The following is a 288,358-nucleotide window of genomic DNA, read 5'->3' on the forward strand; positions in this document are numbered from 1 at the left end:
GAACACTGATACCTGAGTCTCAGAAAAAAGAGAAGGAAAGCTACGAGAAGGGGGACGTCACTCATGAGCTCGTCTGTCTCTAGTTTGTCTAGTGGGCTGATGCCAGTGTGCAGCACATCACAGACACCCAACAGAGGCTCCCAGTGCAGGCACAAGTGCAGCTCCACTTGTCACACCTCACAAGGTCAGATGAGAGGAACAGAGGCTCCGGCCAGGCGCCGTCCTGCCCAGTGACCTGGAGGCTGGGGAACCTGATCAGGCCACTTTACAACGCTGTCCACTCCAGCAACTGCCCATCAGTGTCTGTTCCAACAGCCAAGAGAGAACAAAAGAGGAGAGAGGCCAGCAGCTTCCAGCTTGCCCTCATCCAGTTCCATCTTTGCATCTTAACCTCCACATCTATTCCAGGACCCAAAAGCTACAAGACACTCCATGCTACCTTAAACACTAAGTGGAAGGTGAAGAATAATTCTGGGCATGCTGAATTTTTTTATTCCTGTTTTCAGTGTGTGTGTGTGTGTGTGTGTGTGTGTGTGTGTGTGTGTGTGTGTGTGTGTACCTGCATATGCATATGGGTGGGCTCCTGCACTTGGAGGTCTGAGGCTGATACTGTTCGGAATCACTCCCTATAGCTGTTCTACCTGACTCATTGAGGTGGGTTTCTCAGTCAGAACCAGAGCTCTCTTGCGAGCCAGCTTGCTTTGGGGACCTCCTGCTCCTTCTTCTAAGGCTGAAACCTGCTATAAATTTGGGTTTCTGAGGACAAGAACTTTGATCCTCGCTGTTGCACCACAAGCATTTTTAACCACTGAGTCAGCCCCTGGATTCGATGTTGCCTGGCAGTCACTAATATCTACTCCCCGTTCCCGGCATCCAGTGCCACACAGCTCAAAACGCCTCCTTCCACCTATGAATTTCAAGGAAAGATAAAGAGCACACCATTGGAGGCCGGAAGCACCGCACAGAAACCTGTTGATGATCAGCATTTTAAAGAAAATAAATTGTCAAAGATTATCGAAGTGTTAGTCTTTGGCATTTAGGACAAACACTCAAGAGAAATACATCTTAAGGGGGAAATGCTTATTTGGGTTCAAGGTTTCAGGGGAGTTAAGTCAGCCTGTTTCATTGCTTTGAGCCTGTAAAAACAATAAAGAATACCATGGTCTTAGGAGTATGTATGTATTGGCCAAAGTTGGTCTCCTCTTGGCAACTAGGAAGAATGGTGTGTGTGTGTAAGTGCAAGGTTTAGCCTTTGAGGACATGTTCCCAAATAGGCTTGTGATAGTGCTGTCAAACTGACAGAATCCTGAATCCACTGACGGACCAGGTTTCGGGCATTTCTGTAGGGCATTATCTTGATTACCTGCCCACCATGGGCGTCACTATTCCCTAGCTAGAAGAGGTGTTCTTATAACTTCACACTCTTGTCTTTTGCTTGCAATATATTCAAATACAATCATTTCATCGAGTCATTCAGATAAAAAAAATTCAATATGCTATTTTACCCTCTACAAAATTGGATGTGTACTTCACACATTGATTCAGAGAGGAAATCTGAACCAGGACTAGCCCTATTTCAAAGAGTAGCCACATAAGGCTGGTGGGGACTGTTAGTGTAGGGCAGCCGTAGGCATACAGAGAGAGGAGAGTAATGTTGTAGCATACATCCACACAGAGGGATCTCCAGGGGAAAAAAATAGACAGATGTGTCTCACTGCAGCAGATGCACATGCAGACCCTTGCGTTGAACCCCTGAAGTCAGATCTTGAGGTTCCGACAGAGTGGAGCCTAGTGGGCCAGGAACCAGCATCCAGCTGTCAGTTAACAGCAGCAAAGCTGCCAGAGGGTCCAAATGGAGGTACGTGGAGACGTCTGAATGGCTTAGAACGCCTCTGTCAATAAGAATTCTATCATTCCCAACCACAGAGAGCCCACAGGAAGCTATCCCAGTAAACCAGGCTCATTAAGCTGCAGCCAGGACAGCAGGCTCCCACTTCATTCCCCAGTGAAACCTGAAACTTGAGCTGTTTGGTAGCTGCTTCTGGAGAAAGCTTCCTTCCTTCCTTCCTTCCTTCCTTCCTTCCTTCCTTCCTTCCTTCCTTCCTTCCTTCCTTTCTTTCTTTCTTTCTTCCTTCCTTTCTTTCTTTCTTCTTTTCTTTCTTCCTTCCTTCCTTTTTTCTTTTTCTTTCTTCCTTCCTTTCTTTCTTTCTTTCTTCCTTCCTTTCTTTCTTTCTTTCTTTCTTTCTTTCTTTCTTTCTTTCTTCCTTCCTTCCTTCCTTCCTTCCTTTCTTCCTTCCTTCCTTTCTTCCTTCCTTCCTTCCTTTCTTTCTTTCTTTCTTTCTTTCTTTCTTTCTTTCTTTCTTTCTTTCTTTCTTTCTTTCTTCTTTTCTTTCTTCCTTCCTTTTTTCTTTTTCTTTCTTCCTTTCTTCCTTTTTTCTTTTTCTTTCTTTCTTCCTTCCTTCCTTCCTTCCTTCCGTTCTTTCTTCTTTTCTTTCTTTCTTTCTTTCTTTCTTTCTTTCTTCCTTCCTTCCTTTCTTTCTTTCTCCCTCCCTTTCTTCCTTCCTTCCTTTTTTCTTTTTCTTTCTTCCTTCCTTTCTTTCTTTCTTTCTCCCTCCCTTCCTTCCTTTCTTTCTTTCTTCCTTTTTTCTTTTTCTTTCTTTCTCCCTCCCTTCCTTCCTTTCTCCCTCCCTTCCTTTCTTTCTCCCTCTCTTTCTTTCTTTCTTTCTTTCTTTCTTTCTTTCTTTCTTTCTTTCTCTCTTTCTTTCTTTCTCCCTCCCTTCCTTCCTTTCTTCCTTTCTTCCTTTTTTCTCTTTCTTCCTTCCTTTCTTCCTTCCTTTCTTTCTTTCTTCCTTCCTTTCTTTCTTTCTTTCTTTCTTCCTTTCTTTTTTTCCTTTTATTCTTTCTGTCTTTCTTTCTCCCTTCCTTTCTTCCTTTCTACCTCTTCTTTTTCTTTCTTTCTTCCTTTCTTTCTTTCTCCCTCCCTTTCTTCCTTCCTTCCTTTTTTCTTTTTCTTTCTTCCTTTTTTCCTTTTTTCTTTTTCTTTCTTCCTTCCTTTCTTTCTTTCTTTCTTTCTTCCTTCCTTCCTTCCTTCCTTCCTTCCTTTCTTTCTTTATTCTATTCTTTCTTTCTCTCTTTCTTCCTTCCTTTCTTTCTTTCTTCTTTTCTTTCTGTCTTTCTTTCTTTCTCCCTTCCTTTCTTTCTTCCTTTCTTCCGTTTTTCTTTTTCTTTCTTCCTTTCTTCCCTTTTTCTCTTTCTTTCTCCCTTTCTTTCTTTCTTTCTGTCTGTCTTTCTTTCTTTCTCCCTTTCTTTCTTTCTCCCTTCCTTTCTTTCTTCCTTTCTTCCTTTTTTCTCTTTCTTTCTTTCTTTCTTTCTTTCTTTCTTTCTTTCTTTCTTTCTTTCTTCCTTTCTTAATAGGAGGCTCATAAAGAGGCCATGCGTGGGTGTTCCAGACCACCCAAACCACAACATCAGAGTTCTAGGTTACTGTCACATCCCTTCTGGGGCAAGTACCTGGAGGCAAGCCCTACAGGCAATCAACTTGATCTTGCTAAGTGTCTGATACCTTTGCTTTTCCTCTCTAGTGACTGTAGATTTGTATCAGAGAATGGTCATAATGGAATTATTGGCTCTTCAGGAGCCAATTCTTAAAAAATGAGTTCAAACATTTGATTCCTGGCAAGAAGGCCAGAGAGACGTGGCCCAAAGTCAGGCTATAAAAGACTAGGCACCAGGGAAGGAATCCTGTGTGGAAATGGAAGCTGTAGAGGGAAACCTAAGTAGGAAAGAAACAGCCTCCATGGCTGAAGTTGTCCACACCTCTATGACCTTTGTAGACTGAAAGCCCGGGTCCCTCTGGCTGGTCAAAAACAGCCAACTGGAAATAAGAACAAGGGTAGGAAAAAAAAGCAGACCATCAAAATAGAGTGCCTGGGCTATTCAAATATCCCTGGACCCGTTCACCCAGCGTGTTATACGTCTGCCATGTGCTTACAAAAGAGGTATAGATGCTTTCTGCTGCCCTGGGAGCTATTTCTGACCCCTCTACATGTTCTGTGTCTGCCACAGGCTCTTAAACCTCGCTAAGTGACAAACCAGTGAATTCCCACACAGGGCAGCAAAATGCCTCTGGCACATTTTTCCCTTGGCTCCTGCCAAAACTGCCAAGGTTCTAAAGACCCACTGGCGAGAAGGAGGCAGAAAGGCTGAGTCAAAGGCCGAGGAGCCCAAGAATCTGGGGAGCTACACGTCTCCTGCTTCCATCTGCCCCTGGGTCCCAGGCACCACCAACAGGCTCCTTAGAGGTCTCTGTGTCCCTAGTCTGTGAGGTTTCTTAATGGGTCCGGTTTTTTTGGACTGGTTTAACAGCCTTTAGAAGGAATTTAAAAATCTCAAATTTGAACTGCCCTAGCTGTTTATGGTCTCCCTGAGCCACCTTGATTAGAAAGGTGCCAGGTGTCTTTCGACAATGGATATGACTAGGCACCACAGTCATTAGGTGTTTTTGTAAATTCCCTTTGCTCTGTGAGGCTAAGATATCGTGATATAGTCAGAGAAGGCAGCTAAACGAGCAAGAAAACTGAGGCAAAGCCATTTTGTGACATCACCTCTTGCCTAACTCTCATCAATATGGAAGACGGAAAGAGAGATTCCCACTGAGCATTGCACTAATATTATAACCTATGAGGACCATGCTGGAGAGGCTGACTTCCGCCTTGCTTTCACGGCTCCACTCTGATTCCTTTCAGAAAACTGGACACTGTTCTTCACTAACGGAGCATCAGTTTCCCCTCCTGTGAAAATGGGAGCAGCCAGTTTTCTTCCTAATAGCCTATCAGTTGCAACCAATGGGTAGATCAATAATGTGAGGTCAGGGTGAACAGTGTCAGGCTGTCTTCTACCAGAAAATAAGCACCATGCACACAAAGACTGGCTCTAGCCAGCAAATGCCTCCTCACCCCATAATAAAACAGTGTCTAGTGCACTCAAGAATGTGAGCACTCATCTTTGCTGTGGGTAAAACCTCCATTCTAGTCAAGCTCAGTGTTCACTCTGTCCCAATACCTGCCATACTTTGTGCAAAAGAACTGCCACATGTACCCTTCATTTTCTGTGTCTTCTCCCTCAGCGAACCCTACACCCACAGGTCTGAGCGCCTAGACTAACTCAGTCGCTTCATCAACTGTTCTCCCTATCCCTGCCTGCCCCTCAAGCTACTTTTCTCATTGGAACAAAATGCTTGACGTAGCAGCTTGAAAACGGTTTTGGCTCATGGTTTGAGGGTATAGTGGGTCATTGCAGGGATGGCATGGCAACAGGAGCTTGGGGCAAATGGTCTTAGGCATGCACTGATAGGAAGCAACAAATGATGAATGCTGGTACTCAGCTGGCTTTTTTTGTTCAGTCTAGGATCCCAGCTCATGGAATGGTGCTGCATGTAGGTTTTATTCATACTCGAAGCCCTATGTGTGACACTCACCCTGTGCATAGCACTCATCCCATGGACCGTACTTAGTGGGTACTTAAGGAAAAGTGCTGTTGCTGTTGTTTTAACATGTTTAGTTCTGTATAACTCATCCAAGTTTACAAAAGTGGGATGTTACTTTAATCCCGTCAGTTCCATGCTCATCATCCTTTATGAATTCCTCCACAAAAATAATGCCAGGCAGTGGTTGGGCACACCTTAAATGCCAGCACCCAAAAGGCAGAGCCAGGTGTATCTCTGAGTTCGAGGTCAACCTGATCTACAGAGAAAGTTCCAGGACAGCCAGGGTTACACAGAGAAATTCTCTCTTGAAATAAATAAACAAAAATTTCTCCTACTAACTTCTAAGTAGACACAAAGGTTAGAGTTCAGGTATTGACAGTCCAGCATGAAGTATTGATGCCTGCCCTTTCATCCCTACTGTTTTTCTTCTCCTGCCTTGGGGATGCCTCTTAGGGATACAGCTCAATGGTAGGGCATGGGTCAAGAACATTCAAAGCCCTGGGTTCAGTTGCTCAGCCCTGCAAAAAGAAGAATAAGTCTGTCTCCTACTTAGTCAAATTGATGGCCACTCTTCACACCCTTGGGTAGATACCTCCAATTCATGGATTCAACTTATACCAGCATGCCAGGCCCACTTTTCGTTTGAGGACTCTGTAAGTCATAGCAGGCAAAGGGGCTCATGCTCTGCTCTGCCTTCCTGCAGACCTGACTCAGACAAACACACCACCTGACATTGCTCCATTTAACACATAACATACCAGGTATCTATAATACATCACCATTGATGTCTTATAATTATGCCTTCTCTGCTGAATTATACTATAAACTCACTGGAAGAGGAAACCAGGATTTTGAATATATTCAAATGATCCATATACCTGGCACATGCATGTCAAGTGACTGATCAAAGAGACTATGAGCTGCTTCATGCCTCTATGTTGTTGTTGTACACATTGTTCCATTTGCCTCGAATGCTCTCACTCCACTCCTGTTGCTTCTATCTGCCAGCCAACAGTAGTCTTTCCTTAGAATCTTCTCTATCCTCAGCTTGTGTGTGTCCAGCTCTTAGTCTCATGGGCTTCTTACATGTATTATTTGCTGAACAATTGACACCCCCCACCCACTCAAGACTGTTGACAGCCATGCTCTGTGGTATATTTAAATACTTTCTGTTCTGCACTAGGAAAGCATTGAGTAGCTCCACACAGGTGTTGTGGTCATTGCTACAGCAAATATAAGCCTGAACTTTCATGGCATATTTTCATTTCTAGACCTTAAGTATCTAGCATGTGTGCCCTTTCTTTCTACTGTTACAGCATCAATGTGAGGTTTCTATGAAATGTTCCTCATTGTAGATGAAATAACAGGCTGTTGTTTCACACTTAAGTTGCTACAGTCTCATGGTATTTAGTCCGCATCCACCATGCTTTGGATACTTTGTAGCCAGACTTTGGCTACTTTGTGGGTTTGTTTGTTTGTTTTTTCTTCTACCCTTCTCTACCCCTTTTTCTACACTTTCAACCCCTAACACTAGATAGGAGAGGAACAAAGGACAAAGGGGAAGAGGAGTCACATTATAGTTAAGCTACTTCCTGTTGGTTAGGGGCATTAAGTCCCTTGGGACAAGTTTGATCTTCCCATCAGGATATCTAACTTTTCTTGTTTCTTCTTTCCACCCATGACTACTTAACAAACAGCAACCAAGAGTGACCAACAGCCAGCAGCCCACTCTCTCTGGGTTCTAGCATTTATATACCCTCTAAAGACTCCTCAGAATTCCAAATGTCACACACTCATGGAAACTATCGCCAGCTGGCAAAATCACACCCTTCCTAGAGCATGAGACAAGTCAAAACCAGCGATTGTATATCCCACACCTAGGATTAAGACAGAAACATATCCCCATAATATTTCTGTGTTTTTCCAAAGAAACAAAAATTCTTACTACCATACTTCAACTGGTGTTTGGAATATTTTTTAAAGAGCTATGGTGACTGAGGAAGGAGAGACTGTGGAAAGTCAAATGGTCAAACAGAAATCTCTAATCAACTCGACTTGATTCAAATGTCAGCTCCTTGTCTTTCTGGCTGAGTGGCCTTGGGCACATTATTCTCTGTCTATAATTCTTATTTTCTGCAGCTACCTTGTGATAACAAAGGATCCTAAGTCACAGTATCCTAAAGGCTCAAGAAAGATGGCCTATAAATATAACTGTCATACTTCATGTACTATTAGTGTGTGACCTATGCATGTAAGTCAGTAAATGCTGTTAGTGAGAACTGTATCAGAAGACCAGAAACAGACCACTGTATTCATATAGTTTTTTTTAAAAAACATCAAATTTTGAAAAATACTTAATGGCAAACATTATCTGTGCAGAGGCAGAATCCTGAATAATGCCCCTAAATGGCTGATTCATGGAGGATAATAGAGCATCCTGTTAGCTAGCATAGCTTCATTATCACCAAGTCAGAGACACCAATCTTGTTGCTTGTTTAAAAGGGATTATTAGACAGGCAGATGAATGTAGTAAAGTCACATATAAAATACATTGAGGTCACACATCTTCAATTTTTATTAGAGTTTTTTTTCTTTTACTCTTGGTGGTTCCTCTATAAAAATGTAGACAAATTAAGAATTTTGCATGTTAAAGTTGGTAAATAATATGTGTAATATTTATATATTTTATTATATATCTGCTTGTGCTTGTGTATACATGCCTTATTATGGAACAACACACCAATAGCCCTGATAGCAGATTTAACTTCCTATAATTAATAATAAATAAACTACTGTCAAAAATTTAGAGAAAGGAAACAAAAATATTGCCATCCGTACAGAACAAACGGGACTGAGCTGTGTTGACAGAGAAAGAACATGCACGTTAGGTGGTTCCTGCAGCATAGTGGGTGTTCTGTCTGGAAGCCCATGGTGAGCAGGCTCAAAGAATGCACTGTAGTCCTAACACAGTGGGGCAGAGGTCACTGTGTGAGCAGGCCCAGGCAGCCAGATGCGTAGAGTGGAGCAAGACTCCCTAAACTCTTTCCACCTGCAACCTTGTTTCACCTAGGAAATTTTTATACAACCCCAAAGATATATTATACATCATAGCTATTATAAAATGCAGATTAAATATTTGCTGGTAACAAATCATAAAGAATTGTATTTCAAAAAATTCCTTGATATACATATAATTTTACTTATTAAATATGAAAGTAAATTTGCATACTAATGAAATGATTGTGCTGCTTTTTTAAAATTTTACACAGCAAATTAAATCTCAAATGGCGTACTTGATGATGCAGGATGGAGCATCCTTGGTGTTTTTCAGAGTTGATAGATACTTTGATTTTATACTTAAATTATCATTTTGAAAATGTCCAGTCATATAATACTAATATTATATGACTGCTTTTAGAAATTCTGAGTCCTATCAAAACTTAGAGGGAGAAATAATATCATTCTCACGAAAGTGTTTTAAAGAAACCTGAGCATTTGGGAATCTGTTTTCTAGGACAACAATACTATACTAGCAACACCAAATGGCAAAACTTCAAATCAACGCCCTTTGTAAATATGGATACAAGAGCTTTGAATGCATATTAGCAAGTTAAGTTCATAAAAAAAGGTAACAGAGCATGCTCAAACACAGTTTACAGCAAGAAGGGAACAATTAGTTTAACATTGAAATGACTGTTGGCACTCACCAGACACAGGAGAAAAAAAGATGACAGCCTTCGTGTACTGTACGTAAGAGAAATGAATTTGGCTTAGCACGGCATGCTAGGGTGATGTGCATATGCAGAAGCAATGAAGATGTGAGAACGTTAAACACAATGTGACTGCAATTGCATCTGCATCTGCATTATCAAGTAATTGAGGATAAATATAGAAATAGTTTTGAGACCTGTATACTAACAACTACTGTGCAAAAGCATTGTTGAGAGAAACTAGAGAAAGCTCAAATGCCAACACGTGCCTTGATCATGGATGAAACTGGAATGTTAATATAAAAGTCTCTCTCAAATGAATCTCTATTATCAAAATAATTTAATTGAAAATATTAATTGACAGGTTTGATAAATTAATTAATTTTGTTCTTTTATTCTATACGTGAGTAGTAGCATGTATGTATGTGCACCAGGTGCTTGCATGGTGTACGAAGAGGCCAGAAGAAGATGTCAGATCACCTGGAACTGGAAGTACAGCAGGTTGTTAGCAGCCTGATGTGAGTGTTGGGAACTGAACCTGAGTTCTCTGAGAAAAACAGCAAGAGATGTTAAACGCAAAGCCATCTCTCCAGACCCTTGACCATCAAATTTAACTATTTATGTGGAAATACAAAGGATTGGTGATGTAGATACATCATTCTGGATAAAGCACAAGTTAGAGGACTAGGCTGTCTGATCTTAGGATCACTAGAAAGCTTACTAAACATCAGGGTGTAGTGTTGGCGTGCAGACAGCGATCCAGATTGGGGGTGGGAGTGGTGTTGGGATTCATCCACATGTAGTCAGTTGAGTTTTCAGCATTTTAGAAAGTTAACACACAGTTGAACTGCCAAGGATAAAAGCGGGAAAAATAATTTTAAACAATGATGCTAAAAAACAAAAAACACAAAAAAAATGACTGGTTCCCCAATAAAAAGAACTATAAATCTCCACTTTCACTCCACATCGAACATAGAAGGCAACTCAAGATGGGTCGTTATTTTCAACCCAAAGTTTACAGCTATAAAACCCCTGGAAGGAAATGGAAGAAGAAAACATATCCGAAGAATAAAAATTCCATACAAATTAAAATCGTCTGTTCTGTTCCTTGAAAGATACCATTAAGAAAATAAAAAAAGGAAAGCTATAAATCAGGATAGAGGAGGGCAAAGTGTTGTTTTATTGAGATTTGTATCCAAAGTGAAAAGCTTTTACATCTTAGCAATGAAGGATGAAGAGGAGCAGGAAGAGAAACAGGAAGAGGAACAAAGTAGCAGCCCCGGTGTACACAGGAAAAGATCACCTCATTACTAAATGTGGAAATGAAAGTTAACTGCACAATGAATCATCACTACATACGGGCTGAGTCTTGGCGAGTAGGCAATGCTTATTCGACTCCATAGGAGAATAAAATGGGACTTCGGGAAAATGTGTTAGAGACACACTGATGTACACGAAGACCTAACGATGCCACACTTCCACCCTTACTCCACCCTTACACAAGAGTCTCATACAGAAATGTTTGATATTGACTTAACAGCCCCAAACTGGAGATAAACCAAATGCCTCTCTACGGGTAGATGACAGCATGGCATGGGCAATCTGGACAAATGAGTACTTCTCGATGCTGAAAAGAAAAGTCTCAATATTTACCTCATAAGTAAATCTCAAAAATCTTATGCCAAGTAGAAATATTCCCCAAACAAATGGTATTGACCTCATGATTCTGTTTATGTGAAATTCTACAGCAGCCAGCACCATAGCAATGATTGTACTCATGAAGGGACAGAGGACAGACCAAGGGGTGCTGGGGAATTGCAAAGGGACACAGCAGATGACAGGAATGGTCATGTCTTTCTTTATTTTGGTAGTGCTTTGTAAGAGTACACACATTAATCAAAGTTCATCAAAATATACATCTAAATGAACTGTGTGTGTGCATGTGTGTGTATGTATATGTGTGTGTGTATGTACATGTAGAAGTCACAGATCAAACTCCCATGTCTTCTTCAAGTGTTTTGCCTATTTCTTTTCCTGAGACATGAAGCCCTGGCTGTCCTGGAACTCACTATGTAGAGCAGGCTGGCCTCGAACTCACAGAGATCCATTGCCCTCTGACTCCTGAGTGCTGGGATTAGAGGTGTGCACCACCATACCTAGCTTCTGCCTTATTTTCTTGAGATGAGGTCTCTCCCTCAGCCTGGAACTCACCCATTTAATGAGACTGAAAGAGCAGCAAGCTCCAGGATTCTCCTGTCTCCCCACCCCTGATTCCCACCCTAAGAGCTGTGATTTCGGACATGCACCGCTGTCCCCAGCTCTTGTCCTTGTTGGTTTTAAGGAATCAAACTCAGGAGCTCACACTTCTGTGGCAAACGCTTTACCAAATGAGCCGTCCTCCCAGACTTACGTGAGTTCCTTTAGTGCACATCATGTATATGTGAATCATATCTCAGTAACACTGACTTTAGATAATCAAAGGAGATGGTGTAAATTGGACTTAAACACTGACTTTGCCTTATTCCACATTTTTCTGTAGCAATAAATCTTGGCCATCAAAACATTTGGTAGCACATGGCTGGAAGACATTTTGATTCTGAGGAATGTTTCAGTATCTACTATGCCCTAGGCGTTTGTGACCTTGACAAAGAAAGCACCAAGTCCTGTTCTTAGGGCAGCGCAGTGCTTTCAGGGAGATGGTGTTTGTTATCGAGCAGTACAGTCTGCACTCTTACGGGGAAAGGGTCTGAGCAGCCCCAAGATCCTCTGAAAGGGAGCCTGGCTGAGTCCAAATGAGAAAGGAGGGAACTTTGGGATGGATGTACCCAGCGGAAGGGTGTGTATCACATTACAAAGCCGCTATAGAAGAGGGAAGCATTATTTTCAAGGAAATGAAGGAAATTTAGTGTGCTGAAGCCCTAAGAAAAATGAATTGAGACAAAGTATGAAAGGCCCTAAGCAGGAGCTGCACGTACTGATCTGAGGCTGCTTGAGAAAACTGGCATCTTGTCCTCGGCTGCTGGCAGTGGGGAAGGGAGAGAGGGACCTCTGAAACATACGTGGCAACAGCCAAAGTTCTTTCTGAATGATCGGGGGTGAAGGATAGGGCATCCACCATGTGTCCAAAATGGCAGTCAAACTTCTGGCCTGGACGACTCTTCTGACAAAATTGTTCTTCATTCAAAGAGTAGTAATACCGGCAAAGAACTTAAACAGAAGGATGGAGAAGATGAGGGATCTATGAATCCACCTTACTGGGGGCTGTAGGCAATAATAGTGGGGCTCATCAAAACCTTCAAGAGGATGAGACGTCAAAAGCAAAGACACGAGGAGGAAGCGGAGCCCAGAACAGAGCCCAGGGGGAAACCAACTTTTAAAATCTCAATTTCTCTGTCTCTGTCTGATTCTGCCTCTCTCTGTCTCTCCGTGTGTGCGTGTGCATAATGTCAGTTTGGTATGTGTGTTCATGTGTTAGAGTGGAGGTACACTTGTGGAGTTAAAGGACAATCTTGAGTTAGTTTGTGCCTTCGTTTGGGACAGGGTCATTTGCTCGCTGCTCTGTGTGAAGGGGCTCATGAGCTTCCCCGGGAATTCTCAGATCCTCATCTCGCAGTGGGGGCACTGAGATCAGACACATACCCACCGAGCCATCACTCCCGCTCAGAAAACCAATTCTTAAAGCCTAGCCAGAAGAATCCAGTCCCAGGAAAGACAATAAGGACAAGAATCCAGGCCGGGGGGGGGGGGGGGGGATCCAGAAACAAGTTATACTACAGGGGGACCCGGGCCTCGACATAAATCTTCGAGATGGGAATACCACCCCAACTCAGGGTTGCTGCCCAGTGCCAAGGAGGGTACCATGCTGGCACTGGCATGACTGAGTTCTGTGGAAGCCATACCCCCCCCCCCCCCCCGCATACCTGCAACACCTCCCTCTGTCACTAACAATGACATTGGGGAGGAGACAGGATCCCACTGCTTTAGACCTCCCTGCCCAAGACAGATGCAACAGAAGAACCCCCGCTGTGGGGCTCCTTCCCCTGGTGTCTTTTTCACTGAGCTGAACGACCACCTGTTTCTCCCAAACATCAGAGCATCATCCAAATTCTCTGCATGGTGCTATGGGATGCTTTCTAGCCTGGGTCTCTTTCTTGGATCCCGGGAAAACAGGCTGAAACTCTGGTAGGTAGATAAAAAGACACGGATTGCCTAGTGCCCCTAAGGCCACTCGGTGATTCCTCCCGCACCCGCCATTGCAGCAGTTGAGCAAGAACATTACAGTAACCTGTGTGGGGAGTGACTAAGGGCTTATCGGCTTATCGACTCTACCTTCTTCCGAAGAGCAGGCTCCCGCACACCCTTTTCCCTCCTCCACCTAGTCCCTTCTCTGGCATGGTTCTCTTTCCTACGCAGAATTTATACAGTTACTCGCTTTCACAAGCACCCAGGCAGACTGTCTGTAGGCACCACCTGCTGCCAAGGCTATGGCTGAGGAAATCAGCAAACACTATCAGGGAGCCAGGCACCCAGTGGACCTATTTTCTGCTCCTTCAGCCAAGCACCCCCTGTAGCCGACTCCTGGGGCCCTTGCCAGATCCTGCCACGCATAGATCCACTAGCCTGCAGGGGAGAGCAAGAGACTGAGCACAGGGTCTTCCCTGGCTGCGCCCCTGCACGTGCACGCGGGCAGGTGTCCCTCCCCTCCCCCTTCAATTCCTGCGCAGGGCTGTGGTCCTTTGTGTCTGAGTCTCCTCGCGCGCGTCTGCTCTAGACTGGGTGGGGTGGGGGAAGCCGGAAGCAGCGTCTGGGACTTGAAAAAGGCCTAGAAGGGTGGACCTTTCCATTCACAGCCCCGACCCCCTCCAGGGCCTCCATCCCCATCCCCCATCATCCTCCTGCAAGCCCACACCACATCACCTCACCTCTCTTTCTCAGTTTCCTCTTCCCCACCCCCCGCCCCCGCCCAGGTCATCTGGATGTCATTGTCCCTGTGGTGGTTCCCCAGCTACGAGTTTGCATTCGCTGCCCCCACGTGTACGGAACTAAACGTACTAAAGCACCCCCACTCTGCATACCCTATACAATTTCACTTCCGGGGAAGACTCTCCAGGTACCTCATTCCCTGGCTCCATGATCCCCATAAAGAATGGCTTCTTTATCCCCAAAGAGTAATGAAAGGGGCCTTGGGGATATTTAACTAGAGCAGGGGGCACCGCCAGGAAGGGGACTACGTTTTTGTGTGTGTGTTGAAGAGTGGGTGGATGTGCTGCCTTGTGAGGCTTGGGCCAAATTCGTCCTTTCCTTAAGAATATAGGAGAGCAGTCTAATTCCCCTCCGCTCCTCTAAACGCAGACTTGGGAGGGGTGTGTGTGGACGGCTATACAGTGAACCCCATTAAAATGTTTTCCTTTTATTTAGCTTCAAAAGCTGTTACTGCATTCGATAACTGCATATATATATATATATATATATATATATATATATATATATATATATATATATATATATGTGTGTGTGTGTGTGTGTGTGTGTGTGTGTGTGTGTGTGTGTGTGTGCTGAAAAAGATCAGCAAAAACCTAAGACATTGTTGCTTTAAGAATCTAGACGAAAACACCTTAAATGAACTCTGCAGCAGACAGTTGAAGGGGGAAAAAAAGCCCTTCTCTGGCCCTTGCTGCTTTTTGCCATTATTCATGATGTAATTTTTCAGGTGTTAGTTTGGCAGAGAAAGATTGGAACTGGGCTTGTTGCTAGGACATGAATGAAGAAGAGGAATCTCATTGGTTCCCCAGTACTTGTCTGGAGCCAATGAGATGGAAGGGGATGGAGTTGGGAGGGAGACCATCAGGAAAAAAAAAGAGAGAGAGAGAGAGAGAACACTCCAGCCAGACTATTAATGCTTTGCTATGTTAAAATGAAGTGGAATACTGTGAAGGTGGAGTATTTTAGGGTGTGGATGGGCATTGGTGCCCAATGGACCAAGGCTGAAAAAATAAACATTTAAGAGGCAGCTTTGTGTCGACTACCCTGGGTTTCTCTAATAATTCACTGTCATTGCCAGTCTGGAGCAAGATGCAAGCAAGGCATCCTATGTTTAACACCCTTAACCCGCTGCCACACACCGTTTGGGGTCTGCAATTATGCTAAAGCTGGAGGCAGGAATGCTGGTGCACAGGCGCTGGGATTCTTCCTCTAGTCTTGATCGGGACGAAGTGAACCCCACATAACCTTCTGCTGTGTAAGTGAACCGGCTCTCGGTGTGAACTGGGACTCAACATGTTATCTGCCCAAGGCATTGGAACAGGCTCCCATCACACATTGCCATGGGCATCTCAGTGGGTAACAAGATCTGGCCCAGCCAAACCTCCAGTTCCAATGCCTTCCACATGGCAGAACACTGCAGCAAAGAATGTCACTGGGTTTCCTGACCAGCGTTATAAAATGGTCACCCACTTAAGCATTTTGAGCCCCAGGCTCCTGGCTAGCACAGTAAGTGATTCTGGGTGCCAATCATGCCTGGTTGCTTGATTTTGAGCAGTTCTTTGCAAGTAGGGAGGAAGAGGTGAACTGAGCCTGCAAGGCCCTGTCTTTCCCTCCGGGAGTTCTACAGGGTCTAACAAACACTGCTGCTTACCATCACCTATTGTCTGAGCTGCAGCTGTATCCCACACCTTTTTTTTTAATAACTGGGCAGGGCTTTGAGCTGAGTGATTTGAAACACACACAATAAATTGACTTCTATTGGGTTATAGACCAGGCTGGTTTATTTACACCCTGGAGGAGGCTCAACCTCTGCCAGATTCCTGACTTCAGAGATTTTGTGGCTGACTTCCAGCAACATAAAAGGATTTTTCCTTGTAACCCGAGCACTTCCTAAAACCACAGGCAGTTTCAATCAATTACCATCTCTGGATGCAATACAAAAATTTTAAGGGACTCAAAAGGACCAGGACTGTTTTTGACCACAAGTCTTTCTGGATCCATAGCAGGAATTGATTTGATATTGGTTTTTTTCCCTCCTTGTCTGTTCCTGGGTCCTCCCCAGTTGCTGCAGATTTAGGAGGATAGAGGGTGGTGCACTGATAGAAAACAGGAAGAGGTGAGACGAGAAAGATTTCTTAACAGGCCTTCTTTTTCTGTCAACCAAACAAAGCAGAGGCTCTGCTCAAGTCCAGCCCACAGCACTGACAGAGAGAACAGCTCCATGTGTGGACCCTAATTGTCACCCTTCAGGTGACAGGTACCGTGTGAGCCTCAGTTCAAAGCCAAAGTCAAAGCTGAATAAACCTGATTTCAGACAGTCGGCATTTCAAAATAAAAGTATGCAGCCTGAGCCTCAAATGGAAGTCTTCCTGCAGTCTCCAGGAGTCTGATAGAGTGCAGCACCGGGGCAGGCTGCACACACCATTGTTCTCAGTTCTCATAAAACCCAACTGCCTGGCAGAGTTAGCGGTCCTGTCCTAACTGACCAGAGCCCCCAGGACAGGGGCCAGGGGTGTAACATGCACAGAAAAGATGCCACAGCCTGCACTGGGAAGTTCAAAGCCATGCAGCTGCCAAGGAGAGGAAGGGGACTCTTAAAGGAAAGAAGGGAGTATGGTGTCCCTCTATGTTTCAATGTGTAGATGAATTGGGTATTATTTTATATTTAATGGAGAAACTGGCTGACAATCCTAAGACCTGAACTCTCTTTAGTGAATTAAAACATGAAGAGAAGGATGTGGCTTGGTAGAGTGCTTGCCAAGCAGGGTTGAGGCCTGGGTTCCATCTCAAACACCTCACAAACTAGGTGTAGTGCACAAGCCCGGAAGTCTAGCAATGGGGAGGTGGGGGCAGAAGATTCAGAAGTTCAAGGCCATCCTCAGCTACCCAGAAAGTCTGAGGTCAGACTGAATGATGTGAAGCAGTCAGTCTCTAAAGAGTCAGTCAGTAAGGAGAAGAGCCCTGAAGCCCATCGAACAAGCAGTTAAGCCACACAGATTCATTTCAAGCCAGCGCCAATGCCCAACCTCTAAACATCCAATGTGTGTGTCATTAACGCTGCTGTATAAAAACATTGTCCTTCCTTCATGCAAAAAAACCTTACAGAATCCCACACAGATGAAGATGTCTGCTTAGTGATGCCTAGAGAGCCTGCGCCAGGACCAAACAGGGACACTGCATTCAAGCGAGGAAGGGAGCCTTCACCAACAGTCTTCAGAAATGGCCACATTTGCATTGCCACTGTGTGAACTACAAGCTAATTATGCTTTGTTGTAAGGGAAGCAAATTATACTGATTGTACAATAAAAGCTATTGTCGGTCCCAGTATATCCATCATGACTCTGAAAGATGCAAAAATATTGACTGGCTCTAAATAGCATTTTACTTTTCTCCCTATAGACAGCAATTTTTAAGGCATGGAATGACCAGAGATGGCTCTGTTAAGCAGTCATTGGGCAAAAGTGTGACAAGAGAAGCAGGAGGTATGAACAGGACAGATAGTGTCTGTGAGTGACCAAGGAAGAGTGTGTGTGTGTGTGTGTGTGTGTGTGTTCTTAAAATTCCCCACAGTACCTACAACAACAATAATATAATGAAGCCCACTGACATCTCTCAAAAGAATGTGATTAATTAAAGTAATTAGGCTCCACTGAATTATTAAAATATGAAGTCTTCTGCAGGATGACCCAAAAAAAAAAAAGCCAGACCATTTTTGCTGTTCAAAAATTAAAACCATATTCTGGTTCATTAGCTAAGACGGGAACTCACACGTTTTAGCCTACAATCTTATTCACAGATGCGTAAGTGTCTAATATTTCACACCTTTGTAATGGCTCTTATAAAAAAAAAGACAAGAAAAGAAAAGAAAAGAGAGGAAAAGAAAGAGAAACAACATCCTGACTTCAATTATTTCATCACTCACAGAGAAAAGGAGAGCTTTTGAAAGAAAGGCAAGGAGTCTGTGGGGTTTGTTTTGAAAATGTTCTCAGGCTTTGAAAGGACAGGTGTGTCCGGCTCAGGACTAGACTCAGGCTGGGGACAGGGAAGGACAAAGAGGCATTGCTCAAAACATTCCTCAGTTGTCTTTGCTAAATGAAGCTGACTGATGCCTGATTTAGAAACCCTAGCCATATCGCAGGGCCCCATCTAACCCTCTCTCTGAAACCTATGCCTCTCAGACATAGCTATCTGCTTCCAAGTCAAGTTCTCACTTGGCTTAGCCCTGCCTGGAGCACACTTGATTACTTAATGGCCCGTGGCCTCTACTTCTGCTGCACAGAGAACTGAGTTCCAACTCCTCTGCTTCGCTCTCCCAGAGTTCACCCTTGGCCCGGCACCAGCTATGGCTCTCCTGCTCTAAAACCTTCCACCTCCTCTTCTGCCTTCAGAGCAAATGGTCTTCGTGACCTTCTGGCGACGGCCCTCGCTGAATCCTCCAATGGGTGTTTAATGCACCCACTAGAGAAAACACCAATTCTGTCACACATTATCTGGCTTTGGGCCACTAAACTTGTCTTAGAAAAGGTCTGGACAAAAGACTATGGGCTAGTACACATGAAGGGTACCTGGGCCTGGTATCTGCGTGCTCCTTCAGATATCACTACCTTAGGATGGTTGTTTTTCTGTTTCGTTTCATTTTCTGTTTTTTAATCATGTGCTCTGTGCCTCAAGCAAACTTCCCACTGTTTTGTTGATGCCTCTTCACCAATATGCCATTGTTCAAGAGCCTAGCAAAGCCTACCAATCCTCTTGCCTTCACTGAAACAACATGGTCTACAAAACTCTTTCCCAGACTCAGCCCTGCCCATTGACTCCTAGAGCCCTGTGTTTTGCATTGGTGTTTTGAAAAGAGATGGAGATAGCGGCCACATCTGTCTTTGTATCCACCTCACGTCATAGCAGAAACAGTTAGTGTCCGCTATTATCCAACTTCCACTGCATGACCTTGGAGTCACGTGACTAGTTGAGATAGATGGACTGTGAACAGTGGTGACAGCTGAGAGACAATGTCCTTCATCTGGCCTTCTCTTCCCGTCTTTGGCAACTAGGGAACTCACATTGAAAAGTTCAGATCTAAGATGGCATCCATGCCTTCCTTTGTAAGGTTTCCAAAGAGATATATGGAACAAAGAAAACCCAACAACCCTTGCTATGTGTGTTACCTGAGCAAGAAAGAAGCATTTTGTTGTACTAATACTTTACATGGAGAGCTGTTACTTTAGTATAACCTTGTTTATTTTGATGTAATAGCCAACTTTACAATAAAAACAAACAAACAAAAAGCAGAACGAACAAACAAAAAGAGGATCACAGGACGTATCCAATATTCAAACCCTGAATAGGTGATATAAAAAAAAAACCTCAAGCGATGTATACTTTAAAAAAATAAAAAAGCAGAGTCTCTCACTGACCTCACCAAAATAGACAAATAGGCTAGGCTTGCTAGCCAGTAAGACCTATAGGTCTACCCACCTCTGCCTTTGAATAACAGACTCTTTTATTAACGTGTATGATTATTTTGCCCAATCTAATTCCAAGTATTTGATTTTGACTATTTAACTATAGTGCAAACCCTTCAAGGGTTTTCTCAGTTGTTCACAGAGCCATTTCCAGCATCTCTGAGCATGGATTTAGTCAGACCTGTTGGTTAATAAAGAGGCATGCTTGCTTCGATGGTTCACTCTGTATTCAGTTTGTATCAGAGCTTTTGTTGTACAGTAACACCTCTCTTATAAAGAAGAAAGCATAATGAACATATTTCTAAACTTGAGTTTTAACGTTCCCCTCTGACTACCAACTCTAAAGATCCCAACAGACACCAAATAGGTAGCGATGGAGTTGAAGGCCTGTTCTCAGAGAAGTTTTCTGCCATCTTCATCCCAAATGGATGAACCAGGTGATGTGTGCTACAAACACCTTCTACCCTCAGAGAAACTCTTTTCAATAGTCAGAACCTTAAAACCTTAAAATTCAAGTCCAGCCCTTCCAGGTGAGGAACTAGACCCTTCTGTGTGGTTTGCCATCTGCAGAGATGGGAGCTGTTTCTCTCCTTTCTTCCTTCTTGGTTTGTTGTAGCAAACACTAATTAGGATCCAATGGCGGGGGGGGGGGGCGGGGGAGACACACTTTGAAACAAAATTCACAAACATTATCCTTCTGCTCTCTTAATAATAGCTGGGTCCCAAGAACGCTTATGAAAATCTGCCTTTTGGACTTTCACAAACACCTAGACTATGTTATCTTAACTGCTGGTGAGGAAAGGATTCTCAGAAATGTAGGCATTGTGCTCCATCCCTGTCATGATTAGGAAACCTGACTGGAGATGGAAAGACTAACGCATCCACAGAGTAAATACAACTCAGTGCAGAAGGGCTAGCCCGAGCTTGGGAAGATTCTCTATGAATTGGGATTTAAGAAGGAGCCGAAGAGGGTTAAAAGGAGGCCGTTTGTGTGAAAGCTGGAAAAATTCTCCACCTGTGATATATATGCTCTGAACTAGAACGCCTTACTCCAGGACTCTATTCTCAAAAACTGAATTAAAAAATGGCTAAACATTTATAGAAGAAGGATGGCGCAAACTTACACCTCATCTGGAGTAAGGTAAACCCAAATTGGGTTCTCTCCCAAGATGCCAGAGTCTTTAACAGAGCATGAGAAATTCAGATAATTACCATCACTGCCACTTGGACAGTCTACCAATGGTGACTGTGCCATAGGTCCAGGCACCTCTCAACTGCCCTCTTAATTGGTTTTCTCTGTGCCAGCTACTGTCAGGGGCTCTAAATGCCAGTTTGCCCTGTGGGGCATTGCCTCTGAGTAGCAGAATCAGCTCAGAGCTGCCAGGGCCACCAGGATATCAGGCTGCTCAGAAGCACTAAATGAGCAAGGTCAGGATATCCAAGGGAGAAAGGGCTGGCTCCAGTTGACCAAAGGCAAACTCAGCCGAGAGACACAGTCTTTGTCGGGTCACTGTTTAAAATGCAGAAGGGAAGCAGAGCTGCTCTCTGGAGCCAGGTGGGAGCCAAGGCCGGTAATTAAGAGGTAAGCAACACTGTAGCCAGTGGGCTGGGAATTCACTGAGCAGATGGCGAAGGTGGAAGTGCAGTTGTTCCCCAGCCAAGTGCCCTTGTACACAGATGTCATTGTTGGGTGTGTGTCCTACCAAGGACTCCAGATCTTTGACACAGCAGTGCAGCTCTCCTGCTCCCTGCCCTGTGGGCACATAAAATGCCACACCCACTCCTATCCTCCTATCCTTCACCCAAAGGTTGCTAGAGACAGTGCTGATCTCAGCCTCAGAAACCTCCTTATTGGACTTTAATTCTCCTGCTCAGCCTTTGAGACTCTCTCTCTCTCTCTCTCTCTCTCTCCCTCTCTCTCCTCTCTCTCTTTCTCTCTCTCTCCCCCCTCTCTCCTCCCTCCCTCCCTCCCTCCCTCCCTCCTTCCTTCCTTCCTTCCTTCCTTCCTTCCTTCCTTCCTTCCTTCCTTCCTTCCTTTTCATTTATAAGAGTGAATGTCACTCATTGTGTCCACAATAATGCACCCTAGAAATTCTAAGACCAAAAAAGGCAGTTTCCACATTCCAGTTCAGTTTAGCCAGCGAAACATTAAACCAGCACACAAAAATGATACAGTTCCTAGGACTAAACTTTGCGCAGTTGATCAGTGCATTCTTCTTACCATGGTCAACTCTGCATGTGAGGATGCCATGCTGACCAGCCACTGGCTTTAAGTATCAAAATGCACATCAGTTTCCCAATTTTACATTCCCAGCCTACTTCTCTCCTTAGGTCTCATTCATTCACCAGCTCCTCCTGAAATATATGCCTGGTATACATCTCAAGTTTACTTAGGACCCACCTTCTGACTCTTCTCTCCTTCCCGTCTTCTGCCACCTTACCACCAAGCTACCTCCCTCCCCCTACATGGCAGAGGATTCCCCCAATGGCGCATGTAGTAATTCCAAGCACTACCCATGAATCTACCCTTTCTCTTATAGCCTTTATCTGACCAAATCCTACTTTGCATGCAACAGATTCCATATGAATTCTGAGGTTTCATAGAGTCAACCATTGGGGGAGGGGCATGTCAATAAGAGTCTAGATTAACAGCCCAGGTCATTGGCTGCTATAAATGAGTGTTTATATCTGTTTAATAGTTTTAGATGTTAAGCTACTTAGGGACAGGGCTCCTCCATGTAATTATCTCTGTAGGGCACCTGGCGCGGTGCCTCATATAGTTAATCCCTTAATTAAGTCTTTTTGAATATCATATGGAGAAGAAAATGAACCATTCATCCAATAAATATTTATTGAACACATACCATGTGCAGTATCCTGTGCTGGTTTTCATGGGAGATACAAAGACTTGGGTAGAACAGAAAGGGAAAGTTAGCTGATCATACAGAGTGACAGAGGTAGGAAGGGATGCGGGAGCCCTGGCTTCAGAGTCTAGCAGGGATGGGGAGATGGGTGAGGTAAAGATGAGTTTGTTGAGATGTAAGGTCTTTCTGAGAGGAAGAGGTCCTGAGAGGTCGTAGAAAGGCCTGGTGTCACCAGGGCTTGAAGGTCAATAGTAACGGAATTATCATTCAAGCCATATGCACCTCAGAGGCTAGCAGGGAAGATAATTCAACACCAATTCAGAATCCATGGACCACTGAAAGGTTCTAGGAACTCTCTTTTACTGTTGTTTTCATGTCACAAGTAGGAAATGGGTTGTATCAAGCCCCTTTGCAGGCACTGAGACATCAGGAGGCTAACAGAAGATGGGGAGCATCCGGGTGGGTGCTTAGTCACGCTCTGTGTATGAACAAGTGCTTCCCCGGCCCATGCCGTGTTTCCTAACATGATACAACTCCCTTCAGAGTGACTCATAGCTATGGCTATCATTGTTGCTGCACAGCATTTCCACAGGGCCAGGCCACAAACACAGAGCATACTTGCTTTTTCTCAAGAGTCTACCACTGACTAAGCTACACTCCCCGGTCTGCAGTAAAGCATCTTGCTATGCATTATTTTACTGATTTCTCTAACCCTCCCCCAGTGAAACTGGGAGCAGAGAAGGTGTAGGGGAAAACAGCCTGGAGCACACACAGTTTTCATAATGGCCTATAGCTCCCAGGAAAGCTCCACGTAAGACTCTGCTCCACAAACAATCACTGGATTTTACAAGTTGAGCTGAACCAAAATGGCCACGTGGGTAGTAATTCAAAGAGGGTATGCTATGTGAGTTCCTGATCACTGGCTTGGTCACCTGTAGGGGTAGGATCTTGGTGCTTCTGGTTTGAGGATCTGGATTAAAGAGATGACTAGTTTCCCACCCCACCCACCCCCCCCACACACACAATGGATAAAGTCCCTATACTCAGTAAGCTTAACTCCGTCAGCTTAACAGATTTCCATTCTTGGATAGAAGAAGCAGTCACCAAGTGCCTTCAAGTTACTCTGAGTGAGATTTAAAGTATGAGTCGAGTCTCTTTGGAACTTTTACAAGCATCTTACAGAGATGGCTGGTTTGACCCTGAACCATCAGAGCACCCACAGTCTCCTTATTCTTCATATATGAATAAGGGGATCAGGGACAGAGACCATGTTTGAAACTAGTAGTCAAGAAAGCAATGCCAGAACAGAGCACACAGCCAACCTATGACCTATGTCTGTTGTGTGGGTGAGAGGTGGCTGTTTAGTGATCAGAACAGACCCTGTGGTTCCTGGCTTGCACCAACTTCCAGCTCTGGAGTTAGCTCTTTTGCCTCTTATCGTGACTCAGAGATGCAGTGGCCATGGCCCTGTGACCATGTGGCATTTTCTCTTCAGCTCACCCAGGAGTAGGACTCTGATTATCTTTTGACTTAATGAGTGTTTATATTTGGTGAGATCTCTAGTCAAAAGGGCCATATCTAGATGTGTCTTTTTTAATGGTTGTTATTGCTGTGATAGAACCCCATGACCCAAAACGGCTTGGGAAGGGAAGGGTTTATCTCACTTACATAAAGTTAGCCATCCCAACTGACCCCTTGTCAGCCCGACGGCCAAACACATCACTTTTCAGTTAGAACCTTTCCTGTCTCATTTATCCCCAAGATTAATATTAACATCACAACATAAAAGTATACATAGCTTGAAGAGGCCCTATAGTCTTTACAAATTCAAACACATTTTTTAAAGAGGAATGCAGTATCTTTACAATATCCAGTCTCTTTAAACCTCCAAAACCTCTTTAAAAGTTTAAAATCTCTCAGTGTGGGTTCCTGTAAAGATCAAAATTAAGTAGAATATCCTGTTACTTCAGAAGGGAAGAACCAGAGCACACTCACAATCTGAACAAAGCAAAACCAAACTGCAGCTCTGTAAATAACTCAGTGTCTAAGAGCTGGGATTCAGTCACGATCTTCTGGGCTCCTTTAAGGGGCTTCCATCACTTCTCAGCTCTGCCCTCTTTGGCACACAGATTGTCTTCCAGGCTCTGGCATGCTCCAGTTCACTACTGCTGCTGTTCTTGGTGATCATCCCATGGTACTGACATCTCCAAAATGCTGGGCTGTTCTGCTGCCACTGGATTCTACTTTCACCCATAGCTTCTCTTGGGCCCTCTTCATCACACCAAGTCTCAACTTCTCCCAAGGATCCCTGGGGTGTAGATCCTGGAGATTCCACTGGTACTAATTCATTGGCCTATCCTGGTCTCTCACAGTACCAATGTCAACAGAAAACCCTGGCTTCTGTATGGATGTACATACACTTGGACACAGGTATGAACACACACACATGAAAGAGAGATAGATAGATAGATAGATAGATAGATAGATAGATAGATAGACAGATAGATAGAGACAGACAGACAGACAGACAGACAGACAGACAAAGACAGAGAGAAGAAGAAAAATGCAGAGATGAAGCCTCCATCACAAAAACTCTGTGACCCACTTATAGCAAATTCTCATTTATGCACACAGGTAGGGAACTAATAGTGTAGACACCTATATAGATATCAGCCCCTATTGCTGTTCCTTCATTGGTCCTCTCAGTCTTCCTAGAAGAATTAAGCACACACTGAGGACCAGGTAAGTTGCTAAACACTGGAGATTTAGAGCCGACTAGGGTACGGGACTTTTCCTGTAGTGACATAAGCAAGTAGATAAAATAGACAGGCAAACAATCACGACAGAAGATGCTAAGTGATGCGGCAAAAATATGGGCACATAGTTCTCAGGAACAGAGGGGAAGTCTATCTCTATACTAGTGAAGTCCTACTATGAGCCAAAAGAACAGCAAAGCAAACCACCATGACTACAAAAATTCCTGTGACCACCAGTTGGTCCAAAAGCTAAGCCTGTGACAAGTGTGGGGAGCTGAGTTGTCGAGTGTGTGTGTGTGTGTGTGTGTGTGTGTGTGTCTGTGTGTGTGTGTCAGGAATGGAAGTGTGAAAAGGATCAGAAGCACGGATGTGTTGGCTGGTTCTAAGAACAATGCTCAGAGCCGACCGTCATCGTGATGGGACTCGTGTACGGCCTGTGTGACATCAGCAGTGAGCGTGAATGAGATCAGGGACATCTGAGTCCATCACCAGACTCGGTTGAATGATCCTGTTCACACCGGGGAACCTCTGGAGAGAAATCACATGTGTTGGTTTTCAAGCTTGGATGGGAGTTTCTATAGAGAAAGTTCCGTGCAGCTGCTGTTGCTAGTTCCACATGCCTCTTCCCAACACTGCGGGTATGGTGTTCAAAGCCACCTGTCCCGACATGCTGGTTTTCATACCAGCACATCCTCCACTGCATTTACATGGAGTGATCTTTGTTCCCTGAAACAGTCTTCAATTCTTTAACTTTTTTTTTCTTTTATTGTCCCTTCTCTCCAAATGTCTTCTGATTAAAATTGTGCATTTAAAAAAAAATCTCCAGCCCAGATACTAGCCCATCTTGGAAGATTTTCTCTCCTAATGCCCTAGGATAAAGGAATCATTCCCTAAGATTTCTTCAAGGTCTCGCTGTCTATGCTTGCCTTGGCTTAAACACAGTGCTTCACATACTTGTTTGATACGTGAGGGATATGGTAAGCTGTTTACGGAGGGGCCATATTCTGTTTGCATAGCATTTTTTTTTTTTTTTAGCTAGAAATGTCACCTGCAGAAGATGTGAATTAGTCCCTGGTGAACTTTGATACATACATTCATGAGTCACCACCAGTCACAGGTTCTAACCTTCTAGAATATTTACTACGTTGTTTTTTTAAAAAATGAATCTTTTGAAACTGAGTTGCAAGCAAATGTCCTGATACTCAGCCCCAAATACTTCAGGACTCGCCATATAGACTTCTTCCTATAAAACCACAGTGATCTATTCAAACCTAATTATCACTAATCTCCCGGGATCCACCAAGTGCCCAGTTAGGTCAGAGATGTCTGTCATAACTTTCCCTCTTTAGATTGAAGATCCAATCAAACTCATACATTCTGTTGGTTGAACCATTTTGTTGAGACAGTATGTTGGTCAAAGATTTCCTCAGATAGATAGATAGTTAGATAGATAGATAGATAGATAGATAGATAGATAGATAGATAGATAGATAATCTGACTGTATATTCCAACTACCTAGTAGCGATACAACTGTGGGTTTGTAACCCATTCCCTTCTCACTGTGATGCAAGCAGCTCTGAGTGAGAATCCTGTTCCTTCCCACATTGCTAGGGTCCATTGGAGCCCAAGCTGACCTCCAGCTGAACTTCTGATGCTCAGAAATGGAGGGCTCAATGGTTCAAACTGATCTTAAGCAGTCAGAACTGAAAAACCTCTGCACAGTAAGGTGTTCAAAAGCTGATTCTCAGAAGAAAATCAAGTCATCGAGTCCCAAGAACACTGGGATTCTTCCACCATCCCAAGGAGTCCTGTTGTCAATATGCCTGCTTCTCCTGCTTAGTTCACTCCCCTGCCCCCAGCTCAGCCCAGGCAGAGCACCATACAGTCTTACCATGCAGAGGCATGTATTTTTCAGAGAGAAAGGAATATCCAGGACACCAAGACCTCAAAACAGTCTGGAGGTGTTCACCCACCATTTTTATTTCCATGCTTGATTCACAGAGCTCGACCACCACTGGGCAAAGAAAAGGGAAGGACAAGATGGCTGCGCAGCCGGCCTGCCTGGCAGACTCCGACCCCAGTCAGCCACCACCAGCTAGCTCTCCAAGGGCAAGACCTGAGGCATCTGCCAGATGGGTGCTGGCTTTTGATCAGCACCGGGTCGAGCCAGAGACCTGCTCGAAAGCCGGCAAGCTCCCTGAAATTAGCTAGCAGAAATCTCCCTAGCTTCCTTGACCACTTACTTGAAGAGTCTGAGGACAGATTGGAAAAAAAAATGCGTGGATGGGGGCCGCACAGTAAAGACCAGACCTTCTTTTCCGAGGCCAAGTCATTCCAGCTCAGCCAAGGGAGGCAGGGCACCCTTTCTGCTCTCGTGGGTGGAAGTGTGTGTCTTGTGACCAGATTTAACTATTAGTGCCCCTGCACTCAGAGCGCAGTCTTTTAATCTCATAGGATAACACCTGTAAAACCCGAGACTACTAGAATGGGTCCCCAAGCATCCCTGCCTGATGTGTGACACGCAAAAAGGCTGTTTACAAGACATATGATCATTCCAGCGGGTCCACTCAGCAAGGTCTGCTGGAGGCCTCATCTTTTCAAGAGGTCCTCTGGGGTGTGGGCTGCTATCCTCAGGAAACACAGCTTGCATCCTTAAGGGAGATTCAGAAATCCCCCACAGCTGTTAGGAGGCTGTGCCTGGCCCTGGAAGGAGCAGCCAGGCCAAGGGTTAAACAGAGGCTCAGCGAGTTCTGTGCCTGGCAATAACAGTCTACATGACTCCAGGCCTCTTGTCTCACAAACCAGTTCAGCTTATTCGCCCCAACCTTCATAAAACCCAGAGGTCTGTCCTAGATCGACAAAGAACTCCATTTCTACCCAAGCAGGCTTCGACAAAGTTCCACTGTTGACTCCCGCCTGAATCTCCACGTTCACTCCCTCTGGTCACCCTAGCTGCACGTCTGTTCAGCCCCCCTTTCCTTTGGGGATAAATCAGCGTTTGCGTTTTTTGTTTTAATTCTTTCAAAGGATGAGGAATGTTGACACCCCTGAAACAAGCCTCTGATGTCTGGTTAGACTTCAGACGGCTGAATGTGAGCGTACGCTGACGCAATCGGGCCGATTGGGTTAAACCAAATATTACAATCGCAAGAACTCATCTGGAACTAATAATTTTGAGGCCACCGAAAGTAAAAGGGCCCTCTTTGGGCTTGGCCAGTGGCAGAGGCCAGCTCGGGCCAATGCTGCCACCTGCCGTGGGCGCAGGGAACAGGGTGCGCCGCCTCGGCCTTCCTGTTTTGTTCGCGACCCCTATGCACCCACGCAAGGCAGGTTCCTCGCCAGCCAGACCAGGGCTATTTTTAAAACGCTAGCGCCTGTCCCCAGCCCTTAAGGTAAAGATAGCCAGTCTGGCCGCTCACTGTCTTCTCTGAAAAAGGACCACTTCCCAATTATAGACCCAAGACTGGCTAGCAGGGCACTCGCAGTTGGAGCTCCATTAAGCAAACAACCCCTTGTGCTAAAGAGATCTTGTGTCGCAGGCTCACTTAGAGGAACGCTCATTTAAGGAAGATTGTTTTATTTTACGGGAGATGAAGGAAACACACAACTCTGGGTTCTGTCGGCACATTGCTGAACTGCAAGTCACGTGCCAAATCCAGAAATGATGAAAACATCTGTTTTTGCTTTAGCCCAGTGAGGCCCCGACGGTGGGGAGGGGCAGGGAAGGGACCGTGGTGGCTTTGCTCATGAGCGCCATCTGCCGAGCCTGCCGGGGAAACGCGTGAGATCCCGGCACAATGAAAGTTGCCGCTCACCCCCAGGGAAAGGAGAGATCAACAGGTGGGGGGTCTGTGCCCGGGAGACCACTCTCCTCGGAGGGCAACCCTAGCTGTGCCCTGGGAACTCTGCAACTCTGAGTTGTCTCGGGGTGTTCTCAACAAAGAGATCTTTCCCTGGTTGGTGACTGCTCTGGGGCAGAGGAAGAGACCGAGGGTGGCAGCGAATGAATTCTCAGGTTGGAAAGGAAGGCGGTAAGGGGGAGGGGAGGGGCTCTTGGTGTGCAGACAGTAAAATTTGCGGTTCGTGCCGGCTGAAATCTCCCAGAACAAAGAAACCACTTCCCAGCTCCCGCCCTGCACTTCCACCAACCAGCTCTCTTTCCTGCTATGGTTGTGCAGTAGGTCTGAGAATGCTCCAGAGTTCAGAGATACTACTGTCGTCAGGCAGAGCTTGTCCATCCCTTTCTGTGTAACTCGCCCAACCTCAAAAAGCCAGTGGTGGATCCCAGCTCTGAACAGGGCCCACACTGACAGCCATGACATACAACCTTAGCGTTTTGTTCAGTGTTCCCCACGTTATTCATTGCTTGCCTGCCAAGTGCCTAACACTCGGCACAAGTGTTTGCAAGAAGTTTATATGTGTACAAATACGTCAGAGGAAAACGTGTGCGTGTCAGCGTTACACACAATGACAGCTAGGACCTCAGAGGCAGGGAGAAGAGTACAGACGAGGGAGGGATGTAGAATCCACCTTTGCTCTCAGTGAGGAATTCCTTCCCCCAGCCTGCTTCTGCCCTAGCCTCCAGCCCTTACAGATAAGCCCTTCTCAGCCTTTCTGGGCACACGTGTCAGGGGACCATCATTTGCCTCCTGTCACTCCAGGTCAGCCGTGGTCCAGGACCCAGGCTCCAGTCTCAGTTGTCCTTTCCTTACCAGATGAAGGTTCTTAGGTGTCACTGGGTAACTATGTGCTCCTACGTACCTGCTTCCCACAGGTGACAAGGGGTTAATAGAAAGAGCAAAACACTGGTCAAAAGATGCAGGCTTGCCAGGGGCTCCTGTGTCCCTTGACCGGGCTGGTGGGCACATCCTCAGCTCTGGGGCAACATTCCCCAAAGTCTGTCTGTCTGTACAGTCTGGCTGTGTCCTCTAACCTACAAACCGACAGGGTTAAAAAGGAAACTGAGACTCTGTCTATCGGAGATGCATCCTTTCCTATCCGTCTTCAAATAAATATAGAAAGCTTGTCCTTTATATGGGTCAGGTACCTGTCTACGATCTAAGGGATTTCAGAAAAAGACTCTTCATTTTTTTTACAGCTAAACACATTTTCTAAGAAGCAAGCCTGTCCTCCACAGAGCCTGACAGGAGCTATGTCCCCACTGACCATATCTGTTTCCATGGTACCGAGTGAGTTCTTAGATTACTAGGGCCCAAGCTAACCTTCTGAGTCCCTGCAGACTCACCTGTCCCCAGCAGCGCTTGGCTCCGGTTCTCTACGACCACCCCATATCCCCCCCCACTCCATCCCCATTGTCAGGGGCCTCTTTCCAATTCATTTCTTGTTCCAGGCCATAAAAATGTCAGAACATGAAACTTCCTTTTAGCCTGGCTTAATATCAGTCTAGTATGGAGAGTTTTGATGGATTGTCTTTGTGCTCCACAGAGGAAACCGCATGCTCACTGTCTCAAATTTCCTTTCTGCTCTCTAGGCCCTCCCAACCCCTTTTCTTTTTCCCTACCTGGTTCTTCAACAGGTCTGTGTTTGGGAGCAGAGAGGGAAGGATGTGAAACTTATTGTACTATGTTATCATCTCAGAACTCAGATTTACAATGTTCTTATCAACATCAGAAAACCAAAAATCTCTAAAGTAGACTTCAAAAATGAAACAGTAAAAAAAAAAAAAAAGCCTGGGAGCAGTGTCCCCTTCCCTGTGAAGGGTCATAGCCCCAAACAGTTGCTTTAGTCCTGGCCAAGACTCTTTTCCTAGCATAAAAATAATTTGGTCCCCGCTTGTCTCCATCCATCTTGGTGTGATCCTTCCCACACAGGGAAAAAAAAAATAACCTTTGTTCAAAGCTCTGTTCTCCTAAGCTGGGCTGAGTTCTGCAAGATCACTCTCCACACACCACAAGCTCAGCCCCTCCCCTCCAGCTCCAAACAGACCCTAATCCAAAAGCCGCTCTTTTAAATAGAGGCTTCTCTCGTATGCTTAAATTCCTAAATAAAAGGAATGTCGACCGCTACTGCTAGTTTCTCCAGTTAAATCCGATTTTCACTGAAATGCTCGCTGCTTGCTCAAAAATCTGGGCGTGAGCTGCAGGCGAGAACTAGAATTCTCCAGCTATCTAGAGGGCCCTCCAGTGGCCAAAATAATACCTGTCATAAACAAAGGGCTCCAGAGCCAGTACTGCAACAAAGACAGAAGGGTGGTTGGTCACTAGCCTGTGTGGAAAATCCCACAGAGTACCATCCCCACACTTCGCTCCGTGGAGGTGTGTCTCACTTAAGGGAAGCCAAGACAGACTCTCAACTGGAAGAATGATGACATTATTTGCATGACAAAAGGACCCTTCATTAGATAAAAGAGGGGCAGGTTTGAACTCCTTTAAATGATAACTCCCCCTATTTTTTAAGGGTTCTGCTGAACTGGGGGAGGGGTCTGATGTGCAAATCTCTAGAACACATCTATGGGATGTAGCAGGGTGCACTTGAGCTTGCTCTACTTGACCCACAGATGACATTTCTTTCTACCTGTGAAAATCTCCTAAGTACTGTGACCTTGAGACATGAAGCCAATGGAGGTCGGGGCCCTTAGAGATGAGAAAAGGAGGAGCAGGGTCGAGATCTTCTGAGCCCAGGAAGCCTTTCTAGGGTACTGTGAAAAGGCAGCCTGCTCTGTTGGACCTGACAGACTTACACTTTTCCAGAAAGGGTTCTAGCTCTGTTACAAGTTGGCACACCATGTCACCCAGGCATGCCTGGGTTTCTTCTGACGTCACACACAGAGACAACACAAACCAGCCACCGTTTCTAAGGAGTTCGGATCCCTGGTCATTGTAACAACCTTTGCTATCTGGAAGCATGGTAGAAGGAGGAGCGAGGGAGCATTCTTCCCACCAAGTCCCTTAATCCTTCTGACTCATCCTGAATCCCTCACTCACCTTTCCTCATTCACATGTGTGAGTGAGTAGCCGCCAAATCCAACCTCCACACCTGCTACCAATCAACATACACACACATATGCACACACGAATGCACTCACACATTCACACTCCTGTGCATGTGCACACGCTCAAACACAGGCACACGCTCGAACACACACACACACACACCGTGGTTTGCTGGATGCTGGGAGAAGCCAAGGCGAGGCAGGGGTGGAGCGCTTACCTTTCCCCCTCCCTGCTCCATCAGATACTGCTGTCAAATCTCCTTTGTGCCATCATGGTCTATGCTCAAGACCTGATGTCTGTGTTCTCCACACATGTGTAGACTGAGATCATGCCCCCACAAAAGGATAACATTGGGAGATAGAGCCTTTTGGGTCATGAGATTGGAGCTAATGAATAGGATTAGTTCTCTCATTAAAAAAAAGATGGACCAGGGAGCTGCTGGGGGTGTTTGTTTGTTTGTTTTTCTCCATTAAAGGAAAAAGCAAGAAGTCTATGAAAGAAGGAGAAGCCCTTGCAGATGCAATCTCCAGAGCCTGGATTTTGAACTTCCCACCTTTAAGCCGGTGAGAAACAATGTGGTTTATAAGTCACCTATCTGGTAGCATTATGTTACAACCACACCAATGGACTTCCCCAGATGGGTTTTAATTGTTTTGTATTCTTAGCTCAAGCAAGGATCCAGTACCTGTCTGAATCATCTGAGTCCATCAAGCCCCAGAGAAAGGACATATGGGAAGATGAAATGTTCTTTGTCACATGAGTATGTAGCATCAGGACCACAAACGTCCAAACAGTAAAGGACCAGAGATGGCAGCAAGGCCACCAACCTGCTCTCTAAGCACACCCACTCTCCTTTGTCCACTGCTACCAAGTACACTGGAGCTACTTCCCAAAGCAGGGAGTAGGGCGGGGTGGAGGAACCTGATGTCACTTCTCCTTTCCCATTTTCTGTTCATCTTGTGTCAATCCAGGCTCCATGCATATTGCATCCTGAAAATCAGGGACACCTATAACTTTCTCCTCCATAAATAAAGCATGCCTCACCCAGGGCTACAGAGAGCTGCAGGAAGACACTTATGGGTGACACCTATAATGCTAGCAATGAGATGCACTGTCTAGTGCGTTTCTTGATCTGCTAGTGTCCTCACAATGGCCAGTGAGTTCGATGGTTAACTGTATTGACAGGTTAACTGGATTGACAGGGAAGAAACAAGCGTGGGTCAGAGATTAAGATGCATAGCATCAAAGTTTCTCAGCCAGGATTCTGTCCCAGACTCCAAACCACATTGACTCCCCAAGGTGACTACGGAGCATGCCTCCATGAGACAAAACTGAGCTCACAGCTTTCGTAATTGAATTTGCTCTGGTCACTAACCAATTGGAATACTCTTTTCTCCGTTCTCTGGGCACCTGCACACTCCAGATTCCCACTCGCCACTCTGACTTCTCTTGTGCTGACGGCCTTTTAACTTTAGAAGATTCACCAAGCAGATATGACTTTGAGATGTCTATCATTCTGAAATGTCTTTTTCGAGAGAGAGATGGGTAGTGCCTGGTTCTCCTTGTAACTCTGGACAGACAGTACACATCTCCATACCTGCAACGTTTCCATTCCACATACATTTAGCTCATTAGTTATGTTTATTAACTTGTCCTGTCAGTTTGAGGCTATGCTTGCTGATGTCAGGGTCTGGTTTACTATAGCAATTCAAAACCTGGACAGTACTCAGTCAAAGTTTGTTAAGTGAAAGAAGCCAACTCTCACCATATCCCACCTGCTCCACCACATCGTACCGCCAGCCCTTTAACATTGCCTAAAGAGAATTCACTACCCTTTCCACACCTGTCTTTCTCCCTCCCTTCATACCTAGGGAAATAATATCAGCCACCCACTTTGTCTTACAGGCTGGGGTGGGGATATTGGAATTATTCTAGCCCTGTATCACTTCATTTATTCATTCATGTGTGTGTGTGTGTGTGTGTGTGTGCATTTTTGTGTATCTGTATGTGATGTATGTACATAAGTATGTGTCCTAGATGTACGTGTTGAAGTGTGTGCAAATGTGTATGGTGTGCACGTGTATGTACTACATGTGAGGGTAGTTCCATGCCAAAAGTCTTCCTTGGTATCTTCCCAACCTTATTCTTTTGCGACAGTTTCTTTCATTGAACCTGGAACATTCTGATTGTTTGGACTGGTTGGCCGGTGAGTTCTAGAATTCCCCCCTCTCTACCCCCAGTCCCCAGAGCAGAGATAACAGGCTTTTAAAAATGGGTTCTGTGTATCAAACTCAGGTCCCCATGCTTACCCGGAAAGAAGTTTATTAAGTCATTTCTCTAGCCCTCTGTTTCACAATTTTGGGATGACCACCCCCCCCCTGCCCCCCCGATGACTACTTGAGCTTTTTGGATGTCATTGTTCTTAGGATTCTCCAAAGGCAATCTCTGCCCATCTCTCACCCTATGGGGAGACTCTTCATAGATGAGACAATTGAAGATTGCTGAATTAAAGCAGTGCTTGGATCAGGAGGTAGAGCCGTGCAGTGAAGTCTATCCAGAGACAGGGGTGTAGACTATCACGATGGCTGTTGGGCACTCTTGAAAGCCATGGAACATCTTCACATGTTACAACTCCTGCAGATCTGTCTCTATTGAACCTTTCCATCACCCTCTAGGGTAATTATCCCACTTCAGAGACAAGAGGATTAACACACAGGAGACTTGGCAAATTGTCACCTACCATAAACATCAGCCTTTGCCTATCATCTTTCCCGTTCCTCTTTCAGAGTGGGGTCTGTCCAGTTAGCATGCCGTGTGATGCTATATAAGTTGGCTTGCTTTGTTCCCTAACTTTTCTTTTCTTTTTGTCTACCAAGGACTCTTGGAAACATATCACTAGCTGCTTGACTGATATGTGATGCATATCCTGTCTAACAGGGATGAGGGGAAAAAGGCCAAATGAACTACATTCACCAGGTTCTTTTACAAAGAGGTAGCCAGTACATGGGAGGAAGTTATTGGATGGATGGTTTGGGAAAACTATTTAAAATGGAGCTGCACAGTGGTACAGTTCACTGGGGCGCCCAGTAAACCCTGTGTGAGTATGGTAAGAGCAGAGGAAGTTCTAAGAGCAATAGGTAAAGTCTTGAGAAGGTGTGAGTGTGTGGTGTTTGACACTGGCACAGCAGTGTCATGGACACAATGCCTCAGACCCATGGGAAGGGCAAAGCCTTCCCCAAGTGAGGCTCAGAGGGATGGCAAAGCCTCCTTCAGCTCCCTCAGGTCCAAATGTGAATGTTGACAGTGTGTGCACATCTTTTTTCTTTTTTTTTTTCTTTTTTTTTTTATGAGCCATTGAACAGTGTGTGCAAAAACTAGCAACCACAGCGTCCTTCTCCCAGATGACTGTAACCTGAGGATGTTGGCCTCCTAAGACCTCCAACTGAGACAGAATAACCTCTCCTGCTCTGCTGGACATACTACAAGTTGTGGTTCTGGCGCTAGGTGTGTCCCTGCAGAAAGAGCACAGCTTACCTGATGCTAGCTTTTTTGTATACCTGTCTGTGTGTCTGTGTAACTGCCCTTTCTTCATCCCATCATCACCCAGCCAGGTTTTCAGGACCAAGCTATGCTAGATGTGGCACTCAACCTTCTCCTTTTTGATGCTGGCCCCTCAGACTTGACGGTTGGAATGTGAGCTCCACGCAGACTGTGGACTAGAAAGAGAACAATGCTAGGGGTAGTGGAGCAGAAGGATGGGGAGTCCTGAATCTTCAGTGCCTGGGTTTATTCCTTAAAAGCAGATCATGCATCCTTAAAAGCAGTACCAGTAATGAAAACTGAAGTGATGAATGTGAAGGAGAGTGGGGAGGGGCATACGGGAGAATTCAGAAGTAGGAAAGGGAAGTAAGAGATGTGATCGTAATCTCAAATATTTTTTACAAGTATAGAAAAATCAGGTTATGCCTTCCCTTCATTCAGTCAACCACTTTATGAACTGTCAAAGGCTGCCACCACCTTGTCCCTCTCTCTCCCAATAAACCTCTGACACGTGGAACTGTTTTGACCTGGTATGCTATGTTTAGACGAGAGCCACTATTCTAACACATCAGCTGCTACATGGCTAAAGTATCAGGGCCAAGTGACCATGGACTGAACCATCTGAAACTAGAACTCAAACCTTTATTTTAAGTTGGTTTATCTCGGGTATTTTGTCATAGTAACATAAAACTAATGAACACTATCAGAGCCACTTCTAGCTCATGTACAAAGAACTATCCCACATGAGCCTGGGATACCTCTGAAGGAAGAGGAAGCTCCCAGAGTCTACCAGCTCTGAGTCAAGCCATATGAGCATAGGATACAGCTGCTTGTACCAATATTCCCATGACTATGTCAAAGATAATGCAAGGGGGGGGGATCCTATGATAGGGTTCAGCGCAAGAAGAAAATAGCAATTTGTTAATTTGTGTTTTAGAACTTGTATTGCTTGGGAATTACAGACTTCCAAGTTGAATTGAAGACTAAGGGAAACATACCACGGATGCTTTGAAAGATAGCCAGAGGTCTGAGGGTATAATCTAGTAGTAGAGTACTTCCTTAGCCTGTCCATGGTCCTGGGTTCAATCCCTAGGACCTTAAGGTGGGGAAGGGATGAGCAATCCTATGGGGCAATAAAAGGCCCACTCCTATTTGTGTGTTTTATAAAGCAAGAAGAGTGGCTAGCTCTATACATTTTACTGAGGTTGTCCAATCTGCTTTTAATTCCTGAGCACAAAACAGAATAGTACTAGGCAAAGGGATTGTATTTTTTTTACCTCCCCTCTACTAGTGAGAAAGACTTTGTACACTAAAATAGCTGGTGATACAATGAAGTGGGCATCAAGATCTGCGTAAGCCGCTGAGAGCACACTCTTCTACTTCAAGGTAGAGTTCATCACACTGGTGTCAGTGCCCTCACACCACAGAATCAAGAACCACAAGCAGAGAGCCTTAGCATCAGGATGTTAGGATACAGAAAACGAGTTTGCTGACTAGCTAAGCTCTTAGACAAGTCACAGAAAACCTTCAATCTCTGTTTCCTCTTTTACAAAGTCACATAGAATTTACAATGGCCTTTCAGCCCCGATGATTTGTTTTAACCTGTCCCATGGGCAGGAACCATGTCTGTCCTGTTCGCTTTATAGTCTTGGAGTTGTAGAGGGTACTGGATAGAGAATGCTCATGAGAGATGCTGCCATGGGATCCAGGGCCATTGACTCTACCACCCAAGGAGCTTCATATCTTACCAATTAGAGCTTGAGATGTGACCTTCTTCATCTTTTCTTTCCCTAATGGCTACCTTAACCTTTGGATTTTCTCTCCCCTTTAACACCTCACTCTTGTAGAATCTGTAGACCTAGAAGAGATTCCAACAGGAGATTCAGTATCTATTCAAGTGGGTTCCACACTCCATTCCTTCCAGCTCTGGCAGGAGAGGCTCAGAACCACACTGTAATGTTCAGGAAAACCATTTGACATAGTCTCTGTGCAGTTGAAATGGAGAGTGTATTCACCAGCCAGCACTAAGTACTGAGCAACGCCCAACTCCTCCTCTTATCCCGTTACATAGACCCATGGAGAAGGGCCCTCACCCAGCTGCTAGCATCTTTTAGGTAGTTCCTATCTTTTCTGTAGAACTGTGATACAACCATGGCTGGAGAGTCAAGTTCCCTTTGTACTAAATAGTGACCATGAGCACCATGCTTGTGACCCATCCTATGTGTGTGTTCACATCTTCCTTACTGTGGCATGCCTGCCAGGGTTCCCTATTTCCCTTTGATGGGAGGCATTCATCACTGACCCTCCTATCTTCTGAGAAATAAAATGAAAGTTTGTGGAGTTAGAAAGGAAAAAGAGTCAAAAAGTTCCTCCTGTGAGCTCCTGTGGACGATTATGCTAAGCCCTTGACTATTCTAACAGAAGAAGGGCAATGTGACCATAGGCTGGCTGCCTGGTGACCGACAGTCCCCTGCCTCCTCCTGTCTTCAAAGTAAGTCTGTATCAAATCTGCTTATAGAAACTACGGGGAGAAGCTGTGGCCCTGCCTTGGACCTCTGAGCTCAGACTTGCCTTTAAGTTGAACCAAGAATAAGAGACATAGCTGCAATGTGGCCTTCTCCCCCGTGTGGAAATAAGCTGAACAGAACTGTAAGTGCACGCAGTCACTGTGACTGAATAAATTGACAAAAAGACACACACCAGATGTTGCCAGCGGTTATCTCTGGGATTACTAGGAAATCTCATTTTCTTCTTGGTGCTTTTATTCTCCCCCAAATTTCTATAATGGATACAAATTCCTTGTCTAATCCCCTTCTTACAAAGGAGCATTACTTAAAATGGTAAACCAGCTGGTTAAATATTTTCCTGATGTATACACTCAAATTTGCTATCAAAAGGGGTCACGTAGAACCGCTCTGGAGTAAGGAATGACATGGGTCAGGAACCAAGTTTCCCAGACTCCCATCTCAATTCTGCCTGTTACTTGATGCGACTACAGGCAAATGTCCTTTTGATTCCTTGCTGCATGACAGTATCAATACCCTGGTTACAAAGTTTTGAGGATTAAATGACTTTAAGTGAGCGAGCCTCAGAAGAATGCCTGGCCCTTGGCAATTATTTAATGCTGTTCATCAGTGTAGCAGCATCGCCATCGATCAAAAGATTCCTGGCCCACGTTGGAGTATTCTCTTCGGTCTTAAACACATTCCTCGCCACTATCCATGAACAGTTTCCTCTATTGTGCTAGTTCTTGGGAGCAGTCAAGCAGTTTAGGGCCTTCGGTATGTCTCTGAAGCCAAGAGCATGCCGTTTTTGTGTTTCCTTACACTCCATGAAAACCACACATGTTCACACACATCCAAGACGGCTCAGCCGCAACCAGGACCAATCCTTCCTCGGGTAATTAATTGGCTTGGCCTCTACCAGAAAGAGATCGAAAACTAAGTCTTAATTACAAATCCTCTCCCTTTGATCAGCCCTGAAGGCTTAAGGAACTGACTACAACCAAAGGGCAAATTACAGAAAAGTCTGATTTACATTTAAATCTGAGTCTTCACCTCCCCCACTCAAAGTTTGCTGATGCCAAGTTTTAAATATGAAATGGCATTGTTTTCATACAGATGTTGCCAAGCATTGCCAGTTGTCATTTTGGCATTCAATAGGGTTATGATATTACAATGACAACATTAGCATTTTCAAAAGTCTATCACTATTGTTCTTTTGTAAATTTTTGCAGGCAGCTCATATTACCTTACACATAATCTTTAAAAAAAAAAAATCAATGGGTGCTAGTATCAAAGCCAATGGGCTAAATTATGAGAAGGGTAGTCACCTCCTTCGTCAGGGATGGTGATCGTCTCAGGCTCACACTGTCACTGCCTTAATGGGAGATGCAGCAGCTCTGGGTAGCAATGAGCCCACCATAGTGAACAAAACAGACACTGAAAACCTCCCACAGTGCACAAAGGGTTTTGATAAAATTGTCCTGACTTGCTGCAAACCAAAAGAATCTTCTATTTTTCTATTCATGAAAATATCTACATAACTACGTATTGTTTTTAAGGTTTCATTGCTCTACCATCAATAAGGAAGATTATGTGTTATATAAATAGCTTGCAAAGAAGCCCGGGGGTTCTTGTTTATTTATCCCTCTGAATTTTAAAATTTTCTAGTTGAAATGTTTCTAAAAATGCATGACCTGTGATTTTTAAGAGTGCCTAAATAAAGTCAGGCGTGGCAGCGCATGCCTTTAATCCCAGCACTCAGAGGCAGAGGCAGGCGGATCTCTGAGTTCGAGGCCAGCCTGGTCTACAAAGTGAGTTCCAGGACAGCCAGGGCTACACAGAGAGACTCTATCTTGAAAGAAAAAAACTCAACCAAAACAAAGCAACAACAAAAAAGAGAATCTATATAGATGACATCACCCTTAAGGATGGGACAAAACAGCATGGCCATTAACAGCACAGCTTAAGAATGGATGGAGTTTAATTAGCTCATCCGAACTGTCATGTTATGATATGTGACAGCTAAGACTGTCTTCTTTAAAGGAAAGATTCATACCTAAACCAAATAATCATTTTCAGAATTAAAGACCTTTTCATAAATGGTTTAGTATAGTAACTAACAAATGTAGATTCAAAAGAAGAGAATCAGGCTGGAGAGATGGCTCAGTTTTTACAGTACTGGCTGCTCTTCTAGAGGACTTGGGTTCAATCCCCAGCACCTATACCACAGCTCACAATGATCTGTAACTCCAGTTCCAGGGGATCTGATCTGCTCTTCTGGTATGCATGTGATGCACAGACATACATATAGACAAAACACTGTACATATAAAATTACATCTTAACTAAACTTTAATTATTATTTAAGTAGATGGGCTGTACTGTGTGAGACTGTCTAATGCTAAATGGCTCTGATAAGCTGTGTTGACTGGAATTGCCTTCTAAGAAAGGTGCTGTAATTCCAAGGCTTTTGCCGTTCTGTTCATGTCAGGGTTCTTGCATTTCCTTAGCATTTCTTCCTGGTTTCAATTTGCTGTAGGCTCAGCAGGGATGAGGGCTGGCATCACATGACCACAGCTGACAGATGAAGTCAGAATGGGGCACGAGTAGAGATGTGTCCCTAAGAGTCAGAAAATGTCCCTCAGAGTTAAAATTTGAAATCAGTGCATAGTAGGCAAGGTAACCTAGACATAAAATGACTCTCACACCTTTCTATTTTAATGCAGTCTGGATGTGTTAATGCCATCTACAGTGTTATATGGGAGGAACTGGTTCCAGAACAAAGCAGACGGGTTAAAGTGGCAGCCATTGATAGCATCCCAGTCCTATCAGCTTTAGAGCCCGCTGGCAAGACCTTTCCAATAGAAAGGGCTGCACGGAGTGACAACTTTAAGGGTCCAAGTGGAGCGAGGGTTTCCTGGTATAGTATCCATAACTTGTTCACTATTTATTGAGCAACCACAAATTTAGCTCAGCTTCTTTCTCCTTCCTTTGTCCTTCATGCCTGCCCACTAAGTTATGACTTGTCTATGAGTGGCTTCCTAGGCAGCTCTTCCCACAGTGGGAAGATAACATTGGCCTGTGACCTCCTCGGGTGACAGGAGTTTTCCATGGGTACTCTTTAGCTAGATGGTGTGATGTTACATGCCAGTTTCATGAGGTTGCTTAGGGTGTGTTTGGCCCTGAGAAAAGAATATACAAGCACATTGCACAGTCTTGAAAACTCAAGTTTAGGTCATAATCAGGTATATTCACCCAGATAGCATGTGTGGTTTGAATAGGGATGGCTCCCAGACTCATGTGTTTGAAAGCTTGGGCTATAGGGAGTGATCCTATTAGGATATGTGTGGCCTTATCAGAACAGGTGTGGCCTTGTTTGAAGGAGTGTGTTACTGTGGAGGTGGGCTTTGAGGTCTCATATATGCTCATGCTAGTGTGGTACACAGTTTCTCTCTGCTTTCTTCGGATTAAGATGTAGACCTCTTGGCTCCTCTAGCACCATGGCTGCCCCCATGCTGCCACGCTTCCCACCATGATAATGGAGTGAACCTATGAAACTGTAAACCAACCCCAATGAAATGTTTTTTTTCTTTATCAGAGTTGCTCTGGTCATGGTGTCTCTCACAGCAATGAAACCCAAACTAAGACAGCAGGGAAACAACTTGCTCTGACCATCTCCTGATCCACAGTTATGAGATGGCTGCTGCTGCTCCGTGGTCCTTAGGAGATAAATGCAATGTTTCTCTCTCGGGCTCACTGTGTGTAAGACGTGTTCTTAGGCACCCAGCTCACCTTCACTGCTGTACTTTCTTCTCACAGATACAAAACTCACCTCCTTAACAGATTGTCCCATACACAGGTACATTTCTCAGCAAGGCACTTGAGCCAACACCCCCTACGGAATAATTCTATTTACTTCCAAGCAGCCACTACCACCCCTTCCCACTCATCTGCCAGCGTAAGACTTTGTGTTCTTCCAGGATCCGCCATCTGAGACTAGCTCCTTAATAACAAAATTATCCCAGGCCTTAATGTTCTCTCCTCTATGACATAAATACCCCCTTCAAAGAGACAAATCAGCTGCTGCTTTGGAGACTGTGTTAAGCTATCTTTATTGCACTCAAAAGAACAACTTTACGACACACACAGTGGATATTTAAATAGGTGATGGTGGTGCCTTTATTTTTTTTCATTTTTTTTTAACCCAGTTAAATTTTTATTCAGTGAAAAAGGTTGACACCGAGACAAAAAAAAAAAAATCTTAAAGTTGTGCAACAACGTAGTAAAATCTTCAGCAGAAATCAGTGACTTGGAGACCTAGCCGAGGCGATCGAAGTTATAAATAATCTAATTTTACTTTGGAGAGAAACAAGTACACAGTGCTTCATGTTAAATAAGAGCAGAACAGGCCTTTATTTTGCTGCAGATCCTCCCGACTGCGCCTAAAGTGTTTAGTAAGTCTCAACAAGAGTCTTCATCGAGGAGTGACATGGAATCTCTGAGGGAATTGATGCTCTGCTCTGGCATCCATGTTCAGTCGATGAAGTCCTCACACACATGAAACCAGTACCATTCTCGGGTTGTCACTCAGCTCTGATGATCCAATTTATAATATGGCTGCTCAAAATGAGTGGGCAGAAACACATGCAACTGGTCCTCCCTCTGCTCCGTTCAGTGATGCTATTCTGACAATGCGCTTCTTGTCTGTGGAGCCAACAGTGCACATTTCCTGCAACCTAGTCCATAGCTCTGTCTTGCATAGAAAGTAGTCTATATAAGCTTAATGCTCTGGCTTTTATTACATAAAAGTTGTACCTGAAAGGCAGCACACACTCCAGCTAAGAAAAACGCGACAGGGATGTCGAGATACAATCCCGACAGAGGGTAGCTTCTGCAGCTCAATTCTTACAGCTGCGATGGGGATGCTATTCAACTTAGATATATGTCCGAGTCCCTCACCTCTCTGCTGAAGGAAAGAGAATTCTCGAGAACTCACCATGGCCCTCTTCATGGGACAGAGAACTAACATATGAGATGGGTGTGGAACCAGGGGACTAGGGTCTTGCTAGTTGTGCTGATGACCAGGGGCATCTGAAGGCAAGGTGCACCAAAGAGACACTGGTGCTTATTTGTAAAGGGCTCAACATACCATTGGCCTTCCTAGCTCACCTCCAGACACCTAGTGCCTTCTAAAGGGCCTGTTCTGTGTTGGAGAGTATAATTCAATCTAGCAGGCCATCTGGATAGGACAGAACACACAAGGGAGTATCCCCAGCCAGCTTGTAGTTAGTCCTAGTGATGCAATCAGAGGTAGAGTCTTAAGAGCCACTCCTCCCAAAGACAGCCAGTTGCCTGGCAGCAGGCTGACCTCTCTAGCTTGCCAGGCACCAAGCAGTGATGGAGACTTTTCACCTGTCTCCTCACATGTGGCCCCTCTCCAAGTGTCCTTGGAGGAACTCTTCTCTGTCACTAAACCCACATAGACCCATGTCCCACACAAATCTCAAAGGGTATTCAATATAGAAAAAAGAAAAATCAGTTTCCACACAGTCCACAGGGCGCCGAGTACCTGGTGTTCCCTAGGTTTCATTTCCTGTGAGGTGGGAACTTTCCAAGACTACACATAGCTTATTTCTACTTCCTACTGTCAGTCCAGCCTCTGGACTCTTGCAGACGGCAGGGATACATCAACACCTCCGCAAAGCAGAGGGAAACGGGAGTGCGTGCTTGAGAAGTTCACAAAAATATACAATGTACACATAGCTGCATCTATCTGCCTTGGTCTTCAGGACCTAAGCTCTTCTATTTATATAAAATACTCTAGCCTTAAATGGCTACATGTTTTCAAACAGCACAGTGCATCTTCCGAGGAGAGGGGTGGCAGTGGGTCTGTACAGTACTATGGATCAGCGTCGGGAGGCCCTGGAGACTGGTTCTGATGCTTGGCAAGAACCCACACTGCCTTCCGGAGACATATGCTCTGGGAAAAGGCTTCACTGAGGAATAATAGAAAACAATGCCTCCTAGCCTTTCACACCAGCTTCTACAAATGCCACCGAAAACTTGGCAGGAAAAGAAAAGAAGAAAATATACTTTCCTAGTGGTTCAGTTCAATGGCTTGCCTCCCACCAGACTGTTAATCCTTCAGCTACTTAAAGACTTTATTTAAGTGGAAGTGGTAGGAAGGGAGGAACATTGAGCAAAACTTCAAAGCAAGACAAGATAAAGCTGAGGAAATTCCAGTCTGGGGGGAAAATAGTGAAAGAGAGGGCGAGAGGAAAGAGGAGAAAAATAATTTGTAAGAAGACTCCTTGTTCCCAGCATTTGACACCAGGAGCTCTGGCCAAACGGCACACTATGTATCTACAGGTCAAATGCTCATTTGAAATACATATATATTCTAAGAAAAATTGGCTCTTATTTTCCAAACAACCCTCAGCTCAGGTAAACTGAGACCTATTTCCACCCAAGAATGATACTTCTAGTTCACAGAAACTAAGCACTTGTGAGGAGGGACACATTGCACGGGAAGGAGGCAGGTTTCACAAAACTTGCATATAGAAGACATGTGTTCAGAGGCATAACTTTGGGATATTCGCAGAGCTTGCTGCTTTTCCGCTGGGAGGAAATCCTCAGTGAGGTTGTTCATACAGCACAGGTCACTGCAGGTTGGACGTCGGTGCCTGAAGGACGACAGGCTGAAGGGCGAACGGGTTGAGGCCACAAGGGAGTCCACAGAACTTTCAAGTGGCCATTGACTTGATACAAAGGGATCGGGGCAGAGGGGAGACTTGTTTAGACAATCATGGCGTTTCACAGAGAAAGCAAATGAACAAATCTACGGATGGGGAAGTCAAATGCTTAGATCTTCTCCATCCCTGGCAATACCTACAGACTCTCTATGGATGGCTTGGGGCACAGGCTAGGGAGGTGGAACGAAAGGGAAGGGATCCAGAGAAGGCACAGACCAAATTCAAAATGACTGCATATATCAGAATGGACACGTCAGTTTTTAAAACCCAATATAAAATTTTACATTTGAGATTCTTTGGTGGTGAGTAAAAACGAAAGGAAAACTCAAATTTAAAATGGAGACATGGCATACAATTGCAATGCATACCTATTATGGCACAGATCTAGAACTTTCTCCCACAACCACAATAATGTTTTTTTTTTTTTCAAGTGACAATGATCCCAGTGTATAAGAAAGCAGTGTTATCACTTGGCAGCTTCCAGAGGTACACTTTGTACAGAGACATGCACAGTAAAAGCCCACGGATTCCTAGAAGACAGGAGGCTATGGCTTGCAGGGCTTCCCAGGCTACAGGGCAGTTGAATTGGAATCTAGCAGTAACCTAGAATTCTCTTCTGCCAAACACCTGACCCTGACACATGAGCAAATAAAAACAGATTGCTCTTGCTCCCCACCTCAACCCTGTTGGGCAAGGGGCCCTTCACACACGGGGTTTCAGACAGCCACTAAAATATGGCCTTATACAGAGTTCCAATAAATTAACAAAAACAAGAGCACAGAACCCTTCCCCCACAAGACACCCACATACTTATGTAAACTAAACCCAAACGAGACGTAAACTCTGAGCAGTTTTCAAGGAGAATGCACTCCGTCCATTACTCTCTCTTGAAGGTTTTATTAAATACATTTCTGTGTCTTAGAAAAACAAAAAGAATGGTCAACTTAATGAAGCAAAATGATCTCACAGACTTAAAAGCATGCCCAGCAAGCGCAGCCCTGTAAGATGACATCGATGTCAAATCAAAGAATGTGGTTACTAAAATCAACCTGGTTTCAAGTTCACAGTTGATACTACAAAGTTTATTCATTCCTTCCTTTCCTCTTTTTTTTTTTTTTTTGTAGTTTTGGCCCATATAAAAATAACATATTGCAACTCAAAGTGCATCTTTTAAAATAAACCATCAACTATCTTTATCAAATAAAATATTTACACCATTTGGTTTCTAATGAGAAAAGCTCTTCACGCTATCACCATGGGGACATCGTCTGAGAATCCAGTAATCATGGGAGCATCTTCATCGTCCTCTCCTGAAGATAAAACAGTCAGGCCTTGGTGAGTTCCGGTAGAGTTCTAAACGGCCCGCATGCCTCCACCCTGCCCGTGCCTGCCGAACCCCGGCTAAACCAACACTAACTAGCCATGTTCCAGGTTACCAGTTACCCTCTCCCCATCCCTAGATGACCGCACTAATTTAATAAATAGTCATTTCGAGTAAAACCTGTAGAAGGGTGACTCTCATCTCCTACAGCTAAATGGGTGTGTTGGTTTCTCTTACTTGGCTTATCTCTGTCTACATTTCTGAATCTGGACTGTTCTGAGGAAATGGAGACTGGGGGGCAGGGGGGTGGTTTAAGAATCCTGAGGGCAGCCTCCCAGGCTCCCTGGCTGTCCCTTTGAGACTCCTGGTCTTAGCCTTTAGTGACTATTAAATGTCATCCTAATAGACCAACCAAAAGGAGGCACCCTAGTCATTCAGGGTGCTCCTGGTGCTTGCTGCACCTAGAAAGGGAATACAGATGATCTCATAGCATCACTAGAGTGGAAAGCATACTGCTTGATAAACAGAAAAGCAGCAACAACTAGTCTATAGGAGAAGTAAACCCACAAACTCACATCCGGTGCCTTGATGTTGTGGGAAGTCTTTCCCACATCCTCTACATTACATGACCTGGCTCCTAGCTCTGTCAGTTTAGGGCTGGTAGCATGCAAGGCCATCTCATAGGGATCCAACGATTTCCCTTCCCCTTACTGTGCATAACCCCACAGAGTAAGAAGCCTGTATAGGTTGGGCCAAGGAGACAGGCGTGGCTGACTGAAGGGCTTCTCCCCTGTTTGGGGCCAGGACTATACAACTACAGAGAATATGGCGTTCTGATTAAGGAACAAGAAAAGGCAAAGATCTCAGGAGCAGGAGCACTGGAGAGACACCTGTCCTGAAAGGATGTACTGAGTCTTCCCCCACTTCGTGGTGCTCATTTGCCCCTGGTACCCCTGCTTACTTACCTAGGTCATCCCCTGAGGAGAAGATGGCCGAGCCCAGCCTGGAGCTGTAGTGGCTATTGGCGAAAGCGCTGAAGCTGCTCTGTAAGCGACGGTGCTTTGTGTAGAGGATGGCAAAGCCGACACCCAGGCTCAGCAGGATCAGGAACAGGATGGGAACCACCACAGCTGCAACATCAGTAGACCGGGCAGCCTGGATCACTGCTGCATCTGCACCTGTGGAGGCAACCAATCCCAGTCAGTGAGCCTCCTACCTGAGGGCCAGCCAGAGAAGGATGGACCAGGCAACTTCCCCATGCCCCGCCCACCCACCAAAATAGAAAAACAAAAAGCCCAGTGTTTACAAGGGTTCCAACAAACCAGCTTGCTTTTCTTATGTGGCATGTTCCAGCACATGCGTGAAGGCTGATGTTTCCCAAGTACTTACCATGAGCCCGTAGACCGTGGGCCTTGCACATGCAAATACAGTAATTACATTAGACTCCTAATCACTGCCTTGTTGGTTATTTAGATAATCTCTTGGAAGGGAGACCTTTGTTGGGGCATCAACGCTGATTTCATTAGCATTATTACTTAAGGCCGCTTGCTTGCCTTACATAAGAGGATGTGAAATCAGACCACTAATTAACGAGATTGCAATTATTTCCCCTACTTGGCACCAAAGTCACTCTACATTGCAATTACCTGAAGCTCCGTTAAGTGATATAAACGAGATTCCTTTACTGCAGCAGTGCCTCAACAGCTCATGAAGTTTTATGGTTTTCCCCCCTCTTTCTCTTAAGTACAAAAAGAGAAACAGTGTTTCTGTATACAGCTGACATCACTCCTAAGCGGCTCAGCTGTCTATAACCCGACAATGATGCTGCCTTCTCAAGGTCTTACACAAATGCTGGCTTTGGCTTTAGATGGCTCACTGACAGATCCGGTACCCACTGGGGCTCTGAAGAAAGGCCAGTCCCCGTTCTTCAGCTCCACACCTGTAAGGGCCATGGTCTTGAGAGTGAGTAAACACCGCTCATTACAGATCTTGGAGCTAGCCTGAACTTGGGGCAGGGATATGGAGGTCTCGAATCAGTTTTAGCAAAGGAGGCAGACTTTCCTTAGGCATAGTCTCTATAGACCTTGGGGTTGTTTCCTGGTTTGGGGGGAGATCTCAGAGAAGGCAGGGATTCTGGCAGATAGAATGCCCATTAAAATGGACCAGAGAACAGCCATTTCTTGTGAGCTTAATCTAGAAATTCAGTATGTATGCTCTCTAAATTTCTCTCCTTTTCTAACCAGGAAATTAATATTAATATTTTCCAGCCTATCCCAGATGGTAAGGTGATAAATTAAAGGAATCCTCCCTGGGTAGAGCTTGGAGGAGTGGCTGGACCAGCTGTCAGGGAATTCATGGTCATTTTTCCAATGTGTATTGCACAGACTAATAAAAAGTGGTTTTGTTTAGAACCAGGGCTTATTAAAGAGAAAGTCTATTATCAGGAGTTTTGCCGTTTGTTTTCTGTAGGACTTTCCCAGGGCCTTGACTCTGCCATGACTCTCCAGAGGGAGGCAGAGGAAGGAAGTATCCACTCTCAGGAAGTGCTAACAGTACAAGATGGGGTGAGCTGATGACATGGACAACTACAGGTCTGTTAGCATCCTGAAGGCTCGGAGACAAAAGCCACCAACAAAACTCCTGCTCATCTGGCCTGATGCCAGTCTTCCTTGTCATCTTGACTGCAGTTACTCCATCCTACGAAAGACTTGAGACATGTTTCTGGGTGTTTCTGCGAGGGTCTTTCAGAGGAAGTGAGGGGAAAGACCCACCTTTAATGTGGGTGGCACTGTCCCCATGGGCTTGGTGCTTGGATGTAATGGAGGAGGAAAAGGGAGGAGCCAAGCGCCAACTGTCCACTTCTGCCTCCTAAATGCTAATGAGCCCTGGGCCCCTGCCTCAGGCTCCGGCTGCCATGCTTTCTTCTCTGTGATGAACTCTATCTCCTCAAACCGCCAGCCAAATCCTTCCACTCTCAACTTACTTCTCGTATCATATCTAGTCACAGTAACAAGAAAAGAAAGTAACTAAAACACCGCTCAACGGGGTACCTTGCGATCACGGTACCATGGGTGCTCAAGACGTATTGATCAACTACATCAGTACCCAACTAAGTTGGCGCCTAAGTGACTTTCTCTGGCACACAGGCAGTACTTGAAACGTGTTTTAGAAAGATTATCAGGAAAACCAGCCCCTGCCTCTCCGTCCTCAGCCCAGGACCCAGAGAGGACGGCGGCCACAGGGAGACTCACCTGAGCTCAGCTCATCGTACAGCAGCACGGCGGGCTCCCCACAGAGCTGGCTACCAAAGAGACACCGCGCTTGGACCGTGAAAGTGTAGTTATGACCCATCTTCAGGTTGGACACTTTAAAGAAATTGTCCGTAGTATTCCCGAGGTAAGCGGTGAGATTCACAGCACTGTCAAACATGTGGATCTCATAGCCCTGTAAACAAGCACACACTGGACCATTCAGAGGTTTGAATAAGGGACCTGATGGTTTCTGTCACTAGCTCCAGCTAAAGGTGATACCTTACTGCGGGCTTTTATGTATGCTAATATACTTCAGTTTTCTTGATAGTTCTTTCGATGATATGATTGTGATATTAAATTCAGAAAACAGGACTTACCCTACTTACAACGTGCGTAAGAAAAAGGTGCAAGGTATGGCAGCTGGAGAGCCATCTCAACCATCACATACTCAAAGCTCGGGCGGCAGCTGCTGTGTCCTATGCCTCAAAGAGCCTGGGCATCTCAGTGATGCTGTGCAGTGAGGGGATCTGACTAGCGACACCCCCTGGTGGCAGTGGGTGCAGGCAAGCCCGGGGGGAACATGCAATCAGAAAGGGAGGTAGGCGCCTCCCTACGACAGAGTGTTGGAAGACTGCTCTCATTCATTTCCTGTCTCCTTGCTTTCTAGCTCTTTCTAGCCTGATCCCAGAGCCAGACAGCCTGATGCACTTAAGACACAGAAGCACTTAAGCAGGTTGTGGGCTTAGAAGCACTAAGCTTTTTTCTGATGATCTTTCTAAAACACATTTCAACCTGCTTACATGCTTCTAAGGAGGATAGGATGAAATAATCTCTCCCCTTGTCACCTCAGGAAATCCCTGACCGTTGCGCTAGGAAAGTGATAGGCCAGACCCCAGATGCCAGCTGGGATCAGGCTGGTGGCCAGGTTCCCTGCTGCCCTCCAAACCATCCAGTGCCAAACTCTGTCCCCAGTGGAGCCCCCCACATTGTCAGTGTCTGTTCCTACTCCATGGACCTGTGTCTAATGTTAAGCCAGGAGGAGGAGAGGCGATCTCACTATACCTGTGCCAGCACCCTCCATTAGAAATGGAACCCTGACCTGTACTGTCAACTCAAAGCTGGGCTTCTGCTGCCCAGATAGGCTCCCGTAATGGCAACCGGATGCCAAGATGGGCTTCCCAACACCTGCCTGGCATCCCACACCTGTACCTCCTCTTACAAGCTAGTCATCAGTATTTACTATCTGGTGTGAATCCAGTGTGGAACATTTGTAAAATATGTTACAAGGAAGCAATGAAAAATGATACAATGTATACAAGCCACCTCTACTTCCTGTTAGGCATTTATGTTTCTTCCTCCTAGCATGAAGTAGACTCTATCAAATTTTAATGCATTGCTTTTCTCAAGAGTAAAGTCTTAGAATAACTAGGTCAGGGAATGTGAATGTTTCAATGTTTCTGATAAGTAGTACCAAAGAGACTTCCAAAACTTTGAACTAACTTATACTCCCAGAGGGTCATCCCCAGCTGCCCCTCACACTAGGGCTCCATGTCTCTGTCACTGGCTTGCTAGGGGCTGTTTTGTTTTGTTTTTTTCCTGCTCATGGCTGCTGGAATACCTTACTGTTCACTACACTTTTCAATACTGGAGTATTTCTGGGTAGATTTGATACTCTTAAGGAAATTTACCACGTAGATATCCCAGATATGGGAGCTGTGAGGACTCTCACAGACGGGGAAGACTTCCGGGGTGAGAGCCTGGCTCTCACATTACACTGCTTTAAACCCTTGAAACCCTTGGGCTCTTCGCCCACACTGTTCCTCCAGGTGATGGTAGCTGATCCTCACAGCCTTACTGCGCTCACAGCCCTACTGTGCTCATACTTTTCTTTCAAGGGGACCAAGCCAGCTCCACTAATAATGAGTCCACCCTCCTGGGTAAATCACTTGGGTCTCACAACTCCTTCCTTCCCATGGTGGACAGAGTACTGGCCTGCCAATAGCAAAACAAAGGGTTTTATTTTCTTGGTTTTTTTTTTTGTTTTTTTTTCCCCCACAAGCCAACAAAGTATCTTCATGTACTTCTTGCTCCTTCTAATTACTCCGGGGAGACCGTGACAAGGTAGGTGCTAGGTTGAGAGTGTGGCTCAGTTTCCTGGTGCTGGAACCTTAGCCCAGCTGTCAAAGGGCCGGGAAAGGGAGGCACACTCGGTTCTAACGCTGAGCACAGTCCGGCTTCAGGAAGCACCGAGGGTCCCCCACTCACTGCTCTCTTCTGAGGACAAGTGTGTGGCTGGTGAGTGCTGAGTGCAGGCATTCTTGAGCTTAATATAAACATCTCACTCATCAGCACGTGGTCCTTACATTCTCACACCTGCTCCCCCTGGTTCCTCCCTCCCTCCCTCCCTCCCTCCCTCCCTCCCTCCCTCCCTCCCTCCCTCCCTTCCTTCCTTCTTTCCTTCTTCACGCTGCCTGCCATGAACCGATCTCTAAAGCAGAGTGACGGTAGCCAGGGCTCCACAGTGACCGAGGCCGCATGAGGAACTTACCCTGGTTTCATTGAACTGCTTTTCCTTCAACGCTAGGCTTTTCCAAAAGAGGAGAACGTGGTCGTTTTCCGTTATGATTTTTAAGGCATCAGGTGCTGATAACGAAACTGAGAGTGCAAGATTAAGCAAGTTGCCGTTAGTAGGCAGGTACCAGATCTTTTGTCTCCTCGTCTAGAAAAAAGGCTAAAATTGCTCCCAGCATCCAAGGGCTGGGAGAACAAAGATAAAACACGGATGCTGCTCTGTGTGGCCTCAGCTGTCACTGTTATTAGTCCTTTAACCATGAGATCTTGGACAGTATCTAAAATTATAGCCCCTGGGAATCGAGGCCAGACAGAAACAGATGACAGGCAGAGGCAGCAAGGAACAAGGAGAACAAGTTATGTCTGGACACAGGACCCTGAGGTGGACAAGGAGACTGGTCCCAGTCCACCACATCATCACCAGGCCTGGACCCACGAGACAACCGTTGATAGTGTTTGCCGCTATGGAGGCAACTGAGTTCATGACTCACTCATCAGACAGGACCCTAACTGACCGTCTAGCCCATAGCTTTGTTACCCTCCATCCTAGCTGCCTGATCAACAAGAGGACCACTGTCAGCTGGGAAATGCTGTCAGGTTCCTTAACTCTCTTGAGCATGCCTCTCGTAAGACACACTAAGGGAGGGTAGTGTGAAAAAGACTCAGAAGTTGGATGCAGCTCAGTGGTAGAGTGCTTGTCCAGTTAGTATTCTAGACACTCTTGAGTTTAAGTCCTCGAATTGCACGCACACACACACACACACACACACACCACGGACTTATGATGTATGTGTTCTCTTATTTTCTGTTTTCTCGAAGTCTTTTGTAAAGATATATTATAGATTTATCATATATGTTATATTGTATATAAATACACATATTTATATACAGAGTCTTATTTATATACAGAGTCTTTCTCTGCCCACTGAGCCATAGTTCCACAGCTCAGGAAAACCTACATTCCTGCCTGGGTCTGCTGTAGCATGGGCAGAGAAGGAGAGCGCTTGCGTGTCTTAAGATGCCATGACCCTCCTCTATGCCCAGGCTGCAGTGATGCGGTCGCTTACCGTGTAGCAACGCTTACCTGTGGTGATTTTTATGCTGGAATCCTTGCTCATGTTTCCCAGCTGGACAATGATGTGGTATTTCCCTCCAGGTTCCAGCTTGCTAAGGCTGAACTCCACAGTGCTGTTGTGGGATCTGACTTTGTAGCTCCTGTCCGTCTTCCTGATCAGATCTTTCACTGCAATGGCGTAGAACTAAGACAGGCAGAGGGAGGCTCTAAGTAGCAGCCAGAAGTAAGGCCCTTTCACTTTAAATCAGCTACTGATTGTCAACACTACTTAACACAAGGTAAATACCATTGTTTTAGTCACGGTTGTATCGCTGTACAGCAACATCATGGCCAAGGCCACTCTTATAAAAGAAAGCATTTACAGTTTCAGAGGTTAGGCCATGCTCACCATGGTGGGGAGCATGGCTGTACAACTGGTGCTGAAGCCATAGCTGACAGTTTTACTTCCTGATCCCCAAACCTCCTGAATCCTCAAAGCTCACTTGTAGGGACACACTTCTTCCAACGAGGCCACACCCCCTAAACCTTCTAATCCTTTCAAACAGTTCCACCCCCAGGTGACTGAATATTCAAATATGACCCTATGGGAGCCATTCTTATTCACACCACCACAGCCATGGGGCAGTTAACTTACCACCTTGTTCGGGAAATAATAAGAGACAATGTCTGTGCGCTCCATACAGACACTTTCTTTTTTCATATCCTCCCAACATGTAGTTGGATATGGAACTCAGGCATGGGGTTGACTATTCTGAACTTCAAAGTTTTAATGCCTTTTGGAAAAACTTAACGCCCTTTGGGACAGCCAGGGTCTGTCACAAGTATGCATAAGTATCAACTAGATGAGGGGTGAGAAGGGAAAGGGAAGAAAAAAAGAGAAAGAAAAAGAAAGGAGAAAGGGAGATAAGAAAAAAAGGAAAAAGAGAAAGGCAGAGAAACAGGATTATGCAAAAGGAAGAGGAGGGAGTGAAAAGCTGGGAGGAAAGCAAAATACTCTAGGGAAAGCCACATTTATCGTGGCGTCAGGAGCTAGCTTCGGTCTCTTCATCCTGTCAACAGTTTCTGGACACTGTCAGAGGGAAGGCCAAAGGCGCTGGATGAGATGTTCAACCCCAGCACTAAAGCACAAAGAGCCCCACCTGCTCTCTCCCAGGCCGCTCCTCATACAGGGAGTGCAGAGGGAAGGACATAGGATGGCCAGGGAACTCAATCACTGGGAAGTATATGAGACTCAGCAGCCAAGAGGGAACCCCACTGCTTGGGTACTGTATCGGGTGAGGCACAGAGGTCACGGCAGTCCGGAGTAAGGAACAGTGCAGGTGTTTCTAGGATTGGTGCCTTGAACTTTTATTTTTAGCAAGGGAGAGCAAGCTCTCTGGAAAAAAAATCCAGATGGTAGGTATTTTAGGAGCTGAAGGTCTTAGGACCTCAATTACTCCTTAGGACCACAAATAATCCTACTACAAGTGGCACAAAAAACAGACACAGGTCTTACATACGCAGATGGGTGTGGCCTAGTTCCAATTAAACATTAATTTAAAAAAATCATCCATAGGTTGGATTTGGCCTGCAGGTCTTCATGTGCTGAGCTCCAGCTAATGAAGGGGACATGGGTAGGTGAGAGAGGACCAAGAACTATGGTGGCAGGAAATGATGGAGGAGGGCCAACTCAGAAGGGGTCCCTGTGAAGGTCTGTCTTTGACCACACAGACATGGGGACAAGGCCTGTTGAGCTGAGCTACTATGCCTGTGTTACCTGTTATAGTAGCAGATCCTTTCCACCCCGTTCCCTGTCCCTGAGCAAGCCAAGAATGGGCACAGTAGCCCTCGCACATGCATGCACACGCGTGCGCGAGCGCGCGCGCGCACACACACACACACACACACACACACACACACACACACACACACATCCCTTGCTGACTCACCAAGTCCTGGTCAGGAGAGTCATAGGGCGATTCCCATTTGATGAGTGCTGAGGTTTTGCCTATGTGGACCGCGTGCAGGTGCCGAGGTGGAAGCCTGCTGTCTGGGATCATCTTTACTACAACGTAGTCAGAAGATGGCCCTTGGTAAGGGATCAATACCCGGACCTAGGGCCCAAGCACACACAGGAAAAACAATAACACACAGGCTCATACAACCTCTCTTCAACTGCTTTTCAATAAGCTAAAGACACATGATCACAATTAAAATTTGGTTAGCACAAAATAATATGAAATAGTTCTCTGACCAGAAATGCCCTAAACATATGTAAGCATACACACACACACACACACACACACACACACACACACATACACGCGCGTGTGTGTGTGTGCAGCCTATCTGTAAAAATCTTTTTCACACAACCATGCTTTCCCTCCTAAAAGTTAATAATATGGATTCTGATTTTTTTTCCCATATGGATACATTCATCACTGCCTTCTTTTGGACAGTTGATCTATATTCTACTCCATGGATTAAGCCATAATTTATTTTATCAATCTTTCCTTGAAAGATTCAGGGTTGTATCGGATCTTTTGTACTCAATAAGTAATACTGGCCAATGTGCTAGCTTCATTTGTTTAGTTAACCTTGCACATGTTAGAGTCATCTGGAAAGAGGGAACATCAGGTGAGAAATTATCTCCATCGCTTAGCCTGTGACAAAGTCTGTAGGGCGTTTTCTTGATTGAGAATTGATATGACCAGTCCACTATGGGCAGTGCCACTCTGGCAGGTGGGCCTGGGTTCTATATGAAAGCAGACTCAGCAAGTCTCAGGAGGCAAGCCATTGAAGCAGCCCTCCTCTGTGGCCTCTGCATCAGCTCTGGCTGCCTCTGGCTTCCTGCCTCAAGTGCCCTCCGTGATGGACTCTAACCTGTAAGATGCTTTTGGCCATGGCGTTCTTCGTCTCAGCAGTAGAAAGCAAAGCAGGACAGCCCACACCCCTTTCTCCACAGTTTGGCAAGCATACGTGTAACACTATAGACATTAGACGCTAGGGGTGGATTTGACACAGACATTTTATTTATCTGAACTTGTGATTCATTTACCTAGTGACCAATGCTCCACCACTAAGCTGCACTTAGGAAACTGGCTGTGGGAACTTACACAGAAGACAAATCCAGGTCCCCAGGTCCCTCTCATTCTAGGGTTGAGCTCAAGAGCCCTGAGGCTTAATAAATCCCCTTAAAATACTGGAACTCCTGTTCTCTGGTGGAGAAAGCTTACCAGAAACAGATACTGCTCATCCTTGCTGACGATGACTGTCTTATTGTGGAGCGAAGTAGTTACGCTCTTAGGGTTTCGGTAGAGGTCAAGGAAGGATGTGGCATAGAAAATACCATACACCTAGAAAAAGGCAGAGAAGGGGAAAGGCCGTCAGCTGATGGGTCTGTGTGTGTCCCCATGGTTTGAAATTGCTACCTTAAAACCTTGGAAGTGCTTGTAAAGTACCCAGAGAAATACTCCCTCCACCTTTAGTATGCTGAGCATACTTAGGAATGGGCACGCCTGGTGTGCACCTGCAAAAGTGACCCTGGGGCAGCTCCTGTTCACAAAGAGCCTCTGCTTGAGGAGGGATGGGCAGACAAGGAAAAAATCACCTGTTCCTCTACAAGAGCAAATGAGAAGCACTGGATGTTGTCCCGAGGCCTGAATGAGGTGTCAGGGCAGAGAGGGGCTCGTCAAGGGGCAGTGACATCATACAATCATACAGCAGAGACAGGGGAGCTGAGTGGCTACACTGTGGGGTGGGAAGCCGTGGAAGTTGTCAAGTCAGCATGGGAATCTCAGCAGCATGAGGACCGGACACAGGAGGACAGACACAGCCAGCCTTCCCAGCACCCCCCTTTCCCTTTAGTAGAGCCCTGCTTTCTCTACCACCCTGGAAGCTGGAAGAGCCAGTAACAAGGTGTCAGCCAATGAGATGTAAGTAGAAGTGCTCTGTAGGGTGGTCCAGAAGGCTCTTTTAGTAGCAGAACTGCCTATCTTCCCCCTCTCCGCTGCCCCCCTCCCACTCCTGCTGCCTGGAATGCAGAAAATGAACTGCAGCCCCAGAACTGCAGCCCCAACAGGCTGTCTGCCCTTGAAGATGCATAGCAGGCTGTCTGCCCTTGAGAAGACCTTGAAGATGCACACCATTGGCTGGAGATGGCAAGGCCTATGCCCCTTCCAGGGTGAAAGTGTCTTGCTTCAATAGAGGCTTTGAACTTCATTTGACCAAGGAAGGGCATGCTTAAAGCACATTCTACGGGTCCACGTAGAATGAGGGAATCTTAAACTGGGGAACTGGGAACCGGGCTAAGAATACAGGCAAGGAATGACAGCTGAGTGTGTTTACACGGGAAGGAGAGAAAGTAGGATCAGAATCCTTCCTCCCCTGAGTATATGCACAGGAGGCCAGGTTCCTGAAGAAAGAGAGTGTATGTCTGCAGGTGTCCTGGGCACAGAGAGGGGACTGACAGGGGGTGTCCACTTCCTGTAACTCTGCTCAGCAGCTGGAAGTTTGGAGAAGAGGGATCTTAGGTAATGAGAGAGGAAAGGTGGCCTCCCAGGGATCGGTTAACTGAAAGGAGCCGGGAAGAGAAGAACTGAGGGTATCCCGAGGACAGAAAGCAAATGCACACAGGATAGCGAAAAAGGAAAAAGTGAGGCTCAGGGCTTACGTGGGGGGCCCGGTGCTCAGAAGGAGGATGATCTCATTATAATCAGGCCTGTGGAGCAGGAGGTGGGGTGACTAGGATGAGTCCCCAGAGCGTGGGAGGAGTTGGGAGACAAGAAAAGTCCCTCACAGATGGTGAAGAAGACAACCGCGAGCGCTGCCAGAATGCTCAGTGACGAGACGGGAGCAGGATATGGCTGCCCACAGTAGGCCTCATTTCACTCATCCCCTATGAAAGGTGCTGTGTGTGACCAGTGAATGCCCAAGCCAGGCTATGGCGGCACATAGGGCACATAAAGAGAGGTCCTAGCCCTGTGGGCTGCTCCGCTGTTTTGAAGGCTATACCGTGTTCCTTCTGGAGGGCTGCTCAGTGGGAGACGTGGGCCAGCACCACGCTGAGCCTCTTAATAGAGAATAGTGACTGCCTGTGGTAGACTCTCCTCATGCTGCAAGCAGGGGTGGTGTGCAGAGCGGGGATGGGGATCTTTGTCACCGTCTTCTGCTCAGCATCACACGGTGAGCCATATAAAAGAGCAGAGGCTAGTAAACTAAAAGATGTGACCAAGCCCACCGCTCAGGATGGGCTCCTTAGGGCATAAATGCAGCACTCCATCACATGTGGCCTAGCCCGTGACAAATATCTGGGAGCATCTCTGAGGACAGCAAAGTGAGGCCAGGGATATGGGGGGAGATCTGGGATGTCAGGTCCCTCCAGGGGGCAATCCCGTGCTGGCCTGGCAAGTGACTTGTGTCTAGGCAAGGAAAAGAAGCAAGAGCAGCAGGGAAGAGAGCGCCATGGCTGTCTGGGGGCTTAGGCTAGGAGAGGATTCAGACTACCTGGGGATGGTCATTCTTGTCCACTTACCACATTCTTGGGGCCAGTCCAGATGCACTCCACTGCAGTCTGATTGATGGCCTTGGCTTTGAGACTAGGAGCTGGTGGACTGATGCCTCTGGTCAAGATGTGCTCAAAGGCCAGTGGGCTATCCCCCAAGTCTGTCTTGGCCCAGGCAGAAATCTCATAGGATGTATGAGCTGTCAGATTGCTAACTGTGAAAAGAAGGAAGGGGGATGCCATGGCTGGAGGGCTGACATGGGGTGACAGTCAAGGATTTGGTTGGGTTTACACGCACCCCATTTTTCAATAGTTTGCAAATTCATTTACTATTCATTAGTATTTAGCAACGTATGTCCGAAAGACTAGGTAACGTCTAAAGCTGACTGTGGGCATACAATTGTCACAACATTCCTGCAGTTATTTGGCCTTGTGGAGCAGGAGACTTGAGACTCACACCCATCGACCCAACTATCCCAGGAAACCAGAGAGGGTCTCAATATCTATGAACAAGGACATCCATGGTCTGCTACAGTAAAGCCCTGGCAGGGGAGTGGGGAGTCCTTTTCTTCAGTTTAGCCACTGAGCAACTGCCCTTGCCCCAGTAAATGATCAACCAAGCCATGTTCATGAGCGCAGTCCCAGTTAAAGTCAGAGCTGCAACCCAAGCACTCAACTGGTTAAGACAGGAGAACTGTCAATATGAGGTCAGTCTGAGCTACAAAGTGAGTGCCAGGCCAACCTGAGCTAATATGGTATATGAAAAACCAAGGGCTGTGAGCTAATTCGTTTGTCAAGGATTTGCCTAGCATGCACAAGGACCTGGGTTTAATCCCCAGCACAGACAAAATGTAATAATAATAAATAACGATGATGATGACAGTGCGATGTTGACAGTACTCGTGATCTCTTTCATAAGACTAAGGAGGAGGGGATAAACCTGTGAGTGACAGTCCTTGCAAACGGTCTGGAAGAAGAGGACTGGAGAAAGCTCCCAAGCCACTCACAGCACCCACAAGCAGCCTTTGGTATTGAAGGTTTTTCTCTTAGAAATACATTAGAATCTTCCCGTGAGATCATCTCCAGGCTAAGGAATCTCAATAGGGCTTGCACTTTGCACAGGGTAAGTTTGTTCTTCTGTGTAGTTGACAAGTCTTTACCGAAGGACAATCACTCAGTAGGGCTTGTGCTACCTCTTACTAGCTGAGGGGCTGTCAAACTAGACAGGAAGCAGGCAATGGACTCTGGATGGATTCTTACAGTGTATAAGCACCTAGCAAGGGTCAATCTGGCTCCTTAGAGCTTCTTCTTGGGCAAGGACTGTCTATATGAAATCATCTCTAGAGAAAACCCCCTCGCATACCCGGCCCCACTCTGCCAAGCTCCACTCCCAGGAAAGCACTGGTCTAGCTTGTGCCTTCCTGCTGGCACACACCGTAACTCGGGGTGTTTGTTACCTTTGTGTGACAGTGCACTCCCTCCACGGAAGCTCAGGGTTTTCTTTTCTTGTTTGTGGGCATCAAATGACCAGAAAAGGTTCACCACGTAGCCATTGACCTGCCAAGAACCAGAACGCGTGAGACATGATCTCCTGACGCAGACACAAAGACTACACCCGGCACAACTGGCCTCTTCAGATGCCTGGCCTCTTTCAGTGGACAGGTGTTTCTTCTGATTTTTAATAAGCTTCAGTTATTTATAGTAAGTGGACGTTAATGGGCTATCTCAGTTCAGGTTGTGCTCTTAGGCAAGGTCAAGAGGTCAACATAAAGACCCACAAAATCAGAAAAGACTACCTTCCCCAAGTTCTCCGTTAGAGAGGATTCTGAACTAAAAATCATTACATGTGGGAAAACAAGAAAAAAAAAAGTCTTGATGACCAAACACTAGTGACAAAGGTCCATTCAAAGGCATCTTTCTGTTCTATTAGTCCTCTTTGAAAACCAAGAACAGACAGGATTGTAAATGTACTTAAGTGAGTGGCACAGAGACTCTGAAGACCATCCTGTCACAACATCATAGGGAGGGATGGAGAGAGGAACCAGCAGATGGGAAACGATATTATTGAAGTGGGTTTCAGTTCGCAAGATCACAGGGACAGGAAACCATGGTAGAGCGGGTTATGCAGGCGGGTGCTGCAAGGGACCAGTGGAGGCAGAGGAGGGGAGACTGCATGGTTATGACAGACACAAAGCATATGGGTTTCCAAGGCATCTCATTGTCCCCACAAGCTTGCCCTACCACAATGGGAACTCCAGCATTAGAGCGAGGACCCGGAAATCCAATAAAGCTGAAAATTACAGGGTACACATATTCTCTTAGCACCAAGTCTTTCTATGCACTGGAGCCGTGAACCATTTAATTATATGGTTAAAGAAGAAAGGCACCAGGCTGAGGCAGAATAATTACATGTGGAGACTCAAGTTGTTTTTCGAGGGGGGAAAGAAAACAACCGTGGTCTGGTATTTCAGCACTGCCAGATTAGGTCCTTCATGTCCCTAATCTCCCCGCACTAAGACGTATGTGTTCCTGCACAAAGGAAAGACCCACCCGGAGCCTGGGAACTCTGAATTACCTTGATGTCACCATCCATGGTCAGGGTAAAGCTCAGAGAATTTTCATCGTAGCTGTCAATGTGGATATTGGGTGCTTGGATCACTGAAAAGAGAGAAGAATCAGAGAGAAACCACACCGTGGAAGGCGGGACTTCACAGCTTTCATCTCAACAGACAAAGTAGTCTTTCAGGAGGGGAATAAAGGGCACCCCAGCTGCCTTTAACCATCCATCTTTTACCATCACGTCCCTGACTGAGGCAGGCTCCACTGTTGCTTGGCGAATACACAACAAACTTGACTCAGTCAGCTGGCCTGGCAATTAGGGTGAGCAGATACATGTCACTGTACCAACGTCCCCACGTAGACAACTTCAGCCTGGCTCTTGAAGAGTCATGATCCCTGTGAGTGATATCTCTATGGGGAACAACAATGTTCCAGCCCCCTTGGGTCCTTTCTGAAGGACAGCGTGTGGTGCTATGGAAAAGTCAGCTTTGACTACAATCATGGTGACCATGGTCACAACTCTCCAGAAGCACACCACACATGGCAGCCTGCTCACTGGTGCCCATGCTAACCTGTGGCACCCATTGTGAATGAGCCTGGCTGACATCAACGCTCTTTGTCCTTCATCTTTCTTCCAAAGTCATAAGACCCCAGGTCAGAGGTATTTCACGGCAATGCTCTTTGGTGCAGTACAGAGCTACCCTCTCTACACACAGCCTAGCAGAGCACATGAGGAGCTGAGACTTGGCCAAACCACAGGGAGAGAATAAAGGAAACCCCAGCTCGGGATGATTTTCAGATGCAGATTTGATTGTGGTTACTGAATGCAGGAATAGGGTGGTCTTCCAAACCCCCTTCTTTTAGATGTGGATGGTCTGTAGACTTTGGTCCAGATTTACACAGAGACAATAGGCTCTCATTAAACAGTGGCTTCGGTGTGGCCTCTTTATAACCTGCCAGCATTCTGCCTACAGATTAGCCAGCAGCATTAACTCTGGCTGCTTCCTACCCTGATCATCACAGTCCCAAGGGATTTAGAGTTACCGAAGGGAGTCTCAGAACTTCTCAGACTCGGGAGAAAGCAGAATCACCCAAAAGCATCCCATGCCACAGAGATCAGGCGGTTTTAATATCCGCCAGGCCCTGGGGTAGAAGTCCTCGGCGCCACAGCTATGCTGAGAAAACCACTCAAGAGGATGGGCTTCCCTCCAGGGCTCAGGGGGGGCTGGGGCCCTTCACCCAGATGCTTCAACCCCCTCACCCTCCAACTGAGTGTCTGCTTCCCACGAGGTACCAAGGATGGAGTGACACGAAGGACAAAAGTCAGAGCCCCAGGAGGTCCACATACAGGATGGGGAGCAGCCCAGCAGGCCCGGGGAGCTCAGCCCTGGGGAGGTGTGTAGCAGGAAGGGTAAGAACACAGGCTTTGGAGTCAGGCATGTACAGCTCTAGCCCCAGCGTTGCCATTTAAGTGTGTCCCAGGGCAAGTGACACACCATAGTTAGATCATGGGTGATGAACAGTGAGGGTCAGCCTCAAGGCTATGTGTCACCCCTAGCCCTGACATAGTCAGTGTAACCTAAGGAGGGGAACAAACATCAGTGAGGTGCCTTAACAACTCACAAATGAGTGTGCAAACTGTGTCCAGCCTTAGTGAAAAGGGACTCCTGTGTTAGAAGTTGCACGAGCTCACACAAGGGACCTGGCGTAATGACTTCTGTCAATCAGTGCTTGGAAAAATACACCCAATGGCTGCCCAAGAAGACTTCACACTTTTATGGCCCCGAAGGATGTCTGTGCTGTGGAAGAGGAGGCTCTGAGGAGCTTTCTAACCTATGCGGCTCCTTTCCACCTCAATGCAGGTCCTTACCAAGGCTTCCTTCTCTCTTGTATAAACCTGCAGGCACTGGAATCACTTACCTTTTCCTTTTATTGTGGTGATGGACTTAGAATCGCTCCAGTTTCCTATCCCACGACTAGTCACCGCAGCCACCTTTTCAAATCAGAGTGAGTTAATAGGAAATAAAAGTAACACACCATACAGTAAGAATTCTGAACAAGCTAAATGGCTAAGACTTTAGCAGTGAGGGGCAGAAAATAAAAATATAGACAGAGTGACCTGGGATATACAGAGGCCCCAGCAAATGAAATAAGAGGGCCTCAAGACAAAAAGAATTATAGTAGTCTTAAGGATATAAAATTTCTATTTTATATGTAATATATCCTATTGATATTCAGATTCTTCTAAAGGGCAGGTGTGTGTGTGTGTATGTGTGAGTGTGAATATGTGAGTGTGAGTATGTGTGAGTGTGTTTGTGTGTATATGCATGTGTGTGTGAGTGAGATCTTTAAGACATATGTACACCCATATGAAAGGAGTCCTAGAGAAACTCAGTACAAGGAATCTCCGGAGGCGGGGTGGAGGGTGTCTTAATGGCTTGAGTAAATACCTTTTACATAAAATCTATCTCCTTCCTGCTAAATATACTTATACTGGCTGCATGTCATAAGAACCTCACAAAATTGGTTTATAACTTCCACTCAGCACCGTCTCGCCCATAGCTAATGATAAGGAGAAACGGGTGTATACAAAAGTACAGACCCAGAGACAACAGTGTCTGGTTAGAAGCAGGGAGGGCTACATTCCCACAAGCTCCTCGTTCTCTCAGAGGGAAGTGGGACGAACTAGGTATTGGGAAGAACTCTAAGACTCATCTCTTGAGTGTAAGCATAGAGCTGACAAAGGGAGCCACCTCCCTGTGCTTTGGGACTGGCCAGTGGCTGGAGAGGACGTGGACACTCACTCTGACGGTGTAGAGGGCATTGAGCAGTAAGTTCTTTATTTCTGTAGAGTTGCTAGCAGCTCTCTGGGAGGCCCACATCTTGGAGCCACTCCTGCTGTATTCCACCTACAGGGAGAAGTATCAGCATAAGGAAGAGGTAATCAGAGATCCAGCCTGCTAATGCCTTGTAAAGGCTCACACAGGGAAGGGAAGGTAGGGCGCTGCTAGTGTTAATTGGCAACTTGAGAGGATCTAGACTCCCCTGGGAGAGGACACTGTGCGCATCCCTGCAGGTGTTTATCTTGATTAGACTAAGTGGGATGTAGCTAGCACATCCTTTTCTTGGGCTGGATGCTGGACTGTACAGACGGAGAAAGTGAACTGAGCACCGGCACCCACTGCTGCTTCCCAACTACAGATGCAGAGGGCCCGGCTATTTCAGCTCTTAGGTCCCTGAACTTCCTGCCACTATGGACTGTATTCTTGAGCAGTGAGCAAACCTTTGCCACTTAAGTTGCTTTGTCAGGATATTTCATCACGGCCATGGGAAAAGAAGGCAAGAGAGATGGGCAGCAACCTGGCAGATGGGGTCATTCTCCACAGCGTCAAATCACACCCTAGTGACCTGAGGCTCTCTGACACCCACACCAATGTCCGGACAGTACTTACAATGTACTCACGGATGAGGCCATGGGTGTGAACCGGAGGGGCCCAGTGCCCGAGAATCACACCTTCCTCTTCACTGTTCAGGGAGAGCTGGAGATTCCGAGGGGCATCTGGTACTAGAAGACAGCCAAGCCAGAAGCCATGTTCAAATTACTTGCTCATATGGAGAGAGATATGGAGAGAGAGAGAGAGAGAGAGAGAGAGAGAGAGAGAGAGAGAGACTCTACCAGCAAGCAGTTAGGACTGATACATGAATTTAGGAAAAATTAAATGTCATAGGAATCAACAGGTAAGTTATGAAAAGAGTAGTGTAACAGCAATAATCATGAAGTGGTGCAAATCCAGATGATGAGATTTAACCCAATAATCATGGCTAGCATCGATCAGGAAGGACAAGAAGCCAACAGAACCTTACACAGTGGCAGAGATAGAGGAACCTCCTACTGGTGAGATTATCACTCACCACATCTTGGTTTCTCAAACTCTAGTCTAAGTATTTGCTATGACTCAGCATCCCCATTACTGGGTCCATACATCCAAAGAAAGCTGTATACCTATATCCCATATTTTTGCAGTAACTCACAGTAGCCAAGATGTAAAATCAACACAGACACCCCCCAGTAGACAAAGAGAAAATGTGGTACATATATACAGTGTAATAATATTTGACCATAAAGAATGACACCCTGCCATTTGGGTCATCATGGATAAACCTGGAGGACATTGTATCAAGTGAAATAAGCCAAGTCCCAAAAGGTGAACCCCTGCTGGTCTTTCTCACTTATGTCGAGAGACTGCAGAACGATCTCACAGCAGTACAGAGACTAGTGATTCCCAAGCCTGCAAGAGTGGAACGGCAGGAGAGGGCTGGAGAGAAAATGGGTGTAGGTGGACAGATGGAAGAAGGCCTGGTGTAAAACAGCACAGCTGGACAACTCTTATTCAATTAATACTCAAGTATTAGAATAGATAGCAGAGAGGAGTTTGCACATTCCTTATACAAAGAGCTGTCTACTCTGAAGGAAGGAGCAGGTGGGAAACCTTCTTAGAACCTGTTAAGTTTTTAAAAACTTAGCAACAAAATGCTGACATGCCTCGTATTTAAGGGACAAGGCCATCGTAACTATCGGGTACCAGGAAGTACCCAGAAAAGGAAAATGGAAGCAGAAAATAGGCAAAGGTGGTGGGGGGAGGAGGTAGGAAGCATCTGAAACTCACTTCTAAAGGGTAAGAACATTCTGGGCTCTGTAGCACTTCCACCCAAGCAAGGAGTGGGTGTGCATCCTCACATATGCGACGTGCAGATACGCACATGCTCGGTTGATAGCATCCTCAGGAAAAGGGCTGCTACATGCTCTAATGATTATATCCTGGGGGCTGGGGAAATGGGTCACTGGGTAAAGTGCTCCCTGCACAAGCCTGAGGAGCCCGAGTTCAGATCCCCAGGACCCATGGAAAGGTTGGACAGGGTGGCAAGTGTCCATAGCCAGCTGGCCCAGCCCAAACAGTGCATTCCACACTCGGTGTGCAATCCAATCTCAAAAACTACGAGGGAGAGAGCAGGACAGAGAGACCCAGAGTTGGCCTCCGGACTCCGCACAAGCATATTCGGTATATATGTACACGTGTGAGCATGCGCACCCATGCCTCCCCACACACCCAAAACACCATGAACTTGACGAATTATAAATGGGTGTGACTGTGCACGCTGTCCTCCTAGCTACCTGGAATGGAAAGACAGGAAGAGTGCAAATTCCAGGCCAGGTGCAAATTAGTGAGACCGTGTCTCAAAATAAAATTTATAAAAGGACTCAGGGTGTAGCTCGGTGGTAGAGTGCCTTCGGAAATGTGCAGGGCCCTGAGCTCAACTTCCAGGGTCACACGTCCATACCTAAGAACAGATCAGCTGTAGTACTTACACCCTTCTGGAGTCCTGAGGGTCACAAAGTCATTGGTGTTGTGCACCTTGTTGAGGCAGTGTACCTGGACCTTAACCTGGTACGTGGTGTCTGGCTTCAGGACCTTGAGCACAGTGCTTGTTTTATTGCTGTGGGTTTCCAGGGTCTTCCATATGCTCTCTCCAACCACCCTGACCAAAACAAGTAGGACGCTGTCACAGAGGGGCCGTGTGGGGTGACAGAGAGGCATGAGCCCACTGAAGAGTTCTCCAGGCACATCACAGGAGAACTCACGGGGCATCCGTGTCCGAGGCTAAAGGGACCCACCTGTAGTAGACGTTGTATACACAAGAAGCAGATGGCATTTTCTTTGGCCGCATCCAGGTCAAAGTCACATCCCCGGAGAAATCAGCTGTCCACTGGAGATTCTGCACTTTGTATACAGTTAACTCATCTACAGAGATGCAGAGAGAAAGAGAAGTCCAAGAAAGGCCTACCTTACAAATCCTTGAGATTCAAAGATCTCCTCTGAGGTAGAACCACTACAGACTAAATTGTTAAGAGGACACAATCATTACCTGAAAAGATACCCCAGAAAATGTGACAGTATCTATCTCCCCATAGTCCCTTTCTAGGGCTCTCCTAAATTTCCCATGGTATTTCCTTAGGCATTTTACCGCCCCTGTGCCTGATCAGTTTTAAGCTCTGTTCTCAATAGAAGACATTGCAGGGTGAGGGATGCCATGCATTCTACATAACAGGCCTGAGTTAACCCCACCTGCAGCACGGGGCTCTGAGGGAGCAATGGCGGCGTGTATGTCTGCAGGTGTACAGATCATGGGGAACACACACCAAGGCTTTGCTGCCAGGGAAGAGCTGGCTGTGAGTTCCATCAGAGTTGAACCACACCCCCCCCCATGCACACATACACCCTGGTTTAGCACAGTTTCAAGTGCAGCCAGAGTTCCAAGCTAGAAGCCCCCACGGGATGTGTAGAGCAGGGTCCATGACTTACCGCTGCAGGCCTTCTCATCGCTCTCATCGGAGCAATCCAGGAAGCCATCACAGCGCTCCGAGAGCACGATGCATGCCTCGCCGTCCTCACACTTGAACTCCCTGCTCGTACAGGTCAAGGTGCTGTGAGTGGCTGAAATACAGAGAGTCTCCTTAAACCAGGAGGTAAAGGATATGCTGCATGCTAGGGCTGGGCCCAGGGTCACCACATTTACGGAAAGTAGGCTGGCTCCAAGATTCTCTGAGAGGAGAAGCAAAAAGGTACTGGCCATGCGGTAGCGGTGTAATGAATTGACTAGCATTTCCCTTCAGGAAGATTGAGAGTTTCAGAGTCAAATAGACCAGATGAGGGTTTTGCTTATGCTTGGCTTTGAGACAGAGTCTCAAGTATTTCAGCCTTGCTTCCAATTCTATGTCCCGAAGAATGTCTTTGAACTTCTGATCCTCCTATCTCCATCTCCTGGGTGCTGGGATCAAGCCTGGGGCTTTTTGCATATGAGGCGTCCTGGCTAGTTCTGTGTCAACTGGAAGGATCGCAATGGAGAATGTCCAACCTATATCATCTGTTATGCAGCTGGGCCCCAGCTAATTCCACGGGCCCTGCAAAACCGAGACCTTGCCTGCTGCTGCTGCCAGAAAGAGATGACCAAGGGCAGAAGGACAGACAGATGCAAAGCTGCTGCTGGATCTGAAGGCAGAGGATCCCTGAGCTCCTAAGGGACAGCAGCCCAGACGCTGGAGAAAGTAAGGACCCAGCTACCCCAGGGCTCTCCAAAGAGATTAGCTAGGAGAACAATCTAAAAACAGAACATTTACAACTTTGTTTCCTCACAGTTATCTGAGGACAGTCTTAAAAATTAAATTCCCAGGACTTGTTCCAAATGTACTGCAATGGGGGCGTGCACAGTTTTCAATCTCCATGTGACATCGAAGGGCAAGCATCTCCACCTTAGAATGAGCCCTGTAATCCTGTTGTCTACCTAGAACAGCGGCTCTCAACCTTCCTATTGCTTCCGTCCTTTAATACGGTTCCTGAGGTTGTGGTGACCCCCAACTATAAAATTATCTCATTGCTACATCATAACTGCTGCTATTAATCATAAGGTAGATATCTGATATGCAGCCCTAAAGGGGTCACGACCCACAGGTTGAGAACCACCGACCTCTACTGCTTCCCTCTGATTCACACTGTACATAGTGTGAGACCTGGGAAGACAGTGGATGGTGTTCGTAGGAGCACTCAAGATGCTCAAATGGAAGATATAGAGAATTCCCGGAGATGTTTCCAGATTGTAAAGCTTACAGGAGGGGCCAGTGAGGAAGGGAGAGGCTAAGGACTCTGTTCAGTGACTGGCTTTTCACAGGGAAGGTTCTAGACATCTTTACAAGAGTGTCTAGGATAGAGGAGCAAATTTGTTTGGTACTTAGAAAACATGAACTGAACGGCTGGTTCTAGTATCTCTCTCTCTCTCTCTCTCTCTCTCTCTCTCTCTCTCTCTCTCTCTCTCTCTCTCTCTCTCGACAGGTTCCGGTTTCCCTGTGGGTACCAAGCTCTCTCGCACAAAACAGTCAACGTAAATCGTGAAGGCAAAGAAGCATAACCTCTGCGCCTCTTGGCGCATCCTTTAAGTTATTCCTAGGTGGCTTACAGTCTCCAGCAGGGGATAATGTATGTAAATAGGTGTGGCACTGTTCTGTGTTGGGAATAATACAAGTGAAGAGGCTCTGCATGAGCAGTTCAAGGTCAGTTTGGAAAGCTTCCGGCCCACTGGAATGCATAGGTACAGAATCCATAGCCACACAAGGGAACAGGAAGGGCCAAAACCCTTTATGATGAAATTGTGTGTGTGTATGTGTGTGTGTAGTGTATATATATATATGTGTGTGTGTAGTGTATATGTGTGGTGTGTATGTATGTTTGCATATGTGTGGGCCTACGTGTTTGTGTCTGTGTGTGTGCATGGGTGTGGGGATGCTAGGTTGGCCTTGGGTATCTTCCCCGATCATTCTTCACTTTATTCATTACAGTGAGATCTCTCGGTTGGACCCAGAGCTCACTGCTTGGTGGAGACTAGCTAGAGATCCAAATTATGATTCTCACACTTGCATGGTAAGTACTTTCCCCAGGAAGCCATGTCTCTTGCAACCCTTATGAAGATTTTTACAGCTAGAACCCCCCCTTCTACAGGAAGAGCACGATATTACAGGTGTTTATTATATTCTGGGCAGAAATCCTTTTGCCTTGGGTGGCAGAAGGGCAAGGAGGCTTGAGGCTTGAGAACCATGGCTGCCGTCACCTCACCAGCCCCAGATGGACCCCATGCACCCATTCAGTGAGCATGGCATGATACAGGGACAACTGTCTATGACAGTGACGTGCCACACGACTGCAGAGGACCTGCCCGCACAGTGTAAGCTCCAATGAGAGGAACTGCAAACGTGTGTCACTCTGGGGAGTGCAGGAGACAAGGCAGAGGACATCCTAAAAGTTCTTTTGGGGGGGTGGGATGCTGAATGGTAGGCTTGTGACACAGAAAGGTGCCAAGCTGTTCTTGAGGGAATTGTCTTGAAAAACATAAGATTCCTGCCACAGAGATCTCCCATTGGATGGCAACTCGAGGCAGCCACAGAAGTGACAGTGAACAGTGTGACAGGGGATCTCAGGCAGCTTTGTGAAATGTGTCTTAAAACCTTAGGAACAAGTAGGGTAGTTTTAAAACCCAAAAGTAAGGCTGCCATTAATTCTTAAACTGATTAACAGGCACGGGCCTGAAGAGCACTGAGCACAGAACGTCGGGGGCTGGAAACATGTCTTCTCTTTGATAAGACGATCACAAGAGTGAAACAAGGGAATTATGGGTAATAGTACATTTGGTTTTTTTAAGAGCCTTAACTAAGCAACACCCCTGTGAGTGAGACAGATTTGGAACAAGTTGAAAACAGTTATTTAAAAGCATGCCAATTAGCGAGTTCTGATCAGCCAGGAGGGAGGCCTTGCTTCTTTTCTTTCCTGTTAATTATTTTTTAACATTCACCTGACGCCACAGCTCGCTCTTGGCTAAGCTGTTCCCACTGTGGTTTTGGTGAGCGTGAGCACGAGGTAAACCGGCCCTGCTATCGGACTGCCCCAGGGGTTCGCTTTCTTCAGTCTTCCCATGCAAATGCAGGATTTTCCACTAACCGGCATTTAATTTCTCTTTGTTGGGCTTGGTGTATTCTCCCTTGATAAGGACATTCAACGTGGAATGAGAGCAAGGCCACAGAGGAAAGTCCCAGTGCCACTGAGCAGGGGTGGGATGAGGGGTGAGGGTTGAGGGGTAAGGGGTGGGGGATGAGGTTCTAACACTGCAGTGGGGGATCTGTCCAATAGAATATTCTAAATGCCTAAGATGCTCACTGACTACTTCCAAAAGGCCATGCATGGATTTACCAACAGGGGCTTTTAGGAATTAAATATGTTTAGCAATAAAACAAAACACACACACACACACACAAAAACTCATTCAAGATATTTTTCTTCCATTCAGAATCTTTCTCCTAGGGACGCATGCACCAGGTATTTAACATTTAGCCAGCCTATTAAATCTGGTATCACTATCATATACTATGACGTGTGCCCATGTGCTAAGGCCCTCATAGACAATTCAGTAAACAAAGTTACCCAAGGCAGACAGGAGCCAGCTGCCCAAAGATGAAGCCAAAGAAGGGGACTCAGGACTCAATGGCCACAAGAGGATACTCACGGCAGTTGGCTTCATCCTGGCCGTCTTGGCAATCCTGGTGGCCGTCACAGCGCTTCCAGTTGGGGATACATTTCTTTGGTTGGTGGCACTCGAACTCAAATCGGTCGCACTGCCCGAGCTGGGTGGGAGTGGAGGCAGCAGTGGAGTTTGCTAGGAAAATGCCATTTTTTAAATTACTTTTTGGTAAGGAAGAAGCTTGCCTGTAAGAGCAACTGTTCAACTTTTCAATGCACTGAGTGTGTGTGTGTGTGTGTGTGTGTGTGTGTGTGTGTGTGTGCACCTGCCCGCTATGGACAGAGAAAGCCAATGGGACGCTAATGCCTTATGATGCTCCTCGTGGGGCCCCACCTCAGACTCACTTGAGAGATTCTCTTTAAAGACCCAGGCATGGATAAGAAAGAAGAAAGGAAAGCATAGGGATTCGGGGAGGTAGGAGGGGCTGCATCCCACCGGCAGCTATTAGAAGAGAACGCTCTGAGCCAGCCAGCTCAATATCACAGGGTCCCCCAGAGGCTCAGCAATCATCAGGTGAGAGAGACGACCGGAAAAGGGTCAGAAGTTTCAGAGCGGCCTCCTTCTGGACCCAGCCCCAGGAGACGACTGCCCATATCTGAGTAGGCCAGAAGCCTGGCTGACTGTGGTTTGTAAAGAATCAAAGGGGCTGTCTGAGCAGCCATACCTGAGAAAGAAGGTGCTGCTGGTAACAGAGGTACTGACTTACAGTCAGCCAATGAGAAGCCAGGACACTTGCTGAGAGCTCTGACATGAGGCCTTACAGTATAGGCAGGAGGCCTAGAATGGCCTCTAAGTACACTGACAGCTTCATGGATAAACAAGGAACTTGCCAAGGCCTGGGGTTTCCTAGCTAAAGGCTAGCCACAAAGCACAGAGCCGACATGGTCAGTAGAGTGCTCAGAACCCATTAGTGCTCAGCATTTTAGTTCCTGTTCTAAAACACATGTAGCTATAAAGAGTTATCTAAGAAAAACCTTTAGCCTCAAAAACAAAATAAAGTACAAGGTGTGCATTATGCATGCATGTGCACATGCACACACACAAATGTGCACATACACGAGTGTGCACACAGTCACACCCATGCATACACACTCATGCACAGAGACACACAAGTGTGCACACACATGCTTACACACACACACACACTCATACACACATACAAGTGTGCACACGTGCGCTTACACACACACTCATACATGCACAAGTATGCATACACACCTACACATAGATGCACACTCATGCACAGACACATAGACACACATACAAGTATGCACACACACACACACACACACACACACACATACACACACACAGCTCCAAGAAAGATGGTTTGGAGGAAATCCAGCTTTATAGGAAGCAAATGTCAGGAGGCTGAGGAGATGGCTCAGTGACTAAGACCCACTGCACTGAGAACTTGATTCCGAATACCCAGCCCCCCTGTCACAAAGCAGAGCAGATTCAGTGAAGGGCTGTTTCAGAGCATGAAGCTGAGAAGCGATAGAGAAGACATCCAATGCCAATGTCCTGCTGTGGCCCCTGTATGCGCACCCACAGGCACACAGATTGTGCAGGCATCCTACACCTACACACCCCGCCACCAAACACACACAGACGCAAACTTCAACGCCAAATGTCTTTAGTACGCTCATGGGCATACACATATTCTCCATGCAAATGGGGACAGTGCTGAAAGGAACAATAATAAACATGAAAAACAAGTGAATGCAGAATAACAGAAACGAAGACACTCGGAGGAAGAGCTGGGGACGTGAAGCAAATGTCACAGAAAGCAGTAAGAAAAGATACAAATCTTTATAGCTAAAAAAGATTTAAAAAAAAAAACAAAAAACAAACAAACGAACAAAAAACCCAAAAAGGCAAGAGTAAGGATCACAGATGTGGTGACTCGTGCCTGAAATCCCAGACACTCAGGAGACAGAGGCAGGAGGATTACCACAAGTGTGAGCCTGGTCTGCTCTACACAGCCAATTGCAGGGCTACACAGAGAGATTTTGTTCAAAAACAAAAAACAAAAAGAGCATGAGGAGATCCAATCAACAGACAGTGACAGACAACAAGGTCACCAGGTAAAGAGAGAGGCTTGCTCCATTAACTAAACAGTTCCAGGAAAGATCCCTCAAACCCAGACACGTGGATCTCCACACTAGATGGGAAAAGGATGTACGTCGAAGCACAGCCTAGCAAAAAGTCAGAACACGGGAGTCAGAACACAGGAGCCAAGCAGGAGATATGATAAGCGAGCAGAAAATTTAAAATGAAATGGCTCACGTTGGCCATGGCTTTCCTAAAAACTACTCAAAGGACAACTGCAGATGCCTTCCAATTCTAAAGCAAAGTAATTGACAAGCTAGTGTCCTAAATCCAGCTCAGATCAATCAAACCTGAAGACAGGGCAAAAACAGTTTCAAACGTGTCAGTCCCTAGATCTCTCTTCACGTGTTCTCTCCCAGGAACTTTCTATATTAACCATGAGAGAGAAGAAGAGAAAGGAGAAACATCGAGACAGTGGTGGTCAGCCTCACAAAGACAAACGCACAGGAGCATTAGGGGCAACAGGTATGAAGCACAGGAGCACGGCCTGAACAAAGCACGCTGAGATGCTCCTACGGTGTTCTTAGCCACCACGGCATAGGAGCCACCCAACACGGTCTCTGCAGGCTGTGCTACAACACGCTCCGAGGCTAGCCTGGATGCGTAGTAAGAGCCTTGCTCTAAAAAGTAACTAGGGAAGAGAGGGGATAGAAGCAGGAATGGGAGAGGCAAAGAGCAAAGAGAAGGGAAGGGGTGGTGGGAAACAGAGGAGTGGGTTGGGGAGAGGTAAGGGGAGAAAAGAAGAATGAAGAGGAAGGAAGAAGAAGAGGGAAGAGGAAATGCTGGGTGTTGGGAATTGCTCTCCTGGCCTGGGAGGATAGCTCAGTGGGTAAAGTGCTTGCCCCACAGTAAACCCAGGGTTCCTAGGATGAGATGAAAACAGAGAGTCCCCAGTCCCAGTGCCAGCTAGAGTGGCATATGCATCAATACACAGCAATAGACCCTGGCTGTCCCAAACAAGATGGGATGCAAGGACCAAAGATGTGGTTGTCCTCTGACCTCCACATATGTGAACAGGTATGAGCACACATGTGTGTGTCTCACACACACACACACACACACACACACAAGGGGGATTTTTAAAAAAAATTGATCTTCTACAAGACCACAGGGAGAAGGGGCAAGGTGACAAGTTGAGAAATAATGTAGGTGGCTGTGACCAAGACACATGGTATACATATGTAGGAATATCATAATAAAACCCACTATCTTGTACAATGAATATACACTTACGATTTTTAAAAACCAAAATTTAAAAAACGAATTAGCAACCCACCGGTTAAAAATGACTGCCTAAGTTAAGATATTTGTTTAGCAGTCACAGCATCTTCCACCACTGAACTGTAATGCCTCCTCTGATTTTCCAAGCAAGAAGCCACTGGTGACTTTTAAAAAGGGAAGTGGTGGGGTGTGCACAGAGGAAGAGGATCTCTGCAGACCTAAGATTGGGCTCTGAAAAGGACTGTGCAAAGCAGTCCAACCAAGTGCCAATTCTCCTTTCAAAAGCAAGCTTGGAAATGCTTCCAGTTCAGGGAAAGACACAGCCCCCTCACCCCAGTTCTGCCTACAGGACAGGTGACTTCTCAAAGGTGGACCTCAAAGATCAGGTTGTACAGACCTTTCCGCTGTTTCTCGGATCAGCCACTAGATGGCAGTGGTCACCCTTCTTTTAGAGGGAATGCCAGCCAGACAGCAAGCATAAAAATGGTTCTTTCCCCTAAGTTTTGTACACACACAAAACACTGCCTTATTACCCCATCTGTAATTCCCCACTGCAAGGGAAGCAGGGGTGGCAGGCAGGGGAGTGGGACTTTTCTGGCCGGAAACACACAGAGCAGTTTAAAAGCTGGGATGCTTCTCTTGGGTTGCCACACGGTCTTGGTACACAATACTCCCAAAGTCTCCTCCAGGATAGAAAATGCCAACTAGGCACACCAAGACCAGGACTCACCTAGAGAGGGGCAGGCCTCCTCATCAGAGCCATCTGCACAGTCCCTGTAGCCATCGCACACCCAGGTGCCCATCACACAGGCCCCGCTGCTGCAGCGGAAGTAATTGGGCAGACATGTGGAGGGCCCGGGGGTCGGGGAGGGGAGAACATGTGAATCTGAGGAAGAACAAGCAAGGAGATCCTAAGTGTTAGTAGAAGATTGATAGCCAATAAAAAACACGTGTCCCAAGCCTATGTTGACATCCCTGTTGCAACCAGCCCAAGGAGACCAGCATCAGACACAGCCCTGAACATCAGCTCATGTAAATAGCATTTATATGGGGTATGGAAGGGGTTTCTGAAGAGATGGCAGCCTTTCCACACTGCTTAGTGGATTTAATAAGCTACAACACTTGCAATAATGTAACGGTCGCATGCGTTTGCTCTTACAAGGGCTCCTGACTGCTACTAGAGGAAGCGGGTGGACAGGCAATGAGGAAGGCCCAGGTGGGCCTTCCCAGGCCTAGCATGGCTCTAGCTAAAGCATCAATGACCCAAGGTGAGAAGGCAAAGGGCAACAGCAGCACATGTTCTAAGCCAGGGCCCCTGAATATATTGAAGTGCACTGGTATGGGGTCCTCTGACATTTCGAAGATATTCCAGAGAAATGTGGGGGCGGGGGCTGCACAGCAAACGTTAAAATCAAGGCTCTGGGCTCCCTCAGTCAGCCCTTCAGAATCAGGAATGGGTAGCCTTGGAGACGGGGAAAATTGATCACATAGATCGGAAAATGGAGAGTGGGGATCGCGGCCAAGGGCCGGAGTTCAATCCCCAGAACCTATACAAAATGCTAAGCATAGTGGAGCATGCTTTCGTGTCCACAGTGGGGGAAGACAGGCAGACAGGCATCTCTGGAGTCTGTTGGCCAGCCTAGCCTAATTGGTGAGCCCCGGGTCCCCAGTAAGAGACTGTCTCATAAACCAAGGTGAAAAGAGACTGAAAGCTGACAGCGGGGGTTGACCTGTGGCCTCCATGAGCACCTGTACAAACACGCAAAATGAGAAAGAAAGAGGGGTGACATCACAGAAGAACTCAGCATCACAGAAAGCAAAGAGTAAGGATTAAGCCAGGCACTCTAGAGAGGGTGGGGGTCTGCAGCCAGGCAGGGCTGTCCTGCTGCCAAGGCTGGGTGGGGCTTGGGCTGACCCCAGTACCCGGGGTTCTCACCTCCACAATCCTTCTCATCAGACCAGTCCCCACAGTCATTCTCTCTGTCACATTTCCACCTGTTGGGAATGCAGTGGCCATTCTCACAGTGGAACTGAAAGTAACGGGAACAGTTTGGGGCTTCCGTGGGGTTTTCTGCAGAGATCGAACACACCAGTCATTTCCACTGCATCAGTGTGAACTCAAGGATTCATCTATGCCTATCTACCCAAGGGCCAAGTCCTAGGGCACCTGTCCGGCTCCCCGGAAGAACATATGACATCTTCGTGGATCCAAGGAGGGATAAAGAACACATGGAAACTCAACAGTACCCCATCTTCTTAGGCCCCAAGTCCCATTTCTCTGACCTATTCTGGTACCCTGAGAATGGTCACTCTGAGTTCTAACCATGACACTTCACCAAAGAAATAGTTTAAGTGTGAAGACGGTCCAAGGATGATGATATGGTCTGTCTGTAACTGACAGAGGGAGGTACACTCCTCAGCACTGAACATCATGACGGCTGATCTCCACTGTCAATATACAGCGGGACTCAGAATCGTCATGGAAACACACCCCTGGGTGTGTCGATTATGGTTCTTCCAAAAATGTTTAGCAGGGCAGGAAAGGCCCATGCTGAGTCAGGGTGGCGTGTTCCACGGGCTGCAGTCATGGACTGGGTACAAAGGAGAAACTGAACGGAGGGTCCGCACGGAGGGTCCGCACTCACTTCTCTCGGCTTCCTGACTCTGTGTGTGGCTGTCTCGGGTCACTGTTGTCATGATTCCCTTGCCTGTGCCAGACTGCACCCTTATACTGTGTGCCAAAATAAACATTTCTTCCTAAAGGTGGCTCTCTTGTGCATCCTGCCACAAGAAAAGGAACCAAGGTACCATTCTCCCTTACCCACTATCTTCCGAACATAGGTTGTGACCCCCGCAACTGTACAAAGGAAGTGGAATGAGCTTTCCCCTAGCACCTACTGGATGCCAGCTTCCCTCTCTGTTCCTCCCGGGAGGACTTGAAAGCCCGCACCCTGTGCTGCCGAGGCACTTGACCATCCTCCATCGCCTGTAACAGGAAGGCTGGCCGCGGGAGGCGGGACTTCCGGCATCTTACCACAGTTGGCCTCGTCAGAGTAGTCCCCGCAGTCATCCATCCCATCGCATTTCCAAATCAAGCTGATGCACACTCCGTTCTGACACTGGAAGCCGAACTCATCGCACTCCTTGTGGAACTCAGGGTCTTGCGCTAGAGGGCGAGAACTGTCAGTCAAGCCCAGGTTCCTTCCATGCTGGAGAGTTCAGAGCAGTAGGGCTCCTTGGTAGCTAAGGTCCTACGCTGAGAGCTAAGGGAGCCCTGAGAAATCAAGGCGGGACTCGGTCTCAGCAGAGCACACAATAACTAATCCATTCCGCACACTCACATGGGGCATGGACAGGGCCAAACCCCTGAGCTCCAATACTGTGACTGCTTTAGAGATAACACTTTCAATGAGGAAATTAACATTCAAATAGAGTCATCAAGGTGGGCTCTAGTCTAGTATTGACTAGTGTCCTTAGGAAAAGATTGCCCCGGAAGCCCAGGTTTTTGGTGCCAACCTGGGCAACATGGCAGGACCCTGTTTCTTTAAATAAAAATATACGACAATGGAAATTGAGACACAGATGCATACAGGAGAACGATCACGTGATGACACAGGTAGAGACAGAACCCACCAGGTGGGGAGGGAGGCCCCGGACAGTGCTCCCAACACCTCAAGAGTGGACAACAGTTTCTGTTGGTTGAGGCACACAGTCAGTCTACTGGGCTTTGCTATGATAGCTTAAGGCTTGCACAGCCCTAGTGCTATGCTTTGAATATGAAACGTACCCAACAGGTTTATGTTTGAACACTTGGTCCCTACTCGGTGCCACTATTTTGGGAGGTTCTGGGAACTCTGGCTGGGACGTGGAACATCACTAGGGAAAGTAAGTCTCTGGGGCTGGGCCTTTGAGGGTCGCACTGGGTCCTCAGGGACCTTTTCACTCTGCCTCCCATGTGTCATGCAGTAAAATGCTCTCCCCTTTCCACACTGCCACCACCCCAATATTCTGTCCAAGTGTATGATGCCAAGCAACCAGGGACCAAACCCTATGGCACCATGAGCCAAAGTAAAGCCTTCCTCTTTAAGCTGTTTCTGCCGGCTATTCGGTCACAGTGACACAAAAGGGACACCTAGGGATATTCTGCAGCAGGAGAGGTTGGCTGTGAAAGAAAGTATACAAAGTGGGGATCTGTGCCAGGAAGACTGCTGGAGCAAAGCTGTGTTTCAGAGAGATTAGCCTGTCAATATCATTGGAAGGCCAGTCTCTCCCAAAAGGTAACACTTGACAAGGTCCTGGTCACTCCCCAGCTTCATCACATCCATTTATAACTAAAATATACAACGCATCAGTGCTTCTGTGGGAAAAGGAACAACAAATGCAGGCCCAGGCACTAAGACATGACCTGCATCCGAGTCTTAGGTGCCCCACAGAGTGGCCGACTTCTGCATGTATGCATGCATGCATCCACTCACAGCATCCGGCGAAGGCCGCATCCTCGTCGGAGCCATCTCGGCACTGGACAATCCCGTCACACACCATGGAGTGGAACAGACACTGCTGGCGGTTCTTACACACAAAGTCCATGAAGCGCGTGCAGAAGGGCTCTGAAAGAGAGGAAGGGCCGTGGGCAGCTAAGACTGGCAGAGTGCTCTGCAGACATGAACAAATGCTCAAGGACAGGATACTGTACATAGTGATGGGGACAGCCACTGGGGGTGGAGCACCTCTTATGCAAGACCCTGAGTGAAAGCACTTGCATATGTACACAGCTAAACCTCCGAGACAGCATTTAAGAGATTTTATTGTCTCTGCATAGACACGGAACAAGGAAATAAGGGTATCAACACCAAGTCCTCTTTCTGCCGAGGACACAAGGCTAATAAGAGAGAAGCCCAAACCACACCCCAGAGCTGCCTGGCACAAAGCCCACACCTTAACTATGATTAATAGGACACCGATTCTCTGATATGGAGGTCAGCGATCATTTTCTACAAGAAGCCAGCATTATAGGCTGAATCACATGCACCCCTGTCTCTAACTCCTCTGTGGAAACCCTGAGACCAATGTAACTAACTCTATCGGGAGACAGGCCAAAAGCCACTGATGTTAAAAAGGTCACCAGGATGAGAGAAATCACAATAGGATAGGTGTCCCTGTGAGAACAGACACTGGAAATGCATGTGAGGGGGCTGGAGAGATGGCTCAACGGTTAAGAGCACTGTTTGCTCTTCCAGAGGTCCTGAGTTCAAATCCCAGCAACCACATGGTGGCTCTTCTGGTGTGTCTGAAGACAGGATGCTCATATACATTAAATAAATAAGTCTTGAATAAAAGAAAAGATATGCATGTGAAGAAGAGATCATGAGAACCCATAGCAAGAAGGAGTCTGGATGTGAGAAATAACTGCCTTTTAAAAGCTTTCATATGCTTGGACACCAATTCTTTATTATATGCCTTCTTTCCAAAATTGTGTGTGTGTGTGTGTGTGTATGTGTATGTGTGTGTGCGCAAACATGTCTAACCTAAGAGGTTGTTCTCATGAGAACCCCACAGCATTAGAGAGAGATAGTGGCCTTTGTTTTATAGAAGCCTAGAATATAGTAACTTTTGTTAACTTAGTTAACTTTTGTTAACTTAGTTTTACCATGACAGCACAAGAGCAGCCACATGAATCACACAGTGTGTTCAATGTGACTTCATTCAGAAGGACTGGGATGAATCTGGCCACAGGCCAGTCAGCCGTGCCTACACTAACACACATGCTTTTGAGTGATGGGTCGGATCCTGCCTAGAGGCCAGATCACGACACCTGTACTAACACATTTGTTCTCAACCTGTACCGCACATTAGAATCACGTGGAGCACTGGAAAAACAAAACCAGAACACCTCTTTCAACCTTAACACCCGAGCCATACTCTCAGTAATTCAGAACGTCTGGAGTCGCTCCCAGACACGGTGGCTTTTAAAAGTCCCCAGCTATTTCCAGCATTCTCCACAGACGTGGACCACAGACAATCTTTTTAGGATGGAAATGAGGTCTAAGATACTCCTCAAGTAATATTGAGTGACAAACTTTAACGAAAGCAGGCAAGTGGAAGAGGAAAGTGCCCAGGCAAAAAGAACTGTGCAGCTGATGGTACACATGGCAACCAAATGGCAATGTTTACCTAAGCGTGCTCAACCGCCCCAATCACCCTGTTCATCATAATGCATCCTTTCTCCCGGGGCCCTGTCTCCTTGTCTGACCCATTCCCTAGGTCAAGAACTCTGAGGCCAGGTAGTAAAGAAGAGATTGGTGCAACCACCAGGGCAAGGATTGGACTTACCACAGTGCTGCTCATCGGAGCCGTCGGGGCAGTCCCTCAGCCCATCACAATGCTTGCTGGACGGGATGCACGTGCCGTTTGGGCAGTGGAATCCGTTGCACTTTTTCTCTGAAATTTAAGTCAATCACAGAGGAACAAGAGTGAAGAATCAGGCAGGTGCTCACACTTGTTGGCAGAGGGCAAGGCGCCACAGCACCTCCAGGGTAGTTTGTTACTAGCTAGCAAAGGTACAAACTGATGTATATATTTGATCCTGCAGCTCCAAAAGGAGATGTGCATTCTGTTTACACAACTCAAAAAATAATGCAGGAACAAAATCGCACCTGGAGCTTAGCGGAAGCACAAATGCTACATTGTGACATGTTGTAGCAGGAACAAGCCTCTTGTATGGAGGGACTGGTCAACAAAAGGTGACATGAGACTGAAGGAGACTATTATTTTAAAAAATTATCTAGGATATACAACTATGTAAAAAAAACCCAAGGTACAAAATACCATTCATGGCATATTATGTGTATATGAGAGGTATAAAGAACACATGTGCTTTCGAATTTATAATCATATTTCATTTAGTTTTGCTGCTGGGTGAACATCCCAAAACTGCAGCTGGACAGACCTAGATGCGGGTCAGTCACTTCACATGTTCTCAAGAAATGAGGTAAACAGGAGAGGTGTGGCAGTGGACCAGATAAAGTGGCTGGCCCTACTAGCTGGCCCACAAGAATGATAAGAAGGATCATGTAGTAAACACACAAACAGCAGCGCACATAAGCCTTATCACTGTGGCACCACACACAACATGCAGTTGTGTTTGTGCCACATGTGTATGTGGCTGGCAGCATTAAAGGCTTAATTATCCCAACACCACATCCCACCATGATGTTAGGAGGCTTGGAGTCGCTACCTGATAGAAACTTTACATCTCCAGTGCCATCTAGAAGACCACCGTAAACAGAGCCCATCATCAACTGAGACATCCTTTATACAGCACATAGCTATATATGCACAGAAATAAACATTTAAAAACACTGACCAATATATAAAACCATTAAAGTGTGGTTTTCTACAAGAGGGGCATAAAGTATGCAGACAGGAGAGTGGGAGCAGGTGTGGGTGGGGGCTGGGGGGGACAACTTTGACTCTAGACCCTCTTACATTCTTTCTATTTATTTTTATAAGAAAGGGAAAAGCTTCAGTAAGTAGGGACAGAAGAGGACATGAGATCCACGTTATTAAATTCAGGATTTTGTATGCTCTACAAAACACTTAGCACCTTAATTCTTATTCTTCAGGAATCGGAAGACAAAGCCCTTTTGGAGTATGTTTGCTTAGAGATGTTGAGAGCCTGGGGTTTCACAGACATCTCTGATGAGACTGAAACCAGAACTAAAGCATCCTGATGCCCGATCTGTTATCCTAAGTCTCTCTGCCTTAAGCTTCGGGCACTGCTAAAAGTGAAGGCAGTTAGCAGGGCAGGCACAGTCTTTGAGAGCCTAATACCCTGCGGTCGGTTCACTCTACAGAGACTAGATTCTAAGGCAAGGAAATGCATTGCAAATGGTATTCCTAGAAAATTAGTCAAAGAGCATCATTCAGATAGAAAAAAAAGGCCCACGAGTCTATGACTTGGGAAAATACTTAATGCTGCTTTGTAAAAAAAAAAAAAAAAAAAAAAAAAATTTGGAAAGAGGGTAGAACAGAAGAGAGGCACAGTCATAAATTCCTGAAAATTAGTGGGACGATGAAGTCTCACATCAGGGGAGGTGACGAGGAATGTGCAGCTCAGGATGGGCAGATAGCACTTAAGATAATCTAGCCAGAAGGGAACCATGGGAAGGCATGGGAACCTCTGCCACCATGAGTCCATGCTGTGCAAATCGTCCCCCAAAATAGCACAAAGGCAGAACGGGCCTTCTAAGGGCATGGAACATTGTGCTGTTTTAAAGTGAGAGGGGATGCTCTCAAAGGCCCAGCAAAGATCAACTGGATAAACCAGGGGATCTCAACTAATATAAAGAAAATATGCCTCTTTCATAAAAATGCTCGCTACAGGGAATACAGGAATATGGAAGAAGGACTCTGAAAGGAGAAGAGTGTGTAGGGCTTACATAAGGATATTGACCCCAGTGACTCTACTATGAAAATTCAGAATGTCGGGCAAAGGAATGTTAACTATCTAGTAGAAAAAGTACTGTATATGTGGTTCTATTACTCTGTGTGTGTGTGTGTGTGTGTGTGTGTGTGTGTGTGACTGCTAACACAGAAAAACAAAGTTTCACCTCCCTGCTCATTGGCTGCCCCTTCCCTGAATGATGGACCCTGGGGAAGAGGGCCGGGGATCTGCCTTTACCACAGCTGACGGGATCTTCGTCAGAGCCATCCTGGCAATCCGCATCACCGTCACATGCCCATCGCTGGGGGATGCAGTGGCCATTGTGGCACTGGAAGTTGGAGGCCTCACAGGTATGATAGATGGCTGCCAACAAAAAGAGGACGAGAGTCATTCTTCCAATTCTACCTTTCGCCATTAACCACCCGGAGAAAGTTTCAAGCGAGATATCAAGGTGGAGACTTTGGGAGCAGTGGAGGTACAAGTCTTTTTCCCTTGGTAATATCTTTGCTGCTAAAGAGACACGTGAGGGTGAGAGACAGGAGACCAGGGAGCCACCAAGAGTAGGGAGCACTCGGAGATTGGGGAGCACTAGCTCTCCATCACCATGCACCAGCCAGTGATTGAGCTTCCTGTCAACCACAATCACTCAGAAAGAGAAAAGAGAAGGCAGCACTAGAGAAAACATCACTGCGATATAAACGGCTCCTGTGCACAAGGGCCAAGGTCACCAAGAATTAATCCAGAAATGTCTCGCCAGGCATCACAGTGTGGCATGAGTCAGTGGACAGGCCTAGGCACCTACAGGAAAGATCCTCACAACAATGGAGCGTTATACACAGGAGCTGGCTGGCAAGACTAGGAAGCAGACAGTGGGGTAACAGCAGCAGGCAGTGTGGCTCTACAGTGGGCCCTTCCTCTTCAGTGTGCTGCTGCTGAACGCTCTCATGGAAGGCTCCTCCCTACAGATGCCACAAGATGAGAGATGCCCTGCGTTCTAACAAAAGCTTCCAGACCTTCTTCAGCAACCGGTCTGGAGGGAGGCCTAGCGTCTTGAGAGTTCTTCTAAGTTATGACGTGACATGATTCTATGCAATTCTAAATGACACCACCCCATTTGAAATGCAGACACTTCCAGGGCCACAGGACACAAGGGGTTTGTCCAGATTCTAAAAGAAAGCAAGCCGGGAACCAGGCATGACGTAAATCTTCTATAAAGGCAAGAGCAACAGCGGACACATCGAGCGTCCAGTACAATCACCTAAAACAGTGATTCTCAACCATCCTAACACTGTGACCCCTTAATACAGGTCATGTTGTGGCGGCCCCACAACCATAAACTTCTTTGATGGCTACTTCATAACTGTAATCTTGTTACTGTTATAAATTATAATGTAGATACTGAATATGCAGCATCTCTGCCATGGGACCCCTGCGAAAAGGGTCATTCAGACATCTAAGGGGTCACAGCCCACAGGTTGAGAACTGCGGAGTTAACAAGTCAGTTTAACAAAGAGATGCAGGTTTTCGCTTGATTTTGGTTTCCTCATTTATTTATTTGTTTGTTTATTTTGAGTCAGGATCTCTCTATGTATCCTTGGCTGCTTGAGGAACTCACGGTAGACCAGGCTGGCTTTGAACTTATAATAATCAACCTTTCTCTGCCTCTCAAATGCTGGGATTAAAGGCTATACCACCACATCCAGCCCTAGAGGTGCTGTTATAAACTAACGGCTTCATTTGCACACAAAATATCATTAAACATATCTCCAAATCTCAAATGTATAATGCTTTGCATCAACCCAAACCAACAGTATAATGGTCCTTTCATGAAAAAAAAAAGCAAAAAACAAACAAAAAAAACCCCCAAGAAGCTGTTTTTATCTATTCACTGCTGAAGAAAAGCCAGAATTTGTGTTGTTCACAAGTAACACAAGGAAGCACACAGTTGTCCCCTGATTTACAGGGAACACACTTCAAGACACTGTGTGGATATCTAGAACGTTAGATACTACTGAACACGGAATACATATGTTCTAACATATATCCCTATAATGTTTCAATCAAAGAAATAGAATCTATAAGTTAGCTAATAATCATTAAAATTAAATTAAATAAAAATATTTGAAATAAAAAATAAAAATTAAAAAAACCAAACAAGTTAATAATAAAGTTGGACAATTAAAACATGGCTAATAAAACTCATTTACAGTGTAAAGATTATTTATTTCTGGAATTTTCTACTTAACATGTTTGGATAGGGGTAGGCCATTGGTAGTGAGCCAAACAGTAGAGAGTGAGAACACGGGCAAGGAGATATTGTAACCTAGACAAGTTCCTTGTGGCCCCTGCTGTGTGAATATACGACCTCCCAAAAGAAGGAGAAAATCCAACCAGAGAGGTCTGTTGCTAGCAAGCTACAGTTTTATCCAGTTCAGATGACTGTTGAAGGGTTAGAAAAATGGGTCGTGTCTGCCAGAATTTCTATGGAATTGAAGGTTGTTCTTTGACAATGCTCAGAAATACCCAGAACCCATTTCTTCAAACTATTTTGAAACACATACAATCCATTATCTGTCCTTTCATCTCTTTGAAGACCAAAGAAGCACGTATTTAAGTCCACAGGGACCTCTCAATGTTTACAAGCCAGGGCACTTAGAATCCATTAAACATCTTTACAATACACTCATGCTGAAAAGCGGGATCTATGAGTGGTGCGTGCTACATGAGTATGTGTCTAGCAACAGCCATTACCTACACTCTGATTTATCGCTGCTGAGAGTCCGATGTCCTCTGACCAACCTCAGCCTTGGCTCATTTTCACAGAGCATAAACTCACTTAAGGCTGTTACCTGGAGGGTCTTCTTGTTATTTGGCCTGTGCACTTTGTTTCCAACTGATAACAATTTCAGAGTGTCAGTAGGGTTTCCAAATGACAGTCGAGGAGGTGTGTCCAAGATCTCCAGATTGTAGCCCAGAGGCAGAGATCAGAAGGATTAATCAGCTTTCAAAGTTTACTCAACTGACCCGGCATGCCTGGAATGTATAGCCTTTTCCTTTTCTGGGTTAAACACTAAAATCTTCTGAGTAATTGACTAGTCCTCTGATTTTAAGTGTCTGAGAAATAATATATGCTCAAAAATAACACTTCAGTTACCCAGATGGAGAGAATGACAGGTCCAGGCTGTAGCATTTGGAGACTCAGGATGATGAGATTCACTGTAACTGTGTGTGTGTGTGTGGGGGGGGTCCAGTGGGGGGAGTATCAGAGGCATCCTACCACTTCCTCTCTGACTTTGATTTTCCCCAACTTATCAACATCAGTTGGAACACCTGATTAAAATCATTACCACATAAGCAGGCCTAAACAGATGGATACTAAAATCTAAGGAGGAAAACCTCTGTCTCACTTCTTATAAAGCACTGGATTACTGCGGAGTGCACCCGGAGAAAGATGTATGAATAGAGCTAAACTTGAATAATTAATGATATAAAAAAAAGCATAAAGAGAACTAGGAAGAATTACAGGTTATCACTGAAAAATAACTAGATGTTTTAGACATAATATTTATTTATGTGAAAATGTATTCATTTTAAAAACATAGATGTTTTATATATTTTTTTTAAAAATATCTACAGCCATAGAAATAAGGATTAGATGTAGCTGAAAAGAGAACTGAAGAAGTGGAAGGCAGCTCTAAAGAAGTAACTCAGCACCCAGCTAAGAGTCCAAAGGAATAAATATAAAAACAGGAAGGAGGAGCAACAGGATGACGCTGCCCAGTGAAGGGCTGAGAGAAGCTGCTGAGGACCAGGGACCATCACGAACTACTTGACTGCAAGATCCAAGAACAGATAAAAAGCATAAATTCTCAGATCTTGAAAAGAAAACAAGTATCTAAAGAAAATAGGTCAACTTCTATAACAATAAAAACTATAGAAACAAGGATGTCATTATTACAGCTTCTCTGAGAAGAGAATTAAAATGAGCACAGGAGTCTATAAGAACTGGAGTAATCCCATCCATAAAATTACAGGAAAATACGATAAATGAGGAAATCCAGACTCATTTGAACCTGAGAGTAAGGGCTAGCGACACATCAATACTCACAAAGCCCTGAGATGGTCTAGCAACCTCAGTCTTCTGTTGCAAGAATCACTGAATGTTCATACACGGGCACAAGACAATAGCTGGTAAAGTGACACACTGACAAATAAGTCTGGCCACTAAAAGTAGTAAGATGGGAGCAGGGAGATTTAGCAGATGGGAGCAGGTTTAGCAGATGGAGGGAGGCACTTGCCGCAAGTCCTGACAACCTGAGTTCAATCCCTGGGATCTATGTGGTAGAAGGAAAGAACTGACTCCTGAAAGCTGTCCTGTAACTTCCATACATCTTCACAGGTGTGTGCACTCATGCCACACACACACTAGATAGACAGATAGACAGACAGACAGACAGGCAGATAGATGATTGATAGATTATAGATAAATAGATAATAGATAGATAGACAGATAGGTGATTGATAGATAGATGATATATAATAGACAAATAGATGATAGATAGATGGTAGGTAGATAGAAAGACAGACAGATGATAGGTAGGTGGATATATAGAAACAAGTAATAACTGACTAATTTTAGATATTTATCTTTTATTTATTAATTAATTTATTTAGAAGTGATGGGAATCAAACCTAGGGTCTGAATCATGCTGGGCAAATATTGTATCACTGACTACACTCCCAGTCCTAATGTTCAAGGTTTTAAAAGACAAAACCAAAATATTATCTGTCCAGTGCTTTTAAATAGTTTACTAAGCGTTTTAATTTTGGAATGGTGGGCAAGGATTTAAAGTGCTGATACACCTATGAGAGAAGAAGGATGTTACAAGAACAAAGAAATTCTTCCTGGAGTGAACATCGAAACGATTAGGATGTTTTTAAAGAAATAGAGACCTCAAATGGACCCTGGGTAGCAAAGTAGTGGGTTAGAACGAGAACACTGTCAACTCAGAGAGCACAGTGAGCTGCGTCCACCAGACAGCCCACCCTGAGCCATTCTCGTTGTCTTAAATCATAGATCAGGAAATGATGCGTCACACCCATCAGCAGAATGAGCTCAAATCCACCCTCCAACTATTCTGAAATGGCAAGGAGAATCTATCTTAAAAGGGTTTGAAGAACCATTGGCTCAAGGTTGTAGCTAAATGGCAAAACAAAGTCGCATCCCTGTCTACAGGAAAGCACAGATAAGACCTGTTGTTTATAACACGCCCACTGATATTTCTGAAGTGTTAATTCATTCCAGAAATCTGGAACAAGCTGCTGCAAGCTGGGTTTGTCTAACATGGCAGTACTGACAAGGTATTCAACCATGCTGCAATTTACATACCAAATGCCTGGATGCACCCTTCTAACAAGTTAACTAATTATCTTTCCAAATCAAGCCTGCAGACAGTATCTACGTGCTTCTGGGCTCATGGTAGCTTCCATAACAGTCTAGGTTTCCCTCCTCAATAGGCCACACACACTGCACACAAGAATGGTCCTTCACCCTTCTAGGGGAGACCACACCCAAAAAAACATGTGGCCTTCTCAGAGCTGGGATTGGGGGATATTATTTAGCATCCTAATAATACACAGGGCCATTGTTTTACAGTGCTTAGGACCAAACTGAATTCCAGCTTCTAGAAGAAATCCAGGAATTAGGGAATTTTTTTTAATTCTAATTTTAGTTCTTGAAAAGTTATAGTCATATAAAAACATAGGCTCACCAGGAAGGATAGTAAGATGGACTTGTGTTCATTTCTTACAAAATTCCCAACTCAATGAACTCCCCAGGGTTCACCATTCCCACAAACACTGCCATTCAGTCATTCACAAAAATAACGGAGGCATGTGTGAAACCAAGAGAGGAAGTGGAACACAGCCCCTATCTTATACCATCCAACACTCCTTCCCCACACATGACGTTCCCAAGGATAAAATCTTGCCTCAAAGAAATACAAGCCCCGTTTGCATTTTAACCCTTTTAGAAAACACTTAATAGTTTAGTGCAACTCAAACCATGGATTTGACAGCTCTCATCTATCTGTAAGCAGTTCTAGAGGGTGGGATGCCCTTCTCTGACATTCTCTGAGGGTGCTGCATACACATGGCACAAATACACACATGCAGGCAAAACACCAAATACACATAAGATTAAAAATAATATTAAAAGAGACATCGTTCTTAGACCAACCATCAGTCTATGTAAATGGTTTCTTACTTACCATCCTCACTAACTAGGGACTAAGAAAATGAATCGAGAATATAGATTCCCCCAGAACACTGGAGTTTTGATCATAGCTCCTACCTCATTACACACAAGCTCTGAGGAAGGCTAACATGTTTCTGACACGAATTCTCAGTATCTAATTTCTATGCTCACTTAAGGCCTAAATGCTAACTAGCATACAACTAAATAAGCTTTATTAACTGGATCTAGGAAGTACTAACCAGTACAGTTGGCTTCATCAGACCAGTCCCTACAGTCGTTGTCTCCATCACACACCCAGGAGGACCGGATGCACATCCCAGAGCTGCAGTTGAACTCGTCGCTACGACACTGGTGCATCTCTGTGAGAAGAAAGCACAGCAGGGATTGGAGATGGGAGGCGGGGCACGCTCGGAACTCTGCCTCCAAGGTTAGACTTCTAAGAAGTCAGAAATGGACATATGCCACCAATTGCTCAGACAGTATAGACACAGAGACCTTCACCAGGAGCCGTCCATCACGGATCATCCACAGACATGGTGGACAGAAAGGCTTCAAATTAAAGATGTAAGGTCCCACATCCATGTCCATGCATGTTGCAAATGGCTTCTAGATGTGCTACGATACCAACACCCGGAGAGTCTGAGAAAACAAACGACCTCTCCCATTTATCATGACATTCTCTATGTACTCCACAAACATTTCTGCACCTGCTATGGCAATGAGACTGAAGTTAGTATATCCTGATGAGTGAGGTCAGAGAGCCCGAGATGCTAGAGACACAGCTTGTTGTTGAGGGAGGGCTGTGGGCTGCTCACTGGAAGATGTTCGCCTCAAGGAAAGTGGCTCTAGTGCAGAGACTGCTGGGGGAGGGGATAGAACTCAGGTCTTCCCTCTGGGGTCCCCTCTGGGGCGCCAATGGCTTTGCTCTCCAGAGGAAATGGTTCCTGGGGCCAGTGATGCAGTGCACTTGGCCCAAAGAAGCAGGGTCTCCCCATCTCTCTTTTAGGTCCCAGGGAATCACAAAATCCCACTGAGGCCTGAACATACCCCTACCCCCAAACCCCTACAAGGAATTCATCATTGATGCAGCAGATCAAGAGACAGGGCCTTTAAAAGGTGAAGGCAGGCTCTCTTCACCACTTCTGCCTTCCAGGGACACAGAGAACACACCATATGATAGGCCAGCACTTCACAAGACAGCGAATCTACTGGTACCTTGATCTGGAAACTCCCAGACTCCAAGATGAGGAGAAATTAATCTCTACTGCTTTTAAGTCATATGGTCCAAATTTTATTTTGTCACAGAAGCCTAAAAGGATGGAGACACAGAACTTCCAAGTGGAATTTTCTTAAGCCTCAAAAAGCCAGAAGAAGTGGAGTAGGTGACTGGCTCAGTGCAGCAGATGAAGGTTCTTGCCATGTTAGCCTGATAGCCTTCATTCTATCCTCAGAACCCGTGTGATGGTTTGACTATGCTTGGCCCAGGGAGTGGCACTATTAGGAGGTATGGCCGTGTTAAAGGAAGTGTGTTACCATGAGGGTGTGGGCTTTGCGATCCATATCCTAGCTGCCTTTGGATAAAGATGTAGAACTTCTGGCTCCTCCAGCCCCATGTCTGCCTGCACAATGCCATGCTTCCCACCTAGATAATAATGGACTGAAGCTCTGAACCTGTAAACTAACCCCAATTAAACGTTGTCCTTTATAAGAGCTTTTATTGGTAACAGTAATAGAAACCCTAAGACACCATGTAAACGTGGAAGGAGAGAACTCATGAAGTTGTCCTCTGACCTCCACATGTGTGCCACAGTGCATATATGTGTACACACACACACACACACACACACACACACACACCTCTGATATATAATAACTATTAGAATAATTTGAAAGATGAAAGCAAATAAGAATAGCCAATCATGGGACTCAGGACAGCAGTCCAAGTTGCTTTTCTCAAAGACCGGGTTATAGCAAAGGTGGTGAATGAGGTTATGAAGTCATGAGGTCATGAAGAGTCAGGCTTACACAGCAGACCAGCATCAGAGAATTGCACCAAGTAGGATCTTGTGAAGGTTTCAGGGCCAATGAGCAGGAATGAGCAATGAACTCAGAATGGGAATGGAGCAGAGGGATGCTGAGCTATCGAGTGCCCGACTGGTACCCAGACAGGGAGCTAGACAAGCACAGAGACTTGGAACCACATGGGGTCACATTTCTTCTAAGGGAAGGTACACTTCTACTGTATCCACACACTTCACCCTCTGAGTTCTGGGGCAGGAAGGAAAGACTGATGGAAAGAGTTGTCATCCCAAGGCCATTTTTTATGGCATTTGATAAAAGGATATTATGAAACAAAAAAATTAAAACATAAATCCCCATTCCCTTTCTAGCCAGGACAAGGAACACTCTACGCAAAAGTGGCCCTAAGTGTGTTCAATAATTTGTGTTAAAATGATTTGTGAACAGCCCCTGTTCCACTAGGTCTAGCCCCTGTGAGTCAAACCACCTGCTTGTAGCAAACAAAGCCGGCCCTGTCCGTGTGCACACGCCCAGCTTGCCTGGCCCTGGCCTTGTGGACAGAAGGGAGGACCAAGAGCACCTCAGCAACTCATCACGACGTCTGCGTTGGCGTCTGCCCTCCATTCTCACACTCCTTCTAGACTGATAGGTGCTCCGGGTTCCTGCACTACACAAACTGCATCAAATCTCCTTCTACTGTAAGTAACAGCTTCAGAGAAGTACTTGCTCAAAACATTGGCAGGACAGTGGCCTGCCAGAAAAAGGCTATACAAAAGAGGAGACATGAGCTTCAGCTCCCAACTCTGACATATTGAAAAATCCCACTAAAGAGATCATTAAGGAGGATCCCAGTCGAAGAGTAGACAGGAGGCCCCGCTAGTCCTGGTGATGGCAACCTATTAGAACTCCAGATCTATGAAACCATCCTTTTAGAGAGCCGGTGCTACATCAGTGCTATCCGCCAGCTCCTAACAGAGGTTATGACATTAGCTTGGTTTAAAGAGAACAATGATAAATCTGTGCATCTGGGCACAGAGGCATGTGTCTGCAATGCCAGCATGCAGGAAACTGAGACAGGAAGCTCTGGAGTACCAAGCCACTCTAGGCGATATAGAAAACTTGTCTAAAAAAAGAAACATGGAAATTAAAGGCCACAGTTGAAGATCCTGGGGCCAGCATCCCACTGGCTCAGAGGTGAGGGATAGCTATTGTTATTAAGAATCCAATGGGTTTAGGGGGAAAGCATAAAGACGGCTCAGTGGATAAAGTGCTTCCCATGCAAGCCTGAAAGCATGAGTTTGATCCCCACAACCCTTGTAAAAGTGGGAAGGTGAGAACTGGTTCCAAATTTGTTCCCCCTACACACACATGCACACACACACACACACGACCACACACACCCCAGACAAACCATGGCACACACACTCACATATACATCATGGCCACACATAATAACAATAAGTAAAATGAAAAAACAAAAGGGCTAATTGAATTCACTCAGTAAAAATACATCCTTGCTTTCACATCTTGTATAGATTGTCTAAAAGAGAAAATAGGACCTATTTTTCAGATTGGAAAACAAAGGCTAATCAAGAATAAGTGATGGAGGTGGGGACTAGATGACCATTAGCCAGAGATCAGTGTTTTCAGAGTAATTGAATGTACATGAAAGACATCGAAGTGGCTCTACAAAAACTGGGCAGAGTAGAGAAGTGACAGGCCCCTAATATGAGGGTAGAGGTGGGCATCGAGGTGGGAGATGCTAAGTTCCAAATTGTCCATCAGAAATTCCCGACTCCAGTCCACCCCATCCACGAGCACAGCCCTGTGAGCAGTGTGAGGACGCTCCCACGAATACCCCCTTACCACAGTGACTCTCATCACTGTTATCTCCACAGTCATCTTCAAGGTCACACTTATAGGAGAGTGGAATGCAAGTCCCCGACTCCTGGCACCGGAACTGAGTGTCTGCATCACAGACCGTCGTGGCTACGGTGAGAAAGAAGTGACATATTGACATATTTGTTATGTCCAGTTCATCCCTTCCTGCTGCAAACCTCCCCACCAGACTAGCAGTTAAAGCTAAAGGCAGGCAGACTTCAATTATAACAAGAACTACACCCGAGCTCACAGCAGAAACAAAAACGCACAGGAACCTGAAGCTCCCACTCAAGCTAGGTAAGGGCATGTGTTTCTCAGGGCCGTATGGACACAGAAATGGGGCCCAGAGCGTGAGACACTGCTGTCTGGCTGGGAGAGGAAGTGCAGGACTGAAGTAGCCCCTAAAATCCTTCCAGCATGTCAAGCACTCTGCCCAAGCAAGCAACATAAACTCCGTTGTCTGTGAGAGATGTCCCATCCCCTACCAGCAGCTGGCACACATCGAACAGGTGGAAGGAACGCATACCCAGAATCTTACAGCAGAAACGAGTGTTATATCTGCACTCAGTAAGGGCTGGGGTCTAAGTCCTCGCACTAACTCTCCCTAAGCTACCATTTCCTCTGCTGTAAGGTGAAGGTGAAGCCACTGTGTCATGGTCAGCCAGGACTCGCTCTGCCATCTACAGTTTATGGGTCCTTATCCTTTGCACCCCACTTCTCTCTGAGATTGACAGAGATAACTGCCACCTGGTGCATTACTGTGGATACAGAAGAGTCCAAGGCTAGGGCCACAGGCTATCAAGCAGACTGTAGAGGTAATGGACTCCTAACAGTGTCTCTCTTCTCCCTCAGCATGCCTCAACATCATAAGGATCGGTCTGAAACCCGATTCACTCGTTCCCTATTCACTCGCTCCCTATTCACTCAATCCAGAAACCCAGAGGCCCAGGGAAAAGATCCTGAGGAGAAATGAGGAAAGAAAGACTGTTCTCCAAGCTACTGAGGAGCTGACACAGAGCACGGCAGCATCCGGGAACAGAGGGTGGAGGTTCCCAGTACAATAAAACACCAAATGGCAACATTGTTGCTAGATGTCCCCGCAGCTCTTACTTGAGGTTCCATTTCTTCTCTGTAATTGAGCTCGTGGTAAGAGGCAGGGAATGAATACAAAACGACAAGACTACAGGGGATTCATGTGAAATCCTGAGTGCCTGGTACCCATCCAGCTGGAGGAGTCTGTTTAAGGGAGGAAAATGACTGACAACATCCCTCCCAAGCCGCCTGCAAGTCCCCTCTGCTCTTCTCCAGCAGCTGACAGGGTGGCTGAGCACTCACCCCATGCCACGGCACCCTGCCACACCCACTCTTTTCTGCAACCTGGCCTGAGGACAGAGCTTTTCTCACCATCTGGATAGGCAAACAGGCATGTCACTCCTAGATAAGGAGAGGCCATGAGAGGTGGATCTGACCCCTCAGTTTGGTTTCCAGGGGAAAGGTTTCAAATGCCCACCATTCTTTATCACCTCCCCCCTGTCACATCCCACATGTGGAGACCTAAGCCAAGTAGGTTCAGATATGTGAGAGAGAGGGGGGAGAAAAGGTTGTCTAAGGGCAAGATGGGAGTGAGGGGTGCTCTCAACCTCAGCCGACAGACACCAAACCAGGAGGACAGAGCCAGCCCCATATTTCACCCACTGCAGGGGTTCACACTGTGCAGAAATCTGTGAGTCACGGGCTCCAGCTGTGGGAGGCCAGTCTCGTGGCCAGTAGCCACCTGCACAAACACAGAGGTCATGGCTTCTGTGCACAAACGGAGCTTTTAGGAGACCCTGAGCCCAGGGCACAGGAAAGCTCAGTTTTCTTTACTTCTGCTATGCCTAATGCCTGAGCTATTTCCCACAGCCATACATGGAATATTTCCCTTCCATTATCTCCTCTATATACTTAATAATATGTATTAATGTTTTAAAAGAGATTTGCCTATCCCCTCATGAATATCACACCTTCCTGCAACAACATAGATAAATGGAAAAAGGCATATTAAAAAAAAATAAAGACAACCAGAGGCACAAACCTTTCCCAATCTGCCACTTAAGATACCCCTTTGCACCATGACAACACGGCCCACAGCATCAATTAGCCAGGGCTCATAAGGGCTCACAGAGGCCACGGTGACAATCAGGGAATCTGTGTGGGTCCTCTGCACATGGGTTGTGGTTTTAGAGCTGTGTGTTTTGTGGGACTCCTAACAATGGGAGCAGGAGCTATCTCTGACTCTTGTTCCTGCTTTGGGGAACCTTTTCCTCCTACCAGGTTGCCTCTGTCAGCCTTGATATGAGGGTATGTGGTGTGTGCCTGGTCATTTTATAATTTGTGATGCCATATTCGGTTGATATCCCTGGAAGGCCTGCTCTTTTCTGAAGGAAAATAGAGGAGTGGATCTGGAGGAGAGGGGTGGTGGGAGGGACTGAGAGGACAGGAGGGAGAGGACAGTGGTGCTGGGATGGAATATAGGAGAGAAGAACTAATACAGTCATTTCCCTGGGTGGGAAAAGCATGCACTGAGTTCAAGGAAGAATGGGAGTACATAAGGGCTCATACAAAACTTCCAACAAGCCAAGGAGGGCAGAGAAGGGCATTGCAAGGCCCATGTGAACCTGATGAGTTACGTTAGATGCAAGCTAGATAAGCCTGTGATAAAGCTATTACCCATGTCAAGGCATGCAAGGCCTCAGCATGTACTCCATGGAAGGCCTACACACATCTGTCAGGGCCCACAGGCTTCCCTCATCAACCTGTTCTATAGTTCAAATGGTGAGAGAGCCTCTGGGTAGCCCAGAGTAATTGATATGAAAGACAGATCTGCCATCTCTGGGTTCCCTGCTTGCAGTCAGGTTCTCTCTCATCCAGTTCATTCCACTCACTGTTTATCCTTCCAAAGGCAAGTCCTTACCACGGCACGTGGGTGGTTCCCGTCTGCTATTCCAGTAACATCCAAACCCTGCTGATCTAGGTTATACATCGTATCTTACCTGCCCTATCATCCACAGGAGTGGGAGCACGAAGCTCCATTGTCATCACTCAACCTCTGCTCAGTGCTCCCCCTGCTCCTCACTCTACCTCTGCTCGGTGCTCCCCATGCTCCTCACTCTACCTCTGCTCAGTGCTCCCCATGCTCCTCACTCTACCTCTGCTCGGTGCTCCCCATGCTCCTCACTCTACCTCTGCTCGGTGCTCCCCATGCTCCTCACTCTACCTCTGCTCGGTGCTCCCCATGCTCCTCACTCTACCTCTGCTCGGTGCTCCCCATGCTCCTCACTCTACCTCTGCTCAGTGCTCCCCATGCTCCTCACTCTACCTCTGCTCAATGCTCCCCATGCTCCTCACTCTACCTCTGCTCGGTGCTCCCCATGCTCCTCACTCTACCTCTGCTCAATGCTCCCCATGCTCCTCACTCTACCTCTGCTCGGTGCTCCCCATGCTCCTCACTCTACCTCTGCTCGGTGCTCCCCATGCTCCTCACTCTACCTCTGCTCGGTGCTCCCCATGCTCCTCACTCTACCTCTGCTCGGTGCTCCCCATGCTCCTCACTCTACCTCTGCTCGGTGCTCCCCATGCTCCTCACTCTACCTCTGCTCAATGCTCCCCATGCTCCTCACTCTACCTCTGCTCGGTGCTCCCCATGCTCCTCACTCTACCTCTGCTCGGTGCTCCCCATGCTCCTCACTCTACCTCTGCTCGGTGCTCCCCATGCTCCTCACTCTACCTCTGCTCGGTGCTCCCCATGCTCCTCACTCTACCTCTGCTCGGTGCTCCCCATGCTCCTCACTCTACCTCTGCTCGGTGCTCCCCATGCTCCTCACTCTACCTCTGCTCAGTGCTCCCCATGCTCCTCACTCTACCTCTGCTCAGAGCTCCCCAGGTGCCCTCGTCGGTGCATACGGGAGCTGGTTGGGGTGCCTTCCCCAGACAATACAGTACTGCCACACAGTACTCTGCTGACTCTACTGTACCGGCCACTGGTTTCTCAGACACAAACTTCCCTACCTATCGGAAGCCCAGCAAAGAGCCTGAGATAGAGGGGCTAAATAAATATCAGTAAGTGTATATCTTTGTAAAGAGATTCAAAAACCATTAAAACCAAAGCTGGGAAAGAAGGGCCGAGGTTAAGTAGATGTCTGTCTCTACGCCTGCAAACTGGGGTTGAACCCTAGAAGCTACTCAATGCAGAGGTCACTTGGACACGACATACCTACCAACATTCCTCCACATGCCAGGCCCGAGGGCGCCACTGACCAGTTACAACAATCTCTCCTCAGCTTGGCATGCACCTGCATCGCCTAACAGAAGTGGCACAGGAGGTGACTGACACCTGTTGCCTGACTGTGAAATGTCCCGGTGTTGAATTAACAAATCAAATGATGTCATACACCCCTGAGCTTCCAGTGACGATGCCCAGTATTACAGTGCACACACCAAGCTCCTGGGCCACACTGTCCAGTCAGCTCTGTTTCGCCCTCGAATGCGGAAATATAAGTATAGAGGTGACTTAAATGTACACATGTAATGCATTGATACCATAACATATACTTATATGTGGGGTTTTTGTCCAAATCCCATCCATTTAGATAAACACCACAGTACTGTCTAGCCAGAACCCCAAACTACAGGCCTCAAGCCAGAAGGACCAGTCTGGCCCCTGACCAATGAATGGTGCACGTCTACGCCTGGAGACTCACGGCAATTTCTCTCGTCACTCATGTCTCCACAGTCATTGTCGAAATCACACCACCAAATGCTGTTGATACAGTTGCCGTTGCTGCAGCGATACTGGTTACGAAGACAGGTGTTCTCTGAAGTAGGGGAAGAAGGGGAGCCAGCGTTATTCTTATCACCAGACCACAAAACTTTCTCTTCTCAGTTTCCTTTTCTCTTCCCCCAGCTACATTCTGCTGCAGATGGGATGGAGCGGGGAAGGGAAGGGCCAAGTGCTCACTCATGCACAGGAGGCAGGAAGCACACACGCGTGGCATGCACACCTCATGAGCAGAGCCTCTTTCTTCCCTTTTTAGATGAAAACTGAAGGTGAGGCAGGCTGCAAGTGTGTGGAGGGGAGTACTATGAAGAAAAGGCTGACACCAATTGGGTCTACTGGGAGATAAATCTCACTGTTAGCAGAAATAAAATATAAACTACACACAAACAAGCCCTCAAGAGGCTGCGTCCGTCCGCAGAGTCTCAGACACACCCAGGCCATACGTCACAGCTTTGATAGACACCTTGTTGGTGCTGAATACTCATGGATTCCATGTTCAAGATTCAGCTAACCAAACACCAGAAATAGGCGGGGGGTAGGGAGGGGGGTGGTGAGGGGGGTGGGGAGGGTGGGAACTGCATCTGAACTACACATGGATCAACTCTGATCTCCTTGGTGCCGCTCCTGGAACTGCAGAAGGAATTCCCAGCAGTCTGGAGGTGACTGGACAGAGTCAGCAGGTTGGACATAGGTGATATGCAAATCCTATGCTCTTATACGAAGGACTTGAGGATCCATGGAAGCTATTATCCAGAGAAGTCGTGGATGTGGGGTTAGGAAGGGATGGTTTTAGAAATAATTATCTATCCATGTATACACTAATTAAATAAATATAAAAAAATCATAAAATCTTAGTAAGCTGCATGTTTATTAATTTATTTATTTAGTCCCATGGCTTCTTTGAAACAAGGACTTATAGAGGACATAAAAGCATTGTTCAGCACACTGGGTCAAGGACACCAGTGGTCTGTGTAGACAATCTAAAGCATTCCAATGGTGACTGGAGAAACCCTTTTCCCCTCTTCTTAGAATTTACTGTTGACTTTCTTTCCAAATAGCTTTAAGACGCCATTCGGAGCATGAAAGGAAGCCTCCTGTTTCTGAGGGAGAGAGAGTCATCTTTTCTCCATTTGTACTTCTTAGGGAAGCTGGCTGATAAAGCTTCCATTGTACACTGCCTGCCCTGGCCTCAGACAAGTGTGGTTAGGATTGCAAAGTAAATATGACCTAGAGAATAAGGAAAACACAGGAATTCAGCCATCAATCCACTAACTTCATGCCAGACCACCTTTCCTGGATGCTGGCTGATAGGCATATGAAGCTAGAAACTGGAGGGGGGTGGTGGCAACAAGATGGGGGTTGGGAGATGTGGGGGAACTAGGGGGTGTCAAGTCAGGTTCTCTTTTAAAAAAAATTATTCAAATTCAAACTGGCTAAAGAGAAGGCTCCTACTGTCATTGACTTGGTCACAGCTTGGAAGCCAAGACTTTTAGACCTCTGCCAACCCTGATTCAGAACATCTGGGCCATTCCAAGCTCTGTGGTGGCAGACAGAGAGCGGTCCGCTCTGACAGAATTTAGTCAGTTACGTCTGGAAGGCAAGCTGCTCCGTGGTTGTATAGAAGAACACACAGAACAAAAGGAAGCTGGACCTGAGGGAAGCTGTATCATTTGCCATCAAAGGGAGGGCCACAACTAGGACCCTTGCATGAAGAGCCCGGGTCTGCTGTGCAGAGCCAGAGGTCTTACAACCGGGACCAGAGTACCTCTCGGTACCTAACAGGGATCATTTCCACCTGGGACATTTTCTAATATCCAAAACTGAGGGAACACTGAGGTCAGAAGGGGTGGTGGGTAGGAGCCTAGGGAAAACCAGGGTCGCACCTTCTTTGACACAGGTGTTGTTCTTCCTTTGATAGCCTTGAGGGCAGTCACACATCAGGTCCCCAGAGGGGAGGACACTGCTGGCCACACCTTCTGGACACCTGCAGCTTTTGCTGTTGTTGGCCTTAGGGAGGCACAGTAGACTGCAGGGCTGAGGGACGCAAGCATTGCTTCCTGGAGAGAAAGCACAGAAGCCGCACTTAGGTTAATACGTGCATGCTGCGGGGCAGCCAGAGAGTTGTGAGCCACTGAAAGTCGTCTTTCGGATGAGGCGGTGGAGAGCTTAGAAAACCTCGGAAGCATCAGCCACATTGATAAACCTCTGTTGGGAGGCCTAAGTAAGGTCCTCACTGTGAGGGCTTCTCAGTGACTTTTCTATAAGACCGTGTGGGCCTATGGGACTGGAGAAGATGGCTTAATGATTAAAAGCATTTGTTGTTCTTGTAGAAGACCCAGGTTCCATTACCAGCACCCACATGGTTCACAACCATCTGTAACTCCAGCTCTATGGTTTTGATGCCTTCTTCTGACCTTTGTGGGTACCAGGCAAGCGCGTGGCACACATTCTTACATGCAGACAAACACACGGGACAGATATCCATACCCACGTTCGCAGGTGCTGGGAAACCTGTCATTATGGTAGGGTCTGAAGGAGTTAAAAGAACTCCAAAATGTTTCAAGCCATGGCAGCACCAAATGAAGAGACTTATAAATCTTGCAAAGCAACCTCTATAAAGGACGAAAGAGAATCTTCCTGCCAGGAGAAATAAAACCAGCCAGATAGCAAGACCAGAAACGCCTTCACTTTCAAGTATCCCAACACCTCAACTGTTCCCTACAAACCAATTTTTTATTCCAGGTCAGCACCCATTAAATTGCAGAACTCTGAATTGCTGTCATTTCACGAAGGCACTGCTACTCAAGGCATGGCAGAGGGGACAAAGCCCGATGACTGCACTGAAAGGCAGCTTCAGTGCAGCTCAAATTCTTAGCAGTAAGTGTATCGCCAGACAAGCCATTGAACCTAGCTGTCATGTAGACAGCGAAGACAATGGGAGGATGGGGAGGCTCATGGACTGGGGAAAGGGCAGTGATGCCTACACAAGCCTGTGAAACTCATTGTGGTGCAGATGACAGAGCTATCCCCTGATAAATGCACCTACCATCGTTTAATGCTTAGCTGATAGAAAGTCCTACGCATGTTAGGAGTGAATAATAAAAATAACAAAGGTGGACACCCTGGCACTCAGGGATCCCTGTATGCATCCTGCACTGGGGTACCCTCTCAGGGTGCTACAGAGCCAGGGAGGTTAAAGTCAACAAGCTTACGGATAAAGGGGCCTGAACATCACTGGTAGCCTCACCACCGAAGCATTAGCTCAAACAGGCCTGTCTAAGAGACTGGAAGCTTGCTTTTGTCACCCTGGAAAAGTCTTGCTTGGTCCTGAAGAATGCAAGAGAATCCCAAATGTGGGGCAGGGAGATACACTAAGTGCCCCCCTCCCCAGGCCAAAGTGACATTCACAGATGATCCAGCATCCCTGTCCTTCCACCATTCCTTCCACCAGCACTTGCCCCTCAAGCCAGCCCTTCCTCAGGTCCAGATACTACCCCAACCCCCTGAATTACTCTTCTCTAGCTAGTTTCAGTGACAATCACTCTTTGGAGCATGAAGGGGAAATGACCCCTATGCTGAGAATCTACCAAGTGTACAGAGTACAGGGGTTCGGCCACAAACTGTACCTCACTGCTCCCCAGGGACTGGGTGTGACTGCCTCTCAGCTGTGCTTGAGCTGCTAGCCTAAGAGGCAGCCAAGACAGGAAGTGGGGAGCCTGAGACGACCAGACCAGACACTGAAACAGTGCTATAGAGACTGCTGGGTACACACCCAGCATGCTATATGCACCCATAAAAATGGAGCCATGCTCTTCTGGACAAGGTAACATCTTAGAGAAGATTCTGCAGCCTGGGAAGAGGAGCAGCAGGGGTGGCATCCTTCATCCCAGGCCTGGACAGAATGGTGCAGAGGCTGAGATGCATCATCCTGTCCTACTTTAAATAGAGCTATACAATATCAAAAGAACAAAAAACAACCCAAAACCACAAAACCATTAAAAAAAATGTGTGTCTCTTCTTTTATTGTTTTTTAAAGTGGCTTCTCCATTTAGTGGCAACTCTCACACTGTCGAGAGCCTTTGGGAACACTAATTAACATCTAGGATTTCATTCTTTGATCTGCAAACCAGGGATCCTAATACCAATTCCCTACCGGCTGAGAAGCCATGCAAACAATGCTGACTTAGGTTTGCACACCACTCAGGAGACCTTGAGGGAGTTCTCATGCTATCTTCCTTCATTCCAAAGGGATAACAGTGGTTATCTCTAACTGTATTATTTTCCTTGTCAATTTTCTCCTCAGGTGGTGAGCCAAGAACGGTGCCTCTCAACCCTATAGTTCAAAACAGCAAACCCAGCAGTGTGTCAATAGAGGTAAGTCAGCAGACCCAGGAAGCTATTAAATCCCGTAGAGATAAGGAAGGTGTGCTTAAAGGGACTATTCTTCCCAGGCAAGCCTTGTCTTTCTCTGGGAGTCTCCTTCAAGATAAGCAAACAAGCAGCCAAGGAAAAAAGGAAGCCTCCCAGAATCGCAATCTCAGCTTGCAGGACAGGCTGGTGGTAGGTCCCAGAATCCTGAGCTCATAGTTTTAGAAGAAGACTAAGGCAGGAGTGATGGTGCACACCTGAAGGCCTGGTGTTCAGTGAGCTGAGGCAGGAAGATTGAGAGTTCTAGGACAACCGAGGTTAACACCATGAAACTCTGTCTCAAAAAGAAAGGACAGAAACAATCAGACATGATGGCTCACACCTGTAATTCCAGCACTTGGAAGGCTGAGGCAGGGGGGTGGCTGGCCTGGGCTCCACAGTGAGTTTCAGGCTAGTCTGAGCTGCAATGTGAGAATTTCTTTCTAGATAAAAATAAACTCTGCTCATCCCTTCTTTCTACGAAGAAGAACTAGGCACCTACTAAGTGCTAGGCACTGGTAAAACGTTGAGAAGAGAAAACAAGACATTCATTTCCTGAGGTTCACACATTCAGCGTGGATCATGAATGAAAAAAACCTGCACCGAGTGTGGCCACAGAAGTAGGTATGTTCAATGGACACTGAAGCAGCTGGGCAAGCAAGCATCTGAGAACTCAGCATGCACCATTCCTTGTGAACGTGCCAAAGATTAAGCACATTATGGTCCTCTCTTTGCGGCTGGAACCAAAAGCCCATCCCACCCATCACTGAGGAGCCAAGGGCAGGAAGACTGGTAATCACCCACTAAGCACCCGCACTCCAGGCAGGCAGGACTCCCTGTCTTCCAGCTGTTTGTGTATCATTAGAAAAGAAATTAAGATGCCATTAGGAAGAAATTAAATAATGTGCATGTTGTTGTGACAACAGAGAGGCACACTGCCAGATCCTGCTCTGAGCGGGGATTGCCCATTCGCAGCCCCTTTCTGGAGACCAAGTCTGGGGAGAGAGAGAGAAGGGGACACGGCCTTACCAGCATTCTTTCCCTTGTAGAAAACCTTCATGTCCATGAGGCCCGTGAGCTGGCTTGCTAGAATCTCCACCTGGGATCTGCTGTGCTTCGAAGCTCTGAAGATGCTGAGCTGTGACCAGTCATCCCAGTAGATCTCATTCTAAAGAGAAATGTTTAATCTAGTTCAATGGTCCTGCTTTCGGGACACTTCATGAAGACAAGGGGCACTCCATCCCACCACTATGCAGGGACAACAGACAATTACTGAATAACAGGCCGGGTCAAAATTTCACTTAAGTGCAAATGTCTGTGGTTTTATTGACACCTCACCAATGGCCCTCAGGAAGAAATGACCTAGAAAAGGCTATCTAGTACTCATTTATTTGGATCATGGTGTGTGTGTGGGGTGTGGGGGGGTGACTTAGTTTGAAATATGTTTCCCCATTCTAGGTAGACGCATTTTCTAGGTGAGAACAACTGGAAGGTTCTATAGATGGCACACAACATCAGTCAGCAGGGAGCGAAGCAAGGGATGAAGATGCGAAACTGAAACAAGGCCACAGGCCTTGAAAATGAAAGAGATTCACTCAGAGGAGGAGACCTCAACCTCCAACCTTTTGAAACGTAAACAGTGGTAGAAGCCTACATCTCTCCATGAAGGATGCAAACAAGTCTGTGCAAATTTGAAGGCACAGAGTTTTTAAGGCCTCTGACCAACTGCAAAAGCCAAACAGGCCTCAGCTCTCCGCCTAGCCACATGCTTCCCCTTCTCTGGCAGACTGCTCATGAGGACTTGCCTTAAAGACAGCGATGGCATAGGGGTGTGGGAGGTTGTCAAGGATGACTGAACGCTGCTGGCCACTGAAAGTGATGCGCTCGATACAGTCCAGGTAAGCATCCGTCCAGTAGATCCACTGGCTGTCCACAGAGATGCCATTGGGCCACTTCACGTCCTCTGACACAAGGCGGTAGGCAGCAGAGCCATCCATGTAGCTACGGTAAATCCCAGGCTTCAGGTCTCCCCAGTCAGTCCAGAACATCACCCTGGTCAATACAGGGGCCACACAATCTCATCAGAACGACATAGGCCAGCCTTGATTCTACTTCCCAGAGGTAAGTAATCTCTCAAAGCAATCATTATCACTACCACCTGTCTATATTTGAGATGCATTACTCATTACTACTATCTATATTTGAGATTCATTCATAAATGTAGTTGAACTTGACTCAAAAAAATCCACCTACTGAAGTCTGCCTATACTCCCATTATTCCAATACTATACAAAGTAATGTGCATATATGCATGCTAACCTAAATGCTAATTGGCAGAGGAAGTGATATGTAGTATTATACAATAGAATATACCTATTGCAATGCCCCCAGAATATTGGATACAAAATAGTTTGAAATCTATATATTGTATGTGCTACTTAGTTTTTGACAATGACACAAACTAGAGTCACCTCAGAAGGAGAAACTTCAATTAAGGAACTGCCTTTATCAGACTGGCCTGGAAAAAATCTGTGGGCCAGTTTTGTTGTTGTTGTTGTTGTTGTTGTTGTTTGATTCGTGATTGATACAGGAGGGTCCAAACCTCTGTGGGCAGTACCACCCTGGGCAGGAAGCCGGCTGAGCAAGTCACTGGGAGCCATCCAGTAAGTGTGGTCTCTGTTTCAGTTCTTGCCTCAGATTGCCTCAGGGAGGGAGTATAACCTGCGAGCAAAATAAACTCCTTCCTGCCACCTCAGTTTTCATCCATGTTCTTATCGAAGCAACTAAACCGCTGTGTGTGCTCTGATAAGCCGCTGTCACTCAATGTGCATGTCCGGTGACTGGCAGGAACTCACAAACAGACTGATTCTATCTGACAAGTCTTGTGTGTCACTAAGGGATGCTGTATGTAATGATCATGATTGAACACCAGTAAAAAGACTCTGAATAATGCAAGCAAGAAATTAATAGTGGCTATTATGTATGAGTAATGGTGACTATTACGTAACAGTGATGTGATTGCATCCCCGAGGATGTAGGAGGATGAAGGGTGACGAATGAGAACAGGGCAGACTTAAGCCTCCTTTCAAGGTCTTCTCTTTTAATATCTGCAACCAAGCCCATAGATTTCTTTTAGCGTGTTCTTTTAAGAATAGTGTTAATTCTCAGTCATAAATACACACAGAAAGAAAAGCTAGCGCAGCATTTCCTTCTTAGTCATTTTTGCTGTGATGAAGGAGTTAGTGAAAAGCAGTCGTGCGTACCCCAAGTGCACATTAATTTTAAGTAAGAAAACTTGCACATGCTGGGAGTTCTGTGTGTGAGAGTGACCGGTCGAATTAAATGTTTGTGAGATTCACGGAACTCGAGATTAAAAAAAAAAAAATCCTTACAATTTATCAGTGGCCTGACTGGTTTACAAAGACTCTCTTTCATGTTACCTTTTCTATTGAAACACCCCACAGTTGTGAGACATCTGGAGACCATAAGAGAGTTGGATGCTTTCTAATCAAATACACACAGAGTTATCGGACCACGACAAGCAAGCTATGGCTTCAGAAGCCTCAGTCAACAGGTTTATTCCCCCCCCCCCCCCCCCGTGATCACCAGAAGCAGAAACTTGGCCTTACGTTTTCACTTTCATGAGCATCTGTTGCAGCAGTGGACACAACGCTGACTCCCCGTAAGGAACACTTACCCTTCTTGGGGTACAAGGACTAGAGCCCTGGGTCGATCAAGCACAGAGGAATTGACGATTGTCAGTCGGAAGTCACCATCTGGATTAGCTACCTGACAAAACAAAGGGGGTGGGGGAATGAGAGGGATCTAAGTTCCTTACAAAGCCCACAAAACCAAAGCCCTACACGGGCCCTGCCTATGGCACACTCTCCACACCTGCCCTCTACTCTCGGGTCTCATTCTAGAACCATGGTGAGCCCGCCTTGATTCCCAATCAGAAGGTACTCATCATGTCCCTGGCTGAGATAATTCCCACATGGGCTGAAGGAGCAGCTAGAGCTGTGTGCTCCCTGACGCCAACCCTGGAGCATGACAACTTGCACAAAGGTGACTGTTGTGGTCCCTCAGAGTCCAAGAACTCTTCAGTGCTTGCACACAACCCACACACAGCTTCCTGCCTGTTCTAAGCCACCCCTAGACCACCTGTTAATTCCCACGACAGTGCTGGTGCTAAGTAATCGGTGAGTTGTTCGGGAATGGAACAACAGGAAAAGATGTCTGCGCACTCAGTACTGTCTTGGTTTGGTTTTGTTTTGTTTTGTTTTTTACTATTTTTGATTCGTGGATATGAAACCACAGATTTGGAGGGCTGACTGAACGACTCTATATGCCAACCACTTCTGCCAGGGTCCTGAGAGGATTTCCCTCCAGCATCAGGCGCAGCTCGGAGTCCCCAGAAGCTTCCCCACTCACTTCCCTCTGCACGCCATCCACTCCCCAAGCACACGATCGATCGAGTGGCTTGCTTCCTGTTCTTAGCAGAAGGACAGGTTCCTTTGTCTCCTTTCCACCGAGCTACTTCCTTTGTGTGGTTTCCGTTTGCTTTAAGACAAGATCTCTGTGTATCTCCAGCTGGTCTTTTAACTTACTATGTAGCCCAGGCTGCCCTCAAAATCTTGATCCTCCTGCCTCAGCTAAGTGCTGGGATTGCAGGAATACACCCACCATACCTGGCTCCTTTAAACTAAAAGCTAATGGGAAAGAGAATGTGTGTGTCCTTTCCTTGCTCACTGTGTCATTAAACACAAGACCAGGACTGGCATGTATCCTGCACCAAATGGCACTTGTTTGATGACTAAGTAAATGAGACTCATCCTCACACTTGAATTAAAAACAAGTTTCAGGAAGCCCCCTGCTGCACGTGTCTCGGCTAGCAGGAGGATGCATGGATCCAGGGCAGCCTCCCGAGCCTCTGTCTCCATCTCACTACATGTCACGCAGCTCCCTGTGCCTCCCGACTTTGTGTTTTCCCATTAACCTGCATGTCACATCCCCATGCAGTGCCAATACCAAGAACTACAGGGGTTAGTATTGCAGGGCCTCGGCAGTAGCCTGCGAGGTAAGGGGCACGGATGATTCTTCAGTACACTACTCTGGCCAGTTTACAGGCCCCTCATCCCCCTCGTGTCACCGTGCCTATAGGTGGAACAGGTTTCTGGGAAGCTAATAGATAGGTAGAGATCAATACAGATAATAACAGAGACATTGCTGTTTTCGATAATAACGGGCTGTTGTTGTTATGATGATTACAACAGTGTGAAATCATCGTCATTATTGTTGCTGTATGATGCCTCTGCTAGCCAAAGTACAAACGTTCATGTATCTTAAATGGCACCTCGGGTTCCACTAAATGGTCCTCACATGGATTCCTCAAGACTGCGTATATCCCGAGATGACCCCCCTTCACCCCTTCAGAAGTTCGGCCCTGAAAACCCTGGGGGAGATTTCCAGAGTTATATGACACACTGCTTCTGAGTTTTGTGTCAACCTGGCTCAGAGCCCAGCGGCTCCACCTGCTTGCTTAATGAAGAGCACAGGAATAACCATACCTCGATCTTTTTAAAGCCGGCATCCACCCAGTAAAGTAATTGGCTGAGGGGTTCGAAGGCCAAAGCCTCCACGGTCTCCAGGCCGGAATTGATGATCACCTCCTGCCCTGTGCTTCCGTTCAAGCAGAGACGCTAGGAAGAGAAAGATGTAATCAGCACTGTGAACTGTGCGGTGGACTCAAGGCTAGTCCGTCCCTCAGCAGTAACCCTGCCCTCAGCTAGCCAGTTTGCCAAGGTCACAGGGTTTTATAGGAGTAAATGTGCAGATACAAGAAGATGTGTTAACAGAATGACAAACAGAATCTGGTCCCTTTCTATTACTGTGTGCTATTATTATAAACATGGACTACTAAACTATGGCCCCTCTCAAAGGAATGATCTTTTTACTAAGACATGGGAGTCTGCAGTGTTTAAAATAAATGAAAAGACAGGTTGCAGCTCCTTTTACTTCTTCTGTCTCATAAAGATCTTTATCCCTTGCACAGCTCTTGGCCATCGGGTCATTGTTGGGGCAGTTACACCCAGTGGTCTCCCCTGACCCTAACCCTCACAACGTAAAACTTACGTATGGATTTGGAACTAAGGATACAATGAGTAAATGTGATAGAGCTCTTTTGCTTTTTGTGAACCTAGGGACTCCTGCTCACTAGATAAATGATCTACCACCGAGCTGCACCCCAGGTTCATTTGGGGATGGAGAGACGGCTCAGCAGTTTAAAGTGCTTCCCGCTCTTGCAGAAGAAAGTTCAGTTCTCAGCACCCACAGGGCAGCCAGCTAAGCGTGCGTTCCACAGTTCCAAAGGACACTTCTCCTGGCCTCCCTTGGCACCACGCATGTACATGGCACACAGACAGACAGACATGCTGACAAAGCACCCATCATAATAAAATAAAATAAAAAAATAAACCTTTAAAATGCATATATTAGAACATAGGAGTATACAGTTAATATCTAGCCTTTCTAGAGATCTTTCATACTTATAGCCTTAACCTGGTGTGTGTATGTTTATGTACCGTTGTGTGTATGCAATTATGTATATGTGTGTGTGGCTGTTGTTGCTGTGTGGTTGTTCTATTTTTGTGTCCTGATCATTGAGCCTGGGGCTTTATGTACACTAGGCAAATGCTGATCCACACAGCTTTATCTGCCCTGAGTATCTGGGCTGAATAAATTCTCCCATCCTAGCCTCCCGCCATGCCCAGGCACTTCATGGTTCTTTTCAGAATCCAGGAGAGCTAGAGTGGATAGTTTTGTGGACTGAAGATAACTGGAATGTCACTACACTTTGACATGGAAGGGAAGACGCTAACAAGGAAGGTGGCAACTGACAATCACACATTACCATCCCCAGCATCTTTCTAGCAGGAAACTAAGACCTTAGATGCAGTCAAAGATTCAGATTTGGGGCATTCTTTATCTTTCTCATAGGAGCAGAGATAGGCAGGGAAAAAAACTGCAACAACAGAAAACTGCAGTTTTGTGTAACAACCCAGAGATGGGTTACCATGTGCAAACCTCTGCCTGCTCACCTTGCTTGAAGCCTGTCAGGACTGGGCAGTCAAAAGCCACAGCCTCCAGACTTAACCAAGGGCTTAAGGACTCACCTGGATGGTGTCCAGCGCCAGGTCAGACCAATACAAGCAGTTGCGTTCATAGTCAAAGTCCAGGGCCACAGCCGCCCGCAGCCCCGAGAGAGGAAGCTGCTCTGTGGCTCCCGAGGCCAAGTCGTAGCGGTAGATGGACTTGCGCATGGCATATAGGATGAACTCATTCTCTTCTGCAGACATAAAGCAAGCAGAATAGCCAGGGATGCTGAGGATGGCCAAGCAGGCCTGGCCTACGTCCTTCTTACACACAAACCCCAACCCATTGTCACAAGGGTAGATAAAGTGTCAGAGACTAGGAATCTAGACTTAGGACACAGAAGAAAAATCACATGTCTAACCTAGCAATTGTATTTCTTTATGTTTTGTTACACTGTAAAAACAGCAACAAAAACATTTCAACATCTATACTTCTGAGTTCTGCCTTCAGTCACAACTGTCAACGTGACAGGCCAGTCACTCCACATCCTATCATGTGACTGCTCCATAGCACCATTACCTTGGTGACTACTTGGGGACTTCTAAAGCCTTCCAACCAAGTTCCCCACGCAGGATGCTCACTCGTACATACTATCCCCAATGGCCTGTGATGCTTTAGGCCGACCTGATATGTTTTCACAGCAACAACATATGTCTTCTGGAGCGATTACAGAACGTCCGACAGAGTAATTACTGTTCCATTTCTGCTGAACAAATGTTTACTTACTATGCACCAGGCATGGTTTAATCCCCAAAACACCCCTGAGATAGAAGAATGAATATTAATTCGCTTAAGGACACACAGCTAGGAAGCGAGTAGCCCAGATGCAGAGCCCGGGCTTTAGCCTTTATACCATGCTGCCTTTAACGGTGTGGATACTCACGATGCCACTTTTGAAGGCATATAGAGGATCAAAGTACTTTAGAGTTTTACCTAGTGTTGGACAACCAGTGATTTAAGGCCTAATACCCTCTCCTTGTACTTAGAAAATAGCGCAGAAGTCATCACGGCTCTTCCACAGGAGGGCAGAGGAGCAGTGAGCCTCTCTAGCTATAGCACCCATGGAACCTCTGGGTAGCAGAACACACAGAGATGCCTGAGGGTGGCAAGACTCGGAAGGATGTGCAAGCTCCACGCCCTTCAGCGTCACTTACGCATCACTGTCTGCTGGCTGTTAGTCTGTATCATTTGCGATACCTTGTGTAGCCAGCAGATTTTAAAAGAAGCCAATGTAGATGCTGGGGAGAACAAAACCCACAGTGTTTTCAGATGCTGCTTCTTGGGTGTGGGCCTGTCCAGATGTTTGTGACTTGTGTCACTTCTCCAAATAGACTAACCATAAGAAAAACTCTTTAAAAAAAAAAAGCTTAAAGCATCTACTGATGCTTTGCTACATGTGGGATCAAGATGCAAACACAAATCCTTTGCTTCATGCTTGAATTGGTTGCTGCGATTTTGATTTTTTGTTTGTTTGTTTGTTTGTTTGTTATGTTTGTTTCCCCCTATCTTTCTATCATCCTGTTAATTCACTTAATTCACATATGCATATAACCCGCTCTATAAGAACCTCAATACTGGGCTGGCAAGATGGCTCAGCAGGCAAAGGTGCTTGCTGCCAAGTCTGCAGAACTGTGTTCAATCTCTAGGAACCTACTCAGTGGAAGACGAGAATCAACTCCAGAAGTTGTGCTCTGACTTCTCCATCTCCACTCTGCTATACAAATGCAGTTCCCTTCCCCCTCTGACACATACACACAAATAAATGTGATGTTTCAAAAAGTCTCCAATACTGACAACACATTGAAAACAAACACTCTAAGTCAGGGTAGGCAAAACACTCGTTTACTGTGTGGGATGTTCTGGGCCTCGTCCCTAGCATGGCTCCTTGAAAGCTTTAAATAATTAATCTATAAAAATCTTAAAGAAGGAAAAGTTTGGTCCTTTTTCTTTGTTTTTTCACCTTGCTTCAAAAATACTCAAGGTACCGCCACATGGTAACTAAATGCAGCCTTAGTGCTGACACTAATTCCGAGGCAGAGGGCAGGAAGATGTAGGTCACACACAAGGATGCAAGCCACATGCTGGGCAGTGAGATTTCTGACCCACATCCTTTGGCAGCACCCAGAACCCTCACTGTGCCTTTGTTGCTTCTAAGAAGCTAGGGAGTGCCCTTCCAGCATAGCACAAGTGAAGCTCGGGTAGGAGACAGAGGTGGAGTAGCATTGCAGTGCTTTCACGTGTGGGCTCTACCCTAGAGAAGAAACAGCGGGCTGGGCTGGTGCAGTCATGCAAAAGCTCAGCCTAGAAAGATACATTGTTACAGTAATCATAGAGAAGATACATTGTTGCAGTAATCATAAAGAAGAAAAATCGCTGCATTTTAAAACTCCTTCCAGATGCCCACATTACCTCATCTCTGCAAAGATTACGGTATGGTTCCCATTAGGCCTAGAAAATGCCGCTTTCTCTGAGTACTTCCTTGCTTGCATTTAGGGGATGACTTATCCTAAATGAGACTTTTCTATTTCATCCCCTGCTCCCTCCTCTTCTATGAGAAGAGAAAATAGCTTTCTTGTCTGTCCTGGTGGCTTTAAACAAACCATCACGGCCCTTGCTGAATTATCCCTGAAGTATTTATGAGAAAGCACGTACTCCAGGCCCTCAAGAGCACTCACTCAAACCCTCCTTCCCCAAGCCCTCGTCAGCGGCCCTCGTAGGCGAAGGGAGCACTGGAATATTAGCTGCTCATTTGTAGGAATCTGCTGAATTCGTGGTTCTCTTTACATCTCCACTGTGAGGTATGTTAATTACTCTGGTAATGATGGAAGATTAAATTAAGGGACTAATGAGCTTAGTAGCATCGGGGCACGCTGGCGAGCAGTGAGGGACAGGAAGCTCTGCTTTGCCTGCCTGTGGAAGATGAAGGCAGCGTGCCTGGGTCATGATTGGTGTGGCTGGGTCCTGATTCCCTGGGAGCTCATGGCACTTCCACCAAAACAGCACTGCTGATGGATGCCAGGGCCATATATCGACCTGACTGATAAGTCCTGGAAACCATGAAAGAAGAAAAAAAGCCAAGCAACCATTTTTTGTAGTGTGTGTGTGTGTGTGTGTGTGATTGTGCATGTGTTTGCATATTTATGCATATGTATGTGTGTGTGGTATATATGTGGTAATGTGTGGTATGTGTATGTGTGCATGAATGTGCACGTTATGTGTAGATTTGTGCACATGTATGTGTATAGTATATGTGTGGTGTGGTATGTATGTATGGTGTGGTGTGTGTGTAGTGGTCCAAGGGAGTGGGGTATGTTTGGTGTATTGTGGGAATATGTACTTGTATGCATATTTGTGTGTGTGTGTATTATGTGTGGTGTATGCATGTATGTATACATGTGTGCATGTGTGTGGTGTATGTGTACATGTGTGCATGTGTGTGGTGTATGTGTACATGTGTGCATGTACGTGTGCACATGTGTGCAAGTGGGTGAGTATGTGTGTGTGTGGGGGGGTGTGTGTGATATATGTATATGTTTGTATATGTATATGTTTATGTGCATGTGTGTAGATTCAACTATGTCAAACCAAGAGACACACCAAGGTCTGTGACTGCTCCTCAACCCCCAGTGCTCAACATTCAATAAGTACCAAACAGACTGTCCTTCAAAGCCTGACCTACCACCAAACATCTGCATCCCCTCAGAATGTGAAACTACACAAAGGCTTCACCTGATTATTAAGCTTCTCCTGTTAGGGAAAGAGAAGCCTTCATGATACCTAACCTCTGTGACTTCACCCCCACTAAGTAAGAAGAGCCACGCGTCTAACTTGTGAGACCAGAATGACCCAACCAGGTTTTAAGAAGGCAAAAGGAAGAGACCACCTATCTTACCTGCAAGGGGACAGGGGACCAGCTCCCCTTCCAGCCGCGCTTCAACGTCTCCTCCACTGCAAGTATCCCCAGAAATCTTCCGATAGCTGTTAACCCCCCACCAAAGCAAGAAGTCAGAAACAAGGAAAGGATATCTGGGTCATGGAGGAGCCCCAATTGAGCACAACTTCCTGGCCACGGACAACAGAGTTGGAAGGATGGTGTTTAGTTGTTCTGAGTCCGTTTTGCACGAGGTTATTTAGAGCAGGCAGACCCAGGTGGTTTAATGCACTGCTCGGGGAAGCACTTAAAAATCTCTCTCTCCTATAAACTCCTCTGAAGATGTTCCCTAGCCGAGGCTTCTTCAGATGTTCTCAGCCTCGCAGAAAAGCTTGTAGACTCTGCTCTCTCATGGGGAATAGGAGATTGCAGATGCCATTAACTTAAAAAGCTGTCCAACCACCTGCAGTCTGTAACTTGGGGGTTGAGAATTTAAGGTGTGGGCAGAGTTGAGTGGTTCTCGCAGTTCCCTCCTTCCCCACACAGGCCCTAGTGAGCCAGACCCAGACAACTGTATGATACAGATGCATACATACCCTCTCGTCCTCCTGTATGAAGAACCCACAGGACAAGGCACAGGAGGGCTGTAGGGCTTCCCAGAAAACTCAGGGTCTGGAACACAAACCTCTAAGGAGAGATCTTCGCTCATCTTGAAGCCAAAGTCACTGAAAAGGCAATGGGAGTCCATTTAGAGCACAGATTATGCACCTTCCACCGCAGAACCAATCCAGAATCCTCCACACACACCTACTGTTTACATCCTATGGGCTACTCCACAGGACCACTAAAGAACAACTACTTTGGTATACTAAGCTACATTTACAAAGAAGCCATGTGCCAGAGCCACATCTGGAAAGCCACCTCACCGTCGTTCCCCTAAGCAGACGAAAGGGATGTAAGCCATCATGCCAAAGCAAAGCCTCAGCTCCATTCAGCTGCCTATCCAGACTCTTGGATAAAAGGGGAGAGCAGGGCTGAGGCTGCAATTCCATTGGTAGAGTGGTTGGCCAGCATGCACAAGGCCTTGGGTTCAATCTCAGCACTAGATGTGGTGGTACGAATCTGTAATCCTAGCTCTTAGGAGATAGAGACAAGAAAATAGAACTCCAAAGTCAACCCCCACTATACAGTAGTTTTGAAGCCAGCCTGGGATACAGACCTCTCTTTCAAATAAATAGATACGTCAATTCATTAGTTAATTAATTAATAAAATGGGGGTCAGGGCGATGGCTGGTAAAGGCTCCTGTACACGGAGGGGGTTTCCCTGGTCTGTAATAAAAAGACTCAGTATCTAGCAAAAAATAAGTACCAAGCAAGTTCTAGCAAACCAGTAAGAGTCCAGCCAGTGTGCCTGGAAGATAGAGCTTGTTGCTGGAGGTGGGAGACTTTTATTTTTCTTTTTTAAAAAGATAAAACAACAATCAGGAGGTAAGAAATCAACACCTTCATTTAATTCCCTCGCATAGCTTTTCATTTAGTCTTCATTTTATTTCTTGATTACAGACACCTTTCATGTCTGGATAAGACTAACTCCAAGACACCTGTAGAACCCAGATGCAGGTGGCACCCCTGTTGGGACCCACAATAAGAGTGAATGCAAAGGAACTGGGATCTACTGCCTGGAGTCCAGTAGAACTCCTGGGGCAGCATTTGTATTTTAACAAGACCCATGCACGTTTGGCCAAATCTAGCTGACTGCTTTTGTAAAACCAGGATTTCCTGACCTGCAACCAGATCCACAGGATGTCTTTCCTTCACCCATGGGCACTACCATGGGCATAGCTGAACAGCACCACTGGTACCATATGACTTACAAAGCCTAAAAGCATTTACCACGGGCTCCTCTTCCAACCTCTGGTCTAGCATGTGTCAGAAGACTCTGGCTTTAGCTGGCCAAGAGCAATGACACTGAGGTAAAGAGTAGCTGGTGTCTCAGCAACCACTGAGACACATGTTGGGTGTGGGTTGCAGGACCACGCTCTTCGCTGCACCTAACAGAAGGGACTGTGAAAAGCCTAATAATACTGTGTGCTGAACAAGAGGAACCATCTACAGCTAAGGTCTGATCAGCTCAACTCTCCCCAAAGGCCTAGGAGGCTCCTCCACCTCCAGAATGAAGTCCCGCTCCCGCAGGACCTCCACCTCCTCCCCGAGCCTGCCATGTTGTCCGTCACTCTCTTGCACTGATGTCAGCACGGCGCTGCTGCACTGCCTGTTGCTGCCCTGTCCACACAGCTGGATGCTTCCCTAAGAATCACCGCAAACATCTCCAGAAATCCTAATTTTCCTACTGCTGATCACAGCCTTCTCCATCCTTTCAAGGTCCACACTAAAGGCAGCTAACCTTCCTCTCAGGTGACTTCTCATCTCCTGTCACGGGGATCTGTGCAGGCGTTACCTCCACTTAATTCCCAGACACACCTTGGATAGTTTCCTCAAGGAATAATAAATGATACAAATATTGTACATATGAGCATAACCTCATTTCAGATTTTTTTTTTTTTTTAAAAAAAGTCCTCTCACATGAACGAGAGGCACAGATCCAGGCCCATGCAGGGTTTCCTGTCCCAAAGGGGGAGTGCAACTATAGAAAACAAGTTCCCCCAAATGGAGCTTTCAGTGTGATCCCTTTAGGGATCCTCCTAGAACTAAACCCTGAGCTAGGAGGTTCCTATCGAACCGGCTGCATCTCTGTCTGCTGAACTTCACAGCTAGACCTAGAAGATGACATGAGCAGAGAGTGCCTCATGCAGTCCTAGATCACGTGGCATGCTCAAGGAATGCTTATGCCCTTCCTCAGAGAAAGAGAACATGTTCTCCATCTTTCAGCCTCACACTACAGAGCAGATATGATGCAGCTCAAGGTCCTGGGCATGGAAGAACAAACCATTCGTAGTCCTCCCGAGTGCAGGAGCAGTTGGACACAACCACTGGCCGGTCAAAGTCTTCCCCATTAAAGCACGTGGCATGAGGGGTCCTCCTTTTGAAAACCGTCTTGTGTCCTAGCAAACACTCATTTCCTCGCTCATCAGATGGAGACCACAGCTTGTAGTCGTTTTCTGTGCAAGGAACCCCTGAGAACAGAAAAGGGCAGAGCAATGTATCAGATCCAGGCCAGGGCAGGGGTTACTGTCTCCACCTTCAACACAGCCCTCCACTTCCGGTGCCTCTGTAGCCATCCAGCAAGAACAAGAGCTCAAAACTGCCCATCTCTAGTAACCCGAGGGTGGGCAGCAGCCGTAAGGAGGAAGGCAGCAGCCCTGTAACATAGTGCCTCTGGGAAAGCTGTGAAGGTGCGAGTCACATTTCACACCATCAACTTCTGAATCATAAAATTTGAGGCATTTGGGGCATGGGGGTGGGGGGATGCTGTTTATTTTTGATTTGTGCACTGTGTGTGTACATGTGTGTGTGTGTGTGTGTGTGTGTGTGTGCTTTTTATCATTTGTTTGGTTTAGGACTATGTATTTTAAACTTGATTACTTATTTATATGTATGTATGTATGTATGTATATGTGTTTATTTATTATGTGTCTCTATGCATGCACTGGTGAACACATGGAGGTCAGAGGACAGCTCTGTGGAGTTAGCTCTCTCCTCCCATCTTTATACGTGTTCCCAGTATTGCAACGTGTCTCCAGGCTTGAACATCAAGCACGCTTCCCTGCTGAACCGTCATGTCACCGGCCCAGAGTCCAGGGTGGCTGGCTGGCTTGCATATTTTATAAATGAGAGGATATATCTAGGGAGTTGAGGTGAACCTAAACTCCTGATCCCCCTGCCTCAATGTCCCTAGTGCTGAAATTCTGCCAGACACCAGAAAACTCAGCTAAGACTCTAAATTATTAGGAGAGTCAGTAGCTCCTTTCACAAATAGGTGACGGGGGTGGGGAGGTAGGTAGGGCTGGGCTGGGGCTGGGGTCTCTCCTGGGATACTTTGGTAGGTGATGCAGGGGTGCTGCTGACCCATCCTGCTTCCTTAGGAAGAACAGCAAATGTGGCAGCGTAGGCTGAGAGCACTGAAGTGTTTGCCCTACTTGATGGTACAGGATCTTTATGTAGAGAGACTGGAAATGACAAGATAACTTCACACTTCTTCCACCAGCCCACAGCCACTTAAGATGTCAGTAGTGTGCCTTATGGGAATTCTATGCTTACGTCTAATTGGTGCCTTGTACCCTTTCTTTTTAATATGTGTGTCAGATTAAATACTACCCAAAGCTGACTTACACCTGTCGACACAATGCCACTCAAATGAGCAAAGAGTTATTAAAACCTTACCGTCTATGAGGCAATAAAGAGACTCAGTGGGTGCAATAAAGAAATGTGAGAGCCTTATAATTAGGGGGTGGGACATGATACCTAATTGCAGGCACAGATATATAATTCAAGGTATGATGGACAGAGGAGCGACACCTTCCAACTGAGATGCCAACCGCACATTCTGAGAGGCTAGATCCTGAGGCTGAGGTTGAATGGTTCAGGTAAGAAGACATAGGAAGCTTTCTGGGCAGCTGGAGTATATCAGCGAAGGAGAAGTGAGAAAGGGCAGAAGTCAATGAGGCAGTCTGAAAGAGTACTCCAGAGTCTATCAGTCCTCCATGCATATGTGCACCCACCAACAGATAGTAACTAGACTCCAGACAGCCTTCAAAGGATCCCCGCATTAAAGCTGTGCTAGTCTTTGGATAGTTAACGATCCCAAAGACCCAGGTGCTAGATCCTGGCCTATGGCACTATGGGTCAATGGTGGAGCTTATAGGAAGTGAGCTTTGAAAGAGATGTAAGGTCAGCAGGAGCGTGACTTTAAGGAATGTGTTGGGGTCCCAGCCCCTCCTCCTCTCCTGCTTTGATTCCTAGACAGTATGTGATAAGCACACTTCTCCTATCACATCTCCTAGTACAACTATAGTGAAGATGTCAAGGAACAATGGACCAAAACCATGAGCCAGAGCAAAGTTTTCCTCCTTTTCCCTAGTGGAGAGCCAATACAGACATTCCCATTTGAATGGGCGCTCGAGAAACCTCTAATTTGGAAAACTCATTTCCATCCATCTATCCACCCATCCACTCACACTTTCAGCATATATATATATATATATATATATATATATATATATATATAGAGAGAGAGAGAGAGAGAGAGAGAGAGAGAGACTTACTACCAGGTACTGCACAAGAAAACGGAGACACAAGGAATCGTAAGTAGTCCACTCAAGAAGAACTGAGTAAATAAACCCTTAAGCACCCGTGCCATGGGTCTGTCACACACTCATTTGGGCCATCTGCCATAGTGAGTCACAACAGGACACTGTTATCTAAGCTGCCACTCTGCCCACCCCAGACAATGGGTCCTTCTGTCTGTAGCCAGGGCCCGGGAGGCAGGGGCTTACCCAAGGCATCAGTGGCATTGACCTGCAGGATGAGCCAGCTGTGGACACTCTCCTTGTTCGAGCCGAAGATGGTGAAGACCGTGCTCTTCTCACCAGGTTCTGTCAGAAGCCCATACACAAACACAGGCTTCTCCGAGAAGACGAATGTCTTCCAGGTCTCCCCTTCATTGGTGCTGTACCTGCCCGATACAAGCAAAAGGAGACTTGAGGTTACAGTCCTAGAAGGAAGCCTCAGTTTCTACATACATGGCTCCGGCCATGACCAGTGCTCTGGAAAATGGTGACCTCGCAACAGGTAAGTTTATGATTGTGTCATGTAAAAAGAATACAAAAACTGGGTTGTCACTCATTGTTAGGTTCAATCTCCAACCTTCCCTGCTGAAAAATAACATGCAGGAACTAGCTGAGAGGACTCTGAACAGCCAAATTTAGAAAACCATTGACACAGAAGAGAAAGATGATGGTAATATTACATAGTGAATAAAAAATGGACTGCTACCAACGATGAGAGGGAGAGAAGGAAGAAGAGAGGGAGAAGAAAGTCATCTTATATTGGTACATCCCCAAGCACCATTAAGAAGTGATAACAGAATGTGAAGGGTTACCACTCTATCATCCCCACTGCAGTAATCAAATCAGACAAGGATCAGCACCGGCTGCTAAAATCACCATGTAAAATTCTAGGGACTAGGATGCCCATGTGGTCTAAGGATATGAACCCACAAACCAACCATTCATTGCTGGGGAAATGCAATTTCATGCAGGACGAGACACACCCTTACCCAGACTTAGCACCACTAATAGATACAACATGCGTCTGGATTCAGCCCAGCCTCTCAGTACCATTTGATGCAACTGAACAAATCTAGAATGTGGGATATGGAACAGTGTAGGGGTGTGTGTGTGTGTGTGTGTGTGTGTGTGTGTGTATACACACACACACACACACACACACATACATACCTAGATACAGACAGACAGACAAGATACTAGACATGAATCTTTTGACCCCATTCAATCTCAACATTTCTCACCCTGAGACTTGTGAAGTGACTTCTCTATACCCAGAGGCTAAACCAAGTGATGGATACTACAGCCACCCAGGCCGCTGGATGACTTAAGTACCTACACCCTACCCAGGACAGGTCATTTGTGGAGGCAAATTCTCAACCAGCTCTCTTGCTTGGAATTTAAGGGGGGTTTAAATCAAATACAATTAACCCATTCAGTCCCTTGCTTTTCACCAGTGTTAAGAAGCTGAAGGCTCAATACCACTCCTAAAGATACCTTTAGAGTCGGTCCATTAATCATACAAGCTTGGAATGGTCCAGCTGTTCAATTATGATACAGGAAGTTCATCTATTTTTACATGGGCAAGCTAATTTCATTTAAGAGATCATCCAACCAAAGATAACCCCAGGAAATGAATCATTTCTCTATAGATCCCCAGAAGGTGCAGACAGTAAAGCCATTAATGAGACAAACCAGCAGGGGTACGGCCAAGCACAGCTCTGTGCCTGAGTACCACGTGGAGGTTTTCAGGAATACTGAAGAAAGGGTGCTCGTCTAACAATAGCAACAGTGAAAGGAACATCCGTGTTGGTCTGATCTCAACCTTCTGAAGCCAAAAAGAGGACTTACTAGTGAAATTAAAATGTGTGTGTGTGTGTGTGTGTGTGTGTGTGTGTGTGTGTGTACCTACTAAGGAACAAGAAGAGATGAAGAAAAATTATCAGAGTCCTTTTTGGTAATTCCTCCAAGAGTCGGGTGGAATAGATCCTAAAGACAGAAGAGGAGCAGTCACTTTGTTTGCCTTCAGGAGAAAAGGTGCTTTTGAGAATGGATAATAAGCACTCAGGCAAACGGGAGCCAGAGCTGAGAACCCAATCGTCTCTTGTCGCCACCCGCTAACCCATTTCCTCTCCTCCTGATTATTCTTGATTTGAACAAGACACTTGGAGCACTTACTTATCTTGTTGCTATGGCAAAGCACAGAAACACAAAACACAGAAGCAACTTCTGGGTGGGTTGTTTAGCCTCGAATTTTGAAGGTACAGCCCATGGTGTCAGGAAAGCCATGCTGGTAGAACTTTGGGGCTCCCGGTCACATTGCATCCACAGGGAGCAATATTTGCTTATGTTGGATCACTTTCGCCTTTTGATTCAGTTCAAGACTCCAGGCAAAGAACTGGTCCTACCCACATCAATTACCCTAATTGAGCTAATCCCTCTTACATGCTCGCTCAGAGATTTGTTTCCATGGTGATTCCAAATCCCATCAAGTTGATAACCAAAATCAACCATAAGAAGGATAATGATGTGAGAGCATTTAAAAAAAAAACAGAGATCCTTGTGGACCACACATATATAATCATTCATTCATTGCTGGTGAAATAATATGAAGTGAGCTGATTTGATCACCAAAATATTATGAACCAAAATAAAACTTCAGTCTCTCAGTGAGCTCCGCACTCCAGTCAGCAATCGAGACAATGAACTTGAATGTGACACAACCCAACCCCATTTGCAAAGGGCACCAGGCCAGTTGTATACACACATATGCAGGTGTAAATATATGCAGATGTAGACAAATGTGGTAAAATTAAATTCAAATGTTTTCATGCATCCAAAGACTAAGCAAAAATGAGAATATTAACATTCACATGCTATTCCCAAGACTTAACCTGCTGGAATTTAGAATAGGAGACAGCTGGACATGTGTCCTTTAATAAGACCTATAAAAGAGTGAGCTGAACTTAGCCACTGTGACAAAAGTATATGGTGAAGAAACCTGCCAGGCTGGGCCAGGGGAATAAGGCAGTAGTTAAAGCTCACGCCATCCAAGCAAGAGAGCCAGAGTTTGGATCCCCAGTATCCATGGTGATGCCATGGTGGTACAGGTAGAGAGATGGGAGCCCTGGAGCAAACTGGCCCTGGAGAGGGACTGACTGCCAAGGTCTGGGTTGAATTGAGAGACATTGCCTCAAAGAACTAGAGAGACACACAGTGGAGGAAAGTTTCTACTACTGACCTGGAGCTTCCACATGCACAGACACACAGGCTCACACACATGTGCACATGAACACACTCCACACATGTGAACACACACACACATTCTACAAAAATAAACCAAAAACAGAAGAAGAAAATAGAAGACAGGGGCGAGGCACTGAGGGGGGCGGGGGGGTGCTGCCTGCAGGGACATTTTTGTGGCAGTGGAAAAGCAACTTGGTACAACTCCTTAAAAACTGATTCAGATATAAAGACCCCAAGCTATGTAGATGGTTTCTAAATAAATAAAAATATTAATGAGTCACCATTTTGAAAATGCCAGGTATGGTGGTACACATCTGTCATCTTAGCACTGAGGCAGGAGGATCTCAAGTTGGAGGATAGCCTGGGTTACACATCAAGAAACTGAATCCAGGTGGGGGAAAAGGTAGATATTTGGTCTTAACATTTTTATTTGTAGAAATAGTATCCAGAATCAGTAGGTATTAATCCTTCTACCTAATTCACATTATGGAGGTCAGATATGAGACCCACGTCTTAGTGCAATTATATTAAAAGGGAGACCTAGAGAAAAATCTATGTCAAGATTCAGCAGCAGAAAAGCAAAGGAAATTGGGGTATTTCTCACAGAATGACAGATACTCACTATTACAAGCATGGGGCCATCAACAGCTGAATGGCTTTCCAATGGAAGGAAGTATCTGCTGCGCGATCCAGGGAGCAGAACTCAAAGCTATGGAATGGAACCTGGGCTGCAGAGAACTTGGGAGTCTCTCTTATCTGAGACCTCTGCTCACCAATGAACAAATGAATACATGACCAAGTGAATGAATAAATGAATGAATGACCAAAAGAATAAATCAAATTGCCCAGAAGAAAATGGCAGGTTCCCTATTGGCATAGTAACTCAAAGACGAGAAGGTACTCCATCATAGGTGGCAGAAGGTGGCAGCACAAACATTGCTGTTGTACTCAACCTTGGAACCTGAAACCGCCACCTGGTTCACCTTAACCGAATCTGCCTTCATGGAATGGCCCCGCCCCATGTGTCCTTTGCCTCTGTTTTCTGTGAGTGGTAGAATCACCATCCAGTTAGCAAGAACCCACACGCCTTCACTTCCAATCTTCTCTGGAATACATCTATCCTCCTCATTCTTCCAAAGGAAGCCATGTCATCCCTCTACTTAAAGGCTTCAAAAGCAAAGTTTCAGTCTTACCCAACCATGAACCCTTCAAGCTACAGTTCCAACCTGCAGGGCAGGAAGCGCCCACTGGTGCAATGATGGCAGGACTATTATGAGGGTAACCAATTGCTCTCTGATTAGATTTGAGGTCCTGTCCACAGGAGGTGATTCCTGCCTGATACTGCAAACCTGCTCAAATACCAAAGGCCATAGGGGGAAACCTGCTGCTGTCTTGCTAAATGGCCATGATGTCACAGTGCTTTATAAATATCGATGTCTATATCCATGGGTGAGAGCTACTCTCAGCCTTGGCCAGAAAACTTCTCTTTGCAACAATCAATACAATGACTAATAAGTCGCCAAGTGCTGAGAGTGTCCAACTCCCCCAGATCTACATCACTGTTCTAAGGCTCAGGGAACAACAGCAAAGAAGTGAGTGACAGAGGGTAGGAGCTAGATAGAGGTGGCGGTGACTGCTGTGGAACGCTATCTTCTGGATATACACGGCCATTTCTCTTATGAACTCCCAGCTGCTGTGGTTACATTCATAAGACTGGGCCAGTCAACGTCTCAATCACAAGTGAGGGTGGGACTAGAGAGACCCCGCCCCTCTGAAAACAGCTATTGGCAGCTAATTGGTAGCCTGAAGAAGGGAGTGTTGATTTTGTCTTCAGTGATAGCACCACTAGTAAGTTGCCCATGCCCCAATAAATAGTCCACAACTGTGGTCATATATCAACCTTAGTTGAACTCAGAGGAGAGAGAGAGAGAGAGAGAGAGAGAGAGAGAGAGAGGAAGAAAGGAAGGAAGAAAGGAAGGAAAAAGACCTATCAATAGGAGAGCTATCTGTTGAAGAACAGCTTAATGTGAATGGGAGGTGGAGTGTGAGTGTAAGGGTGGTAAGAATGGCCAAACTTAGACGGGCGTGGTGGCGCACGCCTTTAATCCCAGCACTCGGGAGGCAGAGGCAGGCGGATTTCTGAGTTCGAGGCCAGCCTGGTCTACAAAATGAGCTCCAGGACAGCCAGAGCTATAAAGAGAAACCCTGTCTCGAAAAACCAAAAAAAAAAAAAAAAAAAAAGAATGGCCAAACTTCATTACACGCATATATGAAATTGTCAAAGAACAAAAATAACTTTATTTAAACACAAACAACAACAACAAAATCTCTCCAGTGAGAGTCAGGAAAAGCCCATGGGACTGGTGCTTGTCTAATGCCACCTCTCAAGCCTCATTTCTCACCACTGCATCTCTCAATTCCATTCATATTCTATTCATGTATGAAGGCCTCAGGGACCACAGAGTCACACTGCCACCTTAGCTCAAGCTCTGTCTCTTTTTGTAGGTGTATGTGAGAGTGTATGCCAAGCATTGCAAGGGTACCACTCCTCCACCCACCCCTCTATCCTCCAACCCCCCAACCCCATATCTCCAGCCAAAGCCAGAAGAAGGCATCGGATACCCTGGAGCTGCGGTTACAGGCAGTGGTGAGCACCTGGTGGCAATGCTGCAAACTGAACTCAGGTCTTCTGGAAGCACAGAAAGCTCTCTGAAGTACTGAGTCATCTCTCCAGCCCCATGAAGTACTGAGTCATCTCTCCAGCCCCATGAGCTCTCTCTAACCCTGGCACTGTACATCAACTTTTAAATTTCACCTCATGTTTCACCTCCTTTGAAAAGCCTTTCCCAACCTCCCAGTTGGCACTGCCTTAGACCAGCTCAGACTAGGCCCTGTACTAGACCTCACACCCCACTCTGCTGTATTTACAAGACCAGATCCACGAGTGTCTTCTACACTGCGGCTCATCCGTAATAAAACCTCCACCCACTTCCCTGTCCCAGCACCTCACACCTCTTCTACCACCTGAAAGCAAAATGATCAACATTTGCTGCAGGAAATTAAATAACCCACACTGAGTTTCTCTTAAAAAAAAAAAGAAAAGAAAAGAAAAAAAAGAAAGAAGGAAAGGAAAGGAAAGGAAAGGAAAGGAAAGGAAAGGAAAGGAAAGGAAAGGAAAGGAAAGGAAAGGAAAGGAAAGGAAAGGAAAGGAAAGGAAAAAACCCTGCACTGTCTCTGTAACAGTTAAAAGGTGATAAGGACATCTGTTGCTTCTGCCTTCAGGAGCAGAGGAAGCCACCCAGGGTGAGACTGGGGTGGGGATGGCTCTCTGCAGCTGCCTCACTGTGATGCTGTAGCCACGAGTGTAGAATCCACTGCAGTTTCCTATGCTCTGGAACCACGAGGCTGCGCCTAGAAAAGATAACTACAGCTATGCTGCGGTGTGTGGCCTCTGCAGGAGTTTGGGGGATTCCCAGAGGGAAGCCCTGTGAAATTGGAGATCTCCTTATAGAAAAGATGCTTTGGGGCAAGTCCAAAGTGTTAGTAACTATCAACATTTCATCACACTGACAGGCGAACTGCCAAGAAGAGACAGAAATTGATCTCGGCCCTCGGGATCCAGCTCACAAACCAGTGCTTGGATCCTTGCTGGTCAGGCCCCTTCTCTGCAGCAAGCTGTGCACCCGTAAGAATGAACACCACCCCTTGCTATCCTCCAGGCAGGTTCCTGGTCAAGCATGCTGAATGGATGCAAAAGCAAATCCCTAGCCCCTTGGGCTCTCGTTTGCTCACTTCAGACAAGTGGACGCAAAGGCAAACCAAACCAAACCAAAACAAAACAAAGCCTTCCCCTTCCTGCTCTCTGTTTCACTTAACACCAATGATAAAGTCTCAATGGAGAACCAAGCAGAAGGCAAACAGAGGGATCTTAGCTGCTGTACTAATCAGAGAAAGAATGCCATGAAATAGTAAATAAACCACCAAGGAGTGGGGGAAACAAATACCCCAAATCTGTCTTTCTGTCTTTGACCACCGTTCTTTTTGTTTTTGTCTTTTATGTTTTTTCAAGACAGGGTTTCTCTGTGTAGCCCTGGCTGTCCTGGAACTCACTTTGTAGACCAGGCTGGCCTCGGACTCAGAATTCCACCTGCCTCTGCCTCCCGAGTGCTGGGATTATCTCTACTACCTCAGCCCTCTGATTAAAACAAAAGACTCTGCTCTATTTGGCTCTCTTTGCCTATATTACAAATAAAGAGTAAAATGCTTAAAGGTGAGGGACCACATTCTATCCATCTTCAGATACACAGAACCTCCTGTCCTTCCTTCTCCCAGTCTCTCTCCAACTGGCTCTGACGCCCTAGCGCTCCCATGGGCACAGGCTGATCCTGAACCAGGCCCCACTCGCCTCTCCATCACTGGTGTCTAGCACAACATCTGGTTCACTGTGGTTGTTCAACAAATGTTTGTGCAATTGACCTGAAATGATTCCTAGCAGAAATCTGTTCATGTTCCAGTGTGGGCGCTAACTCCCACAAATTATATCATGTCCTCATGTAGAAGATAAGGAGGGTGGATCAGATCTTCTCTCTGGCTGTCTGGCTGCACACATTCAGGAAGCCCCCACTGCTCAGGGGTTGTCATTTACACAGAACACAACAGCAGTGGTCTCCCTTGGAGCTGTGTAAATAGCACCCTACCCAGATCCCTTCCCCCTTCTTAAATGGATGTTTAAAAGAAAGAAAAAAAGAAAGAAAGAGAAAAGCAATCTCAGATGCTCAAGTATGCGTGACCTATTTATTGATAGATCAAATATTTGCTAAGTGCCTGCTAACTTGTATAGAACAGGAATACGGGCCTACAAAAGCCTTGCTAATGAGTTGAAGAATCCAGGCATAGAATGAAATGGAGTTAAAACATGAAGTCTGAACACAATCAATCTAAATGAATAGGATACCCCAAAATTTCTAAGGTTCAAAGGACAGAGAGGTTTCTATGGTCAGGGAGGTCAGAGGCCCAGAGGCTGAAGCCAGTTTTGTCAACATGGCTGGAAAGGCTTTGCGCTCTCATGGTGGAGCCCGTCTCTGAGAGGTGGACATATCATGACTTTAATCCCCTGATAGGCTCATACCATGGTGACATTATGGAGAGGTGTTGGAGAGTAGGGGGTGGGGCTTAGTTACAGGAAAGAGGTTGTAGAGGGCACGCCTTGAAAGGCTACACCTAGTCAGCATGCCTACTCTGCTGAGTAGCTCTGCTCAGCCACGTGCTCCCTGATAAGCTAATGCCGCCCAGCCTCCCAAAGGCCATGGAGCAGCCAAGCGGGACTGAATCCTGCGACACTGTGAACTCAAAACGGACTCTCCCAGCGTTGCCCTGTTTCTTTGGTGTATTTCTCACAACCATCCGAAAGCCTAGCACGTGGCCTCACTGGAGTCCACGCGGCACAGGGAATCGCTGTTTGTCTTTGGAGACTGTGGACTAACTCCACTCAACTCCTCTGCCTTTCAGAACAGCAGAAGGAGGAGCAAACACCTCTGAGAACAACACGCTCGCTAAACGCCAGGTGGCTGCTCGGATCCCAGCCAAGTCTGAGCGGGTTCCTGGGACACATGTACCTGTCAAAAGGAGGCCAGTCCTTATTTACTTGAACTATGTGTTGCAGACACTTCCAAATAGCCCGTGCCCATAGAAGAGCACCACCGTGCCCGCGATGTCCACCGCCGACCCCCACAGCCATTATGAAATGCCCAGGGAAGGCATTGTGGTTTCCCGTCAGCAGGTTTATTTTCCTGGCCATGTTTTGCTGCAGCTAGCGAAGAATGATGCTGAGTTCCCTGGGCACATATGCACCGACAGATGGTGTAAGAGGACTAAAATCACACTCGCTCCTTCAGAGGAGCCAGCTTGGAATGCTAATGTAATCTGTGGAGAAGTTAAACAAGGAAAATTGAGAACCGACTCCCGAACCTGAAAACTAAAACCATCCAAAGAATGAAATCTATGCCCAGGACGCCAAGCCCCGGATCCTATGTGCTTTCCTCGCATAACAGTTTACCAACCACTACAATTGCCTCCTCGCCTACCTTACAGCCAGAGGGTGAAGCTCTCGTGGGGGTAGGAGGCGACCAGAGCATCCTGTTCATCTTTAGACCCACAGTACCTGGCATAAGTACCATTTTCTCAGTGTGTGTGGTGTAAGTTAAATGACTAGACACACAAACACCAGCAGATCCGGGGGAAGCAGGCTCTGTGAATATCATCCTCTGAGCAAGAGCTAATCTGAACAGGGATGCAGGTGTCGTCTACAAACACAACCTCCCCTGCCTCTAGGCTCTGGGGAAGCAGCTGCCCCATGCCACCCAAGGCCAAGAGCAGCCAAGTGGAAAGCCAAGACCAGATCTTTGCCTCTCTACCTCTTCAAGGCTCAGTACATGCCCAGTTAAGCAAAGGGGGAAACCAGCTGTTAAAATCCCCTTTTCAAAGCAGCTATATCTTGCCCCTGGCCAGTTCTAATGGGAGCAAAAGCAGGGCAAGCCTGCTTCTTCCCACTGCACAGTGTGATTACAGAAGCCCTCTCTGCCTCCTGTGATCACCCAGCTAAAGGGTTCAAGCCAAACACAAACAGAGATGAGGGTCAGTCTGTCTTTTCCAACGGTAACTCTGGTTTGATAGCTTCGTGAAGGGAAGCAAAGAAATTATGCTGGATAAAATCAAACCTCGAGGGAAGAAAATCTACAAACTCCCAACACTTTGATTTTGTTTTTGTTTTTTTCTTAGACATAATCCAAGGCCAACTCTCAAAAAATGACTCTACGAGCTAATGGTTACTTCTTCCTGAGCCTCAGTTTCTCCGTTTGTAATATGAAGCATTTAACCCTAGCATCTCTTCCAGTTCCATCTAGGACAACCCCCAAGACTAAATTTAGCACAGCAGAAGTCACCTGGCTACCAAGTGATGTGCATTCTACAACTACTATTTGCCTGCCGTTAATTTTTGTCATTTTAACTATTAGTTGTCTTATGCACAAACCTCTGGAAACAACACTTTGAAAAGCAAAGACATGTTCACAACTCTCTAGTTACATGTGACGAGGAAGCAGGAGGAATTGTCTTGGGGAAGGAAGAGAAGCAGGAAGGATGGAGAAGGGGACAGCAGACAGGGCAGTAGGACGTGGATAGCTGAGCAAAAAGAATAAATAATAATAATAATAATGTCATATATGCTAAAAAGCAAATAAAATTACCATAATGAGTTTCTTTATATGTTAACCTTGAACGAGTAATTAAAAGAAAGATGATAGTTTTTATTCAAAGAAATAAATATTAGTTCACTTGTTTGTTTCCCCTAATGGCCCCTAAAACAGAAGGAAATAGTTATGTCATAGACATAACCAGCTTAAGTGATTTCCAGAGGTCTCGGCTCTCTGACCTGAACGTAGCGCTCCAGAAGCATCCAAAGGTCCCCACAGACGACACCAGTGGGAGAGGACAGGTTGATGTCCAAAGAAGAGAAAGAAGCCAGGCACACTAACTGATGCCTGTAATCTCAGTATTTGGGAGGCTGAGGCAGGGGGATTGGCAAGTCCTTTTTTTGTTGTTGTTGGTGGTGGTTTTTTGTTTTTTTGTTTTTTGTTTTTTGTTTTTTTTCCGAGACAGGGTTTCTCTGTGTAGCCCTGGCTGTCCCGGAACTCATTCCGTAGACCAGGCTGGCCTCGAACTCAGAATTCCGCCTTCCTCTGCCTCCCAAGTGCTGGGATTAAAGGCGTGCGCCACCACTGCCCGGTGGGGTTGGCAAATTCTACACCAATTGGAGCTACACTGTTAAGTTTCAAGACAGCATGGGCTACACAGTGAGACCTTGGGTTTTTGTTTTTAAAAGGGAAGAAGTAGAGAGAGAAGGGTAGAAAAGATCTCTTTTAAGAAGAAGAGGAGGAGGAGGAAGAGGGGAGATAACCAGAAGCACTTACTTCAGCTCGTTGGTCTCCATGCCCTGGGCAATAGCCATGATGATGCCTCCATGGTCACCCCAAGTATAGTAATGAGGTCCGGGAAGAGCCTGATTAAGGAAAACAAGCCAGAGGTGATGAGCTGCTGTAGAGATAAATGTAGGAATGGTGCCCTCCCCCTCCCCCGACACACACCACCCCAACGACAGCTTCCAGTTCTCAGAACAGGTTCTTGTCCATCCTCTCTTTCACAATCCTGGAGTTGGAGAAAGCTAAGTTCTCACACTCCAGAGTATAGGCTACCTCAGCCGGAGGCACTCTTCACTTGCCTAACATGCCTGAAGCCTTAGGCTTCATCCCCACGCTGCAAAATAAAAACCCAATCAACCAGAGCTGCTGTTCTACTACAACAAAGTCAGCTCTCTGAGGGCTGTACGAGGGGACTTGGTGCCTGGAGAAGCGACCCACACAGTTTTCTGATACAGAGGTGCCTCAAGGGAAGGCCTTGATGGAGAGCTTCAGCTCCAGCCAGGGAGCTCAAACTTCCATAGAAACTCTTTCTACAAAAGGAACTGGCAAATGAGCCCTTCTAGGCTGGAGAAGTATGGGAGGAATCCCAGAGCATGCATCCCTTAAATGGAATGTACCTCTCTACCTAAGCCCCAAACTGCATTTGAATGAGGGATCTTGATAGAACCTAAAGAGAATTGATGTAATACACACACGTGAACAAATTTGCTTCTATAAAAATGGGCCAGTACATGTGCAGATGACATAACTGAAGTAGCCACAGGTTGTTCACGTGAACCTGGGGAAACAGAGCCCCCAAAATTTATCCAAGGTCCTTTTAACCCAGATGACCACACGCCACCGAGATTTCAGCAACAGAAGAAGCACAATGCCTGGGAATCAAGGAGGAATGGAGGGTTCTCAAACAAAGGAAAGCCAAGGGAGCCAAGTGAACAGAGGGCCCTCACAGGCAGTGGCTCTGCAGGAAATGCTCAAGGTATCTACCCAGGGATCATCAGGAACCAGAGACAAACAAGAGAAATGGGAAAACCTAGGGGTGGGGGGAATCAAAACTGCTTATTTGCTATTTTTTAAAATCAGTATTAGAATTTAAGCAAAAATAAATGAGTGTTTTCTAAGTATGTAGACAAGATACAACAAGAGCAGAAAGGTCAGGGAGAGAACACAGACCCATATGATACAAATGTTCTGTATTTTATATACAAGTGAAGACTATGAAAGACTAGATATTCATGTTCTAATCCTCAGAGAACCCAATGAAAGAAAAGAAAAGAAGAGAGAAATACACAAAGACAGAGTCTAATATATCTGGTGGCTAAGGAGGGAACTTAAGGGTAGAGCACCCAACAAGAATGTACAAGGCATTGGGTTCAACGCTCAGTACTGTCAAAACACAAAAAATCTAAATAACGCAAAAGGAGATGCAAGAAGAGATAGAGAAGAATGGACACAGAGGAAATAAATAAAAAAAAGTATTACATTAAAGCCTTGTACTGGCTGGTTTTATGTGTCAACTTGACACAGGCTGGGGTTATCACAGAGAAAGGAGCTTCAGTTGGGGAAGTGCCTCCATGAGATCCAGCTGTGGGGTATTTTCTCAATTACTGATCAAGAGGGAAAGGCCCCTTGTGGGTGGGACCATCCCTGGGCTGGTAGTCTTGGGTTCTATAAGAGAGTAGGCTGAGCAAGCCAGGGGAGGCAAGCCAGTAAAGAACATCCCTCCATGGCCTCTGCATCAGCTCCTGCTTCCTGACCTGCTTGAGTTCCAGTCCTGACTTCCTTTGGTGATGAACAGCAGCATGGAAGTGTAAGCTGAATAAACCCTTTCCTCCCCAACTTGTTTCTTGGTCATGATGTTTGTGCAGGAATAGAAACCCTGACTAAGACAAGGCTTAATTCCAATAAATAATGGTGCCCAAGCAAAGCCCGGGGCCAGTGAGATGATCCAGTGGTCAGGCCGCTTGCCTCCAGGCCTAACAACCTGGGTCTGCTCCCAGGACCTAGACGGCAGAAGGAGAGAGACAGTTCCCACATATATTCTGATCTCCACATGCACCTACCCAGCTCCCCCCAAAAGTAAAATAATAATAATAGTTTACAAGAGAGCAAGGATGTAAATGTCTCATACCTAAAATCCTTTAAACAAAGACACAGATAAACAGTAAGTAAATGGGCAGAAACAGATGTATCCAAAAGAAATTTTAAAGCCTTACATGTTTAGACTTAGGAAACATCTAAAATAAATAGCTATTGAAACACAGAAAGAGCACACAAATAAGGAAAAATTTAATAATATAGTAGAGAAAACAATCAAGTCATTCCTACCAGGAATGAAATTATCTCTAAAGCTTCTACAGATATTAAGAAGGTAGCAAGAAAAATTCACTAAATTTGAAAATCTTAATTATACACCAACTGGAAAAATTGAATTTCTTGCCAAAAAATATTTTAAGGAGAAAATTCCCAGCCCAGTGGTGAATTACAGTAGACATAGCACCAACTCTAGCATAGGCAGTCAGAAGCAAAGGAAGGGAGACACACATCAGTCTAGTCTTACTTTCTGAGACCACCCAGACCCCAATACTGAAACTTGCCAAAGACACTGAAAATAGACTATCACATACTAGTATTTCTCACAAAGAGACCCCTATCATTTTTAGCACATCAAACCTAGTTATATATAAATAGGACAGCATACCATGACCAAGTGGGACTTATTCTGTAACTTAAAGTTAGCTTAATATTCAAGAGCCAAGTAATACAACCCATCATAGTAACAGAATAAAGAAAATCTTTATCATTACATTGATATAGAAGTTTCATTTAACAAAAATCAATACCTGGATGTGATTTTTTAAGAGTTATCAATAACCTAAGACCAATGGGGATTTTTCTCCAGGCTGATGGAATATATATACATATATGTATGCATATGTACCACATACAACCAAAAGCATATTGTTTGATTCACGAGGCTGAGAACATGACTAGCTTTCCTAGATTACAAAGAGAGACTCTGTCTTAAAATAATAATAATAATAAGGAGACTAAAATGTTTATCCTCCAGACAGAGAACAAATTGGAATGCTCACTCTTCCTGCATCTACTCAACAGTGTCTGGAGATCAAAGTCACCACAGTAAGAGGAAGGGGAGGACTAGGAGAGCATTGCAATGCAGGGGGGGGGGGGGAACCGTAAGAAGAAAAAGAAATGGTTTCATAAAAGATGAGGAAGGACCTGCCTCCCTTTGCATTTGGTTGGATTGTTTATAATAAATGCACATACACAGTAACTAAGAAAGAATCCAGGCCTTGGAGAATGCAGAAGGCATTGTTATTTATTAGCATAAAAATCCAGGCATGGGGGCACATGTCTTTAATCGAAGCACTCAGGAGTTGGAGACCAGTGGATCTCTGAGTTCAAAGCCAGCTTGTTCTGTATAGCAAGTTCCCAGTAAACCAGAGCTACCCAGACAGATCCTATCTCAAAACAAAACAAAACAAAACAAAGCAAAACAAAACAATTACCAACAACAAAATGTTAGGGATAAACTTAAAAGAAAATTTCATTTTCAGTAATAGCAAGTTTAAATATTAAAGAATAATATACATAAACATTGATATTTCTGGTTGTAGCTCAGTGGAGTGCTTGCCTAGTATGTTGAAGACCCTGGATTCATTCCCCAGCATTAAGTTTAAAGAAAAGAAAAAAAAAGATGAAGTCAGGCATGGTGGCATATGCATGTAATCCCCATACTTAGAAGGCAGAGACAGTAAGACCATGAGCTCCAGCCTGAACAACTGAAGGAAATGACATACAAGACTTCTACATTAGAAATGTAAAGATACCAAGAGAAATTAAAGAAGGCATGGAGGGATAGACTACAACTGTGGATCAAAAGACTCGGTGTTATTAAGACGTCAATTTACCCTGAAATCGATTTACGCATTTAATGTGTTCCCAGTGAAAGTCCTAGCAAAACTGACAGGGTATGCAGACACACAAAGGACTTTGAATAATGGGAGCAATTTTGAAAATAAGCAAAGGCCTCACCCTAATTGATTCCAACACTGGCTATAAGGTTTTTGGTAATCAAGACAATATGGTAGTGGTGAAAAAGACAGACACATAGCTCAATGGAACACAACAGAAACCCCTCCAAACATACCCATATACACATGACAGACCGATTTCCAAAGAGGGGCCAAGGGCGACTCAACAGGGGAAAGAAAAGTCTTCTCAACAGACGGATAAAAATAGATATCAAAAATTGGTCTAAGCAGATTAAAATATGAAAACAGTAGGGTGGTGATCATTCTCTTATGACAGACACATTTAGAAATTAACTCAAAATGAATCACACGTGTAAACACAACTTAAAACGATAGAACACACACGCACGCACACACACACACAAATGGAAAAATAAGGTATCAGACATTAAAACAGCTCAACTATTCCAAGTAGGTAGAACAATTAAGATTTGATTGGATAAGCAAAGCCACCATTGTCCCTGTGGTGGGAACAGCATCAGTAAAGCAGAAAAGCCCCAGGCAATGAAGCCTCGGAGATGAGCTTCAAACTCACAGGAGTGGCAGAATCTTGGAAAGTGGAATAAACAATCTATCCATGCAGAGCAGTCCTTATACGGAATTCTAGACATGCTGACAGTGCGGGGAGGTGGATGCAGACAGTGGAGGGGGGATGTATACAACAAGAAGGTACAGAGACCCTTGGGGGCATGCTTGAGACTTTGAATCTGGAGAAATGAGGGGTGTCTCTTATCAAATGGAACACCGCAGCATAGATTTGCCATAGTTCACAGCTCTCAGTGAGGTTGTTATGGAAGAAAGAGTAAGAAGAAATGGTGGGGGATCAGAGAGTTTACATAACTAGCTAGTTGGAGGGCAACCAGAATCTCCGTCACCACTATTCCCTGCAGTAATCTGTCACCTGTATCCTTCATTCCCCAGCACATGCAATGGCTGGTGCCCTTCCTCCATGGGGCCTCTGTGGTGAAGGCAACCCACAGGGACTGGGAAGCTCCCTCCCAGGTAGTCTCCAACTGTCACCCCCAACTACTTCTCTGCTAGTTCCCAAAACATGGTCCCTTGGGTGCTGAACACTTCCTGGCAGGTATTACGTATGCCTGGAGAGAGTCTCCAACAGCTGCCCTGGCAACAGCCAGGCAACGCTGCTCCAGTGGAGGAGGAGCAAGACACAGCTCTCTACCCAAAGGAAATAACTTGCGGATGTTCCCGTCCCTGTTGTCTCCAGCAGCAGAAGGTACTAAAAGCCCGCAGGCCTCCCTCTCTGCTGGTGAGAGGATGCCGCACTCCAAAGGAAGCAACAGCTCTACGGATGGAGAGGCAGCTGTTCCATCTTTTCCCGTGGGACAGGATGAGGGCGACCTGAAAATTCCAAACCTTCAACTCTCGTTTGGCCATGGTGTCCTGATCGCTTCTTTCATCTGAATACATGGACATGGACATATGCACACAAACACACACACACACACATACATACACTGTCTGTCTTCTCTCATGTAGAAGGATGATAAGAAGCTTGGGTCACATATGAGATAAAATATAAGAGGAATGTTTACAAATTACCCAGAGCCAAATGGTGACATGATTGCTATGCATATTGCAAATTAAATGTGGCAACGTGCATGCTATATTCTCCAGAAGAAGCACTGTGGGGATAGAAGCTACAGATGCTGACTTTTCAAGTCGGCCGGAACAGTGGTCTGCTGGGATGTCAGGACCCATCCTCAGGGTCAGCACAGACCAAGTCTCTGCAGAATAAGACCTCAACTTATTCTGGAGCACAAGTTGACCCTTGAGAATGGGTGTGGTCAGTGGGTTAAACAATGTTAAAACAATCCCCTCCCATAGCATGGAGAAGATGAAAAGGACCAGCCAGCAAGGCTCAGGAACAAACACGGGAAATGAGCAGTGTCAGACCCACCACAACTGCATTGTAATTCGCTGACACATTCGCCAAATTTTACTGGGCATTTTCTCTATGCCAGACACTGTTCCAGTCCAGGGCTGAAAGAAGTAAGCCAAACAGACACTGTATTCTTCCCCTCATGGAATGTATTATCCTGAAAAACTTGGTCAAATTCACAGTTGTTTCTAATAAAAACTGACACGGTCTGCTTTTTATTTAAAGTGATATTCTGGCAAAAATCACAAGTATGTTATAGGGTGTGAAGACACAGGAGTGTGGCTCAGTCTCCTGTGGGGCCTTGGGTTTCTGTATACACATGTGGATCATACAGAGCATCACAGACCCCCACCAGAGATCATTGGGTCCCTTAAATGTTGGCTCACAGCTCACATGCTCACACTAACAAAAGCTCCGGGACCAGGAACTGACCTCTCTCCACCTGGCTCCAGCACTGCTAGAGATGTACACATTGGTCTTGCTGGCCAAGTTCTTTCCCACAGAGCCTGAAACACAAAAGGAAGAATATGCTAGAAAGATATCTGGCCCAACCACACATCCCAGATAGTAGCTAGTCACTAGGATAATGTCGTAAAGCCATGAGGAGGGGAAACTGCTAGGGGTGTAGATGATCACTGTATATCTCTCTGGCTGCATTAACCAGCCCACCCAAGTCCCTGGGATAGCAGGCAAGGCACACTTACCGGTAGCAATGATGAGGCCGGGGGCTGACTCCTTGGATAGGATAGGCATCCTCCGAAGTTGGAGGTTGAGCAGTTGACTGAGACGCTGGGCCAGGTGCAGGGAACAACCCTGAGAAAGCTTCAGAAGGAAATTTCCAAATGGGATCAGCGTATAACACAACACATGCCTAGGACTCCCTCAAACCCAAGGGTCTGTCTGAGGACCCCACAGCAAGACCCAGAAGAGGGTCTGGCCTGGAGGAATCCAGACTTAGAACCCAGTGGTTTCCAAATCTCCCTAGACAGAGCATATCTTCTGACCCAACATAAATGTCTACCACTGAAGAAAAGTCGAAGATAACTTAAAGTCTGGAGACTCCCAGAAATAACAATTATAAACCAGTGTCAACTCAAGCAGAGAAGAAAGGCAGTCCATTGCCGGTGCCACCCAGGAACCCAGAAAGACAGAGAGCTGAAATGTCCTGTTGATTTTATAAGTCAGTACAGATGCTAGAAGTTCTGTCGAAGAAAACGAATCAGAAGTCCAAGAGTCTCCTTGGAAAATGGCCAGACGTGTAAGATGCGTGTTATGAATGTCACAGGGGTCTTGAGGAGGCCTTAAAGGCTTGTCCCACATTTATACGAAGATGCAGGCTTTCGTGGTGTTGAAACTGGCTTCCTCTCTAAATTCAGATGCCTACCATTCCGTAGACCACCACAAATGCCTCTGCCTCATTCTCCTGGCCAGAAAAGTGATGTCTAAAGTATTTTATGCCTATTAGTAATCAAAACAGGGGACTCTGTGTTCACGGCACAGGAAAAAAATGATGACAAGGTTTGTCCAATCTACTTCTTTTTATCACCAAAAGAAACAAAACAAAAACAACAACAAAAAAGCCAAGGTCCTTCTAACAAACCAATCTTGCTAGCATCCAGGGTTTGGTCAATTAAGAACAACAGGAAATTAGGTTGGCTCGAGGAACCTCCCCTACTTCCTCTTTCCTTTTATTTCTCCTACAAGGAAGTCGATCCTTAGAAGTGTTCCTGGATCCTTAGACCATCAAGTGTTTCTGGATCCTTAGGCCATCATGTTTCAACCATATACATTACTATGTAGTCTTTTTCACCTCATGATTTAGATTGAAATATTCCCCAAGGGTCCTATTCTAAAGATTTAGACACAAGATTTTGGTACCTCTGGGAAGTGGCAGAATCTTAAGGAGGTGGGGCCTGGTACAAGGAAGTTGTCATTAGGTGTGCCTTTGAAGGGAACATGGAAACCTTGGCCTCTACCTCTCTGGATTCCTTTTATCTATTTCCTGTCTGCCATGATCAATCAAGCTTGTTCTACTATGATGTTCAGCAACAGAGTCAAGCAAGCTCAGACAAAAACTACTGATACCTCTAAAACAGTGGACCAAAATCAGCCTTTCTACCTCCCAAACTGTAATGATGACAGAAAGCTACATACCACCTATGATGGTTAATGTTCATGGTCAATTTGATTGGATCCAGAATCGCCTAGAAGTACACCTTAGGGTAGGTCTGTGAGGGAGCTTCGGGCGTGCGGGGTGGGGTGGGGGAGGGGCTAAGCTGAGGAGGAAGAGCTACCCTGACTGTGGCAGCGCTGTCCTAAGGTCTGGGATCCCTACCTGAATGAAAAGGGGAAAGGGAAAACAAGACTAAGCATCCGCCTTGAGCCTCTCCTGCTGTGACAGACTGTACCCTCAAAGTCTTGAGCCAATGAATAAACCCTTTCTCCCTAAAGTTGATTCTTATTGGCTATTTGGTCCCAGCAAAAGGGACAGGGACCAAACCGCTGCACCACCTAAGCTAAGAGATAGAAACTGAAAGCCCATTGGGAGCCTACAGTGACAACAGTGACAAGTGACAACAGTGACAAGCTCATCAGGGAGAAACAGCACTGCTGCTGGCTCTCTTCCACCAACCTTGTCCCCTGCCCCATGGCATGCTCAACACTGCCTAGCCACATCCAGATCGAGATGGGCCAAGCTTCTGAGGGCCTACATACTGAGGAAGGGGAATGTCTAGGTGTTTACACATGTCTGTTTATAGCCTACTTCTTTCCAAAGTTAGATTTCATGTGGAAAATCAAGGCCTATGGGCCAAAAAAAAAGAAAAAGAAAAAAGAAAGAAAGAAAGAGAAGAGAAGAGGAGAGGAGAGGAGAGGAGAGGAGAGGAGAGGAGAGGAGAGGAGAGGAGAGGAGAGAAGAGAAGAGAAGAGAAGAGAAGAGAAGAGAAGAGAAGAGAAGAGAAGAGAAGAGAAGAGAAGAGAAGAGAAGAGAAGAGAAGAGAAGAGAAGAGAAGAGAAGAGAAATATAGGGGAGTGTATTCTAGGGCAAGACTCTCCAATAGAATTTTCCCAAGAGGAGAAACACAGCTATGAAATGCAGGAAAGACAACATAGCTTACCATGGACAAACAATTCAAAAGTCCAAAAGATTAGGTGACTGACTAATTATGGATGCACCCTAAATTAGCACTAATTTCTTCTGGTTTCTTTCTGCCCACTCGGGTGAAATAGAAATACAAGATGACTAGGGAGTACAACAATCAACTCATGAGAACACTTAGCGGGACCAAGCAGCACAGTTTAAAATGCTCAACTTTTTGGATAGGCACGTAAAAGGGGAACACTATGCGCATTCCTCAACACTGTAGGTTTAAAATAAAATTGGTGGTGTCATTTTTTTAATAGCAGTTCCAGACGAGAAAAAAATAGGATAACGTCATGTATCATTTTAGAGTTAAGTCTAAACAGTGTGTGTGTGTGTGTGTGTGTGTGTGTGTGGTGTCCACTAAAAGAGTATCCATTTGAAACAGCTGTATACATCAAACTGGGGGAAAAAACATGTCCATTTCATGTTTGAATAATCCCAAGTCCTGCAAATGGAACACACGCACCTGCTACGCAAAACACAACCTCTCAAGTTTTGGAATCCTAGGCAACACTTCCACCCTTATTTTCTGTCCCCCCCCTCCCTCCCCGATTTTCCCGCTGGGCTTTTCATCAAATTGGCCCACAAAACTCCAGCTTCCCGAAGATGTGATGTCCTCAAAAGACACACGTTATGTCCTCATGTCAGAGTCGTGAGCTAACTCAAGCTCATTCATCAAGCAATAAACATGATGTCTAACAGATGTTGTGTATCACGGGGCTTCCTTCAAAACTTTTAAATTAAGCTGAGTGTGACAGTAGAGGACATAATCCTGGCACTCTGGCCACTTAGGAGGCTAATGCAGAAAGACTGCAAGTTTGAGACCAGCTAGGACCACTTAACAAATGCTAAGCCAGCCTGGCCTCCATAGCAAGAGTCTATCTCATAACAAAACAAACATGAGATATTAGGCTAAAGGTCTAGCTCATGAGTCAAACAAGCAGGGTCTGTATGTGGTTCAATCTCCAATAACTAAAAGATACATCTTGAATATCCCATGGTACCCCTCTGAGATAATCCCAGCCCCCACCATGCCTTAATGTGGAGCCAGGGACCTGAAAGGGCAGATGTGCATATGGAAGTTTGTTCCATGTGTCATTAAAAGCACATTCTATCATCTTGCATGCTTCCTGTAAATATTGAATATAGAAAACTGCACCAGACCACAGCTCTCTGTTTTGTATCAAAAAAAAAAAAAAAAAAAAAAAAAAAGCCAAACAAGATTAAAGCAGCTGTACCTCACAATTGATTTTCTCTCCATATCCTGTGAAGGCTGGGGCCTGAAGAAATTCCCAGGTTCCCCCTTTGTCAAAGGTGATGACCGACCTCATGTTCTCCTCATTCATAGAACCATTAATCAGGGTGGCAATATAGACTCCTTGTAAGCCTTCCACGCGGTGAAAGTCAGCAAACGGCTCATTTGCAAAATACCTGCAGGCAAAGAATAACAATCGTGCAAGCCTGGGATCGGCATTTACCTGGCATTTTGCATTGTGTGCAGCATAATATTGAACCACCATAAAGCACACAATATCACGGCACTAAGTACACTCACACTGTTATGCAATGTGAGAGTTCCAGGACATTTTCATTATTGGCAGGCACTGTCTCTGTCTGCTTTTCTTTCAGTTCCCAAGCCTTGGTAACCACAGATCTGCTTTCTGTCTCTACAGATCTGTCTCTACCGATTTGCCTGATCTGGCTGTTCTGTATGAACTGAATCATGCAATACCCTTTTATATCTTGTTACTTTTGCTTATATGTTAACAAGGTTCACCATACATCGTTTTTTAGAGTTAAATAACTTGCATATATATATGCAATATATATATGCAATATATATATGCAATATATATATATATATTGTTTTTAAAGGGCCAGGGTGCTCAGTCAGCCAACAACTCCTCAGAGGACACTTAGAATGTAAAAGACATCTTAAAGAAGTTGACAGAGCGAGATCCATTTCCTCACTGTGACTATTGGTCCAAATCCTTCAAGAAGCCTGGACAAGTGGGAAGCCTTGAGCCAGGTGTATAAGACACGGGTAACAGTGCTGAGGCTCACAGTCTCATCTGGTCTCTAGAAATACAATTCATAAGCACTGAGCACGGGGTTCCCTGTCAGGAACTCTCACAGCATCTCTTGCTGGTCTGCAGTGAAGCAGTGCGGGCAGCGAGAGGACAGCCCTATAAAGCCTGAGGCGGCTCTGGCTAACAGGACAGTAAAGACCGCCCAGGTCTTACTTCAAAGCCCACTGGAAAGAAGTTTTTCACTCACATCGCATGCTCGTTAGAAATACAACATCTATGACGAACGGTCACCGTGGTTCATGTGTGGCTTTTTAAACTGTACATGTGCCCTTTAGGTCGGAGTTTTCTGAGCCATTGGCTGTACAATAAAGCTCCCAAGTCCCCATCATATGCTATAGGAATCCCCTGAACTGGGTGATGGTTGGACCACCTCAGATAGGGAGACACACAACAACCTCTGCCGCACGAAAGGGAAGAAATACGTAGTACCAATGAAGCTGTTCTTCGTTGGCAGGATGAGAAAAGCCCCTCCCCCCACACCCCGCAAACACAGGGGCGTAGACTCTCTGATGTGGGTGGGATTCCTTGGGTCTCTGTTGGAGAATGGGTTAATGGGCTCTGGCCTTCTGCACGCTCACCTCAGCTCTCTTGCCTTCGGAAGCTACCATCCTGAGGCTCCCTGCTTATTATGTCCATGTGGGAGGCCTGGCTTTCTCTCAAGACCTGGTTCTTTTCCTGTTATCTTCTGGGGGCTTTAGCGTTTACTGCCTGCCAGCTTTTGCCAGGCTCTGCTCTGATGTCCAGCCACACCTTCATTTCCCTCTTTGGCTTGTACTAAAACAACAGACTTCATGCCTGCACTCTCTCCTGAGTTTGTTTTCTCTCATCGTTTCCACCAGCCCACTCCAAAGCATTTCTCCCCTCCTTTCCCAGGCGCTGTGGGCTGAAACTTGCCAGAAAGTTCACCTGGCTTCCCCTTCAGCCATACCCTATACATCTACACACTGGCAATTATCCCCACCACTGACTGAGCCAAGTGTTCCCTCCAAAGCTGTCCCTACGGGTCTGCCACCTAGTTAGCACATTAGTTCCTATATGAGTCATACAACTCGCTATGACGTCCCATGAGATTCCTCAAAGCACAACCCACAAAAGCTAGAGCGAGTCCTTGTTAAGAGTTCTCACTTCTCTTCTTTAAGGAAACAAGAGCCAGTTCATCAGCATCACACTGCCCTACTCAGTTCAGAGCCATCTATTCTAAACCAGCCTGCTGATGCATCTGAGAATTCTCCCTTACCCCATCTCATCTGGCTGAGACAAACCCACGAATGATAACAGCTCATTGGACTGAGCACATCTGAACCCTTGTCACCCTGAGATAAAGCCTGGCTATACGAAGAGAGCTCGACAGGATGCTGGCCTACCACTGTCAACACGAATCTCGTTTCAATCTCAGACCACGGAAGGAAACTGTCACATGTAAAGGGCCGTTTCCAGGTGTGACAAAGCCGTATGGTCACATAACCGAGGACTCCTTCCTTAGTGGTCCTCTCCAGGGGGTGGGGGATCCCACTCTGTCCTACCACGAGAAACTCATCTGAATACATGACAAATGAGTAAAATGATGAAGCCATCACTGAGCCTCATCAGTCACTCCATAGACATGGGAGTCTCCCAGGTGGCGGGGTGGGGTGGGGGGATGAAAACTAAAGTCACTGAAACACCTGAGGGACAATGGCTCATGAATCTTACTTATTAAAACATGCAGACTCTATTATTCATCCACAGAAAGAAGTGAGATGCTAACACTCACCCGATGAGGTTGGCCGAATACAATCCCATGATTCCACGTATGCCAAGCATGCAGAAAACTAAATCCAGAGCCCTCAACCGCTCCCCAGCCCTCGGAGAAGGTAGCACTCAAAGAACACCTGTACTATGAGCATCAAACAGCCCTACATTTGTGATCGCCAGTTAAACGGACAAATGACCCTGGGGACTTTGTTATCACACACCACCAGAGGCTGTCTGTCAGTCACTTGAAAGCAGGGCCCCGGTGTCCCTGAAGTGATGGTATCTTCCAACTGTTCTTTCCCATTGGCTCAGATACCACAAAACCCAAAGGAATGGTTAACTAAGTAGCTGAGGTCCTAAGTGTCACCTAGAACAGCAGTGCTCAGCCTTGGCCACACACAAAATCCCGGAGGGGTGGAGGGCAACCTGAGCCATAACCCTAGACCAATTCAATTGTAATCTGAGGACACCCAATCCAGGGGTGGAGGGGGTACACACTTCGAAAGCACCTCAAGCAAGGCCCCATGGACAACTAATATTGAAAAGGTAAGGAGAGTCTGGTGGCCTGACTGGCCCAAGGCTGGAGGCTGGGGCTTCTCCTTACCTCACCAGGGTGTCACTGCCGGCCCCTCCTGGGCTGTAATACAGCACATTCTCCAAGGAGAGGGAGAACTTCAGCCCTTCCGCCTCTGAGATGTATAGGTTAGTGCTGTTGTTACTGTGGCTAACACACACGAACACCTGGTCCTCAGCGGCATCAGCGATGTAATACTCCTTCAGAAGACAAAGTCAGAAAACAAACAGTTAAAAACCCAATTATCCCTGGGGGGGTTTATACACACATGCAGGCAATGACCTCGCGTGTCCCAGTGATAAAAGTGGGTATAAAGTCACAGATAAGCCCCCCCCCCCCAAACTGACATAGCTGAAATGATTTTCCCTTCCAAGTATCCATGACCGGTCTACCCGTAGAGTTTGTTGTAAAGCACCAGAGAAGAATGGGCCTCTGACCTCCATAAATGACCTAGAAACCTCTTTTTGGTAATGATGTCTCCTCTTTCCCCCCAGCAGACCTTTTATAGCACAACGAACAATATAGATTAACGCGCATTTCATTTTCTCTTCTTTTCCCTCGGGAGACTGAAAGAACCCATAGAAACTAGACAGACCTGATCATCATTCCTGTTACATACCCGCTGGCTGATGCCAAAGCCTTCCAAGGCAACATCCTCGCTGCAGGCTCTACCCTGGTGATCCACACTGTGCCTTCTTAGCAATCAGTATGTACTAATGCTGAGTTCATTTGAGGTATGTACTAATATAATATTGACTTCATTTGAATACTGACTGACTACGTATGCTTTCTCCACTCTGTTCTTGGTCTTTCTAACCTGTTTTTACAAAAGCAGAACCCAAATACATCCCCTTCTGGAACCTTAGTCATCTGCAAGGAAGACAGCATGTGGTTAATAAGTAAACGCCGTGCACAAATCTCCCCTGTCCAAGGACTGGCATACAAGGCCACTGACGGGCACTGACCCTTCTGCCAATCTTACTGCACTTAAAGCAGGAAAACGACTCCCATTCAGCTCCCCTTCCAACAGTGAAGTGCACAGCAGCAGACCAACAGGCCCAGAGTATAACAGGTCTCTTCAGAGGCCTCTCTAGAGGGTGCCCACAGGGAGAATGTAAAATGCTCACACCAGCAGGACATTCCCATGATGCTTGGAGACAAGCGTCCTCCCCCTCCCGGCTTCCAGCAGACCTCACTCACATTAATAGGATGCTTTGTGACAAACTGGGCTGCTCTCATAGGCTTCCGGCCAAAGGAGACCCAGAGCTGGACAGATGACTGCTGCTGGCTGCCCGGAAGATGCTGCCAAGGAAGAGAAGAGGAAAATTAACTGTGCCAGATGACAGTCCCTCAAAACATGAGGAAAAGAAAACAGGTCAAACCCTCTGATTCTGCTAAAAACACAAAGCACTCTGTGACTCGGTCCCTCTTCTCTTTTTACAATATCTGCTCAGAGCTGAGCTGTTTAGTACTGGACACTAGATCTACAATTTCTACAGACAGTCTGAGAGTATCAAAGGAAGAGAGACAATGGTATGACAGAGGAACTTGGACACAGGGAGGGTGGTGGAGGCCACCAGAGTGTGAAAAAGAACGGTGGGGAGGGAGAAGGCCATGGAGTTTAGACAGAGCAGAGCCTGCAGCTTTAAGTCTTCACAGGTGAGCTCAGCCATACACTATACAAAGCCCAAAAAGGCTTCAATTTGCAAGACTCTACAGAATGCTTGGTAATTCCATAATCCAATCTCTGAACATTTCCCATCAAGTAGGATATATGTATGTGTGTGTGTGTGTGTGTGTGTGTGTGTGTATACAGAGAGAGAGAGAGAGAGAGAGAGAGAGAGAGAGAGAGAGAGTCTGATAGAACAGAGCAATCAACAATGCTGAGTATCCCACGTTGCATTAGATATTTTAAGACATCACTGGGTCATAAAGATATTAAGGTGTCCTGTGCATACAAAGATCTCCATGACTACCAATGAATACACATGCCCACGAAATACATGCATTGCATGTTATGTTTTTTTCACTACTTTAAACTCTGTTCCCCAAAACAAGACAATTTCCAGTAACACCGAAGGCCCAACGTCAGCTGGAAGTTTCGACAGAAACACAACAGCCAATAAATAAATGTAAAAGCATTCCTGTGCCGTTAGCCATCAGGGACATGAGAATTAAAAGTGCTTTGAGATTTCATTTCACACTAGTCAAAATGGCTCTCATGGAGAAAAGAGATGACACCCAGTGGTGGAGAAAGAGCCCACCTGATGGAGAAGTGTGAACGGAGCAGCCGACTACTGCTGTCAGCTTGGAGGTTCCTCGAAACTAAACATCAAACCTGCTCTGACCCAGCAGAGATCCTTGCACATCCAAGTCTATATCACAATAGCTAAGAAAGGGAACCAGTCCAGGTGTCCATAGGCAAAGGATCCGATGAAGAAAATGCAATACATTTACATAATAAATTTTATTCACTCCGACAGAACAATTAAATCATAACATTTGTAAGAGAATGTATACAACTGGAGATAAGCCTCACTCAGAAAGAGAAATACCACATCTGTGTGTGTGTGTGTACATATATATGCATGCCACTCTTATCCCATAAATACAAACTTATAGACCACTATACATCAATCTTTCTTTAAAGTCTCAAAAGGCATACTTTCCCTGCTTCTGAGAGAATTATTTCTAACCTAAATTAATTCAGGTTAACCCTGAGGTATTTTGTTTATTGTGAAAGTGTTATTGTATTATTTTATGGCCATCAAGAAATATTTTAGCAATTAGATCATGACACACCACTGACTGTGCAGGACGCTGTCAGGCTCTGTCGCTTTTCCTAATAAACAGCAGGGTTTTATTAGTTGGCCTTTTTACGTTTTAACGGTTGTTAGTAAGCCCTGTGGAACAGACTTAATGGTACAAATCAGTGTAAGATAAAATGAAGAGTTCTGCTCCCACTGCCCTACCCTGTCCCCATCCCACCCTCCAGAGTGTCCACTGGCAGAGGCTCTATGCCCTGTTGGTCTGGGGGGAAGCTACTTGGGCATACCAGAACAGCTGGTGGTGATATTATTTTGGCCATGATGGTTTTCCGTGGTCTCCCTACCTGAGTGGAGACTCAAAGGCCAGTGAGGGCATGTTAAGAATAACTCCACAGGATATTGGAATGGAAAGATGCAAACATCACTATAGCCACAGCTTGCTTGTCTACCTGAGGCAGCGCAAGAAAGAGACACAATGTCCATTATGGCTGTCACTGATTTCTAGTGGCGTTCTCAGTGGCCTAAGACAATTCCAACCTGATGCGTGCAATCAAACTGGGTCAGAAGAGAGGAACTACTCAGCAACTCCTTTGTGAATACTGCGTGCAAACCTGGCCAAAGCACAGTTTAGCCTTTCTTCATGAATCATGTATCGCAGACATCTTTCCACTTCACACTGGTGATTTCCAGAAGCGCTTTCTAAGAAAGCACACAGGGATACACTGCCTCCTCCTTCACATACGCACCATACCATTTCTAGGGCACACTCTAAGAAGAGAATTAAGGTTTTTAGAAAAAGGATTATTTCTTTCTTCTGAGATAGAATCTCATATAGCCCAGGCTGGCCTTAAACACACTGTCCAGCTGGGGATAGATAGCCTTGAACCACTGATCCTCCTGCTATACCTCCTAAGTGCTAGGGTTCCAGGTCTAAGTCACCATACTCAGCTTGCAAGACTTTCATTCTGCATTGAAATCCTGACAGGCTGAGTCCATGACTAGACCCACAAACGTGTGCAGCATTTAAATGTGTTCATCTGGGTGGATGCTACAGAATTTGATACTTTATGGATAGGTTAATTTTTTTTAAGTTTTGCATTTTCAGTTCTGATAAGCAAACGATGTGGATTTCAGTGTATATCTGAGATGATAGTAAAGCAAAAAAAAAGTCATGAGTCACTAAGGGGGAAGTGAGAAATGGTATATTCTTAATTACAAAGGCCAAGAATGCAGTGATAAGCTCTTCAACTTCAAGTCTCATAGTGGCTCAGCTAGAAGGGGTGAACAGCAGGAGCCCTCCCAGGGTGTGGGGTGACCTGGACAGTAGCTAAGAGCTGGCAGTGGTGCAGTCTCCTCTGGATCAATGACAAAACTTCAGCCAATCACCACAGATGTTCCTGGCAGGGGACATCAGACATAAAACACAGAAACCCAGCACAGTGGCCCAGGCCTCTCCTCCCACCCAATGACCCATCTCTTTCAACTTGATTGCACTAAGAAACATCTAAGGGATCAAGAAAGCGCCTCTCTGCCTGTGTCCATGGAGCATTTCCAAAGAAGATTAACAAAAGGGAGGTGACCTACTCTGAACACACGGAGGCACTGTCCCCAGGCTGGCTAGGGACCCAGATGGAATAAAAAGAGGGAGAGAAGCAAGCCATGAGTGTAGGCTTCTCTTCTCCAGAGCATCATGAAGTGAAGTGAGCTACCCTGCCCCACCCCACCCTCCCCACTGTTACACACCGAAAGCTCTGAAGTCCTGTGTCAAAACCAACCTTTCTCTTTTAAATTCTTTCCCTACAGTCTTTCGTCCCAGTAACAGTACCTATCAGATTGGCACATCCCAGCTACTCGGGAGGCTGGAGGAAGAAAATCACTTGAGCCTAGGAGTTAGAGACCAGCCTAGGTAACATAGTAAGATCTCACGCAAGGGAAAAGAAAAAAAAAAACATAAATAAAGCATAGATAAACTACGACTGGCTTCCACAGTACCAGAGGAAGGATGAAAGCCACTAAGGAGAAAAAGTCACCAACAGTCCCATCTGGCTCTGATCTCTGTGAGCCAAAAAATGATCAACATGGCAAGAAACGCCGATAGGTGCAATAGTGGAATGAATGTTATAGCAGTAACCAATGGCTTTCCATTTAGACTTAAGAGGCCTGCACCATACAGGAAGCACTTGCCTGAAACTGTAAACCTGACCAAGAACTCATAGCTGGAAAGCTCACAGGCACAAGGGCAAACCTATTATTATTATGTTGTTAAATGGACATAATATTAAAGGTGTCTTCCAAATAGATACGTCTGCACCCATAGATTAGTGCCGCCGTCAGTCTTTATCAGAGAAGTGTTTTTGCACCAAGGACAGTGGTTAACACAGAAACTCACAATTGGTCAAAGTGCAGAGGATAAGCATCAGAGGAGCATCAGCCATAAACAGGATGTCTATACCACATCCATCCTCCCTTACGTTCAGGGAACGTTGCAGAAAGGAGGCAGAAAGATTCTAAGAGCCAGTAGCCAAGGAGGAACCTGGGCAAAACAATGCCTTCTGGACATGACAAGAACAAAGAATTCATGAACTCGCATAGCTATGACTGCCTACACCAGCCAAGCACCATGTCAAGCCAGTGGACATTCCAGAGCCGGGGCGAGGCACTCATGAGCCTCTACCTGCAGCAGAGGAGCTGTTGGTGTGATGGCTTCTGGGAGAGAAAGTCGATTTTCTCTTAGAATGTGGTCCCTGGTAGGTCAGCCATGTTCCAGGAGATGGTCCAGCACCCAGGGCAGTGCAAATTGGACTCAGAGAGTTATAAGGTAAAAACAAAACAAATAACAAAGGAGATGAAGTTATAAGGAATGTGGAGGTGTGTGTGTGTGGGGGGGGGGTATTCCAGAAAAAGTTAGAGGGAGGAGCAGGGAAAGAATATTATCAAAATACATTATATATATATGTATGAAGTTAATACAAATATATAATTTTTAAGAAGTGAAAAACTATCCTAAGGAAAATAGGTTAAACAATGGAAAGGCAGACAGCTAGCGGGCCTGGCATCTGTAAGGAACGCTGAGGACAGACGAGGGTGATGAAGACTTTACATCAATAAAAACCATTCTTCTGTATAGGTTGGAAAAGGACCACAATAAAGTTTACGAAGTTACTATTAATTAAAAACATTTCCAGAATGACAAGGTAAAGAGCTCTAAAACTCCATCCCTAAAAGCAAGAAAAACATAAACACTCTCAAAAATCAACATTTTCGGCTTCCTGAGGACTACATAAAGGTTTGGCAAAACTCCAAGCAGCGTTTATTGAAGATCGGTGTCTGGGTCTCGGCGAGCGTGCATGGTGCACTTCACTGCACTTTCCCTCGTCCCTCTCCTATCCCTCTCTCTCAAACTCTGAGGTAGCCTTGGAGACCTCATAGCCATAATGGCTGAGGGGCCACTGGACAGAACAGGTCCTCCCTCCCCAAAGTCCAGTCAGAAAATTGCCAGTACTTCACCCACCCCATCGGAAAGGTACAGGCTCTGGACTCATCTTCCCAACACCTGACCAAGAACACACTTGGGCAAGCGCAAGTGTGTGTGCACATGCACACGAGTACACACACACACAGAGTCCAGTAGCCAGTGAGAATGTGCCTGGGGGATAGCAACTGACAACTGGCACTTTAACGTGGAGATTGCCAGAGGCAGCACCCACAGCTGGGGTTAACAAAAGCTTAACAAGAAAAACGCAGAAAGAAAATAGCCCTAAGAGGCACCATTTGAAAAGCTCTGAAAGATTTCTAAGAATCTTTGAGCTATGAGTACGGTCCAGGAAGAACAAAACAGAGTCTGTCTCACCTCCAGCTAACCTGGAGGGCCCCGCAGAAGGCAGAAATAGGGGGTGAGGGCAACTCTGTAACTTGCCAGGCAGAGAGCAGGAGATTTTACCCCGCACCAGAGCCCATTAGGAAGGGCAGAGATGTGCTGCTTCAAAGTACCCAAGGAAATTCTAACAAACACTGACTGCCCGCTGAACTAAACTACAGAAATTCTGTAGATGTGCAATAAAGAGCACATCACAGAACAACAACATAGACCCAGGGGTAGGTATCAAGAGCCACAGCATCACAGTAACTATATCATTTTCAACAAAATGTACTACTGGTGAGCTGTAGCTGTCAACTTGACATAGCCTAGAGTCATCTGAAATCCTTCAGTGAGTGGTTGAGGAATTTGCCTCAATTACACTAGCTTATGTGTCTATCTATGGAGAATTGTCTTTATTGTTAATTAATGTAGGAGGGGCCAGCCCACTGTGGGCAGTACCATTCCCTAGGCTCTATAAGAAAGCTAGCTAAGCCTGAGCCTGTGAGAAGTGAGCCAGCAAGTAGTGTCCCTCACTTCAATTTCCAGCCCTAACTTCCCTCCGTGATGGACTGGCTGTATCTAGGACATGTGAGCCAAATAAACATTTCTGTCTCCTAAAATGCTTTTAGTCGGAGGGTTTTATCACAATAACAGAAACCAGTCTAGGACAGCCAGGGCTACACAGAGAAACCCTGTCTCGAAAAAGCCAAAAAAAAAAAAAAAAAAAAAAAAAAGAAACCAGTCTAGAACAGAGGATGAGCCGGGCATGGTGGTACACACCTGCAATCCACCACTACACAGGCCAAGGCAGGAAGGCTAAACCTAGGCTGGGCTACATGGTGAGATGTGGCTCAGTAGGACAGTACTTGCTTAACATACATGAAGCCTTGACTTCCATCTCTGTCTTCCCCCTCCTTCCTACGTCCCCTTAACACACAAAGAACAATCAAAGGCAAGAAAGAAGAAGTCTCAGCATAAACTATCCAAGGGTGAGTACAAGTATTAGAATCAGCAAACCAAAATCAGGTACCACAGATACGGTTAAAGAACAAAAGAATATTAAAGACATGAAAAATAGCAGACCCACCCAACACGTGGAGAGTGAGGTAGGAGGATTACAAGTTTGCCGTGAGCCTGGGCTATGTATAGAGATCTTGTCTCAGAAAAGAATTTTTTTAAAGGCAGGTCATAACTTAGGTAAATGACTTGCCTGGCCTGTAGAAAGCCCTGGGTTCCATCTTTACCCTATGGGCCTACATTCGTGCATCTATAGGAGTTACTTGCCTGTTGCTGTGATAAAATGCTGTGTCTCAGGTAGGTCCCCAGCCTATGGGTAGGATGGGGGTCCCCATACCTTCTCTCCCATTTAACCCTCTCTGGTGATGTCTCAGAGCATGCGTCACTACCTCCTACACTTCGCAATGTGATCAATGTGGCAGGACTATACACCCTTTCAGAATTTAAAAATGTACTTCTCTGGGTTTTTTGTTATTTGGATTTTTTTTTCTTAATTGTGTGGTTCCAAGGCAGCATATGTTCAACTCTGCTTCATATCTGCCACTGGGTCTAACATCAGTGACCATCAAAACAGACATGACCCCAGAAGTAACAGAAACTCCACAGGTTCTCCTTTGTACCTCTTGCTAGACCACAGAGGGACAGACAGCCCCCCGCTATTGTACCTTTAACTGTTGGACATGAGATCCAGGAAACAGGCTGAGAAAGGGAACAACAGCCACCCGCTTCTGGCTCCACTCGGGCAAAGGCAAGAGCAAGCCAGGGCATCACCAAAGTGTGTGAGAACTGAAAACTTAAAGGCGCACATTAATTCCAAGCCAACAACTTCAAAGAAAAAAGGTCCATAGCCACTGGGGAGCCAGAGATAAGATTGCAGGCTGAAAAAGGACTCAGGGTTATCCGATTTGGGTCACAAAGCATCAGAGCTAAGGCCTGGTTTCCACTTCTTCCTGTTCTCAATTACTCTACTCATTTCCAAGGTAACTGATGTAGGGTATTTTCCTGAGCCACTCTGAAAGCATGTATGTATGTGTGTATGCATATATGTATGTATGCACATGTATAGGTCTATATACATGTGTGTATATACACATATATGGGTATGTATATGTATATTTTACGTGTATATACTTACACATACACACATACATACTGGTGTATATGAGAAAGGCAGACAAAGCAAGAAAGGGATGACCTAGGAGTTAATATAAGCAGAAAAAATGGCCACAAATCAGTGGTTTTAAAAATCATCTGTGGGGGCTGGAAAGATGACCCTGAGATTAGGAGTGTACACGGCTCTTGCAGAGAACAGAGATTCAATTCCCAGCACCCATGTCAGGCAGCAGCTCACCACTACCCAGGGGAGCTAACAGCTCTGGCCTCCACAGGCACCTGCACTCATATGCATACCCACATGCAGACACACATAAATAAAAAAATTTAAATGACTTTTAAAGACAAAACATTTTGCGGGCCAGTGAGGTAACTCAGGAGTGGAGGTGCTTTTGGCCAAGCCTGGTGCATGGAGTTCCATCCCCGGGATGAAATGGTTGAAGGAGAAAACCAACTCCCACAAGCCGCCCTTTGACCTCCACATACATGCCCCCAAAGAACACATAACCACATAGTGAGACACACACACACACACACACACGCTAAATAAGAAGAAAATATAATGCAACTTTTAGTAAAATAATAAAACACATTTTTGCAAGGTACATCCTGGGGACTGTCTGTAGCTTTTGGCCATCTCTACTCTTCCTCCAGCCCTCCTCGCTCGCTGCTTCCCCTGGTTGTGAGTACCCTAGGATTCTACCAATGAGGCTGATCTGCCTCTGCCCACCTGCTACCAACGGTAGGAATAAATGAACGAGAATCTGGAGAGAAGCACTCTTCCCGGGTTCAGTCCCTCAGTTAACAGTGACAGAAAGCACTGACAACCTCCCGAGTACCAGAGGCTTTCCACGGTCAGTAAGCAGGAGCAAGGATCCAAGGTGCCCTTGGCAGAGCAGGCTCAGTCCCTTTGAACGAGGTCACAGAGTCCTGCTAAGTAATCTGCTCTGGTTTGAGGCCTCCAATGTCAGCATCTGGCTCTTGCACATCCAAACCTCCTCAAGGCTGAGCATTAAGCGACTTACTGACAGCTGGACGCTTAATTACTCCTTTTCTTTGAATATTAGCTTCCACTCGGGAGTGACAACACATCCTATGAGCCATGTAAATGAAAGTGTCCAGAAATCTCAGAGAGATGAGTCTAAATGGAAAGGAAACCAGGTAGCTGGATTTAAAGGAACATAGCCTTCAAGCACCATGGCTCCTGTCCATATTCTTTTTACTGAGAATACAAAGAAGGTTGTTTTTAGGAGCTGAGGAGGTAGCTCAGTTGGTGAGACATTTACTGAGCAAGCGTGAGGTCCTGAGTTCAATCCCCAGGCCCCATTGTGGGGTGAGGAACCAGACACAGTAGTTCTGGGGAAGCTGGGATGGAAGGTTCCCTGGAGCTGACTGACCAGCAAGCCTCTAACTGAACTGCAGTGGAGAGAGGGAGAGAAAAACAAACAAACAAAAACAAACAACAACAACAACAACAAAACCACCTGAGGCCAACCTTTGTTGACACCACACAAATGCCTATACACACACATACTAACACATACACATTCAACCACACACACCTAAAGTGAGATCTGTCTTTGCCTGGGATGCTTGGCTACAGGGAGACAAGCAGCTTTCTAGATTTTTTTTCTGATACTTTGATTGCCTGCTCTAAATTTCTCCACTCTGGCCTTCCACCTTCTTCAGGTATATTCACTGACAACCAGGATCCTTCAGCCAAGCTACGGCAAGTCTATCATCCAGCTGACATCATACAAACTCGTCCAGGTGGGTGCGGGAGCCACGCACTGCTGAGCGTCCTCAACTTACCACCACCTTTGTAGCAAACATGTACTTGTCCCGAAGCTGAAAGTCTCTCACTTCCTCCAGGATCACTTCCTGGTTTTCCCGGGACTGGAAGAAGTCTGTACTGCGGAGCACTGTGGAGAACCCAAAGGGTTCATGTCGCTCAATGTAGATAGCGTTTGGCTGATCATAGGGGTCGATTCCCCTGGAAAGAAGAAGCAACTGTTACCATTTCCTAGTTAATCACTAACGCACGGGCATTTCCCTGTGAGGACAACCGTGCAGGATCGACGTAGTGCCAGCTACAAATGGCACTCTGCCTCAAGCATGTGCCTTTGGTTGTTCCTTAGCGAGGGACAGAAGTTGGGGATCTGCCACTTATCGTGTTTTACTCTGCTGTGGCTGTTTCCAAAACATCCTGGGATTTGTGCGCAGCTATCGCTGGCCCTGTTGCAAAAGAACGGAAAAAGCAAAAGGCAAAAGGTAGGGAGGCTCTGAAGAAATAAGCATCATCGGGCTCCTGGAGGCAAGAAGCAAGTTCCTAGTGCCAAGCTCAGAACCTTTCGGGGAGAGGCATTTTTGCCAGGTGCCACAGACTTGATAGTACAGTAGCACAAGGGCCACATGAGAACCCTCAGAGCCCAGTGGCCTGTCTCTCAGGTGTTTCCCTGCCTGTTCCTTGCAGACATCACTAATCCATGCCATCTGGAGTCAACTTACCAGTACATCTCATCTCTCTCGAGGCACCTGCTTAGCTGTCACACAAGGCATCCTTCAGAGAGGGCAGGCACCCTCGTCCTCCTCATGCTTCGGTGGATACCTCTGTGTAGAGGCACCCTTTGTACAAACTCAATCCTCCCACCTAAATCCTCTCCTCTGAGACCAAGTTCAAATCACCGTCCTCCAAGCATCCTTCCCAGTGCTCCTCTTTCTCCTCCCAGTGTTAGCCACACACTCACTCGGAACATTCACTAGCAAGGCTTTCGTGGGGGAGTTTTTAACTCAACTTAAGGGATGAAAGTACTGAGGCTGGGTGAATTCTGGAGTCAGTCTCATTGTGCTATAGTGGGGCCTCTTATCCACCGAGTCACATGGTTTTGGGAAAGCTCCTTGTCATGTCACATGGCCTGGGGACAATGAGATAACAGGATTCCTGGCTAAAGAGATGCTCACTGTATTAGATGCCTGGCCCACTACTACACATACTAACCCCAACTGTAACTTAGGAGTAAGGTCAATGTCCAGTGGAGAAGCTCTAAGCTAGTGCCCTCAAGCAAAGCACCAACCGGAACCTGGGAAGATCACTGATATACCCAGGGTTCCTCACAGTCACAAAACCTGCCAAAGCTGGTGAGCCAGCAAATGGAAAACTAACTGGGAGGTCAAGGAAAGAACTCCAGAGTAGCCATGCGGAGATGACTTGGGCACTGAGCTGAGGGTGTCATTTCTGCAGCTGCCTGTACACAGTTCCACAATACCCTAGGGGCACTTAGCATAATGGAAGTGAGGGTCATTTCCAATTCCTCCTGAGATGGACCGTCAAGGCCATGTTCGTCAAAGAAAACAGATTCTTTTAAAAGGAAGAAATAGAACCGGGGGCGTGGTACAGCCATTAAAGCAAGTGGCTATTGTACCAGGTGAGGAACTGAAGCTCCGACAGGCAGTGGGTGGTGTCCTCCGATCCCAGCACCAGGGAGATGGGAACGGAGTCTAGCCAGTGAGTGCCAAGTTCAATCAAAGGCCCTATCCCAAAAACCTAAGATAGAGACTGATACACATTAGATAGAGGAAGATAGACATCAACCTCTGGCCTACACGCACACACATGTGAACACACACATGTGAACACACACACATGAAGATGACAAGAGATAGAAAGCAGAGAGTCTCATTTCACAGTAGCAGAAGACTCGATGTTGGCCCTACAATCTGGACTCCGAGCAGAGTGATGGAGAAGCCAGCAGCCTGGTCCCAGCGTGGGAGAAATCCATTCTTCCCCATCAGATGCTAGTGTGGGGGCGGGTGGTGACATGTTCTCTTCTCCACAATTAGAAGTACTGATTAAAGTACTTCCTCTAGCCTAGAGGATATGCAAATGACAAGGAGGCTGGTGGGTATTTTTAAAAAGCAGAGAGGAAGGAACCCTTCTTGACATATTTTGAGATGAACTCATTTCTATTATCCCTTGCTCTAGCCAAAAGAGGAAGCCAAGGTCTAGAGACAGAAGGCCTTATACCTCTAATCCCAGCTCTCTCCTCTCATCCATATTTGGACCTCCTAATTCTGGGGTTGGTTCCACCTACAGATTCCTATACTCTGGCATCTCCTCGCCTCCTGCTTCTCTCTGGATCTTAGATACTTTTCATTCTGTCTTCCATAAAGAAATCCCATCCATTGGCTATTTCTAAGCATAGTTTCACACGAGGCCCCACTGCCTAACCCATAGCCCCATAGGGAAGCTGCACAGGACACCCTTGCATGGGCTCCCCTGTTACAGGTCTTCCCCTACCCTGTCTGCACATACATTTACTAGCTTTCTCTGCCCCGGCCCCTTCCTCCTTGCCTGTTGTTCCAAGGCTGACAAGCATGGTGGATGAAACCTGTGCTAATTCTTTGAAAAATGGCTTGCACTGTTTCTTATATTGGAAGACATTTATGAAGAAATCCCTCCAGCCACCATAAATCTCAATACTAGACATCCAAGGATCTGAAATAAAGTGGGCCAAACCCTTTAACACACCTGTGAGCCTGCAGAAGTTACAGAGCAAAGGCCTAAGCTAAATACTCCTGCATTTAGTTACACTGCTGGCTCGACCTCTCAATATGCTGCTCATTAAAATGATAAATTTGGAGACGGTAGAGATAGCTCAGTGGTTAAGAGTGCTGGCTGCTCTCAGAGAGTACCAGGGTCCAGTTCCCAGAACGCACATGGTGGCTCACAACCATCTAACTCCAGTGATCCAATGCTCTCTTCTGACTCTATACACACCAGGCACACTTGGGATCCATACATATACATGCAGGCAAAACACTCATGCATATAAACCTAAAATTGTTTTCAATCAATTTCTCCCCAGAAGGCAAGAGAAAGTTACGGGACTCCTGGATGGAGGCAGTTCTTTCCTGACAGCATCGTTATAATTTTCCTAAAATACCCACAGCCTCTGCCCAAGGAAAATAACCAAGGGATCAGGAAAGCTGCCTGCTCTGAGAGCAAAGTCCTTGTGACTTGGAAGATGCTTAGCTATCATCTTTCTTCACCATCCTTAGTTACTAAGGGAATAATATCGACTCGAAAACATTCAGTTCAAACAAGCAGCCAAAATAAACTCAGGCAGAAACTACATCCTCGTTATCCACTATAGTCAATGTAGACTAAAACTAAATATAAATCTCAGAAGTCAAATAATAACTGACAAACAAAAGCACATATATAACCTCTCTCATATGATACCTGAAGAGCCTAATCTCAATATATAAAGAATTCTCAGAAATCAACAAGAAGACTAATAATCAGAGAAGGGGCAAGAGACATTAGAAGAAATGCCCCAAAAGAAGAACATTTTGTTTTGTTCTTTTTTATTTGATTGACTGATGGATTGATTGATTGATTGATTGATTGATATGGGACTTCTCTGTGTAGCCATCATAGTTGTCATGGAACTTGCTAAGAAGAATTTTTTTTAATCCATGCTTGATTAGGAGTTCATGATCCTTACCAAATACATAAAGAGTTCAAAGCTATCCAGTATTACATGAGGCCTATCTTATAGGAGACGGGTAGTGTTCTTAAGCAAAGACATTCAAACTCATTCATAATGAGAAAAATGCAAATTAAAGCTAAATGAGACACTGTGCCCTTAGCTGTAGATAAAGACGCTATTCTATTCTACTAAGATGAAAGTAAATTTGACAATGTCCATGGAACATTTGGCAATGTCTACCCAAGTTACAATTTCCCTGGGGACTCAGCAGTGCACGAGACTAACAAAATCTCGTCCCTGCGATGCTTTTGCCCTATTGAAGGCAAACAGTTAATAAGCCTTACAACTGTATGCTAGAGCATGATAAAGGATTACACACAAAAAGGGTAGCATGTAGATGAACCAGCAGAGCAATACTTGTAATTCTAAGTAGAATCTTTAGAAAGTTCCCTACAGAAAAATAGCTATCACTTAAAAGACAATATACAGAGGTGTTGGGAGAGTGTGGAGAAAGGCAGAATCTGAGTGAGGCTCACATCGTCAACACATCCCAAAGCCTGGGGAGGATCCTGCAGAAATTAAAAGTAGCACTACCATATGACTGTGCAGTCTGGATATAAACCCCAACAGAAATGAACTCACTGCCTCTGAGTTCTGCACCCCCATGTGTACTGTGGCACGATTCACGAGCTGAAATACCTAAGTGTTGATTAACAGACAGAGAAATGCATGAAGAGACTGTGGCATAGACACGGTGGAATATTAATCCATCTTTAAATGAAGCTGCTGCGCGACAACACAGAGAGACCTAGAAGATATTATGTTAAGTCAAACAGGCCAGACACAGGAAAAGGCGTAGTATGTTCTCACTTCCTTTTAAAAATGTAAAAACTCACTCGGAGGTGGGAACGGGAGAGGAAAGTAGAAGGAAGTAAATGTAGAAGCCACGGATGAGAAAGAAGTCAAGAGAGCCAATACACTGAGGATTGGACCTTACAATCGTAGCTGGTGTTTGGGATTTTTGCTAAATGAATAGATCACAGCTGCTCTTGCTACACGCAAAAGGACAGCCATGTGTGACCAGACATATAATCTGCTTGGCTATGGGCATCACTTTACTAACTATATCTCTCCCATAGCAACATAGACCATCCGCTAATAAAATGTAAGTAAATAAGTAAGCTCTGATGGGCAAGTCTCAGGGACTGATAAAGTCAAAGGGAGGGCAGAAAGGACAAGCTAGGAAAGAACATTCTAGCCAGAGCAAAGAACAAGAGCAAAGGCCCTGTGCCCTGTGGTCCATGCACACTTCATCTAAGGAATGTGAGATGCCCGCTGGCCCATGCACACTCCATCTAAGGGATGTGAGATGCCCACTGGTCCATACACACTTCATCTAAGGGATGAGATGATGCCCTGTGGTCCGAGCATACTTCATCTGAAGGATGCAATGATGCCTTGTGGTACATGCATACTTCATCTAAGGGATATGATGATGCATGCAAAGGCTCACAGGAAGGCAGGAGAGACAGTGCAGCAGGTAAGATGCTTGCTATATGAGACCCTGCATTCAGTGCCCATGTAAGACATGGATGTGGAGGCTCCTGCCTGTTACACTAGTGCTAAGGGGGTGGGGGTTGGGGAAACTCTGGCCAGCCAGTCTTGTTAAATTAATGAGCTCTAGGTTCATTGGTAGACCCTGTATTAAAAATACAGGGGAAAGTGTATACATACCTGCACACATGTGCACACAGACATGTGAACATTATACTCCATACATACACAAAGGTTCAGAAAAAAAGAACCAATATGATCCAATATGATCTTGCCAGAGGACAAGAGTGACCCCAGAGAGACAGCTAAGAGTCATGAGCAAGAGCAATGGCTTCAGGTAAAGCCGTAATTGAGCAGGCAGTTCTGGGTATGCAAGTGAGGTCATTTAGGGGCTGGGGAGGTGGCTCAGTGGATAAAGCACTTAACCATGCAAGCATAAGGTCAGGCATTCAGGTCCCTCAAACTAAAGAAAAGCACAGGCAAGTGTGGAGGCTCACCTGTAATCCCAGCACTCTGGAGGCAGAGAAGGTTCCCTGGAGCAAGACTGCCTTCGCTGGCTAAGTGTGAGTCAGAACTGTGAGCTCTGGATTGACAGAGAGACCCTCTCTCAACAGACAGGGTGGAGAGTAATGTCGGAAGACATGGGTGACAACTTCAAGCCTTTTACATGTACATACACTGAGACAAACATGTCTATCCACACATCCACAAACACACACCACATACACACACATACACGGGTCACTGAACCCACAAGATATCCAGATGGAGAAAGTGTGGAGCTTAAAACAAACGTAGAGTCAATGATCACAATGTCTTCCATTCTTTTCTGCCTTTTTGTTTTGTTTTCCCTCTCTTTCTTTCTTAAGACAAGGTCTTATTACGTAGCCCTGGCTATCCTGGAACTGGCTGTGTGACCAGACAGAATGGCTTCAAACACACAAAGATCCACCTTCCTTTGCTGCCTGAGGGTTGGGATCAAAAGTGTGCGCCACCACATCTAACAACAATGTCTATAAAACTGATCCTAGATGCTCCGGACAAAGTGACAAGGACCCCTGCAAAAGGACGAAAAAGAGTCAATTCCAGAGACATCAGTTTGTGCTTTCTCTCTATTATTCATGGGAACAGAATGACCAGAATAAGACAGACCCACTTGCCTTATAACCAAGTCCCAAGAATCTGTTCCCACTCACTGCACATGTGCAAATACCTTTGGTCAAGATCTTGCATTCCACTGTGGTCACAGTACATGGTGACAAGCGGCAGTACTTAGACACAGGAATCACTGACAGACACTCTGTCTGTCTCACTCTCTTCAAAACCTTCAGTGGTTACCTAGTGCACTCAGAATTCAGTCAAAATACCTTCCTCAAACATTGCAGATTCTTTAATTTTACTTTGTGTGTGTGTGTGTGTGTGTGTGTGTGTGTGAGAGTATGCAAACCACAGTGCAAGCATGTACAGAGCTCAGAGAACAGTTTATAGGAGTTAGTCTTCTTCTACCTGTGGCTTCTGGGAATTGAACTCAGGTCAAAAGTCTTGGCAGCAAGCACCTTTACCTCCTGAGCCATATGACTGTCCCTCAGTACTAAAGATTCTTACACAATTTCTCTTCACAAACATGAAACAACACATTGTCCAAACATAAAATTCAGCATTCCCCGCCTGAGTACCACAGTAACACACAGCTGCTTCCGGCCAGCTAGCTCCCATCATGAAGTCCTGTTTGCTACAACCATCTACAGCATGCTATTTCCTGCTTCCCACTTGCCGCTCACAGCCTGGATCAGAGGAACCAAGGTTGCCTGGTACTTTCATGCTTCCACCAAAATGTGTGGCGTGTGTACCAAATGCCTTTTCTGACGTCATAAAGTGCATTCTCCTCCACAACTGTATCCAAAGATTTTGTTTAGCTGGCATTACAAAAACAAAACCAAAAAAAAATAAATAAATAAAACCAACCCATGTAATAGATGTAACAAAGTCTGGATTTTTATACCATGGGGAAAAAAAATCCCTTGTGCGATAATAATGCCCTGAACATGCAAGTGTAGGGGCTCTAAGACATGCAAGAGTCTCAAGGTTACCCCAGGTTTTCTAACCAACTGCAAAGCATCTCCTTCCCTTCCTAACCCCCACCTGGTAAGTTTGCTCCAAGTTCTACTTCTCAGGTCAGAGCAGCATATTGCTTGATCCAAGCACCCCTCACTTCACAGGAGAGCAAAGAGCCCATCCACTGTCCACTGGCACAGTTAACGTCTGTTGATTCTGAACACTGCTCTCAGCTGGAAGTTGTCAAACCTATAGGAGGTAGGGCCTGGCTAGCAGAAGGTGACCAGGTGTCTTAGTCAGGATTTCTATTCCTGGACAAAACATCATGACCAAGAAGCAAGTTGGGGAGAAAAGGGTTTATTCAGCTTACACTTCCACATTGCTGTTCATCACTGAAAGAAGTCAGGACTGGAACTCAAGCAGGTCAGGAAGCAGGAGCTGACGCAGAGGCCATGGAAGGATATTCTTTACTGGCTTGCTTCCCCTGGCTTGCTTCCCCTGGCTTGCTCAGCCTGCTCTCATAGAACCAAGACTACCAGCCCAGAGATGGCACCGACCACAAAGGGACCTCCCTCCTTGATCACTAATTGACAAAATTCCTTACAGCTGGATCTCATGGAGGCACTTCCCCAACTGAAGCTCCTTTCTCTGTGATAACTCCAGCTGTGTCAAGTTGACACGAAACTAGCCAGTACACCAGGTCAGGACTTAAGGTCATACCCTGTCCCTAGTTCCTTCCTCACCCTGTCCCCCAGTCTGTTGTGATGTGAACAGTCTCATGCAGCCTCTCCCACTGCCATGAGCTGACTCCCCCCGCCCCCCATCCCCACCCTCTATCCTTCCTTAGCATCTCAAATCATCACCCTTTGATACCAGGAGCTGAAATAATCCTCTTGTTACTGTCAGATATTTTGGTCCCAGTCATGCCAATGAACTAATCTAAGTTGATGGAGCCAAGGGTTTTGTTTGTTTGTTTGTTTGTTTGTTTGTTTGTTTCATGGTACAACTTACCAAGAGAAGGACTTCACATGTTCCTGAATCATGATCCAGGTCTGGCCAAAATCATCTGACTTCCATAGCTGCAGAGACCAAAATGACAAGAAGCAGTCATGACATGAGAAGAGATGCATATCCCCACCATATGATATCAGCCCCCAGCACCAACTGGAGCCTAGCCCTCCACGGGGCACTGTGAAGACCTGCACTCAGGCACAGTACAGCAAGCAGGAGCAGAAGGAAGGACAGATCTGTTTTCTAGAACAGCTGGGAGGAAAAATGAGGACAACTCGCCTGCCACTTATGGGTTGTGTCACCGCTTGAGTGAGGAGGTGTCAGAATAGGAGACTTGCCTAGCATGTGTAAGGTCCGGGGTTCCTTACCTAACACTGCAAAAAACCAAAGCAAAAAATGAGGGAACAATGCAAGTATCCACTGGGATACAGATGGAGTGATATGCAGGCTATTCATACAACAGTTTATGACCCTCCTTGCAAACGGAAGGTGATCCTGGCACACCCTGGAGTCCAGGACATTGAAAACACTGTGCTAAGTGAAGTAAGCCAGGCACAAAAAGACAAATCAGGTGGCTTCACTTCTATGAGGGATCCAGGGAGCCAAGATCAGAGACTGAAAGTACTATGGTGACCAGCAGGGGCTGGGAGAAGGAGAGGCAGCAGGGAGTATGGATTTAACATAGACAGGGTTCAGATCTACAAGACAAGAGTTCTGGAGCTTGGTACTGGTGATATTGCACCGTATAAATGTAACCCATATCCGTCAACTGAACGCACAAAAAGTTAAGATGATAAAATGCTCTAAAAAAGAAACATAGACTAAAAAGAGAACTGAAATACAATCTGTGGGCTATGGGAATGGCTTGGTGGTGGCAGAATCCTCATCTGCCATGTAAGAAGCCCTGGGTCTCTTTTTTTTTTTTTTTTTTTTGCCCTGGGTCTCATACCTAGCATTAAATAAGTAAATATGCCTCGGCCATTTCTGCTGACTGCAGAGGGCACTAGCTGAGCCCAGAGCACAAAGATCAACTGAATGTCTGAACTTAGCCGGTGACTATTTAACCAGCTCATCTTTATCAAATCCCCACAACCTATAGACACCAGAGGCTTCCATGGTCCCTGGCAGAAAAGATTAAGAAGCCTGAGACCAAACCTAACAATTGTCCACCTCTACTGGTAAACTGACCCTGCCTCTAAGCTTAGGTTACTCCCTAAGGCTTGCAACGGTAAACAGATCTGTGTTTTGGTTAAACAACCACAGAGCAAAAGAACTGTTTCAAGGCTCTTCTGAGCAAAAGCATTCAAGCCTTCCCAGCCAGAACTTATACAGAACCTGAAGAGTTCACAGGTTTATGCAACAAGACACATTGGAGCCTTGAGACAGAAATCCCCCACAGGCTCTCCCCTGTTAGTTTCCTTCAAACTTGATTCACAATGGGAAATAGACATCATTCACTTTAGAACTCATGGGCAGGCACAAATACAGAGGAAGACTATTAGCGTTCAATATGCTATTAACATTTATAATAACTTCAAATGCAAGTGCTGTGTGCTTAAGGTGGGGCCAAGATAAAGATGAGCGAGAGGCATGAGGGCCTGGGTCCAATCCCAGTTTGTCAAAAGTCAAACCAAATCAAGGCAGCACAGAACAGAAAAGTCAAACAGGAGTATGCCCAGAAGCCACAAAAGAGCTCAGGCTCTAGACTTCTCACGTGACTCTCTCTAACCAAATGTCTGAGCCTCAACTTACCCACAGGCTTGCAAAGATGCATATACAGCAAGGAAGGCCTGCCTAGGGCTGAAGTCACAGGACCTGCCAAGTGTTGGGCACTGGGTGCTGGCAGGGACATAGAGAGAGAGAGTGCCAAGAGGAGTATACTTTTCCTTAGCTGTGGTAAGTGAAATAGTAGCTACGAAGGCTAAGCCTGAGCGAAGAGGAGGGAGGAGGTGAGGTCATGAAAAGGACATGTAATCCACCCAAGCAGAGCAGAGGATTTCAAAAGAAACACATGTGTACATGCACAAACACACATGCGCACATGCACACATACATACACACACAATGCACATACACACACATACACACATACATACACACACACAATGCACATACACACACATACACACATACATACACACATACACACATACATACACACACACAATGCACATACACACATACTCACATATATACACACACATACATACACACACACAATGCACATACACACACACATACACACATACATACACACACACATGCACATACACACACACATACATACACATGCACACACACACACACGTCAGTCTGTGTTCCAGAAGGTTCTTACCTGCTTGTTGGGGTGAGACCTGTCAAAGCCCAAGAGGAGGTTGGAGGCCTTGCTATGGAGGAGGAGATCAGCCGCCCGGAATGGGATGGAGAAGCCATGGATAGTGCTGCAGAAGTCAAACGTGATCCAGAGGTATTGGGCGTAAGCATCCACAAAGATGTACTGCAAGACAGAACAGGCAATCTCAGAGCAGTGTCTGGCACACCAGAGCCGCCTGACAGGTCCCCAAACCATGTGCAAGTAACCCTGGGTCAGGGGGCATGGTTAGTACAGGGCTTCACCTTCTTCCTCTACAGCTCCTGACAACCAAAAGATGCTGGATGCATCAAACCAGGCTCGGTTAGGATGGGGGCAGGGCAGGGAGATAACTCATGGAGAAGGTTCCTACCTTGCACATATTAGAACCTATCTTTAATTAAAAAAAAAAAATGGTGGGCAGTGCCTGTGGACCAGTACCAGAGGTTGACTCTATCCCTCATGTGACACCCATATAGAAAGGATTGCAGAGTCAGGCCAGTAAGACTACAAAGGAAGCCTGTTTAGCCAGGTCATGAGGCTGGCAAACTTTTCTGGTTTTTGTTTTGTTTTGTTTTGTTTTTTCCTTCCCATTGACTTGGCCAACTTGGCTACTCTTGTTCACTGGCAAGCCACTTGGTTACAGTCAGAAGGTGGCTACTGGCAGCCAGAACACAGATGTCCTGCCCATCAGATTAGCTGAACCTAGATAGGGGCTGCCATCACTCCATGCATCCTCTGAGCAACCATAGATCACGCCTTTCCAGGAAAACCATTAAGGTCTCTACATCTAAGATGAGGTCCTCCTCTTTGCTCTTACGCCAGGTGACTGCATGACCCCCAGGAACCAACTGCGCTGCTGAAACTGGCTGTGGGAAGTAGGGGCCGTGGCCTTGCTTTACCTCTTCATACGTCAGTGACTTTAAACAAGTTCTACTTGAATGGCGGCAGCTGCCACCTCCAGACTTCATGAAGACCAGACTAAGGTTGTATAATTTAACGTGTGAAGACTGCAGATTCCATCAGCTATATGCTAGGTGTGCTGCCGTCATGTCACAGTCCAGAATCCTTTCCTAGGTGGCAGAGCCTACGTGAGAGATGGACATGCCCACGGCTCGTCACAGATGGAGGGTAAGTGAGCGGTGAGACAGATGGACCACTGTGAGAGCCTGTCCAGCCCCAGGTATCAGAGGCTACTACGTAGAAGAGGTAGTCACTGAAGAGTGGGTGGAAATTAGTGTGTTTTTTGTTGCCATGGTAAAAAAAAATGACCAAAACCAACTTGGGGGGGAGGATTTATTTGGCTTGTATGGCCCAATCATAGCTCATTGCTGAGGAGAGTCAGGGTAGAAACTCAAGCAAGAGCAGAGGCAGGAACCATGGAAGAAAGCTGCTATCTGGCTTGCTCCCCATGGCTTGTTCAGTTTGCTTTCTTAGACAACCCAAGACCAACTGCCTAGGTGTAGCAGCACTCATAGTCGGCTGGATCCCTTCCATATCAACTTAATAATCAAGAAAATGCCTCCATAGACTTGACTATAGGCAGTCTGACAGAGGCAAATTCTCAGGTGAGGTTCCCTCTAACCAAACAACTCTGGTTAGTGTCAAGTTGACCAAAATTCACCAGCACAGAAGGTATAATTCTACAAGGAAAGAGCACTGTAGGTCTGGGGTTAATGTGACTTTGGGTACAAAGTAGGGGGTTAGGTACTATGATATAGGTTTGATGACAGGCTCAGAGGCCTAAGAAAAAGAAAGAAAGAAGCCAGGGAAACTCAGTTGAGACAGGAACCTGGGCGTGGCAAGGACAGGCGTGCTCCCAGAAGAACAAGAGCGGGGGCCCCAAGGACCAGACAATGAATCAGAGACAGAGCAGAAGGGACCCAGCACCACCCACAACCAGTTCTTCACATTCTACAAGGCAGCCAAGGCAAGGGAATCAGTCCAAGGACATCTCCCTCCATGACACATGAGCTTCCAGCCTCACATCCCTCTCAGCAGCCTGCACAGGAGAAGCTGCCCTGCTCCAGGTCCCTCCTTCCTTCTTCCTGGCCTGTCCCTCCTGCGTTCTCTCTCCTGTACTTCCGCCCCAGCATCTAATGTAAATCTCACACTCGGCAGCAGCCTCATTAAATCTGAGAAAAAAAAAAAAAGGTAGTAAATGTTTTGAAAGCAAGAACTACTCTAAGCAAACTCAACGCAATAAAAACAATTATGATCCTAGCAAGAGCATCATAACGTGGCCATGGATGTCTTCCCTAAAAATAGCCTGCCTCCCTGCTCCCAAACCATCCTGGCTCCTTGAGAAGGAAGGTGGTGCTCTCGATCAGAAAGGATTGCTCCAGAAATCTGTGTCATGCCTTCCTACAGTATCCATTTGTGAGTGTAAAACACCATACTGATTATGATATGCTAATTTTTGTTTGTTTCTCTTTGGTTGGTGGGTGGGTGGGTTTGGTTGTTTGTGAAGAACACTTGCTCCGTGACAGGCAGGGAAGTAGAAGTTTCCCAGGCTATGTCTTGTTTAGACTGTTCCTCATTCACAGTGACTCAGTGTTTTGGGTCATTCTGTCACACCCCCCCTTCTAATAACGAGAACACCGAAGCTCGTGGCAGCTAAATGCCCGAGATGACGCAGGAGCAGAGTCATAGCCAGCTGCTGCAGAGCCCAGTTTTAAACAGCCCATCAATCTTTAGTGCTCTCCGAACCAGAAGCAGCATCCCCTGACCTCAAAGCATTTCACTGTGGGCTTTAACTCACGCATGCACCTCTTCCCCTCGAACGCTCCTCAGTTTTCCCCGAGACTCATCCCCTTGTACCTTCTGCTCCACCCCTCTGCAGCCCCCATGCTCCTCCCATGACAACCTTGGACTTCGGTTCTCTGCAGCTTCCTCATCCCGACCTCCCTGCTTGGTTGCTTAGAGTCTTATGTCCTTTACCAATGCAGTATTCTTCCACACAGCCTCAACCCTGCCTTTAACACTAGATACTGAATGCTTGCTGCAGTTCCGATGTGGTTGGTCCTCTACAGGTTTACAGATTAGAAGCTTGACTCTTGGAGAGGCAATGTTAAGTGGTGGTGCCATTAAAGAGGTGGCTTCTCAGGACTGGGAATGGGAAGATGACTCAGTCAACAAAGTACTTGTTCAAGCATGGGGGACTGAGTCTGGATCCTCAGCAGCCACACAAAAAGCCAGGTGTCATGGTTCTTCCTTCCAATCCCATCACTGAGAACTAATGCTTCATTTTTCAGATTTTTCTCTGTTCTTTCTGCTCTAATTCACCACACCTATTAGAAGGAGCCACGTTTCCCAAAAGGTTCCTGCCCACTACTCCCAGACTCAGAGATTCTCTCAGTGTTCCCCACTGTCCTCAAGGTGAAAGTCAATCCCTTCTACTTCCAAATGGCAGACAGGGTGGCAATACTGAGTGTCCTGCACCGATGCCATAAGCCAGCTTCCCGGAGTCTCTTCACCAACGCCTTCCTCCTACGTGTAGGCCCCTACCAACTCTGCTCCCACTACTGACCTCAGATGTCTACACTAAGCCCCATTCTTAATCCTCAGCATCCCAGAGGGCCTTATCACCTCAAATCATCCCCGTGTTCCACTTAGAAACAGGCTTCACTCGCCACCCACAGCATCTCGTACACCTTGATGCTATGTCACATGGCACAAACCGAATATTCTACCTTAAGTCTTAGACAGCCTTAAGAGTCTTAAGTCTCTAAACACCTGGCTGGTGGGATCTGTGGTGGCCAACCACACGGACTGTCCAACAGACCTGACCTACTAACTGTTTCCTAAATTGAGATCTCAGAAGCATCTCTGCCTACTCTAACCTCAGCAGCCTGTTTGCAACCTCTTAGCGTCCCAGAGGTACTTCTGCAAAGATAAAGTGAGAGTACTGGATAGTTCGATGTCAACTTGTCACAAATTGGGATCATCAGAGAGGAGGGAGTCTTAATTGAGGCCACAGGTAAGCCTGAAGGGCAGTTCTTATTTAGTGATTGATGGAGGAGAGCCCAGACTACTGTGGGTGGTTCCATCTCTGGGATGGTGGTCCAGGGCTCTATTAGAAAGTAGGCTGGCTGAGCAAGCCATGGGAGCAAGCCAGTAAGCAGCACTCTCCATGGCCTCTGCATCAGCTCCTCCCTTCGGGTTTCTGGTCCACTTGAGTTCCTGCCCTTACCGCTTTTGATGATGCTCTGTTATTTGGAACTGTGTCTAAGATAAACCCTTTCTCCCACAAGTTGCTTTGGTCATGGTGTCTCATGGCTGCCATAGAAACCCTAACTGAAGACAGTAGGTTACAGGATTTATCCACACAGTGGACTTTCTCCAGCTTTGATGCAGGAACCCAGTTATGATGGTGAGTTGGAAGCACAGAGGAGGCAAGCAGGGAAAGAAGAGAAACAAACCGTTTCCTATGTCCCTACATCCACCCTCAGCCTGGAAAAGGACTGGATTCATCTGCGTTCCTGCTAAGGTTAGACTGTAAAAGCCAACCATGTCTCCATGGCCCTTGTCAAAGAACTCAGACATGGAGAGTGACTGCCTGCATGGCTATGGGTGCCTCAAAGGCTAGGAGGGCTTCCGGATGGCCAGACCTAAACATCAGATCAAGGAGCAGCATGCAGGGCCAATTAACCAACAACAGAATATATGTTTTGTGTCTCCATCACAAGGCAAAGGCACAGACGATCCTCTTTCCCAATCCACAGCACCTCCATATTGTTGCTTCTTGCTGTCCAAGCCTTCCATAGCTGCTGCTGGCAGCCACATGAGACACTGACAGCCCCATTAAGCATCCTTACATAGCCTGGGCCCAGCACTGTACTCTTAACACCAAGGCACCCAGCCCTGTGTGGCTTTTCTCAGGAAGTGGTTTAAGTTTGGTGGGGGCAGTATCTGCCTTGCAGGGGACAAAGGTAAAAGAAGCCCCACCAGTACAGTAAATGTCATCACGTCCTTCCGGAGATATCTGGGGAGTGTGACAGCTTTGTCTGGGGAAGTAGACATGCTACAGCAAAGTCTGCCTGCCTTCCTCTGTCCTTTCTTCCCTCCCTCCCTCCATCCATCCTCAGCTATAGGCCTCACCTCCAACTGTCATTTTATTCTCCAGAAAGGTAGCTGCTTTGTTTTCTGAGTTCTCATCCCTGTCAGCTCCAGAGCATGCACGGCCAGTTCACCATGCTAAATCTAAGGTGCACACCATGCACCTGAGCTATAAACACACTGTCCCCACCTCTCTGTGCAATGCTGAAGTCTCTTTAAGGTGACCATTCAGGTATCCCTGCTTCCCTCTTAGCCCATCATGTCAGATGCTCTACGCCTTCTGCAGACCAGATGCTCCAAAAGCTCAGGTCTTCTGTCTGCTCTAAGGAAGTTCACAGGCACACAAAGCATCCTTCCTGTCTTCAGCTTTGTGGTCTACAAGCTGTGGTCTAATCAGAAACGGGGAGGAAGGTCACCTTGCCTACATTTGGACCCTAAGCTGGAGGGGGCATGCTGGTACTAAAGCAGGGGAAAGTCCAGGGTGTGGGGAAGGAGGCTTCAGGGCCAGGACTTTAGCCCAAGCTGTGAGATGGGGTGGAGACCTAGCGGTGACAATCATCATTACCAAAGCGCACTCTGGTAATAATCAGAGAACTATCCAGAAGCAGCAGCCAGGCCCTTAGCATCCCGGATACAGCATCTCACCTCTTACAATCCCATAATAAGGTGGCCACTCCCCACCTCTAGGGCCCTCAAGACCAGCCTGACTCATCATAAGGTAGGGGCGGGAGGTGAAGTGAAGACCAGCGTCAGTTCCTCCAATTTCTCCTCGCTTTCCCCTTGGGAAGTGTACAGCTAACTGGCCATTACCCTGAGGTCACCAGGCAGGACTGTTTATTTACCCAGCAGGTACCAGTAACGCCCCTGCTGATAACTAACAAGTCACTGCCTGGAAACATCTCAAGCACTTCCTCCTAAAACAGGGGTGGCCAGGCCCCCAGGAAGTGGGGAAGGGGAAGGGGGTAGGACTGGGAGGGGGAGAATGACAGGACATCTTCACAAACCCAGCAACTAAAAGGCCCCTCCCAGACCCAGCTCCCTCTTGAGAAGGTCTGTTCTGATTGGTCAGGCAACCAACCACATGACTTGTTAAATCTTTTTAATGCAGCCTCTGCTAAAAGACCCAAGGCAACCTGAGAAACCAACACCGAGGCCTTGGAAGGACTCTGTGGCCTTGGCCCAGCAGGTCCTTCTGGACAGGCAGAAGCCAGCAGCTCCCTTCACCTCAGGAAGCTTTTATTGCTGAGGCTGTTTTCTACCATGGGACATTTCCTAGAAGCCATGAAATCTCTACCTCTAGAAACCTGGGGTCTAATATAACTCCCAGAGCAAAGAGTTACCAAGTGGCAGGAAAGCCTAGTAGGCTGCCAGGTTCCCTTCACACTCTGCCAGCTCCATCTGCCTGTGGCCCAGAGTAAGGTCAATGCTTTCTCCCAGTGTATGCCTGGGGCTACTGATCAAAATAGAAAGGTAACTGAGCGTGCTAAATGGGGAAGGTATGAGGTATGGACAAATCCATACCTGCTTCTTAGAGTTTCTTTTCTATATCCATAGAAGTTCCCAAGGAGGGAAAGAAAACAGAGATAGAGAGAGAGAGAGAGAGAGAGAGAGAGAGAGAGAGAGAGATGCATGTTGATAAAGCCAACAAAAGAAACAGTTCAGCATCTACTCTTGGAAGTCCCATATTAGCCCTGTGTACCTAGGAAACGCTCCAGCCACCAGTGAGTCAGGCAATTTATTGGTTGGCAGACTTTCTGTGGTTAAACCTGCCCTTGTTTGTCCAGAAATCCTGCCTGACCAAGTGCTCACTCGGATTATGCAAAGATCCACCTTGAGAAATGTATTCTGTCACCAACTCCCAAAAGCAGACTGAAAACCAGTAGCTGGTGACCCATATGTGCTGCAAAGACAGTAAAGGGCTCCGTGGCCCAGTCCCCTTCAGTGCAGCCATCTTCCCAGAATGCACTGCTCCGAAAACAGAGCCTCCTTACCCTCTTGTTGTCGGCAGGGCTGTGGTAGAACTGGGAGATCACAGCTTCGCTGTTGTTGCCCACGCCAAAGTTCAGCTTCTCTGAAATCTTACTGAATGATTTTCCATAGTCGTAAGACACATACACCTGGAACACACCAAAGGGGAGAAAGAACACGAGTCAGTGAAGTGCTGAACAGAGCAGCCTCTAACTGGATGTCCACATGCTTGCTCGCTTCTACTCCTGATCCTGAAAGAGCATGGTCCCCTAGGTAGGCCCTGATATCACGAACTTCTGATGAGCATCACATGACCTACAAAGGAGAAGCAGGTGACTTCTGTAACTGTCCTCAAAGTTAGGATGGGCTGGGCAATAGAAAGCATGAGAACGCTACAGCCACGCCTGCTCCTGGACCACGCAGTTCTCTCACTACAGAGGTCCCAGGATCACTTGGCAAACACTGTCAATAGAACATCCTCCTCCTGCCGTGTGTTCCAGTCCAGATGTAGACAGAATGCACTCTGTCCCAGAAATTTGCTTTTGCATCTGTTGATATGTCCCCAAAAGGTAATCAGGACAATTGAATTCTTCCTCCATCAGCCAGGAAGTTGGCATTCCTGAAGAGAGAAACCCATCAACGGCCTCCATGAGTGGAGAGGGAGGAGATGCTGAGTGATAAAACATGCACAGAGGTTACAATGCCAGCGGGCTGGAGGGGGAGGCACAGAGATACAGCGTTGTCTAGAATGTATACCCCCTAGCACAAGCGTATACACATATGCACCATCAGTATCAACACCCATCAGTGTTTTGTAACTCTGTAACACGGGAGACCACAGCAGCAGAAGCAGCAAGATCCTGGACCCTGCTGACGACTTGCTTTTCCACTGCCTCCTGGCTTCTAATGGTACAGTAACCACAGAGACACATCATCAGAACAACTGTCATCTGCACACAGTGCACAGAAACAATGCTGATCCCATCCCAGGGATGAGCTTGGGTCAGCGGCACAGCAACCCAACCTGGAGAGCGCAATTGCAAAGTCATGGCCCAGAGAACGCCATAGGGTTTTGTGAGATCGGGGACTTGCCCAGGTAACAGCAGAGGAAGTCAACAGGGCGGGGGCTGAAGAGATGGCACAGTGGCCAAGAGCACTTGCTGCTCTTCCAAAGGAATGGCGTTCCGTTCCCGGCACCCACATCAGAGAGCGCACAACCAACCACTTGCAACTCTGGCTCCAGGGATCTAATGTCCTCTTCCGGCCTCCTCTAGTACCTGCACGTGCATAGGCATTCACATAAATAAATAATAGAAATAAATCTAAAAGAAAAACATTTAAAAAAAAAAAAAAGAACCAGGAGAGAGAGATCCTCACCCAGGCTGCCTGTCTTGGAACTAGTGATCTCAAACCACTATGATCTCAGGTCATGAAGAGTAAAATGGAAGCTGTGGGGTATCTGTAACCTAGACTTTACTGTCTGTGAGCTATGAGGTACTAATATAATCAAGGGATGAAAAACAAACCTGGCAGATGAATATCACAGTGTTATTTTTTTTCAATTACTTATGGGAAAGGTAATTGAGGGAGGCATGAAAGGAAAACAGCAGGCAATTTCCAAGGAAAGTCTGGCTGGACTCAAGCCAGAAACTATAGTGTCATCCCCACCCATTTGATTCAACTACAAATGAGCCTTGAGAGTTTAACAGAAGCCAAGTCCAGTGCTGGGTGCCAGACACAGGGAGACACAAAAGACAGGGTCATCAGACAAGGATGGGCCTGTAAACACGTGAATGCTTGCTTGTTAATGAAGCCATGAACGTACATTTAAGGATGGGAGGCTGGATGCAGGAAACAAGGGGCCATTACCGTTTAATACATGGCAAGGTGAAAGGAGGCAGGGTGTCTCTGCCTCTACGTGGGTGTTCACAGGACGGTGCTGGCACAGGGCCAGCTAGCAGGTCGATGATAGTTCACAGATAACCTGAGTTATCATCAAGAGACCAGGTGGAACCTTCTTGCATTCTGCTTGCCAAGAATGAGCATGGGCATCCCTGAAAGGTTGGGAAGCTATACCACGCAAACTAATGGCTTCTTAAATAGGAAACTGAGCAAGACCCCTTCATACTCCAATATCCTGTGAGGCAATAATCCACTGTGAGAGGTGCAAATGGGGTCCTGTGTTTACATCAAAGCAGGGATTTTTTTCAGTGTGTAATATTCCCTCCCACACATTTGGCCTCTGCCTCTGTGTAGCTTCGGGGTAGCTGGTGTACACAGCTTAGTCAACAAAGACTTAGGTAATGAACAAATGTGCCTATAAACCAAAGAATGAGTAAATGAATGTGCAGAATCAATGAACAAAGAGAGTGAACTGGATTAATTGGTGAGTCATGGAGAAGATGGCTCTCGGTATCTGCCGTGGATTGGTTCCAGAGTCCCCATGGATACTAAAATCTGGTGACACACAAGTCTCTGACACAAAATAGCATAAAACCTACGCAGATTCTCCCACATACTTGAAACCATCGCTAAACAGCTTACCATAATTCAGATAATATATATCTTATAATACGTGAATGGATACTTATTGTTTGTACTGCATTGTTTTAACAATGACAAGGGAGGGGGAGGACTCTGTCTGTATTCAGAATGGATACAACCTTCTGCCCTCACATGTTCAGCTCACAAGTGGCAGAATCACGGAGGTAGAGCTCACAGACACACAGACGATCCACGGACACACAGACGATCTGCTGTTAGTGTTTCATTTTGAGATAATAAAATCTAAGCACCACAGCTGCAAAGGACTAGCCCAGGGTCACACTGGCAGTAACTGGCATGGCTTTGCCAGTCTCTAAAGGTTCCTAGCCTGCTTGCTTGTCTTTTCTCTCTGCAAGTTACCCTCATGGTGATGCCCCCCTTCTCCATACTAATGTCAGGAAGTCTAGCTAGAAGGGAGAAGAGACCTAGGCAGGCAGAACACATAGACTTCCTGAGATTCTCAACAATGGGGCTGCCACGGGGCATATGGAGGAAAAACATCTGCCTCAAGACACCTGCAAACAAACTGGACTGTCTCCGGAGTCTTACACTTAATAGAGGTTAAGAGGAAGTTGACAAGAACCAACCCTAGCCCTGAAGCCAATCCCGGGCCACTCAACAACCTGCCTTGCCTTGTCTGGGTGGAACAACTCAAACAAGCTATTTTTAGCCTGTCCTTGTAACTTTTTACCTTCTCTTGGGCAGACAAGGAGCATTCTCAGGGCTGAGGTACATTTGTCCCTCCACACAGATGGCACATAAGACCTCTGGGGGGCTGGAGTAGTGCTAAGTGAGATGGGGGCTTTTTAGTTTCTGTACTGCACCCCCGAGGACAAATTCTATCTGGGACTGTCTTCCACTCAGGACAGCATGATGCTACTGTCTCACTGCCTGCTGTCATCATCAGGTGAACCTGAGCAGGCACCCGGAGCTCGCTGTCTGCTGCCTATATAGTTTGTTTTCTCACAGATGCAGGGTTCTCCACTGATTCGTCCCTCTCTGACCTCAATATGACACTGTTCCTTAAAGAAAAAGAGAAAAAAGCTAACACTGGAAGGTTACTAAACTGCCCCAAGGTCCCAAGCAGATCATTTCCTTATCCATAAAGATGATCCTTTGAAGTGAATGGTGTTTGATGAAGTTCAAAATTATAGAATGATAATGGAGGGGAGGGGAGACTGAAATGTCAGAAGGCATCCTCTCCCCTGGCACTCTCCCAAGCCCTTTATAGCACTACTATAGTCCTAGAGAGCACAACAAATGCCCACACAAGGCACTGGCCAAGACAGTTTCTGAGTGAAGTCTAGACCTGGCCTGGCAGCTCACACCTATAATCCCAGAACTAGGGAGGGAAAGGAAAGAAGAAAGGAGGAGTTAGTTCAAGGCTAACTTGAGCTACATAGTAAGTCCCAGGCCAGCGTGGACTACAATGTGAGAGGAAATCCTCATGGGAAAAATAAACAAAAAAACAAACAAAAAAAAAGAAATGAAAAACAAATTGCCATAAATTTTAAAAATGAAAAAACTCTGCATTTCTAAGCAGCTCCCAGCAAACACTCATGGGGATGACCTACAGAATCTATTTGATCCCCATTCTAATTTGCTTTCTGTTGCTGTGATAAAAACATTGGCCACGAGTAACTCATTAGGGAAGAATGGGCCTGGTTGGCCTAGAGGTTACAGCTCACCATCTGGACAAGCCAAAGCCGGAATTCAAAGCAAGAACCTGGAGGCAGGAGCTGATGTAGAGGCCATGGAGGATATTGCTTACTAGCTTGCTCCCCGTGGCTCCCTCAGCATGCCTTTCATACAATCCAGATTCCCTAGCCCAGGGTGGCTCTACTCACAGTGTTCTGGGCTCTCCCACATCAATTATTAAGCAAGAAAATGCCCCACAGAGTAACCTACAGGCCAATCCAATGGTATTTTCTTCTCAATTGAGGTTCCCTCTTGCCAAATGACTCTAGCTTGTGTCAAGTTTAGAAAAAAAAAAAAAAAAAAAAAAGCTAACCAGCAAGGGCACCAACCCTTGGGAGTAGGGGAGCTGTTTGTTCTTGCAATACTGAAAATCAACCCCACAACCTTGTACACCCCAAGCAATTGTTTTACATACACTGAGCTGTAGCACTAGGCTGTACACACAGCATCCCAACCAGAAAACTGAATACAGTGGGATCAATGATCATGAACTAGAACCTCTAAAGCTGTCAGTCAAAATAAACTTTTCTCCTTATAAACAGATTGTCTCAAGTATTTTGTCATAGTAACAACAACAACAACAACAAAAAAAAAAAACCTGTAAGACGAGGATAATGTAAATTGCTTGGCTCAAAGTCAGATCATAAATGGCAGAGCCAGGGTTCCAGCCCAAGCATTCTGATTTCAGATGCTCTATGTTCCATCAGCAAGGATGGGAGTTCTGCCACCCAGTTGGTCCGGGAAGAAACCAATCATCATATCACACTGGTCCAAGAAGAATGAGTCTGACTATTCATAGCATCTCGGTTGATTCTGACCCTCTGGTGGATACTGTCCCTAGGTAGCATTTTGAACATTGCACCTGAGTACTCCCTTGTGCCTGCTGGTAGTTGGTTGATTATTTGTTATTGGGACTGGGAGGTACTGTATTTGTTTTTCGAATAGGAACTCACTCTGTAGCCCAGGTTAGGCTTGAACTCACAATCCCCCTGCCTCAGCCCCTTGAGTGCTAGCATCATTACCTATTACAGCAGTGCACAAGTACTTTCTGAAACGCATCACCAGAAAGCAAAAGTAAAGAACTGGGCAGAGGCCGGCTGAAGCGCATCCTATGTTGTAGTTCTTCTGCTCATTGCAGGAACAGATCACCTTTGCAGGAGACCACCCTCGGCTAATGATTACTGACGACGGGTGGTTTGGTTTGGTTTGGCTTTTGCTTATAAGTCAGCCATCTGGGATCCCAGTGTCCAGGCCCAGCCTTGTTTACATACAGAGTACTCCTGACCTCAGCCATTCTCGGCCCTTCAGGCAGGCCTTATCTCCACACAAGCTCTATCCCCCCAGAAGGGGCATTTCTGATCCATGCTTCCAGTCCTCTTTAAGGAACATTTGGATGCTCCCTTGCCAGTGCCACCGACTCGGCCTCTGAGTCACCATTTATTTTTGCACTAACTTTTCACATCCGAACATTTCGGCTTTGGCAGCCAACTCTTTAATGCAGTTTGTACACGGACAGAAGAACATTCTGCCATCTCTACTTATTAACTCCGGACATTAAGTTTCCTTTCCATTTAATCTTCTCTCATATGTCACTGTAGAATAATGACTTCAATAAGTTCTTCAAAACACATAAACATTTCCACAAAATAAGAGCTGAGTTGGACAGGCTAGTGATATGTGGGTGGTCAACACTCCCGGTTCACTCAAGACTGAGAGGGTCTAAGATGTGACCTTTCAGTGCTTGGCACAAAAAAATGGGTCTTTCTGGTGATTCTAAGACAAATCCATGATAGGACCTCCATTTTCATGATGTTCCACCCCACTCCCCACACTGACATGTTGAATGACCCGTGGTGAATTCATTTGTGCCCTAAGTCCCTTTGCATGTCCAACAAAAATATTAAAAAATGCTTAAATATGTTCAGCTAAAATAGGTAAACAACGACAAATTGTTTATAGGAAAGAGATTATTTTTCATGCATAAAATACCCTGAAGGTTTCTCAGAATAGCATAGAGCTGGCTTTGGTGCCTAGAAGAAGCTCCTATTAAAAGGTACTAGACTAAATGTATACACAGGTACCTACAGAGCATCGCCAGCCAGCAGGCATTCATACACAGCCACCCACGTGCGACCACAGCTACTGCTTGCAAACCTTGAACATATTTATATATAAATTGGTCTAAGTTGTTGCCCGAAACAAGCCCAGCCTTGTCAAGAGCAAAACAACCAGACTAGCCATTATCTGCATTATCTCATACTCCATGGCTCAGAATGCTCTCTAGGCAGCCTGCAGCTGATGGGCAGCCCTTCTGTAAGCATCCCTGACTGTGGCCACCCTAATCAACTTCTCTAGAAAACATCCTGAGACTAACTCTGAATATACCCAACCCAGACAGCAGATACACAGACAGGGAGCTCTCAGACCCCAAACGCACATGCACGAATCACAAAAGCACCTTTAAAGCAAGAGTATAGAAAGCTCTAGCCAGAATGCATACAATAGAAGGTCTACAGCATGTTCTAGGTACAAGGTCACCCTTGTGAAGAAGGTAGACACCCAGCCAAAAGCAGAGCAATTGCTTTGCCCACAAGTAGAAGCCTGGACCATAGACTTGGGAGCCAAAGACCAGCTCTGACCCTACCTTTTTACTTGGCCTAGGTAATACACTTTATCTGCCCACTGGTAAGACTTAGCAGTTTTTCACAAAAAAAGACTTCTGGGCTGGGGTTGAAAGCTCAGTGGCAAAGAGGTTGCCTAGCATGTGCTAGACCCTAGATTTTATCCACAATACCAGAGAATAAAACCAATGACCTATATGGCCTTGTGCTGAAAAATCAGATCTGGCTGTACTGGGCCAGTAACCTGCATGGCTCCCACATCCTAAGACTTATTTCAGCACGGCCCTGAGAAGTATTTCTGCTGCTTCTTAATGCCTCTCTCTCTACCACTCACCAAGCACCAGACACCACACTGAAATCAAGAGACAGACAATGTTTCTTGAGCCTGTGTCTCTTTTTAAAGGTGCAGAAATGGCCTATCCAAGGCCAACCTGGTCTGCATAGAAAGCTGCGGACTAACCAGGGCTGCATAGTGAGACCCTGTCTCAGAAGAAAACAAAACCAACCAACCAAACAAACAAACAAACACCCTTGGAGGTAGCTTCCTGGCTCCATCCCCATCCTGGATCTGGGGCTCTTGCGCAGGCTTCTCAGCTTGTAAACTTGTTTCTTCAAATCATCTAACCAAAACATCATCATCATCAACAGAAACAGTGGAAATTAAAAATTAAGAGAATTTGTGTCAGGCAGACATGGTGGCTCCGGCTCAGCAACCCAGCACTAGAGAGGCTGAGACTGGAGGACTGTGAAGTTCAAGGCCAGCCGCAAGACGGCCAAAGAAGCTATGGAGTATGCTAGAGAGTGAGACCCTGTAACCAACCAAACAAACAAACCTGATAGATGATACATAGATAGATAGATAGATAGATAGATAGATAGATAGATAGATAGATTGATTGATAGATAGATGGGTAGATAGATAGATAGATAGATAGATAGATAGATAGATAGATAGATAGATAGATGATAGATCAGACAGATAGATGATAAATATACATAGAGATGTTGCTAGATATATGGACAGACAGATGATAGATTAGATAGATGGATGGATGGATAGATAGATAGATAGATAGGATGATAGAAGATAGAGAGATAGATGATACAAGATAGATGACTGACAGACAGATCCATAGGAGATATAGAGAGAGCATGGATATACATGCAGATAAAGGGATAGTATATGATGAGTAAAGAAGAAAGAGATATCATCTGTCAATAGCTCATCAATCTTGTTGGCATATGGAAAAAAAAAACAGTTTAACTTGATCTGGACCAGCTCCAAGTCAACTCAGCCCTGGAGTGCTCTTTGGCACTTAGTAGAGCTATGAGTGCAGACCACCTGTGAGCTTTGGACCTATCAAGGCAGACTACCTATGACGTCACAAAGTCACCCAACACTGCACACATCTCCTTGGATGCCTCCACTCTGTGTGCAGTACACGAGGGAGGCACGCATTACTTTCCATATCTCTTCACTGATGTATCGTCCTTACCATCCATCCCTAACTATCCACTATTTTTTTTTTTCTGACATGACAACCTATTAGATCAGAAGGGGGATGTCACTAGGAGGACCCAGAGCCACACAGATACTTACATCGCTGCTCTTGGGCTTTGCCAACGCCAGGCTGTCTCGGGCTAATGCCACGATCACGTTGCTTTTCTCTCCGGCCCAGTGCACCACCATCTGATTGTGGGAGTCATTCAGACTGACCTGAAAGAGACCAAAAGGAAATCAAGACCCACAGTGACTGACAGCCACACACATTCCAAATCAGGTCTCTTAGTCCTCCTCTGTCACTCAGACTCTGAGATGGGAAGTGTGGGGGTCAGGGTAGACTCTTCTCACTGCCCTGCAAGTTCTACCATTAGCACCTTCCCCAGGAAGAAACACCAACCGCTTTTACAATCGGTGACCCTGTGGATTTAACCAGACTGCAGAAAATCTTCCCAGGATAGCACTGCCCAAGGGACTCCTTTGCTTTGTTTCATTGTTGTTGACGTCAGTCCCCAGCTACACTGATCTTTACTCTGTGTGTGTGATGTGCACCTGTAAGACTGTAAACTAATCACTGAAATGTCCTGTTTGTTCAAAACGAAATTCTCCATAGGCTTGAAATCGTGGGATGGGAGAGAGCGAGCTAGTTGAGGATGGGCAAGGAATGGAAGGAAGAGCTGGTCTTTTTTTAAAATTTATATTTACACATATTTAGCAAGCACGTGCACACACACACACATGCACACATGCACACACGCATGCATGCACACATGCATGCATGCACACACATGAACACACTACAGAGCATGTGTGGAGCTCAGAGAACAGGACAACTTCCTTGGAGTCAGGCCTCTCCCTTCAACCACATGGTTCCTGGAACTGAATGTAGGTTATCTGTCTTGGCCACAAGCACCTTTACCTCCTGAGCCATCTCACCCATCAGCGGGAAAAACCAGATGGTCTGCAGCATGGTAGGATGGCTATCATTGGCAACAAGCCACCACGCCCGGCTAATTGTATTCAAAAATGGAGGAGTTTTTAAGTAGTCTCCACGCTGACTCTGACTGGGGTGCCTGTCTCTTTGTTCCCCGACCGTTACCTAAATGTACCAGTTATCTCTATCACACACACCCTGAAACAGCTTCACACTGTACCTCGGGAACACGGGCCAGTGGTGTGCCAATTAAAAAACAATTTAAAGTATTTTTCAAAATTTTACAGGCTAAAAGGTCACATGCTTTTTGAGCTTCATGCTAAACCAGTGTTTCGTGGCGGGGAGACATCACTGTTCCACGTCAGCTAAGCATGAGAGGCGAAAGGAAGGCTGCCTTATGCGGTCTCTCTACTTTTTCTTGTTATTTGTTTAAGACAGGGTCTCATTAGGTAGCCTTAGTGATCATGATCCTCCTGCCTCAGCCTCAGTGCTAAAAGAGATAACAATGTGTCACATGACCTTTTCATTTATTTTCCTTTTAATGTTTCAAATGAGGAAACCTTTCTCAGATCTGAACAGAGGTAGCCTTTTAGACTACTGCTAACAGAAGTCCCCAGACTTGCAATTTTGTAAACCAGCAAAATAAAAACAGAATATATAAGCCAACCAACCAAGGACTAGGTAGCCATTTCTGTGGATAAGCCACCATGTTGCAGCTTGACCACCTACTCTCTTGATGTACTTTCTGAAATCACCATTAGACTCTTCTTCCCCAGCCTGAGACAGCAAAGGTGTATCCCAGAAACAGAGCTCTAGACAGAAGACTTGAAGAGATGATCCACAGGACCACTCTACCCTGGACCATGCACAGTTCTGTTTTCTTTCCCCATCCACAGGTGGCAACTCCGGATCCTAATGGCCCAGATGCAAGCAGAGAAACAGGGTAGAAAGAGCCTGGGTTCCTGATTGATAGGCCTGCCGCTGATCAAGAACACTCCCTCTGAACTGATTAGAATTGAGAGCTATCCTGAAGCTAGAAAGCTTTCAGCGTCTGTCTGTAGAAACTGAGGAAAGCTATAAGGGGAATAAAGAGCCCTTTGTTCCTTCAGCTCGATCTTGCCTCATGGGCCTAGCTGTGTGGCCTTTTCTCCTTTCCCTATTGTGGCTGTGGCTACCACTCTGAGCGCAAGCGTTCTCGACTTAGTTGCCATGCACTGACAGACATCAGCTCCAAGATGACTCACTTTCCAGAACACTTGAGCTCTACTCAACCTGTAGGGACACCGACAAGCTCTGGTGCATCACTGAGAAGCTGGACAAGGCCTCCCCAAACCCAGAGCTCCTGCAGAGTTGTCTGAAATAAGCCTAGTCTGCTGCCAGCCTCCTGAGTCATCTCAAACCCACAGGCTTGGAGGCGGAGCTTTAGGGACTCAGAGCCTGCCTCTGAAGCCAGAGAGCTCACCTGCCCGGCCCCAGCACCGCTCTAGAACTAAGGACAAGTTCAAGTTGAGTGGGCCCACACTTCTCTCTGCAGAGCTCTAGCAGAAAACCTGCCCCTCTTCACAGCTCCACCCTCTTCCTTTCCCTTCTTCCTCCACCCTTGTGTCTCCCCACCCACTCCGTAGGGGTGCTCTCAGATGTCACAAGGGAAAAGAAAAACACCTGGGCCACAAACTTGGCAGCCAGCCCCACCAAGAAGCTAACTAATCTACAAAGGCCCTGCTTTGGGTTTGAGGCACCTGCATCTAATTTGATCCAAGAATCAAATACTAAAAACTACCTGAAGAGAGATGGCTTCAAATAAATAAAAAGAGATTATGTGTATGTATATATATATATATATATATATATATATAATGAATATATATATATTCATTCTCATTACCAGTAGATAAGTCCAGGCAAGCATCAACAGAAACATGGAAATCAAAAACAAATAAATTATTTAACTCAAAAAATAATAATAAAACCAGCTAAGGGACTCCCTCACCTCCTCCCGCCCCCAAGAGTCAAACTTTACTGTTACTTTCTTTCCCTTCCCCTCCCTTCCAACCTAGGCTTCCAGGAAAAAACTGGAAATACTGCTGGATCAGAAGCCCACCAACACCTCAGACACCTCAGACACTCACTCAGGCTAAAACCCTCTCTCGCCTACAAAACCATCTGCACCCTAGGAACAAACAAGACACCTATGTAAGTGACACTCAGAAAGGGGTTAGGAACCTAGGAGAATCACCGGAAGTTCACAAGAGGTCAGAGATGAAAAGGCCCACCTGTATTCAACCTGGCCATCCTCAAAAGTGGGGCGGAGCCCTCCCTCTGACAGGTTAACAATCAGAGGACACTTTGAACAGGCTACAAAGTATTACAGGATCAGAGTGGGGAGGAGGTCTGACAACACTTGCTGGGGGTCTTTGTAGCAGAGAGCATAGGTTTCGTTAACTGATCCTAAGGGGTGAGGGATAAAATGGGCACACAAGAGAGGCATCAAAATATTCCAGGGTATTCTTATAAAGAGAGCCTCTGAGGGGAGGAGCAAGCTCAGTGGAACACCTTTTTTTTTTTTTTTAAAGCCCTTTCTATCTGATGTCCCCTTTATCCCTAAGAGCAGACTGGAAAAGGGCAGCCCAGCAAAGTGAAAGAGAAGGCTCCCTGACAAGCAAAGGCTTGTCCAAGGGTCACCAGGCACTCACACAAACAGTTCAGTTCCTTGCCTTGGCAGAGATGTCAAGCATATCCAGTCATGAGAATACCTCCCTGGTGAGTCACCACTAATCTTCAAGGCAGCCCAGGTGCCCATCCCCCCACCCCCAAAGCACAGGACCCAAATCAGTAGCAGGAATCGATGCACCCCAAGGACAGTCAAGGGAGCCAGGAGAGGAAGGTCAGCACACCATAAATTTTATTAAGATCATGACATGCAGTCTATTTTCCTCCTGTCCATAGCCGAACTACAGGAAAAGGCAGGATGCAGTCCCCAGGGGACTATGACCGAGAAGCCAACAGCCCCCAGGGCAGCCCACAGCATCGAGAAAGCATAGATTCCTGTGGCTTGATCCCCTTGGTGATTTCTAGTGTGTTTGGGTCCTTTGCCCGGCTCCACTGCCAGCTCTCCCGATCACCTGCCCTCTACAGCAGCTGCAGGCTTGCAGACTGGTTCCACCAGCCTCTCCCACTTAGTTCCACAGGCTGATCTAGGAGACACCGGTCTGCCAGTGGGCGGGAGAAGGTGGGAGTGTGACTTTTCCGGGAACATAACCTTGATGTGTAGTCAGTCATAACCATAACCCCGGGGTGTGAACAACCTTCCTTCTCTTGTCTCTGGCTCACAGGGCATAGCTGGAGCCTGATAAATGAGATGCAATTAATTGAGGCCTGTAAAGGCAACAGGGAGAGGCCGAGTGCCTCTGCTGGGGGTGGGGGGGATGTGATTGCATGCTATAGGGATCTCTGAATAAAACTCCATCTTAGATGACAAACTAAATCTATAGGCCTGTCAGACCTCTGGTAGGCTCACAGGCGAGGGATTTAAGAGAACCCCAAGAGGCCACCTGGTCTAGGATGAAAGCCCTGGAGGTAACTCCTTTAGGCTCAGACCTCTAGAGGTTACTCACTCTGGCTTCAAAACCAGAGGTCGCCTGGTCCATAAGCAAAACCCTAGAAGCCATGGGGCCCAGGATCAGTATCCCAGAATTCACCTGGTTAAAAAACAGAGACCAAGAGATCTGCTGCCCAAGATCAGAAGCCCTGCAAACTCCTCCATTCGGAGGCCCTCGGAAGGTAACCCATGAATGAGCATTTAAAAAACACATAGAAGTCTCTAGCTCATTTGGGAGATGATGAATCTGGTCTGTTCTCTTGCTTCCAGGTCGTGAGAAGCGAAGAAAACACTGTGTTGGTGGGCTGAAGAGAAATCAGCATGGTCTTTGCCGGGGAGCTGCCATGGTTGTTAATGAAGGCTCTATGCAATGCTAACTCATTGCTTTACTACAATGTGCCAGGCACAAAAGGTCACATGCTGTATGACTCAGTTTATATAAAATATCCTGGGCAGGGAAATCCACAAGGACAGAAAGCAGATGAGGGGCAGCCAGGAGGCTGAGGAGGAGGAGAGGAGGGAAGAACTGGTTTTCTTTAGGATGTAGAGAATGTCATGGACGCAGACACAGAAAATAGATACACAATGCACAATGCACGGACATTCCAAATGCCACTGGATTCTCAATGGCTGTTATGTAAATGCCGCCCCATTTTAAAAAGCATTTCTATGACCCGGGTAGAACACACTTCTCAAGTGCAGATCCAATACCTAGGAGCTCCTACTTGTAAGAAGTACTTATTTCCTTTCAGCTCACAGTGACCCCGATGCTACCAAAATATGCAGCTCAAAGGAGTCATAATGGAGACCGGCTGGGGACAGGATCTCTGGCCAAAGCAATACTTCAAAGCGCTGTAAACAGCATCTACATCGTCACAGCACACACATCAACCTTGTGGTCCCCAGCTGGAGCGAGTCACAGGCTTACAGGCTCAACTCCTGAATATTAGCTACTGCAGGCTCTCAGCAATCACCCACTCCTTGGCATAGCTCAAAGTCTTTATCAAACATCACCACCCGCTCTGGCCATCTCTCAGTCCCCCTGCATGCCCTAGGGACCCAAGGGATGTGAAGGAGTATCCTAGAGGTATGAAGATCTGATTCTTATTATTGGGAGGCTGAGGGGGAGCGGGCAGCAGGGCAGAAGAGAATCTTCTGCTGTCCATTCCTTGGGCTCTGAGCTGTTATAAATAGAAGGGAGGAAATAAATTGCTAAGCATATGAAGGAAGAGCTGCGCACCGCCATGAAGTGCACACTGAGGTCTGCTGGATGCCAGGCACCCTGCGGGTCTTTAATCATGTCTTACCTCTGCGAGCATACCAAGGACTTCTGGGAGAAAACAGGGTTGCAGGTCTGAAGACAGGCTGAGGGATTGTCAAGAAAGCCACCAAACTCATTACGGTCTTGGATCCTTATTCGAGAAGATGGAAGCCCTTCCTGGAATGGGTCCCACCTCTCTTCACTCATTTCTTCTACTATTACCTCCTTCACATTGGCCAAACACAGAGCTGAAGATGCCCTAGACACCCCCAGCTAGACATCATCATGCCTCCTGCATGCTTGTTTCTAGAACAGACCTCGAGGTGTTACAAACAAGGCAGCCTGGTTCAGTTCTCTGCCTCACTGGCTATGAAATACAAAGAAGTGGTAGTTGTTGTTGTTGTTGCTGTTTTAAATCAACAGAGATATAAAATAAACACCCTTATCCTTCAATTCTGAGGATTGAGTCAGCACCCCCAAGTACCTGATACCACAGGAACCTCCAAAATCAAAGATGGACTGCCCATGTCCAACAACAAGGTTTTTTCCAACCAGGTGACCTAAATGTGAGGCATGCAAATCAGCTCCCAGTGTCCCCTTTCCAGACCAAGTCTCTACTATATTTAGAAAGCTCATTACACTCCCTGGACTTCCTACCTCAGGAGAACTGAACTCCAGCATCTGAGTGCTCCCTGAAGACAGGCCTGTCTGTGCGGTCAGCACACTCACTCACTTGACCTTGGAGTTGGCTCAAGATGCAACCTGGACTCACAGAACTCACTAACCACTTAGCTGACAAAGTCATGCTGCGCATTGTATAGATGAGGAAGCAAAAGAATGACCTTGAACTAAAACCTGGCATTTCACTACCATCTTCACCAGAGCTATGAGGTTGTCACAGACAAAGAGATGCATAGAGGGGGAAGAGAAGAGGGAGTAAGGGAAGACTTTTCCTCCTACCACACCAGGAGAACAATAACCACATTCTCACTGGCTTGCATGATCACCCCTAACTGTCATTCACTGTCATATGCCACACCCCCCAGGTGAACACTGTCACCAGACAATGAACCTGGGGGGCTGGGGGGAGGGGGAAACCTTCCCTTCCTTTACTTGTGGGTAAGATAATAAAGGAAATATCAAAATCAGAAGGAAACTCAAAAGAACATCTAACAACTACTGACTAGAGAGGCTCTGCTCTGAGATTTACAGGGAACATTCCCTACTGCCATGAGATGGGACCTGGGATCTCCAGTGCTAGGCATACAAACACAGTAAACATCCCCAAAGTGTACAAGAGAAGCCATGGCTCACCTGCTTCCTGTGAGGATTTCCCAAGAAAACCCAAAGCCATGCACGAACTCCTTTAGAGACAAGAGTCTAGCTGTGTAACCCAAGCTGCACCGGAACTTACCGAGAAGTTCAGGCTGACCTTGAACTATCAATTCCCCTGCTTCCACTTCCCCCAAAGGTACTTCTACTACCTGCAGCGGGGTTCCAGGCCACCCACTTTCCCCAAACTCTCCTATTTGGCTCCCACAGCTTTGCTATAAATAGCTGCTTACTTCGCTCATTCAATAAATGTTTATTGAGCATTTACTGTAATCCAGATGCTATGCTAGGTGTTAGGAAAGCACCAGACTTCTCTGCCTTGCCTCGTTTCTCTCAAATTAGTAGAGGAAGAAACACCAAGTAACAAATTTAATGAGTGGTTAAACTCCAGTTGTCAAACAGAGGCCGTGACTTCACGTGGAAAGGACAATAGCACTTCCTGGATGAGCTAATAAAACCAAAGATGGAGAGGGAGCAGTTAGGGGTGGAAGGCTGCGACAGAAGGAGAGGCACACAAACCTAGGGAAGAATGAGACTCAGATTGGAAGAGCCCTAAAATCTACCATCGTTGAAAAAGTTAAAAACAGGAGCATAGCCAGAATAGCCTAGGAGAAGAGGGGATTATATGAGAACTCTGGGGCTTAGGGGAAGGAGACTAAAGGATTACACAGGGAAGGAAGGAAGGAAGGAAGGAAGGAAGGAAGGAAGGAAGGAAGGGAAAGAGAGAGAGAGAAAGAGAGGAAAGAGTGGAAAGAGAGGAAAGAGAAAGAAAGAAAGAAAGAAAGAAAGAAAGAAAGAAAGAAAGAAAGAAAGAAAGAAAGAAAGAAAGAAAGAGGGAGGAAAGGAAGGGAAAGGAAGGAGGGAAAGAGGGGAGGAAAGAGGGAGAGAGGGAGGAAAGGAGGGAGAGAGGGAGGGAGGGGGAGGAAAGGAAGGGAGCAGGGGACAGGGACGGGAACTAAAAAGCAAGCTGTGATTCTCTACCCAAGAGGACCCCCCCTATGTTTTATGCATAAGAGACAGTGGTGTCACATAAATTTGAAACAAATCAGAAGCTCAGCTTGGGTCTTCATCTTCACAATTCACTAGCTGTCTAACCTGGGGAAAGTCGCTTCTCTGTCTGAGCTACAGGATATTCATCTGGGAACGGAGAGGAGCAGGAACTCTTTCCAAGTCCGCAGGGCTGTTGCAAGAAGCAAACAAGATATAAACCAAGGATGTGTTTCGTAAACCTTGACATCCAAAAGTGTCACTTATTTTCTCATCACAATGACTTTCTGCCCCAATCAGCCATTCTTTACAGCACGGCTCCACATACAAATTTAACATCGGCATCACTAGGCCTGGAACCTAAGAGTAAGACATGGCGTATGTCAAATAATAAGACAACACATACTACACTAACGTTTTCAACTAGTGACAATTAACACTTTCAGGAAACCTGGCTTGTGCTTGAAAACAAGGCTCAGAAAGCTGGGGAGGCCCAAAGTCCAAGTCCCAAGTTGTCACTACCGAGGTGACACTACTCCCTAACAAGGCCCACACCCCAAAGGCACAGCATTTAAACCTGTCCTCCCAGAGCAGAAGACGCTGAGACCTCATTGCCAGCTGCCTTTCCACACTGAGAAAGAAACAAAAATGAGACAACTAATCCAGAGGGTACAGGCAGCTCAACCCCCCAAAGCCAAGGAAGACCAAATTCTCAGTAACAGGAAATGGCCTGGGATCGACCAGAGGCTCAACCTGGTGACAGGAGCTGGCCACACCTCTCTTCTGCTTGCCTAACTCTCTAACTCTGTTTTAACAGCCTATTCACCTCTCCCCAACTTTCACCTAATACTTCTTCTCCTGCTTGGTCTCTGCAGTAACCCTGTCATCTCCACCCTGGCACTCCTCGCCAGCTCCAGCAAACCCCGTGCACAGTTAACTGCAAGATATATTTTTATAACTACTCAGTGTGGGACTTCCAGGGAACTAAATATGTACAGATGAGGTAAATTTTAGGTATGGTGTCATGTTACTCAATTAATTGGGCACAGGTCTCAAATATTTAAATTCCTTCAGTCTCAGCCTCCAGATAGCTTACCTAGTTCCACTCTGTCCCAACTACCTAGAATCAAGGGCCCCTTCTTCTAAGATCCTTGACCTGGATCCAGGAGGTCAGTTTTGATCTTCCTAGGTCTCGGGATTATCACGCTTCAACTACCACGGACATCTCAGTAAACAGACAAACAAGGTTCCATGGGGTCCAGGCCCAACAAGCATCCAGGATGACAGAGTCTGAGCCAATTTCTTTCCCAAGTGGCTTCTGATAGTGTGCATATGTTGTATGTGTGAGATTGTGTGTGTGTGTGTATGTACACATGTCTGTGTGCTTTGTGTGAGTGTTTTATGTATAGTGTGTGTGTTTTATGTATATGTGTGTGCATATACATATGTGTGCATGTATGTGTTTCTCGTGTGTCTGTTGTATGTGTGAGATTGTGTATGCATGTATACATGTCTGTATGTTTGTGTGTGTGTTTTATGTTTATGTGTGTATAGTATGTGTGTGTGCATGTGCACATATTGTTTCTCTCGTGTGTGTGTGTGTGTGTGTGTGTGTGTGTGTGTGTGTGTGTGTTAGCAGGACACCATCCCTCAGCTTACAAGGGGGGATGAAAGATGAAGCACATTTAGAGTCCTATGACGCTCACTGGCTCTTACCCACTTACTCCACATAACAATGACTCTAGCCACCCTCCCCAGGCCTCTCTTTAGTCAGCAGTGAGGGGCAAGCTCCCCAGACCACAGATAAGTCTTCTTTCAAAATAAACAAAGCCCTTATAGTCCTCTTTGGGTATTTTGTTTTGGTTTTGTTTTCGTTTTTTTTTTTTTTTTTTTTTTTAAGGGAGGGGTAGACTCATACATTGGTCTCTACATGGCACAAAACGCATTTGATATCCTACGTCTTTTTATTGCCCTCGTCTGCCACTCAGATTGGGGATATAATCACATCAGCCTGCCTTTCTGAGAATTCCTAGCTGTGTTTTTAATCTAATTCAGGGGCCTGGAGATAAATCATCCTGAAGGGTCCCGATTTTCCAAGCCAAGAGCCTGCAGCCGCGGCAGCAACAGCAATGGCATGCTAAGTTAAAGGGCCAGCCAGCAAGGAGGGGGGCTTCAGTACAGTGGTGGAGACCACACACCTCTATTGTTTGTCTTGGTGCCAGCCTGAAGGGTGGAAGGGATGGAAGACAGAGCCAGGTCCACTGGGGTAAGTCAGTAAGAATACAGGAAGTAGAGGACGGGGACAAAGAGGCTGCCTCACTGCTAACAGCTACATAGGACTCTCGGGATCCGCACACCTCTGCACACCTCAGCACAGCTGGGGTGGCCCTGGGCTGTTAGTATGAGCACAGCACAAGAGAAGAGGCACTCCGGTTTAAAGAGTTTGTCAGAAGGGTCAGCCTTCCAAGGGCCTGATGGAAGGAGGCAACTGTGCAGAGGCAACCCTCCCCCAATGAACACAGTGTCCACTCATCCTTCACAGTGGCCCATGAAGCCCACCCTAGCCATCCACAGCCTCCAAGACCTAGGGTTTGTTCAGAGCGCTCAACTCTTGCTTCTCCTTCCCCTGTCTATGATTAGCCTCTCTCAGTGAAACAGAAGATACCTACAGCTCATGCTAGGCCTCATTCTACTTACCAGAGATCTGCTGGCAGGCAGGACAGCAGCCAGGGCCACCACGTGGCTACTAAGCTTTAAATTCATTAATACTACACGAAAAGAAATTCAGCTCTTCAGTTACACTCCCTGTAGTTCAAGTGTTCAGGAGCTACATATGCCTAGCAGACATGCTGAACACACAGGTGTTCAGCACCACTGAAACTCCTATTCAGTAATGTTCCATCGGAAGATTGGATACAAGGACAACACAGGATCCAATAGCTCTCTGCTGACAGCAATAATGAGGCTTGGAGTCACCATAATATTCAACAGTTGCTCAGGGCTAAGGGTCTATCTCTTATGTGCTTAGCATGCACCAGGCATCGGGTTCAATCCTCAGACACACACACATACACACACACACACACACACACGCAATTACCCAGTGGACACCTGAATTTTGTAATTACTCTTTATTTCACAATTGTAGTTATGACTGTTACCAGGTCCCATGCTCACAGAGCCCGCACTGCTATGCCCAGAGCATCACTGTCTTCCCATTTCAACTCCCAGCATCTCCCAGTAACTAGGATAAACCCCACAGCTTGACCCTAAGCAGCAGCCCACCCCAATTGTCCTGCTTTCTGGCATCATCAGCTGCTCTGATGCTCAAGGGCCACCCAGGCCACTTCTTCGAAGGCCTAAGGTTCGCAAGTCGATAAACCAATAAATTAGGTCGAAATTAACTGTGACTCATTTTAAACTGGGGGAAATTGATTTTGTGCATGTACGTGGTTGGACTGAATATGCCATCTGCCAGCAGATCCTGACCTACCTGGAGACTTCACAGGAAGGCCATGTTCTCATTAACAAAGAAAACACCACCTCCCTGGAATCCCAGACAATTCCCAGAGAAAGACCAATCCCCAAATGTTCAAACCAAAAGAGACTGAACTCTCCTTCCCAGCACATAAATTTAACCCTGAGGGGTGGGGAGATGAAAGAAAGGTCCACATAGCACCCCAGGTTTAAAACAGTTCTGTGTAATCAACCATTGATTATCCATAATTGTCAAATATTGTAAATGCTACACTCACTGGCTTTCCTGGCATACATTTATATGACCATTTCCCCTATCTGCAACATGAAGAATGCAGACTCATTTAATATTCACCTGAGCAAATTTTAATTAAGAAGGTAAACTGATGCTTTAAAAGAGACACTAAATAAATATGCAAAAGCAAATAAAATTAGCTTGGCTATTTCATGCTTTTCGGAATACTGTACTAACCCTGCATCTCTCTACAGTGGACCAGACAGGGCTTGCTTGCCCTATGGCTGCCCTGGAATAAGAAGGACACCACAAACACGTCTGCGATCTCTAAGGAAGAAGACTCCAGTCAACAATGCGAGGCTCCTCCAACAGCTGTTCTTTGCCTTGGGTATGCAGTGCGGTTAGGATCTGCCTCATGGATCCAGGTCTCAAAGCAATTTACTAAGCAAGGCACTAACTTCATTTTACAGGAATACAAAGGAAAGAGTGTCAAAAGGAACACAAAGCTAACACGCTCCCTGTATTCTGATGTCCTCACAAAGTGGGGTTCCACTCCTCTAGGGGCTGCTGGATCCTCTGCCAGCTCCGAGGGGGCTCTGCAACAGTGCCCTTCTAGCCCATGGGAGGAAAGGGGAGGGCACTCTTACACCTGGCCTGGAAAAGGAGTAGTCATTTATTTTCTATGTGACTCTTTAGGTGACATCCTGACTACCCCTGGTCACCACCCCACACATATATTTAGAGTTTAAATTAACCTCATTATTCGTGACACCAAGGGCTACAGGTAATAAAAGGCTGCTGATAACTCCATTTTGTGTGCATTCATACTTATATTTTGTGTGTTAGATTTCTGTAAGGAAATTGTAACAATAACCTGGCAACAAGTGTTACCAACTGAGAAGGGGATACAGGAGAACGCAAAAGGATTCACGGCTCTCCACACATTTCTTCAGAGCACAATGGCTTTGTTAGCAGGCATTATCTGCTGAAGACTATGGAAGCTCAGTGGGTAAGTTCTCCTCTCATCCCTGGAATTCTCAGTGTCTCTCCTTGGGCTCCCCTTTTCTATCCCTTCAACCACAAAGCCTCTACTGTTCCAGGCTCTAATCTACCGATGAACCAAACAGTGCCAGACACAGCCCAGAACTCAAGAGAAGGGATTCAGGCGCAACCAGGAGAGGGGTTTCAAGGTCGCATCCCTCACCAACCCCAGAGGCCAACCAGGTCTTCACCTACGCAAAACTCAGCTTGGCACAGCCAGCGTGTAGCCTTCTCGGCTTCATCTGGAAGCCCACAGGTCAGGCATCCTAACTTCAGAATCAACCGGCCAATTCTTTCCCGAGCAAGTATCTCGTGTAAGAATCAACACAGAGTGATCTAAAGCCAAACAGTATTCTTTCCCCAAAGGAGGCCTTTTGTCCAAGGCCCTTGTGCTGTAATGGACACTTTGTTTTTAGTCTCAAACCAGGACACTGTATCCTCTCCGTCCTCTAAAATGCAAGAATTATGAACAGAGAGCTTGTTGCAAGCAAAACAAACCTGTAAATCCTGTTAGGCCTTGTGCCTCATTCCAAAGGATCCCCGATCCCCACCTCTCTCTCCCCTCCCCCCCCACACACACAAATTAAAAATACCATTAGCAAACACCAATATGAGAGCCCTAAAAGGGAGAACACTACAAAAATAGAATTCTACGTCTTTCTTGGAATTAACTCCCAGATAGCACAGGAAATCCAGGGCTACACTCCCAAGGGCCATCGCATCAGCTTCAGCACCACGGAGTGAGCCAAAGCCTTTTGTCAGTTGGTGGCCTTCCTTCCCTTGCTCCTGCTCGTAGATAACTTTATATAACTTACTGTGCTGCCCACTCTCTACACCGCTTCTTCCAGGTAGAAAACTGGTCCACAGATGGTTATCAAGGGTCTCCCATACAGTGAGACACAGAGGAGCAAATCCTGCCCCCCCCCCCCCAAGAAGCACACAGGGAGATCAGGCATTCATTATAACCCAGGGCAGTAAGGGCTGGAACCAGGCACACAACGGTTCCCACAGAGCTGGGAATACTAAGGGCCCGGGAGGCTTGGAGAACAGAAAGGGGGTTCTCTAAGCAAAGAGAAGAGTTGAGGAAGACCTTTGGGGAAGAACACAAAGCAAGAGTGATTACAAAGAACAGGAAAGAAATCAGTGTGGCAAGAACCATGGACAAACTGCGCCTGCCAACCCACGCCTCTAACCCCAGCACTCTGGAGGCAGAGAGAGCACCAGTTAAGAGGCTAGCCTGAGCTTTATGGTCAGTTTCAGGCCAACTTCGTCTAAATGAGACCCCACTACCACTAAAACAATTTAACATATAAATTAATTAAATATATTTATATATTATTAAAACATTAATAATATGCACAATTATCAAGAAATGTACTAAAGATTATTGTCAATAATAATTACATATATTATATATTTAAAAGCTATTGCTTCCTCCTCCTTTAATTTGACCTTTTTAAAGGATAGGCCTTCCTTGTAATATTTGAACTTATGTAGAAAAGCCTTAATATCTGGTCTGTTGGTCTCTCCTTGAAAATCTTTCTAAGAAAAAAAATCCTGAGGAGGAATATAGTCAAAATAACAAAATCTTTACTCCATAAAGTGAGGAAGGTAAAAGAAGGGTCACTCCGTAGTGACATGCTGACAACAGGCTCCTTTCTCGGCCAAAATTTCCCTGGCAAAGCCTTCCTTCTGTCCCCCCTGAGGCTAGTGACCTTCTCACCACCTCCCTGGCTTCTGCTTCCAGCTCTGACAAGTGTCCCCTTACTCCCTTACCCTCACCAAGGCCCAAGGACAAGAAACTGCAAAGCACCTAAGTCTCCCTGTCCCCAGCCATCACTCCAGGTCCAGAGCCTCACTCAGCCAAGTAAGCCCACCAGGTAGGGTCAGGGCTGGTTGAGTGTGACAGGTCTGCTGGTTACTGCCTGTTTAAACAAACAGGTGACCTCAAACAAACAAACAATGACCTCATGTTCAATTGTTCTCTTCCTTGTTTGCTGCTTGTGTGTGTGTGTGTGTGTGTGTGTGTGTGTGTTTTGAGAAACATATCGCCTTCAGACAACTGTCCACTGTAATTATGTGGGTTTAAGAATCGAAGAATTTATATAACTTGGTGCAGGGTAAGAGTTCAAACAAGCACACAGATTAATAACACAGCTGCATTTTGGGGGGTGGAGGCACTATTCATACCCGGGTATGTCCCAGGAAAAACAGAGGCACACATATAGCCACCTCAACTACAGAGGTGATTCCAAAGAGACATGCATCACTTCAGAGACCCAGAGAAGAGCCCCCAAGCCATTCAGCCACTGCTTCCTGAGCCTGTAGTCCGAAGGGCCTGCACCAGGTTAGAGTTTGTGGCAGAAATCCCATACCATAAAGTCAGGTTTTCCTTCTGTCTGAGTCCACTCCTCCACAAGGAAGGGTAATGCTATTTTTTTTCCTTAACCTGTAACGACAGGGAATGGGGGCCTAGGAAGGCAGCCCTAGTGAGGATGGGCACAGGAGGGATCCTCACTGTTGTGTGGGAATGCCTCATTCTGAGTCCAACTGTTGGCTGGATCTGCATCCTTCAATGGAACCAGTCTGGCTGGCCTGGAGACATGAAAGCAAAGAGCAGGGGGTGGGGAGGCGGGGGGGGGGGGTGGCGGGGGGAGGTGTTTGGAGAGGCTCCCAAGAAGGACAGAGTTCGTCTCTAGCTTGCTCTAAATCCCTGGGAGATTTCCACAGGGAGCACCCGAAGGAAGGAGGAAATAAAGAGCACCTGCATGGATGCCGCGGAGACTAGAAGGTGCCTCTGTCCACCAAAGCTAGGCTGGAGGGGACCTGAACATCCAGGGGCATCGCCCCCTCACTCCTCCCACACCCAGCCCACCCTCTCAGGAGCGCAGCAGAGCTCAGCAAGCTGGGGAGACCCACCCTCGGCAGTTCCAAGCTGCCATGCCTGCCAAGAGCAATCTTGCTGACTTCCAAATTACAAAAAGGAAGTTTCAGATGGGGGTGAAAAGGGGGGCACAAGAATCTGAGCCCAAGAACAAGGCAGGGGGGCTTCAGGAGTCTGAGCCCTGCACACACGCACATGCACATACATACACCATCAAGCAGTTACAGGTCATCTGGTACACATTCCTGCCCGGGGACAAGTGGTCTGGTGGTGGGCAGATGTCAGCTACTCCCACTCCCACACAACCGCCCCTCTGTCTTCATAACGATATATACATTTTATTTTAGAAAGGAGATGTTTAGGAAGCACTGAGCAGAGACAAGGTGACCCCCCACCCCCTTCCCAGCACCCAAAGGTCAGTGAGACCATGCAGGCAAGAGAACTACAGCGCTCACAGCCCTTCCCTGTGTGACCTTGGACCAGTCATCGCACCTGTCACGATTGGGTTTCTTCACTCAAAACGTGACACAATAGGGTGACACAATAGGGTGGCATGTTTTATGAGATGCTTTCTGGCTCTAGGAGTTGATTGTTTAACTCTATGTATGGCCTGAAGGAAGACTTTGCTATAGCCAAAATCAGTGAAGAAAGGCAGAACCCCCCCCCTCCCCGCTAATCACTTAATTTGTACTTTAGAAAGCAACAGTCGCTCTGGGACATGGTTGTGTTGGTCAGCTCCACCGGGCCCACCTTTTCTCTCCCACCTACCTTCTAGTTTTGCTGATGTCAATCTTAACTGAAGGACTGGGAGTCTCTGAGTAGACAATAACACGGGCAAATTGATTCCACCAGCGCTGATACGAAGGGGGGCAAATTCAACTTGGCAACCCAGCAGTCAGTGGGTGCCATGAGTGAAATGTGTGTTACTTATGACCTAATAAACCCATTGCCTGGATAGAAATAAATCCTTTAATGAATATTAAGCCCAGCAAATATCTTGCGGTAGTCTCAAATCCCGAGTGTCATAAGAGATAGTTTCTATCTAAAATAAAGCCATCACCTTGAAGGGGTGGGAAGGAAAGGGGGCGGGTTGATGTGCTGTACTCCCAACGAAGAGAATCCAGCCTTACACGCAGATATTCACGAGCTCACACGCACACATATGTCTACTGGGTACACAAGGGGCAATCGTGGCGCTTTGAGAGTTGCCCACCTTTACTGGGGTCCATGAGGATAAGCATGGAATGCCCTCCTCTGCAATTCTGCTTAAGTGCTTTACAACTGCAGGATTCTCGCTCCCACTGCCAAAGGATGGTACGGGAGTTGGGGTGGAAGGGGGGGTGGTTATGCCCGTTTTTATCCAGATGTAAAATTTATGCTGTACCCCTCAAAACCCTGCCAGAAACTACCCTAGTCTGTCTGCATACAGGCTAGGGAAGAGAGGCTCTGCACCCTTCGAGTTACCTGGAACACATCTGCTAAAATCGACAGAAAGGAGGAAAAGAAAAAAAAAAAATCTATGCGACCAGAGTGCTGACGGCTGTACTCATGTGATGTACAGGGGGAAAGGAGAAGAAAAAGAAATGAAACAAACATGCCAGCCGGGAAGTCCCCAAGCGGAGCCAGCACCTGGGAAGCGACTGCAAAGGATGGGTGCGGGGGTGAGGAAGTGGTGGGAGAGAAAGGGGCTGGAAGGAGGTGGCTTGCAGAAGTGCTCACCTGTCCATACACCTGGATAGGCTGGGGCTGCAGAGCAGCGCTCCGCCGGGTCCTGAGTGGCTTCCTGGCCGCCGGGCTCGCCCCCGGGGCATCCCCGTGCGTTCCTAGCCGGAGATCGCTCGGGTCGCCCTGCACCACGAAGAAGCCCCGGTCCTGGGGCAAGGGCGCCGGGCCACCGTGCAATCTCTGCGTCCAGCCCCCGCCGAGAGCCCCGGGGGGCAGCAGCGCGACCAGGGCGAATAGGAAAGGGAGTCTCGACTCCCTCCTGCTGCTCCGTGTCGCCATGTTCGGGCGAACGCTCCCGCAGGTGGCGCCGCCGCCAGGAGAGAATGTGCAGCGCGCGCCGGGACAGCGCGGGGCCAGGGCCGGGGCCGCGCGCGCCGCTCCCGGGGCTTCAAGCCGCCCGGGCCGCTCCGCTGCGCCCGCCACCGCAGCCACGGCCACCGCCGCCGCCGGGTCCCGCTCGCTCGGCGCCGCGCCGTCACGTGTGAGCTCGCAGCGCGTCCCCCTTCGCGCACTTTCTCCGCTCGCTGCGACTGCAGCCCCGCCCCCTGGGATGGGGAAGTCAAGGCAGGGAGCGCCCGCCTGAGGGCACCGTGGTCCCCTTCGCGCACACCTCGCCCTCCCTACCGCAGTGAAGAGTTGCGTGGGCTCTGTGCTCTATTTCCCCGGGTTGAGTTAGCTACTCCATGGGCTCCTGGAGTATCCTGGTCGCCCCAAACTGCCATCCATCTCTGCACCTTGTGCAGCCACTCAACCACCTTCCCGGGCCTTGGCCTCATGTTCACCTCCAATGGAAAGCAAACCACAGAACTGGCCCTTAGCACACCAACAAAGTAAGTCAAGATGAACCTGCTGGTTTGTGAAACTTACGTGGTTTCAACTACTGCACAGAAATGTGCTTGAAATGGCTACAGCTCAAACTACCTTTGATCAAGCTGAACTGCCCCTGCATCCAGCAGAGTATAGCAGACAAACACCCTGCCCAGAAGCAGTAAAACCTAGGCTATACTTGTTCCACCTGGACAACTACACTAGGCATGGCCCAGGGCCCTACCAGTCTCCTGCTTTGGTCCCTTAAGACGTTCCAGCATTGAGCCACTCTCAGAGCTAAGATGTGTGGCTTCAACCAAACACCATTAATTGTAAAGACTGTAAAGACTGCTCATGTACTGGAGGGATCAGATGCCCAAAGAGGGGGTGCACTTTCAATGCACCTTAAAATCAGCTCCAAGAGCCAGATTGTAACTGCTTTTACACATTTTTTCCCCAGCTGGTGGGAGCAGTTAAGTGTTAATCTGTATTTCATCCTAGGTCTCTCCAGACTCCAGTCCTGGTTATTGGGATGACTCAAGGCCGAGCTGGGCTGCTAAATCCATTGGTTTAGAGGAGGGAAGGTGATCTCTCTCTCTCTCTCTCTCTCTCTCTCTCTCTCTCTCTCTCTCTCTCTCTCTCTCTCTCTCTCACACACACACACACACACACACACACACACACACACACACACGAAACTTTCTGCCACTTCAACAAGCCCGGAGCTTGGTTCTGTCTCTTGTTTACTTGCCATTCAACTTCAGTCTAGTTAGCCTAATCTAGTTCCTTAGTTCCTCCCTCCCTCCAATCTATACCGCTTTGGGCAACCCGCCAGAACCTGTCATGATCTGAACTGGGTTTGTCCCTGGATTGAAGTGTATTGCCATTGTGGTGGGTGCCTTTAAGAGTTGATTATACTGTTGAGGGGAACCAGGCCTTTCTCAGTGGAGTAAGTTTGTTCTCCCAGGAACTTGAACTTTAGCTCAGCCTAAAGCAGTTCTCATAAAGCAAGGACCCCTCCTTGTTTTCTCTCTAAAACAGCCTGACCTCCTATGAGCTGAAGCAGCATCCGGCTCTTGCTGGAAGCTGAGAAGGTGCCGACGCCATGTTCACAGACTTCCCTCCCAGCCTCTGTAACTATGAGCTCAAAATATGACTATCACCTATGAAAGAATGCCAGCATCTCTTCATCTCCCTCAACCCGCCCCAGCCGAGGTTCTGCAGCCTCCCACCCTCCCACAACCCTTTCCCTCCCCAACTCAGATGATTGTTGAGTCGCCTAACTCACAGTCACTGAACCATTACCACCTCCCACTGCCCTTCAAGACCTGCCCTACCTATTCAGTGTCACCTTACGGGATGTGAACCCACTCAGGCGTCCTCAGCACCTCTGCCATCTTTGACTCCCAGGAGAAGACTAAAGGAACAGCCTACAGTCAGAACACCCTGCATGAGATTTGATCATCGGTTGTTTGTCGGGCTATCTTTAATGAGAACCATCTTCTATGAGTTAGAGTCTCAGTTGTTGTGTGGAAGACAAAGCGGTCTGCCCCTGTGAACTGCTGGCTTCAGCTTCAGGTGGCAATTTGCATGGAAGGATTAGTAGGGCAGGACCAGCTACTTGCTCATTTTGATTTGGATTTGTAATTTCAATGCTATAAAACTGGCAAGAACGCTCGAACACGGTTAATTTATCCTCGAATGCCTTCCTCTCTAATCATTATCTACATTCTAAGCCATTCTTAGGTGGATAGTCGGCTATCCGGGAGACCGTGGGCTGCAGAACCATGGGGCACAGGAGAAAGAAAGCACACTGAATTTTTAAGGCAAAGGTCCAATTCTGGCTATGGGGACTTGGCTGAATGCCCTCCCTGGAGCTTCCGTTTTGTCACCTATAAAATAGAGGACTTAGTTCTTACCCCACCTCTGCTAACAGTCAGAGTACCAAGTGAGTGAGCTCGTGTATGTTAAAAAAAAAAAAAAACTGTGACGCTCCCCACAGCAAAGGACTGTGTGCAGGCAGCGTTAGAGGTCTGCATTATGGTTCTGGCCTTGCGGCAAGTTTCTACATGGGTTTTGGCGGGTTTGTTTTTTCTTTTCTCTTTTGTTTATGCTTTTGAGGCAGGGGTTGGGAGGGTTTCCTGGTCGCTGAGATCATTCTCTACCTTTGGGACTCCTACAAGAGCGTGAGAGGTGAGAGTGAAAGAGCCACGGGGCAAGTTCACCCCCCCCCCAACAGGAGTCAGAGCTGAGTTGTGCAATCCAAGCGGGGTATTTTTCCTAACTTCAAAACCAGATCTGGGTTGTAAACACGCTTGCACTTCCTCCATCTCCCCAGGGCCATAGACAAGGGGAAGATGTATTCTAGCCCTCTCTGCCCTACCCATGGCCTTGCTATGATGCTGGACAACATCACTACAAAAATCAATATGCATGGATCTATACATGGACGACTTAGCAGGGAAAGGTGCAGTGCTTGTTGCCAAACCCAGTAGGCAAAGTTCAATTCCCAGGACCATGTAGTGGAGAGAGAGAACCAACATCTACAACAAGTTGTCCTCTGATCTCCATATGGGGGCCACACTTTCGCACTTGTGCACGAATGTATACACACACACACACACCCATAAATGTGTCTTTCGTGTGTCCATGCACATAAACAAGCATGCAAACACACATATGTATGATAGCACAGACCACACATACATACATGAATAAAGGAAACACCTAGCAAAAGCTGAGTATGGTGGAAGACACCCACACTCCAGCACTTGCGAGATTAATGTCTATAATCCCATTTCTGGGAAGGCGAAGGCAAGAGGATCATGAGTTTGAGATAAGCCTACGAAACTTAGCAAGTCCAAGGACTCATGAGCTGGCTCAGCCAGAAAAGGCGATCGCGCCGAGCTTGATGAGCTGAGTTTGATCTCTAGGACCCAGATGGTGGGGGCAAACAACCAAACTACAAGTTGTCTTCTGACGTTCACATGGATATAGCTCACAGGTGGAGTGTTTACTTAAAACACCCAAGACCCAGACATAGGCTCTCCCCGTGAGAGAAAGGGGGAGGGGGGTGGATGACAGGAAAGGAGGAAGTTTAAAATAACAATGACAGCTGAAGACAAAGGGGGCAGGCAAGGGCAGAATCCTGAAAACATACTCTGATTTCTTTCTTACCTGGGGACCTTTGGAAATACTCCCCATCACTCCTTGGACCCTGGCTAGACTCTCTCTCTCTGCATCTAAGTGACTAGTGTCTCTCCTTCTAGAGGCCCACCAAGAAATAAGCTGGTAATAGCAAAAGAGATACACAGACTTACTCTGTGCACTCTCCATGAGAGAGAGCCACACAATATACAAGACCCAAGGAAGGGGCAGGTTTGACGCTTATACAGCCCACTGCTCTGAGCTTAGGGGCCTGTAGAATCTGAGAGATGATGGCAAGGTTTTATAAAAGAAAAAGCAGACTCCAAAGGAAATTCTTCTTATTCCACAGCAATAGAGCCCTAGCTAGGGTTTCCCACAATGTGCACCATAGGCTGATGAACCATTCTTGTGAGTTCATCTGTTTGGTGAGACGCCCGTAAGGATGTTAACGACTATGACTTGGGTTCTTCTTGAGTAACTTTCCCTTGGTCAGATAAGGGAACTTCACTGAAAGCTCCTCTCAGGCTTCTGTGAACCCTGGGGGGGTGGGGGGGACAGAAGTCAGCCAGCCTTTGCTTCTCAGGCTGCTTCTGAGCCCTTTTCAGTGCTGCAGCCCAAAGGGCTCAGCAGGCCGGGTCGCCATATTGAGTGGTTCCTTTTCGGATCTCCAACAGACCCACGCAGATGAATGGAGAGCAGAGGTGATGGAGTAATGCTGAGTGATGTGACCAGTGTTGCTGACCTTGATGACACACACCTGTAATCCCAGCACCTTTGCTTCACAGGCAAGCCTGAACTACATAGAAAGACCCTGTATCCAAACAAGCAAGCAAATTAAATGAACAAGCAAACACACAGGGCAAAGCCAAAGAAACAGACAGAGATTGGGATACAGAGGCATTTTAGAACGCAGCCAGTGACTTAGATTCTCACCTTTGAATACATTAAGTTGGTAAAGACAAGATGCTTCTGGAAATAGCAGTAACTTACCTTTGCCTAGCAGTGGTTCACATTTGCATATCATTAAGAGGGTCTTAACTCACAGTGACTCTCTGAACAGAGCCAAGGCCTCCGTTGTAGCCAGTAGTATTTGAGAAACTAAGAACCTGACAGACAAGAACACCTGATTCAAAACTACATGGGGCTGTTAACTCACATGCTGTCTGAGGTCTGCAGCCATGGCTGACAGCCCCCTTAAAGAGGGAAGCGCTGGGAGGAGACAGGAAACAGGAGGGGCCACTACATAGGCCCTGAGAAAACTGCAGGCTAGGAGGACAGTACCTGAGGGCTGAGGCCACCACGGGGCTGTACTGTAGCCAGGAGTCATGTGAATATTCAACAGTAAAGACACAAGACCAAGTCAAACCGGCTAACTGTACTCGGCTTCATTATAATAGTATTTCCATGCCATTAGCCTTGCAAAATTGCCTGTGGGTATGAAGCAGGTGACAGCCGTGACACCTCCAGAAAAGCCCCATATAAAACCAGAACACTATTCCAGGAAAATTCTGACCATGGTAGGATATCCTGTCTTTTCCCATCTTACAGAATACACCCCCCACCACTCCCCTCACACACACACACACACACACACACACACACACACACACACACACACACGTAATGTAAAGAACCGCCAGAAACCTATCTGTTCTAAGCCTCCCTGACAGAAAGAAGAAACAGTAAGTGGGTCACACACCCCCACCCCCAGGCCTCAGCCCTGTTTTCATCCTCCAAGTCACCTCTGTCTCCCTCACCAGGCACTTCCAGTGTGATAACTGAGGCACCTTCTGATGTGATGTTCAGTCACTCACGCAGCCTGTGTTCAAGCCTGAGAGACAGATTCATCTGTGTTCCCATGTTCAATCCTGAGAGAGTCATCTATCCAATCCTGTTTTCTATCATTTTCTAGAAGACATGACTAAGGAGGAATTTGGTTCCTAGCCCTCGAGCTGTGTGGAGGAGGAGTGCGGGGGTTCTAAAGCTGCCCCTGAGTTCTGGTCCTACTGCACAGCCTCCTCTGGCTCCTTGGCTCAGGTTTTTTTGTTGTTGTTGTTTTGTTTTGTTTTGTTTTGCATGACTTTTTCAATTAATTGACAGGGTTTGTTCTGACATTTTCATACATGTCTTTTTCTCAAGAGCACTTACCCAGCATGCATCAGGCCTAATACTCAATACCTCAAGACTCACAGTAGAGCTCTTCCTGTTCACATATTTCTGTGGGTCTCTCTCTTTCTTTAAGTCCCTTGCAGATGGTGGCTGGGTAAGTGCTCTTGAGATAAAGACTTGCAGTGTGGCTTTGAACTTGAGATCCTGCTGCCTCAGCCCTTCCAATTACGCATCCGGGGATGTCCGTGTTACCATGAAACCTCTTGACCTTCTAGAATGAGTTGCCATTGACTCTTTCCTGAGTCCAGTGAGTCAGCCTGGTCAAGATTTTGCTGCAAGATACTTCCACGTATGTCCTACACATTGTCTGCCACGTGAGGATAAGGTACAAATGCCCACAAATATACAGCCACCATCTGCAAGGGACTTGAAGAAAGAGAGAGACCCACAGAAATATGTGAAACCAGGAAGAGCTCTACTGTGAGTCTTGAGGTGTTGAGTATTAGGCCTGGTGCATGCTGGGTAAGTGCTCTCAGCTAATGGAGCCATGTTCCCAGGCTCTAGAGCTCTAAGAGCTTAGATTACAAATTCAAGGTCATCCTGAGAAACTCCGAGAGGTGTCAAGTCAAAATAAAAGATATTCAAGGGGCTGAGGTGGAATCTCATTGGTAAATGGTGCTTGTCCTGAGTGTGCAAAGCCCAGAGTTCAACACCTGCCGTTGATGGGACAGACCTTGGTCTGGGGATTTCAGATATAGATATAGATGTAGGTGTAGGTGTAGGTGTAGATATAGATATGGTATAGGTACAGATACAGGTACAGATACAGATATAGATATCACAGGAGGGAGTCAGGTGGGGGGGACACTGGAGTACTTCAAGAGAAAACAGGAAGTTATTTTTTTGGTGCCTGAAAGAGAAAAAAAAGTTTTTAAGAAGTGAGGGATTGATTATATGAAAGCAATTAGCTAGAGTTGTGCCCACTGCGAGAGGTATAACCATCCCTCCTATGATACCCCCTTGGTCCACCCCCAGGTAGAACACAGGGTTTGCCTGGCATCTAATCCATGCAGAGGGTACAACAGACTGATCAGACATCTGCCATGTCTACGTCCATCACCCTGGCAATTTTACACGATGTCATCAGCTGAATTAACACCTGTTAAAAGCCACCATTCCCACTAGACTCAAAGCTGCAAGCACCCTTAATGAGGACCTGCAGAAAAGAATACATTTCCTCAGAGCCCTTAAATAAATGACATTAAGTCCTCCATGCCAAATAAATTATTGAAACAGCGATTAGGGTTTGGATTGTACCAACAGAGCTGCTCAGAGGCACATATAATCTCATTTGGGATTTGACTGCCACGCCCGGACTAGCAAACTGCCCAACCTCCTCCATTGATGGGCAAGGGAAAACCGCATCCCTTTTCAGTGTGTGTATTTAAACAAGAACTTCAGTGCTAAATTAGCAGTGGGTTTTGTGTATGAATTTTCTTTGCATTCTAACATTATGTAAATGAAAAACCCAACGAAGTGCAAATTAGGACTATTCTTAATTCGAAAAGGCTGCTATTCTGTGATAATGACGCCATGGAACACTTCACAGGCTGCCAAGCACGGTGTGTGGTTCCTGCTCCCCATCTGCCTTGTGAGACTCCCAGCAGGGGGACACCCACTGTGTCCTCATTTTTCCCCCTTGCCCACTAATGTCAATCAGATCTAATCCACACACCCTCTTCTCTTCCTCCTTATGATTTCATCTCCCCAGGATCATTTCCTCACTAAAAACAGAACAAGAGGTTGAGAGGGACCCAGTCTGCATGGGCAAAGGTATTATAGGGTATGAGAGGCCTGGCATCAGGAGGTGTCTTACCTGGATTTTATCCCAATTCCTTCTGGGCCAGCTGCCTCATCCCAGCACCCTAATTTCCTTCATCTGGAAAATGAATTACCTACCTCTGCAGGTTTAAAAGATTATGTGAGATTAGATGTCTTGAGGTTTAAATCTAAGCCTGGCATAGAAGATTTGTTCATCAAATAATACCCATTGTTTGTGAAGTTCAGCTTAGATATAGTTGTTACGTCAATGTGGCCATTCAGCAGTTGGCAGGTTTTTATTCAGGTTTGTTTGTGTTTTCTTCTATCTCGATACCAGGCAATGGGTTATTGTTTAAAAAAAAAAAAAACCTAATGGTGCAGAGATGTATATAATTCAATGGTACAAGCCGTACCTAGCGCTCATAGGGCCCTACGCTCAATTCCCAGCATTATCTTTAATCACACACACACACACACACACACACACACCAGCAAACAGACAGAAGCATGGAGATCACATAGCCTGGGTGGGACAGATCCAACTCTCAGGTCTTGCTCTCTTTTGCCTGTTTCTACCTGGGTTACACACAGATGTAATACTGTTCCAAGGGCAGGGTTCTTTCCTATTGAGCACGGGGATACAACCCATAAGCATTCTACTCTGTGAGTATGCTCTGGAGGACTGAGCCTGCCTGGCCTGCTTATTTATTTGTTATTTATTTATTTATTTATTTATTTATTTAACTTTACATGTATGGGCATCTTTGCCTGTATGTATGTGTGCCACATCCATTTCTGATATCTTCAGGAGGCCAGAAGAGGGCTTTAGATTCCCTATAACAGGAGTTACTGATGTTTGCGAGTTGCCATGTGGGTGTTGGGAATCAAATCTTGGTCTTCTAGAAAAGTGGCCAGTGCTCTCAACTGCTGAGCCGTTCCTCTGACCCCCCCCAACTGGATTATTGTGGGTCATGCATGCAAATCCACTTAAGTAGCATACTTCTTAAACAAAATATGTCTCACCAATGGGAGACAATATTTCTTCTATCCTTTATACTAATTAATTTACCATGATTCAGGTTTAGTTTGGGATAGCTGATGTTCGTTTGTCTAGCATGGATTCCAGTCCAAGATGCTTCAGGGCTAATCACACCTAAGAACACGCATTCCTAATGAGGGCCTTTACATGTTAATTGTGTGCCCTCGGGGTGGGTTCTGCACAGTGGCGTTTCCAGAAAAGCATGTACCGGTCGATCACAGATAGCAGAGCAACTGTGAACAAGGAACGGCTTCCAACATCACTGAAACTGGAATAGAGATGAGAAAGTGTGCATTCCTGGGATGGAATTTTGTGCCTTCAGTTCTCTAATGCCCAGATGTAGCATGCTTTAACACAGCCAACCAGATAACACTGTGTTAGTTCAAACCTTACCCTAAAGGAGCCGTTTATTCGAAGAAAATAATTCATGCCTCCACGGTGGTCAGCTGGATAAGACAGGCCACATTCCTGAGTAGCTATTACAAGTGCTTTGGGTATCCTAATCTCAATCAATACAAGTGATTTTTTTTCACAATTGGCATAACAATATAGAGAATGATCTTCATTAGTGGCTAGCTAATTGGCCGGGTGAGAGTTAGAAAGCTGCTCTCAGTAAATTTGGAAGTATCCAAGGCATTCTACCTGACAAAATGGCAGTGAAGACACACTGTCCCTTTGCAGGGCCATACACACAAGCACAAGTCCTCTAGTCTCAGAGATAAGAACTAAACTGGACATGCTGGCTTCTGCCTGTCGTCCCTGCACTTGAGAGGCGGAGGCAGGAAGATTATAATGAGTTTGAGACCAGCCTGGACTATACAGTTAGCTCTTAGCCAGTCTAGAATAAGACCTTGTCACAATGAAAGAAAAATCAGGCTGGAAAAATAGCTCAGTAAGTAACAATGAGTCTACCTTATAAACATAAGGATCTACATTTGATCCCCAGAACCCATACAAGAGCTTGGCCTGGTAGCATGTCTCTGTAATCACAGTGCTGAGGAGGCAGAGACAAGCAGGTCCCTAGTGCTCCCTGGCCATCAGACTCCTTGTCAAGGAATGATCCCTGCTGCTGCCCTGCACTGGGCTATCTTTCACATACCAATGCACACACACTCCCGTACAAATGTTCACATACACATTTATACATACCCACAAAAGAAAGGGGATGGGAGAGAAAGAATGAGGGAGAGGAAAGGGGTGAGTTGGCTACATCTTATCTTCTAACCTACTCTGCTTCCTTGGGGCTAAGGATTCTGGCAGCCTGCTACAAGCTGTAATTACAACTGCATGCCAACTCTAGAATGTTCTTTCTGCATCAGATAAAACACATTCAAGTAAGGTGTGATGAAAATATCTAAGACAGAGCTGGAGCTTCAGATGCCCTGTTGCTATTAACTGTTTAATTAACATTCACATGGGTAGCAGGGTCCAGTGTGAGGTTGCTACTGTTCAGATGTTTCATTAAGGGTCTCAGACAGCAATTAACCCTAGCTATTCTAACTAACTCAGTTGTTTCCTTATCTGTCAAGAACAGGCATGACGAACTTAATCTAGATCAACTTCAATGTGTGTCATAGAGCGATCCTATTAGAAAACTAGGGTGAGGTTAAGGTAGTGGGGAAAGGATTTTCAGGATCATTGTATAATCTGGGAGAAAGTTTCAGCCACATATTGCTAATGTTTCTACCCAAATATGTTTCTTTCCCTCCCACATCATTCTCTCTACAATCAGGTTCCTTCTACCCCAGTGCTCTGCCATGCTGGTTGTCTGCTCTGTCTTGTGGTCCATAGTGGCTCATCAGCTTTCCCTCAGAAGGTAGGGGGACAGGGAATGTGGCACAAAGCAATGTGTATGCATCACTTCCTCTTGCATCCTGATGGTCAGAAGCTAGTCCTCGACTACTTACCTGCAAGGGATTTTGGGAGACAGAGGCTAACTCTGAGTAGCCCTGTACTTGCCTACAAGTCAGAGAGAGCTTCTCTTCTGTGAGAAGTAGGGAACAACACAGAAAAGCAGTCACTGATTGGTTGCTTCGGAAATCATCAGGAAGTAAGAGTGAGCAGGGCTGATAGCTAGGAGGCAAGTCACAATGGTTGTTATTTTAAAACGCTACTGGGCTGGAGAGATGGCTCAGTGGTTAAGAGCACTGACTGCTCTTCTGAAAGTCCCGAGTTCAAATCCCAGCAACCACATGGTGGCTTACAACCATCCATAATGAGATCTGACACCCTCTTCTGGTATGTCTGAAGACAGCTACAGTGTACTTAGACATAATAATAAATAAGTCTTTTTTAAAAACACACACACATAAACACTGCTAGACTCAGTGGTAAATTGCCATGTCTCAAACCCCTGAGCGACACCACTGCTATTTAAGCCCCAGCTACCCAACCCCTCTTCTAGGATGGATTGGATGTTTAATGCCTGGCTCACCAAGTGTCTCTTTCACTCTGACCCAGCCCCCAGCTTGTTCCCCTTGGACTGATTTGTCAGTGCCTTTGACTTACTTAATTTTTAAATGTTTTACTTGGAAGAATGGCAACAATATCTAGAAATAGGAATGTATGGCCCTCTTGAAGAACTGGATACATTTAACCCAGAGCAGAAGTGGTAGAAGCAGCTCCACTGTACATTTAAACATTCACAATATGCATTGCCTTTTTAACACATTTTTTGAAATGTCTACAATGTACTGAGACTTGAATTGGGCTCGGTGCTTCACATATGATCTCTTAGAACAGTGGTTTTTGATCTTTCTAATGCTGTGGCCCTTTAATACAGTTCCTCATGTTGTGGTGACCTGCCCAACCATACAATTATCCTTGTTGCTACTTTATAACTGTAATTTTTTGTTTGGAATCATAATTTAAATATTTGATATGCAGGATGGCCTTATGTGACCCTTGGAAAAGAGTCATTGGACTCCACAGGGGTGAGACCCACAGGTTGAGAACCACTGTGTAATAATACTCTCAAAGCAAGCCTGTGAGATGGGAATTGTTTTTACTGTGCATACAAAGCTGTTAAAGATTGGAGATGTTGGACTGTTGTAAAAGAGACACAGACAGGTCTGGGAGGACCTCAGTTAGTAAAGTACTTGCCAGTCAAGCATGAGGCTATCAATTCTATTATCACACGCAGCATGAGAGTCCAGGCAGGTATGTTGACATCCTAAAACTAGAGAGGCAGAGACAGGTGGATCTCTGACAGTCAGCAGCCAGCTAGTCTAAACAATAAGTGAGCTCCGGATTAAGTGGAAAACACAGTCTCAAAAAAAAGAATGACTAAAGAAAATCTCCTACATTGACTTCTGGCCTGCACACACACACACACACACACACACACACACACGCACGCACACACTGCACACAGATGAAGAAGACACTCAGAGTCAATATGCAAACACCTACATGTTTGATTCCAAGCTGAAAATGTTCTCCACTATGCCAACGTACTCACAAACAGAATGTTTGAATAAACAACAAAGCACTTTTTAGATAGGAAAAAGGAACAAGTAGACAGCTCACAGGCGAGAAGGGAGACACAGCCAATCCACACATGAAAATGATGCTCAGCATTGCCAGTTATCAGGGAAATTCAAATTAAGAGCACAGTGACTATTGCCACACACCCACTGGACTGATAACAATAGGACCTAGAAACTCCCAGTGCCAAATGCTGGACTACCTGTGGAGCAGCTGAGACTTCATACACTGTTGGTGAAAAAATACATAATTGTTCAGCCATTTGGAACGTTCAGATTTTCTGCTTTTCTTTCTTTCCTTTTGTTTTGTTTTGGTTTGGCTTGGCTCGGTTTGGGGGTTTGTTTGTTTGTTTGTTTGTTTGAGACAGGGTCTTTTGTAGCCAAGGATGACCCGGGATCGCAGGCATGTGCCACCATGCCTGGTTTATACACTGCTGGGCATCAAACCCAGGGCTTGTGAATGTGAATGCATTAAGCAAGCCTTCCACCATCCCCAGGCCCAAGCCGGCACTTTCACATAAGTATTATTAGTCTACTTCATGAGCCAGGGTTTATAAGATAAGTAAAATCATAGTCAATCCAAAAGTCTGTATGAGACTGTCCACAGTCACTTCCTTTCTCAACATTCAGCTTTGGAAACAAGACAAATGTCCATTCACAAGAGGAGAATGGAAAAACAAATTGAGGTACTTTTCATACAGAGAGACAGTGTCCAACCACAGAAGCAACAGATCATTTAAAAATGTGACGTGGGCGAATCTCAGAGACACTATGCTAAGTGTTTCCTTTTTTTAAAAAGCTAGACACACAAGAGAAACCGTTACTTCATTTGTGTGAAATCCAACAGGCAGTGCCTATCTATGGAAATGAAAAGTGGGGATAGGAGCTGCCTGTCAGAGGGAGGGAGGGGACTCCAACTAGAGAATGTTATCATTCTATGAGCCATCTGTCTATGAGCCATCCATCTATCTACCTATCTATCTACCTATGAATGTATCTATGATATCTAGCTATCTAGTATGTATATGGGAGCAGAACTGTAAGCATGTAAACGTTCAAAGACAGATTGCAAGAGCTGCCTCTCCAACCATATGGGTTTTGGAGATCAAACTCAGTTATTTAGGCTCGGTGGCAAGCACCTCTATCCACCTAACCTTTTCACCAACCCAGATTTCTACTTTCTGATTATTCCTGGATATGCAAGTATATCCATTTGACTTATTGGACTATATACCTCAGATCTGTGTATTCCCCTGTGTTCAATTATGTTTTGGCTAGAAATTAATTTAAAATAAATAAAAGAATAAAACGAATGGGCTCTCCATTATTCCTGTTCCTGAGCAGATATGTTTCTAGGCTAAATTAAGGCTTGTCAGAGATATTGTTGAGAGGTTTAGATCAAAGGTTCAAATTAAGTAACTGAAAACAAAACAAATCAAACAAACCAGACATGGACTTTAAACTTGCAGGTTTTAAGTATGTAGGATCCTGAACTAACAAAGCAAAGCTGCCTTCTTCGGAGTCTGAGAATTCAGCTTTTGCATTACTCAAACCTTAAACTGGGGCTGGGGAGATGGCCCAGTTGGTAAAGTGCTTGCCAGAGCAGTTGGAGAGCCTAAACGTGAGTCCCTGTCAAAAGCTGGGTGTGGTAGTTCATGCTTATCCTATGGCACCAGGGACATGAAGCAAGAGACCCTGTCTCAAAACACAAAGTAAGAGATGAACGAGGGAGACCCTAGAGGTTACCACTTTCCATTACATGCACAAACATGTATGTGCTCATCTAAAACACATTCATACATAAGCACACATGCACATGGATACATACACACACATAACTATTTAAGATATATTTCTTTCCTGATGCTTTCTTTTTCATAGAGGGGTCAGGTTTTGTTTTTTTGTTTTTGTTTTTGTTTTTGTTGGTTTTTGTGGTTTTTTGATTGTTTGTTTGTTTGCTATTTTCTAATATGTGTGTCTGTTTTAGAGATAAATGCTGAAGTTCATGGAGCCAGAGAGGATGGATCTTCTGGAGTTGGAGATACAGGTGGCTGTGAGTCATCTGATGTGGGTGGCAGGAACCAAAATCTGGCTCGTTGAGAGGACAATGCATACTCTTAGCCACTGAGCCTTCTCTCTGGCACCATCTGAAGCTTTCTTACTGAAAATTACATTATTTCCTCTTTTGAAATCCAAGCCTTCTGTGTTTCCATATCTTTAAAACATGTGGTATTTACACATTTCCTTTGTCAGCATCCTCTCACATCCCACCAACTCCTCCCACTCCCTGAAGGTCCTAAGCAGAAGCCACAAGCACCTATAAGGTTCCCTATATACTCCTCTGATTAGATAGGAGTTCGACCCCATGCTGTGTGTTTTAGTCAAGGTTTATACTGCTGCATTGAAACACCATAATCAAAAAAGAAAGTTGAAGGTAGCATATTCTCAACTGAGGTTCCTTCCTTTAAGACAACTCTAGTTTATGTGTCAAGTTGGCATTAGACCAACCAGCATAACTTTGTCAACTTGACGCACAATCACTAACCAGCCACACCTTTCTTATTCATTCCCAAGATCTTACATTAAAAACAAAAATAACTTTAAGAGTCTCACAATCTTTACAATTTCTAATACATTTAATTTTCAGTCTCTTTAAAATATAAATATTCAAAATCTCTTTTCTGAAGTTCAAAGTCTTTTAGCTGTGGGCTCCTGTAAAAAATCAAAATTAAATTAAATACCTTCTTCAAAAGGGAAGAACCAGGACATAGTCTATCTGAGCCAAGCAGATCTCAACAGTATAAACAACACAATGTCTAATTATCTTGTACTCACTCATGATCTTCTGGGCTCCCTCAAGGAGCTTGGGCCATTTCTCCAGCTCTGTCCTCTGCAGCACACATAGCTTGTCTTCTAGGCTCTGGCTGGCTCCACTCCAATGCTGCAGCTATCCTTAATGTTGTCATGATACTGGGATCTCCAAAACTGCTAGTTTCCCTTGCTGCAACTAAGCTGCACTTCCACCAATAGCTCTTTATAGACTCCCTTTATGGTTCCAAACCTCAACTTCTCTCCATGACCCCTTCAATCCTGAGTCTTCATCTGCCACTGAGGTTGCACCTTCACCAGTGGCCTTTCCTAGCCTCTCACAGACCCTTTCACGCCTTCAAAACCAGTACCACCTGAGTGACTCTCATATATTACCAAGTCTGGCTGCCAACACAAGGTACAACCTTGGCCATCTTTGGAATACAGCTTCCCTGTACTCTCAGGAAATACTTCTCAGAAGATTTCATTTCAGTGATACTGGTCTCTTCTTAATTACCATTAATTTCTTAGCTCCAGTTGAGCAGTATCAATTGTCCTGGTTACCCAAAGGTTTCACTTCAGTCCTGTTGGTTTTTTGTTAATCACAGCTGACTCTTCAGCCCCCAGCTGACCAGAATGACAGAATCTCAATTCAAATAGCAAATGTCTCTGATAATGTCTTTAAATTCCCCTCTGAAACTTCACAAGTCAGGCCTCCATCTTCTGCATTGCTCTCAACATTCTTATCTTCCATGCTCCTCAACAACACCTCACTGGGCTCACAACACTCAATGACTTTTCTAGCCTAAAGTTCTAAAATCCATCCACAATCCTCCCCAAACATGGTCAGGTCTGTTACATCAATACCCCACTCCTGGTACCAACTTTCTTAATTAGGGTTTCTGTTGCTGTGATGAAACATCATGGCCAAAAAGCAAGTTGGGGAGGAAAGGGTTTATTTAGCTTACACTTTCACATTGCTGTTCACTACCAAAGGAAGTCAGGACAGGACCTCAAACAGGGTAGGAACTTGAAGGCAAGAGCTGATGCAGAGGCTGGATTTGTACTGCTTACTAGCTTGCTTCCCCCAACTTGCTCAGCCTGTTCTCTTATAAATTCCAAGACCACCAGCCCAGGGATGGCACTATCCACAGTGGACTGGGCCATCCCTTTTCAATCACTAATTAAGAAAATGCCCTACTGTTAGATCTTATGGAGGTATACTCTCAATTGAGGTTTCTTTTCTTTAAAATAACTCTAGTTTGTGTGTCAAGTTGGCAGAAGATTAGCCAGCACACTAGGTTGGCCTGTGTCACAGCATTGATCCCAGGGTAAATGATGCTAAGAGACCCTCACGCCCAAAGATGCTAGCTAGCTCTTTGAACATGTGATCTTGGGCTTGAAGAATGTAGGTGAACATCCAAGCCACCATCTACTTCTACTTAAGTTGCACCTAATGACAGAGTCTGACTTGGATTCTTTTCCTGTGGGAATTGTATTACTTAGAATAAGGCTGAAAGTCTCATTTTCAGCAGACATAGGACAGAGTTGTGACTGTCAAACTTGTGTAGAGTTGGACTTGTGCAGGGGCTGGATGGGCAGGAACTGAGTCAGTCATTGCTGGAGAATGGAACTGTGTGGATTTCACAGACATGAGGCTTGAAAGAATCAAATGAACAGAACTCAGGCCTAACTGTAGAGGCATGCGTTTACTGAGGGCTTCTTATGTCGTATCATACACCACATATTTTGTATCCATTAATCTTACTTAATCCATATCAGAACTCTGGAGAGAAGTTAACTAGCATGCTCAGTATTTCCTAGCAATTGAGTGATAGAGCTGAGTCCCATTTCCAGGTGTGTTTAACTCCAAACTATACACAATTAATCACTAGGCTATACTGGGTCTTGGAAAGGAATTAGCACATACTGTGTCCTATCACTTGGTTACAGGTTAGTCAAGCAGCCCAAACTCAGATGCATCTTTCTTTAGCTCTTGCGGTAACCTTCCAGTGTCTCTAACATCTTCAGCAAGGACATTCTTCATACCTAATCCCACAGCTTACTCTTGTATGGTGAGCATCAGCCTTGATACCCAACAATTTCAGTGACAGAAGGAGGATGACGAGTGGCTGCATACAAATTGGATACATTCCAGTGCATCTTCTGATCATCCAAGGTCAGTCAGGTCTCTTTAGCCTGTAGTCTGGAGGAATATTAATGAGGGGGTAGGACGGTCTAAGAAGCAATGGTTCATTATACTCATTAAGGTGCCATCACAGTAGACCAAAAGGCATACTGTTACATGAAGCTGTGGTCTAGCCAAGGAAAGCCCAAGGGACAAATCAGAAAGACAGGAGAAGTAGGAGCTGGAAGTATTAACAATGCCATGCTGAAATTTCGGAATAGTGTTCAACGTTTGGTCATTTTGGATTTTAACAAAGTCTAAAACTACATCTAGTATATTGAGCTCTTGCTAGGAACTCATTTCCCCTTTCTTTCTTTTCTGAAGATGAGGGTCAGGCTCTTGTGCAAGAAGGGCCTGTGTTGTGGGTTTTCATGTTTCTGCTTTTGGATATAATGATTGTCCTATAAGGCAGTACAGAAGAACAAATGGAGAGAAGTTTGTTTTATAGAGTCAAGAAGCAGTTCATGGGCTGTTTTCTGAAAAAGCAGAAATGCGTCAAGCATTGCAGTAGTGTGCTTTAGTCAAGGTGAGACGCATGGGACTCCATGCAGGGGAAGGCATTGAGCCTAATTTAAGTGTCGAGGGCTCTAGAAGTAATTAAAGAGAACTGTGAACTGGGCCACTATGCTCACCACTTCCTGCTCCGCACCTGATGCTCTGAATAAACACGTGACTCCTACACAACAGTCACCTGATCTTGCAAAACTCCAGAAACAGGAAGCATGGCTGGGCACCAACATTGCTTACACATGTCACTTTGGTGAGCCTACCTCAGAATGGAGGTCTAGGGATTATATGGTAGTGTGTGTGTGTGTGTGTGTGTGTGTGTGTGTGAGAGAGAGAGAGAGAGAGAGACAGAGACAGAGACAGAGACAGAGACAGAGACAGAGACAGACAGAGACTGGGAGAGGCAGAGAGAGACAGAAACAGAGAGATAGAGACAGAAAGGCAGACAGACAGAGACAGACACAGACAGACAGTGGCAGACAGGCAAAAACAGAGAGACTGGGGCAGAGAGACACAGAGATAGAGAGACACAGAGACTGAGAGAGAAATAGAAGAAAGTAAGGCAAAGGTAAGCTTTCCATTTAGCTTAAACAGCTGGAAAACCCTAGAAGTCAAAGCCAGGTACAAATGGACTTCAGCTTGAACTGGGAAAGGCCTTCAAAGCAAGAGCACACAAGAGACCAAACATGTAGGCTGGCCTGTTTGCATGAGAGTCCTTTCTAAATACAGAGGACAGAGAGAGGTTTAGAGAGAATTACAAGATTCTCGCTAATCAAATGCACGAGTTGGTACTGGACTACACTTCCAGGGGCTTGCCAGAACCATCAGCTAGATCAAGGGTCTGCACAATTGGAGCCACCATCAGTTTTCTGAACATTGTTCATTCACCCACAACACAGTCTTCACCCTTTTCATCACTGTCTGTGTTTCAGGAGGCTGAAGGGTATTGCTGTATCACTGGATCCCAGGAGCTCTGACTTCCAGTTGGCTGTGACCAATTGGGAGCACTGGTAAGGGGGCCATAGTGTGCCAAGGAGATCAGGGCAGTTCCCCAGTTTCCTGCATCTGGATAGCCAGGTATTACCCTAGTGCCTCTTCAGATGGCCCCAGATCCTTTTGGGTTGTGCTCCTACAGACAGACACCCCCTCTTGGCTCCAGTGACCTGCCCAGCACAGAGCCCAGTTCTTGTATATTTCCCATGCTCGTTTCATGCAGAGTATTGCTCAAGCCAAGCTGGCCTTAAACTTCATATGTAGCCAAAAATAGTAGTGAGGTAATGATCTTGCCACTTCTATCCCTTAAATGCTGAGATTTCAAGTGGGCACCACCATGCACATCAAATTCTTCCTAAGGTATCACAGGTGCCATTGAGGAACACTTTCTGAGGGGGGATTTCATGTAAATCTCTACGAAATACAGTGTATTTCATAGAGCCCCAAACTACCATGCAGCCAAGAATGTCCATGAACTTCTGATCTCCTTGCCTCCACCTCCTTGCTGAGATTCCAGGAATGTGCCACTACACTTGCCCAGTGTTATGTCGTACCTGGAAATTGAACCTAAGTGCTTTGTGCATGATAGATACACACTCTACCAACTGAGCTATATCACCAGCTCTCAAAATGCTTCAATGACAATCAACTGCCAAACGGACAGCATTAAAATTAAGATCTGAATAACTGTACCTAAAACCAAGTTTCTATCCTGACTGTGACCTTGCCCTATAATCCATCAGTGTGAATTGTTGCAAAGGGAACTTTCCCCAGCTCTTCTGCTGTTCTTGGGTTCTGTCTCCAGTGGGAATAAAGCTGCCTGAGATGGACGGTGGTACCTGGGTAATACCCTTGTTAAATATGCATAGGTATTAGATACAATTGCTTTTTCTCTCACTTGTGTAAGAATGTAAAACTAAAGCTGTATTGAAATAGTGAATTATTGAAAGTAACTAAATATTAATAGATTTTGAGTGCCGTAATTCAGAGCACAGGCTTTTAGCTCAGACACATGGAGACACAAATCTTTTAACTCTGTGCCCTGGGAAGTTATTTAATCTCTTCAAGTCTTGGTTTTTCTTTTCCATAAAATAGTCATGTAACTGGGATCAACTGAACAGTTTGTCCCCGCTATTGATTCTTATGTCTTTTGTTCTTACAGACTTCAGAAGTCACAGGGAAGCGATAAGTATTGCCACTGTGATTCAGGTCCTACTGTGATTGGTATCTGTAATTCCCATCATACAATGCACAAGCACTGCTTTGCACAGAATACAGAATGGTGGTCCAGGGCATTCTTACAAAACCAAGGATGACTGATGTTGTTCTTCCAGGAGGGAAGCATGTTGTTATGGGATCATGTATTCTAACCATCAAACAGCTATTGATCATTTAGAAATTGTTAGCGTTCTATCTGCCCATGCTTTGATGGCTTCTTTGCAATAAACAGTTTGTCCTTCCAGCTAATGCCCGATAACATTCCTCTTTTTAGTTTACAGCATGCTTGCGTTAACTGTGATGATCCTAGCTTGCAATTCCCCAAGCATCAAGTCTTACTGAAACAAAGGTAAAACAGACTTCAAGATCAGAATGGGAGGCCGTGAGATGTGCTGAGCTCACATTTGCCTGGGTTTATTAGTGCAATTGATTTGGAAACAAGGCTCTCAACTCCCTCCCCCATATTTGTTTGTTTCTTGTCAGCTTCACACATGTATAATAACTAATAACGATGTCTTGACTTTGGGTTTTAGTATAAACATCCAGGAACAAATTCTTGAGCTGAATGCAACTGAGACACAGATTGTTTAGCTGATTCATCAATAGCACCTGCTTGTTATGTGTGTTGTTGAGGCTAAATGAGATTCATACGGCGTGAATACTGTAAGCACTTGAAAAGCGTTACCTGCCATTGCTGCTGTTAGTTTTAATTTACAGCCTCCTGGTAACACGGGTGCCTTTTCAAGCGTATCTGCCATCTGCCTATTAGTGATGGCGAGGTGTCTGTTCAGATCCTTTGTCCATTTATTAGTTGGGCTCTTCATTGTTATCTTATCATTGAGTCTGTGGATTCTTTGCAGTGTTTGGGCAACCATACTTATCAGATATGTCATTTGCATATAACATGCCCCTAGCTACCCTTTGGTCCAGCATCTCATGCTTGATGATGCTACTATTAGCAAAGCTCTGTTAAAATAACAGTACACGCTGAATTACACCTGAATTTAATGGTCTAATGTTTTAAAGGACTTAGGACAGTTGTCGGCACATGATTAAGAGCTACATGAGTGTCAGGTAATATACAAGTAATATTTAAGTATAAATACACAATTTGATCCCTTCCTACCCAATTAAAAACTGATTCTTAGCCACTTCTCAAACTACATTCTGACTTCCTCCTGAAGGTTTTATTGGACAATCTTCCTGAGTTCATGCCTGGTTTAGTTTCTGATTTTTAGCATCAGGTCAGCGAATGGGCAAAAGCTATTTTTAGTAACTTTCCCTAAATATTTTATTTCTTACATCTTACATGAGAGCATCCCTGTCTTTGGAGCACAATGGAAGGCTGGCTGATGTGATATTTCCTAAGCCAGTCTTCCCGCAGCCCCACCTCAGTGACAGAAAACAGAAGCGAGCCTGGAGCTCTTGATTCTCTGTTAATTTAGAGATTTATATCCGTTTGATTGGACCATAACTCAGGACAGCGAAAGCATAAATGTTTTCTTTTAAAAATGAGTCAGAATTACTGTTCTCTGGTGTCAAATTCACGATAATGGAGAATATGAATTTCTTATTTAGATCAGATAAATGCTTTCATGACTGAATTAATCTTTGATTTTGAGGCCTGTAGCTGGTTACAGAACAAAAGGCCTCTGTGGTACAAAGTGAGACATTTCTCACTTACCCATCCCTTCCCTGTCCTTAGAAGAGATACTTAAAAATGTCTCCTATCCTGCAGGGTCAAGAGATCCTGCCTGACACTAGGGCCTCCGCGGGAGCTGCAGAGAAGCATTCTGGGTATACAAACAATCCTCTAATGTCATGTGAAGACTGACAATGAGACACTTAATGTGTAGGAGAAAAACGGAAGCCTGAAGTTGGATAATTTGTCTGAAGATGATGGTGGATTCCAAGAGATAAAAAGATTGAATGGCGAAGCTGAGGAAAGCAGGGTTAACAGAAGGCTAACAAAACCGAGATGAATGATAGGAGGCTAGAAACAAGGGAGTGCATGGCTATGAGCGATGTCCTCTGAACGCCTCAGCATTCAGACCAACCATGTTTAGCTGGTTCTCAGATACACAAGATCCTGAACAGGCACGATGTTTGGTTTCTCCCATTCCCTTCCTTCTGTATTAGTCCTCCAGATACAAAAACTAAAACTAACTTCAGTGATAAAGGGAATTTTCTGGCTCAAGTCATCAAGAAACCTAAGAAGTTTACTGACTTGGGACTTGGCCAGAACCAGATGTTCAAAGTATACCAGAAAACTGTCCCTCTGGGTTACATAAACTCCCAATTCTATTTGTTTGACAAGAGGGTTTTGTTTTGATTTTTGTTTCCATCTGACATCATGGATGATCACTGGTTATCCCCAGGTTGTGACACTCCTAAAGAAATAGAGAAACAGAGAATTGTCTTTCTTCAGTGACTGTTCTACTTACCAGACCCTGAAGAAGATTCTGCTGGGCTGCATGTCCATCGTTCTGGTTCCAGGGGAATGACCTGTCCAGTTGATCAATTGGAGACATGTGCTCAGGCTATGGAGTATAGCCAGAAGCCATTTTTCAACTGGAAGACTGACAAACAGCTGTCTTACTAGAAGAGTTTTCTAAACTCTTCAACTCAATTGTTTTCACATCTACAGAGTCTGGTATAGGTTCTGTTTGGGAAAGGAGTTTGGCATCATCATGGGCATCGTGGACAGGTTGGCAATCATCCTTTCAGAACTCTCTGCCCTCCATGGTGGTTGCTGGTGATCCACCTAGATGTTGCAATCTGGATTTAAATGTGTAAGGGTGGAATCTCAAACTGACAAGGAAGTCTCTCCCAGATGTCTAGCTTTCATGGTGCTGGAAGATGCTATGCAGCCTGCTGAGGGAGGAAACCCATCAGTGATCTTAGCCTTACCAACCTGGCAGGAAAGATGTGCCTACTGGAGTATTAGTGGAATAAAGGCTATCAGGGTAACCACAGGCTTTCTGATTGGATTTGAGATCTGCTCCAAAGGGAAGGATTTAGTATGGGTACTGTAAAGCCATGACAAAAACAAAAACAAAACAAAATAAAACAAAACAAAACAACAACCAACAACAACAACAAAACATGACTCAGAGACTCATAGGTACCAGATAGAAACTTCCTGGTGTTTCACTAATGGTCATGTTGACAAACTATATTTCCATATTTGTATTTATACTCAAATATTTGTCTGATCTCAACCTTGGTCAGAGAGTAATGGTTCATGCAGATAAATCATACCTGGTCAAACCCTAAGAGTGAGTGGCCTTGAGTGCTCAGTCACAGATGCATCTTCTGTATTAATCTCCTCCCACAAGCCAAAGCTCGGGAAACACAGGGGGTGGGGGAGAAAGAATAGAAGAGATGAAGGGATGGGAACAGAGCTGTGAGACGCTGTCTTCTGGGTGGGACACAGCTGGTGAACACACAAATGCACAGCAGCTGTAATTGTCCACACACGACTCGCACAAAATCAAGTCAATCAAAATCCCAGTATGTATGGAGAAGGAGGTCCCAAGGTCTCACTGCTATGGGAAGAGCTCTTGGTGGCTGATAGCTGTGGGGGAGGGAGAGTCATTGTTCTTTGGGAGTGTGGCTGCTAGCAGGTTCTATGCCCATGCACGAGTGGTCTACATAAACTAAATGGACTCTGGTTAATAGCAACAGTAATGATTATAGACATGAAGTCCCTGGGAGAGCTAGACAGAGGAGTGGGGGGTGTTGCATGTGATTAAAATATGTTATTATTTTTTTCAGAGAATAAATGAAAAATTATTTCTCAAGTGGGTGACTCAATCGCACCCTACTTCACCAACTTGCCTTTCTGCCTTCTCAGTCCGTAGCTAGAGACACACCTGAGAGGGACACAATGTTCCCCCACAAGTCACGCCATAACTTTTGCTCCATGCATTTGCTTACACTCTCAGTTCCCCAATCTGTTCTGGGGTAAAACCACAAGGACAGGCTAAAAAGAAGCCACACTGGGCTGCTTAGAATTCCTCCGTGACAATCCAATGACAACCCCTTCATTTTCCAGCGAGGGGCTTGACAGCTTGATTTTTAAAATTCATCTACAAGATAGCCTCCATTTAATGACCAATTTCTCTTTAATAATCTTTGCAAGCCCCCTGGAGTTTTGGTCATTTAAACAGAACATAATAGAATTTTCTCAAGAAATAAAAAGTGATTTCTTTATATGGCTTCTTTGGTTCAAAGACATTTACATACTCAGCTCATCTGAAAAGCTAGAATTAATACACTTGTAAATGAAAGTCCCAGTCTCCTAGTCTCAGAGCCATTTCCCCACTCCTGTTGTATCTTTCAGGATCCTAATATCCTTTTCAGAGCTCTTTCTTGACCAATCATCCCTAAATCTGATTTTGATATAAACAAGAGCTGTGGATACAATTTCAATCAGGTTTATAAACTGCCTGGACATGGGTTCACAAACCGACTGGACTCAGGGGCTGATAACAACAGCAACTGAAGTTGTCTGAGTCTTAGGATGTAAACATGTGCCTGCATCCTTGACTGCTGTGTCAAAGGTTCTTCTGTCTCAAAAGAAAGAAAAGGAGATGGGCTGGGGAGTGTGTCTCAGTGACGAGCACTTGCCTGGCATGTGCTACACTGTGGCTTTGACTGTGAGCCCCACAGAGGAGAGAAAGGGAGAGGGGCACCGAGGATGCAACCCAGCGCCCTTGGTGTAAGAGAGCTCCTGAAGTTTCCCATTGCTCAGGTATAATTCCAGTGCCACTATTTACTAGTGTCTGGGGGCAGGGTCACATTTAAAAGCCTCACCTTTCTAACTTATACACAGGATCTGTTGATAAAGGGAAAACAACACATTAGTCCTGGGCATGCTAATGCACACTGGTTATCCCAGCACTGAGAAGTGGAGGCACGAAGTCCTGAGTTCCAGACCATCCTAGTGTATATAACAAGACTTATTTGTTTGTTGGGTTGGTTGGTCGTTTTTTGAGACAGGGCCTCTCTGTGTAGCCCTGGCTGTCCTGGGTGTCGCTGTATAGATCAGGCTGGCCTTGAATTCCCCAAGATCTACCTGCCTTTGTCTCCCAAGTGCTGGGATGAAAGGTGTGGGCCACCATGCCTGGCAAAAGACTGTTTTAAAAAAACACCCAAAGAACAAAACAAAAAGAAAAGATAGAAAGAAGAGGAAGACGTGTCCCGACCTCTAGCCGAGCCTCTGAGTGTATTGGTTTGTTGAGTGGCCTCCATCACAGAAGCTTCTGAGTCCATGAAATATCTTTCTCGTTCTGTTGACATCTGAAATTGTTTGTCCAGAAAAATGGAGCCTGCTGTTCTACATTAGAAATAAAACTGAAGCCACAAACGATCCTGAAGCAAGTACTGTAGGAGTTAAATGTATTCACTCTGCCTCACAGGGTAGATATTTGGTGTGGCATTTTGTCTCGGCTCTCACCATTACCTATGATTGACAGTGCTAACTAGGCATCCCTTCTCCATGATTGACAGTGTTAATTGGTCATCCCCCCTCAGTCTGTGGTGTGCCTCAGAACTGTCCACACGGGGCTCTAGGCACAATGAAAATTAATTGGGGTGTGAAAGGTGACACAAAGTCCTTTTTGTTCTGTCTGTGCTGGGACAGATGTTTCCTTCTGTCTGTGCTAGGACAGATGTTTCCTTCCTTCCTTCCTTCCTTCCTTCCTTCCTTCCTTCCTTCCTTCCTTCCTTCCTTTCCTCATTTTCATTATTTTGTTTTTGTGGGGTTTTGTTTTGTTTTGTTTTGTTTTGTTTTGTTTTGTTTTATGAGACAGGATCTTGATATCCACCACTGATTGGCCTAATGCCTACTACATAATAGCCTAAGCTATCTTTTAACTCACAATGATCCCCCCACCTCAACCTCTTGAGTGCTGGGATTATAGGCATTCATCACCATTGCCAGACTAACATTGACTTTTTTGCCTCCAAAGAACAAGGTTTGATTGAAGTATAAGACTGAAGGATTAGAGGAAGAGAAAGAAGCAAGAAGCAATTACTGCTGGCTGTGGAGAAAAAGATGCAAACTTCCTAGTCTAAAATTTCCCTGAGATATCACCATTACAACAGAGGCACTCATTCTCCCACAGTCCCAAGGGAAGTGACTGCCCCATGGGCATGCTTCTTCATTCAGTCAGGGAATTTGATGTCTTCATTTCTTGGTTAAGTCCATCCGCCTCTCCCAACAGCTGAGCATCCCCTAACTTTGAAAGGAAAACAGAAGCCAGAGCTGTGTCCAAGATCTTCCAAGACCCTAACTAGCATCTTGGCATCATGCTCCCCTTTCCCACTTAGCCTCCCCCTTCTGGATTGAGAACCCACAGCAGGTTTCCCAAGAAGAACCCAGTGGGAATTCCTGAGAGCTTTCCTCCTTACGAGCCGATCCAACAGACCCCCTCTTCCTAAGCTGTCAGTCCTTTACCCCATATGAGAGAACCAAACTGAGAGGGGTGGTCATAAAAATTTGGCAACAGTAAAAAGTTTCTATTTGCTCCGGCACACACACACACACACACACACACACACACACACACAAAAAGAAGCAAAATCAAATATATAATGTTCCCAGGTGTTACACTGACCGTGTTCCAGCTCATGATGTTGTTGTGGCTTTGGTTTCTCACACAACCTGTTCATTCTGCACTGTACCAGCCCTCACGTGGCATACACCAAAGAATGATGCCTGAACACCTAAGCTCAAATCCAAGATTATTTTCTGTTATGAACGGCATTTTTTTACTGTACAAGCCAGGTTTTCTGTTGTCATAGAAACATAATGACTTAACTACCAAAAACAAAGATTTTTTAAATAGTTTCCTACCATCATTCCTCAGGTGTGTCAAGTTGGTACATCTCTGGGTGGTTTTGCGTTAGATTGGCTGGTATTTTTTTTTTAAAAATTGGTGACATGAATCTCACAAGAAAAATTATGAAATGAAATTTGGTTTAAGATGACAATGGAATTTCTAACAATTTCTGAAGTGGCCCTAAACATACTTCTGCTGTCTTATACTAGGGATTTTTCAAAGTGGTGTTCTCATCATGGACAATAATTAATTATATCACAGTATTGATCAATTCTGTCGGCTGATGATACCCTGCTTCCCCAACATCAAATCTTCAGCTAAGATTTCATTTTTTGTGTGTGTAAACAAACAAGCATATACATCTCATTATTATTTTGATTTTAAGGACAAACTCATATCAAAGAGTTGTTTTAAAATACTCCTCCTTATGATTTATTAACATGATGATTGGCAAATGTTTAATTTGCATACCTATTTTGTACACCTGCATATTGAGGGCTGCATGAAAATTTCTCAGGCCCAGGGCACGTGGAGTGCAAATCTGCTCTGTGTGGGGATTACACAGAATAAAACGGTGAGCCTCGTTGTTTTGGTTCTACCCTTACCACACAGCAAATGCTGTCCAGGGACAGTGATGTCATGTCACATTCATCCAGGGATGCCACTGGTTAGGGGAAATCCTTACAGTACAATTGTGACTTCCCTATAAATTAACTGTGTCTGTCAATGTTGTGCTCATCCTGTGCTCTGATGTGATTGTCTCTTCTGACCAGAAGACAGAAACTCAGCTGCCACAGGTACATTTTCAAAGCCCCTGCTGAGTCTATGCTTTTCTGGAGGTGCTGGATGCATGGGCTCCATGGGGGCGGGGGGACGGCATGCAGCTTTAGATAGCCATAGTTTTATCCAGCCTTTGTTGTCACCAAATTCTGATCAGGTTCAACAGCCGGTGGCACAGGTTGAGTGACCCTAAATGCCTGAAATCTAAACATCTGAAATCTAAAACACTCTGAAATCTGAAAGTTTTAAAGATCCAAAATGACTGTGAGTGTGTGTGGAAAATTATACATCATGGAAATCAGTCTCATGCAAAAAAAAATTACTGTAAAATTACCTGCTGGCTATATGTAAAAGTTATATATGAATTTTATGTCTAGATCTGTGTCCCAAATAATCGCATTATGTAAAAAAACAATCTAAAATCTCAAATATGATGGTCCTAAGTGGGTTATTTTGATTTTGGGTTTGGTTTGTTTTGTTGGCCTTTTAAGACAGGGTTTCTCTGTGTAGCCCTGGCTGTCCTGGAACTCACTCTGTAGAACAGGCTGGCCTCGAACTCAGAAATCCACCTGTCTCTGCCTCCCAAGTGCGGGATTAAAGGCGTGTGCCACCACTGCCTGGCTTCGAAGTGTTTTGAATAAGAAATACTCAACCCATACCAAGATAAACATAGAATTGGCTGCATATACACAAATAATTCTCCACTCATTGGTCTATCAATCAATCTGTCTGTCTTAATTCTTATTGTCTATAAATATATAAATATGTGTGATATCTATGACACTAGGCTACAGCAACAAACAACGAGATATAAATACCACTTTAGGGGTCCACAGATTAATTATGGGAACAGATAGTAGGCAAGTAGGTAAATCATATGCTAATCTTTCTGTGAAGTTTCTGGAGAAACAAACAGGGCGGTAGGATAAAAAATGACATGGACGGTGGTATCTAGGTGGTGTCCTAGCACACCCAGAATAGCCCTTGCAATGTGGAACTCGGGGCAGGGGGCTCTGGATTAGTGGTAGTTCCCAGAGAGGTGGTCGAGCAGCAAGTATATCCAGGTAAAAGTATACATACTACCCAGGGATGTGGTTTGCAAGGACCCAGTCTGTGGATCAGGCAGCTTCCCTGTTGCCTTGTAGAAACTGCTCACCACAAGGCTACACCCAAATCTTGCAGCAGGACCCCTCCTGCCTCATTTTATTAGACAAAAGCTACTTTTCCTCCTAGAAACAAGATTCCACGCGTCCCCAGTTTAAATCTGGTCTTATGTCTCTACGGTCTGAGTCTGTTCAGAGCAGAGACACCACACGGCACATTATCTAGTAAGATGCATCAGAAGCCATCTGGCTCAGGACATAGGCTGGCTTGTGCACAGTGGGGTAATGTGGACCATACCATTCCATTCTCTCCTGCATGTGAAGCTGTATTAGAAATGGAAAGAGGATGATACCTGAGGGGGAAAGGAGGGGAATTCTGAGATTAGGGTAAGCAAAGACACTTAAGGAGAATAAAACATGAACCTGGGGAAAATCCAATTTTCCAGAAGTTTAAAAATCAAATAGACCTTGAACCAGAACAGACTCTTAGCTAATAGTCAAGGGACTGGTTCCATCTGGATTCCGTATGAAAGTATCCATTGAGAGGTGGATGCTACAGACTGCCAGGAGAACCTCTGAATTCTAGGTGGTACAGGAGTGACTGTGAGTGGGGTTCAGTGGGGACCCCTGGCTTCTTCACCTGTGCTGAATAACGCCAAAGCCCAGATGCACAGCAGTGTGGATGGAAACAAGAGAAAACAGATGTGACTTAAGGACAACCCCTGAAGGCCATGAAAATGTGTTATCTCCACTGGCAATTCTCTCTCTAGGGCTACTGTAGGAAAATATCTATACGAGAGTAAGAGACGCTTAGTAGATGCTGTCTGAGACATCATTTAAAATTAATAAAAAGAAAAATGCCCAATGACAGACTATAAAATAAATTTTGATAAAAAAATATAAAGGAAGGAAAGGAAAGAAAAATATAGAAAGAAGGATGGAAAAACAGAATGGAAAGAGAAAAGAGAGGGAGGGAAGAAGGGATAGAGGAAGGAAGGAGAGAGAGAGAGAGAGAGAGGGAGGGAGGGAGGGAGGGAGGGAGGGAGGAAGGAAGGAAGGAAGGAAGGAAGGAAGGAAGGAAGGAAGGAAGGAAGGAAGGAAGGAAAGATAAGGAATGCAGAGTGAGCTAAACTGCCCTGAATGTGAGGCAATGCCTCTCTTAGCTTCTCTGCCACAATGACAAGTACCCAGTGTAAACAACTTAGAGTGGGCAGGGATTAGCCAGACGATTCAGTCCAGGGCTGGTTGTTCCCATGTTCTTATGCAGAGTATCACAGCAGCAAGGAGGTGGCACAGAAGACTTTCTTCACTTCCTGCAGATGGAGAGCAAAGGAGGAGGGCACTGGAGCCAGGGATAACCTTCAAAGGCATTCCCTCAGCGATCCATTTCTTCCAGCAATTTCTAGATCTCCTGAAAGGAGTGTCACCATCTGGGGACCTGTGAGGCTATTGGAAGCATTTCATGTTTAAAACTTATCTTAGCTGGGATTTCCATTGCTGTGAAGAGATGGCATGACCAAGGCAATTCTTATAAAACTCTTAGAAGGACAGCCTTTAACTGGGGCTGGCTTACAGATTCAGAGGTTCAGTCCAGCATCATCAAGGTGGGAACATGGTAGCATCCAAGCAGCCATGGTATAGGAAGAGCTAAGAGTTCTACATCTTTGTCTGAAGGCAGCTAAGAAAGGACTGGCTTCCAGGCAGCTAGGATGAGGGTCTTAAAGCCCATGCTCACAGTGACACACTTCCTCTAACAAGTCCACACCTATTCCAACAAGGCCACACCTCCAAATAGTGCCAACCCCTGGACCAAGCATATTCAAACCACCACGAAATTTAACAGAAATGTTTCATTCTCAGACCTTAACTGATGCTGTCTTAGTTATTGCTCTATTGCTGTGCAGAGCCACCACGAGCAAGGCAACTAACTATAAAAGAAAACAAGTAGCTAGGGGCTTGTTTAGAGTTTCAGAGGGTTAGTCCATGACTATCAATGATGGGGAGCATGACGGAAGGCTGGCATGACACTGGAGCAGTAACTGAGAGCTCACATCTGATCCATAAGATTTAGACAGACAGACAAAGACAGAGAAAGAAAGAGGGGTGAAGGGAGAGGGAGAGGGAGAGGGAGAGGGAGAGGGAGAGGGAGAGGGAGAGGGAGAGGGAGAGGGAGAGGGAGAGGGAGAGGGAGAGGGAGAGGGAGAGGGAGAGGGAGAGGGAGAGGGAGAGGGAGAGGGAGAGGGAGAGGGAGAGGGACTAAGCCTGGTATGGGCTTTTGAACCTCACAATACAGGGCCAGTGACACAACTCCTACAACAAGGACACACCTAGTTCAGCAAGGCTATAGAAAGAATCTCTCGTGTACTGTATGGAGGCATCATCTGTCAACAAAAGCTGATGGATGACTAGCTAAGGCAGGAAATAGGAGGTGAGAGTTCTAGTAGGGAGAGAGGAACTCTGGGATAGAATCAGGCAGGGGAAGAGACTTTCCCCAAACTCTGAGGAGACAAATGCTTGAAACTGAGAAGAGGTAATCAGCCGTGTGGCACTCATAGAATAGAATAAACAGGTTAAGTAAGTTATGAGCTAGTCGGGGAACATGCTTAAGGATATGGCCTAGGTATTTATTCATAAATAACACATTCCAGAGTCACTACTTCAGAAACGGGGTGCGGGTGGAAAAGCTCTTCATTATGAAGACCACCCCTCCTAATCCTTCTCAATCGGTTCCACTAATTGGGAAGCCCCAAGCATTCAGACTTATAAGCCTATGAGGGCCATTCTCATTTACACCACCACAGCTGCCTTTATAATAAGGTGGCATTTGGGCGGGAATCCAAAGAGAGGAAGAGGCAAGCAGGTAGGAAAGTTTCAGGCCAGAATGAACTCAGGCTCCTAAAATGTTATATACACACTAATAGGGCTAGAACACAGGGGCAAAGCAAGACTGACAAAGGAGGAGTTGAAAGAGATGGGGGGAGGGATTGACCAGAGCGCTGCTGGAGCCTAAAACACAGACCATGTGTAGCCTTGGAAGGACTTTTAGAAAGGATAGCAACTTGCTGTTGGCTAGCTTGTTCAATCCCTCTCTGGCTGGCATATGCAAACTTGGTAAGGATGGAGGGAGGGAGAACAGAAGAGAGGAGACCAATTAAGAGTCAAAGAGAATAGTGGCTGCCAGTGGCAGGCCTAGGCAAGGACAGAGATATATGTCTTAGAGGTTGGCATGATGAGACTTTCTAGTACAGCAAGGGTGTGGATTAAAAACGAGGCATGAGCAAGTGAATATAGGCATCTGGACAATGGTGCTGTGTGCCCGGGAGAAACACTGGGCTTGGGTTATATGATGGTTTGAAAGAAAATGGCCCCCATAAGATCACAGGGAGGGAATAGGAGGAGGTGTGATCATGCTGGAGGAAGTGTGTCACTAAGAGCAGGCTTTGAAGTCTCGGATGTTCAAGTCAGCCCCAGTGTGGCACTTTTTCCCTTCTGCCTGCTGAGTTGGATGTAGAACTCTCAGCTCCTTCCCCAGTGCCATGCCTGCCTGCACGCTGCCATGCTCCCCACCATGGTGATAATGGACTGAAACTCGGAAACTATAAGCCAGCCCCAATTAAATGTTTTCCTTTATACAACTTTTGCCGCGGTCATGGTGTCTCTTCACAGCAACAGAAACCCTAACTAAGACAGGTTACAACCTTTTGCACAGCAGGTCTCTGTGTCTTTTGGTGGCCAGTTTTTCTTAGCCACCGAAAAGTCTTAGCTTGAACAGAAGAAAAGAAAAAAAAATGTAATTTTAGTTGGGGTGTTCATTCTTTCAACAGATAGATGTTGGACATGTATTCTCGACAGTCTTATGTGTTCTGAAATTGTATAAATTCTTGCCTTCATGCAACTTATTTCTACTTGATGTGTATATGTGCACATCCATGCAAGGGCTCACCACACCTGGACCCCAGAAGCCGATAGGCAGGCCTTGGTGAGTTCAAGGCCAGCTTGGTCTACATAGCTGAGTTCCAAGCCAGCAAGACTTATGTAGCAAGACCCTGCCTTAAAAAAAAAAAAGGCATATCAGGGTAAAACTTTAAATATGTGTGTATGAGAAGAGAGTGGCTTACTTTGTCTTTGATAAGGTATCATGTGGCTGGAAGTCTGAGACAAAGAGCAAGTCATGGATTTGCAGGCTACTCCAGCCACAGGAACAGCGAGCAGTTCCCCCTCGGTTATATCTCAGGAGCTGTACACAGGCCGGTGTCCATCATCCAGGGATTGTTTGTTTGTTTGTTTGTTTGTTTTCTTCTGCAGTTGTGAGAAGCAAAACAAAACCCTGACAGAAGCAACTTAGGGGAGAAGATGTTTACACTCCAAGGCTGGAGCAGACAGCAGAAGCTTGAGGGAGGTGGTCACATGATGTCTAAAGTCCACCCTTGGCTAGCTTTCTCCTTTTTTCAAAGTTCAAGAGCCATGCAAGCAAGCAGTGCTGCCTCCTTCCGGGTGGGTCTTCCCACCTCAATTACCCAATGAAGATAATCCCTCATAGGCACCTAATCTAAATAACCACTCACAAGTGTGGCTTGCCTGCTAGATGGCCCCAGATTCTGTCAAACTCACAATCAACATTAGTCATCATAGTGATGGAAAATACAGTGTGTGTGTGTGTGTGTGTGTGTGTGTGTGTGTGTGTGTGTGGCGGGGCTGATGTTTAAGACATACTGGGGACCAAATTTCTTAGGGCTCTGTGGGAGGGAATTGGATCTGACTGTAAGGCTAGGAACTACTGGGTTGTCTCTGCCTTTCTTTAGGACTCTCAATTTAAAGAGTCCCATTTATACCCTCCTCCCCTCGTTCTTACTAAAGGAGGGGAGATTTTTATCTCTAACCGGTCTACAGCGAAGCATAAATAGATCAATACCTCACAGCCATCAGGAGGACTCTTATGGGGTTTTAAAAAGAAAACAACTTTGGTTTTAACTACAATATAATCTAGATGCGTTATTTCAAGATATGTGTTCCCAAAGGATTGAAGGCAAGGCCTTGGAGAAATATGTGTCCACCCATATCCATGGTACTGTCCCTCCTAGTGGACAGAGGTAGAAACAATACCAAATATCTATTGATGCATAATTAAATAAATAACAAACAGTGGAGTGTTTGACTTTTAAAAAAGAGGGACTCCATTGGCAAGCTACCAAGGGGATTAACCTTATGGTTGTTATGGTAAACGCAATAAGCCAGTCACAAGACCTCGGGCTTTGGTGATTCCACCTATGTGCGTCACATAAAAGGTTGTCAAGTTCATGGAGACAGAAAGCAGAATGGTGGGTGCCTTGCTAGAGGCAGGGGTGGGGGAGGGGAGATTGTCAAACTAGTAGGGTTTGTTTCAAAAGTTGGGCAAGTTCTGGAAAGCGGTTGCACAGCGATGTAGATGGACTCGCTGCTCGCGGCATGCTGGGAAGTACTTCAGGAGAATGTTTTGTTGAGGCTATTTTACCACAATAAAAACCCTTTATTATTTGTACCTGTCTTCCCCAAACTGAGAATCTCCTAACAAGATGCAATTCCAAGACTGTGTGATTCAGGGCATAGGAAGCAGATCAGGAACAAAATAATGCAAGAACTCATGGGTCCTCAAGAGTTTCAAAGCTCCAGCAACCTTACCCAAGTCAAGATGCTGTTACCCAAAGCAACCTAGGATAGGATATCTTAGGTGGCAGTTTCTGTTCTTGTGGGGATGGGGAGAGGGCTTAATTGTAGGAAAATGAGGGAAAGCTTACAATTCTTCCAAAGCATTCCAATCACCAAATATCTTTTTTCCATCTGTCATCAACTTAAAAAGATTAATTTCAATTGAAAAGTTATTTGTAAAAAAAAAAAAAAAAAAAAAAAAAAGAAAAGAAAAAGTTACAACAAAAAAAGCTGGGCGGTGGTGGTGCATGCTTTTAATCCTAGCCCTCAGGAGGGCAGAGGCTAGCAGATCTGTGAGTTCAAGGCCAGTCTGGACTACAGAGCAAGTTTCAGGACAGCCAGGGGGACACAGAAACCCTGTCTCAATAAAACCAAATGTATGTGTATGTCTGTGTGTGTGTGTGGGGGGGGTTGCATGCTTTCGTGTGTGTGTGTGTGTGTGTGTGTTGGGGGGGGGGTGGTATGTGCACATGAGAGCAGGTGCCTGCAGAGGCCAAAAAAGGGCCAGGTCTCCTGTAGCTGTAGCTGCTTGCGAGCTGCTCACTCTGGGTTCCAGGGAATGACCTTGGGTCCTATCGAACAAGTATGAGTTCTTAACTGCTGAGCCATTCCTCTGGCCCCCAAACTATAAGCATGACAACATCCTATGTATCATGCATACACACAGAGAACATACACCTTAGAATGCTCTCTCGTCCTTTCTCCCTATTCTGAAGTAAGCGTTTTCTCCTTTCCTGGTGTTTATTGCCCACGTCTTTCCTTTACATCTGAAATGGGCTCCCTCTGCTCACTCACTATTGGTCTCTGCTTTCCTGAGCCTTCGAGACTTAACCATGGATGTGGGTGGCTCTACTTAAGGTTTCTTCCTCTGTGATACGATCACTACCCAGCAGAAGGCCCCTCCCTTTGCCTTTAGCACTGCTTCAATTCTCCTGACCCCCTGCCCAGTAATCCTGTATGAAAACCTGGAATAGCCTCAGGCCATTGGCCCATCTCAGAGATCCAGTTCTGGTTGTATCTAGTTCCGTTCTAGTTATCATAGTTAGTGTCTGAGACCTAATGTTCCTTCCTGAACCATGCTTCATCCACCTAAGTCAGGCTTTAGTGATAATTAGAAAGGGGGTGACCGACATGGGGATTTGATTGTCTGGCTTACTTGTTATGAGTTATACTTTTTAAAGTGCTAACTTATATGACAAATCTAGGAGGCTCTGTTGGCTAGCACAATTTATTTTATTGAAGTAAGAGGTGGTGTTTTCCCTAATGCTTTAGACAAGCTCACTGACCTGTATAAACCCTTCTAATATTGTTTAAGTATCTTTACAGAATCTAGGACAGTCACCAGCAATGGAGTTCAAGTGTTTGCAATAGGTATCCTCTGAATATTTATATCCAAAAGTCAAAAAGGCTAAAGAACACCTAAATACAATATGTGAAATACAAGCACGGTTGTAATTGATTCATATCCCCCCTCCCCCAACTAATGTTTTCAAACTAAGCACCTGTCTTCTTCTCCTGAGAACCAACCTGCTGGAATGGCCAGGTGCTCCCTAAGCCACTCACTGGTCCTCCTAACAAGACAACATTGGTGACTTCTCATTGCCTTTTCCAATGGGTTTCACTCTGAAGTCCTCCCACAGGGACTAATAGGCAGGGGGTTGGGTTCCACATTAGGCTCTAGACAGCCTATTCTGCATTCAGGGAAGGCACGTTCTCACAACATAGATCCACTGAGCCCACTCCTAGTCTCAGATATCCCAAAGAAGCGCTTCCTGTGGCACAGAGAGGCAGTCTGGTTTTGGTCTTTCCGTCCATCCCTCAGAGCAGGATCACTGACCGGTCAATCTCTCCATCTTTCTGTACTGCCCATGGGCGTGGATTTTAACAATTCAGGCTTGTCTTTTCTAGGTCAACTAGCATTTCTCAGAGTATTAGCAAACCTAGTTCCCTGCTATGCCAAAGCCCTTTGTCTGCTTGTCTTCAATCTTGCAGGCGAATTCATGTATCCTCTTAATGAGGCATCCTGTTACTGAGGCATTCCGTCCCCCAGTATTAAAATCAACTTCTTCAGGATTCCAGCAGATCACCTCATGGACTGAGCAACTGAGCAACTCCTGGATTCTCTCAGCCTGCTCATCTCCAATTCAGTTTATTTAAAGCAATAGCTACAGATTCCAAATCCTGCTTTTGCCCCTGGAATAGAATGTATATGTATATATGCATATGATGTACATGTATTTGTATATGTATACATGTATATATTAGTTGTATAGGTGTTCCTGGGGAAGTGTCAGATCTCCTGAAACTGGAATTCTAAGCAGTTGTAAGCCACCTTTGGAAGCTGCGAATTGAACTCTCCTGGATGGACAGCCAGTGCTTACGGCTGGGCCATCTCTCCAGCCCCATGGCACAGCTGCTGGCGCTCAGTGGTGGGTAGGTCTCACTTCGTGAATTTTCCTTTCAGAGTGCAAGGGGGAAATCATTCTCCATTTCAGAGGTGACGCTGCAAGGCCAGAAAAGGAGGGAGTTGAGAGAGTGTCATTGGTACATCCACTAAAAGAAAAACCACAGGCTGTCATCATCAGCTGTAGAGGGGAATAGGAACTGGAAGGAAAGAGAGCAGGCTTTCAACCCTGTACAGTAGAACTCTAAAATATGGGCATGCACTCAGGCAGGTGTGGAAGTCAGCACTGTATATCTGCAACCTTGAAAACACAGCATCAAAACTGTGTTATTTGTCCTCAATTTGGGATCAAAAGGATTTGAGAGAGGGAGGTGAGAGACAGCAGCATGCTCCCACATGAAAGGCTTTCTCTCTGTCTGTCTCTTAACTGCTTTTTAAAAAATCTGTGGGTTGTGGATGCTACTCAGCCTAACATTCACCGGCCACACACAAAACTCACTAAAAACTCAAAATCAAAACAAAAGTTGTGCATGTAAAGTTTTCCATTTTTCTTCTATTCTTTGAAATTACATAATGACATCAGTCCCCCATTCTCCTCCCCCTCAAAACCCTTACATACCATATCTCATCCCCTCTCCTTCCTCTCTTTCAAACCCACAGCCTCCTTTTCTCATTAGTTGTTACATACACACATATGTATATGCATATATTTAAACATATATTCCTAAACATGTAGGTACAATCTGTTCAGTCTCCATAAAGATACTTACATGTATATTCTCAGGGCTGATCACTTGGTATGGAATAACCAGTTGGTGTGCCCCTGCCTGGGGAGACTGTCTTTCCCATCCCCAGCATTTTCCAGTTTCCTGCAGCTCGTTGTGCTCAGACCCCATTACCCTCTTCCCTATCCCTATCAGCACGTCTATGGTTGTTGTCCTTGTTCAGCTTTGGGAGGTGTGGCACTACTCCAGCAAATTCCCAGATCCTCCAGCTATTATGGTCTTTCTGCCTCTCTTCTGTAAGGACCCCAAGCCTTATATGCAGGAGTTACATTCTAGATTTTTCTATTTCGATTGGCATCTCTACATTTTGATTGGATGTAGTTTTCTGGAGCAGTCTCTGGCTGTTGCAAAGAGAAGTGTCCTGATGGGGGTCAGGACTACACTTATCTGAAGGGGTTTTTCAAAGCCCTTGTGAATAATAAGGGAAATTCTTTTCTCTTTTCTATCAGCTTAAACTTTGAGAAAAGAAAAAGCACTTTAACTTGGTAGGTATTAATTTATTGTACTTACTGATGAAAAGAAATACTTCTTTCTATATCCCACCTCCTCAGTGGGATGTAAGTATGGAGAAGGGCCTGGAATGGGGTCAGAATTCTCAGAAGAGTGACCATCAGACGCTGCAAATAATAGCTGTCTGTCACTGCATATTATATGCTGGTTCCCAAGGTCCTGCCACCATGTCTCTGATTTTAGGGATAGGTTTAAAAAACAAAACCAAAACCAAAAACTTCTCTGTTTACTGTATTTACTTTACAACTGATTCACAACTCACCCCAAGTTAAATTTGGTTACTTAATTGTACACTTTCTTGTGTATAATTTAATCTCTGTGTGTGTATTCATGCACACATGTGTGTTAATGCAAGTGCACACACACAAGCCTCACCACACATGGCAATGTCAGAGGACAGTCGAAAGTATTGGTCCTTGCCTTCCACCCTGTTTGTGACAGGGCTCCTGACTTTTTCCACTGACTAAGTCAGGCTATTGGACCTGCAAGCCTCCAGGGGTTTGCCTGTCTCTGCTTCCCAACTCTCTGCAGGAGTGCCGGGATTACAGATGCGCCCACTACTGGTTCTGACTTGGTTATGGGAATTTGATTCCAGGTCCTCACAGTTGTTCAGCGAGCAGAGCATTTTATCCATATTCATCTTTCTTTCTTGTAAAAGTATAACTGGAGTATAATTAACGACTAAAAAAATTTTCCACTTTAAGTATACAAGTCAGTGACTCTGAGCAAGGCATGAATGGCATTTTGTAACACCCGAGCCAATTTTAGAACATTTCCATTCCTTGTCTTCACCCTCAGCGTGGGGGATACTGCTCATTCACTTCATCCCTGCCTCTTACAGATATTCCTTGAAAATGAAATCTTCGGTTAGATGGTCTCTCAACTGTCGTGTCTTTCACTCAGCATACAGTTTGAACACTCCTCCACGGGAAAATGATTATCACTATATAGCTCCTTCACATGGTCCGGTAATAGTCTACTAGGTGGATGTAGCACAGGCTGGTATTCCTTTGTCAGTTGACGTGTTCTGGGGACCTTCCAAGTTGAGACTATTATAGCTAAAGCTGTAATAGTTGCTCCAGATGGTCACACATAACTTTTCTTGTAAGTGAATAGACTCCATATCTTTCTTTTTCTTTTTCTTTCTTTTTTTTTTTTGTCAAAAGATTTATTTTTATTTCAATCACCACCAACAACTGTGGATATGTGTATATGTTCACATGTAGGCAGTGCACGCAGAGGCCAGAAGATGGCATCAGCTCACTTGGAACTGGAGTTATAGGTGGTTCTGGGCCACCAGAGATGGGTTCTAGAAACAGAACTCAGGTCCTCTGCAAAAGAAGGATGCACTCTTAACCACTGTCCATCTCCTCCCTCTCCTTTTCTTAAACCAGGGAATTACAACCCTCAAGCCTTTCTTACTTTTTTTTTTTTAAACCAAGTCCTGGCAATATCAAAATAATGGACCACAGACCCTGGAGGTGCAGCCCAAAGGAAATATTTTATAAAATGACTTTCCACTCACATATCATCATTAGGCCAAGAGCATGGTCTCCTGTTACACTTGCTGCGAGAAGACAAAGCTCACTACACGAATACACTTAGGCAGACTGGTTATAAGATGGAGACTCTCCCATGTACAGTTTGATTACAGCATCCTGGAACCTACAACCATTTGGTATAACACCTTGCAGGTCATTCACTGACTGATAAACATTTATTGATTGATTCTTAAAAATGCCCACCAAGGTTCATTTTTGGAAAGTAAGATAGTAAAAGATTCAATGTTTAACAGTAGTTTTCCCTTTTGTGTAAACAGTTAAGCTCTCTGACAAAACACAACACACTAGCCTGAGAGGGCCCCAAGCTACACTTGCTTGTTGGGCAGGCTTATTGATTTTCCTTGGCTCAGAAGGCCCAGTGGAAGCAGTTGCTTGAGGGCTTGGGTTGGGGAGGGTGTTTGTGCTTGTTTGGTGGACTGAGATCAGACCTTTCGCACACACAGGGGAGGCAAGTCTCTCCCAGCAAGCATCAGAGCCTTGCAGGGACATTTTCCTACAAGGTAGATTGGCCTGCATCCAACACAGGCTAACTTCATCTCAGTCACTTCTCTGCACTCTGTTCCAAGCTGGTGTGGTTACATTTGGGCTGTTAACCTCACAGATTCCAACCACAAGGAAATCTAACTCTCCCTGCGGCCTTTCTGTGGACAAGTTAGCCACCATATTGGGTCCTGGATGCTGCTAATGTTTCCTTGCCTGTGGTTTGTGGGCACTAAGGTGGCTTGCAATGAAAGCCCATCTCTAATTGGACAAATGAATATCTTCCTTTGAGTTTTCCCAGGGCTCAAGAAGACAGTGGATTAGACAGGCATCTTACATGCCTGCCTGCAGTACCTGCTCTGTTGTCTGGCTGCCAAGGCCAGAGACACACAGGACCTTCCCGCCAGGCTCAAAAACTCAACAGCCTCAGCCAGCTCATCTCCACTATTGTATGATTGATAGCCTTAGTTTATTTTCCTATTCCCATGATACACCATTGGCAAAGGCAACCTAAGGGAGGAAGGACTTTCTGTGGCTCACAGTTTAAAGATACGGTAACCATGGTGGCAAAATCCAGGCTGTAAATGCTTGTATCAGCAGATCACATCAGATTCACAATCAGAAATCAGAGAATGATGAATGTACAATACTGCTCAGTCCAGGATCCCAGCCAGGCAATGACACCACCCACAGTTAGTGGGCCTCCCCACATCAATCAAGATTATACTACAGAGACGTGAACAGGGGCCTGTTGCCCACATGATTCTAGATTCTATCAAGTTGACAGTTAACACTATCACCATGGTCAAAGTGCTTTCTATTTTAATTTTCAGAACATATGTTCTCGTGCATATGTTCATCTATCAGGAATTCTGACATTCAACTGTATTATAGACTAGACTAAGGAATGTGGTGGCACATGGCTGCAATCCCAGGACTCAGGAGGCTGAGGCAGTAGGAGCTGAGTGGATTTGAGATTAGCTTGGTTTTCATGGTGAATTCCAGACCAGTAAGGGTTACCAATCAGGGCCCTCTCTATAAAGAAACAAACAAGATTTAAATAATTATCCACAAACTATTAAACATCTTAGTAGGTATCAATTTAAAAACATACTCAACATCTTAACGTTTCCTTGTTGCTCATTTGTCTTCCTCAGAAGAAAGGAAAACACAAGCTGAAGAGACTGCCTAGTGTGTGGATCTGCACAGGTGTAAAGATCTGATCGCGGGACCCGTGGAAATACAGCTGCACAAGAGTCTGTACCTACAGTGCTGGGGGTGGTGGGTAGGGACAGGAGAGTTGTCAGGGCGGCTGCCAGCCTAACTCAAGGTTCAGTGAGAGCTCCCATCTCCAGGGCATGCCAGGGAAGATGACCCAGTAGGACACCTTACATACTCTCTGTTCTCTGTGAGTCTATATACAGGTGTGCACATGCACATAATCTGCATGCTCACACATGTGCACATACACTGTGTGTACACATATACACTGTGTGTATCCTACAGAAAGCCATAAACAAGAGACAATAAATATTTTTTAACATTCCAAACGAACCAACAGCCTTTGCTTGTCCTCAGCACTGCCCCGTTCCTCTGCTTTGGTTTCTTGTTATCTGCTCCTGTCTGAAATACTAAATGGAAAATTCCGGAAATAAAAAATTCATAGGTTATGAATTGCACGCCATTGTGTGTGGCCTGCTGACATCTTGCACTTTTCTACCCTCCCAGGTGGACATCATTCCTTTGTCAATAAGGTGTTGCTGGATCACCTTCACCACATGTCCTGTTTATTACTTATTGTTGTTAATTGTGCTTAGTTTATGGATCAAGCTTTACTGTAGGCTTGTGTGGGGGACAGTATGTGTAAGGTTGGGTAGCATCTACAGTGTCAGGTGTCTGTTGGGGGTCTTGGGTAGTCTGCCTTTGGATGAAGGGGACCATGGGGGCCTGTCCTGTTAGACGCTTACACTTCTCCTGGAATTACTGCTGTCCAGTCAGCTCTGTTACCATGTACCTATCTCCACTTTTCTTTCCTTTTCTACAATAGTCTCCTTCGTTTTTCTCCAAAGTTTGACCTGCCCCCTCTGCAGGGCATTTTTAATTGTGTCCGTAGAGCATTCTTTCCTTCTGGGAGGTAGATGCTCCTCTCCTGCGGCTGTGTACTCCAAGGGCACATTTCTTTTTCTTACCCAGGGACAGGCAATGATCCAATTGGCCAATCAGAGCCCTTTTCTGTACTTTTCCAACACAACTGAGAGGGAATGGGGCTCTTTGCTTTCTGGTGGAAACATTCTCTTACTTAAGCAAGTCCCAGATGGCTTTTTTCAATTGTGGCCCAAAGCCTTGGTTTCTGTACTTAGACTGTGCCACCCTTGCCCCCACCACCATTATTCTGTCCAGGTTTTTGTTTGTTTGTTTATTTCTGATTTTGGAAATTGATTGTTGAACATGAATCTAGCTTAGACTGCATGAAATTTTATCTAAACCACCACAACAATGATTACTGCTGCTGCCGCCACCACCACCACCACCACCAACAACAGCAACAACTGCCAGATTTTTTTTTTTTTTTAGCTCACTCCAATGGTTACAGGAGACACAGACGAACCTACAACAGAGCTTAGAAAATGAAACAATGCAGAATATGAAGACAACTGGGGCTCAACTTTATGGAGTTAAAATCACTCTCTGGCTGTGAGGGTTTAATCTAGATTAGATTAGTGAGACAAGAAGATCTGCCCACTGTGGGTAGCATCATGCCATAGGCTGGAGTCCTGGGCTGAATAAACAGGGAAAGGGGACCTGAAGAGCATCCTTCACTGCTCTCTGTCTGTGGATGCAATGTGGCCAGCTGCCTCAATGACTTCCTCACCATCATAGACTGTACCCTTTATCTGTGAGTCAACAAAATCATCTCCTGCCTTGCTTTGTGTTAGATATATTATTAATGAGAAAAGGAATACTAAGCAAAACTATGAGAATATAAACAAGCCAAGTTAGAGCATCCCAGGGTAGAGGGTAGAGGGTAGAGGGTAGTGGGTAGAGGGTAGAGGGTAGAGGGTAGAGGGTAGAGGGTAGAGGGTAGAGGGTAGAGGGTAGAGGGTAGAGGGTAGTGGGTAGTGGGTAGGAAGTTACTTGCAGTTATCTGAAAAGCTACACGGAGAGAAGCAGCTGTTACTTGTCACCAGGAGGGGCATTGCTTCTCCTGCTTCAAGTGTGCTGCTACGAGGCAGATTTTTTATTCTTTACAAAAGGAAATATTTCCTGACAGCTGAGATGTACCAAAAATGAAGTAAGTATGTGAAAATCTTACAGGTTATCTTTTTATTATAGCACATTATTTGCTGTTCAGCATAGTGGGATTCATTGCAACATTTTCATGTGTATATGTAACTTAATTTGATCAGGTTTTTCTCCATTACCTTTTCTTGTTGTGGATTTGGTCTAAGGCCTGCATTATGGTACTTTGGGTTCCCCAAATTGCACGAGAACCCTTATGTAAGATGCTGAGGGTCCCTGTTGGATTCTTATTGGTAAATAAAGTAGCTGCAGCCGGTGGCTGGGCAGAGAGAAAGAGGCAGGGCTTTAGGATTTTCAGGAAAGGGGAACCAAGAGAAGAATCACCATGACTGAAAAGAAATAAGATGCAGGCTTGAGAGCTTCAGAAGACAGAGTCCGAATCATGTAAGAGCCAGGGAAGATTAGCCCCGGGGGCACCCCTATTGGGTCTAAGGTAGCAAAGATGGAATATAGATTTTAGTAAGTAATAACTCAGGAGTATTGGAGGGGAAGTATTAGCAACATGGAAGTTTGGGAGTGGCCCAGCCACTGATCTGATTAATGTATATTAAATATAAGGCTGCTTATGTGTCTTTCATTAGGGGATCTAGAACACTGGGGAGGGTAGCAAGGAACTCGTGCCACCAACACCAGACAATATGAGTAGTGCTAATCACATACAGCAAAATTTTTTCACTTTCCAACCTCAACTGGCTCCTTTTCCTTTTTCAAAAAGATCCACCTTCATTCTTATGTAACTTATGTGTTTGTTAACTTACTTATTTAGATGGATTCTCCCTGTACAGCTCTGGCTAGCCTTGAGTTTGTGATCAGATTTCACTTTCCCTCTTTATTCATTCTAGGACCCTAGCACAGGGAATAGTGCTACCCACAGTGGGCAAGTCCCACCTCATCTACCTAACCTAATCATAGCCATGCTCAGCCCTCCACGTGTTAGCATTATAGGCATACATTTTTAAAAATTTAGAGTCTTCATATAGAGAATATACTTGATATTTGCCTCTATGTATCTGGCTCATTTTACTTAATACCCAGTTTTCTGCAAAAGATGTGATTTTAATCTTCTCTGTGGCTGAATAAAACTTCATTGTATATACATAATATACTTTTTTTGTCTGCTCATTTATTGGTAGGCACCTAGGTTGACTCTACAACTTGGCTGTTATGAATAGAACTACAATAAATATAGGTAGGCAGACTTCTTAATTGTTGGTTACTGTTTAATAGAAAACATTGGTGTAATTAAATCACATGAGTGTTCTATTTCCAGGGTTTTATTAATGCATATATATTGAATGGTATAGGATTATATATTTTTTCACTTATTTTTCTTATTTTGTTATGATAGATATTCTTCCCAAGCTAAAATGGAATCTCAGCATAGTTTTGATTTGCATTTCCCTGGTGGCTAAATGTGTTGAATATATTTTCAGGGATATATTGGCCACTTGTACTTCACTTTTTAGGGAGTGTCTTAGATACTGTTTCAAGAGACACCATGACTAATTTAATACTTATATTAAAAAAGCACTTAAGTGGGGACTTGCTTACCATTTTAGAGGCTTAGTCCATTATCATCATGGCTGGAAACAGACAGGCATGGTGCTAGAGCAGGAGCTAAGAGTTTTATATCCTCATCTGCAGGCAGAAAGACAAAAACACTGGGCCTGCCATGGGCGTTTGAAACCCTTAAGCACATCCCCAGTGACACATCTCCTACAACCAGGCCACACCCACTTTGAGAACAGCAGGTCTCCTAATCCTTCCCAAACAGTTCCACTAACTGGGGACCAAGCATTTAAGCATATGAGCCTATGAGGTATCTCATTTACACTACCGTAGGAAACTTCTGTTTGGGAAATTTCCCATTTATTGGTTATGTCATCTGTTCCATTGTTACTTGAGGTTTTCTTTAGAGCTTTGCATATGTTCTGGATATTAATCCCCTGTTCAGTGACCAACTGATAAATAAAGATTTGTCTAACATTCTCTACAGTGCCTCTTCACTTTGCTGTTTCTTTTGTGTTGCAGAAGGTGTTAGTGTCCTAAAACTCAATCCTTGATATTACCTCTTGAGTTGTTGGAGCCTTACTCAAAAATTCCTTTCCTAGACTTCTACTTTGAAATGCTGATCTTGTTTTTTTTTTTTTTTTTTTTTTTCTAGTAGTTTTAAGTCTTATGTCTGTGTCTTTGGTCTGTATTAACTGATTTTTGTAGAGAGTGAGAAACAGGGGTCTGGTTTCATTCTTCTACGTGTGGGCATCAGGATTTTCCCAACTTTTATTGGTGAAGACTATCTAGTTGTTGAGTATACACTTTTCTGCTTTTGTCTAGTATCCAATGGCCTTAGAAGCACAGGGTTACTTCTGAGTCCTGGGACCTCTACTCTCTTGCATTGGACTATAGATCTATGTTTTACACCAATGCCATGCTGTTCTTGTCACTATGGCTTTGCAGTATAATTTGAAATTAGGTGTTGGGATACCTCCTGTAATGGTTTGTGTATGCTTGGCCCAGGGAGTGGCACTATTAGGAGGCATGGCCTACCTGCTGCCATCCAGGTGCTACTTCCTAGGTTTCATGCATTTCCCTATTCTCTGTGTGAACTTTATTTGCTACAATAGAAAAGGAAATTGGAAAGTAATACAAGGGTTACTGTCATGTTTGGTATATGCTTGGCCCAGGGAGTGGCACTGTTTGGAGGCATGGCCTTATTGGAGTAGGTGTGGCCTTGTGGTTGTAGCCTTGTGGGTGTGGGCTTTAATATCCTTGTCCTAGCTGCCTGGGAGCCAGTATTCTGCTAGCAACCTTCAGATGAAGATGTAGAACTCTCAGCTCCTCCTGTGCCATGCCTGTCTGGATGCCACCATGTTCCTGCCTTGATGATAATTGACTGACCCTTTGAACCTGTAAGCTAGCCCCAATTAAATGTTGTCCTTATAAGAGGTTGCCTTGGTCATGGTGTCTGTTCACAGCAGTAAAACCCTAACTAAGACAGTTACTGATGTAGCAACTAGAGGAATGTACTTCACTAAATCATGGTTTTCTTCTATGACAAATAATTTAGGAACAGACGGTCTTAGAAACTTCTAGACTTTCCTAGTCGGAATCATGGTAAGTCACAGAAGACATTCTCATGCTGAAAAGATGAAAAACCACAGTTCCCAGACTTGCATGGGACTTTCCAGCTGTTCCCAGCCAACAGAATTAACTCAGGGCAGGAGAGGTTCAAAAAAAGGGGGACCATGAATTCCGTAGGGATCTGTGCAGCTTAAGGCAAAATGAAAATGTAGATTCCCACCTTCAAAATTATCAATAATTTCAACACATTAACACGATAACATGAGACCAAACCCATCCCATCTCTGAGCAAGGCTCTGAGCAACTACACAGGTTGGACACTCAGGGCCAGCCTTGAATAGATGGCAAAACCGTGTCCTCCGTGGGACCTATTTAAAATGGCAGGTTCACTCTGGGAATGTAGGTCAGTGGTATAATATGTGCTTATCATGCAGGGGCCTCTTTGATTTTCCACAGAGGAGGTGTGTGTGGGGGGGGGAGGGGAGACACAAAACTAAACCACTAATAGCCTGAGTATCTGGGTCTCTCTTTACAGCTTTATTTTGGCTGTCACAGGAGCTACCTCAGAACTAGAAGCAGAGTTCAGAGCTTGATCACCTGCCTATCCTGTAAGGTCCTAGTACCACAAAATTAATTTAGTCAATAAATAAACAAATAAATCCAAAGCTTCATGGACCAATTACAGACCAAATGTTTGCTGTTGTGTTAGTAAATAATTCAGAGCATAAATAAATGCTCAATAATCTTAAGTTTCTTGGAATCCTTCAAAATTGCACTTTGGTGGCCTTAGCTCATCCCAGCAATCTGTTTTCCTCTTGTAAACAGGAAACCAGCCTGTACTCGTTAAACATCCATTCTGCCCTCATCTGCCAGATGTGTCCATTTCCCCTCTCCTTGGAGATCTGTGTCATTGAAGCACTTCTCCCTTCAGATTTACCCAGCAACTACTTGGGGATACGTGAAGGACATTTGTTAAGTACGCCACACTGTGGAAATTACTGGAAGACACTGGCAGCAGGGTTTCAGCTGAGCATGGTGGTGAGGCTGGGTGCAGACTCACTGAAGGAAGGGAGTCCAGTACGCCGCCTGGAGTGTCAGATTCCTCAGGGGAGGAGGTCAGCACCGAACCAGAGTTTGGAACCAGTAGGGGGTGTGGTGAATGCGAGAAGGGTCTGTCCCTGAGCTGGGAACAAGAAGTCATTTGGAACAGAGGAGAGCGAAGAGCAGAACCTTTAATCCCAGCACTCAGGAGGCAGAGGCAGGCAGATTTCTAAGTTCAAGGCCAGCCTGATCTACAAAGTGAGTTCCAGGACAGCCAGGGCTATACAGAGAAACCCTGTCTCGAAAAACCAAAAAAAAAAAAAAAAAAAAAATGGAAGTCACAATGCTAACAAGCAACAGCTGTTATCATTGTCATATTATTATTGTGTAGTAATTTGCATACCAGTTCTTAATTTAGAAAAAGTAGCCGGCAGCCACGTGTAGCATGTCCTGTTCCGGGAGCCTCTCTGGAACAGTCCCTTCTGACTCTCAGGGTACATTTCCAGTGTTTAGGCCTTCTGGAATTTCCCAAGTGGAGCCATTACACACCATTCACTAACTTGATTCCAGTGGAATTTTCTTCACCCTTGCCTGGTTTACTCTCTGAGGGTGTGATAAAAGGCCACGACCAAAAGCATTTTGAGGAGGAAAAGGGCCGATAAACACTTACATGTCTGTATAAGATATATATATAGAATGAACACAAGTGCATTATGTATATATATTTCAACAATGGCCATCTATCAATGTAGTTGTTCAGTCCACAAAGCTGGATGTCTCAGCTAGTCTTCAGTATTAGCCAAATCCCAAAGAAGTAGGCTCTGCAGTGAAGGAATGGACTTGCCAGTGAGAGCAAGAACAGGCAGGCAGGCAGGAGCAAGAGCTTCCTTCTCCCATGTCCTTTATATAGGCTGCCAGGAGGTACGGTCCAAATTAAAGCTGAATCTTCCCACCTCAGAAAATGCAGATTAGATTGTCCCACCTCAAATGATATAATGAAGGAATAGTCCCTTCCAGGTATGTAGCAGTGAACAGTTAATCTGCTCTGAGCTCCCAGCGAGCGGGTTAAGTGAGCGCTGCACCCACCCAAGAGTTGTATTTATGATTCACACACACACACACACACACACACACTTTATATTTTGATATGCCTTGATTAGCTCCATGGATGGGCACTTCCAAACCTCCCTGCAGCTAGCACACACTCCCCTTCAGTATTCTTAAATAAATACTTGCTAAATCTATATTTTATCTCTCCTAAACCAGACCCAATCAGGGGAGTGGCCCCTGGGGCTACTTTCCCAAATTCTTATATGCCAGTGGGCCTTTAATTCTGATCTTTCTGCTTTCTGATCATGGTGATTCTGGTTCCCTGAATCAAAAAGTTCTGCCTCTTTCACCCTTTCTAGCCATTGACCAGTGGCTCTTTATTGATTAATCAAAAAGCAGTTGGTGACAGGGACCCTCAGCATCGGGACATGAGAATCCCCGTGTGATTTTGGGAGTGGAATTAAGACAAAGCATTAGAGCCAATCTCCAACACAGGTGTACCCAGTTGCTTCCAATTTTTTCTAGATATAAAGCTGACAGCCAAGAACAGCCATCCCAGGTGTCCCAGCCCCGGTTCATCATAGAAGGAAGTCAGGACAGGAGAGGCCACAGAGGAACACTGCTTGCTGGCTTTCCCCTAATGTCTTATTCAAGCTGCTTTCTTATACAACCCAGGACCACCAAGGTGGGCTGGGCTCTCCCTCAATCACCATTCAAGACAATACTCCAGAGACTTGCTTATAGGCCAGTCTGATGGTGGAGGTATTTTCCTAATTGAGGTTGCCTCTTCCCAGATAACACTGACTTGTGTCAAGATGACAAAACCCTAGCCAGTACAACCCTGCTATAAATGGCTTCAAAAAATTACGTCAAACTGTTTATTGGTATCACATAGAAATAGAATTGATTTTTGTGGATGTTAACACTGTATCTTGTGACCTTGCTGAGTCGAATTCACTTAGGCGAGCTTTGGGATTGACGTAAAGAAACCATTTCCCACATACATTACCACACTGGCCTTGGATGAGGGCACCTTCTCACCTTTTCGATCTGTAAGCCTCTCTTTTTGGTCTTACTTCACTGATTAGTAGTAAATGAGACGTAGCAGCAGCTGCTCTCTCTGTTTCCAGGCTTGGGAAAAGCCTTCCATCTCTCACAGTGAAATACAGTGCTCACTATGTGTGTTGGAAGCACCCCTGAGCCGGCTGTGCTCCTCAGGGTTTTGCAGTCGTGACAAATACCTGAGAGTCCTTTAAATTGTTTTTTAAGGAAGGGAAATATTCTTTTTTTATTTTATGAATTCTAATAACATGTTTTTTTTTCTTTTATAGCTTATGCATTTTGAAGATTCCATTGTGAATATTCACTGTACATGGTACTGAAAGACCCACAACGTGAGGACTCCCCCAAGTTCTGACTCAGGAGAGGCGACACCCCAAAATCACCCACAAGAAACGGTCTTGCTGCAGATTGCAAGAGGATTTTTATTTAAGAGCACTCTCGGGCCCATGGTCATATACCACACAGGGGTAGAGGACCGTGGCGCCCCGAGTAGCTGAGTAAGGGGATATTTAAAGGAAGAAACCACAACTCAAGGAGGTGGGGAGGGCGTTGTTGGAAAATACCAAAAATACCAGTTAAGAGTCACAAGGAAGTGTAAAGTCACAAATGTCACAAGGAATACTTGGTAATTGTGAGGGTTATTTCTCAAGACAGTTTCTAAGAGCCCCTAACAATCTAAGAGCCCCTAACAATAGCACATTTGCATTGCAGGTTCCAGCAATGGTCAGGGTGGGTCAGGGTGACTTTCTTTGAATGAACACTCTTTGAACCCAGGAATCGAGTGGGTGGAGGAAGGAATGTCGCTATCTGTTTTATGACCAGCACCTGGAGCACTAAGCCACAAAGACCACACTCCCAAGCCTAGGCCTAAAAGCCTCGAATTTTGTTTTTACTTTGCTATACTTCTTCAGTACTGTGTTCCATAAAGACATTCTCATATAAATGTATGTTGTTGCTCAACGTGTTCCCTCATCTCCTCTTTCTCTCTTCAACCTCTTGCCCCCTCAGCTTCCCTTTGCTCCCGCAGATAGCTTCAGTTCTAGGGAGAGATAGATATCGACTTGTCTCTTCATAGGGCTCAGTCCATGGTCAGGTGGAGTCATCGCGATCAAGCCTGTGGTCAGACAGAACAGCATGGCAGAAATAATGTGCAGTACAGCAGGTTTCCTACCTCCAAAAGAATCCAGAGGCCTGAATCGGCACTAACATCTGGACACCCATGTTCAAATGCACAAGCCTGCGGGGCATATTTCACCTTCAAACCACAACATCCTTTCAAAGGAAGGGATTTCTGCCCATGGGCCTATAGGGTAGCATGGACCCCAGTTCCAGCTTAACTGCTTGGTAACTTGGTCTGCTAAGATGCAAGCACGCAGCGGCTACATGCTCCCATCACCATGAAGCCACCTGCCACCATGGATTTCTGTCACAATGGACTGTCTCCCCTCAATCTATGGGACAAAATAAATCTTTCTCCCTCACCACATGTGTTCATCACCACGGAGAGTGCCCTCTGCCATGTCCCTCCTGCCATGATTCCCATGCCAATGCTCCCTCAAGGCTGTGACCCCAAACAAACAACTCTCCCCTCAAATTAGTTCTTTCATGTATGCTATCACACTGACCAGAAAAGTAACGAATATTGAAAGTCAGTACTAAAGCGGTGGCGGCGGCTCACCGCTGTGGCTCTAAGAAATTGAGCCAGGTGGGTCATCAGCCCTTGGAACTGATTTGGGGGAAGTATGAGCAAGAGTTTAAAGCTATGGGCTAAAATATCTGTCGTACTATATAAGCAGAGCTTTCTGGGCTCTTCTGGCTGCAGCAAGAACCAGAATACAAAAAGAAATGCAGATGATGGTGGCCAGGTTCAGAATGTTTTCTAGGAGAACTTCAGATGAGAAGCCATGCATACAACATTTTGCCAGAGTATCTAGCTGCTATCTTCTTGTGTCCTGAAAATCTGAATGAGGCTGCTGAAATGTGAGCAAGACATTGCATTCTTCTAACACCATGGAGTTCCCTACCCCTCTCCCCATCTCTACGATGTATCCACACCTTCAAACCACTAACCAAAGTAAGACCAGCCTCCTTTGTGTTGCTTTGAGTATTTTATCATAGTGCTGACTGAGAAACATAACTAACAACAGATCCATTTTATAGTGTCCGCATGGTGGCGAATTCTAACTGTCACCTTGACAAAGCTAGAATCCCTTGGGAAGAGGATCTCAATGTGAGACTGCCTACATCAGGCTGCCCGTGCGCATGTCTGTGGGGACTTGTCTTGATCATCTTAATTAAACGTGGGCAGCATCCTTCTCTGGATTCAGGTCCTCCATTGTGTGAGAATAGAGCAGGGTAGCTGAGCACCAACCATGCTCTTGATTGTGGATGTGATATGGCTAACTCCCACCTTGACTTTTCTGCTATGATAGGCTGTAATCTGAACAGTTACGAATGGCTGGCTATCTATCACTTGACCCCGTGGAGTTTGAGATTGGGAAAGTATAGTTCTTTTTGGGGTTAGGCCTCCTCTGGGCAGCCACCCAATTGATTTCATCGTGTTGAATTCCACATGGGTATGTTTCCCTTTATCCTTTTAAATCTCACAACTTGCTGTCATTGGTTCTAGGGTGACAGCAGGCACCATGACCCAATCTATGCCCCCTACCTGCCCAAAGAGATTTTAAAATTGGCAAATTAAAATTCCAGACATGGTGACATGCACCTACAATCTCAACCCTCAAGTTTAAGATGGGAGGATACAGAATACAGAGCTCAACACCAGCCTGGGCTACACAGTGAGTTCTGGGATAGCTTAAGCCACAGGATGAGATCCTGTCTCAAGGGAAAATGTAAATGATAATAAAAATATTATTTTATTTTTTATAAATATTTTACTATTTACACATTTTTATTATTTATAAATAAGAAAAAACTTTGGAGAACCAAGAACCTGTCCAACAAAAGAAACAGTAATGCTGTCCCTTTCTTAAGTTTCTTCAGACCACACAACTCATTGCTGCATTATAGACACTTGGACTTAATTCTTAGTTAAGTTAGTTACTTTATTCTTAATTAAGATATAACCCTTCATTCAGTAGCAGTATGCTATTTTAACGAATGGCAATGAATTAATGAAAAACATTAATTACAAATGGATAAAGATGGAGACCAATGCTAATGAAAGAAGGAGATAAAATATTACAAAAATCTCTTTCAAAGCTAGCACACTGGATAGCATCTAATACTGATGAACCAATGTGTAGCAGCATGAGCAAATCACTTGTAAATATAAGCAGTGGTGTTGGAAGAAAGAAAGAACAGAAGCAAATTCTTCTGGAATGGCCTCACAGACAGGAGTTACAGACAGATGTGGGCTGCCATGTGGGTGCTGGGACTCAAACCCAGGTCCTTGGGAGGAGCAGTGCGTGCTCTTGACCATGGAGCCATCTCTTCAGCCCGTGGGAGTGGCCCTACAGACAGGAGTCAAAGGCGGTGGCTGCTTTGTGTGTCTTTTCCATTCCATTTGATTGTCTTTTTAAGTTAAGCACACTTACTGCTTTGTAGAACTAAACACTAACTTTAAAAACTCAGTTATTTGTGCTTCTCCATAAATCCACGTTTCAGAATCTATTAATTCCTTCTCAGATGTCATTGTCTAATATTTTAAAACAGGAAAGGGGAAGATAGCTCTTTTTTTTTCTCCTTCACAATATAATACTGCCTTTGGTATGCAGTTATCACTGTGTCAGGAAGATAAATTGCACATCACCCTCCGGTGTCCTATTGTTATGAAATGACAGAGCTAATGCAATTTATTCAGTACCCTTGTTCCATCACTAACGTGTCATTCAGAATCAGGCTCTAATTTTACAAAATGATTTAATTTTTGTTCTGGATTTTTTTAAAAAAATATATCATTTCTGCCAATTTTCTTTTTTCTTTTTTTTAAACAGACTGGAATTTCAATGAGAAGTTAAAATTTAATTCCCTAAATTGTTTCAGTTCAGAGAGAATATGTGTGTGTGTGTATCAGACTGCCTGTCTGTCTATCTTATTAGAGGTCACCCAACCACCCCTTCTTGGCACCCAGGTAAACTGAGATCATAAGGAAGGCTAGAATGACATCAGCAATCCCGAGATACCATGACCTCATCCTTTTGAGGTCCTTTGGATCTGGACTCAGGTCATCATCAAGCCAGCATCCTGTCCTTTGTGCTGCCTGCTATAGCTGCCTAATTTGCATATTCCTTCAGTCAGCAAACACTGATTTGCTCCTGTTGTGAGTGTGGATTGAATAAGCCTTACTTCTCATCTTAAAAAAAGAGATTACAGAGGCTCCTGTAGGACCTGGCCCAGTGTTCCTGTGTAGTTAATCCAGACACTCTCTGTGCCAAGGAAAGACTGAGTTATGGTGGCCATGATTACATACCCTTCAGCCCCAGAGGAGGGAGACAGCAGCTTTGTAGAATAATGAGCAATTGTCCATAGAATACTCTCCTTTGTTCAAAGCAAAGCTTGTGTTTGTGTGGGAGAGGTTGGGCTTGGCTTAAAGTACTGGGTGCACAAACGCTAACGTGCATCCTTGGGATCTTTTGAGGTCCCCGTTTATGATGGAGAAGGCTGGGAGCTGACTGAAAACCTCCCCCAGGTGTCACAGAAGAGGGGCAGTGGCCAGGGTCAAATGCTTATGTGGACAGTAATATAGCGGTTGATGTAGAGAATATAAAGTGGCTGCTTTAAAAGAGGCATTCTTTTTATTCTGTATTATCTTGATACGAAGGAAACTTTGGGGGCAAGAGAAGACCTGCTTTGGAAGCAGACAAGTTCAAACCTCTGCATCCCATCTTAACCCACAGAGGCTGTATGTCTGAGTTATAGCAGTCACACAGGAAATATGAACACAAGTGCCTAGAGAAAAGCCACACCTGTGTTAAAGATTCTGAAAGGTTGATTGATTGATTGATTGATTGACTGACTGACTGATTAGGACTTTAGTGATTATTCAGAGTTGGAATGTTGCAGGTCTGGAGCCAAATTAACTTGGGCTGGCTTCAGCTCTTTTAATAGCCATCTATTGCCAGCTTTGTATTTGAGCTAACATCCTCATGACCCTTAGGTAAATCTTTTTGTAATGTGCTAGCAGACAGCTTCTGCTAACCTGAAAACTGAGAATATTACCAGACAGTCAGCATCTGAGTCCTGTAGCAAAAACATCCCCATTTTGCTATTATGGGTATACGTGATAGTCCCACCAACATATTTTAAAAGTACCTTGATTCATGACAAGAATAACTTGTACTATAAAAACTTCATGAAACTCTTACCACTTGGAACATGGTGTTTAGCTAACCTGAATCTGTGCTGCTAGATCATGGTGCTAGGAACAGAGGACCATGAGGGACAGTTTATGTTTACACAACATGGTGCTAATATGGGCACCTTCCATATGACCTAGCACAAGATGGCTGCCACCAGATGTCCTGGGATGTACCAAGGCAGATAGGGATTTGATCTATTACATAACTAGTTTTTGGCTAAAAGTTGCTTTTGTGTGAGTCTATATAAATATGGCTATGAGGTCAAAGACCCAACCAAGCCTTTGCCTGAGCCTTAGTGAGAGTCTGAGGCTTTTCCTGTCATTGGCCTGTGTGTGTTTGCCTGTAGGCCTTTGTGGTGGCCCATGTGTGTCCATGTGTACCTGGGTACCTGCAGGGCAATGGACTGTGGCAGGAAACTTGGTAAGGTTGAACAGGTTTGAAACCCCAGAACCTCTGAGAGAATGGTAGGAGCTTCGCCTGCTTCCAATTAGGTCCCTATCACATGATCTCACTCCCTACACAACCTCTGGTCACGTAGATCAGAACCAAGTGATTCATGGGCCATGAGAGTTTAGCCAATAAGCTTCCAGGACATTCCTTCTTGCAAAAGTTATCTTATCTCTAGTCCATTCGGAGGAGGTGGTAGATACCCATTTGTCATGATGAACAATCAACGAACAGTTTGGAACCAAGGAATGTCTCATCAAGAGCCACCGCAGTCCATCAAGCATGGAGGAAGCCTTCATCTACAGAGTTTCGAAGTTTCCTGCAGAAGGGCCCTCCATGATAGTTAAGCTAAGGACAATTCATGATGAGCTAAGTTTGAGTTCTCTCTCCCCAGGCTCGTCATTCTCAGCCCACGGCCCACCCCCTCTTTTTGGACTCCCATGTGGTTTCCAGCAGTGACTGGATGCCCATGAGTTTGGGAACCCCAGCTTTGGACTCAGTCTGTGTCATTTCTCACTCAGGTTGAGTTCCCAGCGCCATCTGCATTCTCCCACCACCTGAGCTGTGCATTGATGCTTCCGGCTAGCCCATCACCTGATAGCAGGCAGAGGGTAAATGCAGTCTAGTGTCTCCCATTGCATCTGCCCGAGTGACTTTTCCACACCCCAGTGGGCAGAGTTCCTACAGAGAGGCAGAACATGGGAACACAGGTACCAGTTGGTATCTGTCAACCTAGTGCTTTTACTAAGAGTGAATTCGTGAGTCTTCTAAATCTCTTCAGCTTCGGGGCCTCCTGCATCCGGGTTTCCTGACATGGGGACATGGGCCTCATACGTGGTCACCCATATTTGGCTCCAGAATATATCATCCCTTCTTCTCTGTTAAGATGATAGCTGGATTTACATGTCAACAGGAACTGCTAAAGTTGTGAAGCACCTTGACCACGGTGTGGGACCTGTAGACAGGCAAACACCCAGATCTCTGGAGAATTGGTTTTCATGAGCAAGCACCCATCTTCTAACACTGTCTGTTGGGAGCTCTCGATCCTGAGCAGCCTGAAGACCCAGCCCTGATTCCTGGAGGGCCTATGAACAGCCATTGACAAGTCAGTCTCATTTTGCTGTTCCTTCCCAGAGCTCCATCAATACTGGTGAACATCTCCCAGAGCTCAACCCAAGAAGGGGTGGGGTTCTTTCTGCCTAGGAAGGGTTTGTATTGTCTTCCGTTGATGTTTGCCCTGAACCAAACTATTCTACAGCTCAGAACACCTCTTTCCTAGGTCCTTCCTTACATCTGTTCTCTCTCCCTCCCTCCTTTCCTCCCTGTTTCTTCACTCTTCTTCCTCCCTTCTTCCCTCTCTTTTCTTTGCTGTGCCCCTTCCCTATCCTTTTGAAAACAAAGTTTCACTATGGAGTTCAGGTTGGCCTTGAATCAGTGTTCCTGCCCCAGTCTCCCAAATTCTGGGATCACAGGTGTGTACTACTATACCCAGCTGATAAACTATTTTTCAAACCAGCCACTCCTACCCATTGATACAAGTCTCAGGAAGATACCCCATGGGCTCAGATCCTTTCTATCCCTGTGCAGGTCTCTCCTTCCTACCTATGCTGTTTCTCATTCTTAAAATCCCTTTTTCTTCTAATTCATTTAAAAGGGGTGGGAATGGAGATGGAGCAGGAACATTTAACCCTAGAAGGGATCTGATACCCTTTTTGATTTGATGTCCAAGAGGTAGTAGGTGTGCATTGCTGGCTTGGGAAATTTGAACTAACACCATCAGATTTGTTTGCCTTCATGTGGAAGTAGGTAGGATATATTCCTCTAAAATACAAGCTGACTTCTGACCAGAGGCAAATAATGTTTCCAGCCTGTGGTAGTTTGAATATGCTTGGCCCAAGGAGTGACACTATTAGGAATTGTGGCCTTGTTGGAGTAGGTGTGTCACTGTGGGTGTAGGCTTTAAGACCCTCATTCTAGCTGCCTGAAAGTCAGTATATCTGCTAGCAGCATTCAGATAAAGATGTAGAACTCTCAGCTCCTCCTGAAGCATGTCTGTCTGGATGCTGCCATGCTCCCACCTTGAGGATATTGAACTGACCCTCTGAACCTATAAGCAAGCCCCAATTAAATGTGATCCTTATAGGAGTTGCCTTGGTCATGGTGTCTATTCACTGCAATAAAACCCTAAGACACAGCCCCTTTTCATGAGCCATCATATCCCAGGCATGATGTGGCTTTGTTCAGCCACCTGTTACCACCACCATGGCCTGTAGACTCTATCAGCTCAAAGCAGTGGGGCCAATACAGATCAAGGGTCACCAGTTCTGAAACCGTAAGCTAAGGGAGCCTTGCAGCTTTGTGAGCTGATTATATCGGACTTGTTGTATTAGTGGAGGCTGGGTAGACGGTCAACATGATCAGAAAACATGGAAACAAAAACAATGGAAGCAAAACTAGGTAACATCCATGAACCAGGAGTAGTGCCAACACATGTAAACACAGAACTCAGAAGGAGGAGGGAGGAGGAGCGCAAGTTCAAGGGCAATTTGGGTCATATAACAAGAGCCTCAAGACAAAGAAAAGGAGGAAGCCCTCTTCAAATGGACACACAGATCTTCCCCCATCTTCTCCGTCTGTCCCTGTCCCTGTCCTTGTCTCTTCTCTCTCTCTCTCTCTCTCTCTCTCTCTCTCTCTCTCTCTCTCTCTCTCTCTCTCTGTGCATTTATTTAGTGTATGCACCGGTGCATATGTGTGTGTGCACATGCATATGAAGTGGTTAGAGGTCAACATCTAGTGTGTCTTGCTCTATCATTCTCTGCCTTATTTTCCAAGACACGGTCCCCCTCTAAACCTAGAATTCACCAGTTCAGCTAATCTGGTTTGCTAATTCCCCACTGTGTCTGGCCCTAGCACTGGGGTTGCCTGTGCATGCTGCCATGCCTGGCTCTTTGTCTGGGTGCTGAGGATAAGCTCAGATCCTCAAGCGTGCACAGCAAGCCCTTTGCCTATTGAGCCATATCCCCAGCCCCTCCCCCTGCAACCCTCCCCCTCCCCCAACAAATGGATTCTTAATGGGCCACTCTGGAAGCTGTCTGGGAGTTACCTTGTATACATTTACATAAATTAACGTAAATTTACATGTATATAAATGCTTCCTGCTACTTATTTCCTTTGAGGGCAAGGATTTTCTCTCCTTTAGTTCTCAGTGGGCTTTATACCTGGTGGGTTCTCCATAAGTATCCACAGGCCCTCTGATGCCCTTGGTGCCTTTGCCATCCTAGGTCTAAGGTAGTTTCAAATCCCTTCATTCCTCCACTGAAACCCCTACATATGTTTTCTTTAATGTCCAATCCGAGCCTAGGGAAGCAAATGAAATATTTCAGTTGTGATCTGACCAATCCAGACCCTGGACTATCAGGCTAAAAGTGTTTTATAAAGATTAATGCTACTCTATGGTCACTTAGCACTTATAAAGTTACCCAGTGTTCCTTGGCTTTACCCCTTATTTCTCTATTTTAAACACACAGATATAAGAGTTTTTGTTAGACACTTCTTATCCGAGAGTTTCTGTCATGGGCTGGAGAGATAGATGGCTTAGTGGTTAAGAGCACTGGCTATTCTTCTAGAGGACCTGGGTTCAATTCCCAGCTCCTACATGGTAGTGTATAACTACCTATAACTCTGGGGATGTAACACCTTCACAAAGACATACATGAAAACAAAATACACACTAATGAACGAGAGAGAGAGAGAGAGAGAGAGAGAGAGAGAGAGAGAGAGAGGGAGAGAGAGAGAGAGAGAGAGAGAGAGAGAGAGGGAGAGAGAGAGAGAGAGAGAGAGAGAGAGAGAGAGAGAGAGAGAGAGAGAGAGAGAGAGAGAGAGAGAGAGAGAGAGAGTTTTCAGTCTGGAAGTTTCTGTCAATTCTATTTCCAGAGCATAGTATGCGCTCTTTGGTGAGTTAAAACTCTGCCTACATAGCTTTAGTGAGGTAGATGGAAGTTGGTTCTTTCCTTGAACAGAAGTCTAAGAGAAGTCTAAGTTGGTAGCTGGCATTGCCCCAAGAATTATAAAGGCACACACTTCTGTTGTTGAGCAACACCCAAGAATTGGCCTCAGCTGCCAGGTTCCAAAGACTCATGGTTCCACTTCTCCAAGATAGCAATCTCTTCCTCTAAGAACAGGACTAAGAAGGGAAGTAGTTATGCCATCATAGAGATGCTCCAGGGCAAGGGTGTGCTTGGAAACACAGAACAGTGAGAATCCGCTTGAGTTAGCAAGCTCTGTGCATGCTTGTGGAAGGAGAGAGAAGTGCCCTAGACTGCTGTGGTAGTGAAGAGGTCAGCTCAAAGCTTTAGAATTTTCCAAAATTCCACTGGACTCCTCCCCTCCTGGAAGAGACAGGTAGAGAGCACATAGGCCAGAAGGGAGAGGCTGAGTAAGCCCCTACTTCCTCATTCTCTAAAGACCAATCAGTTTAAAGGGCTCACTGTTCCATCAAATCATATTGTGCCTAATTGCTGATGCTCTATTCCGCTCCTGGAAAACAAATAAAAACTCGCCAAACTGGCCGCTGGGGGTAGCAGCCTCTCCTTCAGGCCTGGGATAACCCCAGTGCACTAGGCACTAGAACAATAAATTCCTCTTGCTTTTTGCATCGATTCCACGTGGGTTCCCGGTAAGCTAAGACTCGCCAGAGTCTTACAGTAGTTTGAATGTGGTTGACTCAGTGGAAGTGGCACTATTAGGAGGTGTGGCATTATTGGAGTGGGTTTTGCGTAGTTAGAGTGTCACTGCGGGGGTGGGGGTCTTTGGAATCTCTATGCTCAAGTTCCACCCAGTGTGGAAAGAGTGGTTCCTCCTGGCTATCTGTAGAAGAGAGTTTCCTTCTGGCTGCCTTTGCATCAAGATGTAGAACACTCAGCTCCTTCTCTAGCACCATGTCTGCCTGGACACTGCCATACTTTCTGCCATAATGATAATGGACTGAATCTCTGAAGCTGGAAGCCAGCCCAATTAAATGTTCTCCCCTATGAAAGTTATCTTGGTCATGGTGTCTCTTCACAGCAATAAAACCCAAACTAAGACAACTACCTACCTATGATGCTTTCAACAAACATGATTCTTGGCTCCACAGTGCAATCAACCAATGAGCAGGTGTCCCTGCAGAGTGTGGTGGTTGCAGGTGCAAGTTTGTAGCTCTGTCTAATCTTTGTGAATATTTCTTCCTTCTTCCATTCTTCCTTTCAGGATAGACACAGTGATTTTATTTTTATCCTGACAGCTTTCAGAGCTCACATCCACCGCCAGAGCTTAGTCACATATGTCAAGTCTAGCTGCAAGTGAGGCTGGAAAATTCTTTTTTTTTTTTTTTTATGGTGGACATAGTAGGACTCCACAAAGATGTTCATTATCTTGTCCCTGAAGGTCATGACAAAGATACTTTCCAGATGAGGTTAAATTAGGTATTTCAAGAGAAGGGATTTACCCTGCTTTATGGGGGCGGGGGGGAGGACAATGCACGTGCGAGGGTCCTTCAGAAAGGGATAAAATAGTTGGCTGGAGTGAGAGCAGAGGTGAGAGAATGGCTGAAGATGCTTTGTTACTGGTTTTGAAGATGGGGGAGAGGGAAGTAGCCAAAGAGGAAGGTGGCCTCTAGACAAAGCAAGAATGCAGAGGGTCTCCTCTAGCCTCCAGAAGACTCTTGTTTATTTCCAGCTTCTCAAAGTATAAAGCAGTAAATTGTGTTGATTTAAGACACTAACTTTGTGTGGTTTGTCACAGCAGCAGCAGGTAACAAATGCATTTATTCTGATTTGTTATTGCTTTTGTTATTCTGCTGCTATGAAAAACTGAACACAATAGACATGAGGAGATAACTAGCATTGCCTATGTTTTAAAATTATTACTGCTGCTATTAATTATTAAATATGTGTAGATGTTCTGCCTGAATATGTGTCTGTGTACCATGTCCATGCCTCGGGCCCACAGAGGTCAGAAGACAATGTGAGATGATTCCCCAGCTCTACAGATTGTTGTGAGTCACCATGTGAGTGCTGAGACTTGAACCCAGGTCCTCTGAAGGTGCAGCCAGTGCTTTTAACTCCTGAGTCATTCTTCAGCATCTGACACATTTCATTAATTTACTTTGATAGTGGTTTTTATTAATACTTCTAAAGATCACCTCTGCTTTTTTCAAATTGGCTGCAAACATTGAACTGAACCCACTGCCGTGGTCTATCTGAATTGAGTTCACCACCCAACTCAATACCTGTAATTATAAGTGTCCCTTTTGTTTTTCGTTAAGGGCTTCTATGATTGTCCCTTATATATCAGATATAACAAGATAGCCTTCATCCGTCTGACCTGAGAATTCTTGCTGTGGTGGTTTGAATAAGAATGGCTCCTACAGGCTCATGTATTTGAACGCTTAGTCATCAGGAAGTGGCACTCCTTGAGAAGGTTTACGAGGTGTGGCCTTGTTGGAGGAAGTATGTTACTAGGGGTGGCTTTTGAGGTTTCAAAACTCAAGCAAGGCCTAGTTTGTGTCTCTTTTCTTGTTTCCTGTCTCTCTCTTCCTGTTTCCTGTCTCTCTCTTCCCGTTTCCTGTGGGTCCAGATGTAGAATTTTCAGCTGCTTCTGCAGCACCATGTTTACCTGCATGCCTCCATGCTCCCCATCGTGACAACAATGGACTAAACCTCTGAAACTGTGAGCCAGCCTTCATTAAATGCTTTCTTTTTTTAAGAGCTGCCATGGTCATGGTGTCTCTTTATAGCAATAGAACACTGACTAAGACACTCGTGGTACCCAGGATTCAGCATATCACAGTCCCTTCATCCATCTTGGAATTGCTATACTCACTTACGCATGAACATTCATCTTGTTCAATGGGAAGCCCATTCTCCCTGAGCCAGAACTCTGAAACAACAGAGAAGCTGAGAAGTCCCATTTTCCTTAGGTCATGCCCCCTCAGCGGTAGTTTGTCAGCCTCCAGCAACAAAGCTCAAAGGCTCTGGCTTAAGCTAACCTTGGTAATAATGGATCACCTCCACCAGGGTTCACAGCTTCAAAAGCCATAGCTGTTCTCTTCAGAAAGCTTTGAGATTCCAGTTTCTTTCTCCACAGGCTTCATAGCAATGGCCTAATTGCCTTTCAGGAAAAATAAAATGCCCACATTTCTGAGCCTCCACCCCAAGGCCCCTAGGCCTTTGCTGTTCACTCCAGCAATGTTTGGGATTGCTAGTTACCAGATCTGATAGATCTTCTCCAAGCTGTTTGCTTCCAGAGAAACAGCCCAAGGGACGACAGCCAGGGTAGTGGGGAAATGAAACCATCCTAAAGCTTTCAAGTTTCCGAAAGATGAGCACATTTTCTTCTATGTTGTTCCCCTCACCTGCTCCTTGTCCTCGCTGCCAACACTCCCTCTGGCCCAGATTCGTTGGCAGTCCAGGCAGGAGCCGACTGCCTACCAGGCATCCTCATTAAAATGCACTGTTCTTGCTAATTATGAGCCAAGATTCTCCCACGGTGGGCCTGGTCTGGGCACTACCATTATCTTCATAAATAGGCTCTTTACTTTGCAAACGCTGCTGTCACAGTCAGGCATTCTCAACCTGGCAAGGGCTCTGTGCATTCTTGAGTGGTGGAGGGAATGTGTCAGCAAGAGAAGGCAGAGGTATTCATGCCAAAGCAAGGCTCTGTCCTGAGTTCACCCCACTCAGTCTGGGCAGCAGGCAGCCAACACAATGGTTGAATCCGAGACTCCAGCCATGGCGGGCAGCAGCGTATGGGCCGGTTCTTCTGGAAGACTTTATCTCCCATCATTTTCATCTTTACAGCAAAGGCAATCTAGTCAATGTAAAAAAATGTTTTTGAGAGCTCTATTTTTTTAAAAAAGAATGTTCCCACCCTACCCTCCCCCCAAATTCACAAATTGGATGGGGGTGTAGGTGTGTGTGTGTGTATGTGTGTGTGTAGGGGGGACAGATGAGTCCTTGGTCTCCCAAATATGCCATATGCAAGCTTGTCTATGAGAATTTGTTTATGTATTTAACTTCTATGTATTTTACAAAGCTCTGTGTACAGTTTTCTGTTTAGTGCTCAGCCGCCTTTTCCAGTGCTAGCTCTGTCGGAATACAGTCTGCTCTGATCCCCTCACATATGCCACCCCTCAGGTGGTTCTATGTCATTTTTTAAGTAGTGCCTACTGTATAGTTCTGGCTTTGTCCCCGTAGCACACCTGTCACATGTAGCACAGCTATGGTTTCTAATCCTTAACAATGGACCTTCAATCTCATTTTGTGATGAGAACACTGAAGCTCAGGGATGCCCCTCCCCCCTTCTTTGCCCCCCTCCCCCATTCTTCTTAGCCAGGAGCAAAGTGAGGCTTGAAACCTTCAGCCAGTTGTTCATGGTAAGCCTTCGACCCTATACTAGGTTACAGAGTGCTGGGGGGAAGATTCTGCTCTTGGGTGCTCAGTAGAAATGACTCAAAGAACCAGCCCCACACCATAGCCTAATTAGCTCCCTAAGACATGCTGTCAAGAAGAGCTGTATGAGAAGATAGCTCAAAGTGTCAGGGCAGAGAACGTGCCTTTTTGCAAATTCACAGCTCGTGAAATTTACTATTAAAAGGGCCACAGGGCCGGGAAGGTTACCGGCCTTCCCTCTAACATTGGTGCAATAATGAAGCACTCCTCAGACTCTGAGGTGCAGAGGAACTGTGGCAGGATCCTGTTAAAGTGCGGGGGGTGGGGGGGTGATGCAGGGCTGGGGCTACTCTGAGCAGCCTGACAAGAAGAGACTGCTGACAGACCACGTAAGAGCATGTGGGATCCATAGAAGCAGGAGGCTGTGAGGGTGTGAAGCCAGGGAGGACTGGGAGTGAGAGAAAAGGGGGAAAATGTCACTGTGTGACTATCACTCGCTGACCTATCTCAGACCCTTTGCCTGGAAACCCCTTCCAATTTCTTTGCCTCGCCCCCCCCCACACACACCAAACTTTCATTTGTCCTTGAAAACAACTTAGAGGTCATTTCTAGTAAGCTTTGCCATTCATTGACTCAGCTGAGTCTCTTCTCCCACCTCTGGATAATGGTTGGCTCATATCTTAGGTTCTGTCTGCCTCCACCCCCACCCCCACCCCCACCCCCACCCCCACCCCCACCCAGGACTGTGCATCCCTTGAGGTCAGAGACTACAAATTAATGAAGTGGTATGAAATGGGTGTTTTTGAATACGCTGAGCTTACCACAGGGACTGAGAGGGATCATGTAGAAGAAGCCAACATTTCCTCTCCCCACCCCTAGGGCTCAGAATTCACTTGAATAAAATGGATGCCCAGGAGAAAGGCATATAAACGTTAATAGCACAAGTTGGGTGTGACACAGAGTCTTCATAAAGAAAAGAAGACCCCCAAAGACCTGGGGTGGGAATCTTACAGACGGATGGGACAAGGAGGAGGGGAAAACCAACAACATAGCAACAGACAAGAAGAGGCCTCAGTAGCAGCGCTAGAGACAGGAAAGGAAGAGAGGACAGGGAAGAAGGGATGGACTGATACCCAGACTGGGAAAATGCCATTTCAGATATACCCATGAAACACAGCATCAGAAAACAGCATGCATTTGTTGGCAACTTGAGGTATGGAATAGGTAGGCATCTAGTCTCTCTCATACATCTGACCTTATGACAGGTCAAGTAAAATGGCTCGGTCAAATGTCTAGAGCATCAGGCCCTAATGGGTCAGCCCCAGTCCAAAGCAGGAGAGAGAGAGAGAGAGAGAGAGAGAGAGAGAGAGAGAGAGAGAGAGAGAGAGAGAGAGAATGAACCACCATTATTCATCTGATTGGCCAGATCTAGTTCACAGTCCTGCCCAGAGTCAAGAGGTGGAGAAACAGGTCTATGCCTTGGTGAGAGAAGGACCACAAGCCAAAGGAGAGAAGACAGTTACAAAGTGTGCTACAAGGATCAGGGACTGTGAAATCAACTTCATCAACTTACATTGCAAGGGACTGTGGCAGGTACTAGGCTCCTCTCAGGATGGATCTGACTCGAAGGCTGTCATTCTCAGGAGGTGCCTGGGCTGCAAAGCGTGACCACTCCTCATTCTTGTCTCACCAGCCACCACAGGCAGATGTCTCCCCAGACAGGCTTCCCAGCTGTTTGCTCCAGCTGTGCAACTGATGTGTGTCCTTGCAATTCAAACCATACCTAAAAATAGGGTGAGTGAGTTATGACCAGAGAGAGAAATCTGTTAATAAAAGATAATTAAACGAATAAAAATAAGTTTGAGTTTAGCTTTGTTCAGACTACCAAGTTTTCCCTCACTCTGTCTAAACCCTTGAGTTGTTCATGAATGTAATATTTTCTTTTTGTCTTCCTTCTTTTAACTTTTATTTTCTGAAATAGGGCCTTGTGTAGCCCAAGGTAATAACTCCTGCTCCCCCAGTCTATCACAGATGTGAGCCACTGCCCCCAGTTTGTATTTTCCATCTAATGGTTTGAATAGGTTATTCATTAAATTCAGCTTAAAAGACTATCTGTAAATCTCTCCTCTTCCCCAGTGAGTTAGTCCACCTCACAGGCAAATGATGTTATCTTAAATCAGTCTTCCAAAAATGAAGAGAAGATTTGATATAAACAAATACATATGCTTTGTCATGGACAGTAAGTATATTTTGATTTTACTTTTTCAATTACCATTATTTCAATAAAACATTTTCCAAACTAAAGCATAAAAACTGTTCTCGTTCTTGTTTAGGGCATCGTGATTTTCCATTGTGTGAGTGCATGAAAGTGCCTGTGGTCACTCCCTGCTGACAGCCATGGAGTGTATGTCCCTTCTCTTGGTGATATATAATTAGATCCAATGAGATCTGCAGGAAGACACTTTCAGAATCCATGTTTGGGATTGATGAATGGATTGATGGCAGTGACTGCTCTATTGTCTTCTGATTGGAGTCTTTGTCTTAGTTGTACTTGTGAAGCACACAAAAAAAGATGGCCAGTAAGACAGCTCAGAAAATAAAGGGACTTGCATCCAAGAATGATAATCCAAGTTAAATTCCCAGGTCCCATGTGGTGGAAGAAGAGAATGGGCTCCCGAGTTTTGTTCTCAGACTTCTACAAGAGCACTGTGGTATGAATGCACACAAACACAAACACACACACACACACACACACACACACATACACACACACACACACACACACACACACACACACAAAGTAAAAATGCAATTAAATAAGAGAGAGAGAGAGACCACAGAAAATTTCATGAGATGCTTGGCATGTGTCTGGTATTTGAGAACTATGTTTTAACCTGTAGAGGAAGCCATACGAGAGAGCAGGGTCCTGGGAGGAAACAGATGGCCAAGATTCAAAATAGAAGCCAGTCTGGGAATGCAGCCCAGGGCTGGAGTGTGTGTTTAGCATGCACAAGGCCTTCTTCACAAACCCCCAGCACCCGCCCTGAGTTTACAAGGCTGGTGAGCACTATTTGGGCAAGTCAGCTCATTGTAGCATCTCTTCATGCATGGCCGTGGTTCCACACTAGGTGCCTCTGCTCTGCTCTCTGCACTCTTCAGATCCAGAGGCCGAATTCAAGGCACACAGAACTAGTCACTTGGAAAAACTGTGTCTTGGCCATGATCATTGGATTCATATGGATCTCAGGCCAACTCAGACAAGCCAAAATGACAGTCACCATTGAGAATTCAGGGAGGATGTTAACTTATCCACAGCCACATTGTACGCTGATTGTTTCTGAATGGTAGCATATGTACCTGCTGCCTCAGAATTACTAAGAAACAGGTTAGGCCTCACATATCAGACCCACAAAGCCAGTTTGTCTGAAGTCTATAATAAGCTCCCTTCAGGCCCCGTCATGTCTGGGAACTCTACCAAGACAACAGCATAAGTAAACAGAACTGCGTTCAGAAACTAGGAAGCTCAGCCCTTCCAGAGTCTATATATGGGATACACCAAATGTTCTGTGCTCTGGTGGCCTGATGCTAAGTCATGGGAGGACTGAGCTTTCTCTCTGACTTGAAAGGGCTCAGCTGCTGTCAGGGGTCCCTGCATGGATGGGACTCTGAAGTGGTAATAATACAGAGAAGCATGTGGTAGGGCAATACTAGTCAGGAGGCTGATCTAAATCTCCTTCTGCCTACTCCACAAGTCCTTCCGGGTGTGCAGTAAATGATGCAGGTGGAATGTTTGGTTGTGACATTGGGATAGGTTGAAGTGACAAGGAAGCTAGTCTGGGGGATGAGGAGTAGGGGGACTAGACCCAAAACTGGCCACAGAGCCCCAGTGGAAATAGATAACTCCTAGGAGGTGCCTCTACAGTAGTATCAGCTGCTTTCTTTGGAAGGTGGATGGGTTTAGACCAGTGGATAAGCAGTAAGGAGCTGGGGGGAATATTGTTTAGATTTAAGGTCTAGAGTCAATGTGGAGAGCTCTGATTTCTCATTGGGGAACAGGTATTCTCCTTCAAGGACCTGGTTATTGAGCTAGACCTGGGTCCTAACTGTAAAGGATCTGTTGGCCCTGGAATTGGGTCATCAGGGACTGCCACTCTTAGGCTTAATCCAACCTTTGACACAGTTTTCATTATCCTCTGTAATTGCACTGCAGATTCGAGCTCTGAACTCCAACCAGGATTCCAGAGCTGTGGGCTATGACATTTTGCCATTCCAGGGTGGAGATCAGCAAATCCACCCTTTTTCAGATACCATAGGCAGCTTCTCAAGGCCCTAACCACATCCTGCACAGAGCTGGCATTCAAGGAACACCAGTGTGTGGTGAGCCCGGGACAGTAAGGCAGCGATTATTCTCAAAGGAAGTAGTGCCTAGAGATAGATGGCCTCTCCTACTGCATAGAGACTGTGATGGTTTTGTGTTTTCCAGAACTTGTATTGGTGCTCTGAATCTGCACTAGAGTGTTTATACTGAATGGCATACAGTAACCCTCTGTGATCTAAAAGTATGCCATTCTCATGAATGACATCAATCATCAATCAATCAATCACAGGTAGAGGTAGAAGGTGGAGTATCTTTCCTCCTTGACATCAGGGTCATAACTGACACTCCAATAACCAAAGATTCATTAACAAGAAAGTATACCATGTTGATTAATGTTTTATGTGACATGGGAGACTTCAAAAGTGAAGATTCCGACTGGGGATGGAGCTCAGTGGATAGAGTACTTGCCTAGTATTTTAGCTTAGACTTCTAACTTCACAGCTACAGTCATATGAGAGAGAAATTGCCTACATGAGACTAACCTGTGGGCACATCTATGGAGGAGTATCTTGGCTGTTAACGGTTGTAAGAGGGCCCGGCCTCCTGTAGGTAGAACTAGTTCCTGGCCAATTGGTCCTGAGCTGTATAAGACCGCTAGCTAACACAGGTTTTCAAGTTAGCCAGCAAGCAGTATTTGCTCACGGTTCATGCTCTGCTTCCTCATCTGTGAATGAGCTCCAGAGGCAAGGCTCTGTGGGACAGCAAGCTTGCCTTGAATTCCTGCTTTTTTTTTTTTTTCACTCAATGATGGACTCTGATCTACGAGCTAAAATAAACTCTTTCCTCCCTGAAGTTGCTTTTGGTCAAGTTATTTGTCACAGCAACGAAATGAAACTAGAACACTTAGCAGGCAAAGACCCTGGATTTGATCACCAAAACTACATAATCAGGTGTGGTGGTGCAGATCTGAAATCCCATCACTAGGAAGAGAAGCAGGAGAAGCAGATGTTCAAGGTCATTTACAGCTCCTTAGCGAGTCTGAAGCTTATCTGGGAGGTGTGAGACTCAAAACACGTAAAGACCCAGAGAAAATGCCAACTTTATATATATTTGTATATCTATACTTTTTAATTTTTTGAGAACCTCATACATGCACACATGCTCTTTAATTCCTCCAAGATCTACTCCTCACCTCCACATTTTTCCAACTCTCTCTCTCTCTCTCTCTCTCTCTCTCTCTCTCTCTCTCTCCAATAATTAATTAATTCCAATTTGTGCTGCCCATGTAGTCATGGGCATGCGGTCATCCACTAGAGTATAGTCTTACCTACCAGGGTATATACATTAAAATAAATGAAACATCAATTTTTATGCTTAGGTTTGATAAAGAATAAGCAGTCATGTCAAAATGCCATTGTGTGTAAAAGGTATGGATTATGCTACAGTTCCTAGACTGTAGGAAGGGGAGCCCAGCAGGGCATGCCTGTTCAGTTCTTTCTGTTTCCTTTGCAGCATTCTCAAAAGCTCTGGCTAAGAAAGGACTCTTTCTAGAATCAAGGTTTCATAGTGTATAAGAAAGGTAAAAACCATTTCTTTATGATCATCTCCTTCCCAGAAGGTGAAGGGAAGATTAGAATTATATTTCTAGGTTTGGGGCTGGCTTTGGGGAAGAGTGTGTGTGTGTGGGTCCAGTCTTGTTGTGGACAGCCCTGGGGCTAATTATATTTAATGTTAATTCTGTTCTCCTGAGGGTGGCTGTGAACAAGGAATGAGTCAGTACTCAAGTGATTTCCTGTAAACCTGCTTCCCACCTTAATTTGTAAAATAAAGGAGAGCTGATGATTGGGTATATAAAAGGGAAGGTGGAGTGGAAGGTGGGGAGAGAGAAGAAGGAGAAAATGGAAGAGGGAGAGGATGCAGAGGAGGAGGAGGAGGAAGAAGAAGAAAAGAGGAGCAGAAGCACATGGCCTGGAGAAACCCCAAGTTCTCAGGGGTCTCATAAGATGGGAAAGATGGTAGTGTAGTGGTAGATCTGCCCAATCTAGGCACATAGCATGTATTCATATTAACTGAGTTGTGTTTTCATTGCTGGGGCATATTTGGGTTGGCGATTTACTGCAACACAGTCTCTGTGGCCTACTGGAAGGAAGAGGTGTTTTAGAGATGATGGTTGCCTTGTGGGAGAAAAGGGACCAGGAGGAAGATCAGAAAGAGGCTGATTTGAGGCCTTTCTTACACCTGCAGTTCAAAGCATTCAGCGTGACAAAGGACTGTCCTTTAGGGAACCACATTTCTCTGAGCTACAAAACATGTCCTCATAAAGTAATGACTTTTAGATGTTTGCTTGAGTGAGATTTCCTCTCACACGAATCCTCTTTAAGTATCCACCCATGGTGACCCCAAGCTCCGAAACCCAGCTCCATCCTAGGGCTTCTTTAGTTTGCATTGAGGAAGAAGTGAGGTGCCTAAGCAGGGTCTGGAAGGCCAGGGAAAAGCTGTTGCATGAGTGAGAACTTGGAATGATCAGGATATAGGGATGGAGAAGAAGGAAGGAGAGAAGATAAAGGCAGGCCAGAGGGAACTGACACCTACATATAGGGAGAGGAAAAGAGAGACACAGTGACTGTTTCTGCCAGGGTGGAAGGAAGAGGAGAAAATGGCAGTGGTGGAGGATGGGGACAGGGAGAGGGTTAGGGAGAGGGAGAAAGAGGAAGAGAGAGAGACAGAGACACAGAGAGAGACAGAGACACAGAAAGAGTTTGGACACTGTAATAGAACGTCTTGTACTTCCGACCACCCTGAGGTCACTTCCTTAGTGCTAGGATCACCATGCTATAAAGTAAACCAGAACTATATAAACTTATACAGTTCTAGGGATCAAACCCAGAACCTTCTGCCTGCTAGGCCAGCATCCTACCAAGTAATTTACATGCTCTGCTCAAAAGAGAGATTTTTTTTTAAAAGGAAGTTTTACCTGAATTTAATTATCTTCTCTGTCTCTGTTCTAAACCATAGGACTCCCTTCTGCCTTCCACCATGGCTACAGGGATGGGTCTGTGCTTTCCCCATGAGAACTGGAGAATTCCTCTGACAGAAGATCTCTAGATAAACACAGGAGAAGCAAAGACCAGCCCAAGAGTATGTAAGACTTTACAAAGGACGCAAAAAAGGAAAAGTTTTTATTTCTTACGGGAAGTCAAACATGCTTGGTTTCTTCACTCTTAGAAGATAAATAGAGGAGTTGGCTCAGTGAATTAAGGGCTCACATGCAAGCATGAAGACTGGAGTTTGAATACCCACAATCCATCTAAACGCTTGTTGGGTTCAGCAGCAGGCCAACATTCAAAGGTGGCAGGAAACAATAAATCCCGGGAGCGAGGGGCTAGTTAGACTAGCCGGTTCGGCAAACTCTGGGTTCTAGTGAGCCTGGAAGTGTAATTGGGGAAGATTCCTGATGTCAACCTTGGGGCTCCACTTTTACAGGCAAGTAAAATCAAAGACAGAGGTAGTGTGCTCTGCATTAGGCATCACTACCTGTTGAGAAGGCATCTGGGAAGCCTCCTGGAGCTTGGAGGGCAATGTAAGATACCGGTCCTTAGAGCTATAGCTCTAGAAAACAAGGTTGTAGCCTGGTATGAGTGATTGTCCTCTGTGCCAACCAACTGCCATCTGGGGGAGTTTAGCTATGTGCCCTTTCAAGAGGATCATCCGAACTGGGTCTGTTAACTTGTTTAGACCCCTTCATGGGGAGGTGCGGTAGATCACGAGCCCCTCTCCTGAATAGTCATCAACTCCCTATCGCCTGCTAAGCAACTCTGCTTTAATTGCAGGTGTCCTCAAGGAAGGACTAGAGTATATAGGTAGGGGAAGACTAGGGAGAGGCTCCTTAAGGTGGCTAATACCATGCTGGGTGCAGGCTTTCCAGATATTGTCAGTTGGGAAGGAGGAGCACCCACACCTCTGTAAGAAACCTCTTACTGATGCTCTATAAGGAAGCTCAATAAACTCCTTTGTTCCTCTGGGTAAACGTAGGCCAAACTGTACCTGAGTTTGTAGTTGGGACCTTACTGAGAAGGGGTAGACATTGCTTACGTCTTTCCCTGGGAAGACATTTAGGAACATGGTCTCTCATGCATACCTCAGACTTAACTGCAATTTATGGAAAACCCCTAATGGTTCCACTTTCATGAAGCTCGTCAAAAACGCATAGTGAGTTGCCAAGACTAGGCTGTTCTTCATCAAGGACTCCAGAGAAGATAACACTTAATTTGCTCTTCTGTCAGCCTTGTGATGCGGATGAATTCCAGGGAGCGATGTATGCTTTTTTTTTTTTTTTTGTAAAGTCAGCAAGCCATTGTTGAGCAGAATTTCTGCAGATATTGTCAGAGGGAACATAATCTGGGTCAATGAATCATAAATTCTATTTTGGTAGTTTGCCGAAGACAACATTGAAGACAGAGCTGTCCTGAAGGGGAAAACTTGAAAAAGACACAAAATGAGGCAGCAATGTAGCAGGGGAGGAGAGAAGGAAATTCCGCCCAAAAGATTGTAGGATTCCCTTCCACTGTCTGCCTAGGCATTGAGCAGGTTGGTCTTTCTCTTTCCCTCTGTGTCCCGGGGGTGGTGGGGTGCTGGAAGGAACAGCACAGCAGTGTCTACAACAGACGGCACAATCACACACAAACAGGAACACAACACGAGCAAAAGTTCCCTGGGGTCTTTAAATGACTGCCACTGCTCAGTTTATCAACCTGTAAAGAATCACTTTGTCCCCGAGAACAAATCCACAGACATTAAATGGCAGCAGCTTGGCATGACTTCCATTGTCCTCGTTTGTATAGGTTACAGAAAACAGCAAGGTTATACATGAACTTATCTCTCTTTTTGGTTAATTACGTTCGGGTGATGCTATTGTTGGTGGGGGCTGGGAGGGGAAGAAAGTGAGGATGTGTTCATTAGATGCGGGCTCCCCCCCCATAACTTTAACTGACTTTATAAATAAATAAATAAATAAACCACGGAAGATAAACAGCGATGAACAAGCCACTTGCTATTCCTCATACAGCAATGACGTGTGAGCTCTTCAAATGAAATGTCCCTCTGGGTAGCTCACCACGATCCCGGAGGTAGAGAAATTACCTAGGGGTTTACTCACAACCAAGGTCCACAGTTTTGCCACTGATCCTCAGGGCTTCGCACAAGTGAGAACAGCTCTCCTTTGTTTCTGATAAGGACACCAAAAAAAAAAAAATGCAGCTTAGTAGCAGCAGGGGGGATTTGGAAGAGATACGGGAAAAGAGTCACTGTGCTCATAGTGTGGGACCCAGGAATGAGTTACAATGAATGAGTGGCAGAAAAGACAGGAGAATCAATCACAGACACCCACCCTGAAGTGAGCCACTTCGGTACTCATCCTTCTGGCTAATTCAGGGTTCTGCTGGTCCCCTCATGAGGTCTGTCAGCCATGACTGCTGAGGCAGATGGTGTTTGCCTCCACTGGAGAGTGTCTGCTCTCGTGAGACTCCAGTCCACAGGGATTCTCTGGTTGGAGTTAGGAAATGAGAGATAAATGACCTCTTTCAAAATGAGCAATTATCATTTCTCATGGAGGGAAAAGGGCTTTATCCCTCATGGGGGTAGGACAGCAAAATATCTTGTAAAGGTTAGGAGGAGGTCTTCACAGCAGACCCCCAAGGGTATCCTAAAGCTGGGTCCTTGGACTTCTTTGCCTGCTAGAATTACCAGGGATATTGGACTCCATAGTCCAATTAATCAGTTTGAATAATGCTGGCAATTTTTAAACAGATTCCTAAGTGATTTATATGAAATAAATGTATGGAGCAGGCTGTGGATTAGGTCACAAATGTCCCTTAAAACTAAAGACTTGGTCCCTCAGGTAGTACCAACTGAGAGACAGTAGGATCTTTAGGGACTTAGGTCTAGCGGAAAGTGTTGGCATTGGGAACTGGCTTTCCAGTTGCCAGTCACCTATAAATCCAACGATGACATCACCGTCACCCCTAGGCCCGCCCTGACCTTGTGCGCAGTGGTTACCTCCCGGCCCCATTAAAAGGCAGAGCCCCCTGACCTTCACACTCTTTCCTTCTTCTTTCTCACCCCCCTTCATCCTTTTCTCCCCCAGTAAACCTCTCCCATGGAACTGTGCTGGCTAGTGTGATCTGTCCGATGAGCAGCCATTCTACCACAACAAAAAGCCTTTAGGCTGCTGTGAAACCTGGGCCCCTCTTCACTCATTTTGCTCCCTGGCTCATGATGGCATAAGAGATTTTGTTCTACCACTCCCTCTCTTGCCAGACATTCCCTCCTTTCATCACATACTCCCTTGTCAAGGGCTCAAAAATGATGAAGCCACCCCACTAAGGCATAAAAACTCCAAAAAACATGCGCCAAAAGAAATCTTTTCTCTTCCTAAGCTGATTGTCCTGAATAGTTGTTATAGTAATGTGGATCTGGCTGTCTTAGTCATTGTCCTATTGCTGTGAAGAGATACCATGATCACAGCAACTCTTCTAAAGGACATTTAATTGGAGTGGCTTACAGTTAAGAGGTTTGGCCCATCGTCATCATGCCAGGAAGTATCCCAGCATGCTTGCAGATGTGTGCTGAAGTAGAAGCTGAGAGTTCTACATCTGGATAGGCAGGCAGCAAGAAGTTAAGTGGTTTGAGCTTCTGAGACCCCAAAACTGAGCCCCTAGTAACACATTTCCTCCGACAAAGCCACACCTCCTCCGACAAGGCCACACCTCTGACAAGGCCACACCTCCTCCAACAAGGCCACACCTCCTAATAGTGCCACTCCCTTCTGGCCTATGGGGGCCATTATTTATTCAAACCACCACACTGACTTCCATGGGAGTACACTGGTTGGGCTGAGCTCTGGTAGAAGACCCAACAGATTGAATCAAGCAGGAGCTACACTGGAGCTGAAATGCCAGCTGCTAAAGCGAAACCAGTTTATCTGACCTTCTGACTAATCAGGTGGGGCCGGGCTGATATTCAAATACCCAAATAAGCAAGTGAAGGGCTAATAAGCAGGCCTCCTCTGCTTCATTCTTACAAAGAACGAGCCCAGCCCGTTGTCGGCCAATCAGCTTTCCCGTTCTATCCCAGCTCCTAGATGCTTCCTTATTAACCCACGGTCTTTCTGTTGTCCGAAGGGAGCACACAGCCAATTTTGCAGCATAGAGGATTCCCTAAGTCACAAATCACAGATAAAAGACAACTAGATCTATAACTAAATTTGCTGTCATTTTGTCTTTTGACCTTCAAGAGGGCACTAGGGAACTGAGGGCACAGCTGTGGAAGCAGGATCCATGGGGGAATGCGGTTTGCAGCTCTCTCACCAGATCGTGCTTAGTTAGCTTTCTTATCCAGCCCAGGACCTAATGGCTCAGGAAACTGGCCTGCCCACCATGGGCTGGGCCCTCCTAAATTAATAAAGAAAATCACGGAGATCAACTTGATAAAGGAATTCGTCACTTGAAATTCTGCTTCAAGTGGCTCTAGGATGTGCCAAGTTAATGGGTTAAGGCTAACTAGGACAGATGGAAAGACTGAGCTGATGGGCATCCAAACGGGCTCATTCTGTCTTTACCAGAATGCTTACACTGGGTATCAAGGAAGTATGGTGGGGGTGGAGATGTCCAGAGCACCAGAGCACCAGCTGGAACTTACAGGTTTCTTTCAAAGTCAAAGATGTCTATTGGCTGGTCTTCCTGGCCCCAGCTCTTGGTAGAGAAAGGCTCCCTAAGTCTGCTTAACCTTTAACTGTCATTGGATCACTTCTGTCCCCCTTGGCGGGATGCCAAGGACTTTTTTTTTTTTCTTCTTCTTCCCCAGGAGTTCTCCAGATGATCTAGCTGCCAAGCAGGTTTGGCAACCATAGCAGATCAGGCCAAGATAATTAAAGGGGGTCGCAAAGGTCTCCACCTGAGCCTGCTCACTCACTCTGCCTTCCACGGGCCCGGGTGTCCCCAGCCCAGTGATTCCATGAGCAGACTTTTTGTGTGGCTTCCCGAGAATCCTCATTTAAAAGGTTCCCAGCTGTGAACTCACAGAGTCTTCACACTTAAAATTAAGCCCAATAAGCATACAGAGTTGAGGGAGAAGAGGGCAAGGGATGACCAGGAGACAGGGATTGATGTGGAAACCGTGGACTAGGTAGCATCCAGAATGACAGACATCTTGCCAAATATTTCACCACCAATTTGATTTCCCTAGCAGAACCAAACAATGGTCCCTTGATTCCTGTCTTTTAGAGGAAGGACTCCTATTACCTTGTTCAATGAGGCACACAGGTGGTACAGTATCCCCAAGTCCTACTGAGCAGAGGTGAGCAGGGCGGGAGGTTATAAAGATGGTTCAGTGCTTAGAGCGTTTAACATAAGAGTGAGAACGAGAGTCTGGATCCTAGACCCTGCATAAACCTGCTGGGTGTATTGGCCTGTTTGAGTCCACATCCCCAAAGCCAGAGATAGAATTCAACTTAGGTAGCTAGACTAATCTGGGTTCACTGGAGAGATTCTATCTCAGTGAATAAGGTAGAGAATTATCAAGAAAGAAACCCAGTGCTAACCTTGGGCCTCTATGTGCACACATATATACCATCCACAAACATGTGAGCACATGTATAATGTATGCACACACAGAGACACATGCATACATTATACACACATACAAATGAAAAAAAAAAGAGAGAGAGCAAAAAAATGAAAAACTTCAATCATGTTTGGAAGGAGCTCTGGCTGGTCATGCTGGTCGGTGATAGACTGTCCTGTCATCTTTAGTACCTAATTTTTCCAGACTCATCCAACAGCAAGCAGGTTCAGCCCTCCTATGTCTCAGCACATGGTGGAGGCAAGAATTGCCCCTGATGCGCTGCCCTCTCCTAAGTCTGGCAGCTAACTACCTCTTGCAATCCTAGCTCCGAGGCTGCAGACAGTGCAGGGTGCATAGAACATGCTCAATGGATGCTTTCTACACTGAACTGAGAGTTACCAGTGGGCCAGCCTTGGCTGTCTGCTGACAGTCGCTGTCCTAGCATTCTTCTCCGAGGCTTTGGTGCCTGGATTAGCTGGGCTATGTCAGTGCTGCTGGAGCCTGGGAAGGCAGCAATATTCAAGACTCTCCCACAGGAAAGAATACCCCTGAGCATCTTTATGTCTGTTACTCAACGTCTTCTCTGGACATGGTGGAGAATCTTGACGCTAAAACCTTCTGTATTTCCTGCCTCGTCAGAAAGAACTTTGTGGGTCATTGGTTTCCATGGTTCTATTTCACAGAAATGGAACTTACCATCTAATTTGTTTTTCTCCAAGAAAGGAAGGCCTGGGGTTTCAAATAATCTGTTTCCTGTGAGGTTCTTGGATCTAACTTGTGTCTAAGAAAATCTGGGCAAAGGCTGTGTTAGGCCCATCAGTCTGCTCCAGGCTACCACTTCAATAAAGGACCAGAGGAAATTCCAGCTGCTCTTACCAGCTTTTACCAGGTTCCAGCATGAAGACTCACTCTGTAACTTGTGGGCTTCTGTAGGCATTAGGATACTCTCAGCACACTGCTTCCCCCACACCGCACCCCCCTGCACCCACCCGCCAGCCCATTATCCCTTCCTGAGAGATGGTGCTCAGCAGGGGGAGTGAAGCCACTCAGATTCTCAGCCTGGCTCCTACAACAGCCTCCCCCTCCTACAACAGCCTCCCCCTCCTACAACAGCCCCCCCTCCTACAACAGCCTCCCCCTCCTACAACAGCCTCCCCCTCCTACAACAGCCCCCCCTCCTACAACAGCCTCCCCTCCTACGACAGCCCCCCCCCCCCCGTGATTCTCCAGCCTAGGAACCCACGTTCCAGGTGAACACATACTGACCCTTCTACAGTCACAGCTGAAATCCACACCCTCCTAAGCCTCCATTTTTCATGCTTAACTTTTAGATACACATAAAAAGAAAAAGAAAAGAAAAAAACAACTCAATTTACTTCTGTTGGTACACCAGCACTTGTCAGTCTTTCTGAACGAAGTATATTATCCTTACTTTAAGAACAGAGAAGGCAGTCCTTTAACGTTACTGTTATTTTTTTAAGATGTATTTTATTTATTTTTATTTTATGTGTACAACTGTCTTATAGTCGTGCATGTGTGTATACTGCAGGCATGCTTAGTGTCTATAGCAGACAGGAGGGCACTGATCTCCCTGGAATCAGAGTTAAGGATGGTTGTAAGCTGCTATGTATGAACTGGCAACTAGACTCAGGGCCTCTGTAATCAGGAGCCATCTCTCCAACCCCAACTTCCTGTTCTTAACTATCATGTTACTCTGTGTTTCTTAAGGACAATCACTGAAGTATGGCAGAAATAAAAAGGATTTGAGATTAGGAATACCCTGCCTTGACTGGTGTGACATACATGAATGTGAGTGGGTCATGTTGGTCCCCTGAGCCTCAGTTCTGCTAACTCTAAGAAGGGTGATTTCTACCACATGGGAATGAGTAAGTAAACTTCTCCTTGACTCGTGAGTCACAGACACTTGGCCTTAAGTAACTTGTCTTTATCTTTTTATTCTGCACCTTCCCTATGCCTCTCCACACCCCAAAGGACTCTCAGTCTTCAAAAGTCATGTTTTCAAGTTCCCAAGAACTTCCGCAGGGCAGCTGGGGCCTCAGTACATCTGCCAAAGTGCCCATGCTGGTCTGCACCCCCTAAGAAGAAGGGCCAACATGTGTCAGGACTTCATGAAGGAAACTGCAGGAAGGACAGCATGCTGGTCAGACTTGGACATGAGTCTGACCAGAGGAAGGAAGTTGGGGAACATGGTAGAGACCCATGGGAGCTGCAGAAAGCTTGCAAAGGCTGTCGGGGAGTCCTTGAGCTAACATTGCCAGAGGGCTGCCTGCATCTCCCAGGAGAAGATCTCTCTTATTATCCACACTCTGCTTAATGTTAGCTGGAAGCAGCTCATGGGAGGCACTGATGGGTTTTAGAAAAGACTAGTCACAGCATTGCTCAGCCATGCTCGCAGTCCCCACCATAGTCGAGCAAAGGGGTGATATAAGAAATGAAAGATATATCTCTTAATTCCACCTTCTTAATATCAAACAGTGTGACTTCTTTGGCTTTATGTTTGAGCAATCCTATCTCTAGTCTTAGTGACATGATAATGTAAAGGTGATTCGGTGGTAGGATTATGGCTCCGCTGGCTTCACCCTTTCTGGGAATGAAGAGATGGGGATATGATTTCATCAGATTTAGTCCAATCTCATTTGGTCTGGTCCATTCTGATCTGGCCTTAAGTTCTGGACAAGTGACTTTGATTCTCCTCTTACCTGAGACACCTGTGTCCTTCCCTCTGAAGAACTGGAGAAATGGCTTAGGTTCTGGTCTCACATGGGGTTCTGCATCCGCCTCTCTAAGGGGCTGGTTACCACCACTGTATCTGTTGTCTGTATGGTTATCAGCCAGTCCGCACCTAGCAGAGCTGCACCAGAGAGCCATCAAGGAGACTTGTCATGATGCAGCCTCTCAGACCTGTTGAATTGACATCCATGAAAGTAGGACCCATTCTGCACTTTCAGAAATAGCCTCAAATAATTGTTATGATCAACCAAGCATGGAAGCCAAAACTTTTGCTAAGAAACTACATAGCTGAGAGAAAAGAACTTACCATTGTCTATGGATCCCAAACAATATTCTGTACCTACCCTGTGAACTGCCTATATGTTGGTAGCTATTCCTCATGTACCTCTCTCCCTCTATCCCATGTGCCCTTCTCACCTCAGATTTACTTGTACGCAATATTTCCCTGAATATAGTTAAGGGGTTGCATGGGTCTTCTGCCCAGGACTTGGTGTCCTCAGAAAGATCCAATCTGTATATATCTCTTGTATGCTTTCTGGGGAATTTCCCTAAAGGTCTATGTTCCCTGAAGGTTTGTCAATCTCCCTTAACAGATGAACAACAGATTGGTCGATATGACAGTAGAATGTAAAACCCAAGCAGGAAAACACAGTAGAATATCACACACACACACACACACACACACACACATACACACAAGCATGAAAGCGTGAATGCATGCACCCACATGCACATTTACAAAGCACAATCAGCCACCCTGTGTTTACACTTCGGTGACTTGTGTGTGACAACCGAATCCAGCCTTCTGAGAGCTGTTCTTTGTGTCAGATGCCTAACTGTGGCCACTGAGAGTGATTCCCATGGGAGGGTGTGGCCAACTGTCCAAGTTCCTGGCAATGGCACCTGGAAAATCTTCATCAAGGATCATGGAACAAAGAAGAAGGGCTCCTTGTTCCTGGCTATGGCTGCTGCTAATGTATCGAGTCTGCTCGGAGCCAATACTAATTTGCTCTTGCAAATAAAGGAAATAGTGATATTAAAAATTTACTGCCAGGCCTGCCTCCCTCTTTACTTCTGAGATGCTGGTTTAGTCTGGATAAACCCACTCCCCATGAAGTTCTCCAGAGCTGTCTCCTTGCCTGAACTATTTTATTTGCTGGCTCTTTGCCCTAGTCTCCCCTAACTTTGTACAAAGTCCTTCAAGACCACCAGAGTCATCAAATAATATATAATTATTGTTCATCTTAAAACCAACTCTCCCGCTCATCTCCTTGGCGTCCTCCCCTGACTCCGGCACTCTCTTCTTCTGATTAAGCATAGAGATCCTCTCTATTCCGTGCGTGAGCATGTCAGGTGGGTCTAAACACAGGCTTTTATCTTATGCCGATCCTTAGTTGTTCTCAACCGTAACGATAAAGAGCACCAGTGCCCACACAAAGACTGATTTGCAGGACTGTCTCTCCTAAAGCCGAAGTCAGGACTGGGTCATGAACTGAACTGTGTAGGACAATGTAAATGCTGTGCCAAGAGGAATCAATAGCTGTCAACAGACATAGAGAACAACAGTATGCATCCGGACAGGTTTAGATGGCTTGTTAGTGTCATCAAGATGTGGATATTCTGTCTTGTGCTGCCTCTGACATGTGATAAGTCAGTCACCTAGACAGGTAGTCAGTGCCTAGTGGATGTCTTGTGTCTGCCTGGGGACAGCATCATGGAGAAGAGGCACAGAGTCCTGGTCTTCAGAGAGCCAAGAATCCGTGGATATAGACAGCGTCTGTGCTACCCTTCCTTCTAGATAATGTTGCTAAATGATAAAAAGCACAAGGAGGGATTGCTCTAAGTGTTCTGGATATCTGAGGATGAGCTTTCATCTGGAATTACTGGTTATTTCTGCCCAGTGCTCTCTCCAGGTTGGGACAGCACAGTAACAAGATGGAGAGAGAAGTGGGAGGAAAGGGATGAGCAGATAGATAGAAAGTAGAGCCTGCTCATCCTAGACACATTCAATGGTGATTGTTGCTATAGAACCCTTATATTAGATGCATCAACTTTTGCTTTTATTCATTCATACATTCAGTTATTCACTTATCAAACATTTACCCTGTGTCTATTATCTGGCCAGCGTTGTGCTAAGTGCTACAAGCTCCATGTCAGTTAAGACATGCATCTAAATCCCCACCATGGAAATAAGCAATTGCAGAGACTGAATTACAGGGCAGAGCATAGTGGGAAACAAAAGAGGGATTGGCTGGCTTTGCCAGAAGATGTAACGTGTCTTGACTGGTTGTGAAACATAGGTATGGCTTCCAAGGCAGACAAGAAGGAAGCACAGGGAAGAGTAGAGCGAAGGACCAGGCAAGATAAAATGAGCATTGGTATGACACTGAAGTGCTTTGGTGTGGAGTGGTGATGTTTTGCTGTGGCCATTAAAACTAATAATAGGGAAACTGTAATCAGACTAAATGAGATTGGGACAGAATCCTGGCCATCTACTGACTCACTGATGGTTCTTAGACAAAGAAAGAGCAACTATATTTGCATTGTGTAAGCTGTGATCTATTCTCTGCGGTTCACTCCTTGAGTGTCAAGGAGATCTGACTGAAGGAGGTAAGAGAAAGGCAACAAGGAAACCGTATTCCATAAAATAGCAGAGGGAAAGCCCAGCATGGTGCACTCATCTTTAATCACAGCACTCTGGAGGCAGAGGCAGGAGCATCTCTGTGAGTTCCAGACCAGCCTAGGCTACATAGTCAGACCTTGTCTCAAGAAAGAAAGAGAGAAAGGAAGAGAGAGGGAGGGAGGGAGTAAGGGAGGGGGGAGGGAGGGAGAAAGAGAAAGAAAGAAAGAAAGAAAGAAAGAAAGAAAGAAAGAAAGAAAGAAAGAAAGAAAGAAAGAAAGAGGAGGGAGGGAGGGAGAAAGAGAGGGAGGAAGGGAGAAAGAGAGGGAGGAAGGGAGAAAGAGAGAGAAAGAAAGAAAGAAAGAAAGAAAGAAAGAAAGAAAGAAAGAAAGAAAGAAAGAAAGAAAGAAAGGGGAGGGAGGGAGAAAGAGAGAGAGACAGACAGGAAGGAAGGAAGGAAGGAAGGAAGGAAGGAAGGAAGGAAGGAAGGAAGGAAGGAAGGAAGGAAGGAAGGAAGGAAGGAAAGGCAGTAGGGAGGTTCAAAAGGCAGAGGTAGTGGGGGGAAGGGAGAGGTAGCCGGGAAAGGAGGGGATGTGGAGACAGGGAGGAAAAAGACAGAGGAAGCTACGGAGACTTGAGGCACATCTGGCTCTTCATGGAAAATACTGTCCTGAACACAGAGTTTTGCACAGGACTTACACATCCTCCTGCAGGATTCTGATAACCTCATAAACACCCTTAGTCCCTAGAATAAAGTAGATGCCATGGAAGTGAGTGTTCTGCTATAGTGCAGAGGAGGGCTGGCACGTGCTACGTGTAGTTACACAGACAGTCAGGAAGATATGCACTGAAATAATGTTAGCAAAGATCTTCTCTGTGTTATGAAATTGTGTGTATGTGTGTGTGGGTGTGTGTGACCTTTGGTTTGTTTTCTTTATTCTTGCTTCCTAATCTCTTTTGATGAATATCTATTACTTATATGATGATAGAGATACTAAAAATAAAGATAGCAGAAACTCAAATCATCTCCCCATCCTATGCCCTTTCCAGTAGTCAACACAGGCCTGAGGGAAATGAACAAACCTGAGAGGTTTTCCTGGTCTCTCTGTCTCGCCCTGGCTCATTCTGTTGTGTGCAGCTTGTCTAACAGGATGGAGTCCAAAAGTGTCTGTGCATCTCAAAGAGACTGTTCTTTAAGTCTACCCCTGCAAGAGATACCAAAGTATGACTCCCCAAAGTTCAACTGAAAGAGACCAATGAGATCAGTTGAGCTTTCTTACAAGGCGTATGTGAGGGATTACCTGCAGGAGTAGGAGGTGTAGAACTTGAGAATTCTACTGGTGCAGAAGTTGAGAAACATGACAGATTTTTTTAGGCATGCATGTCTGCACGTGAGTCCCCATGCTCATGTGTACATATGTGTGTGGAGTCTAGTGTTTGACACTAGGTATCTTCTTCACTCTCCATTTTATTTATTGGAGCAGGATTCCTCCTCGAACCTCACAGACTTGGTCAGCTACCTAGGCAGCTTTCCCCAGGATACTCTGCCTTCCCCTCCTAAGCACTGGGATTGCAGGTAGGCTGCTATGCCCAGTTCAGGGGATCCAAACTGTGCTGTTTAAACCTGCAAGGTAAGCACTTTATTCAATGAGCTTTCTCCTTAGGCCCTTAAGAAAAATGTTTGCTGGCTATGTGCTGTATGGTACCTTTTCCCCAAGGACCATAATGCTATCTTGGGCTTTGCCCCTGGTAGCTATGAAAATGGATCAATATAACACTAGCCAGGTCTGTGGTAATGGCCATGGAGCTATAGATGCTTGCTATGTGGTGGAAGGGAGGGTTTGGGACCATCACCAGAGAGCCCTCCTTCTTCAGCTGCTACTGAGCCTGGGATATGCATATATATATATATATATATATATATATATATATATATATATATATATATATATATATGCAAGGTTAACTGCAAATAGGACTCTGTGATGCAGCTTCCGTGAGGCTGCCATTCATATGGACTGGAACTTGGTGGCCCTAAAGGTGTTCTGGTTGTCACCATGCTCCTGTAGGTAACCCCTCACATGGCTCTGTAAGAAAGCTCATTGGTCTCACTCAGTTGGCCTTTGGTGACTCACACTTTGATTTATTGCTCACGTCCATCTATGGTGGCTGGACATTCAGTGTGCCTTCCCAGGAAAACGTAACACAAAACCACACTGGCTAACTGGGATTTTTATACTGTGGTATCTGCAAACAACTCGCCGTAGAGCAGATTCTTCTACTCAAACGATGCAAGGCTTTTTTCCACTTGTTTTCCTTTCTAATTTGGACAGATCTCTGCTGTATTCCCTGTCCACCCCCTTAACCCCCACTGCGGGATCATAAACCCCAGCACAAACTTGAGTCCTTGAGGTTTTTGGAGTCTGTCACATTGGAAGTGTGAGATACAGCCATCTGGCAGGCTACAAGGCAAGAGGTTTTGAAATATTTATGTTTGTGAAGCATGAGCCATGATTTTTAACTGTGTGTTAGAGGCTGAGCAGGCACACACTTGGGGCCTAGGCAATGCAGCCAGCAGCTCTCAGCTGACTTCTCCCTGTAGGAGGAAGCAGGCGTGAAGCCTGCTCCATAAAGAAAGAGAACACAGAGTAGCTCTCTTTCCCCTTGCTTGGCCTTCGGTGTGCTTTCTGAAGGAGTATTGGTTGAGAGAGAATGAGCTGATGCTGAGATTAATAACTGAGGATGCTCTCGGAGGTCCTATAAGCTTTAAAAATGCTTTACAGAGCTGGGCACTGAAGAGTAGACGAGAAGAGCCCATCTTAATCAGCAGTGTGAGTTTAAATTTGGGGCTCTCTGGCAAAGTATCTGCAAGGGCCATTAGCTTTCATTAATTATACCATAAACAGAACTCTAGTGGAAAGAGTCACTGGTTATAGGAGGCAGGATTGGGAAGGTGGCTCGGGGGTCTTCGGGTGACAGTGGCACCCTGGATCTGAGTACACAGCTTTCCTCTGAGGACAGAACAGCCACATGGACCAGCTGCATTTCCAGGGATGGAGAAGGACCCACAGTCCACATCCCAGGAGATCATCATCCGCGATTTCATCAACTCTGTTGTCAAGCACAAGGGAAAGAATAAAGACCCGTTTCTGTTCTTTCTTTTTCTCTTTTACAATTTCAGCCAAACTGGTGGGTATCTGCTCACTCCTGTGGATGGTGGTCTCGGGACACTTTCAGGTTATTTTAAAAAAGGCGGGTGCTCACTGAAAATAAGCAGTCTGCTTTTGTATTAATTTTGAAGACCATCTGTGATTGATTTACTAGAATGCTAATAATATTTTGCTTTCCTCTATTTTCCTTCAAGAGCCTCCTAAATGTCTTCCCTAGCCTTGTGCAATATGTATATGTATGTATATATGTATGTGTGTATATGTTTATGTGTATATGTATGTATGTATATATGTGTATATGCGTGTATATGTATGTGTGTATGTATATACATATGTGTGTATGTTTATGTGTATATGTCTGTATAGGTGTGTGTATGTTTATGTGTATATGTCTGTATGTATATATATATGTGTGTATATGTATGTGTGTATGTGTGTATGTATATACATATGTGTGTATGTTTATGTGTATATGTCTGTATAGGTGTGTGTATGTTTATGTGTATATGTCTGTATGTATGTATATATGTGTGTATATGTATGTGTGTTTATGTGTGTATGTATATACATATGTGTGTATGTTTATGTGTATATGTGTCTGTATAGGTGTGCATATGTATATGTGCATCTATATGTATATGTGGCTATATTTGGATATGTAACTGGTATGTGCATATGTATGTGTGTATGTGTATATATGTTTATGTGTATATGTGTATGTACGTGTATATGTGGCTATATGTTTATATATAACTGTATGTGTATATATGTATATGTGTGTGTATATGTTTATGTGCATATATGTGCATATGTATGCATATGTCTCCATAGCTTGTCTGTAGAGGTCATTGTCACAGGTGGTACATGATGATAGGACTTCATGGTGGCTCCAGTTACAGGGAACCAACTTTAGAAGCAAATGTTCTTCTTCTTAAACCTAGTGTTGATGTGAGGGGTATCTTCTTCTAATCATGACTGCACGTCAGCTTTGGGGATTTGTGTTCTGGGATACCCTCTCTACCTCAGAAAGTAGAGTCAGAGAAGAAATGAATGACTGGGCTTCAGGGAAGCCATTAGGCAGCTACTGGTGAGTGTGGAGCCAGACACTGTGCTGAGGTCTCATTTTCTCCATGTCAGTGACTGTTGCATGGAGAAACTACCCAAGGAAGGAAAGGTCTGCTTGAGCTCAGGATTCCTGAGAGTTTTAGCGCACCACAGTGGGAAAGCCAAGGAAGAACCGCTCAGTCTGTGTCGGTGGGAGCATATGGTGGTGGGGCTCTTCACATCTGGGAGGATTAGAAGGCAGAACTCATGGTAGAACAAGCCAGGCCTAACCTTCAAAGGCCCACTCCAAGTGACTCACTTCCTGAAGTTTGGCTCCACCCCCTAAGGTTCCACAGTCTTCCACAATAGTTCTGCTGCTTAGAGAAGTGGGCCGGGGGAAGACATTGCACATGTGAATCATAGCATACTACATAGCAGTTCTGTGTCAGGGGGTGAGCATTAGAGCCCATCACAGATAAGAAAGCTATGGGTTAGAAAGGTAAACAACCTCTCTTTAGTGTGAGGCCAGGATCCGAATGCAGATCATTTTATATAATAAATTGAATGCTTATACTAAGTACTGTATTTTCTAGAAAGACATAGTTAGGAAGCATTTGGAAATTAATCTAATCCTGGAAGCAATCATCTTTTGAGTCAGAAGAACCATTTCCTGTCTCTAACCCACCTTCAGCTCCAGTCATAGGACCCAGTTAGGGGCTCTTCTTGACATGTTTTCAGTGAGCACTGAGGCTGAGAGGTTTTGTTGACTTAACTAGATCTAGAATCACCATGGAAACACACTTCTAGGTGTGTGTGTGTGGGGGGGCGATTGTAATAGATTATGTTGAGGTAGCAAGTTTCCCAGTAGATGCAGGCAGTTCCATTTCCTGGAGTCCTATAAAGGGCGGCGGGGGGGGGGGGGGGGCGCTAGCTAGCTGCTCATCAGCGTTCACCTGTCTCTGCTTCCACACTGGATCTACAATCTGGTTACCGGGACCACCAGGTTCCTCCAGCAGGATAGACAGCATGATAGACCTTCCTGAAACTGTTATTCAGAAGGAACCCTTCACCTTGCTTTTTCCGTAACTTTGTTGCAGCAACAAGAAAACTTACCACTATAGTAGCTCTTGGTGTTAGCAGGAGCCTAACTGCTTAAAAGACTGAGGGGTTTGCCCAAATAAAGAACTTATCCCAAGGGCCTGAGCAGCCAGGAGGGTGATTCTAAGTAAACAGGTCTCTTAGCTCTGGGACTTTGTCATCTCACAGAACGAGAACATGGAATGAGTCACTTTGTGGTATCTTTCCACTCCTCTCTTGGCACCCCTGTCACATCCATGTGGTTCATTCAAGCAGCTTGTGAAAGCACCATTCTAGAACCATAGTTGAATGAACCACACTCTTGGCGCTGTTTGTTTGGCTGACCCACTTTCCCTTACACTACCACTTACAGCCATATCTCTGCACGGCCACTCACTACTGGCCTCCCCTCACTCTCCTGTACCTACTGCCGAAGAGCAAGATGGGATCAGAGTCCCTTCTCAGGGAACAGAGCCTGACAGCTGGACCACTAACGTGTGAATTTGTGAGCCAGTTACAGATCAGGTCTTCAGATAGAAAAGAGGAGAGTTACAAAGATAGACGCAGAGATGAGTCAGAAGCAGACTCTCTCCTTCTGCGTCTACTCTCCTGCCTCCGGCCCTTGTTTCTAGACGCATCCTGTTTGCCATTTTATAATGAAATTCTTTTGTTTTTCTGTAGACCTCCCTCTGGTTTCTGCACTAGCAACAGAGGATTTGGACTTTGTCTGAGCTTTGTGAGTTAGTGGCCTATCTTAACTTGTTCTTTGAAGCCCTGGTGTTAGGTCCATGTTCCCTGTAGGCAAATTAATTTTGCTCAGTTCAGAAGCAACAGTTTATCTCTGTATCTATTTTCACAAGCTGAGAGAGAGGCATGGATCAGCAGTGCTGGGAGATAAACAGCCGAAAAGCAAATGTACGGTAGAGAGCGAGCATCTATTATCCTGGATAGTGATCGATGGCTTGTTAGCTGACTGTTTTTTTTTTCTTCCTTTCTTTCTTTCTGCTTCCTGTCTGTGCAGCCTGTAAACCTGAAGATGGGAGGAGAACAAATCTTGTACATAGAAGCAGTTGCTTTTCTTTATGTCTCCGGAAAGATGTTAGCTAAGAAGACAGAAAGCCTCTGCTGGTGTCAAATCAAATGGGAAGGAGAATGAGCTGGAGTGAGAGAGAGCAGCTCAGGGGTGGGGGTGGGGGTGAGATAACACAGCTGCAGGCTCATGGGGCCTGTATGCTGTATCAATGTTTCAGAGCACAGTAGGGCTGTGGTTCCCAGCCTCCTCCTTTGGATTTCCTAAATGCAATGCACGGCAGGGAAGCAGCCATGTGGCACATGTATGCCTTTCCTAGGCAGCTATAACAAAACACCACCAGCTAGGTGGTGGCTTTGTTTTTAACATTTATTATTTTATGAATGGGAGTACAATGTCTTTCAGACACACCAGAAGAGGGCATCAGACTCCCATTACAGATGGTTGTAAGCCACCGTGTGGTTGCTGGGAATTGAACTCAGGGCCTCTGGAAGAGCAGTCAGTGCTCTTAACCATTATCTCACTGTCTGCCTTCACATCCTCCCCACTGTTCATCTGGCTCGTGTCCACCTCTCCCGCTTCTTGGAGTAACATCAGTTTTACTGGATGAAGGACTCACTGGGCTGGCCTATCACTTCACCTTAACTAATTATACCTGTATCGAGCATATCTCCAAATGAGGTCACATTTTGAGATACTGTAGATTTGGTTTAGGAATCCAACAAATCTTCTGGGGCTGGGGAGTTATAATCATTTGAGCTTAACTCGAAGTAATGTGGGTGTGTATCGCAAGGAGTTCAGGCGAATGCAGTGGTGCTGATGACCCTCAGAGAAACAATTGTTTTCAAGACAGGATTTCCCACAACAGACTGAGCTGGCCTGGAATTAACGTGTTGGCCCGAATGAACTCACCCATGTTCCTCTAGCCTCACAGCCTACCAAGGTCTGTGATGACAGGTATTTGATTTTGCTTTCTGTTGCTGTGATGAAACATTCTCACCAAAAGCCCATCACGGATGAAAACCAAGGCAGGAACTCAACATAGGAACCTAAAGTAAAAACCACGGAGAATGTTGCACTGGCTTGATTCCCCCCAGGCTCATGATCAGTTAGGTTTCTTATACAGCCCAAGACCATTCCGTGCAAGTATAGCATGACCTATAGAGTAGGCTGAGACCTACATCAATTATCAACCAAAGAAAAGCTGTAGATGATCCCAGCAACCATGTGGGGTCTTGGGAGGAGCTTCGGCCTGTGGCATCTACTACAGGTGGGTGGCCAGGGATGTTTGGCAGGAGCTAGATGGGACTAGTTACTGAAGTTTAGGGAAGGTGGGAGGTACGGAGCGAAGAGTTCTGATAAGGGCAGGCTTTTCCAGGCGAGAGATAGCAGCACCCAGCAATTGTGCCAAGAAGGCAAGTTGAAAAGGTACAACTCTGTGTGTGTGTGTGTGTGTGTCTTTTATCTGTGGAGTTAACTTGACAATAAAAGCTAACCTGTTTAATAGGTATGCACACCAGGCTTCCTTAGAACTTCTGGTAAATTGATTGAGGAGCTAGTAAAGACCATTCTGTTGAGGAGCCACAGTTGAGAATTTCTCAACTGCCAGAAAGCAGCATGGGAGTGTGTAGAGGTCTAGAGAGGATAGGGAATGCTCTTAGCTCCATCTTATTATAGCCACGAGACTAGAATGGAAGTGGATAGTAGGGCTTCAACAAAGGGACATGGGGCTCAAGGAGGTCTACAATCCCAGGGCTGAGGCCAAAGAACCATTGGGAAATGGAGGAACCAGTCCCACTGGATGGCTTGAGTCTGTGTGGTTAGGGTTACGGCACAGTGGATATAGAAGAGGATAAAGAATCAGACCCTGAGTTTATAAACGCCACTCAATTGCTAGGATCCCATTTGCCTCTCTGGCTGAGGACGAGCTACAATCTTCCCATTTCTAGTTCTGTTGCAGAGGCCGGGTTTAAAATAAAGGACTCAACAAACAATGCTTGAGCAAGGGGACAAATGCCTACACCAATTAGTCAGGACTGGCTGCCCAACAAACAGGACTGAGTGTGTATAATTAGATCCTATATGGGGTGAGGCAGAGGGACAGGAGCTGACATGTT

General features: G+C 45.7%; 1 protein-coding gene across 1 annotated transcript; it reads right to left on the reverse strand.

The window, feature by feature from the left end:
• Positions 1 to 46,103: 46,103 nt before the first annotated feature.
• On the reverse strand, positions 46,104 to 198,072 carry Sorl1 (sortilin related receptor 1). Its single transcript, XM_021171441.3, has 48 exons — positions 197,597 to 198,072; positions 180,228 to 180,344; positions 171,788 to 171,913; positions 164,724 to 164,885; positions 162,389 to 162,456; positions 154,089 to 154,269; positions 144,720 to 144,821; positions 143,550 to 143,719; positions 140,360 to 140,552; positions 136,684 to 136,801; positions 136,412 to 136,485; positions 130,019 to 130,107; positions 119,016 to 119,194; positions 116,510 to 116,696; positions 114,159 to 114,287; positions 113,584 to 113,669; positions 109,712 to 109,884; positions 108,107 to 108,238; positions 106,237 to 106,328; positions 104,345 to 104,591; positions 103,569 to 103,707; positions 100,016 to 100,189; positions 98,056 to 98,169; positions 93,302 to 93,424; positions 89,656 to 89,775; positions 83,398 to 83,523; positions 81,048 to 81,155; positions 79,193 to 79,324; positions 77,752 to 77,883; positions 76,654 to 76,788; positions 75,448 to 75,603; positions 71,370 to 71,519; positions 67,628 to 67,759; positions 66,940 to 67,066; positions 66,634 to 66,803; positions 64,718 to 64,830; positions 64,070 to 64,174; positions 63,186 to 63,258; positions 61,282 to 61,364; positions 60,164 to 60,263; positions 58,737 to 58,921; positions 56,440 to 56,559; positions 55,153 to 55,317; positions 53,234 to 53,408; positions 52,127 to 52,233; positions 49,579 to 49,771; positions 47,293 to 47,505; positions 46,104 to 46,316 (listed from the first exon to the last, which is right to left on the reverse strand). Exons 1-48 carry the CDS (start codon positions 197,879 to 197,881, stop codon positions 46,249 to 46,251), a joined length of 6,648 nt encoding a protein of 2,215 aa, XP_021027100.1. The 5' UTR covers positions 197,882 to 198,072; the 3' UTR covers positions 46,104 to 46,248.
• Between the last annotated feature and the right edge of the window lie 90,286 nt (positions 198,073 to 288,358).

The sequence above is a fragment of the Mus caroli genome, unplaced genomic scaffold (genome assembly GCF_978045245.1).
Source record: "Mus caroli unplaced genomic scaffold, Mus_caroli_1 scaffold_11, whole genome shotgun sequence".
Lineage (NCBI taxonomy): Eukaryota > Metazoa > Chordata > Mammalia > Rodentia > Muridae > Mus > Mus caroli.

Excerpts from the sequence above, each read along its gene's own strand:
- Sorl1 (XM_021171441.3), bottom strand. The coding sequence starts at position 197,881 with ATGGCGACACGGAGCAGCAGGAGGGAGTCGAGACTCCCTTTCCTATTC. Across the intron at positions 64,831-66,633 it reads CCTCAGGACTCCAGAAGGGT|TACCAGATGCCCCTCGGAAT; the intron begins GTAAGTACTACA and ends GCTGTCTTCTAG. Across the intron at positions 64,175-64,717 it reads GCCTCATCCGTGAGTACATT|GTGGAATACAGCAGGAGTGG; the intron begins GTAAGTACTGTC and ends TTCTCCCTGTAG.